The following is a 288,358-nucleotide window of genomic DNA, read 5'->3' on the forward strand; positions in this document are numbered from 1 at the left end:
AAAATAGAACTGACAAAATTCTTAATTGACCAAAGCCATGAACAGATGATTAGAAGACTTTTTTATTAATGAGGCCTCTATTTTATCAAGTTTTAGTTATTTTCCTTAATTTTCCTCCTCACATGCAACATGTGACCTTTCACCTTCCTTTTCTCCTAATTTCCATTATTTTCATAAATAAATGCCAATAAATTCAACTTTGTCTTCCAAATACCTTACCATTGCCTTTTCCAATTTTCATATCCATAATAAGCCAAATGAACACCCACAATAGGATTTTTTTTGCAACATTTGGCTTCGAATATGTGTGCCATGACCATGTTTATTATTTTACCTTCATTAACTTTTATTAAATGGATTTTTTAAATAGGGTTGTTACATGTAGCAGTTATCCTCAAACCATGTATGATTTGGTTCAATATTCAAAATGCTATTTTATAATCCTCGAAAGTTCTACGACCTGCGAGAGAGTTAAGGAATTTCAACTTCCATTGATGGTTATATCATGATCTCACAACCCTTGTAAGCCCCTAGACTATGTCAGATCTAGTTTCTCTTGCATAGTCATTCTCTTTGCATGGTTTCACTTGATGAAAATTCATTTTTTGAAGAATGTTTGATATTTCAGATGTAATCTTTAAAATTTTCAAGATTTTACTTTTCAGGGGGTTTAGGAATCCTTTTCAGTTCAGTCATATTCATGCAAATATCTCGCATCAACTTCGAGTTTGGAATGTGTATCTCTCAAAGAGTCATGGAATTGCGAAATTGATCACTCCAAAGACCATATTTTGCTAAAGGGATCATGCCTATCATATTAATTTCTTAGTTGGAATACCTTTTAAATTCCTTCGATTATTGTGATGCTTGTATATTTCATCACTAGTTCCAGGAAAATGATTCATCACATTCTTTCTACGAGGAAGTTGGTTTGATTATTTAGAGCATCCACAAAGTTGTCAAAATTGGTTTATCTTTGTTAATAAAAAAATAGGAGTTTAGTTCTTTAACCAACTCATCTAATCATGATTCTGTGTTTGATGACTCTCATTCAACTTACTATTTTCCCATTTACGCATCAAATGAAAATTGTTTTACACCATTCAATCTTTATTGTTTAACATCATACTTTTCGAGTATTGGTCGAGGAACTTCATCCTTTCTTGTTCATTATCTCAAGTCCTCATTATCTCAACATGACTGCTAAATATGATCGAATCTATTTTTCCTCACAAGTTTCTAATTGTAATCACGTGCCTCTAATTGAAAATTCATCTTCCCAAATATTTTCGGGTTTTGAAGAGGATTATCATGAATTTTATGATCCAATCGCTAAATGGTTGGAACTGTCTTACCTCACAGGCTCTGTCACAAGAAAATAGTTTCGATCCTTCCTCACGCTTGCTAAGGAATTCAATGCATATGGAGACACATTCATAGGAAGCTTCAAAGGTTTGTTGAATGACGGTCCTCACAAGAAAGGAAAGAATATAAACTGGTTAGAAGTGGTGTCTATGGCCTATATTTCTACTAACAAGAAAGACCTTTAAATTGTTGTTCAAGTTATTGAAGTTCTTATCTTTTTATTCCACGTTGTTTTATATATGATTAAATTGATTGCATATTTGTGATCGTAGTTGGGGAAAAATTAAGGTGGCTACATTTCAAATTCTATTATATGCGACCCCAACCATCTAGTTGGTTAGGCTAGGAACGGGTCTAGTTTAAGTTTAGTTTAGCTACACATCCATCTTGCATTTGCTTGTTGTAGTTTTCCTTGTGTTTTCTAGTTCTAGTTTCACATCATGTTTTTCTTTAGCCATTTTTGTCTGTCTTCTGGTTTTGTTTCGTTGATGTATGTTGTATTTCCTTTCATTTTGTGGGACGATGCATGAAGATTCTCTGTTGGATCCAAGGGAGTGTGGAAAAATAGAAAATGACTTTGTAACAACAAAACATTCGGCTAACTTTTTGTCGTTCTTGTCTTGGTTACAGATTTTGATTTATGATGTTCTGACGGAAAATGCGATCCTTAAGTTAGGAAAGCCTTGTGTCAAAACATGCCCTCCATGTCTATTATGGAAACCACATGTCTGCACTCGGGTTTTTGTTTTTCCATGTTCTGAAACTTATCCAATCAAGTAGAGAAGGACAAGGGGAAAAGTCTAAATGGGAAAACAAATGTCGAAGGTCTTATATATGCTTCCATGAAAGGACAACCTCTCCTCACCTTAGTTAGTTTAGATCCCTCTTCCACCGATGAGGGTAGTCAAAGAGTTACAACAAAGGTGAATAATCATCTCTTGGTTATATATACGCCCTCATTGTATAAGAAAAGGTCTTTTTTACCTTGGTTCCTCCCACAAGGAATTGAAGAGATAAGCTAGTCCTTTTGAGGAGAAAGGAGTGGCTCCAACGCTCCACTATTGAAGATAATGATGTTCATTGGACACATGTGTCTTAGAACTTTAACTTAATAACAAAAACCTTCAAGGGTAGCATGTTCTTCGTGCATGGATTATGAATATTCGTAAGAATATTATGCCAATGTTTGTATATTCATGTTTGCTTTCATCTATGCTAAAGTACTTGGACTATTTCAGTTATTTTACAACTTTTCTTCTTTAGAATTTGTTGTAATGGATGCTATTATGGATCCTTCTTCTTCCCCTATCCATCTAGTTGTTGCTGTTGTTAGCTCTAGGCTTTCCTGTGTGGTTAACCTTTCCCCCATTGATCTTGATCCCTCTTCCTTTCATATCTTAGAGAAATGAATTTCGCCTTAGACCCTCTATGAATCCCCAAAGAGGATATTCTCTACTCTATTGAGCTTGTATGCCAAAACCTTCTATCTCATGTAGCTGAAGAAATTTGATAAGAATGTGGTAGGGTTGTAAGGGAGGAAAAACCTCCCAAACCAAATTTATCCAAAAATGAAGTCCAAATTTATCCATATTTTAATTTTATTTTTTCTATAAAAACTATATAATTTGAAAAACTTAAAAGGTTAAAACAATAAAACTTTCAATAATAACTTAGACAAGCTAGGACATTATACAGTAATATGTTTTAAAAAAACTAAATTAATAAAATGTTATCCAGCTAAGTGTAAGCAGGGCTGACACAATACAGAAATATGTTTCAAAACACTTAAGAAAAATATTTCCATAAAAACCAAGCAAATGAATAATCAAGTATTTTAATTTTATTTGTTGCCATAAAAACCATATAATTTGAAAAAATTAAAAGATTAAAACGGTAAAACTTTCAATGATAACTTAGAGAAGCTAGGGCATTATACAGTAATATGTTTTAAAATAACTAAATTAATTAAATGTTATCCACCAAAGTGTAAGCAGGGTTGACATTATACAGAAATATGTTTTAAAAACATAGAGTAATAAATGTGTTTCAAAAATCTCAGATTAACAAATATGTTTCAAAAAACTCTGAAAAAACAGATTGAGAAAAATATTTCCAGCGAAATGTTTCGGCAAAATAAATAAAGCTTATTTACTGTTTACTGCAGTTTGGGAAGCGAGTTGAAAGTAAACTCGGCTGCAATTGCGATGTGATCGGAAGAGCGATTAACAGTAGGAAGTCCACCCCGCTTCACCTCATCCTCGTCAATTAACTCCAGTAACGACACCACTTTCAATTTGGTGGTACTGTAGAGAATGTAATCCAACGTTCCCTCAAATGTTTCCGGTCATTCTTCACGAAGTTAGTGAAACGGGGCTCCCCGGTTTCACGATCCATTTTTTTATGAATGTCTTCCCGCAAAGCATTGCATTGAAAATACGAAGAATAAGCACTTGCTAACTGTAATGCATGGCGAAATTCCTTGTGTAAACTATGGACAAAGCCTTTGATAAGAAGTGAGTGGGGGGCGCTTCCCGGCAAAGAATTGAAGTCCCCACATACTACAAGAGGAATATCAGAGACACAGTCATTCTCTTGCTCCAACTCATTCTCCAACCTGTTGGATATTTTTCAATGGGAGAAAATACCAAAACCAATCATGAAAATACCACAGAGGCAATGCTCTGTTTTTACTGTTACAGGATCATTTGCAGAGAACCTCTTTCAAAAAAAATAACTCAGAACAGAGTATTACACAGCCATAAAATCATTTCAATTCATTAAAATAAAATCACTGATACACATTCATCCTCTTTCACTCAGAGGGATCTACCAAAAACTTGCATTCAGCAAAAACAAAAGCTCTGTCTTTTCTCTCCACCTGAGAGTTCACTGTGCTGGGTTTACTGCTGTAAAACCCCTTTTCACTTTACTGGTGTAAAACTATTTTTACACATACTGCTGTAAAAATATTTTACACATATGCAGTAAATTACATTCACAATTTCAAGAATACTTGAGCGCTCTTTTCTTTTGCATTTCCATGCAAATCAATACATAAAAAATTCTATGCACTACTGTGCAATGCCTTCAACCTGCTTCATGTGCGCTCCCCTGTTCTCCATTTCTTTCATGCACTGCTGTGCATCACCATTCTTTTCGCTCCACTGGTTTTTACAATGGCCAACACTTAAAAATTTACAACCCACCGAGCTCTACATTCATGCACTGCTGTGCACACTATTCTTTTTAGCTTCACCTCTAGTTTTAATGGGCATTACATATATAAGAAACGCACTTACATTGTGCACAGCCACCATGCCCATTAAAAAAAATGCACTTGCTTGCAGGCACAACACTCATGAAGAATGCAATACACACTTCTGCGCTGCCTCCATCGTTTTTTTTGTCTTCATGCTCATTCTCTTTTTTTTAACACAATAATATATACCTTCCTTTTTTTTATTGAAATACATAATGGTCAACGCATATGCGCCCATACCCATGTTAATGGGAATCCACCAAACAATACGAAAACCATTAAATACCATTAATTCTTCCATTCACGGCGGTCAACAAAAAGTCTTTCACTCCACGTAATGCATTGAATTGACGCAGGCCCGTGCACCTTACGCGATCGACGGCTGACAACACGCGAGGAGATCGGACGGCGGAGGTTGATATCGGAAACCATACAACTGCTGAGGTTTACCTCCCGAGAACGTGACGTTGCGTTACGTCAGTGGTAAACCACGTGTCAGCTCTATATGTTCTCGGGTTCGATCGCCGGTTTATTCCTTTCGCCTGAAATCAACCCGAGAGAATCCGGTGCCGTTTTCTGGTCAATCCACGCCGGAAAACTCACGATCACTGCGCTGCCATTGCTGTCACGGTCCGCCTGTAACCTGTAACCTGCTGCAGTTGGAATTAACATTCCAACACTCCCCTTTAATTTCAACTGCTGGGCATTCAATCTTACCCAAACACTTCCTCACATCGAGGGATTCTCCAACTGCTTCTGATGCAGTTCATAAACAAACAATGTTGTCTTCCTCTTAATAGAGGGATTAACCTGAAACTGTGCTTAAGAGCACCTTCCTCGTAACAGAGGGATTCACCATAACAATGTGCTGAAGAGCACCTTCCTCTTGACAGAGGGATTCACCTGTGACTATGCTGAAAAGCATCATCCTCTTGATAGAGGGATTCACCATGTGTATGCTAAAAAGCATCTTCCTCTTAACAGAGGGATTCACTAATGACAATGTGCTGAAAAACACCTTCCTCTTTAACAGAGGGTTTCACCAAATGACTGCTTCAAGTGCAGTTCCAAAACAAACAATCATTGCACTGCTGTGTGTGCAAACTCATTACATTGTTCTCTTATGCTGATGCATATTCTCTGCTGCACAGTTGTGCCATCTTCTTTACTGTGTCTATCCCACACTGCTGTGTCTACGCTTGCACTGCTTCTGCACATTTCAAAGACAAAATACTCTGTCTTTTCTGGAACAATTACACTGTCCCAATTTACAAATTTACACTGCTGTGTGTAAACATTTACTGCTGTTGCATATATTGCATTTCAACTCAATGAACAACAAATTCATTACATTTACCTTCACTGCTGTAAGGAAAATCTCTTTTGCATGTGCTGCTGTTCAAAACTTCTTGCTGCTGCATTTTTTGTTTGCATTGCTGTGTGCTTCTCCTTTTTCACGATGGGAAAACTTTTCTTCAAGCTGCTGCTGTCCATACACTTGTTGTTGTGTTGCTGCTGCAATTTGCACTGCTGTGTGCACATACACTTGGCACTTCATTCTCCACGAAAAAAAATAACACGGGCTGTTGCCTTTTCTTATGCACCCTTGCTTCACAAAATCTTCAGCTTCATTCATTTTATTTTCACAACGCACTGCTGTGCAATTCCTTTGGCTTTCTGCTGCCATACACATTCTCATTCATCCATGTGCATTAAAAATCTGCTGTCCCTGTTTTTCTTTATGTATTTCTTTGCATGTTGCATTGCATACAAAAAAAAAAAAAAAAAACATTACATTTTTCACTGCTGTGTGAAAATTTTCATTGCATTCTCAGTCACTGGGCATTTACGCTCTGCTGCGTTTTGCCTTCTTCTCATTTTCTTCTCACTGTTTTGCATTTTCATTCCCAATACAAAACATTTCATCTGCTGTGCATTACACTCACTCTGCTGTGAGTATATTCTCTCACATTTCAAAAAAAAACTACATTCCATTGCTATGCATTTCAATGCATGTGCACCACAAAAAAAAATTCAAACTGCTGTTCATTCTAATCCATGTGCTCCAAAAAAATTTCCAAACTGCTGTTTTATATTCTGTCTTCCCACTGCTGTGAGGGTTTCCATGCTTTGCATTTTTCTCTTATCTAGCTGCTGCTCTTTACATTTCAGCGCTGCCATCTTTTATTCTTTATGCATTTCTGTGCATATTGCATAAACACAAAGCAAAAACATTGCTGATTTCATCACTGCTGCATATTACCTTTTAGAGGGATTAACAAAGATTTCATTTGCAACTGCTGCGTTGCAATACATCCTCCATCAACAAATGACTGTTAATACAGTTCAGCAAACAAAAATTACAAGCTCCCCTTTAATGTGTGCTTGTCTTCTTTTGGCAGACTCTTCTCAAAACAAACTTAGATCAGCTGCGTTGCTTAAGGGGCTTTCACACTGTATTTCTTTTCTCCTCCATACTTGTGTAACTTTCTTCTTTTGCATGGGTCTAGCTTGTGTAAGAGCCCATGTCAAGTTACAGTCACGTGACATATGCCCAATGTTATGACACTTGAAGCATTCAACTTTATTCATGAATAAGAATTCATGATTTCTTCTTGTGAAATTATTTCTTGGAGATTGTTGGGAACCACAACATCTATCTCCATGAAATGCTCTACAGTCTTTTGCCATATGACCAAAGTTTGAGCAAGCATAACAATAACCATAAAATGAACTTTGGTACCTGGGAGATGGAGTTTTTCTAGATGTACTTCTGAAGCCTTGCTGCCTTGAGATCCTTTGTTGATGACCATTGCATCTTGCCTCTTTGACATCAGCTACATTTCCTCTTGGAGCTGGTTTTCTTCTTGGAGCAGGATTTCTTCTATTGCAGCCTTCATTTTTCTCCTTGCCTTTACTGGAACTAGGAGCATCACCATCTCTTTCTGGCTTCTTCACATCTCCTTTGCATAAAGCATCTTCATCCTTGTTTGAGGGTTCAGCTACATACCCAAGTCCTGATTTATCAAATGGAGATCTGTGATAGCTGAGCATGTCATCCAAAGCTTGAGAGCTCTTCATGATCTTGTTCATCCCTTCAACCTTCTTCCTGAGGAGGACAATCTCTTCTTGTAACTTTTCACATTCATTATTTTTCTTTGCTAGTTGTCCCTCAGTTTCTTCCTTGCTACGAGTAGCTTCAGCTGCTACTATTTTGAAGGAGATAATGTCAGACTTCATCTTGGAGATTTCTTCATCTTTTGCTTGACTGCTCTTCACTTTCTTTTCAGCTCCTTGTGCCTGCTTCTTGGCTTCTTATAGTTCGGACTTAAGGGAGGAGACCTCTACCTTGTACTGTCCAATCTCTTCTACAAGCTTATTCACTTTTTTGTGTCTTTGTTCAAGTTGACTTGTCAAGGCATCTGCCTGCTTCTTTGCTTCATTCAGCTGATTTGTCATGGATATGACTTCTTCATGATGTTTCCTCTTGCATTGATCAAGCTCCTTCTTGAGCTTGGTAAGCTCTTCATCCCTTTCTTTTACCTGAAGCTTGATGAGGTCAAGCTTTTCATTCTCAGCTTCTATGATGGGTTCTTCTTGACTCATTGTCATGGTCAGTGCTCCCTTTGCATGAAGGTCATGCAGTCTGTCCCATATATCCTTTGCTGATGAATATTTCCCTAGATTCTTTTTCACAGAATCAGGCAGCCCATCCAAGATAGTCTTTGCTGCTTGTGCATCATACTCCATGGATTCTTTGTCCATCTTGCTATCATCAATCACTGACTCCCAGACTTCAATCCCCTCAGACATTAGGAAAGTCCTCATCATTATTTCCCATACATCAAAGTTTCCATCAAACTTTGGGGTTTCAAATAGAATGTATTCTAATGGATTGCCTTCTATTTTAGTAGAGGAGGGAGACACATTTTTAACAGGCTTGGAGGCTTTCTTCTTTGACCTTGCCATTCTTATCTAGGCTTTAAATACTTGACTGTGTTTTCTTTTAAATCACTGACTGTTCCTTTAACAGTAACAGAAAGGAAAGCTTTGAAAAATACCTTAACTCTTTTGGCTGTGGCTTCACACTGCTGGAGAGCCTTCACTGCTGCAACAAGAGTCCTTCCTTCAGCATCTTTGAGCCTTCAAAGAGCCTGGACTAGCTCTGATACCACTGTTGGGTATTTTTCAATGGGAGAAAATACCAAAACCAATCATGAAAATACCACAGAGGCAATGCTCTGTTTTTACTGTTCCAGGATCATTTGCAGAGAACCTCTTTCAAAAAAAATAACTCAGAACAGAGTATTACACAGCCATAAAATCATTTCAATTCATTAAAATAAAAACACTGATACACATTCATCCTCTTTCACTCAGAGGGATCTACCAAAAACTTGCATTCAGCAAAAACAAAAACTCTGTCTTTTCTCTCCACCTGAGAGTTCACTGTGCTGGGTTTACTGCTGTAAAACCCCTTTTCACTTTACTGGTGTAAAACTATTTTTACACATACTGCTGTAAAATATTTTACACATATGCAGTAAATTACATTCACAATTTCAAGAATGCTTGAGCGCTCTTTTCTTTTGCATTTCCATGCAAATCCAATACATAAAAAATTCTATGCACTACTGTGCAATGCCTTCAACCTGCTTCATGTGCGCTCCCCTGTTCTCCATTTCTTTCATGCACTGCTGTGCATCACCATTCTTTTCGCTCCACTGGTTTTTACAATGGCCAACACTTAAAAATTTACAACCCACCGAGCTCTACATTCATGCACTGCTGTGCACACTATTCTTTTTCGCTTCTCTTCTAGTTTTAATGGGCATTACATATATATAAGAAACGCACTCACATTGTGCACAGCCTCCATGCCCATTAAAAAAAATGCTCTTGCTTGCAGGCAGAACACTCATAAAGAATGCAATACACACTTCTGCGCTGCCTCCATCGTTTTTTTTGTCTTCATGCTCATTCTCTTTTTTTTAACACAATAATATATACCTTCTTTTTTTTATTGAAATACATAATGGTCAACGCATATGCGCCCATACCCATGTTAATGGGACTCCACCAAACAATACGAAAACCATTAAAGACCATTAATTCTTCCATTCACGGCGGTCAACAAAAAGTCTTTCACTCCACGTAATGCATTGAATTGACGCAGGCCGTGCACCTTACGCGATCGACGGCTGACAACACGCGAGGAGATCGGACGGCGGAGGTTGATATCGGAAACCATACAACTGCTGAGGTTTACCTCCCGAGAACGTGACGTTGCGTTACGTCAGTGGTAAACCACGTGTCAGCTCTATATGTTCTCGGGTTCGATCGCCGGTTTATTCCTTTCGCCTGAAATCGACCCGAGAGAATCCGGTGCCGTTTTCTGGTCAATCCACGCCGGAAAACTCACGATCACTGCGCTGCCATTGCTGTCACGGTCCGCCTGTAACCTGTAACCTGCTGCGGTTGGAATTAACATTCCAACACAACCTTTTGAGCAAACAATCAACCTGCAACAACTTTATATCACTGTTTTCTGGATTTGCATGAATGTGGGTATTAGCTATGACCACAAGTTGATTAGTCTTTTTGAACGAAAGCTGAACATGCAGGGCAATGTTGTCTTTGTATATTAAACCTATCCACCACCATCTTATCAAATCAAACTCTTTCACTTTATAGAACGTTGCACAACCGTCAATAGTTTCAGTGAAATATCGTCTTTTCTTTTCTTTAAACAGCCCCTCATATCCTAGTTTGGCCAGTTCTGGTTTGAAAAAATTACAAAAGTGGTTGTGCTGCACTTCCTGGAGGCAAATGATGTCCGCCTGACATTCTAATATTTCTTTTAGCAGGTTTGGTCTGCGGTATTCCCAGCGGAGAGCGAAGGACGGACAGTTGGGAAACTGCTGTGAAGTAGCATACCTGTCTGCCAGAACGTTGTATGTTACCACTGTGAATGATGGACCGACTGCCAAACTTCCGTCATTCATGTTGTTGTTAAGCTTAGTCATTTTCTGACCACTCCGGCGAATAACAGGATTAGTAACAAAAAAATCCCTTTCCTTCAATGTGGAGAAGTGATTCGGTCTATAAAACTCTGAGGTAGACTAACTGTAATAATTTCTCTTCGTCAATTAGCTATCCTATTTTCTTAATATTCGGATGAAATCAAAAAAACGAAAACATTGTTGAAATTCTACCACGCTAAGTTCTCAGCCTTAGCTTTCTTTGTGCTCTGAGTTTTTCTATAAGACTTACCAGCCAACTCTCTTTCGTTAAGACCGCATGCTACTTTTTATCTATAAGCCTAAAAAGATATAAAATTAACTCTTTAATATGCACAATCTATTTTCTATTGGAAAAAATGAAATTTATCCCTGAATGCGTTTATTTAAAAAAACCGTTTAAGAAGAATGCGTTTATTTTTATTTTTTATATAAGAACAAAAAATTGTTTAATTATTTTTTCCATATTTTTTAAATAAAAAATTAATTAAAAATTTTTAATCTTTAATTTATTTGTTTTTAAATAAAATTTTTAAGCTTAATAAAAAAGATTTTACTAGTTTTTTGGGATTTTTTTTTGAATTTTTTTTGTTTTTTTTTAAATGTTTTAAATATTAATTTTACTAGTTTTTTATTTTGTTTTTGGTTAATTATTATTATTATTATTTTCTCTTTAGTTTTTGTTAAATTTTTTTTATTTTCTATTTTTACTGCATTTTATATATTTTTTTAAATTTTGTTTCTTTTTTTCAAATTCTCTTATGGTTTATTAGATGATTTTTTTTGACATTGCTTATTTTGTTTTCTTGTCTTTTTCTATATATATTTTATATTTGTTTTTTAAGTAATCAACATTTGAAAAAAGAAAAATAAAACAAATTGAAAATTCGTTAAGTAATCATAATTTTAAAAAAATGAACATAATAAATTTTAGAGTGTAAAAATTAAGTCCTTTAAAAAAGTTGTATGCTGCATCAACACCTTTCAAAATGAGCATGAAAATCACTAACATTTAAAAACAAATATTTATATTTGATACATAGGAAAATTTAATGTGTCTAAAATATGCTAAAAAAAACAAGTGCATTTTGCATCACCACTTTTCAAAATCGAGTCACGTTTTTACTACCCCTACAAAATGGGTAATCGTATCGATTATTTAAAGTGCCAAAAACTATGCTCTAAAAAAATATGTATCTTTTGCATCGCTCCTTTTCAAAATCGAGTCAATTTTTTGCTATCTCTACGAAACGGGTAACAGTATCAGTTCCTGTTTGAAAGTTTACGTTGTTAGAAGCAATAGAAAGCAATGACACATGGGAGTTAGTGAGCATTTTGAAAGGAAAACATGCCATTGGAGCAAAGTGGGTCTATAAGACCAAAAGCAACATTGAGGGAAAGATTGAAAGTTACAAAGCAAGACTAGTTGTCAAAGGATACAAGAAGTAGCATGGAAGAGATTAAGTGAAGATGTTCAGGGATCTTTCAGAGATTAAGTTTGGTGTCAAGGTTCATGGAAACACCCAAGGAGACATGTTGGCAAGTAGTGAAAAGGATTCTAAGGTATGTCATTGGGACAAAACAGTATGGCATTTTGTACACATCAGCAAGTGATTTCAGGCTAGTTGGTTACACTGATAGTGATTGGGTAGGTAGTGTCGATGACATAAAGAGCATGTCAAGAAATGTTTTTCATTTGGGTTGCACAGCCATTTCATGGGCCTCCAAGGAGCAGTAACAATAGCACTGTGTCAAGCAGTTTCTGATGAGAAGGATGTTTAGGGATCTTCATCATGACCAAGAGGGAGCGACAAGTATTTTCTGTGACAACACCCCAACAATTGCATTGTTAAAGAACTTTTCCTTCCATAAAAGGACCAAGAATGTTGATGCTAAATATCGCTTTATTAGAGAGTTGATTAACAATGATGAAATTGTGTTGCAGCACTGTAGGTCACAGGAACAATTTGCTAATATTTTCACAAATCCATTGGCAGGTGAAAGTTTCATTTATGTCAGAAATTGTTTGGGAATTATCAATGCTGGCAATTGTGATTAAGGGGGAGCAATGGAAATAATAATTTTAACCACCGCAATAAACAGCTTGACAACATCCATACTTGTTAGACGTATTTTTGCAAGTTGCGTCTCTGTTTGAAGATGGAAGGACTGCATCTAGGCGCGAACCATTTCGAAACACAACAAGGAATTTAAAGCAGTTAATGTACTTTAGTAAATAGATATCAGCAAACATTCATTCAGCCACTATTTCCCACACTCCAGAAACACCTCTGTGATTCTAATCACACTCAACAACAACATCATATTAATTATTTTTTCTTTGTTATGAATTAAATTTAAAATTGTATGTTGAGTTAAATATGAATGTAAAAATTCATTTTGATAGTTTAAAGAGTAAGAGAGTTGAAAAAAAAGAGTGCAAGTCTTTGAGGAGAAAATGGTGCAGCAAATTTTGGGTGGCACATGAAAACAACAGTTACTGTGTTTTAGTATGTGTCATTATGCGTGAAAGCAAACCAATATAAACCTTAGATTTTACTTGGTGAGTGAGTTACAGTCTCATGTGAATGTATCTCCAAGATTTAAAAGTCAATCCTAAGTTTTATTTGTGATGCTCCAAGCTTTAACTTTTTTTTTCGCCATAAGGGAATACTATGTATCTATTAAGTCTCTGCAACAGCTCAACGAAATTAATGTCTTCGAAATTCAAGTCTATGAAATATGTCTGTGGTGCACGAAGGTAGTTGCATGAAATGAGCTCTGCAATGCACAAAGCTAGTTGCGTGATAATAGCTTTGTAAGTGTCATAACCCTATGCTCCTCCATGAAAATTACCTCCATGAAATTAAATTTCCTAAATTTTTCTAATAGAAATCCATTTCCATTTACATTTTGCGAAGAAGATGATTTCTGTGGAAAAAGCAGATGCCTCTTTCTCAATTCGTGGAGTTCAAGATTTTTGGATTCGAGATCCTTGTTAGCACAATGCAATTTAGTCTCCGACTCCCTTATTTTCAGTTGAAGACGCTCATTTTATTCATCTAAAACTATTGCACATTTGTTTACATTGTTTAATAATGAGTTAAAATTCTCCTCAAGGAGCCTTTTCACCTCTATAATCTCTGAAACATTATATTCTAAATAAACAATAATTCGATCTTTCTTCAGTACTTGTAGCCATGGAGGTGTCTAGACCCTTCTGGAAGGAATCCAAGGTTGTTTCTAGCTCATCTACTTTTATCGTGAGGATTGCATCTTTCTCTTCTAAAACAAATCTGCTTCTGTCCACTTCAGTCCATAGAGAGTTGTTTTCATTCTCTAGTAACATTTTTGCAGCTGCAAGTGATGACAATTGATCTTCAAATTCAGAAACTGTTCCATCACTTTCATTGAACTGGGCGTTCCATGAGTCCACTTCGGTTCTTAGTTCTCTATTTTGATGATCTAGTAATCCCCTTTCCATATTCATCAACTCAACCTTCGTTTGCATCAACACAACATTGCTTTTCCAAATTTTCCTTTTCAAAATCCTATTGATGCCTCTCTACTACAATTTTCTCCAGTAATTGTGTACACCTTGCCTTCGAATCATTCAACCCACATTCCAACTAAACTTTCTCTTCTGTATATTGAAGTAAAACCCTCTCCTTTTGAATATAGATCTTGTCACTTTCCTTTATTACTACTACAATTTCCGATTGTTGGCTTATGGGGGGCTCACCTAGGTACAACGTTAGTCAGAAAAACAAATCCCTACACTATTGGCCCTTTCTACATCAGCCCGTGGAGCCCAAACTAAAGTCTCACCCGAAGCAGTATAGGAGGATACTGGAACCAAGTTTTTGTAGCCTTGAGATGGTTGTGAAGTTGGTTTATTCCACTATACCTGCGTTCGCGCAAATTGCTTCACACTCTATTTTTCCCTTCAGTACCTTCGTGATCTGTTACAATCGACTTTCGCGCAGCTCTAACTAGGGGATCAGATGCTTTTGCACCACTAGAGCAGTGAAATGTGATATTTCCCCAAACTACACTAAGTATCTTACTTATCTTATTGACATATATTAATAATCTTCACGCAAACAGATATTCTAACTTGCATTCACTTAACCAATATAGTTATACACATTCATGCATCATATAAGCATTAGAAGTGAAATTCATACGCAATATAACAGATGCAAAAATAGGAAATAAAGACATAGAAATGATAGAAACTTCCTTTGAGTAATACTTTCAGATGATTACAGAATCAACTCGCCCTGCGCACTCAACTACAGAGGTCTGCACACTCAGTTGCGAACTACTAGGCATCTACGCAATCACCTGCAGAGCCTCTTCCTACATTACGACCCAAAACATACAATTTTACTTAGAGCTATCTCTTATATATCGTATCTTCGTCATGTTAATTCTATGATTATTCTATCAAACTAGTTAGACCTTAGCTCTATTTATACGATCCCATGGTCCGTTGGTCTGCGGACCATGGGTAGATCTTCTACAGCTGACATTACATAATCAAAATAAGGGTGTACAACTCTATGAATTTTTGACAACTATGTGCTCCACACCCACAAAGTGCGAAGTCTTTACATTGGAATTACAAAATTGGACCAAAATCTAGGCTCTTAGCCCCAAAAATACCCTTGGGGGATTTTGTGCCCAGCGGGCCCCCAATACGAACATCGTGACTTGCCCTCGAGACACTCTATAGGTGCAAAGATCTTAGCGCGAATATCTCCCAACGTTTTCTGGATTACTGCAAGTTCAGCACCGCACTGAGCGGCTACCTACAAGACTTCCTCCACACATTATTCGGTGACCACTGCTATTGAACTGCTGCCCTAAAACTCATCCAGAGTTGCTTGCAGTTGCATGAGCTTTGCTTCAATGGAGGCTGTAATTGTGTAAGCCACGTCGATCCATGGATGTAGGTGTGCTTTCAAGACTTCCTCTTTATACAGAGCAACATCCATCTGTTCCTTGAGCGCCTTTGCCTACTGCATCCATGCAAGCCTTTGCATAAGGGAAACCATCCTTGCAGTCCCTTTTACCTCGTCATATTTCTGTTGCATTTCACGCACCTTCATCTCTAGCCACTCTTTTTTAGGTCCTCTTGCAGGGTGGTTAGGACCTCGAATGATTGTTCGAACAACTTCACGTAGTCTGTCACTGCACTGTCAACTACCTCCATTGTTGTTGTGACCGTGGTGGTACATTGTTCTCTGACCTCCACCAGAGTTGAAGGCTGAGACTTCAACTACAATTCTACGATCTGTAGGTTCTACTCCAGTTGAGCCCTAGGCATTTTTTCTCTTACGTCACACACCCCTGTGGCTAACTTATGGACACACGCCTCTAGTGGTTCCTCTGCTTGAATGGCCACCTCTAGGACCATTTGGTAGGCTTCCTCCACAACCTGCATTATATTATTGTTATGCTCTACTGGCTTGTTGCGCTTCAAGATCAACTGCTCAATGTCGGCCTCATTCTTTGTATTGAGTGCTCCATCTGGTAGCACTATTGTGTTGGTCACCCTGGCACGCAACATTTCCTCAACAGCTGAAGTGCCGACTGTGAGGTAGGTGGACACTGTGCCAGCCTATGGAGTGCACACCTACAACTCCTATATTTCTACCCAGGGAGCCCCCAATACCACCTGGTGTTGTTCCTCAAATTGTTGGAGGGCCTCTGTGGTGACATCCCTCACCATTTCACCGATATCATACAAATACCCTTCAGTGAGGGTGATAGGGTCGAAAGATGTCTGCAAGGCCTTTGTTTTCTTTCGTGGCGTTACCTGCTCTCATGGTCATGGATGATTGAGATATGTTGACATTGTCTATAGGTCCATGCCACCTTGTTATGTGTCTGACTCTGGTTTCGTGAAGGTGACTTTTTTCCTTCACGCTCCTTGTCTGTTTTTTTAGTTGCTCCACTAGGGTCGCAGCATCACACGCTGCCTGGGCCATAGCTACTGCTTCTTCTCTTCTAGGATTTTCCACCATCTGTATCATCTAAATCTTTGTCTCTTCTTTCTTTCGTTGCATGGAAGACTTCTTTGCTTCCACCGCAAAGTCAGTTGGAGTGTGCCACTTTGGTGGCCAAGACTCGAGGATTGTGAATATCACATCGTCAGTCACCAGATATGGTATATCATGCCACGTCTTCATGGGGTACTTCCATGCCCTAATGAAAACATGGTGGAAGTCTGCTTTGAACTTCACAAAGCTCTGCAAACTATTGTAGACTGTGGGCAATAACCGCGGCTTGTGATTGATCCCCATCCGGATGTCCCAATATATCTTGCTTTCTCTAATCCGCTCTGCATCCTTCGTCACCTAGAGGGAAGCGTACTTCACTGCCTCTGGAACATCTGACATGACCAAAGGGAGTTTGCTATCTTCGGGAACCTCCCATGCCACCATTACAATCAACAACAAAAGTCGTGCATAATGAAACATTTTGCCCTGCTCCTGGGTCTCGCGGCAATTCGCAAGAAACTCAATGCATAGAGAGTTTTCCCAGTAGAACTAGACCCCTTGTGTGCATTACACTGCTAATGCAACCACTGGCATGGGCACCTCATTTGCATAGCACTTCCGCATCACCTTCCCTACTAATATCTATGTTGTGACCCTGACTGCAGAGTTGTTGATGCTCGAGATGGCATACCCTCGCTTATTCTTCTCCAACTTAAACTTCTTTCTCATTGCCTCCGTGAGGGCCCACTTGCCACCTTTTCCCTATGAAATGTTTTTTGGATCCTCCCCTGAGTAAGGGAGCCATGTAATTTGGTGAATCAGATGGCCTGTGATGGGGATCGACTCCTCTATCCACAAGCACATATCATGCACCAAGCAGAGCATCTACCTAATGATAAAAAGTTGTTACTCAGGTGTGATGTTAATGCGGTACCCAGACTAGGTTAAGCAACCCTCGTTTTTCGACACCTCTGAGCCATTTGTGCAGCTCCAATTCAATCATTTGAACTGATGTGTCTATCTCCTAGTGCATTAGCTTTGTAGTCGCTAAATGTGGGAAATTTTCATGGTCTCCGAGATCTCAATCTTCAACTTTCAACATGGGAACCCATCCCAAGTGTGGTCCCTGAAAAATAATATCATCGGGGAGTAGCAGGGTTTGTAGAGAGCTCTTTCTCTCATCTATATCCTTTGGAAGCTTGGCTTTACCTTTCCATAGAGAAATATATTCAGGTAACTATGTGTGAGGGTCCAGGCCGTGGGTTTCGACTTCCATCTCTACATCCTCTTCCTCCACCAGGATTTCTTGAAATTCTTCCTCCTCATCGGCCTCCAGATTAATGGCCTTCCCCTTTTCCTGCAATGTGAGCTTGGTCCTAAGTGGATTTTGGGGCAAGACATGCACCGGTATCATGGCCTGTTTATCCTTCTTGGGTCTCATTTTTCATGATGATTGAGGGACCTCAATGATTATTCCAGCACTCTCTAGGGGTTCCACTTCCTCAATTTCCTGTGCAACTTCCTCAGCTATCACTACTACCATGTCCATGGCTTCTTTGGGTGCTGACACCATTCTAGTTAGGAGGTCCTACGACTTTTTCAATAATGTTTCAAACATTGAACTTGCTCTCAAAGCCTCAAAGTTTGAAAGATCCATAAACAATTGATAGTGCAACAACTCATTTCTCAAAATGATAAGTGTTGTTTGCTAGACAACCACTTGTAATTTATAGGGCCTTTGAATTTGAATTCGACCATTCCCCCCACATTCGGTTCATTAATGCTAGATTGGCAGCAGATTTTCAAGAATCTAGCCCATAAAGTTCACCTTAAATGCCTATCGCCCGCTCCATTTTCCCTCAAACCAAGCATCAAATCATGAAAAGTGACTTTAACAGTCACTGTTCGGTAGACCTACATGCCAGCACAACTATCTTCATGCTATCGCGGACCCTGTGACACTTCGCTACTGCGCTCAGTCCTGACATCACACTATTCGCGGGCATAGTAGTTTATAGACTCGTGCCTCCTTTTACACTACTACAACAAGAGCACTTTTAAGACATTTTTTTAAGACAAAAGAAATATTTTGTCTTAAAAAATCACTTTTTATTTTAGTTATTTTACATTAAAATTTAATATCAATTGAATTGTCTTAAATATAAACTTTAAGACAAAAATAGTTTGAGACAAAAATATTTTAAGACAAAACTTTATATCTAAGACAAAAATAGTTTAAGACAAAAATATTTTAAGACAAAAGCAGTTTGAGATAAAAATATTTTAAGACAAAACTTTATATTTAAGACAAAAATAATTTAAGATGATAATACTTTGAGACAAAACTTTATATTTAAGACAAAAGTAGTTTGAGACAAAAATTTGAGAAAAATCATTGGAGACAAAAATATTTTAAGACAAAACATTATATTTAAGATAATGGCCACTTTAGATGAAACCTATTTAATACAATTAACAATTAAGACACAAACATATCAATTTAAGACAATATTATCTAACAACTGCAAATTTGATTCTGATAATGTGCCATACATCACCAGTTTGTAGTCAAGTACTGTCTTCCACCTATACCAAGGTTTTTATTGTACTTACCACACACGTTATCTTATATAAAGACAATGATTTGTTAGGCTCTTTGATTAGTGGGGGTAGTTGACTAAGAAAAACGCGACAATTTTTACTATCAAGATTTCTTGGACATCAATTCTTCTTCTTTCCATTTTCATATCTACTGATACAATTGGAGAAAACTTGTCTATCATTGCATTCAACACTGCTACATGGAGGGGGATTTTAAGACAATTTTTTAAGAGAAAAGAAATATTTTGTCTTCAAATTTTCAATACGAGATGCTAGTAAAAAAGGTAAAGGTAAAGGATTAGGGGTTCGTCTACTAGAATTCACCAAGTGGTTGGTTTACCATGGTTGTGAAGTGATATTCAACAAAGGAAAAGTGTTCTTGAGACACATAGCCACGGGACAAGTGAAGCAGATCGGGGTTCGTGTGAAGAACTTGTATAAGCTAGATGTGGAAGACTGTGTTGCATTAAGCACTAAGGCAGAGAAAGTGCAGGTCGCGATGTCGATGAACTTTGGCACAAAATACTTGGTCATTTGCATCATGGTACCTTGAATATTATAAAACAAATAACCACTCACCTCCCTAAAGGAGAACTTAAGTAGTAGTATGTATGCAAAGGATGTATGTTGCGGAAGTACATAAAATCCACATTTCATGATCGGAACAACAAAGTACATGCAGTCCTACAAAGGATCCACTATGATGTTTATGGGCCCTTCTCGGTAGTCTACATTGTTAGACACAAATATTTTGTCAGTTCTATTGACGACTTCTCACGGAAGTGTTGGATCTTCTTCATGTGGAAGAAACATGAAACATTCTCCAAATTCGTATAATTCAATATACTAGTTAGAAAAGAAGCTAGCAAGAAGGTGAAGGCTCTGTTGTAGCAGATGCAACACCCTCGAAAATTTTGGGTTGCACCCAAATTTCGAAGCCTACTATGGATATTGTGATCGATCGTTCATTAATCACTTATCTGTAAGTTGATGATACCAAGCTCCCCTTTTCAATCTTAAGATTCGTTCATGCTTTTATCTTTGCATAGAATGTGTCATATTTGGGCATGGGGGTTATTGTTTATCATGCAAAGGGAAGTTTGTTTTGCTTCAATGGGAAATATTTATGACAATGGGTTGTCCTCACCGCTTAAACATGTTTCACACTCATTGCACATGCTCTTACACATGTGTTGCCTTTATCCTCCCAAAGTCTATCATCAGAGCCACACTTGTCGTAAGCTCCCACAAAGGTTTTTGCATTAAGAAAAGTATGCGTTATATGTTCTGGATGGTCTATATTGTATCACTAAGTTTTCAAGTGTGTGATCGTAGTCAAGTTTTATCACTATTCACATCAGTTCCACTGATCCCGCACTTAGCCAAATTTCAGAGTTTCCTTAGCAACCTAGCCTCATCCAAGTTTCCTAAACTGCGCACTTCACATATGTAACCATCAAGATTTTCCCTTGCCCATTGGAATTGTCCAATGTGCAGAAATCCCAACCTCCCTTAGCACTCAAAACTATGCAGTGTTTCCTCCAATTTCCTTCCCTCAGCTGGAACCCATTGTCTCCAAAAACTGTGTAGTTTTCTCTCTTGACTACCCAGTCTACCTTGCATCCTAAAATTACGTAGATGTGTCCTCCCAGGGCCTCATCCCATAGTAGTGCCTTTCATCTTAAAATTGTGTAAATGTGTCCTCCCAGGGCCTCATCTCGCAACAGTCACTCCTCGTTGAAACTACACAATTATGTCTCTCAGTGGCCATGAAGAAAGATGACACGATAGATGAATCTCAAGGAGATGAGAAGAAAAATAAGCAGACCAAGGAACCCAACATATGATAGAATATCAGGACCACATGAAGACTCCATCTGATGCATAGCCCTTTGGAGTCTAAGTACGCAAAACAAAGCACATCTTTTGAAATACACCTCTTACTGTAGCTTAAAAGTTTTCTTATCATTGTTATATAATTCAGTCTTCAATGACATGCATGGTTGCAAGAACTGAAAGTCATTCACTCTGTTTCCTCTATGTGTCTTGCTCCCTTTCACTTGTTTATTACATAGCTTAGAAGATGAAGAGTATTACCACTTGTTTATTTAAGCTACGGAAGTTGTGACCAACATGACCTTATGACTAACCAGGCACGATGCAAGGCATCCTATGTGGGATGAAAGATGTTTGATGATATTTATATAGTCTGTACAACCCTTTGCATTAATCCTTGCTTTGTATCTTGCATGTACCCCCACTACTTATCAGATTTGGCTACCCACTACCAGTAGTCTCTTAGTCCTTTCCTAACAAAGCAGGGGAAGGAATTTCCTTCAACCTGATTTCTTCAAGGCGCTTCATAGAAAGTATAGAGCTAAGAGAAGGAGATGTGGAATTTCACTATCAAACTCTTGAAAATACATTGTATGTTAGAATTTATCCAAACGATTAAGCTGCCACTCAACAACATTGTCAATCTTGGAAGACTCAAGAAAGATCACATCTCTAGATATTATAAACTTCTTATTCACTTCATCATAGAGATGGTATGTTTTGGAGCTATGAGTACCCAAAAAGATACATTTGTGACTCCTTGCACTAAGTTTTTTTATCTGTTCCTTACGCATGAAGGCATAACAAGAGGAACCAAAAAACCTGAGATGCCTCACCGAAGGAATGTGGCCATACCACATTTCATGGGGAGTCTTGTTTCTAATAGCAAGAGATGGACAATAGTCTGGCAGTATATGGCACTCTCGAAATCACCATTCTTGAAAGGATCCAACAAAACGACTTGAGAGGAAGATGAGAAGGACACACTCTTATTGGAACTAGCCTAGAATTAGTGGAATTAGCTTGTCCCAATGGTTTTAGATTTGTACTAGTCTATTTTTGTGGTCCATATTGGCTAAGGTTGGTCTTGTATTAAACTGACCTTAAAACACCAAAGTGACTAGTTCTCTACTAAACTGACCAATTCTGAATATTGCAGTGCAACATAGCTAATGACCACAAAATATTAATTTTTTAATAAAAAATAATTAAAAGGAAAAAAAATATCTTAACCCTAGGGCCCTACAAAAGTTAACCCTAGAGCCCTACAAAACCTAACCCTAGTAATTAATGGTAATATTTATTTTTTAAAGTCAAAGTAAAAGTTCATATTCTTCTTAACTTTCCTTTTTGAAAAGGAAAGATAAGGATAATGTCAAATTTTACTTACATTTATAATATTAACATTAATTGTTTCGGGTTGTTTCAGAGTGGTTCCAACTTCATTCAGTTTTGGGAAAGTCAAATTTTAGATCCCATTATATGCTTAGTGGTGACTATTTGAATCGCTTCTTTGTACTGTGTCTTAGACTTTGACTTCCAATTTTTCATCTGCATTTATTGCATAGTCATATTCCTCATGAGACTTTGTAGCAGAAGTTGATCTTTAATCCATTGCAAGCACTTGACCTATCTTAAGGAACCAGCAACTACCCCTCCCAAGTTTCTCCTCAAAATTGAAATTTTCTATGGAAGAAGGCATTCATTTTATCCATTAGATCATTTTTTTCCATTGTGATAGTCCAATAACACCCCTGCCAGCATATGCTTGACAATTCATCTCATCTTTACTGCTACCTTATAAACACTCTTAAATATTGTGTCTCCAATGTAAAAGAGGAAGAACCGGAAAGGGCCTTCTTGGCCCTCTTCTCAACCCACAATATGTATAGGTTCTCTCTTGTGCTTACACTCTAGTCCTCTCACAGCTTCAGAATGGTGAATCTTAAAGAAAGTCTCAACATTTGCATTTAGGGAGGCATAATTCACCCTTTCCTTGCATCAAATTACCCCCCTAGAATTCTCTTTACCTTTACATGCAAGCATATATTTTCCTTGTGGAGGATTGTTAAACTTCCCATCCATATTTCGCCTCCCTCTCCTACCCTCATGAACCTAATAAGCTAAATTTAACCAATCTCACTATATCTGAGAGAAACAACACATCCGACTGGGTAGACTGAGTTGAGACCCTTTTAGAAACTAAATCCTTCCCTCTATAACTATATGTCCCTCTCCAACAACATCATCATGTTGTTTTCGAGATCTATCATTCCCATGATCAACATAAATTTCCCAGTCCTTCACTTACATCTTTGGTAACGTCATCATTCAGATCACTTATACTTTGTTGTATTATTGCTTGTGTTATGATTTCCTTTAATGCAAATATCTCCCTAGTAGACATGAGTAAGAAAATTCAAGTTCTTATTGAACTCTTGTGTTAACATACCTAATTTTCATTTTGACCTATTCAGTTTCAAATTCTATTGTGGTTGGTTTACTGGTTGACTACTAGCATTCACCAAGTGGTTACTGATGATCACAATTACTTTAGAGTGAACGTTGGAATTTGCCTTGAAATCCAAGCCCGAGAATATGCAATTACCATGGAACATTTTAGAGCTCATACTTTTCTACAAAGGAATACACTATTTTCATTCATCAAGAAAAGTTATATGAGAAAGAACCAAGTGGTTATGCTTTTCAACATTTTCACCTACATTTCCTATCTATCATTTTCTTATTGAATGGGAGAGTTGGGTTTCTAGGATTTTCAAATAAAGTTCTATGCTAGCGGTGTTCATCTTTCATTTCGGTCTCCTTCTAAAATATTGTTTGGTATGTGCAAAACAAGCATTGTGCAGCTTTTAGCGTTGCATTTTTTAAAGATATGCTACAAACATGCACCTTCATGAACAAGTAATTCTGTCAAGCCTTCCAGCATGAAAGAAAGGAACAACATGCTAAATATTCATCAAGCGAACCAATGACCATTGAATATTCCGGGCACTTCGCCATGCGGAGGTGAATCTATGATACACCATAAAGATATCCATCACTCAGAAACATTTTAGCTCGACATGCACTCCAGAAGTAGCACGAATGTACCAACATTGTCATGTCAAGTCAAGTCATGAGTCATTATGCCCACATCTCCACTATGGGCTTGTTGTCAATCAATGTGATGTAATGTGGAAGTCCAAGAGACCCACTTGTTGAACATAGAGTCATGTAAGTCGAAAAGTCATGGAAGTCAAATGGTCATGAGGGTAGCTGAACAACCACTAGGGTCAGCTTGACCCTTGGGTATAAATACCCCCCTCATCTATACATGAAGGGACTTTTCACCTCAGCTCCTCCCACATAACCAATAGAGTCTATAATCTTTTCTTTGAGGAGTAAGTAGTGGCTCTAATGCCCTGCTGACAAGGTTAGTGATGTATGGTGTAACGATGTGTCTTGGAACTTTCGCTTAATTCAAAATCATGTCAAAAAGCCAACACGTTTTCACACATGTATTGTATTTGTTGTAAAACTGATCTTTAACACTTGTAATTCATGTTGCGTTAACATGTGTTCTACATCTGAACTGATTCATTTGTTGTAATGCATAATCTATTAATGGAAATGTGTTGTATATGTTCTTAATGTTGTCCCATCCATGTCGACTGCTCTGCCGGACATCAGACATACCTTTCACCTGAACCTTGTTGTAACAATTGTTTCACTCGTTTAGACTGATCCATGAGTGTTGTATGTGTTATCGTACCTTGTATGTTGTGACTGCCGCATCTGAGTGGACTACTCTACCGGAAGTTGTGTATGTCCTTTTTTGTTGTGTGTTCCTAGCTGAGTTGGGACTTATCCCATTCAACCTGGAACTCACCTTCACCCTATTCCCCTCACAGTGAAATAACCATTGACACAAGTACACTTACACTCACTAGGCATGCGAACCTCACTTCCCGAAGACAAGGTAGACCACTCTTCTCTGCTGACAAGCAAGAGTTGAGGCAAATCCTTAAGACAATGGCAATCGTGCCATCCTACTGGATGGGATTCCCACAACAAATGGTGTGAGGTCTAGTTGGGACTTTATACCGGGGTGATCCCCTGAATGTTGGTGGGTCCAACACCATTAACACCACCCTCGACGCCTTTCAACTTAATTTTGAACATATTAATTATGGGTCTTGGTATAATACATAAACAATATCTAGGGAAAACACCACACCTCACCCATGTGAATGATTTGAAAGGAAAAATCAAAGGATGATATCATACCATAACACTATTGTGGGTTGCTTTCCTCGCTCAAACATGCCACGACATCACCATCATTCTGGTTTTGATAATATAAACAATAGTACCTTCTCTACACATTTTGATTCTTCTCGGATTTATGATTCATCATCTTCATTGAACATCTCTTCTCCATATCCTCCTCCTGTGGGAGTGGAATATGCACTGGCTTTTGAAGACTCCCTCCCTCGTAGATCGTTAGTTGGCATTTCATCAAGCACTATAGCCTCGCGTTGAGACGCCCCCCCATGTAATGTGATTCCTCATCCTGTGGAATCTCCTCCAAATTGTGCATCATCAAGGAGCCCCCATATTAACAACCCATCACATTCTCTTTCTTTTGTGATATCACTCTGTATGCCTCCATTAGAGTCTTCCCTATGCCCCCCCCTTCATGCCCTGATGACCCAATCCTAATATCTTCTCCTTATAACTTGATAAGGAGAAACATTGATTTCCTTCTCCTCAATTCTGATTTAGATCTGAAAGCTCTAACCATACATAAGGCAGATGACCCTACAACATCTCCACATATCATCTCGAGATATGCTTTAAACATCACGGTTCGTAAGACCCATAAAAAGGGTAGTAAGCACTTTTTTGGTTGCCTTGCTTCTCAATCTGCTTCCTTAAAAGACTCTGCTGGATTACTAGATGTCCCTATCATTTCCACCATTGATTCTTGGGCACTTAGAGCTTTGAAGTCTTGTTAGGAGAACCCATGATAAATATTCTATCTATGAACATTTTGGGTTTTGGGAACCACCCTAAACAATTGGGCCTAAAACATGTAATTTAGATCTCTCAACCTTTCATTGTTCTCTTATAGGAAAATTTTGTTGATTCACATAGGGCCATTTCATATTTCATAACAATTTTCCCTTCATGAAACATTGTTGGGGTTAGTTCAATGAGTACTTTGGGTGGTCTCATAGAAATGTGGGATGCTCACAGAGCAAATTTTCATGATTTCAGTCCATTTGTAGGCATTCTATTGTCTCCACATATCAGAGGTATTCCAAATCATATACATCTACTTAGTATATATGCTCCATGTAGAAATCGATTAACCTTCTGGTATCGAGTACAATAATGCAATCTTCTAAAGATTAGCACGCTTATCTTAGCACGTGATTTGAATGCAACTCTCATGCCACAGGAAAATCGGGGGACACACAGTAGGGCAGATCCACTTACAGATTGTCTATACAACATCTCTGTAGACAATCATTTGTTGGATATTTTCCCTTGCCTACTCTCCCCTACATGGAATAATCGATGGGTGGGAGATGAGCAAGTGGGGAAACGATTATATAGGTTTTTGGTACAAGAAGATTTGGTAGAGAGTATTGAAAGTTTGAATTGACGGTATACATGTCATACATTTATGATCACATGCCTATTATTCTAATGTGCAAAATGGAGAATGTTCGAAGGGAGATCCCTTTCAAATTTAACAAAGTATGGTTGGAAGATTCTATATTTCGTATATCCCTGCTAGAGTAGGATATTTATATAGGTTATAAACATAAAAATAAAGAATAAAAATTATGTCAAAAATAGAAAAATAAATGAATATGTTGTAAAGTAATTAGAAGTCAAAAAAATGTGTGAACTAGATGTTTAAATCTTATACTTTTCAAAAATATTTTAACAAGAGATTTAAATAAACTATTTGAAGATCTATGTTAACTAATTTATGTCAATGCCAACTTCATATATATCTAGATATAGAAAAATAAACAAGTTTTTATGGTTAAATTTTTTATTTGGTCCTATATACTCTATTTAGCATTTAAAAATAAAATTTAAACAATTAAAAATAGAATTATGGAATTTTACACTCTAAAAACTTTACACTTGAACAAATTTGATCCCTCTTTACTCATGTTAGATCCCTACTTTAGATGGATCCAATTATACACATAGTTAAATCCAATTATTATATCTTGAAACTTACAAATAAAATAATAAAAAAGTGAATGAAATTACCGTTTCTCATATTATATTTAGGCCGATAGGCCTTTCCTATGCATCAACAATTGTCAACACTTTTACCCTCCTCCGTTTGATCAAGTGAGACACTTTCAACCGTTGATTTAAAGTGTGACTGCTTTTTCCAAATATGCACATGGCAAGATATTTTTTTACTGCTTTTTTCCATTCTTTAATGTCACTCTTGAAGATATTTTTACTGCTTTTTTTCATTTTTTTATTTCACTCTTGGCCTTAGAGTTAATAGTTTCCTCGCTCTTCTAGTTGTTGTCGTTGTTCTTCTTCCCTGGCTTTTGGTAAGCACTGATTAGTATTAAGCATTTTTGGTTTGCCTCGAGAGGCTGGGCTTGCAGAGGAGACAATCGAGGCAATGCTGCGGCATTAGCGAGCGATCGATCAAATCTGTGGCCTTTCCAACTTCATTGTCCATCCTTCGGAAACAATTGTGTAAATCATGGTTTGAGTTTGACAGAGTTATATCAGATGACAATGCTTGTCAAGCCTGGCGATAGATACTCAGAATTCTTACCAATAAATTATATATTATATTTGCTCTTGTTGTTTCTTGCCGTCTGTAATCTTATTTGATGGAGTAGACACCGAGATTTCCAGCATAGTTTATTGCTGCTATTTGCAGCTAGTTTAGGCAAAGTTGATGAAGGGAAACAGATGCCCGCCTGGATTCGAAGTTGTACCACGGAGCAGCAGTGTCTCCATCTGTGTTTGCTGTAAAAACAACATAGGTAACCTTTTATCAAGATATAAATAACCTTCATTTAAATGTAGTGGTTATTAATGCTCATATCCATTTCACTCCATCTGAGCTGATAAAAATGTGATAAAATATCCAAAGATCTAAAGCAGTTGCCTTCAACCGTTAACCTTGAAATCCTATTTAGCCTCTTACACAGTGGTAAATAAAACAAGGCAAAGCTAGGCAAAGTGTGTAAATGTTTACATTTTGAAAGTATTTTATAAATAGCCTAATTCATTTGTGTTGTAACTCTATGTTAAACGTTTTGAAGACCTTATCTAAACACTGACACCGAGGACGAGTTCAATTCTGTTAAGATGTTCACTTGTTCACATTGTGAACATTTATCGTTGGAAAATTAAAATAACAAATTAAATCATTTCTTTATAATACGCATCTCAGTTCTTTGATCGAGGCATTATGTTAGCTCTTTGATTGAGGAATTCTTTCATTTACATAAAAGGTAAAGTAAATACGATGCGTCCTTCCAAAAAATAACGTCATTTAAAGTTTAGCGTTTTGTATTTGACTTCATGTTCTTACAATTGCAATGGAACTTCTCTAGCTCGATTACGGTTTCCAATCTTTGAACAGTGAAAATCTTGAACACACAATATGCTATACATTATGTTGTTCTGAGAAAATTTTGCATAAGCTTTTCACAAGAAGCTTGTTCCAACCCTTGTCTGCATCCGCGTATGCTTCGTCTTTTCGAAGAAAGATCAACAACATTGAACAGGACTGCAGAGTGTTCGATTTTGTGGCAAATCTTCGGGACCGAAAAGCTCAACGAACGAATAGGTTAGTGGACCACCAAGTTCATATAATCACAGAGGCATTAACGTCCACCAGGGAAGTGGATGTTTATAATTATGAGCAAACCATATGCGGTTTGGGTTTCTGTTTGAATAGATTTCAATTGGCAATAAGTATGTATGTCGAGTATGTACAATGATTATGCTTATATATGTCGAATATGTGCAGTGATTATGTTTAGGCCGATAGGCCTTCCTATGAATCAACAATCTCACATCCAACCATTGAAATTTCATAAGTTGGGTTTATTGTGCATATGAAATGGCATGTGTTCATGCTTTCGAAATTTTACTCAGAGAAACGAAAATATGGATTTGGTATTGCGTATGAATGAGATGTATTCTTCGTATATTCTTGGCCATCTATAGAGGTTTCTTGATTTTCGGTAATTAACTTAACCTCTTGATTTTGGCTAATTAACTTACTCTAAAATGAAATAAGACATTCAATGTGTTCCTTGTAATATAGATATAAACAAAACATCTAAAGAAAAGTAATTGCACAATGGTCCACTCCAAGAAAACAAGGTTTTCCACAAACCAATTAACTCTTCTAGAAAAATTCAACAATTCCAATTTAATAATCCTATCGCCTCTCTTTGTACCTTTTAGGACAATTGCTAGTTATAAATGCTTTTAATCTTCCCAAAAAAACTACACAAATATGAACTATGGAAATGCAACTCACATTTAAAAAAGAACGTGTTAAAAATCACAATATACATATTAAAAACAAGAACAATACAACCGAATTTCTTTGTCTCTCACCATATAGTACGGCCAAATTTTCCATATAGTACGGCCAAATTTTCCATTTTTTTTATTGCTCCCCCCTTTATCCCTTTCTATGATGTATCCACACGTTTTCTTACCAACTTGGGGTATGCTGGTATACAAACAGTTGATTAAGGTGAAGTAAAGGTCAAAGGAAAAGAAACCTCTTGCATTTAAGATAAAGGCGACTAGGAATTTGAAAATACACCAATTTTGTGAACAATAAATGATTTGATTGAATCGGCAGCTAAAAATCTGAAAAAAAGTGGGAACACTCAAGGCGCACGTGAAAAGAAGTTTCAAACGTGTTTATGTTTGGCTCCTACGTTACGAATGAAGAGATTTTTGTTTTTTTCTCGCGTACCCATTTTACCCTTTTTCATTTTCACCCCTAACACCCCTTTCCGCGCGGATCGTTAAGGTTTCCGAGCTCTTTGCCTGCAAAATTAAGGGATTTTTTCCGCTCTTTTTCTGCCACTTCCAGTTGAGTTTTCATATTCATCCATTATTTCTTCGGTGAAAATTCCGAAACAGTCATTGGTTTGTGTTTTTTTGGTATGAGTTTCTCCACAAGAGCCTGCGAGGGCTTGTACGATACTGGCAAGTCATTATTTTTTCTGCGAGGGTTCCAGCGATCTGAATCTCCTTTTCCTTTTGTGGTTCTTATATACATAGATAATAAGTCCCTCTGTTTAAATCAGGGTTTCTGAATTTTTTGGTCAGATTACTGCGAGAACATAAGCTATTTTAAGACTCCCCATGCTCACGTTTTACCTCAATTTACCAGGACCATTTTCCTCTATTTGCATGTTTATTTCTGCCTATTTTTTTCTCCAATTCACATAAATCACAGTAAGTTTGCCACTGTGGATACTAGTTATTTTATTTAATTTTATTACGTGAAGAGTATACTTCTTTCCTAGGAATATGGAAGATAAGAATGAAGTATGATTTAACACTATGAAATATTATAGTGCTGCCCCTTCATGCCCATATTTTCTCCAATTGGTTGTTTCCAACTGAATGGTAGTTGAACTGTATGAAACATTATAGTGCAACCCCTTCGCTACCATATTTTCTCCAATTGGTTGTTCTCAACTGAAAATTAGTTAGTTATGTGTCGGATTGTTCAACTGCAGAGTTTTTGCTGAGAGTTTGTGAACAGGCGTGAGTGCTGGCTACTGGTTCAAAGATAAATACATTTACCTGACCATGTGTTAAGAAGTGATATTATTCTAAATAGCCTTTATAGCCTTGGAACATTCATTTCTAACAATCCTTAAGTTTAACCCTCAAAATTTATCTTCTAACCCTGTTTAGGAGGAAGTTGCAGATAAGTTGGTTTAAACTTTATACTGTGACACTCATATTAACTGTTACAACTGCTCCACATGAAAGTGTTTAACGCTCTTAACAACTGCCAGCATGTCTGAAACTGACACCACCACTGTAACCATTTATTCTGAACGCTTTTTTCCTACTGGAAATCTGGAATTCAAAGGTTACTGGTCAGTTTCAACTGGCCTGGAAAAAATGGTAACTGCAGAGACCAGTTGTTTATGGTATGAAATGCTAGATATTTATCCCCGCAGTTGATGTATATGGAATCTGCAGTGTTCCTATTACTTTGATTTGTCTTACAAATGCAGTCTGAGTGATATTTGTCATTATATCTTAATTTCAATTATAAACTTTCTTTGTTCCTTGTAAATAAAAACCAGGTTAGAGGTGTTATCTAGTTTAGAATTGCAAATTTAGTTCGTTTGTGAGAAAAAAGAAAGCCTTAATTATAAAGTGAGTCGTGATCTCATAAATTTCTCATCAATTCAGATGTTTATAACGTGTATATTCGAAGGGGAAGACTCTATATCCCTGCTAGAGTAGGATATTTCCTAAGATATAAGTTGGGTTGAATATGTGCCATATATAAAAGTATGGATAAAGACACATGATCCAGAAATTCCATGGTGTTACCTCAGTTGGCTGATGTACCAACCAAAATCTAGCAGACTGTCGAGTTAAATACCATAATGGAATACCTTTTTCAATGTAATTGATATGTGGAGGGGGGTCTAAGTGTCTTTACTGATGTTTTTGTTGCTTTTACCAAATAGACAACATGGGCTTGACTTCATTTATGGGTAGCTGAATGTTTTTAAAAGCTTTTCCTTAACCATCGTTAACATGATGAGTTTTGTTAGAATTTACCTTATGAGGAAATAAATGGTGTGAATGTCATGACCAATGTTTTCGCTTAAAATGAAACAACGACACTTTAGGAAAGATTAGTGGATTATTTACTAGAACAACAACAAAATATTTGGATGGCTTACTGACTACTGACATCATTTTAGTGATCTCCTCCTTATAAATTTGCTTAAATGTTAAAAGTACAACTCATACATATTTTTGTGGCATTTACTTTTGTGCTCTGTTCCCGCTTGTGCTTGTGCTCTGTTTCCCAATCTAATAATCAGTGCATCATTGTGTAATTTTTCCATCAAATACCAAGGCATGTGCATGGGCACTCATGAACAACCATTCATATTTGAATCTATGGAGCTAAATTTGTAAATTGTCATGGTTCTTTGTGTTCTCACAATAGATTTTGGGAGCTGCAAATTCGTAAATAGAGGCCTATTTATCTAGTTGGGATTTTTAGCACTCAAATCTTGAACTCAAATTGGAAGGTAGATTTATCATGAAATTGTCATATGGAGATAGAGTGCATTGTTGTTGGTGGTTAGCATTGGTCTTGGCTTTCCACAGTAAGAAAAACAAACCTTGAAAACAATAGCAGAACATTCAAAAGAATCATAAAAACTTAAGCTATGATGTTGAGATTTATGATTCTTTGGCATAAGTTTTAGTTGTGGTGTTTACTTTTCTTACAAAACTTTGTTAGTTCTTTTTTAATTGGGAAATTATGTTCAAACCTTATGATGCTTCTTAGTTGTGTGTTTGGGAAAAATAATCTGCACTAGAAGTATATCCTTTCCACATTTAAGTTGATACAATGACAGGTGCTTTGCCATATGAGTTGTCTCATACTTGGTGTTTCTGTTTTTTTCAGGCCATTACATGGGACTCAGTTTTGATAAGATTTGAGAAGGCCAAGCATGATTTGGATCATAATTTGAGGTGTTTTGAGTCCATAGTGCCACAAATATTAGGGCAACGGGTGGGTAGCTGACATGCAACCTTTTTAAAATGTTTTGTTTTTAACTTTATACATGCCTCTAGGTAATTTGTCACTGTGGAATTGAGTATTCAAGAGAATGGAGAAGTCATATATTGTTTCCTTTTTTTATTTATTTATGTGTATGAGGAACTGAGCATCTATTATATTTAAATAAAAAATGTATGTTTCAATTGTGTTTAACTTGACATTATTCAATAGAGTTGAACCAAGGGGGGCTAATTTTAGTTTGAGTGGTTGGTTATAGCATGACTAAATGTGAACCCTTGAGGCATGACCTTATATGTGAAATGGCTGATATTGTCGTGTTTCACTTACAATTATCTGTACAAATATTCTACCATGGTGGACCTAGTTTGAGTTTTCGAGCCCAGTTTGAACCTTGTCAAAGGCCTAACCAACAGTCTACTTGTGAAAATTATCCTTTGACCAACGAGGCATCTATTTATGACAACATAAAATCAAATTTATTAATCAAGGGGGCTTATTCATGCTACACTATTGCTCAAAGGACTTTATTCCTTTTCCTACCCTATTGTAGCATGTGCAAAATGAGGGTGCTACTTGAAATCAGTAGCATGTGCAAAATGAGGGTGCTACTTGAAATCAGTGATGCACTGCAAACACCTTAAAACTTCACCAATACAATGTTTTCTTCCCTTATGCCTAGTTATCATGAAAAATAATGAAGCATCAAAATTACAACATTCATAGGTTGTGTTTTCTATCACTAATAGTCTAAACAAGAATTTTGGTATCTGCAAATTAGCAGTACCTTCAAACTTCAAACACATGTAGGTGTTGACATAAGATAGTGAGAGGATTAGTCAATCCAAGGTTGCATAGGACTGTAATAATTATTGCCCATTAAGTTTGAAAATTGTTCTTTTCTACCACGTGGGAGAACATAATGATGTTATGTTTTGTCCGTCATGAAATATTGGCTCCACGAGATAGTATAGCATGTCATTTTGGTAGGTCTGTACCAAGGAATGTGAGTGATAGGCACATATCAAGTGCAGTGAAAAGTGATCTAAAAAGATTACCTCAAGTGAAGTTGCTTTGGTTGTAAGGATCTGAAGTTCACTGGTTGATTTTCCTGTGAATTCTTTAAACCTTGCATTCTCTTCTGTGAGAGCCTGGATTTGGCTCATGCATTGATCTCTGTCTTCTATAACATATTGAAGTTCTCCATGCACCCTCTTTAGCTCTTCATTCAAGGAATTCCACTATTTTATTACTTTAAGAAGGGATTCTTTCTCAAGTAAGAAGAGTGTTAATCAGCATTCTTATATATAATGTTATCTACGCAATGGAATGGAAGCAATATTTATTGGATCATATGCAATCACTATTGCCTCAAGCATTATATAGAAAGGTGAATGAGTTTCATAATACTACAGCTTGCCTGGCAGATATTGTCAGACCCATAATATCCTTGCTTTAGCATTTTATAGTTGTGTCTAGAAAGTAGCAGCACTGCCCTGTACAACACTAAGAGTTTCTACAATAGCAACTTTTTCTTGCATTGTCTTCATATTCTCTTATGTAGCAGCATCAACATCAGTCTACAACTTGTTGTTGTACACTTGAAGGCGTGTTATATTCTGTTAGCCATTTGTTAATATCATTTAATGATTTGATCTGGCAAGGAAAGGAAAAACTGAACCAACAAGATTGTCAAAAGGGGAAGCTAAAATCATGAAAAAACTTCTTTTGTGTCACAAACATGTAAAGAGAAGAATAAATATAAAACAATTTAAATACTTAATCATTTGAAGTTGAAAGTTCATTCTTGAGTTTGTCTATATGGTTGGAAAGCTTTGAGTTTTCTTCTCCAAGAATACGCAATCCCTCTGAATCCTTTTCATGTACCACCAGAAGTTCCTAGAAACAAGAATATTTTAGTTAGGTACTTAACATAACCCAGTAAGAAATCAATGGGCCATAAAAATAGAAAATTGTAATTAACATTGATTGTGATTAAAAAGGAAGAGAGTAAACAAACAAATTAACCTACCTTTTTTTTAATTGGTTGTTCCAAGGTGTGCCTCAAGAGTAGAGCACCTTATTTTTAGCTATGTGAGATCATCCTCTAACTTTCCTTTCTCAAGCTTCATTGCAGGGACTGGAGAATGCAATGAAACTATCAAGAACACAATACCAACTCACTACTTGTATGATATCTTCAAGAGAGTTGTTCACAACAATGTTAACAAAAGTGACAGCTACTAATAGCTAGTAGAAAACATAACTCATTCCCATGATTACTAGCCAGAAATTTTCTGGAAAAAAAGGCACATATCTATTAGTTGCAAGTGAGGATCCTTATGATGAGAAGAACCATACTCTGGAATGCCTTAAAAATATGCAAGAACTCTTAGATAGATTTTAGTTGTAGTACAGATGAATACAAGATGATAAATGCTCCATATTGTGACATTAAGGGATAGATGGAGGGTAGTCTACATTTCATCCTCTCCCCATAAAGAGCCGCTTGGGACTATGCTAGTGGTAACTCACTAGAGCATTGGATCTGTACTAGTTGTATTATCAAAATATGCGACAAGCAAAAATAAACATAAGCCTTTTACACTCCCAAACGTAATAACAGGTTCCAAGCATGTGCAACATTGCCTCTACGTTCTCCAATATAAGCCTAATTAAGAGAAAAATAGAGTGTTATTGCACCCTTGCTTTTGTTGATAAATCTCTTCTTTAAGTATTGATATAAATGATGATAATATCATTTTTTCCATATACAACTTCCTTGGGGAAACCCTCCAATAGTTTCTTCACATTCTGTGAATGGTGCTATGTTGTTGGTAGACATGTGCCAACCCTCAAGGGACCCAAGTGGATTATACATTGCAATATTTGTGGTCATTATGGCTTTGGCATGGCATGCCAAATCACTTGAACTAACCATCAGGGCTACAAAATAATGTTATCTATCTACTTGCCTACCTATCCACCTATCTAGATATATATACACATTTGTTTTCTTTAAACCTCATGAGTATTTTCTTCTTAGGAGAACACCTTGTGGAAAACCCTTAAAGTACTTTTCCATGATCCATGGATGGTAAATTTGGTAAAGCAGTGGCCCTAATTAGGGTACTTAACTACTAGGGGATCAAGAGAGTTGAATCGATAACCTCCCTAACTTTTGGTGAGAGGTCTCACATTTGGCTCATGACAGATTTGCATACATGGCTTACATATCAGTGAGCTAATTAAAATAAAGAAAAAGTTGTTTCTTGAATTAAAAGGATATATTTTAGACCTTTCAAAAGCAGGCTCTGAAAGTTGTCGACTATCACAGAACTTGTGAGCTATATCAACAACAGAAAACAAACTTTCCTGCCTTTAAAAAACAAAAATGCATCATTGTAGAATTCAGAGTATCTGTCTGTAGATAATTATATATCTAATGTTCATGAATGAAATCATTTGTATGCCCATTTTGAGAAATTGAAATACTTCAAACATCCTACTCTAGCCCCAATTCCTTTTTGAAAGGCAATCAACTACCTTGTTCTTGTCCCTGTATATGTGAGACAAAGAAGCATGTGGGAAGGTTGTCATTTAGTGTTGTATAGCATCATGCAGGTGCTATAAAGTGAAATTTCCTTGTGTTTATTCCTTTTTTCTTGAAAGGGATGTCACATTTTGTATTTACAACATTTTGAATCCTAGGGGAAATAGAGAAGCCACTTCTATTTGCACAGAATGTTTGCTCGATATTTTGTTTCATGGAATAAAATAAGAGTGGGATGCATGCTGAATTTTCACGACAAGGAGAACCTGAAACTATTTGGTCAGATGCAGCTTGTTGGTATAAATTTTGGATGCCATGGAGTGTGAATAGGTGTTCCATTTGGGGATTTCTGTAGTATGCAGTTTCTTCATTTTCTATCCTCTTTACACTTCTTTTTAATCAATCTCTTCACTCCTAGAATATGTTTGTCATCTTTTCCTTAAAACTAGTTTATTTTAAGGCTTTTGGGAATAGTTAGGATTTAGAAAAATTGCCATAATGTGACTTTTTGACATGTATTATTGAAGTATATTGTGGCATGTTTCCTTTTGGGTTTTAGGTTTGAGATAATTCTGAAGTTGGGTTCCATAAATATTCCCAAACTTGAAGTAGGTTGTTATTTTGTAGGCTCTTGCTACTGTTGACTGATTATTAGCTGCATATTGTTATGCTGGGATGTGCATTGTGATGCATGCATACAATGTTATTTTTATAAGTAGGACTTGCCACACTTAATTTCATGGTTCATAGTATCAATATTTGAATTATTGAAGACATTGCTTCAAGTTATCAGCATTTGAATCATTGTTGACATTTCTTTAAGGTTTTTTAACTAAATACTAACGTACGAAGGAATGGAAAAATAACAGAATTTAGCTCTTTGGCTCTTGGGGGGCGGGGGGGTTATGTTGATTGTTGCAACCAAATTCTTTCTTTGTTTATATCTTGCTGAAACTTGTATGCAATATATTGTTTTCATATACATCAAAGAGGATATATTTTGTTTTACATTTCATTTACTTTTCATCATTTGTATTTTATTGTTCTTGTTTGTTCCAAGTAGTCAGTAAACTGATTCTATTCTTGAAATAGAAGCAGACATTTCTATTGATTTTGTAGACTATAACAATGTGTTCGCTCATCAAGGTATGTATGATTTTGTTCCCAATTAAAACATGGACTGTCTCGGTAATGATAGTACTGATGTGTTGTTCCCTCTGATGTAATGGATATGGTACTCTTTTAAATAATCCCAAACCTACAAACAATAATGACATGTTTCCTTGTTCAGGAATGGATGATTCTGTACTAGACAAACTCCTAGAGAGTCTTAAAAAAGAGGCCTGTAACCAGGAAATTCCCCAGTTAAATACTCTGTTGAAGACCCCTGAGGTTACTTACGGATATAATATATCTCCCTGTTTAGTCACTTTGTTCGGACTGGAATATAGTACTGCATCAAAAAATCCAGAGCTTTGGACACTGTGACATAGAAGAGAAGATTCCAGTTTCAAATGTAGATTTTGCAAATAGTCCACTACTAGGAGACATAGATAATGAAGATGAATCACATGATTTGGACATTATTGAAGAAACTACTGATGAAGAGCAGATTGTGGATTTAGCTGGAGGTAAGCAAAAATGTAATTTTTTAGTAGGGGATCAAGTTCTAGAAGGTCCAGTGCAACAGACATGAAATAGTGAGGCTCAAGCTGAAGAAGGATGCAGTAAAGATTATCTTCAAGAAAATCCCATATCACTTATTAATGATGAAGGTTTAGATGATGAATTGAATGATTCAAAACCATTGAAGGGTATCAAGTCTCTATAGTTGAAGAAGAAGAGCAAATTGAATAGTTTTCCAAGAATGAAACTCATAATGCTCAAGAAATTGTATCTCCTAAGAACTACAATGAGGAAGCTCAAGGGGCTGCGAAGGATCAAGCTCATGAAATCAAGTCTTACTTTTCAGACAAAAGCAAAGTGTGTTTTGGCCTTGATGAGTTGAATGGTCCTCAAAAGGAGGAATATTACAACCAACATATTTACGAACATGAAGCTTATGAAGGTGAATCAATGGATTGTGGCATCACTCTAAAATTAAAAAATAAGCTTCAAGTTGATGCAGACAATTTGAATGGTGCTCATAAATTCAAACTCCTACCAAGGGCTTTGTCTCTAGAAAATTTGTCACATCTGGCATCATATAGTGAAGGTCAAGAGCCTGGGGAATGCAATGAACATGAGCTTTTAGTTCTAAATGATGTTCAACAAAGTCACATCTCATTGGTTAATGGTGAAGCTCAAGAAGATAAATTGAGTGATCCAAAAACTAGTGAAGAATTTCATGACTCTATATATCAAAGAGAGGAGCATTATGAACTTTCCTCAATGGCATTGAAGAAACCATATTTCACAAGAAAAATGATGGCTCTCCTTACGCAATTTGGATGAAAGTACAAAATCCAGAATAGGTAGATATGTCCAATGAAATTCAACGAACATATGAGAACATTCAAGCTTCAGAGGATGGAGTGCATCGAGACAAATTTTCAGACAATGGAAATGAGTTTTATAACCTCAATGAGTTGTATGGTTGAATTCCTCAAAAGGAGGAAGATGTAGTTGAGAAGATCACCAAAAATGTTCAAATTCCCTTAACAGATGGTGATCAAGTGGAACATGGATCTTACAATGTAGCTGTGGAAAGGAATGATGTTGAAGATGGAGCATATCAGGAAAGCATTAGTATTGTTGATGGCATAACTGATGCAAGTCAAATTAAAGAAAAATTATTTGATATGGAAACCATGGAAAACATGAGGGATTCATTGCCCCAAACAAAATTGAGGGAAAAGAGGATGACCATGAAGAACACTATATACAGAACGGAGCTGAAGAGACACAAGAATTCAAAGTTGGAGAAAATATACAACTTGTGAAAGTAGACACAGTTGCCAGCAACCATGAATCCTCTAACGTGGATACTCCATTGAGGATGCATATGCTTACAAAAGGCCTTGATATATCTCCTTGCTTGTATTATTTGTTTGGACTGGACTTTAGTGATCCATTAGATAAGTCCAAGCTTATGGAGAGTAATGATGCGTTATTTTGTTCAGGTATTGATGTTTCTCTTCCAGAAAATATCTTAGATATTGTTATAGAAGCTACCTGCAAGCAGGAACTTTACGAATTGGATAATCCTTTGAAGACCCCTGAGGTTATAAAGGGATATAATATAGTTGTGGAAAAGAATGAAGTTGAAGCTGGAGCATGCCAGGAAAGCATTTTTCTTGTTGATGGCATAACTGATGCAAGTCCAATTAGAGAACAATTGTTTGATATGGACAACAACAGAAAACATGAGGGATTCATTGACCCTACCAAAATTGAGGGAAATAATGGCCAGGAAGCTGAAGAGACCCAAAATTTAGAAGTTGGAGAAAATATATAGATCCCTGAGGTTACATAGGGATATAATATATCTCCTTGTTTAAGCACCTTATTTGTCCTGGACTCAAGTATTCCATCCAAAAGTTTAGAACTAAGAAAAAGTAACAATATATCCCCTTGTTTAAGTATGAATGAATCTCTTCTAGAACACAAGGATGTGTGAAATCAATAGCTTTCCCAGGATAATCCATTGAAGAGGCTTGAACATGCTAAGGGACCAGAATATGATACCCTAGTGAAAAAGCTTGAGCTTATAGAAAATGATGTGACATCAGAGACTGAATATTTGTCACCGTGTGTCCCACTTGGAGACCATGTGTCTATCATGGAGAAGGATGCTAAGGTTTTGGAAGGGACAAAGCATTCTGAAAGTATTCTCCTCACAGAAAATCCTGTAGAATGTGGAGAAGTAGCCGAGGGTTCTACTATTTTGGTTTATATGAATGTTCGTAGTAAAGGGGATTAAAAAAGCACCAAACTTGTAGATAGAATACTAACTTTGAGCAATAGATTGCAAACTTCGCATTTGGACTTACAAGGACAACTGCCAAAGTCATTCTATGCTATGCCTTCCAGAAGGCTGACAAATTCAAAATGTAACGGAAGCACAAAGAAAACCTGAGATACCATTTATGTTTACAAGCCAAGGGAATCCATAGGAAGTGATGAGGCTATGCACAATTCATTGAAGGAGAGTCGTGCTGAGCTAGTGGGACAACTTAGTTTATGGAAGCTACATAATCTACACAAAGAAAATTAAACAACCGTAAAGGATTCTGAAAAGGTAAGCCAAATTATGTATGAACTTCATATTTTCCATCTTCTTTATCAGATTCATCTTAAGGAGCATAGTACATAGTTGGTGCATTGTATGTATGACATTTTTTAATTTTTTCTTTTAAGGAGATAAGTAAACAATTTGTTTCATAGAATTTGTCATCACCTGCACTAGAACAGAGGATGGAATCCTTGGACAAACCACTGAAGACGCTTTGACATACTGAGGGCCATGATATATATCCTTTCTTGTACACATTATATGGACCAAAATGTTGTACGCCATTGACAAATCATGAGCTTACAGAAGATAATGATAAGGTTGTTACTGGCACACCATATGAAAATGCTCTGCAACTTCCATCAGTGACTGAATCAGGGGTAGTTACAATTTTGGCAATGAATTGCCATGATTAGTTTATGTATCCCATGAAAAGAGGCCTAGTTTCCAACACCACAAGAAAGCTGGTCCAATGAATGCATTGGTATATTCCTAGCTATGTACACATCTCTATTTTTCTGATGATTTCCTCATATCAAATTCATTAATTATTACGCTGACACTAATGATTGTTATCCATTGCTCCACTTAGGTCTAAGTATCTGTTGTCCTCACAAATGGCCTCTTTCGGTTGAACCTTGATTGTGATCATTATATAAACAACAACAAAGCTATTCGTGAGGCAATGTGTTTTCTAATGGATCCAGTTCTTGGGAAGAAAACTTTCTATGTATAGTTTTCTCATAGATCGACACGATCGATATGCTAATTGTAACAATGTGTTCTCCAATGTGACCATTAATCAACGCCAAAAATGTTTTCTTATATGCAATTATGAAATTTTAATTGAATTTCAGTCTGGCATATTAATTCTAAAATCTTTGCAGATCACCTTGAGAGGTTTCGATGGTATCGAAGGGCATGTTTATGTGGGTACAGGGTGTTGTTTTAATAGACAAGCACTCTATGGTTATTATCCTGTTGTCACTAAGTAGGATCTTGAACAACATGTTTTATGGGATGTTGTTGGGGATCTAGAAAGAAGAGCATAAGATCAAACAAAAGGTATAATGACGATAAGAAGAGAGCCGAGCGAACTGAATCTACTATACCCATATTTAGTTTGGAATACATAGAAGAGGGCGTTGAAGGTGAGTCCATGTCCAAACCATTGACTTCTAATTTTTGACAACTCATTTACCCTTAAACATTGTTCGTCCTCACACTTCTTTGAAATTGTGTATTGCAAGATTTGATGATGATAAATCATTGCTCATGTCCCGAAGGATCTTATAGAAAAGATTTGGACAATCATGAGTGTTTATTCAATCTACCCTCATGGAAAATGGTGGTGTTCCACAATCTATGAATCCTTATTCTTTATTAGAAAAGCCATTGATGTTATTAGCTGTGGATATGAAGACAAGTCAGAATGGAGAAAAGAGGTATGAGTAGAGGTGGATCTACATCTATTTGATGATGACGTGGATTTTTTTAGTTCATTGAAATAGTTTTTTTCTATAGTAAAGTTGTATAAACATTTTTCCTGAATGTGCATAAATTCTCTTCAGAATAGGACAACATTTTGCTTAGAAAACTAAGCACCAGGCAACTATTTGTGAAGCAAAGAGCTAATATGAACGGGTTCTCATATTTTGTGCAGATTGTGTGGATTATGGTTCTGTCACAAAAGATATTTTGACTGGGTTTAAAATGCATGCTTGAGGCTAGATTTCAATATATTACATGCATGCACGTCTCACATTCAAGGGATCTACACCAATCAATCTTTCAGGTCATTTGAATGAAGTGCTCCGATGGGCCCTTGGTTCTATTGAAATTTTGCTGAGGAGGCATTGTCCAGTTTAGTATGGCTACACCAATTGTAGAGGATGGCATACATCAATACCATAGTTTATTCTCTCACATCCATCCCACTTGTTCCACATTGTACCCTACCAACTGTTTGTCTTCTTACAAGGAAGTTTATCATTCCTCAAGTAAGATTGTCAACCCTTTGACCTTAATATTGTTAATCTTTAATCAACTCCAATGCAACCTATCTTTTAGATTTCTTTTGGATTTTGTTCTCATATAATGCCTCACATTTTCCCCCTAATTTTTATGTTTATTTTGATCTATAGATTAGAAACTTTGGAAGTGTGTTCTTCATATTATGTTTTATTTCCATTTTTACAACTACTATTCTAGAGCTATGCTGGAGTACAGTTGGCATCGATGAATGGTGGAGGAATGAGAAATTTTGGGTTATTGGAGGTGTACGAGCACATATGTTTGTCGTCTTTCAAGGGTTACTGAAATTTCTAGAAGGGATTGGCCCAAACATTACTGTCACATCAAAGTCTTCAAATGAGTATGGTGAATTTTCTGAGATTTACATTTTTAAGTGGACCGTTCTTCTCATCCCTCTAGCTACTTTTCTTGTGGTAAATCTTGTTGGTGTAGTAGCAGGTGTTACCCAAGCTATTAATAGTGGTTATCCATCTTGGGGTCCATTGTTTGGAAAACTATTTTTCTCTGTGTGGGTGATTGTTCATCTTTATTGATCTAGGTAGATATTGGTGGCCACCTGCCAATTCCACCTTGACCCCCACCATTATTTCTCTCAGCATTTTCGGTTTCCTTAATTGTAGCACAACTTACTATTTTTAGCATTTTTTCGGGTCCTGAACTTCTGGAGCCATTTTGAGACCTTAAACAACGTTTCTTTGGGAAATCTGGGGGCAACATGGGTCCATGGACCAATATTACCCTTCCCAAAAAGTTATTGCTCGGATAGATCTTTCTAACGAGCTATTGTACGCATCAAATGGAGATCGTATGCCAAAGTTACAACCCCGGGAATTTAATGTATCAATTTACCCAAACGGGGCCCACAGTTTGGCGTTTCATCTCCTAGGGTTAAGTTTTGGAATGTTAAGGGTTTTCCATTATTTCTCAACAATAAATAGGCCTTCGAGCTTCATTGTAACATAGTTCAGAGGCATGTAGCCACCACATCTCTTCTCAGAGATAAGCTACCATCGCCCTAGCTAGTTTATTTCCATTTCTGGTTGTAAGCATATTTCAGTATTTTCCATTAATGAAATGAAGTATTATTTCCACTGCATCTTTTTGTATATGGTTATCTCTGTAATTTGTTGCGTTCCTGTTTAAATCCGGATCAGTGGTATCACAGCGGTCTGCTTTTTCTCTGTTTTCTTTGCATGTCCCCAACAAGGTCGGGATATAAGGAGTTAGGGCTTGAACTGGTCGAACCTTTGCAATACCAACCTCGCAAATCCCGATGGCCTCCCATGGCAGATGAGAAGAAAGACGAGGGGGCAGGAGATCCCATCAAAATCTTGCTCGGAGAAGCCCTCGAGCGACAACGGAACACGATGATGGACAACTTTGCCCAGATCCTTCAACGGCTACCCAGAAGCAACGCATCGGCTTCCAGCAGCTACTCTGGAAACGCCACGCCCTTTAAGGTACAAGTTAATTTTGAAATCCCCATATTTGAGGGTGAGATAGATGTAGATGCTGTAGATAAATGTTTAAATCTTCTAGAGGGTTATTTTTCTGTTCATGAATTTTCAAGTTAGGAAAATATTGTTTTCGCTCTTCTCAAAGTAGCCCCCCACGTCAAGGACTAGTGGGAAACCTACTGTGAGCAGAAGGATGAAAGTACTGGCTCACTATTTTCAGCCGCACCCAACTGGAACGCATTTCGAGATTCCATCAAGGAGCAGTACTACCCTGTCGGAAGCTATGAGGATGAATACATAAAGTGGACCACGCTGAGGCAAGGAAGGGACCAAGATGTGCCAGAGTTCACCAATCTTTTCCATACCCTTCGCACAAAGTTGGGTATCAAGGATTCAGAGCAACATTTGATACTCCAATACCGTGGCTGCCTGCACAAGTACATCCAGGAAGAAATACAATTCCTGAACATCTCCTCACTCGGCGCAACATACCGATATGCCATCGAGATTGAGCAGAAGTTTAAACAAAAAAAGCGAGACTTTGGATCTGCGAATCCAAAGTAGGGGAAAGGTGCCCCGAAACCACAGAACAAAGGAAAAATCCAAGGCGGGACAGCCCAAGACAACCCGCCGAAGCTGCAAGCAAAGAACAACGTCGCGAAGCGGAAAAATGACACTGGAAAATGGTGTGAGTTCAATAAGAGCTCCACTCACAACACAAGTGAGTGTCGGGCCAAGCAGTCACTGGTGGCTGAGCTAAAGGTTTTAGAATCAGATGCATGTTCTGACTCTGATTCAGAACCCGATAAGGGGAATGAAAAAGGGAAGCAGATCATTGATGAGGATCCCAACGCCACTGTTGCTACCGCCAAGATCTAGAAGGATGAGCCCGAAGATCTAGAGGAGGAGGAGAATCTCTTCCACTCCCAGATGTGGGTAAAGGGCTCCTCGATACAGCTCATTGTTGATAGCGGGAGTTAAAAGAACCTCATTTCGGCAGAGGTTGTGAAGCGGTTGGGCTTACCGACCACAACACATCCACAACCATACACCATTGGGTGGCTTCACCAAGGACAAATATTAATTATCTTTGCATAAACTAATATTTTAACTTGCATTCACTTAACTAATACAGTTATACACATTTGCACATCACATAAGCGTTAGAAGTGAAATTCATACCCAATATAACAGATGTACAAACAACAAATAAAAATGCAGAAATGATAGAAACTTCTCTTTATTAATACTTCCAGATGATTATAGACTTGAATTTTCTTGCGCACTCAGCTGTAGAGCCTCTTCTTACCCTATGACCGAAAACTTAGACATTTAGTTAGAGCTATCTCTCATACATCATATCTTATTCATGTTGTTTCTTATGCTTATGCTATCAAATTACTTAGAGCTTAACTCTATTTATACAATCCCATGGTCCGCGGACCATGGGTGGATTTTTTGCATCTGACATTACATTATGAAAATAGGGGCGGACAACCCTACGACTCTTTAATAACTATGCGTTGCACATCCACAAAATGCGAAGTATTTACATCGGAATTACTAAATTGGACCAAAATTTGGGCTCTTAGACCCAAAACTTACCTTGGGAGATCCCTCCCCCAACAGTGACAAAAGTTCATCCTTTTCCAACTCCCAAGCTTTACTTACTACCTGAAATTCTGAGGATATTGCCTGAATTTCTTCATTCAAATTCATACTATTCATTTCTAAATATTTTGTATCATTGACCATCGCTCTATAGTACTTTTCTTTCTTGGAAATCTCTTTCTTAAATTCTTTGTCAACTTGGTGTCAACCTTTTGTAGGTTTAGAAGCGGCGGGCTGGTACTCCACATCTTTCAGTGCAACTTTTTTTGTGGCCTTCTCAATTTTTTCGTTAAAATTGTCTGACTCCTGCTGATAGATTATCCATGCTGGACTTGCCAAGGGAAGTTGATGCAGTCTTCAACACAAAAGATATTAATTTTTCCTCTTCTTTGCTCTCTCGGAATATTTTTTTTCCAAAACTACACTCCTCCTGCATCTTCCCATCTTTATATATATTATAGAAGAAACAAAACATCGAACTGCAATGAGTATGATATATATTAAACCTTTTATTAGTGTTTTCTCACTCATGTTTCTCCGTGTTGTCTCATTAACGTTTCTCAGTGTGAAGTGAGTATGTTATGGTTGGGGACTTTGGCCAAATAAATAACGATGGAGTCAACAAAATAATACAATCATAGACTATTAAAAGCATTTGAATTCAAAATAGATTGATTTAAAAATAAAATAGACTTTTCACCGCAAAAGAATAAGCTTTTTTGGTTTGAAATGCATTATTTTGTAATGCATAAAAAAATTAATAAAATAACTATAATAAAATATCAAATTAATAAAATTAAAATAAAACATTAATGTAATTAAATTTAACATAAAATAATGAAAATAACTATGAAAAAAACAAGGGTTATTTTCCCATCGTCACTAAATTCTAACTTCTAACTTGACCAGGACCACAAGTAAACATTCATATAATTTCAATTAAATTATTATTGGAGGAGAAAATTGATATTAAATATAATTAAATTATTTATTTGACATTGAGGCATCAGTGTTTATAAAATTACTTATAAAAAAATTTTAATGGGATGTGCTACTTACAAAGTATAAGTGAAATATATTTTAGTACATATAAATTTATTAATGTTAATAATGTGATTGTTGTTAAACACGTAGTCAATGTTGAGAATATGAAAGCTTATTTATATAATATTTTGAGAATAAATATGTATTAATGATATAAAATTGAATTGATCTATAAACATATGTATTAATGTTGTTTTTCTTTTATTCTAAAAGTAGTAAATGTAGTTGTGTTCATGTATGTAAATGGTGGTGATATTCTTAAACCATCTATTCATTTAAAAGTCGTTTAACTCACGAAATCACTATCAGTGTTAAACCTTGTATTTCAATAATAACAATATGATTATTTATTGAGTAGTAAGTCGTTTTCTCTTGGAAGAACTCCACGATGGTCTTAGCTGTGTTTATTAAGCTCATCTTATATGATGTTAGGTGATTCAAATGTCTTCCGTCGTTAGATCGACTACCTATCTGAACCGTTAGCCAACTCCTTCCTTGCTTCTTAACTAACTAGCTATCAAATCCTATACCCTCGACCACGGGTCTAGGCAAGGTGAGTTGAAAGTCCTAACGTGGGAGCCTTGGGAACTACTCTCGATAAACCTTGCCTCTAGATCAACAACCGGCACCAAGTGCTCCAAGGTATGGGATTTCCTCCTTCCATAACTTTTTTTACAACCCTCTATTTTGTGAGGGAATTACTATAAAATTGATCTGTTATGACTTTCTTAAGTTGGCCTTTTTAGCAAGGAAATGCAAGGTGACATTGTGCTAGGGTTTCTTCTCTTATCTGCACCACGAATATCTCCTCTGCACAAATACACGTTCAGATTTCTAAGTCATGGTCTAACCCTATTTCCTTATTATGGCACAACCCCCACTTCAAACCACTTAGGTACGAACCACACCTACCTCAAAAGATGCATAGGTTAGAAGGAAAAGCATAGAGGGATACCAGGTTGTTTCTTTTCATCTATTCTCGGGGTGGTGGTCTTTGAACCAAAGGGAGGAATGAAAAAAGGTAGTATTGAGGCATTTTTCTTCTCGCTCAATTCAATGGGATAGGACCTCGTTGCATCAGGTATACTAGACAACCTACCATATATTTCCCATGTATCGATTGTCTATCTATGTGTTTGAATATCGTTATTGAATATGGCATGAGATTTGATCAAATGGTGTTGGATCAATTGATGGACTTGGATCTTCTTTAACTAAATCTGTTTTAATTATTTCTTATACCTCCTACGGATCAAAGGACAGTGGAACCTAGTCGTAGATTAAAACACTATTGGAAATCAACAACACAGTTACTTAGTAGTCTACATTATACCAAAAGGCATTGTACCTACTGTTAGCTACCTATACCAATAGGTTTCATATTTCATGATTGGCAAAGAAAGGTCCAAATATGCTCTGCTTTGATGATGCAAAGATCCCATATTTCCAAGAGAAGACAAGCTGTGCATATAGCTTGATATAGATTCAATTTTGATGGATGGTCCAACAGCCTAATCTGGATCATGCCATGTTTTAAATTTTCAGTTGTAGAATAGAGAAAGAAGTCTGTCCAAACTGTTTAATCTTGGCATACAAGTAGCTTAGGTAGAGAATTAAGGTTCCCAACTGCTTAATCTGGGACCTTGGAAGCAATAAGGGAAGAATTAGATAGAAAATCAAAAGGAAAAAGCCAAAGAAAAGAAAAGGCAAATAAGGGTCTGCAAGTCCAAGTGCACCCTCCAAGAAGAAACAAAAAAATGCTAGGCAAGTAGATGGGTAGGCAGTTGGGGTTGCAGAAATATCATTCCTTGCAAATAAATGTGTGCTGAAATGTCCACAAAGGAAAATCAATGGTTGAGAAGCTTCTCTTCTCCATCAGGTTGCAGCAAAGCAAGGAAGCATGTCTAACTTCCCAAATTTCCTCTTTCACTCTCATTACTAACATCCCTTCATCTATTGAGATTGGTGAGAAGATCTGAGGTTTTATGGTGGTTTTTGTTCCTTTAAAAGCCGCATTTCCTGTGTAAAAATTCTTTTCATTTTGATCTACTCCCTACACTAAATCAGTTTCAAACAAGCTTGATAGTATCTCCCCTTATCCACCCCTCTCATCCATATTAACCCCTAATTTTATTATATAAACCCCCTATGTTACCCTTTCCCTACTATTATAACATAATGGTGTATAAACCCCAAACTTGGCACTATAGCTAAATAAGTTGTTTAGGGAGACTTCAGTCCACTAGGGGTTGTGGTCAACCTTGTCTTAGGGTTGCTCTAACCTCTGGTTATGAGAAAGAACCTTTCCCCTAAGCCCTCACCTTCCCTCTTCTTATAGTGCCATAGAAAACCCCTTTCCCCCTGCTTAACCCACACCTAACCTCTTTTTCCTAACAAAAACCCTTGAAAAACCCAAAAATCCCAAAAAAACACAGAAAAACCCTTAACCCTAAGGTTCTCCGCCTAAAAATATTTAATTAAATATTTTAATAAGCTAGCGGGACCCCCCCAACCTGCACGATCCGTCGGAGGGCCCGCCAGCCGTCCGATCCCCGCCGCCCAAGATCTGACGGTGGGCGGTCATTTTCGCTCCCCGACCTACCGACCTTTAGCGTCCGGGGAAAGTAGTTTTCCGCCCCGTACAAGGGACACGTGGCAGGCGGTGGGGTTGTTCGGAGGCCCCCTCCCCGATACCGCCTTTGCCCAAAGGTGGTGCGGGAACCCGCTTACCACCATCCCGTTACCGCCTCCCCCTTGCGTCATCAATACGTCAGCATGACGTAGCGCCCTTCCCCGCCCCCGTGCCGTGTCGCCCTCCACGTAACCCTGCCACCTTATCCACCCGCCACCGTGTCCTGCCACCCTGGCCTACACCTCAGCAGCCACGTCATCCTTCGTACCCGGGCCCGCCATGACGTCATGCTGACGTCATCGGCGGAAAGGCACCAATTACCTATTTTTTCCGAATTTTGTCGTTAAAGTCACGTTTTGGGCAGTTTTTATGTCATTTTCGCGTAAAGGATGAGATAGCCTTTGCAGCTGCCAAAGCGCTTCCAGGCCTCCAAATTCAAATTCCAACCGTTCCAAGTCATCAAGTCAACCTTCAGAGTTCGGCCCACAGGCTGTTTAAGCGTTCTATCCAGGTATTCACCGTAATTCCCCACTTTCGCCCATGCATACCATTTCTCTGTAAATTGCCATTAAAATACCTGTTGAATTCCATATAGACTCTGCACCTACTACCTAAAGTGAACCAAGCTAACCTGCTTACCCCCAGAACCATAAATTCAGCATTTAAACAGTCAATTCGCGGGCCAAAACTGTGAAATTGTCCTCGAGGTGCCCGACATTGTTCCCTTTTGCCGGGTGTAGACCAACAACATTTTTCCACCAAAGTAAATCTCACTTACCCTCTGCAATTCACCCCTAGCAATTCACAATCCTTGTGAATTTACTAAAAACTACAGAAGCACGCTTGCTAAGCCTGCCTTTTTTCACTGTGAAGAACATTTCAGACATTGTCTACAGTTGGCCTATCATTTGAGCTCTTAAGAGGTCTGCAAACCACTGCACTCATCTCACTCAAAACCAAATCATACAATGGCTGCCCCTGCACCCACAGCTCTCAGTATTGCTCCATTAAATCCACCCAACAAAGACTTGCAGTCCTTGCCTCTTGCTGACAAGGACTACCTTATTGAAGACTGTATGGTAGACAGGGACTTTCTGCAGACCTTCAGGCAGTTGAGAGAGGACTACCTGAATGGTCATGATACATATGGCATATGGGAGTCCAACCTGCCATACTATTGTCTCCCCTCTGTAAATGTATTTCTTGAAATCATTCGCCTATGTGCTGAAAACTATGATGTGCAGCACAGAGCCATCAGCACCCCATCTGGGAGGATCCTCTTCTACATTAATGAAGAGTCCATCAACAAAATGCTACATTTTGATCAGACAGAGCTGCTAATCCCATTCTCCATGAACTATCTGCTGGACACTGGTGCCAAGATGACCAGTGAGGAGATTCAAAAGGTCATCAGAACATTCATGAGACCTGAGTGCCAGCCTGCAGGGTCACCTCCTTATTTGGATGTCTACTTCACTGAAGTAGGCAGATTGCTCCTGGACATGATTGCTTATGTGCTGGGATACAAAACCAGCGAACATGTGGATGAGACAATTCTAGTATTACTAGCTGTTTACAGCCCAGGCCAACCCCCTGCCCGCAAATATAATTTTGCCAAGTTCATTGCTAACAAAATCCACGATCAGTTGGGTGCAGTGGATAGGAAGGGGGTCTTCAAATACTCGGCCTACATCTATCACCTCTTCATGTACTATCAGTCTGAGGCTTTTCCATGCTATATCAAAAAGCTAGATTATAGAGGGGAAAGAAGGTATGTTATCTTCTGGACCTCTGTCTACCACAAAGTCACAAACTCACCCTATTCCTATTGTGAGTTTGTTGACCAATTTGTGTATCCAGTATCTTGCCTATTGATGAGGTCCCCTCCTCCCAGGATGTCAACTGAGATACAGAAGGCTCTGCAGCTTTCCAAAAAATGTAAAATAGGTTATTAGTACCTATATGAGGAACACACGGTCATCAGGGTCTATGGCTGTGAGCTCTATCCTTTCAGACTCCCAAAGTATGTGCCCATGAGGATATTTGCCTTGGAATATTATAGGCAATTGATTCAGTCTGACCTCACCCATTTCCACAGCTCCAAAAAGAAGGCCCACCTCAAGTTCAAACACCAGTTGGGCCCCTTCATCATGAACAAAAATGAAGGATGGGAAGATGCTGACCTCATCCTCAAGGACAAATATAAACTATCATACAGTTTCCGGTGGGTCCCCTATGACCCTCAGGGCTTCATTACTGCCAGAAGAAACAAATACAGGCTTCTAGGTTATAGGCATTGCCAATACCCACATATTGAGAGATATGCCAACCAGCAAGAATGGCTACAGGGTACTTTACTTGAAAATCTAACTGAAGAAGAAATAATGCTAAAGAATATGAAGGAGCTTGAAAAAACCATTGACCTAGACTCTGTGCAGCAGGTACCTTTCAAGCGGCCTTATTCAACAGGAGGAGGGACCTCGGCCCCAAGGGCGGCACCAGTAACACAGGCACCCTCTACATCAACACCGGCGATAGACAAAGGCAAAGGCATAATGGGGGCTGAAGAAGAAATAGTGAAAGAAAAGCCTACCCCTGTAAATGAGCAGCAAACACGGCAGCAAACAGGGCAGCAGCCAGAATAGAAACAGGGGCAAACTGTCCTGCCACAAACTGAGCTGCCAGCAGCTCCAACAATGCAAACACCACCACCTCAAACTGAGCCATTGACTGCCCCAATTTTACAAACCCCAGCACATGAAGAGAGGGGTATGAAAAGTGACAGAGAAGAGTCCACTCCAGTTAGTGGATCCTCCCAAGAACCAGGAGCCAAAAGGCAAGGGCTAGACTCCCCAGAAGTAGAAGATATCACTGAAGAATTCCTTAACAACTCAAGGAAAAATAGGGAGGGCAGCCAGCACACAGGGACAAGCTCCTTTCAGTAGGAGCAAGGATTGCAACTTGGTTTGGAGGTGTCTTCCTCGTCCCAGGAGAGCAAGAAGCCCAAGAGCACTAAGGCTTCTTTCAAACAAATAAAAGCTCAGAATGATCTGCTGAGGGCTGAGGTCTACAAGCAATTTATAGATGCAACACCAGCCCAGCAAGAAAGGCTAATGTTTGTGTATGACATTAAAGAGGAAAAAATAATCCTCATTCACTTTAAGCCTACAATACCGCAGCCTAAGTCAGCTGCAGATTTTGTGAAGACAAGGGTGGAGGTCGTGGCCAAAGACATCCATCCCATGGACCAGATTGAACTCCATAAACAGACTGGGGAGATGGTCTATGCAACCTTGGTGGAGAAGGCCACCATGGCACATGAACTGAATGAATCACTCAAAAATACCAACACTGAGTTGGATTTTGAGAGAATGTCCTCCTTGGCCAAAGACAATAGAATAAAGTCTCTTGAGGAAATCATCATTGATCTAGGACATGATCCTAGTGATCCAAAGGGTGTGAAGGCCCTTATGAAGAAGAAAGATGATGACCTGAATGCATTAAAGAAACGGTTGAGGCTGCAGCCCATAGAGCACCCTCAAACCGCAGAACTACAAAAGCAAAAACAGGTTGATGACCAATTAGACCTCTTAATGCAGAAAGACCAGAGGATCAGGGATTTGGAGAAAGAGCTGGAAGGAGCATTGCAAGATAAACCGGGAGAATCCACTTCCCAAGCTCCTCCAACTACTTCAACAACAACAACAACTTCAGGGGCAGCAGTGGCCCCCACAGCAGAAGCAGCAGGAACAACAACAACACCGGAAGCCAGCAAAAGTGTAGAGGAATTGACCAAGGCCATCAAAGAAATGGAGCTCCAGGCCAATGAAATAATGAAGGCCAAGGAAAAATTGGCAGAATTGGATGCCAAATATGACAAATCAAAGGTAACTGTAGCAGAGCAGGGCAGAGAAATAAAGGCCCTAAAGGATAAGATAAAGGCCTTAAAGAAAGAGCTAAATCTGGAAACAGCCATGGCCGACATAAAGAGGATTGGTGGCAAGCAATGCTTCAAATTCTGCCACGGTAGCTTCAGCTGTTCAGTTACTGCCGGCTCCAGGTCACTACAAGACAAACAGCATGATAAAGTCAGCATTAAAAGCAGCTGAAATGTGACTCAGCACATGGACTACGACGGCTAGCCCAAAAGGTAAAGAAATGCGCAAATTTTGACAGCGTATCATCAGCCGACTCCAACTGCCACCAAGTCAACAGGCTCTGACCATTTTTGACAGCTAAGGGAACCAAAGTTATTACAACATTAACTTTCTCAGCTACTACACTCCAGCGGTTGGCATGATATTAATGGAGCATTTACTCTTCATTTCAGATATTTTCTTATGTAAACTTTGTATATATACTCCCCTTAGTAACGCATAAGGGGTTGGTAATTTTCACTCTGAGAAAATGTATTGTACACTTTCAGAATTGTTTAATACAAAGAGCTAGATCAGCTCAGTGATTTCCTGGAACTATGGTGTCTTGCTGATGATTCATGTGTTGATGCAGAATTCCTGTGCTGTCTGATGAAATAACAAGTTTTTCCTCAATCTCTGTTCTTGTCTTTCTTATGTTTATCAAATCATATTCATGTTACACTAAACTAGCAGTAAAGAAAAAGAATAGTGCAGGATTTGTTTTACTACACCTTGTACTCAATTTTTACTGCTGTAAATGTTTGTCTTCAGAATTAACCATGGACATGAATTCTTAATTGCTCATGTAGCTATTAATTCTATATGTATGAATGTTACCTAGAAATTCTTCATTGCTTCTAGGTCAATATTCTCACTGTCTTTCTCTAGCAGTTTACTGTAAGATTCTTGATTGCCTTGCATAAACTGGATACAACCCACCCAATCACTTTATGAACGTTTGTTTCTCAGACACTAACCTTGCTCTGCAGCATCACTACAGCATCACACAACACCTCAAAATAGCTAAAGGACCACTGACTCCATTGCCCAACGACATATAACATTCTAGTGAGAGCATATATATCTTGACTGAAACATTCTCCAACCAAACACAAAAACAAAAGTTTGAACAACATAGCTAGCCTAAAATACTATCATAACATAGAAAAATTATGAAGAGAGAGCCCTCTTTCATTACAGTTTGGCTAGAAGTTGTAATCCAAAGACTGGTTAGTGGTTACCCCGGCCATATTCCCTTGGGAGTCATAGGGAACAACCTGGGTGTTAACATAAATGGCGACTCCGCTGGGGACAAGCATAATTATTAAGCTGTTGTCTATCCATAGACAGTGGTCCTAAAAAGCTTAAACAGTCCCTTAAACAATCCTAAAAAATCTTAGAAAATACCAAAAAACAAATTCAGAAGCTGGCTCCTAAAAAGGAAACCAGGCACACTAGGTCAAACCCTGACCCAAATCCACCAGCTGTGTTTGAGAATCCTAGAATAAATAGGAAGAAGCAAATGCAGGAAAATCCTAGTGATTTGACTCCTGAGACCGCCCACCCTGAGCCGGTTCCAACCCCAATCAAAGTTCTATTTAGATCTACCCCTGTCTCCCCCAGTTCACCATCTACATCTCGAAGCCCTCCTTGCACATCTTCACCCACTGTACATATCCCCTTGAACAATACCCTAGGTGCTGCTACACCTGTTACCCCTGTGGCACACATCGTTCCTTTTATCCCAGTTGCTCCTGTGAATTCCCCAAACCTTGTGAATATGGCTAACAGATATGCACCCTTGCAGATACCAGCTAATGCTGCAGCTCTACCCCAAGATTACCAAACCAAAATCTCATATTTTGACTCCACTGGCCCTTTGACAACTATTCAGCATGCCAAAAGGATGCAAGACCATTTTGAAACTTATGAAATAGATGATGACAGTGTGAGAATGAGGATGTTTGTTCAAAGCCTAACTGGGGATGTAAGAACTTGGTTTAGATCCCTGAATGCAAATTCCATCACAACTCCTGATGAGCTGTATCAAGCCTTTACTAACAGATGGGAGAAAAAGAAGGATCCTCTGCACATACTTGGGGAATATGACACTATCAGAAGAGGTCCCCAAGAGACTGTTTTGGAGTATTGTGCAAGATTCAACAATGTATATAACGCAATCCCACAGAATTTAAGACCCCCTCTTGATTTAGCTTTGTACAAATTCCCTGATGGTTTTGACCCTGACATGGCCTATCAGTTAAAGGAAAGAGGCCCTCAAACCTTTGCAGAGGCCCAAAAGGTTGTTGTCACAGTGGAAGCTAACCTGATTGCCAAAAGAAACAGAGCAAGGTTGGAAAAGAGAACCACTTTCAAAGAGGAACCCTCAGCCTTTGATCAAAAACTGGATGCAATACTCACTGGTATGAAAAGATTGGGAGATAGAGTGGAATCAGTTGAGAGAAAGTCTTCATGGGAAGCACCACAAAACAACCCTCCTAGGAATCCAAAATTTAGAAGAACTCAAAACCCAAACGTTGGCAAGGCTAGTGCTGACCAAGACATAAGACCCCCTTTCCAAGAAAACTATGCTGAAACTTCCACATCAAGTGAACCTAATGAAGATTCTCAGATTAATTTAATGGGTCTAGATGGTGAAAGTCAAGTCTTTTTGACACAAGAAGACCATGAGGAAGAGGTAATCAAGCTGTTCCCGATCAAATTAGGTGAGTCATTTGACTTCAAACAAGGCTATGATACAGCTGTTTATGAAGTCCATAAGCAATACAAGCTAAGGAGCAGAACTGTAAATGTAACACAGCCTGAAAAGATAAAAGATAATCAGCAGCTCAAAAGAGCCATAGTTACAGAGCCAAATGACCCAACAGATTCGCTTACAAAAGAAGTAACCATTGAAGAAGTCACTGAACCAGCTTCTTCAAAACAGCAGCCCATGGATGCATCATCCTTGCACCCTAACCCAAGTGTCACCCCTCAAGAGATGAGAAAGAAGGGCAAGCCTCAAAATCAGGATAAGAATCAAGAAGAAGAGTTAGTGAACAAGGAAAGAAATGTCATCCACAGCCAAAAGACCCAATCTGAAAAACCCTTTGACCTATAAACTGAAATTAATAAATTGAAGATACCAATTCCTCTCTTAGAATTGGCCAAACACAGCATCTACAAACAACAAATCAGGAAATCTCTCCAACTTACTAGCAAAAAAGATGATGTTAATGTGTTGGACGATACCCTAGAGCTATTTTTTGGCCCAGAGGTGGATGGAAAGACAGCAGGTGTAGGCATTTTACCTTTCTATGTCAGCCTGCATGTTCATGACAAGATATTACACAATGCAATGTTTGACTCGGGTGCCTCTCACAACCTGATGCCCAAATCAGTCATGGAAAGACTAAACCTGGATATTACCAGACCATACAAGGACCTGTTCTCCTTTGATTCTAGCCAAGTCAAGTGCTTAGGCCTAATAAAAGATCTATGTGTGTCTCTTGTTCAGTACCCAAACAAAACAATTCTAATGGATGTTGTAGTTGCTGACATCCCACCAAAGTATGGGATTTTGTTATCAAGGTCATGGGGGGCTAAACTTCAAGGTTCCCTGCAGTTAGATATGTCATATGCCGCCATCACTGTTTTTGGGCAACCAAAGAGATTATACAGAGAAACGTTAATGAAATACATGGTCAGCAATGAAGAAAAACCTCAAAACTTTCCCATATATGTTGTCCATTCAGACATAGACTCATACATTCTCTTCAATGATAATACAACTCCCTCAGATAATGAGGTTGAACCCGAAACACTCATACAAGAGGAAGACACCAATGAGCAAACTGCTACCCAAGAAACCATGATTAAACAAACATTAAACACTACTGCTGCTCAAGAAAGCAAACAGGTTCCATCAAGTGAGGAGACTGCCCTAGAAAACAAACTAGATGGCAAACCAGAGCTTCAACTTACAATTCCAGCACACAAGGAGGTCATTAAGTTCTCCCCGGAAGAAGGGATCCTATGGTTCCTTGAATTTGATGGGTCAGTCAACAAATTAGGGGCAGGAGCTGGAGTTTGGATACATAATAAACAAGACAGTCATGCAGAAGGCTGAGCCTATAGACTGAATTTCAAGTGTACTAATAATATGGCAGAATATGAAGCCCTTTTACTAGGCCTCAAGCTAGTAAAGTTCTTACAAGCCACAAAAGTCTCAATTATGGGGGATTCAGATTTAGTCATCCAACAAGTGAAGGGAAATTTTGTCACCAATGACAAGAGACTGAGGTCCTATAGGTCTGTTGTGGCTGAAACACTAAGCTTCTTCACTGAATTTCAAATTACTAATATTCCCAGAACCCATAACTTGCATGCCCACAGTTTAGCCACATTTGCAAGTACCTGTAAGCTACCTTTTGAGCCCCACCACCATTTTACAACTGAGGTAAAACACAGACCTTCTGTTCCAAACAATGTCAAAGACTGGCAGGTATTTGAAGATGATCCACAAATAAACAACTTCTTGACCTTGCAACAAGAATTTTCAGGACTAAATATTGACACTGAAAGAGCAAGTCAATCACAAATACTTGACAGAGCAAGTCAATTACAAATACAGTTTGAACAGACTAACCACCCAATATCACCTAGAACAGCAAAACAAATGCTAAATCCAACTATCTTCAACAAGGAAAACATTCAGCAAATTCAAAAAATCAGTTGTGAAGAAGTGGCCAATGCTGAAGCTGAAATCATAGAGCTGAAGGACAATTTTCTTCCAACGGGCCTAACTCCATTAGAGGATATCTTTGACTCAAATGACATCCCTAGAAAACCAAAAATGCAGCCCCTGAACTCTGCCATTGAAGAATGCAACATTGGGACTGCTGCACAACCCAAAATAATAAAATTGTCTGCTTCCTTACCTCCTGACCAAAAGCCTAAATACATTGACCTCTTTAAAGAGTTCCAGGATGTCTTTGCATGGAGTTATGAGGATTTAAAATCCTATGACACCTCTGTAATTCAACACACTATCCCTCTCAAGCCAGATTAAAAACCCTTTAAATAAAAATTGAGGAGAATCAATCCTATGCTTCTCCCAGCAATGGAACAAGAGGTAGAGAAAATGTTCAAGGCAGGCATCATAGCACCAATCAGATTCTCTGAGTGGATTTCAAACTTAGTCCCTACAAGAAAGAAAACCGGTGAAATAAGGCTATGTGTTGACCTAAGGAACTTGAATCAAGTTTCCTTAAAAGACAATTATCCCTTACCCAAGATGGATCACATTCTCCAAAGAGTGGTGGGGGCCTCAAGGATCTCATTACTTGATGGATTCTCAGGCTTTAATCAAATCCTGGTACACCCTGATGATCAAGACAAAACTGCATTTACAACTCCATGGGGAACTTTCAAATATGTAAAAATGCCTTTTGGATTGAAAAATGCAGGCGCAACGTTTCAAAGAGCAATGGATATTGCTTTTGCCAAAGAGATTCATGACTTCCTCGTCATTTACTTAGATGACCTCACACCTTTTTCAAAATCTGACCAAGAACATTTGAAACACTTAAGACAGATTTTCTTAACATGTAGGAAATATGGAATTTCCTTGAATCCCAAGAAGTCCCTATTTGGTTTGGAAGAGGGTAAGCTGCTAGGACACATCATTTCCAAAGATGGCATAAGAATTGACCCAGATAGGATACAACCTATCTTACAAATGCCCCACCCAAGAAATATCAAAGAGTTGCAAGCATTCTTGGGGAAGATTAACTTCTTAAGAAGATTTATCCCAAACTTAGCAGAACTAATCAGATTACTAAATAACATGCTAAAGAAAGATTCGAAAGTGAAATGGACAGTGGAAGCAAATCAAGCCTTTGAAGGTATAAAATTGGCTCTTACCCAAACCCCAGTCTTAACCAATCCTCAATTTGACAGAGAATTCATTATCTTCTCTTTTGCCTCCCAGCATACTATTGCTGCTGTTTTGTTACAAAAAGATGACCAAGGAAATGAGAAACCCATTGCTTTCTTTAGTAAAGCTCTCAGAGACGCACCCCTGAAATACCAGATAATGGAAAAGCAAGCATATGCCTTGGTCAAAGCTATCAAAGACTTTAGGATCTATATCCTATACTCCCATGTTATAGCCTATGTACCAAACCCAATTGTCAAAGACATACTTACTCAAGAGAACTTAGAGGGCAGAAGGGGAAAATGGATTGCAAACATTCTAGAATTTGACATTGAAATAAAACCTACAAAACTGATAAAAGGACAAGGTTTGGCTAAATTAATGTCTGAAACAAATTTCCAAGCCTTGGACATCAACCAGCTGGACAGTGAACCGGAGCTGGCAACTCCAAAGATCAATGTAGCCTTTGAAGAATCCCACTGGTATTCTGATATCTGTTATGTGTTACAAAACCTGTGTTCTCCCCCAGGATTGTCCAGAACTAAATGTAGGTTCCTAAAAATGAAAGCTTCTAAATTCTGTGTTATGGATGGAAATTTACTTTGGAAAAACCATGAAGGGATATTGTTAAGCTGCTTAATTGAGAATGAGACTAACAATATCATAAAAGAATTTCATGCAGGTGACTGTGGTGGACACTTGTACTGGAAGTCGACTGTGGATAAAATACTGAGGGCTGGTTACTACTGGCCCACCATGTTCTCTGATGTCAAGAAATTCACCACCGCATGTCATAAATGTCAAGTGTTTGAGGGAAGGAGACAGTTACTGCCACTTCCTATGAAGCCTATTGCAACAGAGAGACCTTTTCAACAATGGGGCTTGGATTTCATTGGGGAAATTCATCCCTCATCCTCAGGACAACATAGATGGATTTTGACATCTACGGACTACTTTACTAAATGGATTGAAGCTGTTCCATGCAGACAAGCAAATGAGTCCACTATCATTCAGTTCCTTGAGACCAATATCCTTTCTAGATTTGGTTGTCCTGATAAAATAATAACAGACAATGCTGCTGCTTTCAAATCTAAGAAGATGGTAAATTTCTGCCACAAGTTTCACATTACCTTGGGCCATTCTACTGCATACTATCCCCAAGGAAATGGCCTTGCTGAATCATCAAATAAAAGCTTGGTAAACATCATAAAGAAAGTGCTAGAAGAAAATAAGAAGAATTGGCATAAGAAACTTGTGAATGCCTTATGGGCAGATAGACTAACAACCAAGAGATCAATTGGGACCAGCCCATATGAGTTGGTTTATGGATTAGAAGCCAAATTTCCTTCATCACTAGGGGTCCTTGTTATGAAACTTCTTCAAGAAAGCCAAGCAGAACCAAATGATATGCAAAGAAGGATCAATCAAATAATATGTTTACAACAAACTAGAGATCAAGTGTACAGCAGAGTTCAAGTTTTACAAGAAAAGCTAAATAAAGCGTTTGACAGAAGAACTAAGGCAGAAGATTTCAACATTGGTGACAAAGTCCTCAAGTGGGATTCAAGAAGGGAAGATAAAGGAAAACATGGAAAATTTGATTCCCTTTGGAGAGGACCATTTGCTGTCCAAGCAGTACAAGGAAACAATACTTATTTCCTAAAAGTCTTAATGAAACTGATTTGGATGAAGGTCCTGTGAATGGCAGGATGCTGAAGCACTATTTTGACTACTACCCATAAGTGCAGCCTGAGTTTCCATTGCACATATTCAAGTGTATATATTACTTTCTGTCAAAAGGTAAAAATGCAGTTTCTTAAGTTTTGCTAACTATCAGCAAAAGGAAAATAGAATCGGAGACCTACCAAGATGGGAAGAACACAAATTTGGCATTTTAAAGCAGCATACTTCAAGTGTTGGTGAAAGCAGGCAAGGGCCAAGGGATTCTGACCTGCTTTACTTGGTCTTTCTAATGAAAAACCATCCCCATGTGGAGCCACTGTTAGCTACCTATACCAATAGGTTTCATATTTCATGATTGGCAAAGGCCCAAATATGCTCTGCTTTGATGATGCAAAGATCCAATATTTCCAAGAGAAGACAAGCTGTGCATATAGCTTGATATAGATTCAATTTTGATGGATGGTCCAACAGCCTAATCTGGATCATGCCATGTTTTAAATTTTCAGTTGTAGAATAGAGAAAGAAGTCTTTCCAAACTGTTTAATCTTGGCATACAAGTAGCTTAGGTAGAGAATTAAGGTTCCCAACTACTTAATCTGGGACCTTGGAAGCAATAAGCGCAGAATTAGATAGAAAATCAAAAGGAAAAAGCCAAAGAAAAGAAAAGGCAAATAAGGGTCTGCAAGTCCAAGTGCACCCTCCAAGAAGAAACAAAAAAATGCTAGGCAACTAGATGGGTAGGCAGTTGGGGTTGCAGAAATATCATTCCTTGCAAATAAATGTGTGCTGAAATGTCCACAAAGGAAAATCAATGGTTGAGAAGCTTCTCTTCTCCATCAGGTTGCAGCAAAGCAAGGAAGCATGTCTAACTTCCCAAATTTCCCCTTTCACTCTCATTACTAACATCCCTTCATCTATTGAGATTGGTGAGAAGATCTGAGGTTTTATGGTGGTTCTTGTTCCTTTAAAAGCCACATTTCCTGTGTAAAAATTCTTTTCATTTTGATCTACTCCCTACACTAAATCAGTTTCAAACAAGCTTGATAGTATCTCCCCTCATCCACCCCTCTCATCCATATTAACCCCTAATTTTATTATATAAACCCCCTATGTTACCCTTTCCCTACTATTATAACACCATGGTGTATAAACCCCAAACATGATATAAATATCCCTCCCCTTGGCACTATAGCTAAATAAGTTGTTTAGGGAGACTTCAGTCCACCAGGGGTTGTGGTCAACCCTGTCTTAGGGTTGCTCTAACCTCTGGTTATGAGCAAGAACCTTTCCCCTAAGCCCTCACCTTCCCTCTGCTTATAGCGCCATAGAAAACCCCTTTCCCCCTGCTAAACCCACTCCTAACCTCTTTTTCCTAACAAAAACCCTTGAAAAACCCAAAAATCCCGAAAAAACACAGAAAAACCCTTAACCCTAAGGTTCTCCGCCTAAAAATATTTAATTAAATATTTTAATAGGCCAGCGGGACACCCCCAACCTGCACGATCCGTCGAAGGGCCCGCCAGCCGTCCGATCCGCGCCACCCAATATCTGACGGTGGGCAGTCATTTTCGCTCCCCGACCTACCGACCTTTAGCGTCCGGGGAAAGTAGTTTTCCGCCCCGTACAAGCGACGCGTGGCAGGCGGTGGGGTTGTTCGGAGCCCCCCTCCCCGATACTGCCTTTGCCCAAAGGTGGTGCGGGGAACCCGCTTACCACCATCGCGTTACCACCTCCCCCTTGCATCATCAATACGTCAGCATGACGTAGCACCCTTCCCCGCCCCCGCGCCGTGTGGCCCTCCACGTAACCCTGCCACCTTATCCACCCGCCACCGTGTCCTGCCACCCTGGCCTACACCTCAGCAGTCACGTCATCCTTCGTACCCGGGCCCGCCATGACTTCATGCTGACGTCATCGGCGGAAAGGCGCCAATTACCTATTTTTTCCGAATTTTGTCGTTAAAGTCACGTTTTGGGCAGTTTTTATGTCATTTTCGCGTAAAGGATGAGATAGCCGTTGTAGCTGCCAAAGCGCTTCCAGGCCTCCAAATTGGAATTCCAACCGTTCCAAGTCATCAAGCCAACCTTCAGAGTTCGGCCCGCAGGCTGTTTAAGCGTTCTATCCAGGTATTCACCGTAATTCCCCACTTTCGCCCATGCATACCATTTCTCTGTAAATTGCCATTAAAATACCTGTTGAATTCCATATAAACTCTGCACCTACTACCTAAAGTGAACCAAGCTAACCTGCTTACCCCCAGAACCATAAATTCAGCATTTAAACAGTCAATTCGCAGGCCAAAACTGTGAAATTGTCCTCGAGGTGCCCGACATTGTTCCCTTTTGCCGGGTGTAGACCAACAATATTTTTCCAGCAAAGTAAATCTCACTTACCCTCTGCAATTCACCCCTAGCAATTCACAATCCTTGTGAATTTACTAAAAACTACAGAAGCACGCTTGCTAAGCCTGCCTTTTTTCACTGTGAAGAACATTTCAGACATTGTCTACAGTTGGCCTATCATTTGAGCTCTTAAGAGGTCTACAAACCACTGCACTCATCTCACTCAAAACCAAATCATACAATGGCTGCCCCTGCACCCACAGCTCTCAGTGTTGCTCCATTAAATCCACCCAACAAAGACTTGCAGTCCTTGCCTCTTGCTGACAAGGACTACCTTATTGAAGACTATATGGTAGACATGGACTTTCTGCAGACCTTCAGGCAGTTGAGAGAGGACTACCTGAATGGTCATGATACATATGGCATATGGGAGTCCAACCTGCCATACTATTGTCTCCCCTCAGTAAATGTATTTCCTGAAAACTATGATGTGCAGCACAGAGCCATCAGCACCCCATCTGGGAGGATCCTCTTCTACATTAATCCAGAGTCCATCATCAAAATGCTACATTTTGATCAGACAGAGCTTCTAATCCCATTCTCCATGAACTATCTGCTGGACACTGGTGCCAAGATGACCAGTGAGGAGATTCAAAAGGTCACCAGGACATTCATGAGACCTGAGTGCCAGCCTGCAGGGTCACCTCCTTATTTGGATGTCTACTTCACTGAAGTAGGCAGATTGCTCGTGGACATGATTGCTTATGTTCTGGGATACAAAACCAGCGAACATGTGGATGAGACAATCCTAGTATTACTAGCTGTTTGCAGCCCAGGCCAACCCCCTGCCCGCAAATATAATTTTGCCAAGTTCATTGCTAACAAAATCCACGATCAGTTGGGTGCAGTGGATAGGCAGGGGGTCTTCAAATACTTGGCCTACATCTATCACCTCTTCATGTACTATCAGTCTGAGGCTTTTCCATGCTATATCAAAAAGCTGGATTATATAGGGGAAAGAAGGTATGTTATCTTCTGGACCTCTGTCTACCACAAAGTCACAAACTCACCCTATTCCTATTGTGAGTTTGTTGACCAATTTGTGTATCCAGTATCTTGCCTATTGATGAGGTCCCCTCCTCCCAGGATGTCAACTGAGATACAGAAGGCTCTGCAGCTTTCCAAAAAATGTAAAATAGGTGATTGGTACCTATATGAGGAACACACAGTCATCAGGGTCTATGGCTGTGAGCTCTATCCTTTCAGACTCCCAAAGTATGTGCCCATGAGGATATTTGCCTTGGAATATTATAGGCAATTGATTTAGTCTGACCTCACCCATTTCCACAGCTCCAGAAAGAAGGCCCACCTCAAGTTCAAACACCAGTTGGGCCCCTTCATCATGAACAAAAAAGAAGGATGGGAAGATGCTGACCTCATCCTCAAGGACAAATATAAACTATCATACAGTTTCCGGTGGGTCCCCTATGACCCTCAGGGCTTCATTACTGCCAGAAGAAACAAATACAGGCTTCTAGGTTATAGGCATTTCCAATACCCACATATTGAGAGATATGCGAACCAGCAAGAATGGCTACAGGGTACTTTACTTGAAAAGCTAACTGAAGAAGAAATAATGCTAAAGAATATGAAGGAGCTTGAAAAAACCATTGACCTAGACTCTGTGCAGCAGGTACCTTTCAAGCAGCCTTATTCAACAAGAGAAGGGACCTCGGCCTCAAGGACGACACCAGTAACAGAGGCACCCTCTACATCAGCACCGGCGACAGACAAAGGCAAAGGCATAATGGGGGCTGAAGAAGAAACAGTGAAAGAAAAGCCTGCCCCTGTAAATGAGCAGCAAACAGGGCAGCAGCCAGAACAACAACATGGGCAAACTGTCCTGCCACAAACTGAGCTGCCAGCAGCTCCAACAATGCAAACACCACCACCTCAAACTGATCCATTGACTGCCCCAATTTTGCATACCCCAGCACATGAAGAGAGGGGTATGAAAAGAGACAGAGAAGAGTCCACTCTAGTTAGTGGATCCTCCCAACAGCCAGGAACCAAAAGGCAAAGGCTAGACTCCCCAGAAGTAGAAGACATCACTGAAGAATTCCTTGACAGCTCAAGGACAAATAGGGAGGGCAGCCAGCACATAGGGACAAGCTCCTTTCAGCAGGAGCAAGGATTGCAACTTGGTTTGGAGGTGTCTTCCTCGTCCCAGCAGAGCAAGAAGCCCAAGAGCACTAAGGCTTCTTTCAAACAAATAAAAGCTCAGAATGATCTGCTGAGGGCTGAGGTCTACAAGCAATATATAGATGCAACACCAGCCCAGCAAGAAAGGCTAATGTCTGTGTATGACATTAAAGAGGAAAAAATAATCCTCAGTCACTTTAAGCCTACAATACCGCAGCCTAAGTCAGCTGCAGATTTTGTGAAGAGAAGGGTGGAGGTCATGGCCAAAGACATCCATCCCATGGACCAGATTGAACTCCATAAACAGACTGGGGAGATGGTCTATGCAACCTTGGTGGAGAAGGCCACCATTGCACATGAACTGAATGAATCACTCAAAAACACCAACACTCAGTTGGATTTTTATAGAATGTCCTCCTTGGCCAAAGACAATAGAATAAAGTCTCTTGAGGAAATCATCATTGATCTAGGACATGATCCTAGTGATCCAAAGGGTGTGAAGTCCCTTATGAAGAAGAAAGATGATGACCTGAATGCATTAAAGAAACGGTTGAGGCTGCAGCCCACAGAGCACCCTCAAACCATAGAACTGCAAAAGCAAAAACAGGTTGATGACCAATTAGACCTCTTAATGCAGCAAGACCAGAGGATCAGGGATTTGGAGAAAGAGTTGGAAGGAGCATTGCAAGATAAACCGGGAGAATCCACTTCCCAAGCTCCTCGAACTACTTCAACAACAGCAACAACTTCAGGGGCAACAGTGGCCCCCACAGCAGAAGCAGCAGGAACAACAACAGCACCGGAAGCCAGCAAAAGTGTAGAGGAATTGACCAAGGCCATCAAAGAAATGGAGCTCAAGGCCAATGAAATAAAGAAGGCCAAGGAAAAATTGGCAGAACTGGATGCCAAATATGACAAGTTGAAGGTAACTGTAGCAGAGCAGGGCAGAGAAATAAAGGCCCTAAAGGATAAGATAAAGGCCTTAGAGAAAGAGCTAAATCTGGGAACAACCATGGCCGACGTAAAGAGGATTGGTGGCAAGCAATGCTTCAAATTCTGCCACGGTAGCTTCAACTGTTCGGTTACTGCCGGCTCCAGGTCACTAGAAGACAAACAGCATGATAAAGTCAGCATTAAAAGCAACTGAAATGTGACTCAGCACATGGACTACGACGGCTAGCCCAAAAGGTAAAGAAATGCACAAATTTTGACAGTGTATCATCAGCCGACTCCAACTGCCACCAAGTCAACAGCCTCTGACCACTTTTGACAGCTAAGGGAACCAAACTTATTACAACATTAACTTTCTCAGCTACTACACTCCAGCGGTTGGCATGATATTAATGAAGCATTTACTCTCCATTCAGATATTTTCTTATGTAAAATTTGTATATATACTCCCCTTAGTAACGCATAAGGGGTTGGTAATTTTCACTCTGAGAAAATGTATTGTACACTTTCAGAATTGTTTAATACAAAGAGCTAGATCAGCTCAGTGATTTCCTGGAACTATGGTGTCTTGTGATGATTCATGTGTTGATGCAGAATTCTTATGCTGTCTGATGAAATAACAAGTTTTTCCTCAATCTTTGTTCTTGTCTTTCTTATGTTTATCAAATCATATTCATGTTACACTAAACTAGCAGTAAAGAAAAAGAATAGTGCAGGATTTGTTTTACTACACCTTGTACTCAATTTTTACTGTTGTAAATGTTTGTCTTCAGAATTAACCATGGACATGAATTCTTAATTGCTCATGTAGTTGTTAATTCTATATGTATGAATGTTACCTAGAAATTCTTCATTGCTTCTAGGTCAATATTCTCACTGTCTTTCTCTAGCAGTTTACTGTAAGATTCTTGATTGCCTTGCATAAACTGGATACAGCCCACCCAATCACTTTATGAACGTTTGTTTCTCAGACACTAACCTTGCTCTGCCGCATCACTACAGCATCACACAGCACCTCAAAACAACTAAAGGACCACTGACTCCATTTCCCAACGACATATAACATTCTAGTGAGAGCATACATATCTTGACTGAAACATTCTCCAAACAAACACAAAAAAAAAAGTTTGAACAACATAGCTAGCCTAAAATACTATCAGAACAGAGACAAATTATAAAGAGAGAGCCCTCTCTGATTACAGTTTGGCTAGAAGCTATAATCCAAAGACTGGTTAGTGGTTACCCCGGTCGTATTCCCTTGGGAGTCATAGGGAACAACCTGGGTGTTAACACCTACTGAAAGAGGAGGTGCCCTACCTTGTATACTTTTCATTCTAACTGATTGACCCAATACATCTAAATACTCTAGAGAAACCCTGCCTCTATATCAATGACGAGCACCCATTCTCTTCATCCACCTCTTCCGTGATCTCATCGCAAATTAGTAAATGTATATTTTTCAACCTCTAATAAATGAAAATGAGTCAACATCAGTTGGATTGACAGAAAATCAAAGAGCAATAGGTAAGGAAACACCATTTGAATCAATATCACGGGATCCTTCCAATGTAGTAGGCGCGTTAATTTTTGCATCTTTGTCGAGTTTGAGGCTAGACTTAAACTTGTTGCCACTATCTACTTCCAATATTGAAGAGCCTGAATAAGGAATTAATAGGCCTCAGCTGCCACGTTCATGTGAAATGTTGGATAGGTCTATCTCAAATATTGAAGTAGTTGGTCAAGTGGAAAAATCAACATCTTATCCAAATGGTGCATCTGATATTTCAATGACTGACAAAGCACCTGTTATTTTTTCTACAAATATAACATAATCAAATGAACATTTAAATATTTACAGTTCAGATGTTGGCATGGAGACATATATTGGAAATTATTGTGGGCTAAATTAATTGAGACCTCTTTTGAAATTTCTTACAACATCAAATCACTGCAACAACATGGATTTGAGTGGGCATATTTTAAAAAATTTGTTAAGAGGGGAGAGAAGTTGGAAGAGATGTTGAAGGAATATTTACAGAGAGGGAATATTGATTGCAAAGACACAAATGTCTCATTTGATAGCTTCTTGTATTACGTGAAGTAAATGGGATTTTTTGTGACTATCACATTTAATGATATTTAAAAAAAATAAAAAATCCTATTTATGTCATATTATATGTGATTTCTTTTTAATCCAAAATCTTGTAGTTACATCATATCTAGGGTGACTTGAGTTTGTTTGAATATCAACATCATATATAGTATCTCCATAAACAATTGGTATTTAATCGTCTCAATATCTTGAATGGTTGTTTTATGATGGTGAATTGTTGAGTGAATAGCTCATTATTTGTCTCATATGCCTAACTTTCAATGGACATTTGAATGGATTAGTTTGTTTGGATTTTTTGACTGATCAACTTTTTCTCTTTCCTCTATGGCCAGTGCAATAATCCTTTGCTAAATCTGAATTCCTCCAATTACTTTGAACTTCAAGGGCTATTGCTTGATTGAAGGAATTATTTGTTCTTCTTCAAAGAATTATGTACAAACTCCTCTCTAATTTCCAACTTCATGTCAATTATATTTAACTTCAATAACCCTTGCCTTAGTGTAGAAATTATTTTTCTTGTATACATTTCTATCTATTAGTTTCAACTTAAGATTAATTTTGGTCTTTAGCTGAATAACCATTAGTCTATTTACCTTGGACTCACAAATGGAAATGTCCTGCCATTTTCCTTGACATCAAGTAGATCACTATTATACAAAATAAGAGATATAAGAAAATTCCACAACCATGAGCGATATTTGAGTAAAATTTGGGTGTCTTATGAGCATGGCAATAAAAAAATAACAGACATATAAGCACTTCCACTACCACTAACAATTTTTGGGTGTCAACTAGGAACTATTCCTAAAAAATTTGGTGAAGCTAAGATGTAATTCCACTTATGGAACCACACTTAACATAATTCCATGTATGACACCCATGCTCTAAAATATGTGTTAACCACCCACCCATGTTCTCAACTATGTGTTAACCAACCACTCATGTTCTCTTGTTGGCTTGGAAGGGGAGGGACGTGCATACTTTCTGTGAAGTGCCCAAGCAGAAAAGGGATGCATTGTATCTTCTTGTAGAAATATGTGACCTCTGTATATTCTGCAAGAAAGGATCCAAGATTTGTTTTGATTGTACAAGATTCACAAAACTGAAAAGCCCCACTACCTCGTAGCATAAATTCTAGGGGTTCAATTCCTACAATAGTGAAGGTGTGTCCTCTACCTTTCAAATCATTTACAGGTATGGACATGAGGCTTGTAATTTTCCTATTTGATTTACCATACAATGAAAACATGAATTCATTGATATTGGGGTTTGCAAATGGGTGTTAGCTACCGTGGCTGAATGAAAATAATGCATTATTTATATTTAAAGATCACACAAGAGAAACACCAAATCTTAAGGTTGTGAATCATCACAATAGAGCACAATCGTCCATTTCAATCCTAGGAGATTGAAGCAAGGTCTATCTCTAATCCCCCATCTTCCGCACTTGTGTCTCTTTAAACACTCACTTTAGCTCTATGAGGTTGAAGTGATATATGTTTTCTTTAGCAAGAATTCAATTCATGAATACACATAAATGAAAGGTGCCCACATCCCCACCTAATTACTCTATAGGTTTAATAGGACAAAGAACCTAGCTACAACTAAATAATTTAAATTTCCTAGACCTTAAGCCTCTAATATGATTTTGTTTCAACCTACCCAAACCTACATTCAAAATCATTTTAAAATCTAGTTATAATAGGTTCTTTTGCATGGCATTTATATTTTTGAGTTTGCTCATTTTTTTATATCATCCTTGATGAAAGAGTAATCTCTTTTCACATTGGTATTCCTGAAATCTTAAAAGCAATCATTTCCATGCAACTCAAATGTTTTTTAACCAACGTTTGATGTATAATTTTTTTTCAAACCCGTAAGAATAAAAATGGGGAAGCTGTACCATTCCATACCTATTTTGAATTCTGAGTCACTTTCAAATTGAGTTGATAGGTTTTACATTTCGTTTTGATTAAATTTATATTATGTTGGAATTATTTGTTGATGATTTTGAATGGTGGTAGGGGAAGTTGAGTCTCTCTAAAAAACTATGGGGATGGATTTCATATCCTCTATGCAAAAGTCCTAGATAATCACAACATTATTGATGCTCTCAAGGGTTGTTCTGATTTTTTATATACTTTTGAACACCCTTAGAGTGATTTTGGCTATGATTAAGTTATTGAACCTTTGAGTTAAATATGTGGGCATTTTGGTAATTCTATAGGAGGGTTGAATATTTGATGGATTTGAACTTTTTTAATATAGGATGTGATGGCATAAATTGAAATATAAGAATCTCACAATGCACTTGAAGTGTATGCTCAGACTGAGATCATTGTGAAAGTTGTTTTCACTTTTTTGTGGTCACATGTATTTGAAGAGAGGATGGAGACTACAAGGTTAATTCCATTGATCAGAGGCATTGGAGTGATGCAAATATTTGCAAGAAATTGATGGGTTCTGTAAGATAAAAAGCTAGGTTTATTATACAATCTCTAAGTAAAGTGGACCGATTTCACAAATTTTGCTCCAAATGCTTTCATGGAATTTATTGTCCATGTGATTCAATATCTCCTCTGCATTACTCGGTTTATTTCATGTATGTATGCCTTTGTAGCCTATCTCAATCTATTCATTAACATACTCTACTTTAGTTGAGAATTCGTGTTGTGTTATCACTTATAACTATTTTTGTAATTGTATTGAAAGTTAAATGCCATGCATTTTACTATTTAAAATTTATATGCATTCATTATTACCTGGGTGTCTTCCCAAATTCTAATATGTTTACATTATGAAACACATCTTTGAAAAATGATTTTTGATAACTAATGAACATCATTTTATCTTCTAAGAGTTGTTCCTTGTGACATTTTTGAAAAAAATTGAGATTGTGAAATATGTTTTCAAACCACACTGGTAATTTGACAACCATCACATGGATACTCATGATGTTATTTACCTATATGTTTATGTTGATATGCTTTAGAGTATCATTCTTGTCACAATATATTGTGTTTAAGATATGCTTGTTTTGTTGTTTTTGAAAAGTGGAGGATTTTAGTTACTTAAATGTCAGATGGGAAAATTTTGGAGTTGGTTGTTATTGATTTCCATAGTGTGACAAATTGGTTTTGTTTCCCCTCTTGTTATTTCAGGGTGCTACAATTTTTTATTGAACAGGATATGCAAACTCCAATTTTTTGCTAATCTATTGTATAGGAGTTATTGAAGACGTGTGATTACCACATAGTTTTTTTTTCCCTCGATGTATAGATAGCATTTGAGTGATATGGCTCCTTTTTGTTGTTTGAATATGTGATATCATGAGATGACGAACGGTAGTAGTTTAAAGTGGAAAGTTATATTCTTTCAATTTTGAATCTAATGTAGTTGACAATGACAAACAAAATATGAAATGGTTGATTTTAATTGACCCAAGGGGTGGTCTTTCAAAGTTAAATTTTTCAAAGCTACCTTGGCCATGACTAGGTCAAAGTCTTAAATTATCAGTTTTATTGAATTGGGGTCCTATGGTGGTTTAGTTATAATTGAACTAATATCTTGACAACATTTGCATCCTGCAACAATGAAGACAATTGAGTAAACCATATTTGTTTGTTTAGAATTCGAATTTTAAAATCACTTTGCTTGGCATGCATGCGAGTGTTGTAGGCAGTACCTTGCTAATTCACAACATGAATTGACAACTAAACATACATTGATGTGTGCACTTTTTGTTGTCATGAATACTAAATTACATGGTGGAACATGGAGTAAAAGGAAAAGCAAAAAAATAAAATGTATTCTCATTTTTTCACTCTGTAGCATGTTTGTGATTTATGGAATTAGCTTGTTTAAGAAATCGTGACTTGGGGGAATATAAGCTATCAAAATAACCTAGGGATTGCACACAATGTTGCTGATGTCAACCTTTAACATGGTTGTATTTTAGGTGTCTCCTCTTGGCTACCACAGAGTTTTGAATTTGGTCACCTTACAATCTTTTATTAAATTTTATGTTTTTCTATAAACGTTTGCCAACATTTGTGGAAGAAAGAGGTTCAGAGGGAATTATGAATATTATAGTTTCAGGCTATTTTATATTTTCTTATAGCAATGTAGAATAATACTGAAAGATAAAGTTGAAAACACAGTTGAAAACACTTATATTTTGAAGAAATGTTCAAGTCTAGTCAAGGCATTGCTTTGATTTTGTATAGTAAAAGGATAAAAAGGGTATGAATGCATCCCTAAGTAAGAAGCAAAGAAGGTACATGGATTAAAGGTCACTGTATTGTTCCTTTGTTGCACTCGGAAGTCTAGTTATTTTTTAGAGCCCTAAAGATTCTTTATGCACTACCTTGAAAGACAGGTTCGCAACTAAGAGAACATGATATTTCTTTGCAGATACCAACCCTTGGGCACAACTAGAATTCTTTGCAAGTACCTAGAGTTTAAAATCATACCATGAAATAGAATAGACCATTTTTATTTCGGATAAAGTTTAAACATAACCTTTTACTTACTAAGAAAATTGTAAGCACAATCCTTTGATATGATATGTCAAGGTTATTAGAACTTGAGCAATGGTGGAAATAGTATAAGTAATTTTAATGATAGTTGGAAATTTCTGTAGTGCTTGGAAATCATAATATCTTAGTTGAATAAGATCAGAAGAAATTTATGTTGAAGATTTAGTTCATTATTCTAATGAGGCCGAAGCGACTTTTGAAAAACAAATAGGGCATAAATTAGTCTTAACAAGTAAAATTACATTGCGCATGGAAAAGTAATAGAATAATGATTTCGATCAAAAGAGGAAAGAAGAATGATGAAGTTGAAGAATGGGACAAGGAAATAACTTTCTATGAACATGGATTTCAACATGTAAATATAGAATAGGTCCATGCAATTTAATATCATAGTGAACATCCATGATTCATGTCCAGATAATTTATATTGATTCCCATGTTAATATGGGCACAAGGTGAATCAGTCTTTGGTAGACATAATTTACTTATTTATAATGTCAGACCAGGAAGTAACTCCTCAAAATATAATTGATTTATTCATTCTGGTTGTTCATTATTATATACGAGAGGGAGTGACTATTCACTTCATCTCCCGATGACTCTCCATTTCTTCTATTATTTATTTACACTAATTATAGCTGTTCACCCAATCCCTATGATTAGGTGTCAACATTCCCCCATTAATCTGTAGGGATGTTGGTGAGTCCAAGAATCGTTTTGAATCTTCCAAGCTTTTCTCTTCCAAGCGCTTTCATGAAGATGTCTGCAATCTGTTCATTAGTGGAACAATGACGAAGATGGATTTTTTTGGCCTCAACATGATGTTGAATCAGATGATATTTTATATTGATGTGCTTTGTTCAATCATGGAACTTTGGGTTCTTGGCCAAATTTATCATCAAGATATTGTCAATCATTAGTGGAGTCGACTGTACTTGTTTTACCTGCAAATCTTCAAGAATTTTCCTGAGCCATGCAATTTCTTTTGTTGCCCCATCTGCTGCCACATATTCTGCCTCTATTGTGGAATCTGTTGGAAATGATTATTTGCGTGATCTCCAGGAGACAGCTCTTGATCAAAGACTCATAACATAACCTGAAGTAGAAACCCCAATTTCTTTGTCTCCATCGAAGTCTGAATCAGAGTATCCAATCAAGTTGAAGTCGCCCACCTATGTATACTTGATTCCAAAGTCTTGAGTTCCCTTCAAGTACTTTATAACACTTTTTGCAGCAAGCCAATGTCCCTCACGAGGCTTTTTCATAAAACTGGAGAGGATTCCAACAACAAATGAAATGTACGGTCTAGTAGTAGTTACGTAGTTGAGACTTTCTACAAGCTGTCTATACTTTCTTGCATCATCAAATTCTTTTCCTTCAATGGATGTGAGCTTTAAGTTTTGTTCCATTAGACTAGTTAGAGGATTGCATTCAGTCATTCCAAACCTATTCATCAGATCTCAAATGTACTTATTTTGAGAAAGGAATATGGACTTTGGATGTTGAGTTAATTCAATACCAAGATAGTAATGAACATAGCCCAAATTAGTCATTTCAAAACCTTTCCTCAATTCCTTATTTATGGATGCAATGTAGCTCTCATTGTTCCCTATCATCAAAAGATCATCTACATATACCACAAGATATACAACTATTTTTCCAACCTTCCTGACAATTAAATTTGCATCATCAAGATCATGATGTTTGAAATTGAGTTTCAGCATATGCTTAGTTAGTTTTTCATACTAGTCTCGTGGTGCTTGTTTGAGGCCATACAAGGATTTAAAAAATTTGCGTACTTTATATTCATGTCCTTTCACAACAAATCCTTCAGGCTGAGACATAAAGACATTCTGTTTTAGATCTCCATTCAAGAAAGCAGTTTTTACATCCATTTGATGGACTTTCCAACCATTCTGAGCTGCTAGGGAAAAGAGTGTCTGGATGGTAGCCCATTTTGCCGTGGGGAGAAATGTTTCCTCATAATCGACCCCTGCCTTCTGTGCAAAACCTTTTTCCACAAGCCTGGCTTTATGCTTGTCAAGTGAGCCATTAGCTTTATACTTGTTCTTGCAGACCCACTTGCAGCCAATTGGTTTGGTTCCAAACGGAGGATCAACCAGCTTCCAAGTGTCATTCTTTATCAAGGCATCATACTCCTTTTACATTGCTTCTTTCCATTCATCATGAGAAGTAGCTTCTTTTAAGGAATTTGGTTTAAAATTTGTAGATAAATTCAATTCACAATCATAAGAAACATCCATATCAACATTTGAATGAGAGTCATCTACATCACCTCCATTTTACTGGTTTGAATTTATAGTTCCTGCCTTTCCAACCTCATCAGGATGAACACTTTTAGGTGTCTTTGTTAGCCACTTTGGGGGACCTTTCTTACATGGTCCTGGCTGCTCTGTTGATTGAGTTGGGACCGAATCAAGATTTAGTCTCCCAATTCTGTCAATCACATCACTCAAAGTATCATTCGCTGTTGGAGTTTCATGCGGGGGAGAGAGTTCTTCAGGAGGAGATTCCAAAGATTGATATAGTATAGGAATCCCCCTTCAAGATGTGGAATCTAATTATCAAATTCTTGAAATAATTTTTCATTTGCAAATCTAACCAATTGATCAAGTTGTCGTTCAACAACATTGTTAATTTTGGAAGATTGAAGAAAGATTACATCTCTACATACAACAAACATTTTATTGACTTGATCATAGATACGGTATGCTTTGGAGGTGTTTGAATACCCCAGGAAGATACCCTTAGGACTTCTTGCACCAAGTTTGTTTCTATGTACCTTTGGTATCAATGCATAACATGTGGAATCAAAGACCTTGAGATGCTTTACCGAAGGAATGTGTCCATACCAGATTTCATAAGGAGTGTTTTTTCTAATAGGATTAGATGGACATCTATTCTTTACATATCAACACATAGAACTGCATCAGTCCGAAACATCAATTTTATATTTTTCAGCTACTCTATTCTTTTGGGGATTATAAGGCACAATTGTTTGATGTTTGATCCCATGTTGGTGATGATAGTTTTCAAATTAATTTGAAGTGTATTCTTTTCCATTATCAGTGTGAATAGAGCCAACATGAAATTTTGCATCATTTTCAATCCATGTATGAAAGTTATTCAATGTTTGAAAATCATCAGACTTGTTCTTCAATAAATAAACACAGCACATTTTGTTGTAGTCATCAATAAATGTCATCATATATTTATTTCCATTTGTAGAAGGAATACGCATTGGACCACATAAATCTGAATGAATGAGTTCAAGTTTTCTATGTGCTCTGGAATGTAAATCATGAAAAGACTATTTTCTATGCTTTCCTAGAATGCAAGCATCACATTTCTTACATTTCCTAGGAATTGTAGGCAAAATAGTAACACCATTTTTCTTCAGCAAGCGGAGGTTGTCATAGTTCAAGTGTCCAAATCTAGCATGCCATAGTAAACTTGATGGAAATGTACCTTCTTCATAATGAGAATTTTATGAGAAATTTTGTGTACGAGCAGAGGTACCGTACACCTTGAGAAGCCTTTCTTCTTCTATCCATGTCATGACAAGTGAGTGGTCTGATCCTTTTCTCACCTCAAGCTTGCGATCAAACATATGAATGGAGTTTCCTTGCTTGTGGATGTGGACCAATGACAACAAGTTTCGCCTCAGTTGTGGAAGATATAGAACATGATGCAGAAGAAAGTCTGGAAGACAAGGAAATTTAAGCCTGATTGTGCCAAGCCCTGATGGCTTGAGTTTTGATTTTTCTACAAAGTATACTACTCCATCAACATTGTCAGTGAATTCTTCAAAAAAATCTCTTCTAAGAGTCATGTGGCAAGTTGCTCCTGGATCAAGCATCCAATCATTTTTCCAAGAAACATGTGAAGCATCAAATAAGCCTTCATTTACTCCAATATTACAGTGTGCCACAACATAGTGAGCAGATTTAGGGGCTTTACCTTTCTCTCTGTCACTAGTCTTACCTTTGGGTTGGTTCCTTTCATACTCAGTTCTGTCCCAAGGCAGCTTGCATGTGGATGCATCATGTGATCCATATCTTTTGTAGCGTATGTAGTGCAAATCTGACTTTTCTCCTTAAGAGTGTCTGGCCCCCCTGCCTCTGAAATTTCTTCCTCTTCCTCTTCATCCACCTCTTCCTTTGGAAGAATTTTTAACAAGTTTCTTTTCTCTATAGGCAAGGAACTCAGCCTCTTCAGAAGACTCAGGAGTTGTCTTCTTACCAAAAGGTTTCTCTTTCATCAAATTTTTTCACAAGGGGGTCAAAGGTAATATCTTTGAGGTTTCCATTTGCTTGCAATGACTCAAGATAATTTGAGTAAGTGGGATAAAGTGCCTTGAGAAAAGCTACCAGAGGAATATCGAGTTCAACATTAGTGATTTTGATATCATGCATTATATATTTTACTTTTGATGCAAGAGCAAGAGGATCATTATTTTGTAATTCAAGGCTGAAGAGTTTAATCATCAGCTGAACAACTTCAACTGGAGAGTGTGAGTCATAGAGTTCCTTCAGTTTTTGTAAGGCTTCAAAAGCATTTGAAAATGGAAAAATATGGCGACTCACCTCTTCATTTATTGATGCTGCAATTAATGCATAGGCCTTGCTGTTCTTATTTTCCGAAATGACGAATTCCTTGTCTGAGGTAGGCTATTCTGGCTCTTTATCTCCGTCTCCAGTGCACACTCCTTTCCACAGCTCATTAAAAATGAGATTTTGTTTGATTTTCCATGACCATTCAAGATAATTCTCCTTCCCATTGAGAAGCAGACCCACAATAGATAATATTGAATGGATTGTTAAATTTGTGTACTGTGGAAAAAAATACTTCTGCTACAAAATTTTACTCCTAAAAAAACCAATTCTGATATATGAAGGCAAAGGTATTGTTGGAGAAGTTGGTAATGAAGGAATAATAACATTCAATGTATATGACTAGACATTGTTAATGTATATGACCTGGAGCAACCTTCTTTGCAGCTAGCTTCTTTGTCGGGGCAGCTGGTTTAGCAGCCTTGGCTAGTTTGGCAGTAGTGGTCTTGCTTGTAGCAGGAGGCTTCACAACCTTTTTAGATGTCTTAGGCTTTGATACAAGTTAGTCCTTTTTGGCCTGGTTTGCTGTGGAGCCTTCACTGTGGGCTTTGCTTTTGCTGGAACCTTAGTAGACTTGATTGATGGAGCAGCGATACCATGGAGCAGCGTAGGAACAGAGCGATATATGTAAGGGAGAGGATCAAGATCTATGGAAGCGTTATATATTATGACGGAAGAGTATGTGGACCATTCAACACTGGTGTGGTATATGGTCTGGCCAAACTGCAACAATAGTGTTTTGAGTTGGGAGGATGGGATATGATGGGAGTGAAAAGATGAGAGTGATGAGTGCATATGTGCATAAAGGAGTTGACAGTGGTGGAGAGAATAGATGCAACATATGGAAATTCGTGGAGTGACTATTAAAAAATTGACTATGGTAATAACATAGTCCATTTTGGGCTCAATATTTTCTTGTCAAAATACAAAGCATTTAACACTAACACAAATTAGAGAAAATGAAAAACTACATAAATGGCATAACACGGGACAAACAATATGGAAGAATTTATAAACGGGGAAGACTATAGAAATGAGAGACTACATAAAATGTTAGTAGGGAGTTACAAGGCAGAGAGGGAAGCCAAAAATGGTGCTGGCTCTAATACTATGTCAGACTAGGAAGTAACTCCCCAAAATGTAATTGATTTGTTTATTCATGTTGTTCAATATTATATACAAGATGGAGTAATTGTTCAGTTTATCTCCCGATGGCTCTCCATTTCTTCTATTATTTATTTACACTAATTATAGTTTTTCACCCAATCCCTATGATTAGGTGTCAACATATAATGGTGTCAAGGAGATGTAGTAATGACTGCTTCTTTCATCTTAGACAAAGTGAAAATCAAACTAAACAAGTGTTGAAAAAATATTGTAGCACCTCGCAACTCCATTTGAGATGTTGAGTAGATGGCTTGAATATTTGATGGATGTGAACTTGTGTAATATAAGAAATGATGGAAAAAATCGAAGTATAAGAGTCTTACAATGCATTTGAAGCTTGCACTCAGACTGATACAATTGAGAAGTTGTGTTCAGTTTTTTGTGTTTACAACTATTTGGAGAGAATGAAACTACAAGTTTGATGTCATTTATGAGAGGCATTGGAGCGATGAAAATATATGCAGGAAATTTAAGGTCCATATATGACAAAAACTTAGGTTTATTATATAATCTCTAAGTAAATTGGAATGGTTTCACCAATTTTGCTCCATTGGCTTCAAAATGCTTTTAAAATGAGTTTATTTATTTGTTGAGATATTGCACTATTGATTGGGAGATGAGACCAACAGAAGAAAAACTCAAGTGACCCATGATAAAAATATATCTGGATTCTGAAATTTGTTGTCTAATAATTTTTTTATTGTGTTTCTGTCAACTATATATCTTTCTAAAGATTGTAGTAGACATGCATGTGAGCCTTTATTTGTAAGCTAAAGCATTTACATAGCGCAATTTTTTCTTTTGCACCAATTTTAGCAGATTAAATCCCATATTCAGTTGCATTAAATCCCATTTTCATATGTTGATAAAGTTGATTTGTGATGGAATTGTTATTAAATGATGAACATGCTTTTGAAACCATCTATATGTTTTCTATTTATTTTATGGCATAGTTTATATATTTTAGATATTTAGAAAATTATGTCAATCATAAATTTTACAATGTGGCAGAAGAAAGAGGGGAAAGTCAATTGATCTATTTTTCATTAGAAAAACGCTTGGGTTCCTTATCATATATTGACAATGTTTTGATTCTAGGCTTTAGCATTGAAGTATTCATTTAGTTACTTGATATGCTTTACGACGAGAACAAAAGGAGTGTCATGATAGCATGAACATTTATCCATTTGAAGTGTAAATAATTCACAAAATTTGTAATGGAGCAGATCTGACCTTGCATATCTGTTGTCTCTCGTTATTACCAAACAAATTTTTTTAGTGTATCATTATCATTAAGTTATTTACTCACTTGATCAAGTATCTTGCCTTATTTTAAATTCTTACTATAGGTTCTAAGATATATTAGGAGATGTTAATAAATGCTTTAGAAAATCATTTTGATGCAAAATTGCTTATTTCTTATAGCAATTCAATGCCATTGGTACGTTGTTCAATATTATAATTTCAGTCAAGTTACAATATTATTATTTTCAGACCAGGAAGTAACTCCTCAACCAAAAATTGATTTGTATGTTTATTCCCTTAGGGTGGCCTCATTATATACATGAGGGAGAGATTTTTCAGTTCATCTCCCGATGACTGTTCACATTACTTATTTATTTATTTACATTATGTTCACCCAATCCTAATGATTAGGTGTCAACATTCTCCCCCTTAATCTGAAGGGATGTTGGTGATTCCAAGCATCATTCTGAATCATTTAATATTTTCTCTTCCAAGTGCCTTGGGGAAGATGTCTACAATTTGCTCATTAGTGAAACAATGATGGAGATGGATTGTTTTGTCCTCAACATGATGTCGAATTAGATGATGTTTAGTATTGATGTGCTTCGTTCAATCATGGAACTTTGTGTTCTTGCCAACTTTATTGCAGAGGTATTGGCAATCACGAGTGGAGTTTATTGTACTTGTTTTACCTGCAAATCTTCAATAATTTTCTTGAGCCACATAATTTCATTTGTTTCTTCAGTCGTTGCCATGTATTCTGCTTCTGTTGTGGAATTCGCTCAAACTGATTGTTTGCATGATCTCCAGGACACAGCTCCTGATCCAAGAGTCATAGCATATCCTGAAGTAGATACCCTAGTTTCTTTGTCTCCATCAAAGTCCGAATCAGAGTATCCAATCACGCTAAAGTCCTCCACTTGTGTATACTTGATTCCAAAGTCTTGAGTTCCCTTCACGTACCTTAGAACTCTTTTTGCAGCAGACCAATGTCCCTCACAAGGCTTTTGCATAAACCTAGAGAGGATTCCAATATCAAACGAAATGTTTGGTCTGGTAGTAGTTAGGTAGTTGAGACTTACTACAAGCTATCTGTACTTTGTTGCATCCTCAAATTCTTTTCCTTCAATAGATGTGAGCTTTAAGTTTTGTTACATTCGAGTATTAAGAGGATTGCATTCTATCATGCCAATCCTGTTCAACATATATCTAATGTATTTCTTTTGAGAAAGAAATATGGACTTCGGATGTTGGGTTACTTCAATACCAAGATAGTAATGAACATAGACCAAATCATTCATTTCAAATCTTTTTCCCAATTCCTTCTTTAGGTATGTAATGTAGTTTTCATTGTTCTGTCATTAAAAGATCATCTACATATACCACAAGATATACAACTGCTTTGCCAACTTTCTTGAAAAATAAAGTTGCATGATCAAGATCATAATGTTTGAAATTGAGTTTCAGAAGATGCTCAATTAGTCTTTCATACCAAGCTCTTGGTGCTTGTTTGAGGCCATACAAGGACTTCACCAGTTTGAATACTTTATGTTTATGTCCTTTCACGACAAATCCTTTATGCTGGGATATAAAAACATTCTCTTTTAGATATCCATTCAAGAAAACAATTTTTACATCCATTTCATGGACTTTCCAACCATTCTGAGCTGCTAGGGCAAAGAGTGTCTGGATGGTAGCCCATTTTGTTGTGGGTGAAAAAGTCTCTTGATAATTGAACCCTTCCTTCTATGCAAAACCTTTTCCCACAAGCCTAGCTTTGTGCTTGTCAAGTGAGCCCTCAGCTTTATACTTGTTCTTGTAGACCCACATGCAGCCAATTGGTTTGGTTCCTAATGGAGGATCAACCAGCTTACAAGTGCCGTTCTTTATGAGGGTATCATACTCATTTTGCATCGCTTCTTTCCATTCATCATGAGAAGTAGCCGCTTTGAATGAAGTTGGTTCAAAATCTGTAGACAAGTTCAATTCACAATCATAAGAAACATCCATATCGATAGGTGAATTAGAGTCATCCACATCACCTCCATTTTCCGGGTTTGAATTTATAGTTCCTTTCTTTCTAACCTCATCAGTATGAACACTTTCAAGTTTATTTTTCAGCCACTTTGGGGGACCTTTCTCAGATGCTCTAGGCTACTATTTTGATTGAGTTGGGAATGAATCAAGATCAAGTCTCCCAATTCTATCAATCACATCACTTAAAACATCAGCTGTTGTTGGAGTTTCATGCGGGGGAGAGTGTTCCTCAGAAGAAGATTCCACATGTTGATCTAGTATAGGAATCCCCCCTTCAAGATGTGAAATCTGATTATCAAATTCTTGAAATTATTTTTCTTTTGTGAATCTATCCAAGCGATCAAGTTGCCGCTCAACAACATTGTCAGTTTTGGATGATTCTAGAAAAATTACATCTCTAGATACAACAAACTTTTTATTTACTTCATCATATAGATGGCATGCTTTGGAGGTGTTTGAATGCCCCAGGAATATACACTTACAACTTCTAGCACCAAGTTTGTTTTTATGTACCTTTGGTATCAAGGCATAATAGGTGGTACCAAAGACCCTGAGATGCTCTACGGAAGGAACATGTCCATACCACATTTCATATGGAGTCTTGTTTCTAATAGAATTAGATGAACATCTATTCTTTATATATGCAGCACATAGAACATCATCAACCCAAAACATTATCTTTACATTTTTTAAGAAGAGCATGGATCGTACCATATTTAAGATTGTCCTATTCATTCTTTCAGCTACACCATTCCATTGGGGATTATAAGGCAAAATTGTTTGATTTTTGATCCCATGTTGGCGAAGATAGTTTTCAAATTCATTTGATGTGTATTCTTTTCCATTATCAGTGTGAATAGACCCGATATTAGATTGTGCATCATTTTCAATCCACTTATGAAAGTTCTTGAATGTTTGAAAAGCATCAGATTTGTTCTTCAATAAATGAACCAAACACATTCTGGTGTAGTCATCAATAAATGTCATTATATATTTGTTTCCATTTGCAGAAGGAACGGGCATTGGACCACATAAATCTGAATCAATGAGTTCAAGTTTTCTATGTGCTCTTGAATGTGAATCATGAAAACACTGTTTGCTATGCTTTCCTAGGATGCAAGCATCGCATTGCTTAAGTTTCCTACGAATTATAGGCAAGCCAACAACACCATTTTTTTCAACAAGCGAATACTGTCATAGTTCAAATGTCCAAATCTAGCATGTCATAATAAACTTGATGGAAGTGTACCTTCTTCATGATGAGAATTGTATGAGAAATGTTGTGCATGAGCAGAGGTTCCTTGCAGCTTGAGAAGCCTTTTTTCTTCTATTCCCCTCATGACAAGTGAGTGGTTAGATGCTTTTCTTACCTCAAGCTTTCCATCAAACATATGAATGGAGTGACCTTGTTGGCGGATGTGGACCAAGGATAGCAAGTTTCTCTTGAGCTTTGGGAGATATAGAACATGATGTAGAAGAAAGTCTGGAAGACGAGGCAGTTTAAGCCTCATTGTGCCAAGCCCTAATGGCTTGATTTTTGATTGGTCTGCAAAGTACACTGCTCCATCAACATTGTCAGTAAATTATTCAAAAAAATACTTTCTATGAGTCATGTGGCAGGTTGCTCCTGAATCAAGCAACCAATCATTTTTCCAAGAAGCAAGTGAAGCATTAAATAAATCTTCACTTACTCTAATATTACATTGTGCCACAACATAGTGAGTGGATTCAGGTGGTTTACCTTTGTTTGTATCATCAATTTTACTTTTCTGTTGGTGTCTTTTCTGCTCAATTTTGTCCCATGTTAACTTGCATTTAGAGGCATCATGTGATCCATTTCTCTTGCAGCATATGCATTGCAAATCTACCTTTTCTCCTTGAGAGTGTTTGCTCCCCTTCCTTTGAAATATCTTCCTCTTCCTCTTCAACCACCTCTTCCTATTTAATGCATATTGTAACGAAAAAAACTTCTGCTGCAAAACTTTTACTCTTAATGGGAAAAATAAGACGGGACAACAAATTCAAATGTTAATTGGCATCCATCTGGACAGCATTAAAGTATAGAATATATGGGTGAGACAGCCGAAATATGAGTGACTGTGTATATATATATGGTAGCCTAAATATAACACAAATATATATAAAAAAAATTTCAATGTTAGACACAAAGATTTACAATGCATACAACAAGGTTTATATTAGAGTTCCAACAACGTTCCAGCAGCGTGATAGTGGCCCTTCATGTAGTACTCCCAACTTAAATTGACCACATATCAATCCAATACCATGTGACCCATATAAGTGTTTTGCTTTAAACCTCATATAAATCCACCATTATATATGTATATGCCATATGTGCCCTTTATAAAAAAAATTCAATTACCATACGTCCCTTTGTATATGTATATACCATACCATTGACGTAACCTTTTCACCATTTAAAAACCCCAAATGGTCTACATAAAAAATCAGATTTTTTTCTCAATTTAAAAACACTATTTGGTCTTCATAAAATTGGATAGTGCATAGTCAATTTACCAACACATGCAATGGCTTCAACAGAAAAAACCCAATGCATGGTACTCACCATAGAAACCAATGCATTACATAGTTAATGCAACATCAACAACTGTTGGTAGGATTTTGATCGTGGCTGCTCGATTTTGAATAAAGACAATGCTTTCAGTGTTCAACGTATACCATCATTTAATATATGCCATTTAACAAAGGCCACTAGGTCATAAAATTAGACTTTGCCACTTCATCTATATATCACAAGAGTCACAGTCCTTTACACGGTTTTATAAAAAATAATTACAAATCTTGAAGGACAGTCACTGTTTTCAAAAAGCAACTGAACAGCCGTGTCAAGAACTGTGTACCAAAAGAGGCCTATCTCTGTGAATGAGTGCAACAGAGTGATACTATACCAACATTGTCAGCGTTCAAAACAATGTAAATACCATACCAAACAGCTTTAATACAGTAGCTTGAATACCATACCAAACAACCTTAATAAATCAATGTTAATACAATATTAAAACAATGTTAATACAATGGTAAAATAACATTCAACACGTGGAATTAACTTCAACATTTGCCCTTCATAAACTAGTGAACACCATGCTTGTATACCAACGTATGGCCAAAAAACTTCAATGCATAGCTAGAAACTTCAATAGATTGCTAAAGAAACTTCAACACATAGCCATACCAGTGTAAATACCATGATTGGAAGTCATCCAACTGATCTCTAAATCTTCGGATTTTTTTTTTTGCAGGTAGAGGCTTTGATTCACGTAGTGAACATGGTCATGGAGTGGATTCGTGGACCAGCAGCGTTTCACTGGTCGTCCGCATAGCTACTTGGACCATTCAACACAACAACATGGCCTCAAGGGCATTCAACTCAGTGATTCAGAGGATTTTTAGGTTCGAGGCTGTCAGGTCAGAGAATTCAGAGTTAATTATGGCAAACAGAGTGCACAGGGGCAGTGGATAGTGGACAGAGAGGAGTAGGCAGAAGGGATTTACAACTATTTTGGTAGCTAGTTCTGATACCATATCAGACCAGGTAGTAACTCCTCAACCAAAAATTGATTCGTATGTTTACTCCTTTAGGGTGGCCTTATTATATACATCAGGCAGACACTGTTCAGTTCATCTCCCAATGACTGTTCACATTACTTATTTATTTATTTACATTATGTTCACCCAATCCTAATGATTAGGTGTCCACAATTATTTCATGCTCACTATAGTGTATGAGTTTTTTAATTGAAATCGAAGCAACAGATGATTTTAATCGAGATATTTTTCTTGTGTGTAACAAGAGTCGCCTGTGAAATTAGTGCTTTACTTTTTTTAAGTACAAAATTTGTTGTTCCATTGTGGTTACTTTGAAAAATAAATTACTCATATGTCTCTATCATATCAATTTTCAATGATCTGGATTATATTGTAGGGATCATCAATGAAGGATGCATAAGTTTCAAAGAAAGGGTTAATATTTGAAAGTAAATTTGCTTCAAGCAATGCCCAATACATGGTCATAATATGCAATCAAAAAGTGGGGCTTCACTAAGCACTAAAGTTGACATAGCATGTTTTTCTCAGTCAATCACTACAATAAAGACATTGCATACAACAACACCTAGTACGGAAATATGTATATAGGAGTAACCCTACGTCATATAATGGTGACCTAGTTTAGATAATGGAATATAGTGGCGACCCATTTGGTAATATTGTTACTTTAGTGGAATCCTAAATTGAAAGATATAGTGGCCATGAACCCCCAAATCCCAAATTTGAGAGATTTATATGGGAGTAGGAGGATGAGAATTTGTTAAACAGTTTTCCAGTTCTGGAGGAATTGGATGACATGGTGTGTTCCTATTGGATGTTCAGACATTGACACTAAAGGCAGTGAGTGAGTCACTTCTCCTAAGATTGAATTTCAAAATGTCTCGCTGGATTGTTGTTATGAATGAGTGAAAACTATAGTCGTACAAAATTAGCTTTAAAATTTGGCAAATTCATTCTTTTAAATATTTATCAACACATGGATCAGCTGCATGAACCCATGGATTAGTTGAACCTATAGTTTTCCTATGACCTTTTGTAATTAAAATCCTCAGCAGATATATTGTAGTAACAAAGAATTTGCAATTGACTAGTATGCACTTCCCTCCCCCTCCAAGCCAGATTGAGAACATGGGTGGGTGCTTAACCCATAGTAGATAACATAGGTGCCATACACATAATTATGTGAAATGTGGTTACATACACAGAATTATGTTTTAGCTTTACCAAATTTTTCATGATAGGTTTTGATTATTAACTACATCCTTGATTATTTATCCAAATGTTGCAGTTGACACTTTCAGTATAGGTTCTATTCTTTCCTATGGTACTACCTTACGATGGTTCCTTTGCAAAATTTGGTGAAATTAATAGTTTATTTATTGTCAAGCCTTACCATTTGTGTATAGTGATAGCCCGATCCATATGCGATGTCCTTTGTTTGTTCATCTAATTATAGTTTTTATTAGCACAGTAATTCAATTTTCCATGTCCAATGGTGCACCGATATAAATACCAAATGAAATAAAGGTGAACTTTGGAAGTTATGGCTATCTTGATCCTTGAGAGTAATTTTCTTCTAACAATTCCATGTGCTCCATTCACTAAATTTCTTTTCCCACAAGTTACATGTGTGCATGACATATTGATCAGGAGATACAAGAATTTCATATTCAATACGCTCTTCATCAATGTATGTGACTTATTTATTCTTTGTATTTCCAGGAATGCATTGCTTGATAGGAGTATTTAGTTATTTAATCATGCATTTGACATGAACACTCACCAATTTTTTTGTTAGAAACAAGTGAATGTTTTACTTAATGTTACTAATTTCTATATTACCCATAGATTCTCCTATTCATGAAATCAAAAGATGCCAATCATTTATTGGTTCATCTAGATTTCTAATGTTTTCTAATAATTATTTGATAATTGGTTTTTTTAGATCAATTGATTGTTGGCAAAAGGTTTTTTCTAGTGTAAAAACTATTTTGAACTCTTTCCACAAAAACGTTCTATCTATGTTCCTTGCATTAAATTATAATCTTTCAAATGAGGCAATTGCCTCTATAATTGTCTAAAGCCTTCTTGACCATGCTGGACCCACTAACATGTTGGACCTAATATTGAGATGGGAGGTGAATTAGTATTTACAAATCAATAAATTTTTCATTTCCATAATTAGATTTATATATGCCACTTCAGAGAAGGGAACTCGCTTGTGCACACAATGGTTTTTAAGGAAACCACCGTATATCCAATGAGCTTAAGATTCCATTAGTTCATCATATTTTGATATTTAATCAGTGAATCAATACTTTATTAAACATTAAATAGTAATCATGTGCAGTAATAACAGAAGAAACCATCACACATAAGAAACACACATGAACACTAAGATTTAAGGTGGAAACCCAGCGTGGGTGAAAACCACCTATTGTTGTTGTCTCTGTCTTCTTTTAATAATACTAAAATATGTTTATAATCTTGTACTGGTGTAGACTCATACCAATACACAGGTACCCACCTGTAGAAGGCTACAACCTTCCCTCATTCTCTAGCTTATTCTGGAAGGTAGCTACAACCCCTTATTTATTGTATTAGCTGATATATTTACTAGTACGTAGGCTCCGGCCTACAGAATACTACAACCTTCACTCGTCCTCCATTTGCTACTGGAAAGGAGCTCCAACCCCCTGATCAAATCACCATCCACTATTGGTAGGAAGCTTCAAATTCCTCACTTAAGGCTCCAACCCTTAGTATCCTCTAGGGACCACATTTCATAAATTTTCAGATTGGATTCTCCTAGTTCACAACAATGTACATGAAGGCCTCATTTCCTCAAATTTTCATACTGGATCCATCACTAACATTCAAGTTCAAAATCGATCACCACTGAAATACATCGATCAAATACATCAGTCACTGAAACTCAATCATTAATATCTGACATAACTGAATCAACTATTCATTCAAACTTAATCAAATTCAACCAATCAACTGGAACAGATAGATCACTGTAATCAGTACACAAATCTGAACCCATAACACTACATCAACAACCAAAACCGACTGTAACCTCAAAATTCATGTGTCAAAATGTATATGATCCTTCAATAAAGCCAAATTGCATGTATACACTACTTCCTTTAGCCCAACCTGTGCATACCTATAAAGACACTCAATCATAAAACCTCTGAACCACAAACTATAACAATCAATGATGTTTTTAAGATTTATTATCAATTCTAAATAGATAGTGACACGAATCACACTTGTTTCTCAATCATTCAATCAATCAGACATAATTTACTTATACATTCAGTTCTACATATAGATCTAAGAAGACATCATTAAAAAACAATATTAAAACAACAACATTGATCTGATAGACCAGTCATCTCTCGTAATCAATCTTTTCTTTTGCATAAGCTACTTCGAAGAGTTGAACCAGTGTATATACACACCTTCACCAAAGCCAACCCATGTAAAAATATGAAAATACTTACTTATAACTTCAGTGCAATTCCCGACTTTAGACATACCTAGATCATCACATATAAAAAACCATGTGTTAGCAATCATATCTAGACTATCCATTATCATATCACATAATGAAAGGTCATTATGATCCTAATCCATCATTAGATCGCATCCATCATCAAACGCTCAAGTGCATACTCAGTTCAGATCAAGAAAAACATTAGAAGCCCATAACATGCATATTTTCTTTTGATTTGACACTTTATTAGATATTCATTTCTTGTACACTGAGCCCTTTGATCTTCTCCTCATATAGTTTTTTCCTTTCGGAATACCTCAGACCAAAACCTTGGACCAATACCTTGGACTAAAACCTGAGACCAATACCTTTGACCAAAAACATGAGACCAATACCTTGGAAAAAAACCTTGGACCAAAACCTTGGAACAAAATGTCAGATCAATACCTTGGACCAAAACCACACTTAGGATCTATGGTATTCTTGGACACGATCAAATAGTCATCACTCCCCTCAGGTATTCTCTACTCTTGAAATTCCATGATTTTCAAACCTTTACGTGCTTTCCCTCTTGTGGGAGTGTGTGTATATGTATACGCTTCTTCTATTCCATGAACCCACATGTATATAGTACTTGGACAAGGTGAACTAGTGTATACATCTTAAACCATTCTCTCTCTTCAATTTCTTGATTCCGATCTCCAGTCCTTTGTTCCTTCATGCCATTCTTTTGTACCATTACTTTGTTCGCTCTGAATAGACTTCTTATAATGTGATTTGCCATATTACTTATGAAATGATTGCTTTGAACTACCCTACAATTTGTCACTTCTGTAAACACAACTGCCATGCATTCTGTCACATCTGATATCTCTCTTGTAGATTCATCTAGTTACCATATACAAGTGAGTTGCTTTGCTACAAGTGGGTTGCCATCAAGTACAACACATGTATCACAATTCCAACAATCTCCCCCTTTGGACTTGATGACCACCATGTTGGTGTTGATTACTACAAGTTGTAGAAACTGTTAGAGATAACAAGAAACACCAAAATACTCTCCCCATTTATCATCAAGGGTAAAGGGTGGACCAAGGTACTCTCCCCCTTTGATATGAAGGGTAAAGGGTTGCCCAAAATGAAGGCTTTCATATCTGAACAACTGAATATGAACATTGATCATGCTCCCCCTTGGCACATGCTAAATTCTTTGATTAAAATCCCACTTTGTACATTATGAGATGCACTATACCATCCATGATCCCCCTGAGCACATGCAGAGTCTGCAACAAATATTTTCCAAAGGAATAACATTGCTCTATAACTTGAATATGTGAGTATGACCTTCTTATCACCAATGACCTATACATACATCAATCTTGTAACCATATAGGGAGATACTGAATTTGACTCATCTACCCAACCAAGTGGGGATATACCGATTTTTTATACATGACTGAAATATAAAAATCATTACAACATAGTTCCCGTGCATAGTGGGGGAATAAATTACATCATATGACCAAAAAGACTCATTAAAAGACTATGACAAAGAGAGACATATTATTACATATTATAGTCATCAGCAACTATCATACACCATATATCATCTACACCATAAGCATATGTCATATCTCCAAGAACTAACACAAAATCATTCACATCATATCACATGTATGTGAAAACACCATAATCATCATCTATGATCATAACATCATCATCAAGAACTGCATAATCTGTCCACATGAACCCTCAATATATCAATCATGTATCATCACTAGGGAACATCCCACATCTGATAAGAATTAACGATGATAATCAACATATATGAGTATCAAACCTATTATCATAAATTAAGAAGTCATCATCATGTTGTGGACACAAACACCACCATATTAAAACCTACCTTGGTAGAAATTTCAAATGGGTCCCTTAAAAGTTGATCTTTCACCTCTCTGAATGATTTGTTTTATCCCAAAGACGTTAACTCATTGCCAAGTCAAATATCAAATTCTTAATGGTCAAGAGCCCCCTTTAATAAATCTCTACTGCATAATTCATCCACAACCTAGTTTAGCCCTTCATTCATATCGTTCATCATGACTCTTCCAAATTCTCATAAATGTTCATGGTGGCCTATGTTTGCACATATAATCACCCCTCTCGTTACCCCTCAAAACCTTCCATTGAATCTTTATTCCCATTATAACCCTTCTCACTTTGAAAAGCATCATTAACTTACCATTTCCATGCTTTTTTCAGTCTTTATACATGTCTCAGTGCCTGCCTCTATTGCTATCGCAATTTCTCCATTTCCGCGGTTAAACTGCACCTTCCTCTTTTGCATCCGCTAAGCGAGAGCCTTGTGGACTTCAAATGCAATTAACAGTAACACATATGATGTCAGGTCCATTCCCTAATCACAAATCGCAATTGGTGGAACCCAAGGCCCATACATAAAGCGTTCCATGATATGGCAAACCCACCGAAATTATTAAACATAACACATACTTTTATCAGGTCTGGAGCCCCATTGCATATCATAATTGGCAGGGTCCCAGGGCTTGTATATAACATGCACCACTATACTCTAGACCTAATGACATTATTAACCATATTATATATATATATATATATATATATATATATATATATATATATATATATATATATATATATAGATATCGGGTCTAAAACCCCATCTCAAGTCGCAATTGACAGGGTCCAGGGCTTATATATAAGGCACACCGCTATCACCTATACCCAACAATAATTGTAGCACTAGGTGTATATCATTTCAAGCCCAGCCATGATTTTTCTCGTGTTTTTCCTGTGTTTTCAATCAAGTGTTTTGGTCCTGGTTTTCCAAGGAAATCTTATGTGGGGGACCCGAGGGTATTATCGACTATGGCACATATATATTTTAGGTCCACTCGCAATCGGCAGAGCCCAAAACTTAAACTTACGGCGCGATGTGATGCGGTAGTGTTTTGTAGATCTGATAGGGTATGGGCTCCCATCTATAATATTTCAAGTCTAGATTTTGGATCTGTTTCTGTGTTATTCAATGATTTTGAATGTAAATCAAGTTTACACTTGTGGGACTTAATCAATGTGGGAATTAAAAAAACAGGGGTTGATTCTTCCACATTTGTTCCTTTTGATGTTTTAAATGTTTAATGAAGTCAGGAGTTATGTTTTTAAGCATTTCTATCATATTTTCGTAAGCATAGCTAATGTCTATTACCTCTGTAGGCAAGGACCGAGAGAAGGCAAGTGATTTCAAAGAATGGATGTATAAACATCAAGTATGGATCTAGATAAAAGATGCATGAGCGGATCCGAAGAGTTTATCCATGCAGATATGTTTTATTTATATATTTGGCTTTAGGCACTGGCGGTCATGTTTCCAGGTGTTACCTGTGTGTTTTGAAGGCTATTTGGTCTCGGTCCTTATCAGGAAGAAATGAAACGCATACCTCCTCCTTTCAATCGACATCTATTCATTTCCCCAGAAGATGAAACACTCTAGCAGATGTGGCCTTTACATGTCAGCGGTTACACTGACTGTTCTACAATTGTATATTCTAATTTGTAAATTAAAAAGAAGAGGGATGTGAAAGGTTAAAGGAGGACGGAGGGTCAGTTCCTTCTGTATAAATATTACTTTCAAAAATGAGGTGATGACTTTTTTTGCGATAGAACATCTTTTGATTTATTGTGAATAAAGAAGACTGTTTGGGTCTAAGAGGAGCCTTTTGTTTCATATTTATTTTCCTCTTCCTTGATGTGTTTAATATCATAGTGTTGTTGTTGGAATAAAGATAAATGTGTTCTTCTTTTTTTATGTTGATAACATACAATTCATGGTTATTCTTGATTATTCGAATATAGTTCAATAGCATGCTTAACTCATGAGAGGTTGCTAATTTGAAACTTTGTTAAACATCAGTTGCAAGTGTTATTTGTATGGAAAGGAATGTGTATTTCTGTACAAGTAATTGGATTGCAATTAGGATTTAATACAACCTTGTGCTTATGTGGACCAGTAATTGATTCATTTGGAGTTGGATTCTATATATGATGTTTAACCTCTTTTTGTTTCTCTTGCAGGATAGATTAAGATAGTTAGGATTAGCTTAAGTAGTGATAAGTAGTGTAAATAGAATTTGATACATATAGCTTAGCTATTTCTTTTATTAATTTAATTAAACTCTTCCTCCAGGAAGCAATCTCTCAACACCTTTAATAGTTTACGAGACCCTTTAAAACTCATTGGAGCTAGCCACCCCAAACGAAACTAGATCTAATTTGGGTCTATGATTGGGTTAGTTCCCCTTGTTGGTATAGCGAAAATTCGCCATGTCAACAAATTCACGCTAGAAGGAGCGCCTGAACCACCGTTCACATTCTGTTTGGATTTCATCTATAAATGCCTCGAATGGATTCAAAAAGGTTAATGTATGATCATAAAGGTCGAAAATATCATTCCACCCATTTGATAAAGCCCCATTTCAAAGAAATAAAGGTCCCTCTCAATCCCGTGTCTCGGTAACCCGAAGAAGAGAGACTATGGGAGTATCCGGTCACTCAAGAACAACCTGTTAGGGTTCTTACTTATGCCTACGCTCGCTCCCTATCTCAGCGTCCCATCTTCCATTCCTTACCTCTAACAGCTAAAAGAAAGCCAAGTATCCTCCCCATAAGTGAAGAGACATCTGCAACCCCTTCTCTTGAAGATATTGTGCTAGACTCTTTGTAAAGTATCGACACTCCTTTGGAAGAAATTCCTAAGGATTACTCATCTGATGGTAATTCTTGGTCTGATTTGGGAAATCCTAGCAAATAACACCTCGAAGAAACTGTTATGAAACCAGCTCACAAAAAGATAGAAAAGAGAGATCCACGACTTAGAATTCAGCCTCTTCGAGGGGGCAACCTCCTTTACATTACATAAATGAACAATTCTTGGATGATACAAATGAAAATACCTCCTTTCTATATATAGGAGTCTAAGTGGTCCCAATACAATCAAAGCCTACATAACAATAATATTGTAGGGCACAACAATAACAATAGTGGGCTTCTATGTGGCACAATAGTAACAATATGGGCACTACATGGGTACATCAATATAAATAAGGGGTATAACTACAATAGTAATGGGGTAATCACTAGTATTATAGGGACCCAACATGCCCCTCTCCTTCAAAAAAGTGTTGTCCTCAACGCTTGAGTAGTTCAGGATACTTCTGCATAAAATTCTCATCCTCCCATGTGGAATCTTCAGCGGATAAGTTCTTCCACTTGATAAGATACTCTGAAATTGATCGATTTCGTAGCTGTCGAGTTCTTGTTTCTATAACTGCTTCCGGTTCCAATATAATTTTTCCTTCTTCGTCAAGTTCTGGCAATATTGTTTGAACTGGGAGCTTGTCGCCTATAACCTTCTTTAAGCATGAAACATGGAAAACTGGGTGCAATCGAGAAGCTGCAGGAAGCTCCAATTTGTATGCCATAGTACCAATCTTTTGCAACACCTTGTACGGACCATAATACTTTGGTGATAATTTATTATCCTTCTTAGCTTGCTTGAGGGACATTTGCTTATATGGTTGTAGCCGTAGGAATACCCAATCACCTACATCAAAACTTCTTTCACTGCGATGTTGATCTGCCTGTTGTTTCATTCTATTCTGTGCCAACACAAGGTTATCCTTTAAGAGTTGGAGGACTTGTTGTTGATGTTCGATGTGATGTTCCACTGCCTGAACCTTAGAATTTTCTCTTAAATATGATGTGATGGATGGTGGTTGATACCCATAAAGTGCCATAAATGGGGTCATTTTTGTTGCTGTATGAAAGGAAGTGTTATACCACCATTCAGCCAGAGGCAACCATTTGACCCATTGTGTCTGTTTATCAGATACAAAGCAACGAAGATATCCTTCCAAACATTTGTTTACTATCTCAGTTTGCCCATCAGATTGAGGATGATAAGATGAGCTATGAGCTAACTGAGTACCAAGACAAGAAAATAATTCTGTCCAAAAATTTCCAGTGAAAATGGGATCTCTGTCACTTACAATAATCTTTGGGTTTCCATGTAGCTTTTGAATTGTTTCCATAAATGCAGTAGAAACTGTACTGGCTTTAAATGGATGTGATAATGCACAAAAGTGTGCATACTTGGTAAGTCTGTCAACTACCACCATGATGACACTCTTTCCCTCAGACTTGGGTAAACCTGTGATAAAATCCATTGAAACCTCCTCCCAACGTTGGCTTGGAATGGATAAAGGTTGTAATAGACCCGGTGTCTTAATTGTTTCAACTTTATTTTGCTGGCAAACCAAACATTCTGCCACAAACTTTTGAATATCTGATTTAAGGCCATCCCAAAAAAATTCCTTCTTAACCCTGTGGTAAGTTTTTAAAAATCCTGAGTGCCCTCCTAAGGGAGAAGTGTGCAATTCCATAAGAATCTTTTGTTTTAGCTGGGAATTCTTACAGAGGTATAAGCGATCTTTGTACCATAACGAATCATTTTTCCAGCTAAATGTATCAGACGTACTGGAATCTTGTTGTAGCTTTCGAATAAGTGCCCACACTTCTTCGTCATTCTTCCATTCCTCCCTTGCTTCATTTATCCAATCTGGTTGGATAATAGAAATGGCGCACAACAATGCTTCCACATCCTCATCCTTTCTTGAGAGTGCATCTGCCACCACATTTTGCTTCCCCTTTTTGTAGATGATTTCAAAGTCATAACCCAACATCTTTGTGACCCACTTTTGTTGCTCTTCAGAGGATAATCTTTGTTCTAAAAAGTATTTAAGGCTATCATGATCCGTTTTTACCTTGAAGTGTCTTCCCATTAGGTAGGGTCGCCATTTCTTAAGTGCATGGAGTATTGCCAACATTTCCTTCTCATAAATAGCTTTGCTTAAAAACTTTCCCTTGATTGGACGACTTTCAAAAGCAATGGGTCTTTCATCTTGCATTAGAACAGCACCAATTCCATTTCCTGAAGCATCACATTCCACAATAAAGGTTTTTGTGAAGTCCGGTGTAGCTAAGACCGGTGCTTGGCACATTGCCTCTTTAAGATGTTCAAAGGCCTTTGTTGCTTCCGGAGTCCATGAAAATGCATCTTTCTTCAATAATGTTGTTAGAGGTGCTGCTATTCTCCCATAATTCTTAACAAACTTGCGATAATACCCTGTCAACCCAAGAAATCCTCGCAGATGCTTTATGGATGTGGGGATTTTCCATTCCTTAATGGCTTTAATTTTGCTAGGGTCTACCTTAACTCCTTCATGAGATACAATATGACCCAAATATTCCACCTCCTGGACTCCAAAGAAACATTTGGATCTTTTTGCATATAATTGTTTCTCTTCCAATAGTTGTAGCACCCTGTCAACATGTTCAACATGATCCTTCCAAGACTTGCTGTAGATTAGTATATCATCAAAAAATACTAACACAAATTTTCTAAGGAATGGTTTGAAAATTGAATTCATCAAACCTTGAAATGTTGAAGGTGCATTGGTAAGGCCAAAAGGCATGACCAAAAATTCATAATGACCCTCATGAGTTCTAAATGCCGTTTTCGGAATGTCTTCAATCTTCATTCTGATTTGATGATATCCTGAACGAAGATCCAACTTGGTGAAGTAAATTGATCCATGCAATTCATCCAGTAATTCATCAATGACAGGAATGGGGAACTTATCTTTAATAGTGAGCTTGTTGAGCTCCCTATAATCCGGACACATGCGCCATGATCCATCCTTCTTGTGCACCAATACTACTGGAGCAGAGAAAGAACTTTGACTCGGTTGAATTATACCAGCCTCTAGCATTTCTGCAACCATACGTTCAATTTCACTTTTTTGGACATAGGGATATCTGTACGGCCTGATGTTTGGAGGAACACTTCCTGGAATCAGATGAATAGCATGATCATGATCACGCATAGGTGGGAGACCTTTGGGAGTCTCAAATACCTTGGAATGATTGTCCAGGACTTTTTGGAGATCTGGAGAAATAGATGATTCCAATGTGGAAACATCTAGCGAACATAATTGTGCAATTACACCTCTTTGCTCCTTTTTTAGAAGCTTTGTCATACCATTAGAGCTGATTATCTTTCCTGGTTTCCCTGCAATACCCCTTAATTCAACTTCCTTTCCTTCCACAGAAAATTTCATGAAAAGTTCTTGAAAATTAAAAGCTATTGTACCCAAGGATTGTAGCCATTGGACTCCTAGTACAACATCAGCACCTCCCATTGGAATGGAAAGCATTGGGCTAGTCAATACATATTCTCCCATGGATAGCTTGATATTATGGCACTTTCCAGAGCAATTTATTGTTCCTCCATTTGCAATCATCACTTGACACTCTGGTGCTGGATATAGGAAGCAATTCAATTCTTTTGCTACCCTACAATGAATAAAATTGTGGGTGCTTCCTGAATCAATCAACACTATTACCTTTTTCTTCTTGATTTGTCCTTCTATCTTGATGGTTTGAGGAGTGGTAATTCCCGCCAATGCATTACAAGATATGGTCGGATTTATTTGTTCTTCATCTAGGCTTTGTTCCTGGAATATATCCTCTTCTTTTGACCTTTCTTGCTCCTTTTCTTCTTCCTCTTCACAATCTATGTAGAATAATTTCTTCTCAGCACACTTATGACCTTTTGTGTATTTGCTATCACAATTGTAACAAAGCCCTTTTGCTCTTTTTTCTTCCAATTGTTGTGGTGTCAACCTTGTAGGTTGTGGAAGACTATGGGCAACAACACTTCCGTCTTTATAGTTGTGAATGGTATGCTTCCTAGTTGCCATAATTTTGCTTTCCATTTTTCTTGCTAACCTGAATGCCTTCTCTAATGAATCAGGTTCCCAAAGGCGCACATCATGTTGGATATTATCCTTTAAAGACCCTATGAACACATCAATCCTATGCTCCTCTGGAATATCTTTTACCCTTATGTTCAATTTTTGGAACTCCTCAATGTGCTCCATTATTGAACCCTTTTGTTTGAGACTTATCAATTGGCTAAAAAAAGTGTTGCTTTTTGTATCCTCATAATGTGCTATCAATTCTTCCGTAAAAATTGCCCAAGTGATAAATTGTTTACGAGAACAAAGCCATTGATACCATACAAACTGATTTGGTTCCAAATATAAAGTTGCCATACGTACCTTTTGTGTGTTTTGCACATTATTGAGATCGAAGAATTGCTCCATCTGTAATATCCATGTGGCGGGATCCTTGCCATCAAACTTCCTCATATCGATTTTTGGAACATGGTGAGTCTTCGATCCAACATTAGAGTCTATGGAATCATGATTAACATTTCTTTTGTTCTCATCATGAGTTTCCTTTACTACCTTTTCACCATTAGTGACCCTTTCTTGTAGCAACTTCTTCAATTCATCCATCTTATCATCCATGCCATCAAATTTAGCGTCAATCTTAGCTTCCATGCCATCCATCTTAGCTTCCATGCCATCCATCTTAGCTTCCATGCCCTTTATCTTAGATTCCACGCCATTTACCTTAGATTCCACGCCATTTATCTTAGATTCCACGCCACATATCTTAGCTTCTGTTAGCTTTTGTGAGCGTGACATTTGTTGCACTTGTTCTTGTAATTTTGATATATCATGTAGCATTTCTTCCTCTTCTTCATGAGTCATGCTAGAGCTTTCAGGTTCCTTACTAGGTGTTTGCATTTTCTTTCCTCGGGGCATCAGTTACCGATAATAATGCTTTACTATGCCCTTTGAATTTCGTTAAACCAAGCTTACACAAAAATTAAAAAAAAAACTACACACCTTTTTTCACTTTATAGAAGCCTGATATTGAATCTGATGTATCTCTGTAATTTCGAATCATCCAGTTCTGAAATTGCTATATGTAGTAGCCTTCTGCGTCCTCTTTCCAATGCCACAAGTCTGAGCCAAATTGGATTCTCCAAGGAAGAGTTATGTGAAATCTCCCACAGTGACTTGCTTTTAGACTGGTTCAGTAGAGCGAACTTGTACGACGTGCCACGAGTCACTGTTTCAACCTTTGAATCTGAAACTCACCCACAAGAAACTACAGTCCGTCCTCTTTCTGTACCTTTTTACGAAATTTCAATCCGATCCTCAGAGAGAAAGTTATGACGATTTTCCCCAGGTCACCTGTTTTGAATGTAATTCAGGAGTCTGCAAAAAGACCAACTTCCTCAGATCATATCTCCGAAAATATCGCGAGAAAAGCTCTGAAATTCGGACCCAAGGTTCAGCGCCAATTCTTCTCAAATGGGTTTTTTTTGCGACTTCTGAAACGTCACAGAAAAAAAGTTATAGCGAAAATGCCACGATGACCTGTTTGGAGCAGCGAAACCCTAGAATCCAAAGCTCTGATACCAAATGTTATGAAACCAGCTCACAAAAAGATAGAAAAGAGAGATCCACGCCTTAGAATTCAGCCTCTTCGAGGGGGCAACCTCCTTTACATTACATAAATGAACAATTCTTGGATGATACAAATGAAAAACCTCCTTTCTATATATAGGAGTCTAAGGAGTCACAATATAATCCAGCCGACCTAACAATAATAATATAAAGCACAAAAATAACAATAGAGGGATTCTATGGGGCACAATATAACAATATGGGGGTAATGGGTACAACAATATAAATAAGGGGTATAACTACAATAGTAATGGGGTAATCACTAGTATTATAGGGACCCAACAGAAACCCTCAACCAAAACCTCCATATCCATAATATAGCTAATGTTTTCCCTCTGAGAGGGAATCAACCTCTACTTCCCCCTCTGGGTGGGAATCAGCCTCCACCACCTCCTCCATGTGGGAATCAACCTCCACCTCCTAAGGGAACACTCCCTTCCTGGCTTGAACAGGATGCTGTAGCTGTACCTGGGCAACAACATGCCTTACCTAAGAATGAAAAAAAAGTATTTCCTAAATTCCGCCCTGAGCGGGGAGAGAGTGTTGATAGCCATATTCACTCTTTCTTCCTGGTCGTGAACATGTTGGGGGTAGCCAATGAGGATGCGGTATGTCACTTATTCCCTTTTACTCTAATTGGTGAAGCCTCCACATGGTACTTTAGCTTGAGAATAGGATCGATCACCTCATGGGGTGCCTTTCAGCATGCCTCTTTAGATAAGTTTGGCAATGAAAAAACGACTATGACCTTAGTTTTAGAACTATTCCGTTTAAAAATGGAAGCCGAAGAAAAGGTCAAAGATTTCAACATTCGGTTCAACACTTTTTTCAATAGAATCCTAGATAACACTAGACCTATTGATGAGGTGCTCATGGAATTCTACATCACTTCTCTCCCTATCCTTACTGCGATGTGGGTCAAGAGAAGTAATGCACAAACCCTATAAGGTGCTATCGATGAATTAATAAAAGCCAAGAATTAAATGATTAGTCTCACATTATGTCATCATATGACTGAAGGAAAGAAAGCCTCTCATTCATCGAAGAAGAATAATGGGAGTGATAACAAAGTGCCTAAGAGAAAATAGACGTACAGCACAGATGTGGAAGGTTTGCATCAAATAATTAAGAAACTGGCAAACACAGTCATCGATATGAAAAGGAATTCTAAAGAGAGTACTACTGGGATTGGAGGAGATTATAACAACAAAAAACCTTTCAAACCTTTCTATCGTATGAAGATAGAATGTGGTCATGGTCAACTTGCACTACCTGCTCCACCCAATGAAGGGAATTTAAATATAGAAGAGCTGGCTCTTATCGAATCGCTCCTTAACAAAGAAGAACCTATAGTGGAGTTGGATCCAGAACAAGAAAATGAGGAAGAATACCAAGTATAAGAGTGCTTGGATGAAGAATCTCAAATCAATGTACTATGGGATTGCTATACAAATGAAAATCATGATGAAGAAGAAGATAGTGCGACAGAAATCCACACTAATGAAATCCACACACGAAGTAAAGCGCCACGTGTACGTGTGATGAAGCCTTTAGACCAGAAAAAGAAAGGTGCTCACCCTTTGAAGGCACCCACTCCCAAAGTTCCTATTGAGAAGGGTATACCTAGTGGTCAGTCCAATAATACCCCAGTTGCAAACCATCTAGAGAAAGATAACACATCTCCCACTGCAACGAATGTGACACAAAATGGTAAGCTCCCACCTAAGAATGGCAAAACCGGTATGTTTACTCTGCCCTATCCTATTTATAACATTGATTACAATATTGTGGATGATCTTAAGAAATATAGGGCTAATATATTCGGTTTTCTTAAATTAATGCAGTAAAGAGATCTGCTCTTGAAAGCTATGAATGAACGGAATTGCAAGACTACCACCATCTTGAGCAACCAAACCAAGAATTCAGCGTCCAGACCTGTTAGTACCCACAGTACAGCCCAAATACCATCAACTATGGAAGCCACTCTATATAAAATCAATCGAAACACGCAAGATTTCAGTGCAGCCATGATAGGGAGGAAATCATAATTCATAACTCCACCATTCCTTATCACATTTTAAATCCACAATATGAACGTACACAATTGCTTGGTAGATTCCAGTGCCTCGTCCACTGTGATGCCTTACGCTGTTGCTAAAAGACTGCATGTGATACCTGAGAAAGCTGGAACTCGAATTATGTAATTAGATAGAACAAATGTGAAAGTAATTGGGGAATTGAAATATGTGTTGATTCAATAGCTGCTAAACCACAATACACACAATTCGTTGACATAGTGGTAGTCGACATACCCGAGACGTATGGAATGTTGCTTATTAGGGACTGGTCAACAAAACTGAGTGGATATTTCTCGATTGATTGGTCCCATCTCTTGCTACCTCAGAAGGGGAAGGGTGATATGTTGAGAGTTGATTATGAAAGGTACATGAAATATGTGGTGATGGAATTAAATGGCCCTGATGAACCTATAATGTTTACCAACTCTATCCTTTGGAACTTTAGTTTCAATGGTTGTGCCATGGAAACCTGTTTCAGAGAATTCCATGTAGAAAAAATTGAAGAAACTGCAATAAAAACATAGTTCGAAGCTCTCCCCTGTGGTCCAACTGATGAACCACCCTGTAATATAGTAGATGATAGAACTAATTTCGTATGAATCAATTCAATTGATGTAACATTAGACTCTATATTTTGGACACTCTATTTTGATGGCTCTAACTGCCTTGAAGGTGCAGGTGTTGGGAGCATTCTCATTGATCTGCAATGGAACCAACATCTACTGGCGAGTTAGTTGGATTTCACGTGCACCAACAACATGGTAGAATATGACGGCTTGTTACAGGGCCTGAAAAGGGCCACTGATATGCGGGTAAAAAATCTTAAATTTTTGGTGAGTCACAGATAATTGTGGACTAGGTAAGGAAGAGGGTACAATGCAATTCGTCACACCTTGTAACATACTAACATGAGGTATGGAACTTAATTGATAGTTTTGATTATTTTAATATCACATACATATGTTGAGGTCAAAACCAAGATGTCGATCTGATGGCTAGTATGGCAGAAAAAATTTTACTTGATTTTAGGTTAAAGAAGAATAAATGTTATTTTGAATTGATTTTCAGACCATCTGTGCCTGATAACATCTCAAGTTGGTAGGTGTTCGAAGATTACGAGAAAATCCCTGAGTTCTTGCACTGTGAGAAGACATTGAAGAATGCAACCATTGATGAAAAATAGCATGGCAGGCTTATGAATGAGAGGGAAGATGAGGAAAAGGATCAAGATGGAGCACTTGTATGACCTGCATGATAAATTCAAAAAGCCAACTAATGGAAAAATGCATAACTCATCCATGAAGTATGAATCAGTCAACCTCGGAACCAAAGAAGACCCAAAAACTATTAATTTCGGCTTGGGGTGCTCTCCACAAGAAAAGGTTGCATTTGTCAATCTATTTAAAGAATACAAGGACATCTTTGCATGGACATATGGTGACTTAAAAACCTTTGATACGAACATTATGTAGAATGTAATTCCTTTGGAAAAGGAGGCTAAGCCCTACCAACAAAAGCTTCATAAGATGCATCCAAGCTTAGAACCACTAGTGAAGAAAGAATTAAACAAAATGTTGGATGCTAAAATCATTTCTCTGGTCAGACACATCTAGTGGGTAGCCAATCTTGTGCCAGTAAGAAATAAAAATGGAGACATCAGGCTGTGTATCGATTTCAGAAACCTGAACAAAGCATTGCAAAAGGATAACTATCCTATCTTGAGTTCATTTCTCAGTCTGAAATGTTGTCCCTATTAGATGGGTTTTTAGGATATAATCAAGTGTTGGTATCTAATGGGGATCAGCTTGAGAAAACCTTCAACACTAAATGGGTCACCTACGCATATCGTAAAATGCCTTTTGGACTTATTAATAAGGGTGCCACCTTCTAGAGAGCTATGGACATAGCTTTCCGAGGGTTGACTAACAGATCATTAGTGGTTTACATGGATGACATCATTGTGTATTCATATAATAGAAGGGATCATATTTATCACCTGAAATAGATTTTCAAAAGATGTCGAAGGTATGGAATATCGTTAAATCCCAAGAAGAGTGTCTTCGTAGTCATAGAAGGGAAACTACTGGGTCATATCCTCTCTAAAGAAGGGATTATCATTGATCCTGAAAGAATAGAGACCATCAATAGAATAGAAACCCCTGCAAATAAAGGTAAATGCAATCTTTCTTCAGGAAGATTAATTTCATTAAGAAATTTGTCTCAGGTTTCGCAGAAATAGTGCATCCCATGCAGCTACTGATGAAAAATGACATTGTGTACAAGTGGAGCGATGAAACTAAGAAGTCGATTCAATGAATTAAGGAGGCCATCGCAGAAGCTCCTACATTGGTCAGTCCCAATTTCAACAAGGAAATCTTCTTATACACTTTTGCTACTGATGTTTCATATGCCACAATCCTCACTCAAAAGAAAGATGATGGCAATGAACTCCCTATTTCTTATATGAGCCCTAATCTCTAGGGAGTAGAACTGAACTACCTAGACATGGAGAAACAAGGATTTGCATTTTTTAAAACCGTAAAATACTTCTGCCCTTATTTATTAAAGGCCGGGACTAAAGTAATCGCTCCCCATCCTGCTGTAAGAGCCCTCTTCATGAAGAAAGAAATGGGTGAATGGAGAGGGAATTGGATCATCGCACTTCAAGAATTCAACCTCGAGATTAAGCTTGCAAAGATAGTTTGAGGGCAGGATTGTGTTGGCTAGCAGTAGAAGCCTTGGTAGATAAAGAAGAGGCATCTGAAGAACCAGAAGCGTGGAGCATGCAAAATGAACAAGTAGAACTTAGGGAGGAGCCCCTATGGATTAATGAGATGTTGATGTATGAGCACAAAACATCGGAAGCCCTTTTGGATCTTGAGTCATGGTATTACGACATACACTTCTATCTCACATGGGGAGCGTGGCCTGAGCACATGGATGCATCACAAAGGAGAGTGCTCAGATTGAAATCTAATCAATATGACTTGGGCAATGACACATTATACAAAAAGAAAATTGATAGAATCTAGCTCAGGTGTTTGGAAAAGGATGATGGCGACCATGTCTTGAAAGAAATGCACAAAGGCTTAGTAGGTGGTCACTATGGCAGAGAGACCACTGCTCAAAAAATATTAAGACCCAGATATTATTGGCCCACAGTGTTTAGAGACTCACATGCCTACGCTAGGAAATGCAAGGTATGTAATTCTGTTCTAGGATGAGAAAGAAATCCAGTCGTTCCCCTCAGGCCTACTATGATTTATCGCCCATTCCAGCAATGGGGCCTAGATTTCATAGGGGATATCACTCCAAATTCTTCACAACAACATAAGTATACACTCACAACGATCGACTACCTCACCAGATGGACCGAAGCCATCCCGCTTCGGAAGGTAAATGAAGACAAGGTAATATCATTTATTGAGAAATTCAATATCAATAGGTATGGTATCACTGACGCTCTCATATTTGATAATGCTTCTTACTTTTCATCACTAAAATTGACTGAATTTTCTATTGATAAATCATTTCAACTAAGGTATGAATCAAACTATTACCCCCAGGGAAGTGGAGTTGCAAAGTCTTCAAATAAAAACCTCATCCACATAGTTCTAAATTTGTTTCCAACAACCAGAGGAATTGGCATAACGCTCTAAAAAATTCCCTTTGGGCCGATAGGGTCACCCCAAAAGTGGCCTTAGGAAACTCCCCATACTTCCTCATCTATGGACAGGAAGCCATCTTGCCTCCTAACATTATCCTTCCCTCTTTACAACTTTCCCAAGCCTCAAGAGGGACCCCTTTAGCCTTACTTCAAGAAAGGATCAACCAATTAGTGAGGTTGGAGGAATTGAGAGATAAAGCTAGAAACAAGTTTAGAGATCACCAAATGATTGTGCACAGATGGTTTGATCGCCATCTAGAAGGAGATAAGTATTACCAAATAGGAGAGCTAGTCCTAAAATGGGACAAGTTGAATGATCCAAAAGGGAAACACATGAAATTTCAACACTTATGGCTGGGCCCATTCCATGTTGAGGAGAAAATTGGTCAGGGAACTTACAGACTGAGAACTTTATAGGGGGAAATTGAAAAACTCCTTGTTAATGGCCAACATCTTAAGAGATATTTCCAGTACCCACCACATAGTGGCTACCTCCTAAGTAGGTTATGATTCATTTTATTTTGTTGTTAGCTTAGTTATACTTTCGTCCCTTTTTTTCTTGTTATTGCCGCAAAGTTCATTTTCCCTTTTGTTTGGAATTTCAGTCCTAAATCCATTATTACCTTGCAAATCAAACAAACTTTGAATGAGCCCATGAGAACTTGAAAAATTAGCTGTAGAATTCAAATCGAATCCACTCATTACCATCTGTTGGGAAATAGGTAAGATCTATTGATAACTTGCAAACCTGGAGCATGTAGTGGCATCTTTATAAAATGAAAAAATGTGCAACCATCGTTGGGTTGGCATGGAAGAACGGTGCATTTTTAAATAAATCCAACTCAAACCTAGCCTATACTTGCTTGTAAGGTTCGAAGTTATTATACACTGGTCCCATCCACCACACTAAGTTTTCCAATACCTATCATCTACAACTATACCTCCTTTCATGAGCTAAACTCACTGTCATATACCCTGTGGCAAATCCAATTGTGCTCTAGTCCTTGTTCCTGAAACTGGAAGGAAATATTTAAAAGAAAATTAAATGTCAAGTCCTTGTGCCAATCTGGAAGGACAGGTTGTTTGGGAAGCCGGTTAGAGTAGGGATTGTTGTTGGGTTTAGAGTACTGGTTGACACAGCAAAACCAACCTTGCCTAAGCAGTTTAAAAATATGGCATGATCCATGAATGCGCCCCATTCAATCATATGAAAATATAGCACTGAAATTCTCATATAAAGTGCAGATAAACATATCTACATCAAGTTTGATGAGCAATAAAGAGCTGGGGTACACATCTAAATGGGTATTTACAGACCAGTGATGGCCCCAAAAGGATTTTTGGAAGTAGGAAACAAGTAAAGGAAGGTCAATAAATTCCATAATACTACCAATGGAGAATTCCTATCAAAACCCGGTCAGTAGGTAGAAGCTATTTGTCTTTATCCCCCCTATAGCAATTAATGTTGAAGTGTAACCCATGCCTATGCATCTATGTAGTTTTCATTTCAAGTTTATATTAACACCCTGATGTTATATTGATCCAAGGTTTATTTGGAAACAAAGATAATTGGTTCGCCATTTTTTGTGGCCACAACCACCACCCTATTAAAACGTGCCTTGGTAGCAATTTTGAATGGGTTCTCTAAAAGTTGATATTTCACCTCTCTGAATGATATGTTTTACCCCAGAGAATTTAACTCGTTGCTTAGTCAAATTTTCAATTCTTAATGGTTAAGACCCCTCTTTAATAAATCTCTGCTGCATAATTCATCCACAACCTAGTTTAGCCCTTCATTCATATCCTTCCTCCAGACTCTATCAAATCCTCATAAAAGTTCATGGTGCCCTTTTGCCCACACATATAATCACCCCTCTCGTTACCCCTCGAAACCTTCCATCGCATATTTATTCCCATTATAACCCTTATCGTTTTGCAAAGCATCCTTAACTTACCCTTTCCTTGCTTTTTTCAGTCTTTATACATGTATCAATGCCTGCCTCTATTGATATCGCAATTTCTCCATTTCCGTGGTTATAATACGCCTTCCTCTTTCGCATCTGCTAAGCAAGAGCCTTCTGAACTCCAAATGAAATTAACAACAACACATATGATGTTGGGTCCATTCCCCAATTGCAAATCGCAATCAGTGGAACCCAAGGCCCATACATAAAGCGTTCTGCGATATGGCAGACCCGCCGCAATTATTAAACATAACACTTACTTTATCAGGTCTGGAGCCCCATCGTATATCGCAATCGGCCGGGTCCTAGGGCTTGTATATAACATGCACCACTATACTCTGGATCTAACGGCATTATTAACCATATATATATATATATATATATATATATATATATATATATATATATATATATATATATATATATATATATATATATATATATATATATATATTGGGTCCGGACCCCCATCGCATATCGCAATCGGCAATGTTCGGGGCCTATATATATGGCACACCGCTATCACCTAGACCTAACAATAACTATAGGCCTAGGTGTATATCATTTCAAATCTGGCCTTATGGTCCAGCCATGGGTTTTCCAGTGCTTTCCCTATGTTTTCAATAGAGTTTTCTAGTCCTGGTTTTCAAAGGAAATCTTATGTGGTGGAATCGAGGGTATTATTGACTGCTACACATATATATTTCGGGTTTGGCCAATTGCAACTCACAATTGGCATAGCCCAAAACCTAAACCTACGACAGGATGCAATGCGGTAGTGTTTTGTGGACGTGATAGGGTATGGGTTCCCGTTTACAATATTTCGAGTCCAGATTTTGGATCTGGTTCTGTGTTATGCGATCATTTTCAATGTAAATCGAGTTTACGCTTGCGGGACTTAATCAATTTGTGAATTAAAAAGACAGGGGCTGATTCTTGCACATTTGTTCCTTTTGATGTTATAAACATTTAATGTAGGAAAGACTTATGTTTTTTAAGCATTTCTATGATATTTTCATAAGCATAGCTGATGTTCGTTATCTCTACAGACGAGGATTGAGAGAAGGCAAGTGAGTTCAAAGAATGGATGTATAAGCATCAAGTATGGATCCATATAAAAGATGCATGAGCGTATCCAAAGAGTTTATCGATGCGAATATGTTTTATTTAAAGATTTGGCTTTAGGCGTTGGTGGTCATGTTTCCAGGTGTTACCTGTGTGTTCCAAAGGTTATGCAGTGTCGGCCTTATCATGAAAAATGACACACATACCTCCTCCTTTCAATCAACATCTATTCATTTTCCTGGGAAATGAAACACTCTAGCAGATGTGGCCTTTTAGTGTCTGTGGTTACACCGACTGTTCGACGATTGTATATTCTAATTTGTAAATTGAAAAGAAGAGGGAGGTGAAAGGTTAAGCGAAGATGGAGGGTCGGTTCCTTCTGCATAACTATTACCTTCGGAGATGAGGGGATGACCTTTTTAGGGGCATAACAGCTTTTGATTTATTGTGAATAAAGAAAATTGTTTGAGTCTAAAAGGATCCTTTTGTTTCAGATTTATTTTCCTCTGCCTTGATGTGTTTAGGATCAGATGGTTGTTTTTTGCATAAAGATAAACAATTTTTTCTTTGTGCATGTTGATAACATATAGTTCGTGGTTATTCCTGGTTATTCAAATATAATTCAATAGCATGCTTAACTCATGAAAGGTTGTTGACTGAAAACTTTGTTAAACATCAGTTGCAAGTTTTATCTGTATGGAAAGGAATGTGTATTTCTGTGTAAGTAATTGGATTGCAATTAGGCTTTAATAAAACCTTGTTCTTATGTGAACCAATAATTGATTCATTTGGACTCAGACTCTATATATGATGCTAAACCTCTTTTTGTTTCACTCCTGTAGGATATATTAGGATTGTTAGGATTAGCTTAAGTAGTGATTAAATAGGATTTGATACATATATGTTAGTTGTTTATTTTGTTGATTTAATTAAATTCTTCCTCCAGGAAGCAATATCTCAACACCTTGAACAGTTTACAGGACCCTTTAAAACCTATTGGAGCTAGCGACCCCAAACGAAAGTAGATCTAATTGGGGTCTATGATCGGGTTAGTTCGCCTTACTGTATAGCAAAAATTCACCATGTCAACACATCATTATGTGACTAAGTAAGTCATGCATCCAAATAACTATGTCTTCAAATGGCTATGCCTGCAATAACACCATTCTCTTGGCCAACCAACAATATTTATCAATATGCAACTTAAGTAATCATCCATGTATCCAACATAATATATATTCATCAAAGAGATAGCAATATGTATCTAGAAAACCATGATATCATAGTCATTTGTCAAGATTTTGTGATACTATCAACAACAACAATCCTCAACCATGTCAAAGCAAAGAACTATAAGAATCCTGCATCATAACTGCACCATATGAAGTCTATGCATCTTTGAAGGCATGATGATAGTAGCATAAAGGAAATGAGTGGCTCATCATCAATTGATGGAGTTGTGTACTCAAGTTTTGTACTTCTCCTTTTCCTTATGAGGATCCCCATGTAAGCAACATATATGTAGTGTATGCATCATCAAAATGTAATCCACAATCATCCATAAATCTGATCTGAAAAACAATTATGTAACCCCAAGAAATATAAGTATCATCTGAGACTTCATCATAGGCAACTCATAACCACAACAGAACATGATGTATCATTTTCATTTTAGCCACATAAGGATCATCGACAGTGATAAGAATCATTATGTACCAAATATTTCTGAACATAATGCCAATAGTGCATTATTAGAAGCATAGAATATTCTCCTCCTCAACCCGTGCCACCCGTTCACTGTTAGATCTGATCATTGTATATATCAGTAAGAAACATCAAGGCATCATCATCAATCAGATATACATCAAGTTATCAAAAATTTATTAGGATCAAAAACACTTATAAATAACATCCACAGACTATAGTCATCAATCATCAAGATAGAAAAGATAATTGGTGGCTGTTTGAACCATATCAGATCATTTTTCTGAGTCTGCCCCACTGCTTCTTCATCCAACCAACATATATGCGGATGTGCAACTTCTAACTTGTGTATATACGTGACTTGTCTTCATGAAAACTACGTATGATAATTAGAACATTGAAATTTCATACTCTTAGTTTCTCTTGAGTCTATTCTATCTATACAATGAGCTACGCACATGTTTCTAGATTTTCTTCCTTCTTCTGCCATACCTTCAAGTGTGATGATATTTGCTACTTTTGGTATGTTGGCAAATTTTTTCTCTTGCATTCTTTTGCTATATGCCAAAACTTATCACAATAATAACATCTTATATGTTTCATATTCCCTCTATAGCATTTAATGGCTTTTTCATCAAGCATATTGCAAGGAAAACAATATCCTTTGATGTTAAAATTGGAAACTAGGGCAAAACTTCATGTGGGTCATATTACTCATGGCTAATAATATTTTTATTAGATTCCTCTCGTCGAGAGGTGTAGGATTGATATAAATATCATCCAATTCCGATAAGTATTCATGGAGATATGAATTTATTTTGATTATGGAATTATTATCAAGCTGACCTACAACTCATGTAGGCTCAGAAGCCCAACAGTCGCATATATTCACCCACCAACGTTGTGTATAAATATAAGAGGAATTTTCCTCATTTGGACTCACTCATCTCATCAAATCTCTCTCTCTCCACTGCGCATATATGAATCTCTTCTTTACTGCGCTGAAATGGGTCTCTCTCTCACACATGTGAAGCCGGAAGCTGTTGAATTTGAAGCTACAACTGCAGAAGTAAAGATTGACTTGAGTGGCCTAGAAGATCTCCTCTTTGGAACGATGTTGTAGGTTCACCTGAACCTCCTTTGAAAGCCGCAACTTTTGGTGGTGGAATGAAGTCAATCCGACGAACGGTTTGCAAGATATCGACTGCCCTAGTTTGAAGCCAGAAACTGCAGAAACTGAAGCTTCGACTGCAGAAGTAAATATTGACTTGCGTGGCCTAGAAGATCTCCTCAGCTGAACTGTGTTGTAGGTTCATCTGAACTTCCTTTGGAAGCCGAAACTTTTGGTGGTGGAATGAAGTCAATCCGACTGTCGGTTTGTGAGATATGGTCTGCCCTAGTTTGATAATGAAGCCGCTAATGCTGATGCTACTGATCTAGGGTTTGCTACTGCTGATATGAATCAGATTTATTGTACTATTTCTCTCTGCTGAATTATTGAAGATAAAAGAAGATTTGGTCAAAGGGTTTCCCCACACATTGTGGGGTTTGTCTCAGGCTAGCCGCCACATCTTGTGTCTCTTGTCTTGTCTTGTTTTCTTTCAATCGTTTAATGTTCTATCTGCACTTTACTTTATGTACATGTGATTGCTAATCGGTGGAATATAATAAGAAAAAGAAGTAAACTGTTATAAGCATAGAACATACCATAATTTAACATGGTATCAGAGCTGAGGTGAAGACAAAGCCCGAGCAAGAGCAAGAGCAATCATCGAAGAGAATATTGGCAAGGCTATCCTAAAAGAACTATGGGGTCCTCAACACTCTTTCCTGCTGAAGACAAGCTCCGTGAGAAAGCTGACTATCACGGATGGAAGATGTCTATCGATCTAACCCTTGAGAATCAAGGAGTGTTGGATCATGTGAGAGGCAATATTGTTGAGCCTCCATCAAATGCATCTACTGTTGCCTGGAACAAATGAAAAAATGGAGAAGTCAAAACAATAGAAGATCATCTAGGACTCTATCGACAAGCACTTGGTGGCCTACATCTCTGAACTGGACACCTCCAAGGAAATCTACGATAGACTAGTGAGTTTATTTAAAGTTAATGATGCAAATCAAGTTTTGTTTCTTAGAAATAAGCTTAGGGAAATTAAGAAGGGTAAAGATGAAAGTATGCAAGCATACTTCTTAAGAATCACCGAGATCAAGAACGATCTCAATGGTATGTGTTCAGAACTACTCTTTTGAACTATAATGTAATTCTTGGTTTCGAGGAATTAATGGGTAGATGCATTGAAGAAGAAACAATGGAAGAAGTTGATCCAGGTGGATATTGGTGGCCACCTGCCAAGTCCACCTAGACCCCCACCATTGTCTTTCTCAGCATTTTCAGTTTCCTTATTGTAGCACAACTTACTATTTTTAGCAGTTTTTCGGGTCCTGAACTTCCGGAGCCGTTTTGAGGCCCTAAACGACGTTTTTTGGGAAATCTGGGGGAAACATGGGTCCATGGACCGAAGTTGCCCTTCCCAAAGTGGTAGTGCTCGGATAGATCTTTCTAACGAGCTATTGTACGCATCAAACGGAGATCGTATGCCAAAGTTACGACCCCGGGAAGTTGATGTACCAATTTACCCAAACGGGGCCCACAGTTTGGCGTTTCATCTCCTAGGGTTAGGTTTTGGAATGTTAAGGGTTGTCCATTGTTTCTCAACAATAAATAGGCCTTCGAGCCTCATTGTAACACAGTGGAGAGGCATGTAGCCATCACATCTCTTCTCAGAGATAAGCTACCATCGCCCTAGCTAGTTTATTGCCATTTCTGTTTGTAAGCATATTTTAGTATTTTCCATTAATGAAATAAGTATTATTTCCGCTGCATCTTTGTGTATATGGTTATCTCTGTAATTTTTTGCGTTCCTGTTTAAATCCGGATCAGTGGTATCAAAGCGGTCTGCTTTTTCTCTGTTTTTCTTTGCATGTCCCCAACAAGGTCGGGATATAAGGAGTTAGGGCTTGAACTGGTTGAACCTTTGCAAGACCAGCCTCGCAAATCCTGACGGCCTCCCATGGCGGACGAGAAGAAAGACGAGGGGGCAGGAGATCCCATCAAAATCTTGCTCGAAGAAGCGCTCGAGCGACAACGGAATGCGATGATGGACAACTTTGCGCAGATCCTTCAGCGGCTACCCAGAAGCGGCGCATCGGCTTCCAGTAGCTCCTCTGGAAACGCCACACCCTTTAAGGTACAAGTTAATTTTGAAATCCCCATATTCGAGGGTCAGATAGACGCTGATGCCGTAGATAAATGGTTAAATCTGCTAGAGGGTTATTTTTCTGTTCATGAATTTTCGAGTCGGGAAAAGATTGTTTTTGCTCTTCTCAAAGCAGCCCCCCACGTCAAGGACTGGTGGGAAACCTACTGCGAGCAGAAGGATGAAAGTACTGGCTCACTATTTTCAGCCGCACCCACCTGGGATTCGTTCCGGGATGCCATCAAGGAGCAGTACTACCCTGTCGGAAGCTATGAGGATGAATACATAAAGTGGACCACGCTGCGGCAGGGAAGGGACCAAGACGTGCCGGAGTTCACCAATCTTTTCCATACCCTTCGCACAAAGTTGGGTATCAAGGATTCGGAGCAACATTTGATACTCAAATACCGTGGCTGCCTGCACAAGTACATCCAGGAAGAAATACAGTTCTTAAACATCCCCTCGCTCGGCGCAGCATACCGGTATGCCGTCAAGGTCGAGCAGAAGTTTAAACAAAAGAAGCGAGACTTTGGATCTGCGAATCCAAAGCAGGGGAAAGGTGCCCCTAAACCACAGAACAAAGGACAAAGCCAAGGCGGGACAGCCCAAGACAACCAGCCAAAGCTGCAAGCAAAGAGCAACGCCGCGAAGCCGAGAAAGGACACTGGAAAATGGTGCGAGTTCCATAAGAGCTCCACTCACAACACAAGTGAGTGTCGGGCCAAGCAGTCACTGGTGGCTGAGCTAAAGGTTTCAGAATCAGATGCATGTTCCGACTCTGAGTCAGAACCCGATAAGGGGTATGAAAAAGGGAAGCAGATCATTGATGCGGATCCCAGCGCCACTGTTGCTACCGCAAAGATCCAGAAAAATGAACCCGAAGATCCAGAGGAGGAGGAGCGTCTCTTCCACTCCCAGATGTGGGTAAAGGGCTCCCCGATACAGTTCATTGTTGATAGCGGGAGTCAAAAGAACCTCATTTCGGCAGAGGTCGTGAAGCGGTTGGGCTTACCGACCACAGCACATCCACAACCATACACCATTGGGTGGCTTCACCAAGGGCGAGATCTTCGCGTGAGCCAGCAGTGTCGCCTTCCATACAACATCAAGCCCTTCACGGATGAGGTATTGTGTGACATTGCTCCCCTTGAAGTTTGTGATGTATTACTAGGACAACCATACTTGTGGAAGCGACATGCTGTGTATGAATCAAGGCCCCGTGCTGTTATTATTACATTGGGAAATAAGTTGTTCAGGATACCAGAGGTAGCACCACCTGCCGCCATCTCTTTGATTACTGCAAAACAATGCAGTAAGATCATTTCCAAAACCAGGAAATTTGTTTTCCTGATGATACGCCCTCAAGGGAAGAAGAAGACAGTGGCCGCGGCCTCCAAACGGGGTTCCTCTGCACGGCAGCTACAGATGGACAAGATTGTGGAGGAGTACGAAGACATCTTCACCTCCCCGGCAGGGGTTCCTCTGCACTGTCAAGTCAAGCACTCCATCGATCTGACCCCAGGTGCGCCGCTACCCAATGGACCAATTTATCGGCGCTCCGTTCTGGAGAACAATGAAATCAAGAGGCAGATTCAGGAGCTCCTGCAGAAAGGTCACATCCGTCCGAGTTCTTCGCCCTGTGGGAGCCCGATAGTGTTGGTACAGAAGAAGGATGGGACGTGGAGACTCTGTATTGACTATCGGGCGCTGAACAAGATCACTGTCCGTAATAGGTACCCGATCCCGCGGATTGATGACCTCCTAGACCAACTAAAGGGGGCGAAATATTTCAGCAAGATCGATCTGAAGTCAGGATATCACCAGGTACCAATTGAACCCTCAGATGTGTGGAAGACTGCCTTCAAATCCAAGGAGGGCCTCTTCGAATGGTTGGTCATGCCTTTCGGATTGACGAATGCTCCTGCAACCTTTATGAGGCTAATGGATGACATCTTGCGGCCATTCACCAACTCCTTTGTAGTAGTATACTTGGATGACATTCTGATCTTCAGCCAGAGTTGGGAAGAGCACCTCCACCACATCCGACAGGTTCTCCAAACACTGCGGCAACACAAGCTATGTGCCAATTTGGAGAAATGCACTTTTGGCATGACCGAGGTTCAGTATCTGGGATACATCATTGATGAACAGGGGGTGCATGTCGATCCAGCCAAGGTCCAAGTCATTCGGGATTGGCCCTCTCCAACCACTCTAACAGAGCTCCGCAGCTTTCTAGGTCTTGCCAACTTCTACCGCAGGTTTGTGTTGGGATTTTCTCATATTTCTTGGCCCTTGAGTCAAGTCACCAAGGGCGGGGCGAAAGCAAAATTCTTTTGGTCTGAATCTCAACAGAAGGCATTCAGGGAGTTGAAGGATCGCCTCTGCACGGCACCAGTGCTCGCGTTACCAGATTTACAACAACCATTTGAGGTCGAGACAGATGCCTCTGACTATGCTATTGGGGCAGTCCTTACTCAACATGGACATCCAGTGGCATATCACAGTGAAACACTTTCAGACACAGTCCGGAAGTACCCCACTTATGATAAAGAGATGTATTCCATTGTACAGGCCTGCCGACAATGGAAGCATTACATTTTGGGGAAGGAAACGGTCATCCACACAGACCACCGACCTCTGCAGTTCATACAGACCCAAGGGAAATTGCAGAATGATCGCCATCAGAAGTGGTCTACATACCTGCAACAGTTTCACTTGAATATCAAGTATAAAAAGGGCAGCACCAATAATGTTGCAGATTGCCTCAGTCGACCACCGATCATGGCGCTAACCACCGTGCTCAACTCTTGCGGGCACGAGACTTCTGATTGGCCACTTCTCTACAAAAGCGACCCAGAATTCGGCCACACATACCAGACACTCTTGGAGGGTCGGCAGGTTGCAGATTTTCACCTCCAGGATGCCCTATTATGCCACCTCGGTCACCTTTGTGTTCCTTCAAGCGAGCGTGCCAAGATGATTTGGGAAGCACACTACAGTCGGGCTGCTGGGCATTTCGGGGTCGAGAAAACAGTGGCAGTACTGCAAAACTATTTCTATTGGCCGAATCTTCGACAGGATGTTGGGAAGTACATCCGATCATGTACTGCCTGTGCCATTGCCAAACCGACCATTAAGAAGCAAGGCCTCTATACCCCGTTGCCTACCCCTAGTCGACCTTGGGAATCCATCTCCATGGATTACATGTCAGGCCTTCCTTCCACTAAGCATGGAAATGACTGTGTTTTTGTGGTCGTCGACAGGTTCTCAAAGATGGCCATTATGATGGCCTGCAAGAAGAATATCACAGCAGAAGCCACTGCTAAACTCTTCTTTGAACGAGTGTGGGTGCACTTTGGGATCCCACAGTCTATCATCTCAGATCGGGACAGTCGGTTTCTCAGCACCTTTTGGTCCAGTCTCTGGTCAATGCTGGACACCAAACTCACGAAGTCCACAGCCTTCCATCCTCAAACTGATGGCCAGACAGAGGTTGTCAATAGGATGATTGTGCACATTCTGCGCATGTATAACTCAAAGCATCCACGCACATGGGACGAGAGCCTCCCCTACGTTCAGCACAGCTACAACCGAGCTCTTCACAGCTCCACTGGCCATAGCCCTTTTCAGGTGGGTTTGGGATTCCAGCCACTATGCCCCATTGATGTGGCCATGCCACTTGCAGCTACTCACATGAATTCAGCTCATGTCCAGTCCGAAACAGATAAGGCCACCAGCTTCATTGAGCGCATCCAACATATTCGCCAGCAGGTCCATGACATTCTTGAGAAATCAAATGCCAAGTACAAGCAGCGACATGATCAACATCGGGTGCCACACAAGTTTCAGGTGGGCGACAAAGTCTGGTTGCATTTGCAAAAGGAACGCCTTACTGGAGCCTATCGGAAATTGAGACCACTCCGATATGGTCCTTACACCATTACTAAGGCTATGGGAGACAATGCATTTGAGCTCAGCATTCCCCCATTCCTTGGCCTGCACCCAGTATTCAATGTGGACCGCCTTCGGCCATACTTTCCACCATTGCTAGACACATCCGACATTGCAGAACAGCTCAAACCCACAGAATTAAATCCAGATTGCATGGAACAAGCTGCAACTGATCGGATCATGGACACACAGATCAAGAACACTCGCCAACAGAATATCCAACTGTATCGAGTTGTCAAAGCGGGCCAACTCCTTCAGCAGGGCAAGTGGCTCACCAGGGAACAAGTTCAGCAGAAGTTTCCTCATCTCATGGAGGAGCTCAACGCAATGGGGACCATTGCTTCCTAAGGGGGGAGGAATGATCCAGGTGGATATTGGTGGCCACCTGCCAAGTCCACCTGGACCCCCACCATTGTCTTTCTCAGCATTTTCAGTTTCCTTAATTGTAGCACAACTTACTATTTTTAGCAGTTTTTCGGGTCCTGAACTTCCGGAGCCGTTTTGAGGCCCTAAACGACGTTTTTTGGGAAATCTGGGGCAACATGGGTCCATGGACCTATGTTTCCCTTCCCAAAGTGGTAGTGCTCGGATAGATCTTTCTAACGAGCTATTGTACGCGTCAAACGGAGATCGTATGCCAAAGTTACGACCCCGGGAAGTTGATGTACCAATTTACCCAAACGGGGCCCACAGTTTGGCGTTTCATCTCCTAGGGTTAGGTTTTGGAATGTTAAGGGTTTTCCATTGTTTCTCAACAATAAATAGGCCTTCGAGCCTCATTGTAACACAGTTCAGAGGCATGTAGCCATCACATCTCTTCTCAGAGATAAGCTACCATCGCCCTAGCTAGTTTATTGCCATTTCTGTTTGTAAGCATATTTCAGTATTTTCCATTAATGAAATGAAGTATTATTTCCGCTGCATCTTTGTGTATATGGTTATCTCTGTAATTTGTTGCGTTCCTGTTTAAATCCGGATCAGTGGTATCAGAGCGGTCTGCTTTTTCTCTGTTTTTCTTTGCATGTCCCCAACAAGGTCGGGATATAAGGAGTTAGGGCTTGAACTGGTTGAACCTTTGCAAGACCAGCCTCGCAAATCCCGACGGCCTCCCATGGCGGACGAGAAGAAAGACGAGGGGGCAGGAGATCCCATCAAAATCTTGCTCGAAGAAGCGCTCGAGCGACAACGGAACGCGATGATGGACAGCTTTGCGCAGATCCTTCAGCGGCTACCCAGAAGCGGCGCATCGGCTTCCAGCAGCTCCTCTGGAAACGCCACACCCTTTAAGGTACAAGTTAATTTTGAAATCCCCATATTCGAGGGTCAGATAGACGCCGATGCCGTAGATAAATGGTTAAATCTGCTAGAGGGTTATTTTTCTGTTCATGAATTTTCGAGTCGGGAAAAGATTGTTTTTGCTCTTCTCAAAGCAGCCCCCACGTCAAGGACTGGTGGGAAACCTACTGCGAGCAGAAGGATGAAAGTACTGGCTCACTATTTTCAGCCGCACCCACCTGGGATTCGTTCCGGGATGCCATCAAGGAGCAGTACTACCCTGTCGGAAGCTATGAGGATGAATACATAAAGTGGACCACGCTGCGGCAGGGAAGGGACCAAGACGTGCCGGAGTTCACCAATCTTTTCCATACCCTTCGCACAAAGTTGGGTATCAAGGATTCGGAGCAACATTTGATACTCAAATACCGTGGCTGCCTGCACAAGTACATCCAGGAAGAAATACAGTTCCTAAACATCCCCTCGCTCGGCGCAGCATACCGGTATGCCGTCAAGGTCGAGCAGAAGTTTAAACAAAAGAAGCGAGACTTTGGATCTGCGAATCCAAAGCAGGGGAAAGGTGCCCCTAAACCACAGAACAAAGGACAAAGCCAAGGCGGGACAGCCCAAGACAACCAGCCGAAGCTGCAAGCAAAGAGCAACGCCGCGAAGCCGAGAAAGGACACTGGAAAATGGTGCGAGTTCCATAAGAGCTCCACTCACAACACAAGTGAGTGTCGGGCCAAGCAGTCACTGGTGGCTGAGCTAAAGGTTTCAGAATCAGATGCATGTTCCGACTCTGAGTCAGAACCCGATAAGGGGTATGAAAAAGGGAAGCAGATCATTGATGCGGATCCCAGCGCCACTGTTGCTACCGCAAAGATCCAGAAAAATGAACCCGAAGATCCAGAGGAGGAGGAGCGTCTCTTCCACTCCCAGATGTGGGTAAAGGGCTCCCCGATACAGTTCATTGTTGATAGCGGGAGTCAAAAGAACCTCATTTCGGCAGAGGTCGTGAAGCGGTTGGGCTTACCGACCACAGCACATCCACAACCATACACCATTGGGTGGCTTCACCAAGGGCGAGATCTTCGCGTGAGCCAGCAGTGTCGCCTTCCATACAACATCAAGCCCTTCACGGATGAGGTATTGTGTGACATTGCTCCCCTTGAAGTTTGTGATGTATTACTAGGACAACCATACTTGTGGAAGCGACATGCTGTGTATGAATCAAGGCCCCGTGCTGTTATTATTACATTGGGAAATAAGTTGTTCAGGATACCAGAGGTAGCACCACCTGCCGCCATCTCTTTGATTACTGCAAAACAATGCAGTAAGATCATTTCCAAAACCAGGAAATTTGTTTTCCTGATGATACGCCCTCAAGGGAAGAAGAAGACAGTGGCCGCGGCCTCCAAACGGGGTCCTCTGCACGGCAGCTACAGATGGACAAGATTGTGGAGGAGTACGAAGACATCTTCACCTCCCCGGCAGGGGTTCCTCTGCACTGTCAAGTCAAGCACTCCATCGATCTGACCCCAGGTGCGCCGCTACCCAATGGACCAATTTATCGGCGCTCCGTTCTGGAGAACAATGAAATCAAGAGGCAGATTCAGGAGCTCCTGCAGAAAGGTCACATCCGTCCGAGTTCTTCGCCCTGTGGGAGCCCGATAGTGTTGGTACAGAAGAAGGATGGGACGTGGAGACTCTGTATTGACTATCGGGCGCTGAACAAGATCACTGTCCGTAATAGGTACCCGATCCCGCGGATTGATGACCTCCTAGACCAACTAAAGGGGGCGAAATATTTCAGCAAGATCGATCTGAAGTCAGGATATCACCAGGTACCAATTGAACCCTCAGATGTGTGGAAGACTGCCTTCAAATCCAAGGAGGGCCTCTTCGAATGGTTGGTCATGCCTTTCGGATTGACGAATGCTCCTGCAACCTTTATGAGGCTAATGGATGACATCTTGCGGCCATTCACCAACTCCTTTGTAGTAGTATACTTGGATGACATTCTGATCTTCAGCCAGAGTTGGGAAGAGCACCTCCACCACATCCGACAGGTTCTCCAAACACTGCGGCAACACAAGCTATGTGCCAATTTGGAGAAATGCACTTTTGGCATGACCGAGGTTCAGTATCTGGGATACATCATTGATGAACAGGGGGTGCATGTCGATCCAGCCAAGGTCCAAGTCATTCGGGATTGGCCCTCTCCAACCACTCTAACAGAGCTCCGCAGCTTTCTAGGTCTTGCCAACTTCTACCGCAGGTTTGTGTTGGGATTTTCTCATATTTCTTGGCCCTTGAGTCAAGTCACCAAGGGCGGGGCGAAAGCAAAATTCTTTTGGTCTGAATCTCAACAGAAGGCATTCAGGGAGTTGAAGGATCGCCTCTGCACGGCACCAGTGCTCGCGTTACCAGATTTACAACAACCATTTGAGGTCGAGACAGATGCCTCTGACTATGCTATTGGGGCAGTCCTTACTCAACATGGACATCCAGTGGCATATCACAGTGAAACACTTTCAGACACAGTCCGGAAGTACCCCACTTATGATAAAGAGATGTATTCCATTGTACAGGCCTGCCGACAATGGAAGCATTACATTTTGGGGAAGGAAACGGTCATCCACACAGACCACCGACCTCTGCAGTTCATACAGACCCAAGGGAAATTGCAGAATGATCGCCATCAGAAGTGGTCTACATACCTGCAACAGTTTCACTTGAATATCAAGTATAAAAAGGGCAGCACCAATAATGTTGCAGATTGCCTCAGTCGACCACCGATCATGGCGCTAACCACCGTGCTCAACTCTTGCGGGCACGAGACTTCTGATTGGCCACTTCTCTACAAAAGCGACCCAGAATTCGGCCACACATACCAGACACTCTTGGAGGGTCGGCAGGTTGCAGATTTTCACCTCCAGGATGCCCTATTATGCCACCTCGGTCACCTTTGTGTTCCTTCAAGCGAGCGTGCCAAGATGATTTGGGAAGCACACTACAGTCGGGCTGCTGGGCATTTCGGGGTCGAGAAAACAGTGGCAGTACTGCAAAACTATTTCTATTGGCCGAATCTTCGACAGGATGTTGGGAAGTACATCCGATCATGTACTGCCTGTGCCATTGCCAAACCGACCATTAAGAAGCAAGGCCTCTATACCCCGTTGCCTACCCCTAGTCGACCTTGGGAATCCATCTCCATGGATTACATGTCAGGCCTTCCTTCCACTAAGCATGGAAATGACTGTGTTTTGTGGTCGTCGACAGGTTCTCAAAGATGGCCATTATGATGGCCTGCAAGAAGAATATCACAGCAGAAGCCACTGCTAAACTCTTCTTTGAACGAGTGTGGGTGCACTTTGGGATCCCACAGTCTATCATCTCAGATCGGGACAGTCGGTTTCTCAGCACCTTTTGGTCCAGTCTCTGGTCAATGCTGGACACCAAACTCACGAAGTCCACAGCCTTCCATCCTCAAACTGATGGCCAGACAGAGGTTGTCAATAGGATGATTGTGCACATTCTGCGCATGTATAACTCAAAGCATCCACGCACATGGGACGAGAGCCTCCCCTACGTTCAGCACAGCTACAACCGAGCTCTTCACAGCTCCACTGGCCATAGCCCTTTTCAGGTGGGTTTGGGATTCCAGCCACTATGCCCCATTGATGTGGCCATGCCACTTGCAGCTACTCACATGAATTCAGCTCATGTCCAGTCCGAAACAGATAAGGCCACCAGCTTCATTGAGCGAATCCAACATATTCGCCAGCAGGTCCATGACATTCTTGAGAAATCAAATGCCAAGTACAAGCAGCGACATGATCAACATCGGGTGCCACACAAGTTTCAGGTGGGCGACAAAGTCTGGTTGCATTTGCAAAAGGAACGCCTTACTGGAGCCTATCGGAAATTGAGACCACTCCGATATGGTCCTTACACCATTACTAAGGCTATGGGAGTGTTAACACCCAGGTTGTTCCCTATGACTCCCAAGGGAATACGGCCGGGGTAACCACTAACCAATCTTTTAATCACTGTTTCTAGCCAAACAGAGATCAGAGAGGGCTCTCTCTTTATGATTTATATCTACAGTGATGGTGTTTTAGGCTAGGTATTGAGTACAGGTTATGTTTGTGTTTCGGTTGATGTAATTCCCTTAGACTTTAGTGATGTAGTTTTCAGATATGCTGAATATCATTGGGCAATGGAGTCTGTGGCTTGGTGTGTTTGAAACTGTAAGATGAAGGATGGAACGTACAGGGCCTTTTGAGTGCTTCATTAAAACATATTTTTTGGGTAATGACAGGAGACAAGAGAAAACAGAGGTCACAGGGGCAATAGTTGAATCCCTGAAAATGACTGTTACAATAAAAATACAGTTTCGAATTGCAGCAACTAAGAATTACAATTCTTTCACTGTATATGAGGAAAACATATATAATAGCTCAGTTTGAGTTCAGGGTAAACATGGTTAAATCCTGATACTATCCTTTCACCTTGCTATCAAGTGTAAAACATTAGAACAACAAAGAGAACAAAAGACTCAAAACACATGACAAAGAGATTTGTGAATACTTATAGTTTTATGCAACACCCATGGAATCCTGTAACATGCATCCTTCACCACAAGACATCAAATACACCAAACTTCTGGAAGTTCCATTCCTCCTTTGTATTAATTCTCTGAAAATATTACAGCAGATGGAAGTTATCCAAGAGAAAATTCCAGCAACCCCTTCAGCATCTGTGAAGGGTGTATATATACCAGCGGTGGTCTACAGAAATATCTGAGTTCTGCGTTATCTCAGTCTTTACATTCTCACCAACTCTTTAAGATATTATGTCAAAAAATTATTACACATTTAATACACAGTACAGGCATTTTAATGCTCTGTCAGAAGATATTTAGCTTTATAAGAATAGCTAAGTCGGTCTGAATATTTGGAGTTAATGCATAGAAAACCCGACTGTAGGCTGGTACACTATGTCTCGGACCTGTCAGCTGTGACTTTGACTGCTGCTGGTGGTGAGTGACTGGTCTGGCTGAGTTGGCTCAGCCTCTGCTTTTTCTGTAAATTTAATTCCCAAAATTGCCACTGCGCGTGTCTGCCTTTTTCCTTCTGCGCTATTGGTTCTGGCCTGTCAAAATTGTCTGGGTCAAATGCCTCCAGACATCCTGTGTGGGCAGTTGATGTGCCAAAATTGCGCCTAGAGTCTCATCTGCTTCTGTGAATTTGAAGAAATTGGGTGGTGTATCAAACAGATGCTCTATCTCATTCATGAGAAAAAACAGGTTTTCCACCCTGTCATACACCATTTGCCCTGTGGCTGGCCCTGTGTCTGCTGAAGTGCTGGGAGATTTTGCAATCTCTGCTACTGCATGGGCATCAATTCTCTTGTTATAGTTGTCCAGGGTGAGCAGTCTTCCCACGCTGCTCAAAATGTTGGGGAGGCCTCTGTTCTGCAGTGTTACAAATTTCTCCAGGAATTTGTTAATTTCTGTCTGCATGTCCTGTGTTCTCCTCTCCAGGGTCCCAACCAAGTTTCTCAATGTAACAACTCTCTTGGCTATGGCAATTGTTTCTGTCCTGTTGTTGATTCCCATGGTAGCCAATTGAGTGCTGGTCTTGTAATTCAGGATATTGATCATCCTGGTAGCTGCTTCTGGCATGTGTCCAAGGCTTGCCCTGGCTCTCTGTATCTCCTTGTTTGCTTTGGTGATGAGCACCATTTGCTCATCCATAGTCTCAATATATTGCCACTGGTTGGCAATGGATCTTCCAATGTTGCTCCATAATACTGCTTTCATCTGAGCAGTTACCTTTTCCAATGCAAGCTCTTTTTCCAGCTCAGCAATCCTTCTCTTAAGGGTTTTCACCTCTCTCTCCTTGGCTGCCTCATTTTGTTTGCTTTTATCAAATTTCTCATTAACATTAGCCAAGTTCTGTTTGAGCCCATCCAGCTCTTTCATTTGAGCTTCCATAGCTCGGATCTCTGCTTGTAGCTTCTGCATGTCTAAGCTAGCAGCTTGCTCTGATGTTGTTGTGGGGGCTGTGGATGGTGCTGTAGCTCCTGTTTGCTGAGGAGGAGGAGTGATGATCGGAGGTGCTTCCTCAAGATTTATTATTAATGGAGGAGGCTGGGAGGATTGACCTTCCCCTTTCTGTTTCATGGCTTCTTGTAGTGCTGCCTTTGCAGCTTCAGTTTGTCCTAGCTGGTCTTGAGTCCTAACCAGCTCTTTGTATAAGGATACCAGCAGGTCTGTGGTATCTTTTTCTTGCCGTTGTTGGGCAACTTCATCTGTTTGTGGATGGATGGTGGCTGGGAGTTTGATTTTCTTTCTTAGGGCTGCCATGTCTGCATCCCTTATTTTCAGCAGTTCTTGGATGCCTTTGACATCCTTGGGATCATGTCCAATATCTATGATTACCTCCTCCAAGGATTTGATCCTGTTGTCCTTGGCCTGTGAGGATGCTCGTTCCAATTCTAGCTGGGATGATGTATTGTCTAGGCTGCTCTTTAACTTGTAATTTTCCAGTGTCTCATCTGCCAGGGAGGCATACACCATTTCACCCGTTTGTTTGTGTAACTCTATCTTATCCATGGGGTGAATGTCCTTAGCCAGAACTTCCATATTTGTTCTCAAATAGTCTGAGGTGGACTGAGGATGTAGAGTTGTGGGCATGAAATGGCTCATTATCATTTTGCCCTCACTCACATCAAAAGCAGACATTAGTCTCTGCTGGTTGCTGGGAGCTAGTTTTAACAAGTGATCATAGAGTTGCACTTTTATGGGATCACTCCTTCTCTTGATTTCTATGAACTGCTGCTTTATACTTGAGTGCCCCTCTCTATGCTGGCCAGAAGAGCTGACCTCTCCTCCCATTGTCATATCTGGTCCTCTTTGAGATGAGCTGGCCGAGAGTTCTCCACTGGGTGGGCCCATGCCCATGGCCTGCCTTATTGCTATGTCCTCCTCTTGGGAGTCATTCAATCTTTGTCTCTTCTCTCCTCTGATAAAGGATGAAGTCTGGGGAGTCTCTCTCTCTCTCTTTCTGGTTAAGTCCTCCTTCTGAGGTGTTCGGAGGACTGAGCTGTCCACATTGATGTCTGTTCTTGGAGACAACTCTGTTTGGGGCTGCTGTTCTGTAGAACCGGGCAAATCTGTCTCTTTATCTTGCTGTAATGGCTGCTGCCCACTAGTTTGTGGTTTATCTTGTTGCTGCCCCAACTCCTGTTTTTCCATTTCTTCTTGCTGCTGTAGCAAGGTGTCAACCTGTTCTTCTGTTAATATAGGTGGTTGTTCCACCTGTTTGCCTTTGTCCTTGCTTGCTGCTTGGGTTGTCTGCTCGGCAGTTCGCTGTTGTGTTGCTGGTGTTGTGGTGGCTGCCCCAATTTGCCTCCTGTAGGAAATAGGCACCTGTCCACAAGTTTCCAAGTCAGCTTGTTTTTGGACATTTCTAGCCTCTTGCTCAAGTATTTCTTCATTAGTCATTTGCTCTACTAATGTGCCCTCTTCCCAATCTGGTGCATTTGCATATTTTTCAATTTCAGGCAATCTTGCATGAGCATAGTTGCCTAACTTATACCTGATCCTCCTGAGGGAAATAGAGTGGTTAGGGTCATATGGAATCCACTCAAAACTAGTTTTCAACTGGAGTCCTTCCAGGATCCTGTCTGCCTCTTTCCAGCCTTCCTCCTTCCTGTTGTATAAGAAGGGACCTAGCTGATTTCTCACTTTCAACTGTGATTTCTTGTTTCTACTCTGAAAGTGTAGGTAATCTGAGTTCCCAAATTGCCTGAAATATTCTAAGGCAAACAGTCTCATGGGAACGTACCTTGGCAGCCTAAATGGATTTAATTCACATCCATACACCCTAATGACTGTGTGATTCTGGTAGAAGTACCAGTTGCCGATGTTGTAAAGCTTGTTCAAATGAAGAATTCTCTTCATGTCATCGGTCAGTCTAGGAGGAGGGGCACCTTGCAGCACTGTTAGGGCTGGATGAACAAATAAATCAATAAACTCACAGTATGTATAAGGTGATACTGAGGTACAATGGAACACAGGGGTCCAAAAAACAACTGATCTTGGGGTTCCTTGGGCGTTGAGTGGCCTCAAAGGGACAGAGAAGGTAGCTGGCTGGTTGAACAAGAACAGATGGTATATGTAGGAGGTGTATCTGAATAGCCTCTCCCTCTTCAAATTCATGAACTGGTCATGAATCTTCTCAGCTATATAAGTTGCATAATCATAGTGGATAGCTAGAGGCTTACCCGGGGCAAATATGGACAGCATGGCCAATATGCTGTCATCTACATCTTCCAGTCCTCTGAATCCCAGGACATATCCAATCAAGTCCACCATCATCCTGCCCAACTCATTCAGGTATTGGTACCCAATGGGAGGGGTTCTGACTGCTTCAGAGCTAGGTGTGACAAATAGCTGGTTAATCTTCACAATCTGGTCATTAGACAGGTTATTTCCTCTCTTTATCAAATCTTGCATGGAAAGAGGGGTCAATTTCTTGGCTGTATGGAAATGCAGCATCTGATTTATACTCTCTGGAGTGATCTGAAACAGGACTAGGCCTGTGGGGCTAATGACTGCCCTTTGGCTGGGGTCATAGCACTCTTGGCAACTGTAGATAAGCTCTGGCATGGGATTAACTTGGGGAAGGTTGTATATGGGCAAATTTGATTCCCAAATTCCCAGGATATCTGCTCCACTCATGTGCTGGGCTCTCAGTTCATTTAACATCTGGATATTATACTTAGTTCCCATAGGAAACCAGTCCAACATCTGGTAATCCATGTCTCCCAGGGGCTTCCATGCTAATTCTTGGTGGGGGGCATTGATAGGCTTAATATTGAGAGCAATGGGAGTCTCCATAGCTTGTGAAGGGATAAACTATTGCAATTTGACAAGTGAGTTGGCAAAGACAGACTGCAGATTGCCCTCTGTGGTAAAAACTTGATTTTCTGAACTGTCAGAGGGGAATTTACCAGCTAGAAATTGAAATACTGCTGGTAATTGGTTACAGAGACTCTTTTGGGGCCCAATTTAGCTCCTGGTAGTAATTCAGAGGTAGTCAGCGGGGCATTAGCCGAGAAAACGCAGGACGAGGGGTTTTCAGATGAATTGCAGTTTGTTACAACTCTGCAGGGAATTTTTTGGACTTCACAGAGACAATGGTGGAGGTATAACCCGGTTCTAGCGGTGAAAAAGTCTGTTTTACGGTCCTATTATGCCTGTGAGCAGTTTAGAGCAGAATGCAGGTCGTATGGAGGGCAGGGCAGGGTAAATACCTGTAACTCAACGTGCAGAAGTCGTGATAAGGTGTACTGCAGTTGCTGGAGTGGTCGCCTTTGTTGAATTTACAGGTTGGCGGAAATCCGGGCAGAAACGGTTAAACAGAGAGTTCAGCAGACAAAACGATGAAATGGTGAAAAAACGCGTGAAATTTGGTTAATATAAGATTTTTACCCATTTGGCGCTTTTTTTTACGATGACGTCAGCATGACGTCATTGGTGGGTCACGGTGATGTGACGTCAGCTGACGTCATCGGGGAGGACGTGGCGGAAGACGACAGGTCAACGGGGGTGAGGTGGCAGTCCAGTCAGCGGTGAGCTGGACGCGTGGTGGAGGCGGGTACGAGACGTGGCAGACAGGTCAACGGGGACGGGCGGAGGTGAAACCGTGACGGTCATGGTTAAGGCTCTAACCGTCACGGTTTCTCGGGGCGGTTAGAGTACGGCGCCCAGGGTGTCAGAGGGAGCTCCGAGATGGTCCATCGGGCGACGCGTGGCGGAGGAGTGACGAGGCGCAACGTCATGTTCTCGGGAGTTAACGTGCGGACGTGGATAGCGCTCCGATATTGTTGTGGGCCGTCGGATCTGGAAGGCTTGATCCGACGGCTGGCGGAGGTGTAAGGTGCACGGCGGATAGGGCGGCGGAAATATTAACTGTTTGTGGGTTTTTTGACATGGTTTTCAAATGTTTCAACTTCTGACCACCCGCGCTTGCATTTGGGGGCGTGCTGAAGGCGGAATTTTGCCTTTTATAAGGTTTGCGGAGGGTTTGCGGGCTAGAGGGGTTTAGAGAGGGGTTTTTACCCATGCAAAGGTATTTTTTGAGGGGAAATGATCTGCAGCAAAGGGAGAGTATCGGAGATAGGTTCACCATGGTGGCCAGATGCCACTATGATCCCTCTTTGCAGATTTCTCGGCTATTATGCCTAGGGGAGGGAATATATAACATTTAGGGCTTTATACACCTTAGTGTTATTACTATTAGGGCAAGGGGTAGAATAAGGGAGTTAAATAGTAGATTTAGGAGTTAGTAAAGTGAAGGAGGGGAATTTTTGAGAAAGGGGATGTTAATGATGGAGTAGAGGGGAAAAAGTGAAGTTAGTGATGCTCTCTGCTGTGAATCCATGAAATTCACCACCTTTTTTGCTGATATGTCCATTGCCTTGGCAAAATATCTTTGACAACTATGTAATGGTGAACCTGTCCTTTCTGCAACCACAACTGCCTACCCAACTATTTCACCTAACATTTTTTAGTTTCTTCTTGGAGGGGCACTTAGACTTGCAACCCTCAATTGCCCTTTCTTTTCTTTGGCTTTTTCATTTTTTACTCTATCTGCTTCTACCCTTATCTCTTCCAAGGTCCCAGATTAGGCTTTTGGGAACCTTTGTTTCTCTACCTGAACTACTTATCTGCCAAGATTAAGCTATTTGGACAGACTTCTTTCTCTATTCTATAACTCAAAATTGAAACATGGCATGATCCAGTTTGAACTGTTGAATCATCCACAAAATTTGTAATAAGGTCCTCAATATTTGAAGTATTTCATAGACCTCTGATTTCCTGGAAATATGGGATCTTTGTAGTAACAAAGCAGAGCATATTTGGATTTTCAATAATCAATCATGAAATATGAAACCTATTACTATAGGTATCCAACAGTGGCTCCACATGGGGATGGTTTTTCTTTTGAAAGACCAAGAACAGCAGGTCAGATTGCCTTGTTGCTCGATTGTCCATCTTAATCTTTGAGCTCTGATACATGTAACCTGTCAAAATTGTGTGCTTTTTGATGGGGAACCTCTGGTTCTATGTGCCTATTGCTGCTAGGTGCAGCACTTGGAAAACCTCTTCTTACAAACTAAAAATAGAAAACATATATAGGCCTGAATATATACAATGAACCTTTGGATCCTTATCATAGTGGACCATCATAATAGTGCTTCAGCATCCTGCCATTGACAGGACCTTCATCCAGTTCAGTTACAGTCAAACTTTTAAGGAAATAAGTGTTATTACCTTGCACTGCTTGGACAGCAAATGGTCCTTTCCACAAAGAATCAAATTTCCCATGTTTCCCTTTCTCTTCTCTTCTTGCATCCCACTTTAGAACTTTGTCTCCCATATTGAAATCTTCTGCTTTGGTTCTTCTGTCAAAGGCCTTTTTAAGTTTTTCCTGTAGTATTTGCACTCTGCTGAAAACTTGTTCTCTGGTCTGCTGCAAACAGATTATCTGGTTGATCCTTCTTTGCATATCATTTGGCTCTGCTTGACTTTCTTGTAGAAGTTTCATAACTGGCACCCCTAGTGATGAGGGAAATCTGGCCTCTAATCCATAAACTAACTCATATGGGCTGGTCCCAATTGATCTTTTGGTGGTTAATCTGTCTGCCCATAAAGCATTTACTAGCTTCTTGTGCCAGTTCTTTTTGTTCTCTTCTAGCACTTTCTTTATGATGTTTATCAAACTTTTGTTTGATGATTCAGCAAGACCATTTCCCTGAGGATAGTAAGCTGTAGAATGGCCCAAAGTAATGTGAAATTTATGACAGAAATTTATCATTTTCTTGGATTTGAAGGCAGCAGCATTGTCTGTTATTATCTTTTCTGGGCAGCCAAATCTAGCCAGTATATTGTTTTCTAAAAATTGAATGATCACTGAGTCATTTGCTTGTCTGCATGGGGCAGCTTCAATCCACTTGGTGAAGTAGTCTGTTGCAGTCAAAATCCATCTGTGTTGTCCTGAAGATGAGGGATGAATCTCTCCAATGAAATCCAAGCCCCATTGTTGAAAAGGTCTTTCTGTTGAAATGGGCCTCAAAGGAAGTGGCAGCAACTGTCTTCTGCCTTCAAACAGCTGGCACTTGTGGCATGATGTTGTGAATTTCTTCACATCTGAGAACATGGTGGGCCAGTAATAACCGGTCCTTAATATTTTGTCCACAGTGGACTTCCAGTACAAATGTCCACCACAGTCTCCAGCATGGAATTCTTGCATAATTTTATCAGTTTCATTCTCAAGAAGACAGTGCAGCAAAATACCTTCATGGTTTTTCCAGAGTAGATTCTCATCTAACACACAAAATTTGGATGTTTTCATTTTTAGGAACCTAGACTTAGTTCTGGACAGTCCTGGGGGAGCACACAGGTTTTGTAACACATAACAGATATCAGAGTACCATGGAGATTGTTCAAAGGCTACATTGATCTTTGGAGTCGCCAGCTCTGTTTCACTGTCCAGTTGGTTGATATCTAAGGCTTGGAAATTTGATTCTGTCATTAACTTAGCCAAACCTTGCCCTTTTATCAACTTTGTAGGCTTTATTTCAATGTCAAATTCAAGTATGTTTGCAATCCATTTTCCTCTCCTTCCCTCTAAGTTTTCTTGTGTGAGAATGTCTTTGACAATAGGACTTGGTACATAAGCTACAACATGGGAGTAAAGGATGTAAATCCTAAAGTCTTTGATGGCTTTGATCAAGGCATAGGCTTGTTTCTCCATTATTTGGTACTTTAGGGGGGCATCCCTAAGAGCTCTGCTGAAAAAAGCAATGGGCTTTTCATTCCCTTGGTCATCTTTCTGCAATAAAACAGCAGCAATAGTGTGTTGGGAGGCAAAGGAGAAAATGACGAAGTCTCTGTCAAACTGAGGGTTAGTTAACACTGGGGTTTGAGTCAAGGCCAATTTTATACATTCAAAGGCTTGCTTTGCTTCCACAGTCCACTTGACCTTTGAGTCTTTCTTTAGCATATTGTTTAGTAGTCTGATCAATTCTGCTAAATTTGGGATAAACCTTCTCAAAAAGTTGATTTTTCCCAAGAATCCTTGAAGCTCTTTGACATTCCTTGGGTGAGGCATTTGTAGGATAGCTTGTATCCTATCTGGATCAATTCTTATGCCATCTTTCGAAATGATGTGTCCTAGAAGTTTCCCTTCTTCCAAACCAAATAAAGACTTCTTGGGGTTTAAGGAGATGCCATATTTTCTGCATGTTATGAAAATCTGTCTTAAATGTTTCAAATGTTCTTGGTCAGATTTTGAGAAGGGTGTGAGATCATCTAAGTAAATGACCAAGAAATCATGAATTTCTTTTGCAAAAGCAATGTCCATTGCTCTCTGAAATGTTGCCCCTGCATTTTTCAATCCAAAGGGCATTTTCACATACTTGAAAGTTCCCCATGGGGTAGTAAATGCAGTTTTGTCTTGATCATCAGGGTGCACTAAAATTTGATTGAAGCCTGAGAACCCGTCAAGCAGTGATATCCTTGAGGCTCCTACTACTCTTTGGAGGATGTGGTCCATTTTTGGTAAAGGGTAGTTATCTTTGAGTGAAACTTGATTCAGATTCCTTAAGTCTACACAAAGTCTGATCTCACCAGTTTTCTTTCTTGTAGGGACCAAATTTGAAATCCACTCAGAAAACCTGATTGGTGCTATGATCCCAGCTTTGAATATTTTTTGTAATTCCTTTTCAATGGAAGGAAGAAGCACAGGATTGATTCTTCTCAATTTTTGTTTGAATGGTTTTTGATTAGGCTTGAGGGGAATGGTGTGCTGTATAACAGAGGTATCATAAGACTTCAAGTCTTCATAACCCCAGGCAAAGACATCTTGGAATTCTTTAAAGAGATCAACATATTTGGGCTTTTGATCGGGGGGCAAAGAGGCGGACAGCTTGACTATCTTAGGCTTTTCCATAGTGCCAATATTACATTCTTCAACTCTTGCATCTAATGGCTGCATCTTTGGCTTCCTAGGGATGTCATTTGAGTCAAAAATATCCTCTAATGGGGTAAGGCCCACTGGGAGGAAGTTGTCTTTGAGTTGTATGATTTCAGTTTCAATGTTACTCATCTCTTCACAGTCCATTTGTTTAATTTGTTGAATGTTTTCATTGTTGAAAATGGTTGGGCTGAGCAGTTGTTTTGCTGTCCTAAGTGACATTGGGTGAGCAGATTGTTGAAACTGTAATTGTGATTGACTTGCTCCATCAACAATTTGAGATTGACTTGCTGTCTCAAGGTCAATATTTAATCCTGTAAACTCTTGTTGCAAAGTTAAAAAGTTGTTTATTTGCCTATCATTCTCAAATACTTGCCATTCTTTGACATTGTTTGGAATAGAAGGCCTATATTTGACTTCTGCTGTGAAACAATTGTTGGGTTGTAGTGGGAATTTGAAGGTGCTGGCAAATGTTGCCAAGCTGTGAGCATGGAGATTGTGGCCCCTTGGAATCTTTGTGAGAACAAACTCGGAGAAAGTTTCTAGTATTTCAATTACAGCAGACCTGTAGGACCTTAATCTTTTGTCATTGGTGACAAAATCCCCTTTTACTTGTTGAATTACTAGATCAGAGTCCCCCATGATTGAGAGGCTATGTGCTTGTAATGATTTTGCAATCTTGAGACCTAGTAGCAGAGCTTCATATTCTGCCATGTTGTTAGTGCATTTAAAGTTCAGTCTATATGCCCTGCCTTGTGCACAGGCTTTCTCTTTGTTATGTATCCATACTCCAGCTCCTGCCCCTAACTTGTTAACTGAGCCATCAAACTCTAGGACCCACAGACTATCTTGCTGGTCAGGGGATCTTAAATTCTTCTCATGGGATGGCCATGTGAGCATGAGTTGAGGTTTCTTTTCCCATTTGTCTCCTAGGATAATTTCATCATTTGTTTGACAATTTTTGACAACTAAAGGAGGGTGAATGGGTATTGTTGGGCTGATTAAATTTTGGCAGGTGCCACTTGTTTGATGGATGTTTTGTTCTTGTATGGGTGTTTCGGTCTTAATGTTATTGCTTAAGGAATTTGTGCTGTCATTGAAAAGGATGAAGGAGTCTATGTCCGAATGGACAGCATATATTGGAAAATTTTGAGGCTTTTCTTCACTGCTGACCATGTATTTCATGAGTGTTTCCCTATAAAGTCTCTTGGGTTGTCCAAAGACAGAGATGGTTGCATATGACATGTCTAATTGCAGGGAGCCTTGGAGCTTGGCTCCCCATGATCTTGATAAGAGCATTCCATATTTGGGTGGGATATCAGCAACAACAACATCCATTAAAATGGTTTTGTTGGGAAATTGAACCAGGGACACACATAAATCCTTAATCAGGCCCAAGCATTTTACTTGACTAGAATCAAAAGAAAACAGGTCTTTGTATGGTCTTGTTATATCCAAATTTAATCTTTCCATGACTGCTTTTGGCATGAGGTTGTGAGATGCACCTGAGTCAAACATTGCATTGTGCAGTATTTTATCATGAACGTGTAAGCTGACATAAAAAGGTAAAACCCCTGTGACTACTGTTTTTCCATCTACCTCTGGACCAAACAGTAATTCTGGAGTGTCATCTAGCACATTTACATCATCTTTGTTGTTGGTGAGCTGAAGGGATTTCTTGATCTGTTGCTTATATATGTCATGCTTGGCTAGCTCTAAAAGGGGAATTGCTATCTTTAACTTGCCAATCTCTGTTCCTAGGTCAAAGGGTTTATCCACCTGAATTTTAGGGTCACGGACAGCAGTCCTTTCCTTGTTCAATGAATCTTCTTGTTGGATTTCATCTTGATTTTGGAACCTGCCCCCCATGCCCATGTCTTGAGGGGTGATGTTCGGATTTGGGTGAGAGGATGATGTTGCTGTGGGCTCTTGTGGTGTGGGCAGAAATTCAGTGACCTCCTCAACCACTACTTCCTTTGCAGGCAAGTTTGTTTTGTCATTAGGTTCAGTGACTGAGGCTTCTTTAGATTGTTGTTTCTCCTTTACCTTTTCAGGCTGATTTGCATTTACAGTCCGACTTCTTAGTTTGTACTGCTTATGGACTTCATAGACAGCAGTATCATATCCTTGCTTAAAGTCAAAGGATTCTCCTGATTGTGTTTGGAATGTTTTGTTTTCATCCTCATCATGGTCTTCTTGTGTTAGGAAAACATGGCTTTTACCATCCAGACCTATTAAATTGATCTCAGGATCTTCATTGAGCTGATTAGCCGAGGAAGTTTCTGCATAATTTTCTTGAAAAGGTGGTCTGATATCTTGGTCAGCACCTGTTTTTCCTATATTGGGGTTCTGTGTTCTCCTAAAATTTGGGTTTCTAGGAGTATTGTTTTGTGGTGCTTCCCATGATGACTTTCTTTCTACTGATTCCACTCTCTCACCTAGTCTTTTCATGCTGTTTAGTATTGCATCCAACTTCTGATCGAAGCCCGAGGGCTCTTCTTTGAAACCAACCTTCTTTTCCAGCTTTGCCCTGTTTCTTTTGGCAATTAGGTTGGCCTCTACAGTGACTGCCACTCTTTGGGCTTCTGCAAGGGTTGGAGGGTCTCTTTCTCTCAACTGATAGGCCATATCAGAGTCAAAACCATCAGGGAAGTTATAAAGGGCCAAATCAGGAGGGGGCCTTAAGTTCTGGGAATAGCATTGTATATGTTGTTAAACCTAGCACAATATTCCAACACCGTTTCTTGGGGACCTCTTTTAATAGTGTTATATTCACCAAGTATATGGTGTGGATCTCTCTTTTTCTCCCATCTGTTGGTAAATTCCTGGTATAGAACTTCAGAGGTTGCAATGGAATTTGCATTCAAGGATCTAAACCAAGTTCTGACATCCCCAGTTAGGCTTTGGACAAAAATTCTCATTCTAACACTGTCATCATCTATTTCATAGGTCTCAAAGTGGTCTTGCATCTTTTTAGCATGCTGGATGGCTGTCAAAGGGCCATGGGAGTCAAAAAATGAGAGTCTAGTTTGGTAGTCTTGGGGTAGAGCCGGAGCATTGGCTGGAATCTGCAATGGTGCATATCTGTTAGCCATGTTTATAGGGTTAATAGGGTTGATAGGAACAAATGGGACAACTGGGATTACAGGTGTACTGGGGTTAATAGGATGGATAACAAGTGGAGAACTGGTTGAGTGAGTATGTGCAGATGGTGAAGATGGAAAGGTAGGACTTTGAGGGGTTGAAGATGAACTAGGGGAGTTGGGTGTGGAACGAAAAAGGACTTTGCAAGGAGTGGGAATGAGGATGGGTTGGTCTGACCTTATATCTGAATCAGCAGGTTTATCCTGCTTGTGCTGTTTCCTTATGTTCTTTGGGATGATATTTGGGTTATCAACAATGATGGGTTGATCAGGGTCAGGGTGTGCCCTAGTATGCCTTGGGTTTCTTTTAGGAGCCAGCTTCTAAGTGTTCTTTCGGATTGACGAATGCTCCTGCAACCTTTATGAGGCTAATGGATGACATCTTGCGGCCATTCACCAACTCCTTTGTAGTAGTATACTTGGATGACATTCTGATCTTCAGCCAGAGTTGGGAAGAGCACCTCCACCACATCCGACAGGTTCTCCAAACACTGCGGCAACACAAACTATGTGCCAATTTGGAGAAATGCACTTTTGGCATGACCGAGGTTCAGTATCTGGGATACATCATTGATGAACAGGGGGTGCATGTCGATCCAGCCAAGGTCCAAGTCATTCGGGATTTGCCCTCTCCAACCACTCTAACAGAGCTCCGCAGCTTTCTAGGTCTTGCCAACTTCTACCGCAGGTTTGTGTTGGGATTTTCTCATATTTCTTGGCCCTTGAGTCAAGTCACCAAGGGCGGGGCGAAAGCAAAATTCTTTTGGTCTGAATCTCAACAGAAGTCATTCAGGGAGTTGAAGGATCGCCTCTACACGGCACCAGTGCTTGCGTTACCAGATTTACAACAACCATTTGAGGTCGAGACAGATGCCTCTGACTATGCTATTGGGGCAGTCCTTACTCAACATGGACATCCAGTGGCATATCACAGTGAAGCACTTTCAGACACAGTCCGGAAGTACCCCACTTATGATAAAGAGATGTATTCCATTGTACAGGCCTGCCGACAATGGAAGCATTACATTTTGGGGAAGGAAACGGTCATCCACACAGACCACCGACCTCTGCAGTTCATATAGACCCAAGGGAAATTGCAGAATGATCGCCATCAGAAGTGGTCAACATACCTGCAACAGTTTCACTTGAATATCAAGTATAAAAAGGGCAGCACCAATAATGTTGCAGATTGCCTCAGTCGACCACCGATCATGGCGCTAACCACCGTGCTCAACTCTTGCGGGCACGAGACTTCTGATTGGCCACTTCTCTACAAAAGCGACCCAGAATTCGGCCACACATACCAGACACTCTTGGAGGGTCGGCAGGTTGTAGATTTTCACCTCCAGGATGCCCTATTATGCCACCTCGGTCACCTCTGTGTTCCTTCAAGTGAGCGTGCCAAGATGATTTGGGAAGCACACTATAGTCGGGCTGTTGGGCATTTCAGGGTAGAGAAAACAGTGGCAGTGCTGCAAAACTATTTCTATTGGCCGAATCTTCGACAGGATGTTGGGAAGTACATCCGATCATGTACTGCCTGTGCCATTGCCAAACCGACCATTAAGAAGCAAGGCCTCTATACCCCGTTGCCTACCCCTAGTCGACCTTGGGAATCCATCTCCATGGATTACATGTCAGGCCTTCCTTCCACTAAGCATGGAAATGACTGTGTTTTGTGGTCGTCGACAGGTTCTCAAAGATGGCCATTATGATGGCCTGCAAGAAGAATATCACAGCAGAAGCCACTGCTAAACTCTTCTTTGAACGAGTGTGGGTGCACTTTGGGATCCCATAGTCTATCATCTCAGATCGGGACAGTCGGTTTCTAAGCACCTTTTGGTCCAGTCTCTGGTCAATGCTGGACACCAAACTCACGAAGTCCACAGCCTTCCATCCTCAAACTGATGGCCAGACGGAGGTTGTCAATAGTATGATTGTGCACATTCTGCGCATGTATAACTCAAAGCATCCACGCACATGGGACGAGAGCCTCCCCTACGTTCAGCACAGCTACAACCGAGCTCTTCACAGCTCCACTGGCCATAGCCCTTTTCAGGTGGGTTTGGGATTCCAGCCACTATGCCCCATTGATGTGGCCATGCCACTTGCAGCTACTCACATGAATTCAGCTCATGTCCAGTCCGAAACAGATAAGGCCACCAGCTTCATTGAGCGAATCCAACATATTCGCCAGTAGGTCCATGACATTCTTGAGAAATCAAATTCCAAGTACAAGCAGCGACATGATCAACATCGGGTGCCACACAAGTTTCAGGTGGGCGACAAAGTCTGGTTGCATTTGCAAAAGGAACGCCTTACTGGAGCCTATCGGAAATTGAGACCACTCCGATATGGTCCGTACACCATTACTAAGGCTATGGGAGTGTTAACACCCAGGTTGTTCCCTATGACTCCCAAGGGAATACGGCCGGGGTAACCACTAACCAATCTTTTAATCATTGTTTCTAGCCAAACAGAGATCAGAGAGGGCTCTCTCTTTATGATTTATATCTACAGTGATGGTGTTTTAGGCTAGGTATTGAGTACAGGTTATGTTTGTGTTTCGGTTGATGTAATTCCCTTAGACTTTAGTGATGTAGTTTTCAGATATGCTGAATATCATTGGGCAATGGAGTCTGTGGCTTGGTGTGTTTGAAACTGTAAGATGAAGGATGGAACGTACAGGGCCTTTTGAGTGCTTCATTAAAACATATTTTTTGGGTAATGACAGGAGACAAGAGAAAACAGAGGTCACAGGGGCAATAGTTGAATCCCTGAAAATGACTGTTACAATAAAAATACAGTTTCGAATTGCAGCAACTAAGAATTACAATTCTTTCACTGTATATGAGGAAAACATATATAATAGCTCAGTTTGAGTTCAGGGTAAACATGGTTAAATCCTGATACTATCCTTTCACCTTGCTATCAAGTGTAAAACATTAGAACAACAAAGAGAACAAAAGACTCAAAACACATGACAAAGAGATTTGTGAATACTTATAGTTTTATGCAACACCCATGGAATCCTGTAACATGCATCCTTCACCACAAGACATCAAATACACCAAACTTCTGGAAGTTCCATTCCTCCTTTGTATTAATTCTCTGAAAATATTACAGCAGATGGAAGTTATCCAAGAGAAAATTCCAGCAACCCCTTCAGCATCTGTGAAGGGTGTATATATACCAGCGGTGGTCTACAGAAATATCTGAGTTCTGCGTTATCTCAGTCTTTACATTCTCACCAACTCTTTAAGATATTATGTCAAAAATTTATTACACATTTAATACACAGTACAGGCATTTTAATGCTCTGTCAGAAGATATTTAGCTTTATAAGAATAGCTAAGTCGGTCTGAATATTTGGAGTTAATGCATAGAAAACCCGACTGTAGGCTGGTACACTATGTCTCGGACCTGTCAGCTGTGACTTTGACTGCTGCTGGTGGTGAGTGACTGGTCTGGCTGAGTTGGCTCAGCCTCTGCTTTTTCTGTAAATTTAATTCCCAAAATTGCCACTGCGCGTGTCTGCCTTTTTCCTTCTGCGCTATTGGTTCTGGCCTGTCAAAATTGTCTGGGTCAAATGCCTCCAGACATCCTGTGTGGGCAGTTGATGTGCCAAAATTGCGCCTAGAGTCTCATCTGCTTCTGTGAATTTGAAGAAATTGGGTGGTGTATCAAACAGATGCTCTATCTCATTCATGAGAAAAAACAGGTTTTCCACCCTGTCATACACCATTTGCCCTGTGGCTGGCCCTGTGTCTGCTGAAGTGCTGGGAGATTTTGCAATCTCTGCTACTGCATGGGCATCAATTCTCTTGTTATAGTTGTCCAGGGTGAGCAGTCTTCCCACGCTGCTCAAAATGTTGGGGAGGCCTCTGTTCTGCAGTGTTACAAATTTCTCCAGGAATTTGTTAATTTCTGTCTGCATGTCCTGTGTTCTCCTCTCCAGGGTCCCAACCAAGTTTCTCAATGTAACAACTCTCTTGGCTATGGCAATTGTTTCTGTCCTGTTGTTGATTCCCATGGTAGCCAATTGAGTGCTGGTCTTGTAATTCAGGATATTGATCATCCTGGTAGCTGCTTCTGGCATGTGTCCAAGGCTTGCCCTGGCTCTCTGTATCTCCTTGTTTGCTTTGGTGATGAGCACCATTTGCTCATCCATAGTCTCAATATATTGCCACTGGTTGGCAATGGATCTTCCAATGTTGCTCCATAATACTGCTTTCATCTGAGCAGTTACCTTTTCCAATGCAAGCTCTTTTTCCAGCTCAGCAATCCTTCTCTTAAGGGTTTTCACCTCTCTCTCCTTGGCTGCCTCATTTTGTTTGCTTTTATCAAATTTCTCATTAACATTAGCCAAGTTCTGTTTGAGCCCATCCAGCTCTTTCATTTGAGCTTCCATAGCTCGGATCTCTGCTTGTAGCTTCTGCATGTCTAAGCTAGCAGCTTGCTCTGATGTTGTTGTGGGGGCTGTGGATGGTGCTGTAGCTCCTGTTTGCTGAGGAGGAGGAGTGATGATCGGAGGTGCTTCCTCAAGATTTATTATTAATGGAGGAGGCTGGGAGGATTGACCTTCCCCTTTCTGTTTCATGGCTTCTTGTAGTGCTGCCTTTGCAGCTTCAGTTTGTCCTAGCTGGTCTTGAGTCCTAACCAGCTCTTTGTATAAGGATACCAGCAGGTCTGTGGTATCTTTTTCTTGCCGTTGCTGGGCAACTTCATCTGTTTGTGGATGGATGGTGGCTGGGAGTTTGATTTTCTTTCTTAGGGCTGCCATGTCTGCATCCCTTATTTTCAGCAGTTCTTGGATGCCTTTGACATCCTTGGGATCATGTCCAATATCTATGATTACCTCCTCCAAGGATTTGATCCTGTTGTCCTTGGCCTGTGAGGATGCTCGTTCCAATTCTAGCTGGGATGATGTATTGTCTAGGCTGCTCTTTAACTTGTAATTTTCCAGTGTCTCATCTGCCAGGGAGGCATACACCATTTCACCCGTTTGTTTGTGTAACTCTATCTTATCCATGGGGTGAATGTCCTTAGCCAGAACTTCCATATTTGTTCTCAAATAGTCTGAGGTGGACTGAGGATGTAGAGTTGTGGGCATGAAATGGCTCATTATCATTTTGCCCTCACTCACATCAAAAGCAGACATTAGTCTCTGCTGGTTGCTGGGAGCTAGTTTTAACAAGTGATCATAGAGTTGCACTTTTATGGGATCACTCCTTCTCTTGATTTCTATGAACTGCTGCTTTATACTTGAGTGCCCCTCTCTATGCTGGCCAGAAGAGCTGACCTCTCCTCCCATTGTCATATCTGGTCCTCTTTGAGATGAGCTGGCCGGGAGTTCTCCACTGGGTGGGCCCATGCCCATGGCCTGCCTTATTGCTATGTCCTCCTCTTGGGAGTCATTCAATCTTTGCCTCTTCTCTCCTCTGATAAAGGATGAAGTCTGGGGAGTCTCTCTCTCTCTCTTTCTGGTTAAGTCCTCCTTCTGAGGTGTTTGGAGGACTGAGCTGTCCACATTGATGTCTGTTCTTGGAGACAACTCTGTTTGGGGCTGCTGTTCTGTAGAACCGGGCAAATCTGTCTCTTTATCTTGCTGTAATGGCTGCTGCCCACTAGTTTGTGGTTTATCTTGTTGCTGCCCCAACTCCTGTTTTTCCATTTCTTCTTGCTGCTGTAGCAAGGTGTCAACCTGTTCTTCTGTTAATATAGGTGGTTGTTCCACCTGTTTGCCTTTGTCCTTGCTTGCTGCTTGGGTTGTCTGCTCGGCAGTTCGCTGTTGTGTTGCTGGTGTTGTGGTGGCTGCCCCAATTTGCCTCCTGTAGGAAATAGGCACCTGTCCACAAGTTTCCAAGTCAGCTTGTTTTTGGACATTTCTAGCCTCTTGCTCAAGTATTTCTTCATTAGTCATTTGCTCTACTAATGTGCCCTCTTCCCAATCTGGTGCATTTGCATATTTTTCAATTTCAGGCAATCTTGCATGAGCATAGTTGCCTAACTTATACCTGATCCTCCTGAGGGAAATAGAGTGGTTAGGGTCATATGGAATCCACTCAAAACTAGTTTTCAACTGGAGTCCTTCCAGGATCCTGTCTGCCTCTTTCCAGCCTTCCTCCTTCCTGTTGTATAAGAAGGGACCTAGCTGATTTCTCACTTTCAACTGTGATTTCTTGTTTCTACTCTGAAAGTGTAGGTAATCTGAGTTCCCAAATTGCCTGAAATATTCTAAGGCAAACAGTCTCATGGGAACGTACCTTGGCAGCCTAAATGGATTTAATTCACATCCATACACCCTAATGACTGTGTGATTCTGGTAGAAGTACCAGTTGCCGATGTTGTAAAGCTTGTTCAAATGAAGAATTCTCTTCATGTCATCGGTCAGTCTAGGAGGAGGGGCACCTTGCAGCACTGTTAGGGCTGGATGAACAAATAAATCAATAAACTCACAGTATGTATAAGGTGATACTGAGGTACAATGGAACACAGGGGTCCAAAAAACAACTGATCTTGGGGTTCCTTGGGCGTTGAGTGGCCTCAAAGGGACAGAGAAGGTAGCTGGCTGGTTGAACAAGAACAGATGGTATATGTAGGAGGTGTATCTGAACAGCCTCTCCCTCTTCAAATTCATGAACTGGTCATGAATCTTCTCAGCTATATAAGTTGCATAATCATAGTGGATAGCTGGAGGCTTACCCGGGGCAAATATGGACAGCATGGCCAATATGCTGTCATCTACATCTTCCAGTCCTCTGAATCCCAGGACATATCCAATCAAGTCCACCATCATCCTGCCCAACTCATTCAGGTATTGGTACCCAATGGGAGGGGTTCTGACTGCTTCAGAGCTAGGTGTGACAAATAGCTGGTTAATCTTCACAATCTGGTCATTAGACAGGTTATTTCCTCTCTTTATCAAATCTTGCATGGAAAGAGGGGTCAATTTCTTGGCTGTATGGAAATGCAGCATCTGATTTATACTCTCTGGAGTGATCTGAAACAGGACTAGGCCTGTGGGGCTAATGACTGCCCTTTGGCTGGGGTCATAGCACTCTTGGCAACTGTAGATAAGCTCTGGCATGGGATTAACTTGGGGAAGGTTGTATATGGGCAAATTTGATTCCCAAATTCCCAGGATATCTGCTCCACTCATGTGCTGGGCTCTCAGTTCATTTAACATTTGGATATTATACTTAGTTCCCATAGGAAACCAGTCCAACATCTGGTAATCCATGTCTCCCAGGGGCTTCCATGCTAATTCTTGGTGGGGGGCATTGATAGGCTTAATATTGAGAGCAATGGGAGTCTCCATAGCTTGTGAAGGGATAAACTATTGCAATTTGACAAGTGAGTTGGCAAAGACAGACTGCAGATTGCCCTCTGTGGTAAAAACTTGATTTTCTGAACTGTCAGAGGGGAATTTACCAGCTAGAAATTGAAATACTGCTGGTAATTGGTTACAGAGACTCTTTTGGGGCCCAATTTAGCTCCTGGTAGTAATTCAGAGGTAGTCAGCGGGGCATTAGCCGAGAAAACGCAGGACGAGGGGTTTTCAGATGAATTGCAGTTTGTTACAACTCTGCAGGGAATTTTTTGGACTTCACAGAGACAATGGTGGAGGTATAACCCGGTTCTAGCGGTGAAAAAGTCTGTTTTACGGTCCTATTATGCCTGTGAGCAGTTTAGAGCAGAATGCAGGTCGTATGGAGGGCAGGGCAGGGTAAATACCTGTAACTCAACGTGCAGAAGTCGTGATAAGGTGTACTGCAGTTGCTGGAGTGGTCGCCTTTGTTGAATTTACAGGTTGGCGGAAATCCAGGCAGAAACGGTTAAACAGAGAGTTCAGCAGACAAAACGATGAAATGGTGAAAAAACGCGTGAAATTTGGTTAATATAAGATTTTTACCCATTTGGCGCTTTTTTTTACGATGACGTCAGCATGACGTCATTGGTGGGTCACGGTGATGTGACGTCAGCTGACGTCATCGGGGAGGACGTGGCGGAAGACGACAGGTCAACGGGGGTGAGGTGGCAGTCCAGTCAGCGGTGAGCTGGACGCGTGGTGGAGGCGGGTACGAGACGTGGCAGACAGGTCAACGGGGACGGGCGGAGGTGAAACCGTGACGGTCATGGTTAAGGCTCTAACCGTCACGGTTTCTCGGGGCGGTTAGAGTACGGCGCCCAGGGTGTCAGAGGGAGCTCCGAGATGGTCCATCGGGCGACGCGTGGCGGAGGAGTGACGAGGCGCAACGTCATGTTCTCGGGAGTTAACGTGTGGACGTGGATAGCGCTCCGATATTGTTGTGGGCCGTCGGATCTGGAAGGCTTGATCCGACGGCTGGCGGAGGTGTAAGGTGCACGGCGGATAGGGCGGCGGAAATATTAACTGTTTGTGGGTTTTTTGACATGGTTTTCAAATGTTTCAACTTCTGACCACCCGCGCTTGCATTTGGGGGCGTGCTGAAGGCGGAATTTTGCCTTTTATAAGGTTTGCGGAGGGTTTGCGGGCTAGAGGGGTTTAGAGAGGGGTTTTTACCCATGCAAAGGTATTTTTTGAGGGGAAATGATCTGCAGCAAAGGGAGAGTATCGGAGATAGGTTCACCATGGTGGCCAGATGCCACTATGATCCCTCTTTGCAGATTTCTCGGCTATTATGCCTAGGGGAGGGAATATATAACATTTAGGGCTTTATACACCTTAGTGTTATTACTATTAGGGCAAGGGGTAGAATAAGGGAGTTAAATAGTAGATTTAGGAGTTAGTAAAGTGAAGGAGGGGAATTTTTGAGAAAGGGGATGTTAATGATGGAGTAGAGGGGAAAAAGTGAAGTTAGTGATGCTCTCTGCTGTGAATCCATGAAATTCACCACCTTTTTTGCTGATATGTCCATTGCCTTGGCAAAATATCTTTGACAACTATGTAATGGTGAACCTGTCCTTTCTGCAACCACAACTGCCTACCCAACTATTTCACCTAACATTTTTTAGTTTCTTCTTGGAGGGGCACTTAGACTTGCAACCCTCAATTGCCCTTTCTTTTCTTTGGCTTTTTCATTTTTTACTCTATCTGCTTCTACCCTTATCTCTTCCAAGGTCCCAGATTAGGCTTTTGGGAACCTTTGTTTCTCTACCTGAACTACTTATCTGCCAAGATTAAGCTATTTGGACAGACTTCTTTCTCTATTCTATAACTCAAAATTGAAAGATGGCATGATCCAGTTTGAACTGTTGAATCATCCACAAAATTTGTAATAAGGTCCTCAATATTTGAAGTATTTCATAGACCTCTGATTTCCTGGAAATATGGGATCTTTGTAGTAACAAAGCAGAGCATATTTGGATTTTCAATAATCAATCATGAAATATGAAACCTATTACTATAGGTATCCAACAGGGAGACAATGCATTTGAGCTCAGCATTCCCCCATTCCTTGGCCTGCACCCAGTATTTAATGTGGACCGCCTTCGGCCATACTTTCCACCATTGCTAGACACATTCGACATTGCAGAACAGCTCAAACCCACAGAATTAAATCTAGATTGCATGGAACAAGCTGCAACTGATCGGATCATGGACACACAGATCAAGAACACTCGCCAACAGAATATCCAACTGTATCGAGTTGTCAAAGCGGGCCAACTCCTTCAGCAGGGCAAGTGGCTCACCAGGGAACAAGTTCAGCAGAAGTTTCCTCATCTCATGGAGGAGCTCAACGCAATGGGGACCATTGCTTCCTAAGGGGGGAAGAATGATCCAGGTGGATATTGGTGGCCACCTGCCAAGTCCACCTGGACCCCCACCATTGTCTTTCTCAGCATTTTCAGTTTCCTTAATTGTAGCACAACTTACTATTTTTAGCAGTTTTTCGGGTCCTGAACTTCCGGAGCCGTTTTGAGGCCCTAAACGACGTTTTTTGGGAAATCTGGGGGCAACATGGGTGAATGGACCTATGTTGGCCTTCCCAAAGTGGTAGTGCTCGGATAGATCTTTCTAACGAGCTATTGTACGCGTCAAACGGAGATCGTATGCCAAAGTTACGACCCCGGGAAGTTGATGTACCAATTTACCCAAACGGGGCCCACAGTTTGGCGTTTCATCTCCTAGGGTTAGGTTTTGGAATTTTAAGGGTTGTCCATTGTTTCTCAACAATAAATAGGCCTTCGAGCCTCATTGTAACACAGTCGAGAGGCATGTGGCCATCACATCTCTTCTCAGAGATAAGCTACCATCGCCCTAGCTAGTTTATTGCCATTTCTGTTTGTAAGCATATTTCAGTATTTTCCATTAATGAAATGAAGTATTATTTCCGTTTCATCTTTGTGTATATGGTTATCTCTGTAATTTGTTGCGTTCCTGTTTAAATCCGGATCAGAAGTGCAAGAAATGCCCATGCCTAAAGGTCGTCCTGCTGCCTTTTCTTCTCATGCAAAGAAAAGAAATAATTCTGGGACTAAATCAAAAGGAAAGGCTAGACCTAAGGCTAGAAGAAAATGACGATGTTACATTTGCGATAAAGCAAGTCACTATGTATGAGATCATGAGCATCATGATGAATGAGATCATGGACATAAAGGGCAACATGAGATCATGGACATATATGATAGCATGATGATGATGCACACTAGTTTGAGCAGCGTTATCATGGACATGGGCAGCATGATGATAATCATGATTTATGAAGCATGGTACAATATGCAGTGGTGCAACTCGAAATCCCTCTAATGGCAATAAAATGAATGAAAAATTCAATAGCAAAGGTAAGAGGAGAGCTGGGAATCAAGGAAGAGGACAAGCATTCAAGAAGGCTAGAAATTCTAGGATGTATTAAATGCACCTGACCCCAAAAGGAACGTAGTGTCCATCTTGGCAATGGAAGACAGAGGCTACAAGGTAACCTTCAACAATGGCAAGGTATGTTTATGGAAAAGTAATGTTAAAGATGCCTTTACTCTTGGGTTTAGTGTTGATTCATTATATCAGGTCGATGGAAGTCCGCTAGGTGTCATTTCTTGTGACACATCTCTTTAGTCCAAACTTTGGCATCGGAGGTTTGCCCACCTTCATTACAAATCTCTACCCGATGTAAGATAGATGGTAACAGGGATGCCCAAATTCCAAGTAGAGAAAGAAGGTGTATGTCTGGGATGTGCCAAAGGAAAGCTCAAAAGGGGGACCATTCCCCTCAAGCCAAAGCAAGACCTCCGATATATTACAATTGGTTTACTCAGGCATACCTGAGGTTCGCATTAAGAGGGAGACTACTACACCACATACTCCTAAGCAGAATGGTGTGGTGGGAAGGAAGAACCACACGATGATGGAAGTTGTCCGGGCCATGCTACATGATCAAAGACTTCCAAAGTTTCTATGGGTTGAAACTACAATCACCGCCGTATATGTACAAAATCAATGCCCTCATCAAGCATTGGGTTCCTAAACTCCTGAAGAAATGTTCACCACCAGTCAAAGGGAAGTCGTGATTAGTCATGATGTCACATTTGACAAAGATATGGCTCTCAGCAAGGTGGACAATCTGCTGACTTTGAGTAGCTCTCAAGAAGGCGACACCAGGGAACTGAAAGAAATGGATGATGAATCAATGCCTGATGTAGAAGAACCCATGGATTCGATTGATCGTCATCCACATGAGCCTTCCTCTTCTAGGAAGAGGCCTTCATGGCTTAGGGGGATACTTGATGATGCTGAAGGACATGCTGCACCCTGAGGAACCTCCCATCAAAGTAAGAAACTTAATAGGTATCAAGCATACCTGACCATCATGAGCATGATCATAAAAAATGAGCCTTTGTCATTCTCAGATGCCGTCAAGCATCAAGTATGGAAGGATGCTATGACCGAAGAATATGAGTTTATCATAAAGAATGATGTTTGGGAAGTAGTTCCCAGACCCCAGGACAAGACTGTTGTTACTTCCAAATGGCTTTACAAGATAAAGCATGCAGCAGATGGAAGCACGGAAATGTATAAGGCTCGTTTTGTTGCTCGAGGTTTCTCCCAAAAGGAAGGTATAGACTATGATGAGATATTTGTACCTCTTGCCAGATATACGACCATCCACTCGATCATAGCCTTTGCCGCTTCACAAGGATGGAACCTACATCAGATGGATGTCAAGACTGCATTCTTGCATGGCTCAATCAAAGAAGAGGTCTACGTGGAGCAACACGAAGGATTTGAGATTTATGATCGAAAATCTCATGTATGCAGGTTGAAGAAAGCTCTCTATGGGCTGAAGCAAGCACCCCGAGCATGGTATGAGAGGATCGATAGCTACTTGATGAAGCTGGGATTCACTAGGAGTGAAGCCGATCCTAACCTTTACTTTAAGGTTGAATATGACAAGCCTCTCATACTGGTGTTTTATGTGGATGACCTCTTTCTAACAGGTGCAGACCCTCTCATTCACAAATGCAAGAGGGAGCTCCCCTCTGAATTTGAAATGAAAGACCTAGGACTGATGCACTACTTCCTAGGACTTGAAGTGTGGAAAAAGCCAGGAGAAATTTTCCTATCTCAAGGAAAGTATGTGGTGAAGACATTGGAAAGATTCGGAATGGTGGACTGCAAGCTTGTAACTACTCCGATGGAGATTGACTTCAAGAAGTTAAGTGGTAGTGCTGCTAGACCTGTTTTACGAAATGCTATCGAGTATCGGCAACTCGTCGGAGCATTAATGTTCTTAGTGAACTCCCGTCCAGATATATGCTTTGCAGTCAACACGTTGAGCCAGTATATGGTTGAACCCCACCACATACACTGGATTGGTGCCAAGAATCTGCTGAGATATCTTCGTGGCACTATCACTTATGGGTTAAGATACACTGCCGAAGATGTGAGATTACTTGGATATACTGATGTTGATTGGACAGGCAGTGTGGTGGACCGTAAGAGCACTTCCGGGTACTGTTTCACCTTGGGATCTGCTTCGATATCTTGGATTAGCAGGAACTAGAAGTCGGTGGCTTTGAGCATCGACGAAGCAGGATATATTGTTGCTAGCATAACCTCGTGTGAGGCAGTCTAGTTGCGAAAGCTCTTCAGTGAGTTGTTTGGATTTACATTGGATACCACTTTGATTCTCTGTAACAACCAGAGGTGGGATTCGATTATTGAGGAATCCCGTATTCGTCAATTGCTCCAGAAGATAGACATCATCTGGGATATGATAAGTCGATGAGCAAGGAAGCTCCATCACATTAAGATGATGTACAGGTTGATACACCTTGTCAAAGCCCCGAGGAAAGATCTAATCTGTGATTTTCCCAAACGACTTGGAGTCGGTAAGAAACCCTTGAACAAGGGTCCTGAATGTTGCTACATTGAGCTCTAGGAGCTCTGAGGGCTTGCGGTTCCTACTGGAGCAACATATGAACACAGGGTGACTCACCCTCCCTTGGTGGTGTGCACTGGAACAAGATGATTCGCTCTCTTGTGGGACAAGATGATTCGCTCTCTTGTGGAACAGGACGATTCGCTCTCCTGTGTAGCAGGATGATTAGTTCTCTTGTGAGGCCTAGATTGATGTGTTCTCCATGGCAGCCTGGATTGATGTGTTCTCCACGGCGATTGTATCAGGATTGATGTGTTCTCCTATGAGGCCTAGATTGATGTGTTCTCCATGGCAATTGTAGCAGGATTGATGTGTTCTCCTGTGAGGACAGGATTAATTATTTCTCCTGTCGAGGCATCCTACCCATGTAGTCTGGGACTCATGGGAAGTACCTCTCATCTGATCAATGAGCAGGGAAATGAAGTTAGGGACCATTGTAGTACCGATGGATGCATCGTTGTAACTACCGTACTCCCTACGCTAGGATGACCTCCATTGATCTGGGATCAATGATACTGGTCTAGGACTAGTGGTAGGAGTTGTACCATACTATGACGCTGACTTCGGGTCGGTTGAGACTGGTCTAGGATCAGTGGTACATACTCTGAGACTGACTTTGAGTCAGTGGAGGATGATATTGGTCTGGGACCATTGGAGTTGTACTCATTATGACACTGACTTTGGGTTGGTTGAGACTGGTTTGGGACCAGTGGTACATACTCTGAGACTGATTTTGAGTCAGTATGATACATCCTCAATCATTTCTTCTTCTTCATAATTCAGACAAAAGCAGAGTAGAACAGAACAATGCAAGAGCAGAGCAGAACAGAGCAAAACAGTACAGATCAGTGCAAGGCAGAACAAGACAAAGCAGAATAAGCATAATAGGAAGAATAGAGCAGAGCAGGGCAAGGGTCAGTCTGTACAGGGTAGTGCATTTTATGGATGAATAGTAATGACCGAGAGGTGTAGGATTGATATAAATATCATCCAATTCCGATAAGTATTCATGGAGATATGAATTTATTTTGATTATGGAATTATTATCAAGCCGACCTACAACTCATGTAGGCTCAGAAGCCCAACAGTCGCATCTATTCACCCACCAACATTGTGTATAAATATAAGAGGAATTTTCCTCATTTGGACTCACTCATCTCATCACATCTCTCTCTCCACTGCGCAGATATGAGTCTCTTCTCTACTGTGCTGAAATGGGTCTCTCTCTCTCACACATGCGAAGCTGGAAGCTGTTGAATTTGAAGTTACAACTGCAGAAGTAAAGATTGACTTGCATGGCCTAGAAGATCTCCTCTTTGAAACTATGATGTAGGTTCATCTGAACCTCCTTTGAAAGCTGCAACTTTTGGTGGTGTAATGAAGTCAATCCCACGAACGGTTTGCAAGATATCGACTGCCCTAGTTTGGAGCTGGAAACTGCTGAAACTGAAGCTGCAACTGCAAAAGTAAAGATTGAATTGCGTGGCCTAGAAGATCTCCTCATCTGAACTGCGCTGTAGGTTCATATGAACCTCCTCTGGAAGCCGAAACATTTGGTGGTGGAATGAAGTCAATCCGACTGTCAGTTTGTGAGATATGGTCTGCTCTAGTTTGATAATGAAGCTGCTAATGCTGATGCTACTGATCTAGGGTTTGCTACTGCTAATATGAATCAGATTTATTGTACTATTTCTCTCTACTGAATTATTGAAGATAAAAGAAGATTTGATCAAAGGGTTTCCCCACACATTGTGTGGTTTGTCCCTGGCTAGCCACCACATCTTGTGTCTCTTGTCTTGGCTTGTTTTCTGTCAATCGTTTAATGTTATATCTGCACTTTACTTTATGTACATGTGATTGCTAATCGGTGGAATATAATAAGAAAAAGAAGTAAACTGTTATAAGCATAGAACATACCATAATTTAACATTTGAAGTACCTGGAATCTTATGATATTATTGTGTGACGGTTATTAGCTTGAACCATTATACTTCTGCATCTGGTTGCAACATGTCCAAAATTATAACATATAAAACATTCAACATTATTCATTAGATGAAAGAACCAATTATCATTTCCATAGTTAGGAGTAAATGATTTTCTTTGAAGACTTTCTTTCCTTGGTTGTTGATGGGGTTCACCTCTTAGCTCCATGTTGAGCATTTCAGATTTTGCATTAGAGTTCCTTTCTTTAGTTTGTGAGCTAGATTCACCTTTAACAGTTTCATGAAAACCAAGACCATATTTGATGGCAGGAGACCTTTGACTACTAATAATATCATCCAAACTCTTAGTACTATCTTGAAATTGTAACAAATTATCCTTTTCTTCTAATTTACCTTTTAGGATATTTACCTCAACCTGATATTCCTTTTCCTTTTCAAGGTATTTCTTCTTCATGATTTCTTCATCTTTTCCTCCTTCTTACACTTGATTCCTTAATTTGAGAACTTAATTTCTTGTTCTTCAAATGCTTGGAGTAGTTCCTCATTCTTCTTATTTGAATTTTTGAGATCTTCTTTTAAAGAAACAACCAGAGCTTCAAGACCTTCACAGTAGTTGGTTTTTTCTATAAGTTCCTTGGTTTTTGTGTCTTTTCCATTCAAATCATTTCTCAATGATGTTACTTCATCTTGCAGCCTTTGAATTTGATCTTCCTTTTCCTCGTATTGTTTCCTTCCTCTAATTGAGCCTTTAACCTTGTAATATCTTATTTATAGGTACACTTCTTTTCTCCAATAGATCTTGTTGATCTCTAATTGTGTCTCTGAGCCTTTTAAATTCTGCCTCTATTTGATTTCTTTCTCTTTCACCCATAAGAACAAATTCTGTTGTTTCATTATTACATCCATTATCTTCAAATGAACGGAGAAATGTATCACCAAAGGACAAAAAATTAATATTTGATAGTTCTTTTGCTTGTTCATCTTTATACTGAAGTGATTATGAATCTAAGTTGCTACCACATAAAGGCCAATCATCTCTCCCACTGTCACAGTTCCTTTGAGATGTCTTATTCTTTTGATGTGCTTTCCTCTTTAGCTTCTTTCCCATTGATACTACGGATCTCCTTCAAGCGATCAAGCTTTTGCCAAAGAACCTACTCTAATACCAATTCTTGCAAATAATATTGAGAGGGGGGATGAATCAGTATTTACAAATAAATAAATTTTTCATTTCCATAATCAGATTTATATACGCCACTTTAGAGAAGGGAACTCACACGTGCACACAACTCTTCTTAAGGAAACCAATGTATATCCAGTAAACGTTAAATAGTAACCATGTGTAATAATAACATAAATAGTAACCATGTGTAATAATAACATAATAAGCCATCACACATAAGAAATACACATGATCACCAAGTTTTAAGGTGGAAACCCAATGTGGGTGAAAACCACCTACTGCTGTCATCTCTCTCTTCTTTTAATAATAAGAAAATATACAATTTTGAACTAGTGCAGAATTATATGAGTATGCAGGCACTCACTTACAAAAGGCTACAACCTTCTCTCATTCTCCAGCTTCTTCTGGAAGGGAGCTGCAACCCCCTATTCCTTGTACTAGACGATATATTTATTTTTACATAGGCTCTGACCTACAGAAGACTACAACCTTCACTCGCTCTCTAGATGCTACTGGAAGGGAGCTCCAACCCCCTAATCAAATCACCATCAACTACTAGTAGGAAGCTTTGACTTCCTCATTGAAGGCTCCAACCCTAAATATCCTCCACGGCCCATGTTTCATAAATGTTCAGATTGGATGCTCCTAGTACACAACAATACACATGAAGGCCTCGTTTCATCAAATTTTTGTACTAGACCCATCACTAACAGTTAATCTCAAAATCAATCACCACTGTTATACATCCATAAAATACATCGATCATTATAACTTGATCATCAATCTATAACATAATTGAATCAACTATTCATTCAAACTTAATCAAATTCAACCAATCAACTGGAACAGACAGATCACTGTAACCAGTACATAAATCTGAACCCATAACACTACATCAACAACTAGAACCAACTGTAACCTCAAAAATCAAGTGTCAGAATATATATGCTCATTCAATGAAGCCAACCTGCGTGTGTACGCTACTTCCTTTAGCCAAACCTGCGTATACCTCTAAAGACACTAAACCATAAAACCTCTGAACCACAAACTATACCAACCAGTGATGTTCTGAAGATTTATTATCATATTATAGAGTTCTAAATAGATATTAACAAGGATCACCCTTCTTTCTCAATCGTTAAATCAATTAGACTCAATTTCCTTATACATTTAGTTCTACATTCAGATCTAAGAAGAAATCATTGACAAAAAGCAGTAAAACAACATCACTGATATGATAGACCAGTCATCCCTAAACAACAAGATTTTATTTTGCATACACTACTTGGAAGAGCTAAACCAGCGTCTATACACACCTTCACCAAAGTGAGTCAATGTATAAATGCAAATACTTACTTATAACTTTGTTCCAATTCCCGACTTTAGATATACCTAGATAATCACATATAAAAAACCATGTGTTAGCAATCACATCTAGGCTATCCATTATCAGATCACATAATCATAGGTTGTTATGATCCTAATCCATCATTATATATCATCGATCATCAAGCACATAGGTGCATACGATGTTCATATCAAGAAAATCATCAAAAACCCATAACATGCATATTTTCTTTTGATTTCACACTTCATTAGATATTCATTTCTTGTACACCTAGCCCTTTGATCTTCTCCTCCATATATAGTTTTGGCCTTTCTCAATACCTTGGCCAAAAACCACTTAGGACCAATACCTCACACCAACTAGCTCAGACTAAATACCTCAAACCAAAACCTTGGACCAATACCTTGGACTAAAACCTCAGACCAATACCCTTGACCAAAATCCTTGGACCAATACCTTGGGAAAAAAAACCTTGGACCAAAACCTCGAACCAATACCTTGGAGCAAAACCACACTTAGGATTTCTGGTATTCTTGGACAGGATCAAATAGTCATTACTCCACTCAATATTCTGGGTCAATAACATGGTATTGACCCCTAGTATTCTCTACTCTTCAAATTCCTTGATTTTCCAACTGTGCACGCTTTTCCTCTTGTGGAAGTGCGTGTATATGTATACGCTTCTTCTGTTCCATGAGCCCACGTGTATACTCTACTTGGACAAGCTGAACCAACGTATACTTCTTAAACCATTCTCTTTCTTCAATTTCTTGATTATAGTCTATAGTCCTTTGTTCCTTCATCCTATTATTTTGTATAATTACTTTGTTCCCTTTGAATAGACTTGTTATAATGTGATTTGGCATATTACTTCTAAAATGATTCCTTTAAATTACCCTGAATTTTGTCACATCTGTAAACACAACCGCCATGTATTCTGTCACATCTGATATCTCCCCTGTAGATTCATCTAGTTATGTAGATTCATCCAGTTACCATATACAAGTGAGTTGGTTTGCTATAAGTGGGTTGCCATCAAGTACAATACATGTATCATAATGCCAACACAACATTCATGGGGTCTCCCCAATACGAAGTACCAACTAGACGTCAAACAATTTGGAGTAGGTGTCCTAGCAGTGGGTGGTAGTGTAATTTCTTGACCGTTGTAGCGGGTAGAGGTAAGTATGATAAGTTTATGGAAGAGAAAGTGTGTGGCCCCATGGAGAGTTAAGTGCCATGCATGAAGGTTCTAACACACAGAGGGGAAAAGGAAGTGCACCTCTTAGAAGCCTGTAAAGGTATGCAACATGAAAGGAACATACAAGTGGAATGACATGACAAGAAAAAATGTAGAATATTTCACATATTAAACTGATGAATTAAACCAACAACACATATTCATCACTATTTGCACAATTGCATATAAAGTATCTCATAAAAAAATTCACAACTTAGACAACATATATTGCCAATGCACCCAGAATATTCCAACTACATTAACAACATATGCATGAAAGCATGATGGCTCTGATATTATTATTATAAGTAAAAGTTGCATCCATACATAAACAATTCATGACCACTAACCCCAACAGTGGAATATTATAGTAAAGAACACCTACTCCTCCAAATAAGTGTACTCACTATATGATATGGAGAATCTAAGGCCCTTCACAACACTCCAAACACTTTTCTAAGCCTAAGCCTAGCCAAAGGCTTGGCTACCAAAAGCTTGTTGTATGAGTTATTAGGTTCTATTTATAAAAAAGGGTGGGGTGGCCCTTGACATTCCCCCTTGTGACTCTTTGACTACCCTCATGACTCTTCAAATTATTTACAAGTAACCCATTTCATAACATGATGACCATTCACATTCCAGTAATGACAATTACAATTTCACTTACAAGATATTTAAAAATATTATTACATTCCCTAGACGTAACCATGTGAGAAAAAATAGGCTAGAGACAGCCTAACAAGAGAAAACACTGTTATTTTGATGTTTAGGGAAAGACCAACTCGACAACCTCAACTTGGTGCTTCTCAGCCACATATTGATGCCTAGCTTGGTACTACATGATGGTGTCTTCAGGTTGTTTGATGGTGTATTTGTGAATGAAGAGTCTTTCCTCCATGGCTTCTGGGAATATGGTCTTGGAGCCTATATCAAAATCATTCTGAATCATGTGCAACATGGTGTTGAACTTGATAGGACCACCAATGTACTTCTGCATGTTGTGTGCACTCAACTCCATGTCTTCCCTGGTGGGATCTCATCTTAGTTGATCCATGTACTCATCGATCTCTAGCCAGAATTGGTTCTTAGGTCTAGCATCGGTCACAGAACCAATTGATGGGATCCTGTGCTTTCTCACCATGACATTCAAATTGTTGTGCAAACGAATATATGAGGCTTGCATGTTGCTGATGAATGGGGTGAGCTACTCGTAGTTTTGGATCAACATATAGACCTTTGCTTTCTCTAGCTATCTCTATGCCTTCACTTTCATAACTAAGTCAACTGAGTCCCCTTTGTACCACATTTTCCACTCCCGTAGATAGGAGATGGCAGCATGTATCTCCTCCATAGCTTGAACAAACTCTTTGCTTCACTGTTGTAGGCCATGCACACAGATACCATATTTATGCATGGTGACAAATATGTCATAGAGCTTCTGTATGGTGTCCTCAAGTGTTGATACTTTAGAAAGAATCGCTTTCCTCATGTCCCCCATTTCGGAAACTACATTCTATGTTAACACTCAAAGTTGGTATTCCTAAAATCTTGAAAGTAATCTTTCCCATGCAACTCAAAAGTTTTTTATCCAAAGTTTGATGTATAATTTTTTTTGAAACCCTGAAGAATCAAAAATAGGGAATCTGCACCATTCCATCCCACTTTGAATTCCCATTCACTTTCAAATTGACCTGATGGTTTTTACATTTAATTTTGAATAAACTTATAGTATGTTGGAATTATTTATTGATTTTTTTGAATGGTGGTAAGGGAAGTTGAGTCTCTGAGAAAATTGTATGGGGATGGATTTCATATCTTCTATGCAAAAGTCCTTGATTATCACAACATTACTGATGCTCTCAAGGGTTGTTCTCATCTTTTCTATACCTTTGAACAACCTCACACTGTTGTAGGCTATGATTTAATTTATTGAACCTTTGAGTTAAACATGTGGGAATTTTGGTAATTGTGTAGGAGGGTCGAATATTTTGTGGATGTGAACTTGTTTAATACAGGAAGTGATGGCAGAAATTGAAGTACAAGAAGCTCACAATGCACTTGAAGTATGTGCTCAAACTAAGATCTCTGAGAATGTTATTTTCACTTTTTGTGGTTGCAGCTATTTGGAGAGAGGATGGAGACTACAAGGTAATTCCCTTGATGAAAGACATTGGAGTGATGAAAATATTTGCAGGAAATTGAAGGTCTGCGTATGAAAAAGAGTTAGGTATATTAGACAATCTCTAGGTAAAGTAGATTGATTTAAAAAAATTTCCTCCAAACGCTTTTATGAAATTTATTGTTCCTGTGGTTCAGTATCTCCTATGCATCACTCAGTTTATTTCATGTATTTTTTCCTCTATAGATTGTCCCAACCTGTTCATTAACATAGTCTATTGTAGTTGAGAATCCTTGTTATCGCTTATAACTACTTTTGTAATTGTATTCAAAGTTAAATGCCCTGCATTTTAGTATTTAAAATTTATATGCATTCATTATTACCTAGGTGTCTTCCCAAATTCTAATATGTTTACATTACGAAGCACTTCTTTGAAACGTGATTTTTGGAAGCTAGTGAACATCATTTTCTCTTCTAAGAGGTGTTCCTTATGACATTTTAAAAAAATGAGGCTGCAAAATATGTTTTCAAATGACACTAGTAATTCGATAACCATCACATGGATACTCATGATATTATTTACATATATGTTTATGCTGATATTATTTATAGTATCATTTTTGTCAAAACATATTATGTTTAGGATATGCTTGTTTTTTTGTGTTTGAAAAGGGGAGGATTTTAGTTGATGGGAAAATTTTGGAGTTTATTGTCATTTATTTCCACAGTGTGAGAAATTGTTTGTGCTTCCCTTCGTGTTATTTTAGGGTGCTGCATTTTTTTATTCAACAATATATGTAAGCTCCAATTTTTTACTAATATATTGTCCAAGATTTATTGATGATGTGTGACTACCACATAATTTGTTTTACCTCTATGGGTAGATAGCATTTGAGTGATATGGTTTCGTTTTGTTCTTTAAATATCTGATATCATCAGATGAGGAAGGGTATTACTTTAAAGTGGAAAGTTATATTCCTCCAATTTTGAATCTAATGTAGTTTACAATGGAAAAAAAAAAGATGAAATGGTTGATTTCCGTTTACCCGAGCGGTGGTCTTTGAAAGTTAAAATGTTCAAAGCTACCTTGGCAATGACTAGGGTCAGAGTCTTAAACTATTAGTTTTATTGAAGTGGGGTCATGTGGTGGTTTACTTAGAATTGAACTAGTATCCCAACAACATGTGCATCCTGCAACAATGGAGACAATTGAGTAAACCATATTTGTTTGTTTAGAATTTAAATTTTAACATCACCTTTCTTGGCATGTGCGTGAATGTTGTAGGAAGTACCTTGCAGATTCAGAGCATGAATGGACAACTAATCATACATTGATGTGTGTACATTTTTTTTTCATGAATACTAAATTAAACGGTGGAACATGAAGTAAAAGAAAAAGAAAAAATTAAAAAGTATTGTAATTTTTTAACTATGTTAGCATGTTTGTTATTTGTGGGATTAGCTTGTTTAAGAAAGCATGACCTAGGGGATTATAAGCTATAAAAATCACCCAGGGATTTCACACAATCTTGTTGATGTCGACCTTTAACATGGCTAGGTTTTAGATGTCTCCTCCTGGCGACTACAGAGTTTTGAATTTGGTCACCTTATAAATTTTTCTTAAATTTTATGCCTTTCTATAAACATTTGGCAACATTTGCAGCATAAAGAGGTTCAGAGGCAATTGCAAATATTGTAAATTTTTAGGCCATTTTATCTTTTCTTATAGTAATGTAGAATAATATTGTAAGATAAATTTGAAAAACCATATATTTTGAAGAAATGTTCAAGTCTAGTGAGTTCATTGCTTTGATTTTTTATAGTAAAAGGCTACAAATGGTATGAATGCATCCCTAAGTAAGAAGCAAAGAAGGCACAAGGATTCTAGGTCAATATATTAGTTCTTTGTTGCACTCGGAAGTCAAGTTGGTGTTCAGAGCACCCAAAGATTGTTCATGCACTACTTTGTAAGAGAGGTTGTCGACTAAGAAAACATTATCTTTATTTGCAGATACCAATCCTTGGGCACAACTAGAATTCTTTCCAAGTAACCAGAGTTTAAAATCGTACCATGAAATAGCATAGATCATTTTTCTTTGAGCTAATGTTCAAACATAAACTTTGACTCACTGAGAAAATTGTACGCACAATTCTTAGTTGTGATATGTCAAGGTTATTAGAACCTGAGAAAGGATGGAAATAGTAGAAGTAACATTAATAATTGTTGGAATTCTTTGGAGGGTTTGGAAATCATAATATCTTAGTTGAATAAGATCTGAAGAAATTTATGTTGAAGATTTAGTTCATTCTTCTGATGAGTTGCTGACTACTTTTGAAAAATAAATAGGACATAAAGTAGTCTTAAGAAATAAAATTACATTGGACATGGAAAAGTAGTAGCATAATTATTTCCATCGAAAGAGGAAATAAGAATTATCAAGTTGAAGAATGGGACAAGGAAATCACTTTCTATGAACATCAATTTCAATAGGTAAATATAGAATAGGGCCACACAATTTAATAGCAAAATGAAAATTCATGATTGAAGTCCAAAGAATTTATATTGATTCCGATGTAAATATGGGCACAATGTAAATCATGATTTGGTAGGCATCCTTTAATTATTTAGCATGGTGCCATGGAGATGTAGTAATGAGAGCTTATTTAATCTTAGATAAAGTGAAAATAAAACTAAACAAATTTTCAAATAATGTGGTAGCACCTTGTAACTCCATTTGAGATGTTGAATAAAAGGGTTGAATAATTGATGGATGTGAACTTGTGTAATACCGGAAGTGATGGCAGGAATTGAAGTACAATAAGATCACAATGCACTTCGATCTTGCACTCAGACTGATACCTTTGAGAGGTTTTTCTCACTTTTTGGTGGTTGTAACTATTTGGAGAGAATGAGACTACAAGGTTGATGTGCTTGATGAGAGGCATTAGAGTGATGAAAATCTATGCAAGAAATTGAAGGTCTATGTATGACAAAAACTTCAGTGTAATATACAATCTCTAAGTAAAGAGGATTGATTTCACCAATTTTCCCCCATTGGCTTCAAAATGTTTTTAAAATGATTTGCTTTGTGTGTTGAGATCTTGCACTATTGATTGGAAGTTGTGACCAACTGAAGAAAAATTCCAGTCACCTGCGTTTAAAATATATCTGGATTGTCACCTTTGTTATCTAAGTAATTTTCTATTTTGTTTCTCTCATCTATATATCTTTCTGAAGACTATAGTATACATGCATGTGAGCCTTTATTTGTCACCTAAAGCGTTCGCCTAGTGGGAATTTTTATTTTCGACCAATTTTAGTAGATTAGATCCCATATTCAGCTACATTAAATTCCATTTTCATATGTTGATAAAGTGGATTTGTGATGGAATTGCTATTAAATGATGAACATTCTTTTGAAACCATTTATATGTTTTGTATTGATTCTTTAGGATAGTTTATATATTTTTTAGCTTTAGAATTGATTTAAATTCTGTAAATCATAGCTTTTAGAATGTGGAAGAAGAAAGAGGCAAAATCCATTTCATATATTTTTCATTAAGAAAAACTTTGATTCCTTATCTCTGATGACAATGATTCGATTCTGAGCTTTAGTATTGAAGTCTTGGTTCCATTATTTGATTGGAAAGCTACCTAAAATCCTTTACATTGAGAACACAAATAATGTGTTGATATCATCAACATTTATCCATTTCAAGCATAAAGAATTCACAAAATTTCCAATGGAGTTGCCTACCCTACAGGTCTGTTGCCTTTCCTTCTTACCAAACAATTCTTTTGAGTATATCATTATCATTAAGTTATTTACACACTTTATCTAGTATCTTGTATTACTTTAAATTCTTAATATAGGCTCTGAGATATATCAGAAGATGTTAATAAAGGCTTTATTGAATCATTTTGATGCAAAATTGCTTATTTTTTATATCAATTTAATGTCACTGGTACATTGTCGAGTATTATTATTTCAATCAAGTTACACTTTTATTATTTCATGCTCAGTATAGTATATGAGTTTTTTAATTGAAATGGAAGCAACGAATTATTTTCACAGATATATTTTTCTGAAGTGTAACAAATGTCACCTGGGAAATTAGTGCTTTACTTTTTTGAAGTACAAAATTTGTTCGTCCATTTCGTTTAATTTGAAAAAAAATTACTCATCTGCCTCTCTCATAACCATGTTCATTGATTTGGATTATATTCTAGGACACATCAATGAAAGATGCATAAGTTTCAAAGAAAGGCTTATGAGTGGAAAGTAAATGTGCTTCAAGAAATTCCGAGTACATGGTGATAATATGCAATCAAAAAGTGGATCTTCACTAAGCACTAAAGTTGACATAGCATGTTGTTCTCAACCAAGAACTTCATTAAAGGCACTGGATACAACATTGATCTAGTCCATAAAAATGTATATAGGTGTAACCCTGTTAGGGTAACTTCATATATTGGTGACCTAGTTTGAATAACTGCATATAGTGGTGACCCAATTGGTAATATTATTACTTTAGTGACTTCCAAACTTGAAAGATCTAGCGGCCATGAATCCCCAAATGCCAAATTTGAGAGATATATATTGGAGTAAGAGGATGGGAATCTATTGAACAATATGCTAGTTTCAGAGGCACTGGATCACATGGCGTGTTCTTAGTGGATCTTCATCCTTAACATTGAAGGCACTGAATGAGTCACTACTACTATGATTGAATTTTAGAGTGTCTCGCTGGATTGCTTTTATGAATGACGAAAAAATATTGTCATAAAACATTAGCCTTAAAGTTTGGTAAATTCATTCGGTTAAATAGTTATGAACCAATGGACTAGATGTATAAACACATGGATTAGTTGCATCCATTGTTCTCCTATGACCTTCTATAATTAAAATCCTAAACATATATATTGTAATGACAGAGAATTTGTAAATTACCAATATGCACTTCCCTTCCCCTCCAAGCTAGGTTGAGGAAATTGGTGGGTGCTTAACTGATAATAGATAACATAGGTTCCATACATGTAAGTATGTTAAATGTTGTTCCTTACACAAAATTATTTTTTACCTTACCAAAGTTTTTCAGGACATGTTTTGATTATTGACTACATCCTTGATTTTTGCTCCAAATGTTGTAGTTGACACTTACATTATAAGTACTACTCTTTCTTATTCTACATCCTTACATCATTCCCTTTGCAAAATTTGGTGCAATTATAAGTTTATTTGTTGTCAAACCTTGTGAATTGTGTATAGAGATAGCCCAAGCTATATGAAATGTCCTTTGATTGTTCATCTAATGATAAGTGTTATTGGTATATTAATTGGATTTTCCATGTTCCATCGTGCACCAATATAAATAAAAAATGAAATAGTGGTAAACTTTGGAACTTATGGCTATCTTGATCCTTGAGAGTAATATTTTATTAAACAAATCCAAGTGCTCCATTCACTAAACTAGTTTCTCCCACAAGTTACATGTTTGCATGACATATTGATTAGGAAATACAAGAATTTCGTATTCAATATGTTCTTATTCATCATATGTGAATCATTTATGCTTTTTATTTACAACAATGCATTACTTAATAGGAGTATCTAGTGATTTAAGCATGCATTTGATATGAACACTCACCAATCTGTTTGCTAGAAACAAGTGAATGTTTTACCGAATGTTACTAATTTCTATAGAACCCATAGATGCTCCTATTCATAAAATAAAAAGATGCTAATCATTTATTGGTGCATCTATATTTCTAATTTTTTCTATTTATATTTTTATAATTGATTGATTTAGATCAATGGGTTGTTGGCGAAAGGTTTTGTCTAAAGTAATAACTATTTTGAACGCTTTCCACAAAAACTTTCTAACTATGTTGCCTGCGTTTGATCATCTATCTTTCAAATCAGGAAATTGACTCACTAATTGTCTAAGGCCTTGGTTATAGTGTTTGATCCACCAAAATTCATGGTATCTCCCCGATATGAAGTCCCAACTAGACCTCAAACTATTTGGGGTAGGAGTCCTAGCATTCGATGGTAGTGTATTTCCTTGACCATTGTAGTGTGTAGAGGTAAGTATGATAAATTTGGGTAAGAGAAAGTGTGTGACCTTGCAGAGAGTTAAGTTCCATGCATGAATGTTATAACACATGAAGGGGAAAAGGAAGTGCACCCCTTAGATGAATGTAATAGTATGCATCTTGAAAGGGACACATGAGTGGAGTGACATCACAAGAAAAAACGCCAAATAGTACAAAAATTAAGATGATGAATTAAACCAAGAACAAACATTCAACAAGATTTGTACAATTTCATACAGAGTAGTTCATAAGAAATTGTGTAAGTTAAACAACATACATTTCCAATGCAACCAGAATAGTCCAACTACCTTAACAACATATGCATGAAAGTGTTGAGGCTCTGATATTATTATTGTAAGTGAAAGTTCCATCCATGCATAAACCATTGATGTCCATTGGCCCCAATAGTGGAAGATTACAGTAAATAACACTTGATCCTCCAAAGAAGTCTACTCACTCTATGCTATGGAAAAGCCAAGGCTCTTCATAATACTCCTAGCGCTTCTCTCACCCTAAGCGTAGCCAAAATCTTGGCTCCAAAAAGCTTTCTCTATGAGTTCTAAGGCTATATTTATAGCAAAGTGTGGGGTGACCCTTGAAATTCCCGTTATTGACTCTTTGACTACCCTAGTGACTCTTTAAATTATTTATAACTAACTCATTACATAACATGATGACCTTTCATATTCCACTAATGACAATTGAAATTTCACTTACAAAATATTTACAAGTAATATTACATTTCCCACATGTACCCATGTGAGACAAAATAGGCTAGAGACATACTCAGACAAAACATTATGATTTCGAATTTTGGGGAAACACCAAAATGGAAACCTCCACTTGATGCTTCTAGGTCACATACTAATGCTAAGCTTGTTACTACAAGATGGTGTCCTCAAGCTGTTTGATGGTATATTTCTAAAAGAAAACTCTTTCCCCCATGGCATCAATGTATATGGTCTTTGAAACTGTATCCAACTCATTCAAAATCATGTGCAACATGGTGTTGAACTTGATAGGACCACCGACGTACTTCTTGCATATTATGTGCATTCATCTCCAAGCCTTCTCTGGTGTCTTATGCAACTTTGCAGCTTGATTCTAATAGCACTCCATAGTGAAAATAATATCAAAAATTTTCCTCCAGGATTTAATTCAATTATATTCTTGGCAACACATACTATGTGCAAATTCCATCTAAAAGAAATGAAGACATTTAGAATTTTTGGGCTTGATTCACCCTCAAAGATGATTTTATTTTTCCCACATGATGCTGCAACTCAAATGATAATATATCTTCCCAATTGAAATCTTTACCATGGGTTACCACAATATGGAGTGTATATATCCAATTTTCCTCAAACATCACAACATTTTTTCACCCATGCAATCAAAAACACATCGCTATTAGATACTAATATATGTCTCTGAGAATATTTGTCATATAGACTACAAATGGGTGATGTAAACACTTGGTAGGCTATCAAAACCATGATTTGATAATGTTTCTCATGTAAATATCGTCCCATACATGGTAGAAGTCATTGTTTCCATATTATGTGGGCTTGAGCATATTGTAATACGTCTGCATGTCTTCTCCATAATATGTGGCAATCTCACTACCAGTGTCACTACAAAGCACAATATAAGAGTCATCCATATGTACAATGATATACACAATCAATTTTGCACATGGTATGATGAGGATTTTGCATTCAGTCCTATGCATCATGGTCCAATTCGTATTGATGTATGGTTTCAGGTCCTTCAAGTTCTTAGCAAAACATTTCTCCGTGAATCTGTTGTAGATACCTCTCCATGTGACCTTAGTAGACGTATAATGAGGCACTCGATTTTTGCATAAATGGAAATTGTTGTCTTCATAACTTCAACAGGTTCCTCAGTGCTTGCTTATGAGACTTCTTTGGAGGCCACTGTACAGGGATTCATGGCTTAAACAAATGATGAAAGGATAATAATACTTCTAGCACAAACACCTATTGTGGCAGCACACTCATAGTGACAAGACTATTTTAAAGCAACCTAACTATGTATAAATGCTTGTTAATCATGTACAAAGATGCATCACATGTAACTAGATATGAAAAACCTATGAATGAAGGAAACAAAATCACTTTCATGCATGAGAAGATAGGAATGAAAACTAGGAGGGCGCACACTCAAAGGACAAAGGAAGGTCAATGGCCATTCATGGCTTTTCATTTCACTCATGAACTTAAGCAAGTGAATAAGACCATAAAGGGCACAGTGGCACATTATCAAGGGTGCAAGGGATAGGTTTTTGGGCTTTCAAGCCTTAACAGTGTGCTCATACACTCAATGAGATAGGGAGGGCACACTAGTGCACTTCGAAGGGATGAAGGAACATGATTCCAATCCTTTAGGCCTTGACGGTGTGCTCATGTACTAAAAGTAAAGGAGAGAACACTCGCACATGCTGAAGGGATTAAGGGAAGTAATTTGAGTATGTTATCGTTCTGTGATTTTTAAGATTGGCAAGACAAAGTCACAAAGGATACAACAAATCACTTAGGAGTCTAGGATTTGGCCCTCCTAGACCCAGAGAGGGCTCTCTTTGTATATTTAGGATTTAGCTTTATTTCAAATCCTATAATGTGTTAGGCTAGATAAAATAATGAAAGAAATTTATCACTTTATTGCTTGGTTGTTTGTTTGTTTGGTTAGGGTAGATCATATTTGAATATTTTCCATTGGGCTATGGAGTCAAAGGCTGGGTGGTAACATCAACTTGCCAGAGAATTTACAAGGCAAGCTAACTATCTTTACTAGATCTAAAAGTAGAGTCAGAAATGAGATGCAAAAAAAGTGATACCAATAATGATTAAAAAGCAGTTAAGTATTTTTTAATCATACATCAGCGGAAAACATTTAGATTGCAAACACAAATAGAAATAATGTGCTCCAACAACATATCGTAAACTATAATTTTTTCTTTACAATAAGACTTGATGATGCATAAATGAATAAAACAGAGATACATTAAGCAGAAAAAGGAAGACATCACCACATCAAAACAAATCAAGTATCTTGCAAAAGGTCCTCTTTATTGATTCTCCATGTAAAAATTACAATGCTTAAGAGAGAAAAGATCATTTAAATGTTTTTGGTTACAACCCCTATTACTTCCAATGTATGAAGTATTTAACAAATACCTACATTGATTGCCTTATACACTTGGAAATCTGTTATTAACCACAATGAAAGAAAATTGACTAGTGTAACCACGAAGTGGCCACGCTGAGAGAACTAGGACATCTGGTCCTCGTTTTTAAGGATGTTCTTTGATAACTCAATATAACTGTAGTGGCTTCAATCATCTCTGTATCATTCTTCTTGATAATCACACAGGTCACTCCACACTTATTCATGTGGAATCTTGATCTTCATTAGCCTCCTGTATATTTCATCAACTTCAGTGTATTTTTCAATAGTTGGTTTGACTACAAAAATATGCTTCAGTTCATGTTCAATGTAGATTTGATTGTTGATAGCTTCTAGCAATGCATTTCCTGTTATGCCGCCTTTGATGTTGGAAAGATTTGCAGCATCCGTGGCTATGCCCTTGATTTTCTTGACATAGTCCTCTCTGGCGATGAGTTTGTCATTTATGACAAACAGAGAGGGGAGAACTCTTTTATTGAAAATCTAAATTATTGAAGAACCTATTCACTGTTAGCTCCAAATTTTGACATTTTTCCTCTAGCTATACTTTCCAGCTCTTGTTAGTCAAAACTTTCTTCACCTGAAGTATAGTCTCTGTCTTGTCTGCTACTCCTAGTTCTTCCAACTCATACCTGCTTATTGAATTTATAAATTTGAATATCCTATTGGTTGTTGATGGCATGTCTCCCAACTCTTCATTGTAGCTGAAATAGTTTCTTTAGCTTTCTCAACTATTTCTTTATGTTCAAAGATAATTTGGATGTTGGGCCAAATTTCATTCATACGATTGATTATGTTATTCCAAATAATCTCCTTAACTCTTCCTAGAGTGTTCCCAATAGATGATTCTTTCTCTGATTTTTCCAACCTTACAATTAAGGTCCTTGCCCTCTGCATCTCTACTGATTGTTCACTTTCAACTCTTTTGATTTGGTCCTGAAGAACATTAACTTGGGTTTCTAATATTTTAATCTCCTTGGTCTAAAGATTCATGCCCTACATGGATCTGGCTAGTTGTTTTGTTTTGATTCCTATCCCTGTAGCAGTAGTTGTTGCAGTGGTTGTAGGAAGAGCTTCAACAGTATTGTTGGCCATCTGTGCTACCTTATCTTTCTCTTGTATCATTTTCCCCATCTCTACTTCCATTTGTTTAATTTGGATGGATTGTCCTATTATTAACTTCATCATTTCGGTCTTCTGACTCTCTGTTTCCTCTATCTCCTTGGTCAAGGGATCATGTGTTATAGGCATTTTGAGCTGATTTTTCAAAGTTTCTATATCCAACTCCTTTTATTGATTACTTCGTCTATTGCTTTTATCTCTAAAGGATCATACCCAATTCTCACTGCTAAGTCTTCCAAAGACTTAATTCTGTTGTCCTTTGACTGAGATGAATTATTTTCAATCTTTAGCTGAGTTTGAGCATTTGACAAGGCCACCTGCATTTTAAGAAAACTCATGGATGTACGACTTAGAGTAGAGGAAATCATTTGACTTGTTTGTTTGTGCATTTCCAGCTGATCAATAAGATGAACATTCTTGGCATCAAATTCAAAAGAAGTTTGTTTGTAATTGGTTGGAGTTTAGGTTTTGTTGTCTATGCTTCCAACAATGCTATATGCCTTTTTCATTTTTCTGAATCAAAGGTTGAGAGAAATCTGCCTTGAGAAGTTGCAATTTGTTTCCAAATTTGAGTATAAGTGCTCTTTTTCAACATTTCATTCCTAATCTTTATCTCTCTGAAGTTTTCCAATATGTTCTCCTCTTTTTCTCCAGTTACATTTGTAGTTGAGGAAACTTGAAGAGACTTCTTCCTTTCTGAAATTGGAGTGCTAGGTAAATATTGACGTCCAGCTAGGGATGAATCTGGAATGTCAATGAGAGTGATGACTATTTGTTGCAGTGATTCTTTGCCTATGTCCATGTGTCTCCTGGCCCTTTTTCTAAATTTTAATTTGAATTCAGTCTCTGATGAATGATCGTCTCTTGGTATTTTCCCTGTTGCTCCCTCTTCTTGTTCCTTTCTTTTGTCTGACCTATCTTTTGTTCTCTACCTTTCCTGATGTGTGGTGTTTGTACACTTGAGGAAGATATTACTTGTTCCTTATTTTCTTGTAGTGTATCAGACATCCACTCAATCTGGTTCATGTATTTCTCAATTTCAGACCTTTGAGTGTGAACATAGATTGTTGACTTGTTCTCCACACTTTTCTTGGAGATGATGACACATGGATCATAGGATCATGTAAAACTGTGGGTGAACTTCTAGCTTTTTGTTCCATCTTGGTTCAAGTGTGATTTCATGGGCATATAAGAAGAAACCCATTGTGAAACTTTTGTGAGAAGAATTAGAATATGTAGTAGCAATATTAGCAACATGTCAAGTAGTGTGGTTAAGAAGAGTATTTGATGGACTCAAACAAAAACAAGAAGGATCAACAATAATATATTGTGACAACAACTCAACAATTGCACTATCCAAGAATGACGTTTCATCAAAAGAGCAAACATGTTGATAATAGGTATCACATTATTAGAGAACTTGTGAGCAAGCATATTGAATGTGGAATGAATTAATGATGGAATGTTTGCAAGCAATGTAGAATGAACTAATGCTGGAATCTTTGCAATTGATTTTTGAAATTAATGAGGGGAATGTTTCCAAATGATTTTGTAGAATTAAAATACAGTAAATTTTAAATCTATATTTATATGAAAATATTGATTTATTTTATCAAAATTATAAAAATGTTATTAGAAAAGTATAGTAAGTGGTTTCAGAGTTTGTGGCTGAAAACCGGAACATAGTAGAGCATGTACACATCTATAGTTGATGAGTCAAAACATTAAGTAGAGGCATACCAAGGCATACCATTTAGTGGTGAAATAAGATTAGAAATTAATTTTTTTAATTAGTGGCAGCGGCTCTTTGGGCGATGGATTTTGAGGCACCCATTCTTTGGGTGATGGCTTTTGAGGCAGCGGTTATTTAGGTGGTGAAAGCTTTACAGGAACCCATTCTTTTGGCGATGGCTTTTGAGGCAACGGTTCTTTAGGCGAATGTTTTACAGGAAGCCGGTTTTGTGGTGTCTGCTTCTCCACTTCCGCTTCTGTCGGCGTTTGCGTTACGGGCACCCAGTTTTGCGGTGTTCGCTTTTCCACTTCGACCTTTGCGGTGTTGGCATTTGTTGTGTTGGGTGATCAGTTTTCTGTGACAGTGACAGGTTTTGGGGTTTCGCGAAAGCCATTTCCCTTTACATTCTGCGGAGAAGATGATTTCTGTGGAAAAACCGGAGGCCTCTTTTTCAGGTCGCGGAGTTCAACATTTTTGGATTCAAGATCCTTCTCGACGCAATGCAATTTAGTCTCTAGCTCCCTTATTTTCAGTTGAAGATGCTCATTTTCTTCATCTAAAACTATTGCACGTTTGTTTACATCGTTTAATAATGAATTAATTTTCTCTTCAATCAGCTTTTTCACCTCTGTAATCTCTGAAAGCTTATATTCTAAATCAACGATATATCGGTCTTTCTCCTTTACTGTAGCCATGGAGGTGTCTAGACCCTTCTGGACAGAATCCATGGCTGTTTCCACCTCGTCTACTTTTCTCGTGAGGATTACGTATTTTTCTTCTAAAAAAAATGCTCCTGTCCATTTCAGTCCGGAGAGAGTTGTTTTCATTTCAGCAACTACAGCATTACTTTCAGAGTTCTCTATTTTGAGGATCCAGCAATCCCCTTGTTAGAACATTAATCACACCCGATGGTATGACGGCGATAGTCGGCGAGTCTTTAATGTTAGTCAGCGGATTTAGATAGATAATAAATAGCAATAAGTGAATCCCTGCAGTGAATTTTGTATAAATATAGGTGCTTTGTAATGTAATGAACAAGCTCATTCTATGAGTCTTCAGTGTTTCTCATATGGTATCAAAGCTCAGGTGAGCTGTGAGGTCACAGAGCTGGCTGTGAGGTGAGGTGGAGCTGTGTGGCTCCTGTTGTGCATGAAGTTTGTGTTCTGTGAAAGTAAAGTGTGTTGCCTGTTGACTGAACGTGAAGCTACTTGTTCTATAGAAGCTGCTAGTTTTCTGTCATGGTATCAGATTCCACTAAGCCCGGTGGATTAAAGGCTGGAGGGCTCCCTGGTGTAGAGGTTCCAGTCCTGATGAGTGAAAACAGTAAAGCTGCTTGCAGTCTGGTTATAATTGCAGACAATGAAGCCCTCAGAACTGTTTGAATAGGGCGTTGTGCATTGATAGCCTGAGAGCTGCAGAAGCACCACTGTTAGTGAATATGCCTATAGAGCGATTTGTTGTTGGATGCAGTGAGAGCGGTCGGCAAGTGTGCTGCAAAAAAACAACTAATTAAAAATTGGAGTTGTGAGGGGCGTTGTTCATACTCAGTTTCTTGTATTTGGGTAACCCCAGATTCAGCTAGAAACTGTGCGAGAAAAGGATGTGGTATGACGGTGTGGCTGCTAGGATTTAGCAGAAACCTGCTGAGTGAAGTTTCAGTGTGGATTTTGTTTTCTGATATGGTATTGAGGATAGTGAGAATGCTAAAGTTGATAGAGTTGTTGCTAAAGGTGATTGTGTTGAAAGCATCATAGCTGGGATTAAGGGTGAAAGTATGTCTTTAGCTGACGATAGAGTAGTATGTGATATTAAGGAAACTCTTTGTGATGCAGAGATTTATGAAGTCAAATTTGATGACAATTATGTATCCCATGATGAGTGGTTCAATATGATTCATGAAGAGCATCTTATTGACGAGTTGTTGTTTGGTGAGAAGAGTTGCCTACCTCCATACACAAATCAAATGCAGGACAATATGTTTGCAGCAACAAAATTGCCAAAAGAGGTTGAAGGCATGAATCAATCCACTATGTCAGCGAAGAAAAATGAAGGAAGAAAAGCTCTTTCCAAAGAGCATGATGACAAAAATCAATATGGTTTTTATAAATCTAACATTGTTTCTGAGTGTGCAGATATTGACAATCAGAAAGAAGCAACAAAACTTGACAAAATTGCGAACATTAAGGACAAGTATAAGTCCCAGGAACCTGAAGAAATGTTGAATACAAAGGATGTTACCCTGCAATCAAGAAAGGAGAAACTCAATCACTATCTTATGACAATAAAGGTGAAGATGAAACTGCACGAGCAAAGGAAAAGGAACAAGCATGGACCCTTTAATAAGAAGGCAAAAATGAAATGTTTTGTTGTAAGCCTACCTGAGACTTAGACCAATAGGCAAGTCGAAGTTTAGGTCATTGTCATTAAGGGGAGGTGTTAGAACATTAATCATGTCTGATTGTATGACGACGATAGTCGGCAAGTCATCAATGTTAGTTGGTGGATTTAGATATATAATAAATAGCAGTAAGTGAATCGCTATAGTGAATTTTGTATAAATATGTGTGCTTTGTAATGTAATGAACAAGCTTATTCTATGAGTCTTTAGTGTTTCTGATACCCCTTTCGATATCCAATTGTTGAAATTATAATTTCAATTGCAGTGAACAGTTGAACAACAGTAGCTACTTTACTTATTTGTCCTCATCCGACGCCCCACATTACTCCCGTTCTTTTAAGCCACTGCCATTACCGTCTTTTCACCCTTTAATTGTTTTTGTGTTCCCGAAGGAGAAAGAACAGATCCACCACTATGCCATTACTTCTAAACAACTGCATTAAAGAGCAGAATGGCTGAAAGTGAAAAGAACCAGCCTCGAGTCGTCGCAGCATTTATCAACTATGGGTTTCCACACAACCGACTCAAGAAGCACAACAGAATGTCATAAAGATCACATTTCGTTCATTATGAGCAACAGATTGCAACAGAGACTCTGTCAGAGAGTTGAAGCGGTCGATGGACTGTTATGACCCATATTGCACTATATATGTGTAGACACAGCAGTGTAGATGACATAGAGATCAGAGAAGAGAACGCAACAGCATGAAGAAAAATGCTTCCAGAATAGTGAAATCCACAGCAGTGCAGATTTGAATGTAATTTGTTTTGTGATTGTTTGCTGTGAGAGAGGGTAGAAACGTAGCAGCACAATTTTTGTTGTTTTCATCTGAAATGAAAGTGAGGCACAGTAGCAGTGCGATTTTAATCAATGAAGGGGAACACGCAGCAGCGTGAAGGTTTGGTCATTGTCCATTTTGAAAACAACATGAAGGGAATGCACAATAGCGCAAGTGAAATGTAATGAAAAGAAAACACATCAGCGTGAAATCTTTGCAGTTGTTTTATTGAGAAAAGAAAAGGCAATACGCTGCAGTGCGTATGTGCTAAATGAATGTATGACACAGATTGAAGTGCCTCTAATAAGGCATGTTGGAGAATCCCTCTGTTAGAAGGAGGATGTTATTTGTGTGGAACTGAAGCGTTGCTTGGTGAATCCCTCTATCAAAGGAAGATGTTTTTCAGCATAGTCATTGGTGAATCCCTCTATTAAGAGGAAGATGCTCTTTAGCATAAATTGGTGAATCCCTCTGTTAAGAGGAAGATGTTTTGTAATAGCAATTGTGAAAATCCCTCTTTGTGAGGAAGACGAATTTGTATCAGTTGGTTTATTGTTTATAAATAGAAGTTTTTTTTGTGTGTTGCTGAAACACCGTAATTAGAAAATATTTTTTTGTTACGAGACGTCAAAACAAAGTGTTGTTGAAACACCAGTTTCAGCGTTGCTGAAACATCGTTGTTGAAATACTGCATTCAACAATTTACGAAACTGCGTTGCTGAAACACCGTATTCCGCAAACGATTTTTATTTCCACTGTGTTAAAATAGAGTATTGTTCTATTTTGTTCAGTTTTGTTTGGAATTATCAGAAATCCCCAACAAGGTACCAGAGCTTGTCCAGGGTCTTTGAAGACGTCAAAGAAGCTGAAGGAAGGTTTCTTGCTACAACAAATTATCCAGTAGTGTGAAGACTCAGTTAAGAAAGATTCAAAGGTATTTCTCAAAGTTTTTTTTCTGTATTACTATTGAAGACAGTCAGTTATTTTCGATACACAGTCAAATGGTGAGGTCAAAGAAGAATGTCACCAATCCTCTTAAAAATTTGTTTCCCTCTACTACTAAAATAAAAGGCAATCAACTTGAAAGCATTCTATTTGAGGCTTTAAGGTTCAATGATAACTTTTATATATGGGAAGTAAAAATGAGGATTGTCTTACAGTCTCAATGGATTGAAATCTGGGAATCAGTGATTGATGATAGCAGGAAGGATAGAGAATCCAACGAGTACAATGCAAAAGCAGCAAAGATAATCTTGGATGGGCTTCCTGATTCTGTAAAGAAGAATCTAGGAAAATATTCATCAGCAAAGGATATATGGGACAGACTTCATGACCTTCATGCAAAGGAAGCACTGATCATGACCATCAGTCAAGAAGGAAATTCTGAACCCGCCATAGAAGCTGAAAATGAGAAGGTTGACCTCATCAAGCTTCAAGTACAAGAAAGTGATGAAGAGCTCGCCAAACTTAAGAAGGAACTTGATCAAAGCAAACGGAAGCATCATGAAGAAGTCATATCCATGACAAATCAATTGAATAAAGCAAATAAGCAGGAAGATGACTTTTCAAGTCAACTTGAACAAAGGCACAAGAGAGTGAAAAAACTTGTAGAAGAGATTAGACAATACAAGGTAGAGGTATCCTCCCTTAAGTCTGAATTACAAGAAGCCAGGAAGCAGGCACAAGGAGCTGAAAAGAAAATGGAGAGCAGTCAAGCAAAGAATGAAGAAATTTCCAAAATGAAGCCAGATATCATCTCCCTTAAAATAGTAGCAGCTGAAGCTACTCGTAGCAAGGAAGAAACTGAGGAACAACTTGCAAAGAAGAATAATGAGTGTGAAAGATTGGAAGAAGAGATTTTCCTCCTCAGGAAAAAGGTTGAAGGGATGAACAAAATCATGAAGAGATGTCAAGCCTTGGATGACTTGCTCAGCTATCACAGATCTCTGTCTGATAAATTAGGACGCAGCTATGTAGGTTAACCCTCAAGCAAGACTGAAAATGCTTTAAGAAAAGGAGATGTGAAGAAGGGAAAAAGAAATTGTGATGCTCCTAGTTCCAGCAAAGGCAAGGAGAAAAATCAAGGCTACAATAGAACAAATCCTACTACAAGTAGAAAACCAGCTCCAAGAAGAAATGTTGATGAAGTCAAAGAGGCAAGAGGCAATGGTTATCATCAAAGGATCTCAAGGCAGAAAAACTTCAAAATTACATCAAGGAAACCACCATCTACCAGGTACCAAAGTTCATTTTTTGGTTATTGTTATTCTTGTTCAAACTTTGGTCATATGGCAAAAGACTGTAAAGCATCTCATAGAGATAGATGTTATAGTCTCCGACAACCTCCAAGAAACGATTTTATAGGAAGAAATCATGAAATCTTATTCATGAACAATGTAGAATGTTTCAAGTGTCATAACATTGGGCATATGGCACGTGATTGTAACTTAACATGGGCTCTTACACAAGCTAGACCCATGCAAAAGAAGAAAGTTACACAAGTATGGAGAAGGAAGGAAATACAGTCCGAAAGTCCTTCGAGCTCCCCAGCCAATCTATGTTTCTTTTGGGAAAACTCTGCCAAAAAGGAGACAATGCATACAGTTAGGGGGAGCCTATAATTTTTTATCATTATTGTTGAATTATATTAACATATATTCTTTGATGAAGATCTCCTTATAGGGGAAAGATATGAAATTAAATCTGCCATAAAAGCAGAGAAGAAAATGTTGCAGGATAGCTTGGAGATGCAAATATTTTCTTGCCTGAGATAGAGAGGAAGAGGATATTACGTGATTAAAGCACCTGAACACAGCAGTGAAAGAGATGAAAGGAAGTTGATACGAATACGCAGAAAAGTTTCGAGTTTTTAAGAAAACGTCTGGGTATGACTGATAACCCAGCAGTTGAAATTAAATGGGAGTGTTGAAATTATAATTTCAACTGCAGTGGACAGTTGAACAGCAGCAACTACTTTACTTATTTTTCTTGATCCGACGCCCCACATTTATTCATGTTCTTTTAAGCCAGTGCCATTACCGTCTTTTCACCCTTTAATTTTTTTTGTGTTCCCGAAGGAGAAAGATTAGATCCACCGCTATGCCATTACTTCTAAACAACCACATTAAAGAGCAGAATGGTCGAAAGTGAAAAGAGCCAGCCTCAAGCCGTCGCCGCATTTATCAGCTATGGGTTTCCATACAACTGACTCAAGAAGCACAAAATAATGTCAGAAAGATCAGATTTCGTTCATTATGAGCAGCAGATTGCAGCAGAGACTGTGTCAGAGAGTTGAAGCGCTTGATGGATTGTTATGACCCCTATTGCACTATATATGTGTAGACACAACAGTGTAGATGACATAGAGAGCAGAGGAGAGCACGCAGCAGCGTGAATAAAAATGCTTCCAGAATAGTGAAATGCACAACAGTGCAGATTTGAATGTAATTTGATTTGTGATTGTTTGCTGTGAGAGAGGGTAGAAACGCCACAGCACAATTTTTTTTTTGCATCTGAAATGCAAGTGAGGCACAGTAGCAGTGCGATTTTAATCAATGAAGGGGAACACACAACAGCGTGAATTTTTTGTCATTTTCCATTGTGAAAACAACAGGAAGGGAATGCACAGTAGCGCAAGTGAAATGTAATGTAAAGAAAAGATAGCAGCATGAAATCTTTGTAGTTTGTACTGTTGAGAAAACAAAAGGAAATACGTTGCAGCGCGTATGTGCCAAATGAATGTAAGACACAGATTGAAGTGTCTTTGAAGAAGGCATGTTGGAGAATCCCTCTGTTAGAAGGAGGATGCTATTTGTGTGGAACTGAAGCGTTCCTTGGTGAATCCATCTGTCAAGAGGAAGATGTTTTTCAGCATAGTCATTGGTGAATCCCTCTGTTAAGAGGAAGATGCTCTTCAGCATAAATTGGTCAATCCCTCTGTTAAGAGGAAGATGTTTTGTAATAGCAATTGTGAAAATCCCTCTATGTGAGGAAGACAAATTTGTATCAGTTGGTTTACTCTTTATAAATAGAAGTTTTTTTGTGTGTTGCTGAAACACCATAATCAGAAAATATGTTTTTGTTACGAGACGTCAAAACAGAGTGTTGCTGAAACACCAGTTTCAATGTTGCTGAAACACTGCATTCAGCAATTGACGAAACTGCGTTGCTGAAACACCGTATTTTGCAAACGATTTTTATTTCCACTGTGTTAAAATAGAGTATTATTATGTTTTGTTCAGTTTTGTTTGGAATTATCAGAAATCCCCAACAAGGTATGAGAGCTTGTCCAGGCTCTTTGAAGATGTCAGATAAGCTGAAGGAAGGTTTCTTGCTGCAGCAAATTATCGAGCAGAGTGAAGACTCAGTCAAGAAAGATTCAAAGGTATTTCTCAAAGTTTTTTTTCTGTGTTACTATTGAAGACAGTCAGTTATTTTAGATACACAGTCAAATGGCAAGGTCAAAGAAGAAAGTCACCAATCCTCTTAAAAATGTGTTTCCCTCTACTACTAAAATAGAAGACAATCAACTTGAAAGCGTTCTATTTGATGCTTCAAGGTTCAATGGGAACTTTTATATATGGGAAGTAAAAATGAGCATTGTCTTACAGTCTCAAGGGATTGAAATCTGGGAATCAGTGATTGATTATAACAGGAAGGACAAAGAATCCAAGGAGTACAATGAAAAAGCAACAAAGATAACCTTGGATGGGCTGCCTGATTCTGTAAAGAAGAATCTAGGAAAATATTCATCAGCAAAGGATATATGGGACAGACTTCATGACCTTCATGCAAAGGGAGCACTGATCATGACCATTAGTCAAGAAGGAAATTCTGAACCCATCATAGAAGCTAAAAATGAGAATGTTGACCTCATCAAGCTTCAAGTACAAGAAAGGGATGAAGAGCTCACCAAGCTTAAGAAGGAACTTGGTCAAAGAAAAAGGAAGCATCATGAAGAAGTCATATCCATGACAAATCAATTGAATAAAGCAAATAAGCAGGAAGATGCCTTGTCAAGTCAACTTGAACAAAGGCAGAAGAGAGTGAACAAACTTGTAGAAGAGATTGGACAGTACAAGGTAGAGGTCTCCTCCCTTAAGTTTGAATTACAAGAAGCTAGGACGCAGGCACAAGGAGCTGAAAAGAAAATGGAGAGAAGTCAAGAAAAGAATGAAGAAATCTCCAAAATGAAGCCAGATATCATCTCCCTTAAAATAGTAGAAGCTAAAGCTACTCGTAGCAAAGAAGAAACTGAGGAACAACTTACAAAGAAGAATAATGAGTGTGAAAGATTGGAAGAAGAGATTGTCCTCCTCAGGAAAAAGGTTGAAGGGATGAACAAAATCATGAAGAGCTGTCAAGCCTTGGATGACTTTCTTAGCTATCACAGATCTCCATCTGATAAATCAGGACTCGGGTATGTAGGTGAAACCTCAAACAAGAATGAAAATGCTTTAAGAAAAGGAGATGTGAAGAAGGCAGAAAGAAATTGTGATGCTCCTAGTTCCAGCAAAGGCAAGGAGAAAAATCAAGGCTACAATAGAAGAAATCCTACTGCAAGTAGAAAACCAGCTCCAAGAAGAAAAGTTGATGAAGTCAAAGAGGCAAGAGGCAATGGTTATCATCAAAGGATCTCAAGGCAGAAAAACTTCAGAATTACATCAAGGAAACCACCATCTACCAGGTACCAAAGTTCATTTTTTGGTTATTGTTATTCTTGTTCAAACTTTGGTCATATGGAAAAATACTGTAAAACATCTCATAGAGATAGATGTTATAGTCTCCGACAACCTCCAAGAAACAATTTTACAAGAAGAAATCATGAAATCTTATTCATGAACAATGTAGAATGTTTTAAGTGTCATAACGTTGGGCATATGGCACGTGATTGTAACTTAACATGGGCTCTTACACAAGCTAGACCCATGCAAAAGAATAAAGTTACACAAGTATGGAGAAGGAAGGAAGTACAGTCCGAAAGTCCTTCGAGCTCCCCAGCCAATCTAATTTTCTTTTGAGAAAACTCTGCCGAAAAGGAGAAAATGCATACAGTTAGGGGGAACCTGTAATTTTTTATCATTATTGCTGAATTATATTAACAGTTATTCTTTGATGAAGATCTCCTTATAGGGGAAGGATATGAAATTAAATCTGCCATAAAAGCATAGAAGAAAATGTTGCAGGATAGCTCGGAGATACAAATATTGTCATGCCTGAGATAGAGAGAAAGAGGATATTACATTATTAAAGCACCTGAACACATCAATGAAAGCGATGAAAGGAAGCTGATACGAATAGGCAGAAAAATTTCGAGTTTTTAAGGAAACGTCTGGGTATGATTGATAACCCAGCAGTTGAAATTAAAGGGGAGTGTTGAAATTATAATTCCAACTGCAGTGAACAGTTGAATAGTAGTAGCTACTTTACTTATTTGTCCTGTTCCATGCCCCACATTTATTCCCTTTCTTTTAAGCCACTGCCATTACCGTCTTTTCACCCTTTAATTGTTTATGTGTTCCCGAAGGAGAAAGATCAGATCCACCGCTATGCCATTACTTCTAAACAACCGCATTAAAGATCAGAATGGCCAAAAGTGAAAACAACTAGCCTCGAGCCATCACAGAATTTATCAGCTATGGGTTTCCACACAACCGACTCAAGAAGCACAACAGAATGTCGGAAAGATCAGATTTCATTCATTATGAGCAGCAGATTGCAACAGAGACTCTGTTAGAGAGTTGAACCGGTGGATGGACTATTATGACCCCTATTGCACTATATATGTGTAGACACAGCAGTGTAGATGACACAGAGAGCATAGGAGAGCACGTAGCAGTGTGAAGAAAAATGCTTCCAGAATAGTGAAATGGACAACAGTGCAGATTTGAATGTAATTTGTTTTGTGATTGTTTGTTGTGAGAGAGGTTAGAAATGCAGCAGCACAATTTTTGTTGTTTGCATCTGAAATGCAAGTGAGGCACAGTAGAAGTGCGATTTTAATCAATGAAGGGGAACACGCAGGAGTGTGAAGTTTTGGTCATTTTCCATTGTGAAAACAATAGGAAGGGAATGCACAGTAGCGCAAGTGAAATGTAATGCAAAGAAAACACAGCAACATGAAATATTTGCAGTTTCTCTCTTGAGAAAACAAAAGGCAATATGCTATAGTGCATAAGTACTAAATGAATTTAAGACACAGATTGAAGTGACTCTGAAGAAGTCATGTTGGAGAATCCCTCTGGTACAAAGAGGATGCTATTTGTGTGGAACTGAAGCGTTCCTTGGTGAATCCCTCTATCAAGAGGAAGATGTTTTTCAGCATAGCCATTGGTGAATCCCTCTGTTAAGAGGAAGATGCTCTTCAGCATAAATTGGTGAATCCCTCTGTTAAGAGGAAGATGTTTTGTAATAGCAATTGTGAAAATCCCTCTATGTGAGGAAGACGAATTTGTATCGGTTGGTTTACTGTTTATAAACAAAAGTTTTTTTTGTGTTGCTGAAACACCGTAATCAAAAAATATTTTTTGTTATGAGACGTCAAAACAGAGTGTTGCTAAAACACCAGTTGCAGCGTTGCTGAAACACCGTTGCTGAAACACTGCATTCAACAATTGACGAAACTGCGTTGTTGAAACACTGTATTCCGCAAACGATATTTATTTCCGCTGTGTTAAAACAAAGTATTGTTCTATTTTGTTCAGTTTTGTTTGGAATTATCAGAAATCCCCAACATGGTATCAGAGCTTGTCCAGGCTCTTTGAAGACATCAAAGAAGCTAAAGGAATGTTTCTTGTTGCAACAAATTATCCAGCAGAGTGAAGACTCAGTCAAGAAAGATTCAAAGGTATTTCTCAAAGTTTTTTTTCTATGTTACTATTGGAGACAGTCAGTTATTTTAGATACACAGTCAAATAGCGAGGTAAAAGAAGAAAGTCACCAATCCTCTTAAAAATGTGTTTTCCTCTAGTACTAAAATAGAAGACAATCAACTTGAAAGCATTCTATTTGAAGCTTCAAGGTTCAATGGGAACTTTTATATATGGGAAGTAAAAATGAGGACTGTTTTACAGTCTCAAGGGATTGAAATCTGGGAATCAGTGATTGATGATAGCAGGAAGGATAGAGAATCCAAGGAGTACAATGCAAAAGCAGCAAAGATAATCTTGGATGGGCTGCCTGATTCTGTAAAGAAGAATCTAGGAAAATATTCATCAACAAAGGATATATGGAACAAACTTCATCACCTTAATGAAAAGGGAGCACTGATCATGACCATCAGTCAAGAAGGAAATTCTGAACCCATCATAGAAGATAAAAATGAGAAGTTTGACCTCATCAATCTTCAAGTAGAAGAAAGGGATGAAGAGCTTGCCACGCTTAAGAAGGAACTTGATCAAAGAAAAAGGAAGCATCCTAAAGAAGTCATATCCATGACAAATCAATTGAATAAAGCAAATAAGTAGGAAGATGCCATGTCAAGTCAACTTGAACAAAGGCACAAGAGAGTGAACAAACTTGTAGAAGAGATTGGATAGTAAAAGGTAGAGGTCTCCTCCCTTAAGTCTGAATTACAAGGAGCCAGGAAGTAGGCACAAGGAGCTGAAAAGAAAATGGAGAGAAGTCAAGCAAAGAATGAATAAATCTCAAAAATGAAGTCATATATCATCTCCCTTAAAATAGTAGCAGCTGAAGCTACTCGTAGAAAGGAAGAAACTGAGGAACAACTTGCAAATAAGAATAATGAGTGTGAACGATTGGAAGAAGAGATTGTCCTCCTCAGGAAAAAGGTTGAAGGAATGAACAAAATCATGAAGATCTCTGAAGCCTTGGATGACTTGCTCAGCTATCACAGATCTCCATCTGATAAATCAGGACTCGGGTATGTAGGTGAACCCTCAAACAAGAATGAAAATGCTTTAAGCAAAGGAGATGTGAAGAAGGTAGAAAGAAATTTTGATGCTCCTAGTTCCAGCAAAGGCAAGGAGAAAAATCAAGGCTACACTAGAAGAAATCCTACTACAAGTAGAAAACCAGCTCCAAGAAGAAATGTTGATGAAGTAAAAGAGGCAAGAGGCAATGGTTATCATCAAAGGATCTCAAGGCAGAAGAACTTTAGAAGTACATCAAGGAAACCACCATCTACTAGGTACCAAAGTTCATTTTTTGGTTATTGTTATTCTTGTTCAAACTTTGGTCATATGGCAAAAGACTGTAAAGCATCTCATAGAGATAGATGTTATAGTCTCCGACAACCTCCAAGAAACAATTTTACAGGAAGAAATCATGAAATCTTATTCATGAACAATGTAGAATGTTTCAAGTGTCATAACATTGGGCATATGGCACGTGATTGTAACTTAACATGGGCTCTTACACAAGCTAGACCCATGCAAAAGAATAAAGTTACACAAGTATGGAGATGGAAGGAAATACATTCCGAAAGACCTTCGACCTCCCTAGCCAATCTAAGTTTCTTTTGAGAAAACTCTGCCAAAATGGAGACAATGCATACAGTTTGGGGGAGCCTGTAATTTTTTATCATTATTGTTGAATTATATTAACAGATATTCTTTGATGAAGATCTCCTTATAGGGGAAAGATATGAAATTAAATCTGCCATAAAAGTAGAGAAGAAAATGTTGCATGATAACTTGGAGATGCAAATATTGTCTTGCCTGAGTTAGAGATAAAGAGGATATAACATGATTAAAGCACCTGAACACAGCAGTGAAAGCGATGAAAGGAAGCTGATACGAATAGGCAGAAAATTTTCGAGTTTTTAAGGAAACGTCTGGGTATGACTGATAACCCAGTAGTTGAAATTAAAGGGGATTTTTGAAATTATAATTTCAACTGCAGTGAACAGTTGAACAACAGCAGCTACTTTACTCCTGATCCGACACCCCACATTTATTCCCATTCTTTTAAGCCACCGCCATTACCATATTTTCACCCTTTAATTGTTTTTGTGATACCAAAGGAGAAAGATCAGATCCACCGCTATGCCATTTCTTGTAAACAGCCGCATTAGAGAGCAGAATGGCCAAAAGTGAAAAGAACCAGCCTTGAGCCGTCGCAACATTTATCAGCTATGGGTTTCCACACAACCAACTCAAGAAGCACAACAGAAAGTCAGAAATATCAGATTTCGTTCATTATGAGCAGCAGAGACTCTGTCAGAGAGTTGAAGCGATTGATGGACTGTTATGACCCCTATTGCACTTTATATGTGTAGACATAGCAGTGTAGATGACATAGAGAGCAGAGGAGAGCACACAGCAGCGTGAAGAAAAATGCTTCTAGAATAGTGAAATGCACAACAGTGCAGATTTGAATGTAATTTGTTTTGTGATTGTTTACTGTGAGAGAGGGTAGAAACGCGGTAGCACAATTTTTGTTGTTTGCATCTGAAATGCAAGTGAGGCACAGTAGCAGTGTGATTTTAATCAATGAACGGGAACAAGCAGCAGCGTGAAGTCTTGGTCATTGTCCATTGTGAAAACAACAGGAAGGGAATGCACAGTAGCGCAAGGGAAGTGTAATGCAAAGAAAACACAGCAGCGTGAAATCTTTGCAGTTGCTCTGTTGAAAAAACAAAAGGCAATACAGTGTAGCGCGTATGTGTTAAATGAATGTAAGACAGATTGAAGTGCCTCTGATGAAGGCATGTTGGAGAATCCCTCTGTTATAAGGAGGATGCTATTTGTGTGGAACTCAAGCGTTCCTTGGTGAATCCCTCTGTCAAGAGGAAGATGTTTTTCAGCATAGTCATTGGTGAATCCCTCTGTTAAGAGGAAGATGCTCTTCAGCATAAATTGGTGAATCCCTCTGTTAAGAGGAAGATGTTTTGTAATAGCAATTGTGAAAATCCCTCTTTGTGAGGAAGACGAATTTGTATCAGTTGGTTTACTGTTTATAAATAGAAGTTTTTTTTGTGTGTTGCTGAAACACCGTAATCATAAAATATTTTTTTGTTACGACACGTCAAAACAGAGTGTTGCTGAAACACCAGTTTCAACGTTGTTGAAACACCATTGTTGAAACATTGCATTCATCAATTGACGAAACTGCGTTGCTGAAACACCGTATTCCGCAAACAATTTTCATTTCCGCTGTGTTAAAACAGAGTATTGTTCAGTTTTGTTTGGAATTTTCATAAATCCCCAACATGGTACCAGAGCTTGTCCAGGCTCTTTGAAGACGTCAAAGAAGCTGAAGGAAGGTTTCTTGCTGCAACAAATTATCCAGCAGAGTGAAGACTCAGTCAAGAAAGATTCAAAGGTATTTCTCAAGCTTTTTTTCTGTGTTACTGTTGAAGACAGTCATTTATTTTAGATACACAGTCAATTGGTGAGGTCAAAGAAGAAAGTCACCAATCCTCTTAAAAATTTGTTTCCCTCTACTACTAAAATAGAAGACAATCAACTTGAAAGCATTCTATTTGAGGCTTCAAGGTTCAATGGGAAATTTTATATATGGGAAGTAAAAATGAGGATTGTCTTACAGTCTCAAGGGATTGAAATCTGGGAATCAGTGATTGATGATAGCAGGAAGGATAGAGAATCCAAGGAGTACAATGCAAAAGCAGCAAAGATAATCTTGGATGGGCTGCCTGATTCTGTAAAGAAGAATCTACGAAAATATTCATCAGCAAAGGATATATGGGACATACTTCATGACCTTCATGCAAAGGGAGCACTGATCATGACCATCAGTCAAGAAGGAAATTTTGAACCCATCATAGAAGCTAAAAATGAGAAGGTTGACCTCATCAAGCTTCAAGTACAAGAAAGGGATGAAGAGCTCGCCAAGCTTCACAAGGAACATGATCAAAGAAAAAGGAAGCATCATGAAGAAGTCATATCCATGACAAATCAATTGAATAAAGCAAATAAGCAGGAAGATGCCTTGTCAAGTCAACTTGAACAAACACACAAGGGAGTGAACAAACTTGTAGAAGAGATTGGACAGTACAAGGTAGAGGTCTCCTCCCTTAAGTCTGAATTACAAGAAGCTAGGAAGCAGGCACAAGGAGCTTAAAAGAAAATGGAGAGCAGTCAAGCAAAGAATGAAGAAATCTCCAAAATGAAGTCAGATATCATCTCCCTTAAAATAGTAGAAGCTGAAGCTACTCGTAGCAAGGAAGAAACTAAGGAACAACTTGCAAAGAAGAATAATGAGTGTGAAAGATTGGAAGAAGAGATTGTCCTCCTTAGGAAAAAGGTTGAAGGGATGAACAAAATCATGAAGAGCTCTGAAGCCTTGGACGACTTGCTCAGCTATCACAGATCTCCATCTGATAAATCAGGACTCAGGTATGTAGGTGAACCCTCAAACAAGAATGAAAATGCTTTAAGCAAAGGAGATGTGAAGAAGGCAGAAAGAAATTGTGATGCTCCTACTTCCAGTAAAGGCAAGGAGAAAATCAAGGCTACAATAGAAGAAATCCAACTACAAGTAGAAAACCAGCTCCAAGAAGAAATATTGATGAAGTCAAAGAGGCAAGAGGCAATGGTTATCATCAAAGGAACTCAAGGGAGAAAAAATTCAGAAGTACATAAAGGAAACCACCATCTACCAGGTACCAAAGTTCATTTTTTGGTTATTGTTATTCTTGTTCAAACTTTGGTCATATGGAAAAATATTGTAAAGCATCTCATAGAGATAGATGTTATAGTCTCTAACAACCTCCAAGAAACAATTTTACAGGAAGAAATCATGAAATCTTATTCTCATAACATTGGGCATATGGCACGTGATTGTAACTTAACGTGGGCTCTTACACAAGCTAGACCCATGCAAAAGAAGAAAGTTACACAAGTATGGAGAAGGAAGGAAATACAGTCCGAAAGTCCTTCGAGCTCCCCAGCCAATCTAAGTTTCTTTTGAGAAAACTCTGCCAAAATGGAGACAATGCATATAGTTAGGGGGAGCCTGTAATTTTTTATCATTATTGCTGAATTATATTAATAGTTATTCTTTGATGAAGATCTCCTTATAGGGGAAAGATATGAAATTAAATCTACCATAAAAGTAGAAAAGAAAATGTTGCAGGATAGCTTGGAGATGCAAATATTGTCTTGCCTGAGATAGAGAGAAAGAGGATATTACATGATTAAAGCACCTGAACAGCAGTGAAAGCGATGAAAGGAAGCTGATACGAATAGGCAAAAAAGTTTAGAGTTTTTGAGGAAACGTCTGGGTATGACTGATAACCCAGCAGTTGAAATTAAAGGGGAGTGTTGAAATTATCATTTCAACTGCAGTGAACAGTTGAACAACAGCAGCTACTTTACTTATTTGCCCTGATATGATGCCCCACATTTATTCCCACTCTTTTAAGCCACCGCCATTACCGTCTTTTCACCCTTTAATTGTTTTTGTGTTCCCGAAGGAGAAAGATCAGATCCATTGCTATGCCATTACTTCTAAACAACCGCATTAAAGAGAAGAATGGCCGAAAGTGAAAAGAACCAGCCTTGAGCCATCGAGCATTTATTAGCTATGGGGTTCCACACAATTGACTCAAGAAGCACAACAGAATGTTAGAAAGATCAGATTTCATTCATTATGAGCAGCAGATTGCAGCAGAGACTTTGTCAGAGAGTTGAAGCGGTTGATGGACTGTTATGACCCCTATTGCACTATATATGTGTAGACACAGCAGTGTAGATGACATAGAGAGCAGAGGAGGGCACACAGCAGCGTGAAGAAAAATTCTTCCAGAATAGTGAAATGCACATCAGTGCAGATTTGGATGTAATTTGTTTTGTGATTGTTTGCTATGAGAGAGGGTAGAAACGCAGCAGCACAATTTTTTTGTTTGCATCTGAAATACAAGTGAGGCATAGTAGCAGTGTGATTTTAATCAATGAAGGGGAACACGCAGCAGTGTGAAGTTTTGGTCATTGTCCATTTTGAAAACAACAGAAAGGGAATGCACAATAGCGCAAGTGAAATGTAATGCAAAGAAAACACAGCAGCGTGAAATCTTTGCAGTTGTTCTGTTGAGAAAACAAAAGGCAATACGTTGCAGTGCATATGTGCTAAATGAATATAAGACACGGATTGAAGTGCCTCTGAAGAAGGCATGTTGGAGAATCCCTTTGTTAGAAGGAGGATGCTATTTGTGTGGAACTGAAGCATTCCTTGGTGAATCCCTCTGTGAAGAGGAAGATGTTTTTCAGCATAGTCATTGGTGAATCCCTCTGTTAAGAGGAAGCTGCTCTTTAGCATAAATTGGTGAATCCCTCTGTTAAGAGGAAGATGTTTTGTAATAGCAATTGTGAAAATCGCTCTATGTGAGGAAGACGAATTTGTATCAGTTGGTTTAGTGTTTATAAATGGAAGTTTTTTTTTTGTGTGTTGTTGAAACACCGTAATCAAAAAATATTTTTTTGTTACGAGACGTCAAAACATAGTGTTGCTGAAACACTAGTTTTAGTGTTTCTGAAACACCAGTTTCAGCATTGCTGAAACACTGCATTCAGCAATTGACGAAACTGCGTTGCTGAAACACTGTATTCCGCAAATGATTTTTATTTCCGCTGTGTTAAAACAAAGTATTGTTCTGTTTTGTTCAATTTTGTTTGGAATTATCATAAATTCCCAACACCAATAACTCAACCTTCGTTTGCAGCACCGCTACGTTGCTTTCCAAATTTTCCTTTTCAAAATCCCTAGTAATTCTTGACACCTTGCCTTGGAATCATTCAACCCACATTCCAACTCAGTTCTTGCTTCTCTATATTTAAGTAAAGCCCTCTTGTTCTTGACACCTTGCCTTGGAATCATTCAACCGACATCCCAACTCAACTTTCTCTTCTCTATATTGAAGTAAAACCCTCTCATTCTGAATAGACATCTCGTCACTTTCTTTTCTTGCTGCTACAATTAGTGATAAAAGATCATTTTTTTCCAACTATCAAGCTTTACTTACTGCCTAAAATTCTGAAGATATTGCCCGAATTTCTTCATTCAACCTCAAAATCTTTGTTTCTAAATTGTTTTTATCATTAACCAGCACTCTGTATTACTTTTCTTTCTCAGAAATCTCTTTATTAAATTCTTCCTCAGCTTAATGTGAAACATATGCAGGTTTAGAAGCAGTGGGCTAGTACTCCACATATTTTATGCGACTTTTTCTGTGGCCTTCTCAATAGTTTTATTAAAATTGTCTTTGACTCCAGCGGGTAGATTATCCACGCTGGACTCACCAAGGAAGTTGATGCAGTCTTCGACCCAAAATATATTAATGTTTCATCTTCTTTGCTCTCTCGGAAAATATTTTTGCTCGAAATTACTCCCTTCCTGCCTATTCCCATGTTTATATATATATATATATATATATATATATATATATATATATATATATATATATATATATATATATATATATATATATATATATATATATATATACATATTACAATGTATATTAAACCTTTTATTAGTGTTCTCTCACTCATTTTTCTCCCCATTGTCTCATTCACATTTCTCAGTTTGAAGTGAGTATGCTCTGGTTGGGGACTTTGGCCAAATTGAATTGATTTATAAACATATGTATTAATGTTGTTTTTTTTTTTTTAATTCTAATAGTAGTACATGTAGTTGTGTTCATGCTTTCATAACATTCAAATGTAAATGTTGGTGATATTCTTATACCATCTATTTATTTAAAACACATTTAACTCAGGAAATTACTATGAGTGTTAAACCTTGCATCTCAATAATATCAATGTGATTAGTTATTCTCAATTGTTCCTTCTTGAAAGAATTCCCCTCTGGACTTTGTTGTTCTTATTATGCTTGTTCGTTTTGATGTTAGATGATTCAAATGTATCCCGTCGTTAGATCAACAACCTATCTGAACAGTTAACCAACTACTTCATTGCTTCTTAACTAAATAACTATCATCTCAACCACTCGCCTTTGCACAATCCCAGGTCAAGATCCTTTAATAAGAAGAGTATGAGACATAACATTGCACAAGCCCTATCATAACTTTGCACAAGCCCTATCATCTCAACCACCCAACGTTGCAGAAGGTCTTGCCGAGATCCTATAGTAATAAGAGTATTAGGGAGTTATGGTTTCCACAAGGTGAGGTTCAAAGAGCTACAAGCTTATGTCTCCATCTCTGAATCTGCCTAGGCCCAAGCGCTCCAATCTATGTGATTTCCTCTTGCCTGAATTTTTATTACAATCCTCTATTTCAGGTGAGGGCATTATTGTACAATTTATCTATTATGGTTGTTTTGAGTCGGTTTTATTTTTAGCAAAGAGCGGTTGGGAGACATTTTGCTATGGTTCCTTCTCTTCTCTACACAACCAATATTTTCTCTACAAAAATACATATTCACATTCGAGACCACAAGACCTTCCCCTTCAACACCCACATTCTACAGAGGGTTCTAAGACAAGAGGGTGGTCGTAGAATGCCACCCAGGGACTACCATATGCACGTGCCTTTGAGAAGTAGGGGACTAAACAATCCAACTTGAGGAAACCCCACAATATGATAACGAGACCACGTACAAGTTTGAGATTGACAGATACATCTCAATTTTGAATCCAACTCGTATGCCCTCAACCACGGGGCAAGGCAAGACAAGCTGAAAGTCCTAACATGAGAACCTTGGGAACTACTCCAGATAAACTTTGCCTCTAGATCAATGAAGGGAGCCAAGCACTCCAAGGTATGGGATTTCCTCCTTCCTGAATATATTTTGTAGCCCTCTATTTTGGGTGAGGGAATTACTGTAAAATTTATCTTTTATGACTATTTTGAGAGGGCCTTTTTAGCAAGGTAGTGTAGAGCGACATTGTGTTAGGGTTCCTTTTCTTCTCTGCACCACAAATATTTTCTCTCCACAGATACACATTCACATTTATAAGTCCTAGTCCAACCCTATTTACTTGTTACTTCACACCCCTCACTTCAAGTTTCTTAGGTACGAACCACACCTAGCTCCAAAGATGGGTAGGTTAGAAGGAAAAGTGTAGTAGGATATTTCATCTATTCCGAGCGTGATGGACTTTGAATCAAAGGGACGAATAAGAAAAGGTAGTCTTGAGTTTTTTTTCTTCTCGCTCAATTCAGTGGGATAAGGCCCCAATGCATCAGGTATACTAGAAAAACTACTGTATATTTCCCATGTATCGATTGCCTATTTATGTGTTTGAAATATCATTATTGAATTTGGTATGACATTTGATCAAATGGTGCTTGGTCAACTAATGGATTTGGCTCTGCTTTAACTAGATACGTTTTAACCACTTCTTATACCTCGAATGGATCAAAGGAGATTTGAACCTAGCCATGAGTTAAAACACTATTAGAGATCAACAACGTGGTTACTCAAAAGTCTACATTGTACCAAAAGGAATTTGACCTACTGAAAGAGGAGGTTCCCTACCATGTATGATGTTCATTCTATCTCATTGACCAAGTACATGTAACTACTCTGTAAAACCCTGCGTCTATATCAATGATAGGCACCCCACACTCTTCATCCACCTCTTCCACGACCTCATTGCAAATTAGTAAATGTAGATTTTTCAACCTATAACAAATGAAAATGTGTTAGCCTTAGTTGGACTGAAAGAAAATAAAAAAGCCATAGGTAAGGCAACACCATTTGAATGAAGATCAGGGGATCCTTCAGCTATAGTAGGAGCATCAATTTTGGTATCTTTGTCAAGTTTCAGGCCAAACCTAAACTTGTTGCCACCATCTGCTACAAATATTGAAGAGTGTGAATAAGGAATTGATAGGCCTTAGTTTCCATGTTCATGTGAAATGTTCGGTGGATCCATCTCAGATATTGAAGTAGTTGGTCAAGTAGAAAAATCAACATATTATTGAAATGGTGCATTTGATATTCCAGTGAGTGACAAAGCACCTGCTATTTGGTCTTCATATATAACAGAAACACTTGAACATCTAAATATTGACAGCTCAAATGCTGGTCGTCAGACATATATTGGAAAGTATTGTGGGCTAAATTAATTGAGACCTCTTTGAAATTTATGACAACATCAAATCACTGCAACAACATGGATTGAAGTGGCCATATTTTAAACAATTTGGGAAGAGTGGAGAGAATCCAAAAGATACGTTGAAGGAAGATTTACAGAGAGGGATTATTGATGACAAAGACACCAATGTTTCATTTGATAGCTTCTTGTATTACCTAAGGTAAATGGGATTTTTTTTGTGACTATCACATTTAGCGATATTTATATGTTATTGAAAAAAAACAAAAATCCAAAATCATATTTATTTCATATTATATGTGATTTATTTTTAATCCAAAACCTTGTACTTACATCATATATAGGGTGAGTTGAGTTTATTTGAATATTAACATCCTGCATAGTATCGCCATCAACAATTGGTATTCAATTGTATCAATATCTTGAATGGTTGTTCTATCATGTTGAATTGTTGAGTGATTAGCTCATTCTTTGTTTCATATGCCTAAATTTTCATGGGAATTTGAATGGATTAGTTTGTTTGGATTTTTTGGCTAATTGACTTTTTCTCTCCCTTCTGTGCTCATTGCAATAATCCTTTGCTAGAGATTAATCCATCCAATTACTCTGAACTTCAAGGGTCATTTCCTAATTGAAGGAATTCTTTGTTCTTATTCAAATAATTCTGCACAAACTCCTCTCCCATTTCCATCTTCATGTCAATTATATTGAACTTCCATAACCCTTGCCCTAGTGTAGAAAGTAATTTTCTTTTACACATTGCTATCTATTACTTTGAACTCAATATTAATCTAGTTGTTTAATTGAGTAGCCCTTAGCCTATTTACATTGTTCTCACAAATGGAAGTGTCCTGTCATTGTCCTTGACATCGAGTAGATCATAATTATTCAAAATAATAGATATAAAATGCTTCCACAACCACAAGAAATATTTGGGTGAAAATTGGGCGTCCTATGAGCATGGAAATCAAAAAAATAAGAGACATATAACCACTTATGTTGCCATGTTAGACACAGATTGTCATTGATGTCAAAATGGCAATATTTGAGGAGCAGAGAAAGACGAGAGGAGTAGATGGAGCCAAACAAGAGGAGCACACAGAGCCATCGGAGCAGGTGGAGAGCGAAGCAGGGGAGCTCTGCAATTCTTTTTTGGTGGGAAGCTGAAGCTGCTTATTCGCATTTTTTATTCAGGAATACTTGGTTTTTAGAAAACCATGGGTAAAGAGAAGACCCACATCAATATTGTGGTCATAGGACATTTCGACTCTGGCAAGTCCACCACTACCGATCATCTTATTTACAAGCTTGGTGGTATCGACAAACATGTGATCGAGCGTTTTGAGAACGAAGCTGCGGAAATGAACAAAAGGTCATTTAAGTATGCCTGGGTTATTGACAAGCTTAAGGCTGACTGCGAGCGTGGTATTACTATTGACATTTCTCTCTAGAACTTTGAGACAACCAAGTATTATTGTACCATCATTCATGCACCAGGCCATCGTCACTTTATAAAGGACATGATTATGGGTACATCACAGGCCGATTGTGCTGTTTTGATTCGAGAGCCGTTAGGTCTCCATGTGGCAAATCTAACAGCTATCGTGCAGGAAAGATGCACGGAGATTAACACGTGGGAGAACAACGGTTTCGGATGGGAGGCAGTTTCCCCACACTGATTTCCTGGGCTCGTCGTTACCTGTATACGATGGTGCGATCCCGTAAGATCACGATGTGTCGCATACAAAAACCACCGCCCCCGCAGGTTAACGTGTGGGCAAGTCACACGATCGGGGCTTGTGACTATAGTCTAATCATGCGACGGATAGTCAGATGATAAGGAGATGCACGAAGTTTAATGTGCAAGAAAAAGGTCGTAGCGACACGGGAACCGTTGGATGAGGGTGATCAATGGCTGCGATTGCGAATGCGGTAGAAGCTAATATTTGCACGATTACATGGGTTTTCGGAATAAAACAGAAACAAAAGGAAATTGTAGCTCATTGCATTTGATTGTGAGGTAATACTTACATCTTAGAGGTAAACGTTTACGACAGGTTTTCTGGTTTCTTTATACTTGTACAATTTAAAGGTCCAGCTTGGTTCTGTGGAAAATGGCTTGCACTTTATTTAATATGTACATGCCTGCAACTTCTTCTACATGTTCAACTTCAATATCTCGCAGAAATGAATCTTTATTTTCGTGTGAAAAGCGATTGTGGTCCAAGGTGGGGTTCTAGTGATCAAAGGAGGTCATAACGATCGAGGAAGGAAGCTGAAAGATCAAGCAAGTTATAGGAAATGACAACGACTGAGGAGGAAGCCTAAGAGACGGTGTAAGAAGAAACGAATGGACAAAGGCATGGGAATGTATAAGATAGTAGAAATAGAGCACCGTTGGTGCAGTCATGGTGGTGAAGAACCCAAGGGTGAGACAGTAGAAGCAACAGAGGCAGAAAATGTAGCAGAGGCTGTAGAGGTAGTAGAAGCAGCAGAGGCAGGAGAGCAGGAGTGAGACAACCTCAGCTGAATAGAGTGCAGCAACATACCTGTTTATACCAAGGTTGGGTTGAAGCCCAAGAGGTTGGAGCCTCAGAACTGAACAGGACTGAAGTCATTGGGTTAGGTGCTCCTAAGTGTAGAACCACTACAAAACAGAGTTGGTGCTTTGGAGGTTGGAGCCTCACTGAAGTCCAAGTTGGAGCTTGGCAACTATTCACAATCGGATTTATAATTATATTGTATTTATTTGTTTGCAACGTCTTGAGTTTTAATAAAAGCATTAAATTTAGTTGTTGATTTCTATGTTTTGTGTATACATATACATATCTATATAGGTTGTTGGCAATCACTAGAACAATTGAAAAAAAAATAGTAAGAAATACTATTTCACCCCCCCCATTATTTCCAACACTCCACTCCCCCATTGTGGATTCCCCACCAAGTAACATACCATCTAGGAACATTGAATGAGAGATGGGAATATTTTTGGTTACTCTGATCCTTTTAATAATTCCATTATCCTTTCACACCCTCATTTTTCTATTGAAACAATCAATAATAAGAGAAATAACCACAGATACATGGCACAACCCTACCTAATTCCTCTATATGCATTGAAAAACTATGAAGGCAAACCATTAATATTGACGACAAAATTTGTAGTTTTGCGACATGCCAAAATTCATTTAATGTTAAATAGAGACATACAAGATTTTAACATGACTAAGAAGAGGAATTCAAGTCAATGTAATCATATGCCTTGCTCAAGTGTACCTTTAGAAGGAAAGAACTTTGTTTCCGTGATTTAATAGTACATCATCTCCTGGGAAATACCAACTTCATCTTGTATTTGTCTACCAACTGTTCCTGTATAATATGCTTCTAAAATACTACATTCAACCTACTCGTAATCCATTTTGATATCATTTTGTACACCGAGTTGTAGATTGATACAGGATGATAATATGAAAAGGTTCTTGGTTCCACCCTTTTGGGGATTAATGCTATGAATGTTGCAATTATGGCCCCTGAGATGAACCCATGAATCCTAGATTATTTAGCTATTGCCAACAAATCTAGGATCATCAAATCAATGTAGTGAATAAAAAGATCAAGTCCCCACCCATCCAGGCCTAGACTTTTCTCCTTTGCACATTCCTTCAATATCTTCATCAATTCCTCCCTGACGACTGGTTGTCCCAATTTGTCATTATCCTCTGATGTGAACATGTTTGGAACTTCTTCGATGAAAATCATTTGTGACCAGAAATATGCCTCTTGTGTCAAGAAGTGGCCTATGAAATGTGTTAACACCCAGGTTGTTCCCTATGACTCCCAAGGGAATACGGCTGGGGTAACCACTAACCAATCTTTGGATTATAGCTTCTAGCCAAACTGTAATCAGAGAGGGCTCTCTCTTTAAGGTTTGTCTCTGTTTTGAGAAGAATTTTAGGCCAGCTATGATGCTCAAGGTTTATTTTTGGACTTGGTTGGGTGATGATTTCAATCAAGATATATATGTGCTCACTAGTATGTTCTAGGCCATTGGGCATGGAGTCAGTGGTCCTTTAGTAGTTTGGTGTGTTGTGTTGATACAGTAGTGATGCTGCAGAGTTGGATAAGTGTCTGAGAAACAATGCTTTGAAATTGTGATTAAGTGTGATGTATACAGTTCATGAAAGGCAGTTAAGAATCTTCCAATAAACTGATATGCAAAGGAAGTGAGAATATTATTTAGAAGCAGTGAAGAATTTCTAGACAACATTCACATTTATAGAATTAATGAAAAACATGAGCATTTAAGAATTCATGTCCATAGTTAATTATGAAGAAAACGTTTACAACAATAAAAGATTGAGCACAGAGTGTAACCAAACATATCCTGCACTATCCCTTTTCTCTATTGCTAGATTTAGTGAAACATGAGCATTAGATAATAACATATGAAGACAAAGCAGAGATTAAGAAAACTTATTATTCCATCAGACAGCACAAGAATTCTGCAACAGCACGCATGTCATCAGCAAGACATCAAATTTTTAGGAAATCACTGAGTTGGTCCAGCCCTTTGTATTAGATAATCTGAAAGTGTACAATACATTTGCCTCAGAGTGAAAATCACCAACCCCTTATGCGTTGCTAAGGGGGGTATATATACAAAATTTACATAAGAAAAATATCAAAGAAATGAGTTAATGGCTCATTAATGTTATGCCAACTCCTGGAGCCTTGTAGCTGAGAAATTTAATGTTGTAATAACTCTTCAGTGCTTTAGCTGTCCAAAATAGTCAGAAACTGTTGACTTGGTGGCTGTTGGAGTCGGTTGAGGGTACGCTGTCCAAAAATCTGCATATCTTCTTATCCTTTGGGCTAGCTATCGTTCTCCATGTGCTTAGTCACCTTTCAGCTGCCTTAAATGCTGACTTTTTCTGCTGTTTATCTTCTAGTGAATTGGAGCTGGAAATGACCGAGCAACTGGAGCTATCGTCGCAGAATTTGAAGCATTGCCTGCCACCAATCCTCCTTGGGCAGCTGATGTCTTCTAATTTTTACTAGAGTTTCATCGGCTTCTGTATATCTGTAAAAATTTGGAGGAATTTCAAAAAGGTGCTTTACCTCATTTTCAATAAAAGATAGGCCTTCAAGTTTATTGTATAATCTTTGTCCTATTGGAGGCCCTGTTTCCTCAGAAGTACTGCCAGATGCAGTAATTTGATTTTCAATATAAGTTGCCATTCTGTTGGCATACTGCTCTCTGGAGATCAGTCTTCCTGCACCTCTTAGTAGGTTGGGCAGTCCTTTTGCTTGTAGTGCTGCCATTTTGTGTTGGTATTGATCCACCTCAGCCTGTATTTCATAGCACTTCCTCTCCATAGTTTGTACATAATTCCTGAGAGTGAGTACCTTCCTAGCTGTGAGGACAACCTCTGTTCTGTTGACTATGCCAATGGCTGCCAGTTCCTCCTTTTCTTGCCTGTTCAAAAAGTCTATCATTCTATTGGCCTGGTCAGGCCTGTTTCCCAGCGCTGTCTTGGCCCTTTGAATCTCTGTCTGTGCCTGGCCAATTAAATCCATCTGCTCATGTATGGTTTTGATTGACTTCCATTTCTTAGTGATGGATTGGTCAATTTTGGCCCATAGAATCCTTTTTATTTGAGCCATGGTGCTTTCCAGATTCAGCTCTTTCTCCAAGGCCTTTATCTTTTCCTTTAGGGCCTTTATTTCTCTGCCTTGTTCTGCCACAGTTATTTTTTATTTATCATACATGGCATCTAATTCTGCCAATTTTTCCTTGGCCTGTTTTATTTCATTTGCCTGGAGCTCCATTTCTTTAACGGCCTTAGTCAATTCTTCCACGCTTGTGCTGGAATCTGGAGCTGTTGTTGTTGTTGCTGCTTCTGTTGTGGGGCAACTGCTGCCTCTGTAGTTGTTGCAGTGGTTGAATTGGTTGGAGGAGCTTGGGATGTAGATTTTCCTTGTTTATCTTGTAATTCCCCTTCAAGCTCTTTCTCCAAATCGAGGACCTTCTGGTTTAGCTACATTATGAGGTCCAGTTGCTCACCAGCCTGCTTTTCCTTTTGTAGCTCTGTTGTTTGAGGGTGCTCTGTGGGTAGCAGCTTTAACCTCTTCTTTAACGCATTGAGGTCATCCTCTTTTTTCTTCATAAGGGCCCTTACACCCTTAGGATCCTTAGGATCATGTCCTAGGTCGATGATAATGTCCTCAAGTGATTTTATTATGTTGTCTTTGGCTAGGGAGGACATTCTTTCAAAATCCAACTGAGTGTTGGTATTTTTTAGTGACTCTTTCAGCTCATGGGCCATGGTTGCCCTGTCTAACAAGGTTGCGTAGACCATTTCTCCAGTCTGCTTGTGGAGTTCAATTTGGTCCATGGGATGGATGTCTTTGGCTAGGACCTCCACCCTTGTCTTCACATAATCTACCACTGATTTTGGATGGGGCACTGTAGGTTTGAAATGGCTGAGGAGCAATTTCTCCTCTTGAATGTCATATACAGACATTAGCCTTTCTTTCTGGGCTGGTGTTGCATTTAGAAATTGTTTGTAGACTTCCACCCTCAGCAATTCATTCTGTGCCTTAATTTGCTTGAAAGAAGCCTTAGTACTTTTGGGCTTCTTGCTCTGCTGAGAGGAGGAGGACACCTCCAAACCAAGTTGTAATCCTTGCTCCTGCTGAAAGGAGCTTGTACCTGTATGCTGGCTGCCCTCCCTGTCTTTCCTTGAACTGTCAAGGACTTCTTCAGTGATGTCTTCTACCTCTGGGGAGTCAGCCCTTGGCCTTTTGGTCTGGGGTTGTTGGGAGGATCCACTAGCAGGAGTGGACTCTTCTCTGTCTCTTTTCGTACCCCTCTCCTCCTGTGCTGGGGTCTGCAAAATTGGAGTTGTTTGTGGCTCAGTTTGTGGAGGGGGAGTCTGCTCTTGTTGCTGCTCTGGTTGCTGCTCACTTGAAGGGGCATGTTTTTCTTTCATGGTTTCTTCTTCAACACCCATTATTCCTTTCCCTTTGTCTGTACTTGGTGCTGCTGTAGAAGGTGCCTGGGTGGCTGGTGCAGTTCTTGAGGCCGAGGTCCCTTCTCCTGCTGAGTGCGGTCGTTTGAAGGGTACCTGCTGCACAGAATCTAGGTCAAGAGTCTTTTCCAGTTCCTTGACATTCTTTAGCATTGTCTCTTCTTCAGTTAATTTTTCAATTAAAGTATCCTGCTGCCATTCTTGCTGGTTGGCATATTTTTCAATGTGTGGATATTTGCAATGCTTATAACCTAGTAGCATGTACTTGACTCTTCTAGCGGTAATGAAGCCTTCAGGGTCATAAGGGACCCACCGGAAACTATGTGATAGCTTGTATTTGTCTTTGAGGATTAGGTCAGCATCTTCCCATCCTTCTTTTTTATTCATGGTGAAGGGGCCCACCTGGTGCTTGAACTTGAGATGGGCTTTCTTTTTGGAGATGTGAAAGTGAGTGAGGTCAGAGTGAATTAAATGCCTATAATACTCCAAGGCAAATATCCTCATAGGCACATATTTTGGGAGCCTGTATGGACAGAGCTCACAGCCATAGACTCTGATGACTGTATGATCCTCATATAGGTACCAATCACCTATTTTGTAATTCTTGGAGACCTGCAGGACTTTCTGTATTTCAGTTGATATTCTGGGAGGAGGGGACCTCATCAATAAGCAAGAGACAGGGTATACAAATTGGTCAATAAATTCACAATAAGAATAGGGTGAATTTTGGACTTTGTGATAGACAGATGTCCAGAAGATAACAAATCTTCTTTCCCATTTATAATCCAGCTTTTTGATGTAGCATGGAAAAACCTCGGACTGATAGCACATGAAAAGGTGGTAGATATAGGATGAGTACTTGAAGACACCCTGTCTGTCTACTTTGCACAGCTGATCATGAATCTTGTTAGCTATGAACTTGGCAAAGTTATATTTGCGGGCAGGGGGTTGGCATGGGCTGTAAGCAGCTAGCAATACCAGCATTGCTTCATCCACATGCTCGCTGGTTCTGTATCCCAATACATAAGCAATCATGTCTAGCAATAGTCTGCCTACCTCAGTAAAATAGACATCCAAGTAGGGAGGTGGCCCTGTGGGCTAGCATTTAGGCCTCATAAATGTCCTGGTGATCTTCTGAATATCCTCACTGGTCATCTTGGCACCAGTGTCCAACAAATAATTCATGGAAAATGGGAACAGCAGCTCAGTTTGATCAAAGTGGAGCATCTTATTGATGGATTCAGGATTAATGTGAAAGAGGATGCTCCCAGATGGAGACTTAATAGCTCTTTGCTGCACATCATAGTTTTCAGCACATAGGCGAATAATCTCAAGAAAAACATTGACAGAGGGGAGACAGTAGTATGGCAGATTTGACTCCCATATCCCATATGTGTCCTGACCATTCAGGTAGTCATCTCTTAATTGCCTAAAGGTCTACGAAAAGTCCCTGTTACCCACAAAGTCTTCAATGAGGTAGTCCCTGTCAGCAAGAGGCAGGGACTCCAGGTCTTTATTTGGTGCATTTAAAGGAGCAACACTGAGGGCTAAGGGTGCAGGAGCAGCCATTGTGAAATTTGATTTTGAACAAGGTGAGTGCAATGGCTTGCAAGGTTCCTCAGAGCTTAAGTGACAGGCTTGCTGTAGATAATGCTTGGAATTATCTTCAAAGTGGAATAAGCAGGCTTGGCAGACTTGTCTCTGCTGTTTTTTTTTTTTTTTTTTGGTAAATTCACAGGGATTGTGAATTGGTCAGGATGATTGCAGAGGGTGTGCGGGCTTCAATTTGGTGATATGCAGACTTGGGCCTCCACCCGGCAAAAGGGAACAATGTCGGGCAACTCGGGGCTAAATATGTAAATTTCAAGCCGTGAATTATGGTTAGAGTGTCAAATTCTTGGAGCTGGGGCAATGCAGGTTGATTTAATTGTAAATTCAGTAGTGGACAATATGAAATTTAGGATTGGACCTATGCTTATTGGAGAATTTGCAGAGTAATGGCAAGCATGGGGACGAAATAAGGAACTTGCGATGAATACCTGGATAAAATAGCACTGAATGTCTTCGGGCCGAGCAGGGGGAGCTCACTACAGCTGGATTTACAAGTGATGGCGGTCGTGACTTTGAATTTGATGGCTTGGAGGCAATTTCGCGGTAAACGGGTTAGCAGTGGTTGCGTCCTTTTCGCTTGAAAATGACCACAAACGGCTAGTTTGGCTGTTTTTAACGACAAATTTGGGCAAAAAGGGTCATTGGCGCTTTTTCCGCCAATGATGTCAGCATGATGTCAGGGCAGACCCGAGGTACAGAGGGTGACGTGGATGCTGAGCTGGAGGCCAGCGTGGACGGACATGGTGGCGGGCGGAGAACAGTGGCAGGGCGACGTGGAGGGCCACGGGGCGCTGGGGCGGGCGGAGGAGGCACGACGTCATGATGACGTGTGAGTGACGTGGTGCCGCAGGGGTGGTATTAGGGAGGTGGTAAGCGGTCTCCCCGCACCACCTTTGGTGATAGGCGGTATCGGGGAGGGGGGCTCCGAACAACCCCAGCGCCTGCCACGCGTCCTGGGTACGGCCCCCATTACCGCCCTCTCCCCGGACGTTAAAGGGAGGCAGGTCGGGATCCGATATTGACCGCCCACCGTTAGATCTGGGGTGGCGGAAGATCAACGGTTGGCGGGCGCCGTAGTTTGTCATGCAGCTTTGGGTGGGGACCCGCCCGGCAATAAAATATTCACTTTAATATTTTGGGCGCGGGACTTTGGGTTTAAGGGTTTCTGTGGGTTTTTGAGTTTTTGAATTAATCTGTCGGGGGAATAAGGGTTGTGGTTAGGTTTGAGTGAAGGGAAAGGGGCTCTTTGATGAAATTCTTTAGGAAAAGAGGGGGGATGATGGATTAGGGGGAGGTTATTACTCCAACCAGAGGCTAGAGTAATCCCATGACAAGGTTGACCATAGTCCCTGGTGGACTAATGTCTCCCTTAAACAAATTTATTTAGCTATAGTACTAACAAGGGGGGATATTATACATTTTTGGGGTTTATAAACCATGGTGTTACAATAGTAGGGAAAAGGGGAACATAGGGGATTTAGATAATAAGAAGTTAGGGGTTAATATGAAGGGGGGGAAGGGGGTGAGAGGGTGAAACACTAAGTTTATATGAAAACAACTTAGTTTAGAGAGTAGATCAAAATAAAAAGAATTTTAGACAAGAAATGTGGCTTTTAAAGAACCAAGAACCAACATAAGACCTTGAATTCTTTCATGAAGGCAACTGGTGTGGGGATGTTAGTAATGAATGTGAAAGGGGGGAAACAGGAAGTTAGACATGCTCCTTTGCCTTGCTGCAACATGATGGAGAAGAGAAGCTTCTCTATGCCTTGGTGTTTCTTTCATGTTAGACCAACAAGATTCAGTTGAAATGAATGATATTTCTGCAACCACATCTACCTACCCATCTACTTGCCTAGCATTTTTTGTTTCTTCGTGGAGGGTGTACTTAGGCTTGTAGACCCTTATGTGCCTTTTTCTTTTGCTTTGGCTTTTCTTTTGATTTTCTATCTAAGGCTACCCTTATTGCTTCCAAGGCCCCAGATTAAACAGTTGGGAACCTTCTTTCCCTACCTAACTACTTTGTCTGCCAAGATTGAACTGTTTGGACAAACTTCTTTCTCTAATCTATGACAAAAAATTGAAACATGGCCTGGCCCAGCTTAAGCTGTTGGATCACCCATTGGGAGATAGAGCAGAATCAACCAAATGTAAATGTGTGTCTTCCATCAGAATATGAGATCTTTGCATTCCCAAAGTAGATCATATTGGCACTTCCCATGCCAATCATGAAAAATGAAACCTATTGGTATAGGTAGCTAACAAAATGTGTGACCATCACATGTTCAATAGATCCGTATGAACTGAATATGTTTATGGTGTCATCTCTTATCCTCCTTGTGGAATTGATCTATTTCCTCGCATTTAAATGTGCATGGAAATATCTGGTATCTTTATCTCCATCTTTTATCGATGTCACCCTTCTCTTCATGTGGATATCTTCTTCCCATGAATAAAGAATCTCGCTTCTCTTAAACTCCAATTCAATGATACTGTGTTGGTATTCCTCTAAGAAGAATAATATGTCCTATAGGTCATTAGAATAACATAGGCAAATGTCAATCACCCTAAGAGATTTAGTTTCACCCTTGTTCATCCCCCTAATCCATTCCTAAGTGACCCTTTTCATCTCTTTAAGATTTCAACATATGGATGTCATGTGATTCTATGGAGGAAGAAGTGGCTGAGACAAAACATTCCAGACCAGATCCTCGAATTCATCCATTTTAAGACATTTCAAGTCTAATATGAAGGGTTATGATCTCTTTTGTTCCCCTTCGTCCCATGTCAGCATAATGGGGAAGTGATAAAAAATAAATGTTTGACCAATATAATATCTTATATCTGTCGAATGATTAACCATAATATGATTAACAAGAAACTTATCCATTCTTTTTTAGATACCCTCCTCACTAGTTCTCCCATTCCTCTTATTGGGGTGAAGAGGATATGGCATCAAATCCAAAAGGGAAAATTCCTCCATCAAACCTATAAAATAAGCAGTGATATTATAAATTCTATACCTTTGTCCCCAAATCTTTTCCCTCCCTATCGAAAAATTAAAATCCCCCACAATGATCAAGGAAATTAATCGAAGGATCCGAGATTGCAAAACTTGGACCCAAAATAGTCTATGCCTCACATATGGAGCATATGAATTGATAATTCAGGCCCATTGATAATTTCCCATCATGTTTCTAGTTATAATAATCCCCACACATGGCATAAATGACTCCATCTCAATAATGTTTGGATCCCACTTAACCCCGAGACCACTAGATAATCTAATAACATCTGTTTAAACTACATGTCATGTAGGGCATACATAAAATATTTCCTCCCACACCTTATCTCTGGAAACCATCATTTCTTGGAAAAGGATTAGAGAGTGTTTATGAACCTGAACAATACCTCTGAGGGAGATTAATTTTTGGGGTCGCTCCCAAACTTGAGATGTTAATGGAAATAATAATCATGGAGGCACCACATGCACAACTACATTCCCTCTAAGGACCTAGACTCCATCAAAATCAGAAAAAAGATACGTTCCCAATAGTAAAATCAGAATCAATATCAAATCAGTTATTGGGAGATTGAGACTCATCATCATAACCCAATTTGATCTTGTTACTCACTAAAACCATTTTATATTTATGGGGTTTATTCTCACTATGTGTGACATTTTTATATGATTGACCTCCAAAATCCATAGAATTAGGGAAAAAGGATATTTTAATAGAAAGGGGAGTCAAATTCTTAGATGAGTACAAAATAGCCTTTGATTCCTTGTCAGGGGAAAAGTTTCTAGGCGATGAGACCATATCCAAAGGCACGAATGACAACTGAGCTACACAGGAAAAATTGTTGGAAAGAGGGGAGAACTCAGCTACAGGCTAAGTTTGAGGGATAGGAGCCTCATGTCCAAAGTCATCCATGCAGTCCATAGAGGGATTGGGATAATGTGACAGATCATCAGAGGATATGGGATTGTTGTGGCCAACAACAACCCCCCCTTCTTATTGAGTGTTATTCCTAATACTAAATAAGTGGGGACCCTTAGTTAAAAATCTAAGAAATCAAAGTAATGGTTAAATTTCCTTTTCAAATAAAATTACCATCATAAGCTTAGGAAACCTCCCTTAGAAAATCTAAAAAGCTAAGTTTTATGAAAAGTTAAAATAAAATATTTCCTTAGGAAATATCGCATTGCATAAGATAGCGGGATGCCACCTTATAAGCACAATTCAAACATTTGCGAGATCACAATATCCGATAATAAATAGATGTTGCATCGCATTCAGCACAACTCACATTGAAACACTTCAATTTACCAATATGCGATGATGTCGATTGCCAGATCATATTTCGCAGAAAATAGGTTACAAAGATTGCCATGCATAACAATTTTGCGATATTACGATATTACAATTTCGCGATATAACGATGCAGCTATAATACAATAATGTGATGTCATTAGTTGTCAACTTTTTGATTTAGTGATTCTGTGATTTTGCGATGTTGCGATGTTGTGGTCTGCGATGTTGCGAAGAAAATTGCAAAATTTCGCAATCGCGGATCTTTCGGGCACGCTATTGAAGAAAAGTATATTCCATAAGCTGACACCTAGATATGCGCTTTAATGCTAATAAATGAGTTAGTTGTCAGTTATTAAATGGAATATGGGTGCGTGATTTTCAAAGAATCATTTCACGTAAGGTGGTATACTTGGTATGTCTGCGGCATTTAAAATTTTCCATATCACCCTTCCTTGTCATTCATGTTCGCTTCATTTGTGAATTGTAGGAACAAAGAACAAAGGACAATACAAAGCAATACGTAGGATAAAATGGGAAAGAAAAGCAAAGCCCCGAGCTCAGAAGAAAAGGAAATGGCACCCCTATATACAGACATGGCCTGTAACAGAGACAGGGGAATAGCTACATGGGAAGGCATGTATAATCTGCTCGAAGAGGAGAATCCTAGAGTGATGGAAGTAGTTGCTACCACGGGCTCAAATGGTTCTTCTGAAGCATCCCTCAAAGAGCTAGCTTGCTCATTCTTGCACCGGATAGCAGGAAGGCTAAAAGTCCTCCCATACACGAACATGGTCAAGTGGGTACTAGATGACACAAAAATTAGAAATAGACAGTTCAAAATTTAGGGTCAAGGACTCATCGGTTCATTCACTACGTAGGATTTAAAGCTCATGTATCATCTACCAGAGCCACAGGCAACTTATAACAAGCAGTTTATGGAGAAATTTGTAAAGGAAAATCAGGACCTGGCAGAAACCACCAAAGACAGGTCTAGGAGGGACGAACTGCTGAAGAAATATAAACACGGTATGTACAGTACTGGTTCTCTTACCTCCCCATATTTCTTTGCTGCTGTCGTGCTCTGTAGATTGTTTGGAATGCTAGATATCAACAAATTTTCATCAAAATGGCTACCATTATTAGATGCTGCCAAAAATGCCACCATTTTATATTGGGCCAAAATCTTGTCTGATAACATAGTCACGATCATTGTCAGTTACTGGTCCAAAAGAGCTGTGGCTCAAAGAATTTATCCTCCTTTTTACCTATCTACCTATGTAGTGCATGCGATATGTTATGTTTCTGAATTTCCTGTTATGGGTTGGAAGTGGACAACTCAAGATCCCCTACCCATTCATGTCTATCATAAAGAGTTGTGGGACTCTCAGTTCACTCCATACTTCTACCAAATTTGTCATGGAATTATGCTACCCTTGTACAGAATGTTATATGATAAATATGCTCCAAGATGCTCTCCTAAAGTAGACGTAGACATCCTCCCTGTCGCAAGATGGTTCGGGGAGGAATTCTTTACTTATGTCAGGGTATTTGGAAGTTTTGCTTCCCCTCATGTCCTACCTTTGTATGTCCCTGATAAACTGTTAGCTCGAGAGATTGCCTATCAAAACAGTGGGGAAGGTAGTCTAACTAAAGATTTGAAAGACAAAAAGAAAGCTATATGGCCATAGTTTCCTATAGCCTGTGGGGCCCTTCTGTTATTTGATGTAGGCCACACATTTACAGAAGTAAAGAATATGACGTGTTTACAGTTATTCAAATTTTCAGGAAGACCATTGACCCTAACGAGGTTGCCCAGACTCTCACCACTGAAGTCAAGATAAAGGTGCTCTCTAGAGTGTTATCACTCAGGTTGTCCTTCTGGTCAGTTCAAAAGGATACGGCTGAGGTAACCACAGACCAACCTTTGGACTGTGGGTTCTAGCCCACTTGCAGTCAGAGAGGGCTCTCTCTTTCTGATTTAGCTTTGTTGATAAGGTTCTTAGGCTAGTTATTGAGTTCAATGGGGTTTTGTTTTGTTTTTTGGTGGGAAGGATGATGCTTTCAAGTAAAGAGGCAGGGATAACATGAAATTTTCAGAACCATTGGGTGTGGAGTCAAGGAGTAGGACTGCTGGTGCGTTTTCCTGATCACAAGAAGGGATATGGAGCAAGCTAGTTGTATATGAAACAATCATTCAAGGTAAAAGAGATGGATTAAAGGCTAAGGAATGAGGGGCAATTAAGAATCTCTCGTTCACGTTAGCAAAGAGAAGACAAATGAGCCCTATCTAGGAGCAGTTAAGAATTCCTAGATAACAGTCATTCATATGTGAAAATAGGTCAAACATGAGCCATAATAGAATTCATATTTATGCCTAATTCAAGAGGAAAACATTAAGAAGCCGCAGAAGCTGAGCATAGAGTGCAACCAAGCAAATTCTAAACCAATCCTTTGTTCTGTGACTTGAGCATATGTGAAATCGAAATAACAGAGGTAAGGAAAACTTATTGATTCATATAGGAGCACAAGAATTCCGCATTCAATTCTTCAAACCATTAGACACAAAGCAGACAGTCATTCCTCCAAAGCTTTTTAGCAATCTTTGATTAAGTAAAACATCTCAGATATCCAGTGCGAGTCTATAATGAGGATTATCAAGCAACCAACCCTTTTAAAAATACAGAGGGTTGGTATAAATAGGGAAAATTATCCAAAAATTAAACTATTACAGCCGACCTAAACAGGTCTCAAAGAAAATGATTACTTTAACCTAATCTTATCCTAAAATAAATGCATGAAAATATCTTTGAGCTGCGCTGAGGGAAGCTCTATCAAAACGAAGTTAATGTCTGTCCTTGGTGGCTCGATGCAGTCCTCATGTATTAACTGTGATTTGTCCTTTATCTCCACCTCTAACTTGGTTTTGCTACTGTTTTGCTAGCATTAATGTGCACTAATCCCGATCAGATAGGATTTTAAATGGCCTTAACTGCTTTTCTGACTTTGATGAAGGTTTTTAGTTTTAACTTACTTTGATGTTGCTGCACTGATACTCTTTGCCGCTTCATCTTCCCTGTGATACTCTTTGGCGCTGATCCTGGAGTCTTTAATATCTTTTCTGTGGTTTAGACTGTCCCATCAATCTTTCATGGCAGTTTTTCGGCCCCCTGTTGCTTTAAAAACTGTGTTTGCCTCTTTCTGAATGCTTCACGAAGAAAATCAGGTCATTCTGCGCCTTTCGGGCTTGCTGGGCACCGCGTGGTGAGGGGCTTTCCACTTTGGCGTATTTCTCGTAGCCATGTGAGCGCTAATCGCACATGAAAAACTGCCTTAGAATCTAATTCTGGGCTTCCTAGGATGTGATTTGCGCCTTTTGCTCTTTTTGACGATGACGTTAGCATGACGTCAGCGGTGGGTCCTAGTACGGCGGTGATGTGACAGGATGACATCAGCAGTATGGCCGGGTGACGTGGCAATATGGCGGAGGAGGTGACGTGGCGGTACATGGTGGCAGTGCGAGGGGAGGTGAGGGATGAGGTGGTGGGAATCGTGGCACAACAGTGGAGGCACGACAGGTGACGCGTGGTAGAACGTGGCGCTGATGTCATGTAGGCGAGGGCGGTAAGTGGTTTCATGGCGCACCGCTTTAGTGCCTGGGTGGTTTGGGACGAGGGGGCTCCACCACAGCCGGGAGGGTGACGCGTGGTGGGAGTACGACAGCAAAACCACCGATCTCCCGGGCATTAATCCTCAGCGGATTTGAAGATGAGAAGACCCACCCACCGTAGATCTGGGGCGCGGGCGATCAGACGGTTGGCAGAATGGATGAGGCAGCGGAGGGATAAGGGATGGGGCCCGCGGCGCGTTTAATAAATTTATTGTATGGCGGGGGTTTAAACGTTAGGAAAGTGGGTTATGGGGTTATAAATGAGCGGGGAAAATATTTCGTGGGTAAGACTTTAGGATAAGGGCAGAACATGGGTTTTGTAGGTTTAGGGTTAGGGGAAAAAGGTTATTAGTTTGACCAGATGTCAGACTAACTCTTATTAGGACACGGATGGACTAATAACAGCCCCATATGGACTGTTATTTCCCAGACTTAAGAAAATATGGCTATAGTGCTGGGAAGGGGGTATTATTATATATATATTTTTTGGATTTTTATATATTTTTGCATATTAGGGAATAGGGAAATGATTCAGGGAGCTAAAATAATAGAGTTAGGAGTTAATGCGAAAATGACCAGAAAGCACTAAGGTAAGGGACCTTAGGCTATTTGAAGGGGAACAGGACTCACAGAGTGAAACAACAGTACTCCTAAGCAAAGAGGACCTTTCCTTAGGCAAATATGGTGGAAGATGATGAACTCAAGAGTTATCAAGCAGATCTTGACTTCTTCAAGGAAGTTGGTGAGTGATTTAGGGGAATAAGAAGAAGGGGAAGTTAGAGATGTCCAGCTTGAGCTCCTCCAAATGGAAAACTGCCTCCAACTTGTGATCTGAATAAATATGACACTTGACAACATGAAATGGATCACAAGCCATGATTCTACAACCACACAGCTACCTACCCAGCCTACTTACCTAACATTTTTTCTTCTTTTGGTGGGTGCACTTAGACTTGCAGACCCTGCTTTACAATTTTTCTTTTGACTACCCTCCTATCTAAATCTACACTTATTTCTGCCAAGGGCCCAGATTAAGCAGTTGGGCTCCTTTGATTCTCTACCTATCTACAAATCTGCCAAGATTAAACTGTTTGGACGGATATCAATTCTCTACATTCTATAACAAGAAATTGAAACCTAAGGAAGCCAAGATTAAGCTGTTTGGACTTCCATTTTACAGAACATTCTTCAAAAATGGTTAAGTCATCAAAATTGGAATACAGTAGTGGCATTTAAACTGGCACATTTTCATGGCCTCTTCTTTGGCCTCTTTAAGAAATATGGAGCATTCCAGTATGCAAAGTATGACATATTTGGCATGTAAAACTGTCAATCATGAAAGATGAACACCTGTTGCAACAGGAGTCTAACAATGGCTCCACTTGGGGATGGATTTTCCTTGTGAAAATCCAAGAACAGCAGGTCAGACTGCCTTGATTTTCTATTGTTGCTATAGATTGAAAAAATTCTTTATGTTGGCTATTAAAGTTTGAAACTTTGAAATATGAACAGCTCCCTCCTCAACTGAATAACTATGAACCGAATAGCATCGCCTGCTTTCCTCTGCGTGTTTTATGTTATGTACAGTATTTCTTGAGCATTGTGCCTTTAAAAAACATAGATCAAAACTTATGTGTTTCCTTTAGCTCTGGTCTAGAAATAGTTGCGGATGTGAAATTAAAAAATGATCTGCTCTTACTGATACTGTTTGACTGAAGATTGCAGGCTGCCCATTGTTTGCTTTTACCATGAATTTTTGTGATATGACAGTGCTACTATTGTTGTTTTACCACGAGTAATGCAGAGACAGAGCTTTAAAAATAGAATTCTGGAAATTGGTTGTGTGTTCACAAACATTACTGCTGCTCTTCTAACACTCAGAATTCTTATACAAAAACTAAAAGCAAAGCGCTGATATATACAAATATCAATGTACAAAGAGATATGTACAGAGCTAGACTGTATCCCTTTAAAAGGGATCATGGTAATGTTTCAGCATACGGCCATTCACAGGGCCTTCTTCAGCCGTGCCGCCCTCTACAGATTTAAGAAAATATGTGTTATTTCCTTGAACATCAGAAATAACGAATGGCCCTTTCCATAAAAAATCAAATTTTGCATGTTTTCCCTTGTCTTCTCTCCATGAATCCCACCTTAGGACTTTGTCACCAATATAGAAATCTTCAGCCTTAGCTCTCTTATCAAACATCCTTTTGAGCTTTTCTTGCAAAATCTGGGCTCTGTCATAAACTTGCTCTCTGGTTTGCTGAAGATTAATGGTTTGGTTGATTCTTCATTGAATGTCATTTGGTTCAACCTGAATCTCTTGTAACATTATGATAGTAGGGATGCCCAAAGATGAAGGAAACCTGGCTTCCATGCCATATACTAGCTCATAAGGGCTCATCCCAATGGATTTCTTTGTTGAAAGCCTGTCTGTCCATAGGGCATTTGTGAGCTTTCTATGCCAGTTCTTCTTGTTTTCTTCTAGCACTTTCTTTATGATATTAATCAGGCTTCTATTAGATTACTCAACCAAGCCATTACCTTGGGGGTAATAGGCTCTGGAATGCCCCAAGGTGATGTGAAATTTGTGGCAAAAATTGATCATTTTTTTGGATTTAAAAGCAGCAGCGTTATCAGTAATGATCTTCTCAGGGCAACCAAATCTAGAAAGGATGTTGCACTCAAGGAATTGGATAATGATGGAGTCATTGGCTTGTCTGCATGGGATGGCCTCAACCCACTTGGCGAAATAGTCTTTGGCTGTTAAAATCCATTTGTGCTGGCCTGAGGAAGAGGGATGGATTTCTCCAATGAAGTCAAGACCCCATCCTTGAAAAGGCTTCTCAGTTGAGATGGGTTTAAGGGGTAGGGGCAACATCTTTCTTTTGCCCTCAAAGATTTGGCATTTGTGACATGAAATGGAAAACTTCTTTACATCTGCAAAAAGAGAGGGCCAATAGAAACCGGCCCTTAGAATTTTATCAGCAGTAGATTTCCAATATTGATGTCCTCCATAGTCACCTGCATGGAATTATTTCATGACATTGTTAGTTTTATTCATGATTAAACAATTTAGCAATATACCTTCATGATTTTTCCAAAATAATGCACCATCTATGACACAAAACTTTGAAGCCTTCATTCTTAAAAATCTTTTCTTAGTTCTGGACAATCCTGGGGGAGCAAACAGGTTTAACAATACAAAGGATATATCAGCATACCATGAGGATTGCAAAAGGTTTCACTAATCTGTGGAGTCGCCAACTCCTGTTCATTGTCCAATTGATTAATGTCTAAGGCTTGAAAGTTTGTTTCGGACATCAGTTTGGCTAAACCTTGTCCCTTTATGAGCTTGGTTGGTTTTATTTCTATGTCATACTCTAGGATGTTTGCCTCTTTTGTCCTCTAATCCCTCTTGGGTTAAGATGTCTTTTACAACAGAATTTGGGACATAGGCAATCACATGTGAATATCAAATGTACACTCGGAAATCTTCGATTGCTTTGACCAGGGCATAGGCTTGCTTCTCGATGATTGGGTACTTCAAAGGGGCATCTCTTAAGGCTCGGCTGAAAAATGCAATTGGCTTTTCAGCTCCCTGATCATCCTTTTGCAAAAGGATAGCAACTATGGTATGATCATATGCAAAAGAAAATATGATAAAGTCCCTATCAAATTGTGGACTTGTAAGGACAGGGGCTTGGGTTAAGGCCGATTTGATGCCCTCAAAGGCTTGTTTGGTTTCAAGAGACCATCTTACCTTGGCATCCTTTTTTAACATGTTGCTTAACAGTCTTATCAACTCAGCTAGATTGGGAATAAATCTCCTTAGGAAGTTGATCTTTCCCAGGAATGCTTGCAACTCTTTTATGTTTCTTGGATATGGGATTTGGAGGATGGCTTGGATTCTTTCAGGATCAATTCTAATCCCATCCTTTGATATGATATGGCCAAGGAGTTTTCCTTCTTCAAAGCCAAAGACGGATTTTTTTGGGTTCAAGGAAATGCCATATTTCCTACATGTCATGAATATTTGCCTCAAATGTTTCAGGTGTTGTTGATCAGATTTAGAGAAAGGGGTTAGATCACCAAGTTATACAACTAGGAAATCATGTATTTCTTTGGAAAATGCAATATCCATTGCCCTTTGAAAGGTAGCACCAGCGTTTTTAAGTCCGAATGGCATCTTCACATACTTAAATGTTCCCCACGATGTGGTAAAGGCTGTCTTGTCTTGGTCATCCGGGTGAACCAGTATTTGATTGAAACCTGAAAATCCATCTAGCAAAGAAATTCTAGATGGTCCCACTACTCTCTGCAGAATATGGTCCATTTTGGGCAATGGGTAGTGGTCTTTTAGGGAGACTTGGTTTAAATTTATTAGGTCTACGCATAGCCTAATCTCTCCTGTCTTTTTTCTTGTAGGAACAAGATTGGATACCCATTCAGAAAATCTGATGGGTGCTATGGTACCTGCTTCAAACATTCTTTTCACTTCCTCTTCAATCAAAGGGAGAAGCATAGGATTGATTCTCCTAAGTTTCTGTTTGAAGGGCTTTCAGTTTGGTTTTAAGGGCATCGTGTGTTGGATTACTGAGGTCTCATAGGATTTCAAATCCTCATAACTCCAAGAAAATACATCTTGGAATTCTTTGAACAAATCAACATATTTTGGCTTCTGATCAAGTGGCAAATTTTTAGATAATTTGATCATTTTGGGCTTCTCTGTTGTCCCGATGTTATGTTCTTCTATAGCGGCGTTTAGGGGTTGTATTTTTTGTTTCTTGGGAACATCATTAGCATCAAACATGTCTTCCAACGGAGTGAGGCCAGTAGGGAGTAAGTTATCTTTCAGATCAATGATCTCGGCCTCTATTTCAGCTCTTCTATATTTGTATTATAAAAAACAGTTGGGTCCAACATTCGTTTGGCCGTTATAGGTGTTACAACCTGCAGATTTTCATTAGTTTGTTGTTGTTCATCCGTCATAGCATCCATGTCAATGTTAATATTTGAAAACTCATCCTCAAGAGTGAGGAAATTGTTAATCTGGGCATCATTCTCGAACACTTGCCAATCTTTAACATTATTTGGGACAGTGGGCCTGTGTTTTATTTCCGCAGTAAAATGATGATTTGGCTCAAAGGGAAGCTTGCATGTACTAGCAAAAGTGGCCAGGCTGTGTGCATGAATGTTATGCTCTCTTGAAATCTTGGCAAGCTTGGATTCAGTGAATGTGTTGAGTATACTAGTGGCAGTAGTCCTATAGGCCCTCATTCTATTATCATTGGTAACAAAATTACCTTTCATTTGTTGTATGATTAAATCAGAGTCACCTAAAATGGATACTTTTGCAGCTCCTAGAGCTTTGAGCAGTTTAAGGCCTAAGAGGAGAGCCTCATACTCTGCCATGTTATTAGTGCATTTGAAATTTAGTCTATAGGCATGGCCTTCTGCATGATTGTTATGTGTATTGTGAATCCAGACACCTGCCCCTGCTACTAACTTGTTGACAGAGCCATCAAACTCTAAATACCATGTGATTTCTTGCTTGTGGTTAGTGTCAAGAGTTTCAGTCATTCTCGCAATGGACAGATTTGAATTTTCTGTTTGGGGAGGTTCTTCTTGTAAGCTGGTTGCCTTGATTGTTTTGACAGTTTTATCAGTATGGGCAACCGATTCTTCATTGGTGTGTGTGTTAATTTCTAAAGCCAACGACTTGTCATCAATGGGAGGACTTATTTCATCATTAAATAAAATAAAAGAATCCATATCAGAATGGATTGAGTGAATGGGAAAATTTTTAGGCTTGCTTTCACTAGTTACCACATATTTCATCAGTGTTTCTCTATACAGTCTCTTTGGTTGCCCAAAGACAGATATAGTGGCATAAGAGAGGTCTAATTGGAGGGATCCTTGGAGTTTTTCTCCCCAAGATCTTGACAATAACATGCCATACTTTGGTGGAATGTCAACAGCCACCACATCCATGAGGATTGTCTTGTTAGGAAATTGGACTAAGGAGACATAGAGGTCTTTGATGAGGCATAAACACTTGACTTGACTTGAGCCAAAGGAGAATAGGTCTTTGTAGGGTCTTGTAACATCAAGGTTTAGCTTTTCCATTACAGCTTTGGGCATAAGGTTGTGTGAAGCACCTGAGTCAAACATGGCATTGTGCAGGACTTTGTCATGTATATGTAAACTGACATAAAAGGGCAAGACAGATCCATATGTTGATTTTCCATTAACTTCTGGACCAAACAGCAGCTCAGGTTGATCATCAAGAACATTCACGTCATCCTTTACCTCCGGCATCTGAAGTGCCCTTTGAATTTGTTGCCTATACACATCATGTTTGGCCAATTCGGATAAGGGGATGGATATCTTCAATTTACCTATTTCTACCTCTACGTCGAATGATTTTTCCGATTGGGTTTTAGTAATGTGAGAGGCAAGTTTCCCTTTTTCCATTGGAGTATCGGCAACTTGGTCTTGTTTATCAGTGTTATGGGAAGTGTTTGATTGCGGTTTTTCTGTTTTAGGAGGGATTTTTGGAATGCTGTTCAAATTTTATTTCGAGGAAGAAGGTGGCAGAGGCTGGTAAATAGAAGGATGCATTTGTGTTATGTCCTCTACAGTCACTTGATGCGGGTTTGGGACAGGTATATCAGCTGGTTCTATTATGACAGCCTTGCCTTTAATCTTTTTGGGCTGTTGGCCATCCTTTGGTTTGTTAGGTTCAGGAATGTCAATGGTCCTAGTTCTCAACTTATATTGTTTGTGGACCTCATACATAGCATTATCATAGCCTTGTTTAAAATCAAAAGACTCACCAGACGTAGTCTGAAATTGATTAAAGTCATGCTCATCTTGGTCTTGTTGAGTTAGGAAAATTTGTTGCTCAGCCCTTGAATCCACCAGGTTCATGTGAGTGTCCTCTGGGGGTCCACTAGATGTAGATGCTTTCGCATAATTTTCATGAAAAGGTGGTCTTATATCATGGTATAGACTAGACCTACTAGCATTTGGGTTCTGCATTTTCCTGTGGGTTCCTTATGGTATTGGATTGTTGTCCTTCTCATGATGATTTCCTCTCAACACTTTCTACTTTGTCTCCCAGCCTTTTGCATGCCATTGATAATAGCATCAAGTTTCTGACCTAAGGCTATGGGTTCTTCTTTGAAATTGGTTCTCCTCTCCATTCTAGCTCTATTTCTTTTGGCAATTAGGTTGGCCTCTACGGTAACAAAAACATTTTGCATGTCTGCAAGGGTTTGAAGGGCTCTTTCCTTTAACTGGTAGGCCATATCTGGGTTGAATCCATCAGGGAATTTATACAAGGCAAGGTCAGGTGGAGCTCTCAGGTTTTGTGGTATTGCATTATAGACATTATAGAATCTTGCACAGTAATCTAGGACAGAATCTTGAGGGCCTCCTTTTATTGTATTGTACTCAGCAAGTATGTGCAAGGGGTCTTTTTTTTCTCCCATATGTTGGTGAAGGATTGGTAAAGCTCATCCGGAGTGTTTATGGAATTTGCAGCAAGTGATCTGAACCAAGTCCTTACATCACCTGTTAAACTTTGAACAAAAAATTTCATTCTCACACTATCATCATCTATTTCGTAGTTCTCAAAGTAGTCTTGCATCTTATTTGTATCCTGAAGGGCTGTGTAAGTGCCAGTTCCCTCAAAATATGTGATTTTCGTTTGACAATCCTGAGGCATAGCCCCAGGGTTTGCAGGTAATTGCAAGGGTGCATATCTATTGGCCACGTTTATAGGGATGACCGGAACAACAGGGATAAGTGCAACAACTGGGACAATTGGAACAACAGTAGTGGTAATGGGAGTATTTGCAGTGAATAGAGGTGTGGAAGGAGCGCTTTGGGAATTAGATGATGAACAAGGGGAAGCAGGGGTTGAATGAAATAAAACTTTGACAGGGATTGGAGCACTGCTTGGGTGAACTGCTTGAGGACTGTTGTCAGCAAAATCTTCTCTTTGTTCTTTCTTCCTAAAGATTTTCGGGATTAAGTTCGGATTTTCAAAAGCAGCTGGTGGATTTAGGTCTGGATTTGACCTAGTATAACGAGAGTTCTTTTGGGGAGCCAGATTCTGAATTTGTTTTGGTATTTTCTATGAATGTTTTAAGAATTAGCAAGGAACTGATCAAATTTCTGGGACAATTATCTGTAGTTTAAAACTAGCATGAAGATTGACTGAAGCAACATCTATTTTCTCCTGTAACTGCAAAGAAAGAACAGTTTCAAAGGCTTACTGGCCGACATTCAGACTTCATCTGTAGTTTTAAGGAATAGACAGCACTGGTTTTTGTTCCTATGGAGTTTTCCAACTTGATTTGTGAAAATAACTAAGGAGGTCCCCAGCGGAGGCGCCATGATGTTATCACTCAGGTTGTCCTTATGGTCGGCTCAAAAGGATACGACCGAGATAACCACAGACCAACCTTTGGACTGCAGGTTCTAGCCCACCTGCAGTCAGAGAGGGCTCTCTCTTTCTGATTTAGCTTTATTGATAAGGTTCTTAGGAAGTTATTGAGTTCAAGGGGTTTTGTTTTGTTTTTTGGTGGGAAGGATGATGCTTTTAAGTAAAGAGGCAGGGATAACATGAAAGTTTTAGAACCATTGTGATCCAGGTGGATATTGGTGGCCACCTGCCAAGTCCACCTGGACCCCCACCATTGTTTCTCTCAGCATTTTCAATTTCCTTAATTGTAGCACAACTTACTATTTTTAGCAGTTTTTTAGGTCCTGAACTTCTGGAGCCGTTTTGAGGCCCTAAACGATGTTCTTTGGGAAATCTGGGGGCAACATGGGTCCATGGACCCATGTTTCCCTTCCCAAAATAGTAGTGCTCGGATAGATCTTTCTAACGAGCTATTGTACGCGTCAAACGGAGATCGTATGACAAAGTTACGACCCCGGGAAGTTGATGTACCAATTTACCCAAACGGGGCCCACAGTTTGGTGTTTCATCTCCTAGGGTTAGGTTTTGGAATGTTAAGGGTTTTCCATTGTTTCTAAACAATAAATAGGCCTTCAAGCCTCATTGTAAGACAGTTCAGAGCCATGTAGCCACCACATCTCTTCGCAGAGATAAGCTACCATCGCCCTAGCTGGTTTATTTCCATTTATGGTTGTAAGCATATTTCATTATTTTCCATTAATGAAATGAAGTATTATTTCCGCTGCATCTTTGTGTATATGGTTATCTCTGTAATTTGTTGCGTTCATGTTTAAATCTGGATCAGTGGTATCAGAGCAGTCTGTTTTTTCTCTGTTTTTCTTTGCATGTCCCCAACAAGGTCGAGATATAAGGAGTTAGGGCTTGCACTGGTCGAACCTTTGCAAGACCAGCCTCGCAAATCCCGATGGCCTCCCATGGCGGATGAGAAGGATAAGGGGGTAGGAGATCCCATCAAAATCTTGCTTGAAGAAGCCCTCGAGCGACAACGGAACGCGATGACGAACAACTTTGCCCAGATCCTTCAGCGACTACCCAGAAGCGACGCATCGGCTTCCAGCAACTACTCCGAAAATGCAACGCCCTTTAAGGTACAAGTTAATTTTTAAATCCCCATATTCGAGGGTCAGATAGACGCAGATGCCATAGATAAATGGTTAAATCTGCTAGAGGGTTATTTTTCTATTCATGAATTTTCGCTCTTCTCAAAGCAGCCCCCCACATCAAGGATTGGTGGGAAACCTACTGTGAGTAGAAGGATGAAAGTACTAGCTCACTATTTTCAGCGCACCCACCTAGAATTCATTCTGAGATGCCATCAAGGAGCAGTACTACCCTGTCGGAAGCTATGAGGATGAATACATAAAGTGGACCATGCTACGGCAGGGAAGGGACCAAGACGTGTCGGAGTTCACCAATCTTTTCCATACTCTTCGCACAAAGTTAGGTATTAAGGATTCAGAGCAACATTTGATACTCAAATACCGTGGCTGCCTGCACAAGTACATCCAGGAAGAAATACAATTCCTGAACATCTCCTCGCTCGGCGCAGTATACCGATATGCCGTCAAGGTCGAGCAAAAGTTTAAACAAAAGAAGCGAGACTTTGGATCTGTGAATCCAAAGCAGGGGAAAGGTGCCCCTAAACCACAGAACAAAGGAAAAAGCCGAGGCAGGGCAACCCAAGACAACCCGCTGAAGCTACAAGCGAAGAACAGCGCCGTGAAACCAAAAAAGGACACTGGAAAATGGTGTGAGTTCCATAAGAGCTCCACACACAACACAAGTGAGTGTCGGGCCAAGCAGTCACTAGTGACTGAGCTAAAGGTTTCAAAATTAGATGCATGTTCCGACTCTGAGTCAGAACCCGATAAGGGGAATGACAAAGGGAAGCAGATCATTGATGCGGATCCCAACGCCACTGTTGCTACCGCCAAGATCCCAAAAAATGAACCTGAAGATCCAGAGGAGGAGGAGCGTCTCTTCCACTCCTAGATGTGGGTAAAGGGCTCCCTAATACAGTTCATTTTTGATAGCGGGAGTCAAAAGAACCTCATTTCGGCAGAGGTCATGAAGCGGTTGGGCTTACCAACCACAGCACATCCACAACCATACACCATTGGGTGGCTTCACCAAGGACGAGATCTTCCCGTGAGCCAGCAGTGTCGCCTTCCATACAACATCAAGCCCTTCACGGATGAGGTATTGTGTGACATTGCTCCCCTTGAAGTTTGTGATGTATTATTAGGACAGCCATACTTGTGGAAGCATCATGCTATGAATGAATCAAGGCCCCGTGCTGTTATTATTACAATGGGAAATAAGTTGTACAGGATACTAGAGGTAGCACCACCTACTGCCATCTCTTTGGTTACTGCAAAACAATGCAGTAAGATCATTTCCAGAACCAGGAAATTTGTTTTCCTGACGATACGCCCTCAAGGAAAGAAGAAGACGGTGGCCGTGGCCTCTAGACGGGGTCCCTCTGCACGACAACTACAGATGGACAAGGTTGTGGAGGAGTACAAGGACATCTTCAGCTCCCCTGCAGGGGTTCCTCTGCACTATCAGGTCAAGCACTCCATCGATCTGACCCCAGGTGCGCCGCTACCCAATGGACCAGTTTATCGATGCTCCATTCTGGAGAACAATGAAATCAAGAGGCAGATTCAGGAGCTCCTGCAGAAAGGTCACAACCGTCCGAGTTCATCGCCTTGTGGGAGACCGATCGTGTTGGTACAGAAGAAGGATGGGACGTGGAGACTCTGTATTGACGATCGGGCACTGAACAAGATCACTGTCTGTAATAGGTACCCGATCCCGCGGATTGATGACCTCCTGGACCAACTAAAGGGGGCGAAATATTTCAGCAAGATCAATCTGAAGTCAAGATATCACCAGGTACCAATCGAACCCTCTCATGTGTGGAAGACTGCCTTCAAATCTAAAGAGGGCCTTTTCGAATGGTTGGTTATGCCTTTTGGATCAACGAATTCTCTGGAAACCTTCATGAGGCTAATGGATGACATCTTGCAGCCATTCACCATCTCCTCTGTAGTGGTATACTTGGATGACATTCTGATCTTCGACCAGATTTGGGAAGAGCACCTCCACCACATCCGACAGGTTCTCCAAACACTGCGGCAACACAAGCTATGTGCCAATTTGGAGAAATGCACTTTTAGCATGACCCAGGTTCAGTATCTGGGATACATCATTGATGAACAGGGGGTGCATGTCGATCCAGCCAAGATCCAAGTCATTCGGGATTGACCATCTCCAACCACTCTAACAGAGCTCTGTAGCTTTCTAGGTCTTGCCAACTTCTACCGCAGGTTCGTGTTGGGGTTTTCTCATATTACTTAGCCCTTGAGTCAAGTCACCAAGGGAGGGGCGAAAGAAAAATTATTTTGGTCTGAATCTCAACAGAAGGCATTCATGGAGTTGAAGGATCGCCTCTGGATGGCACCAGTGCTCGCGTTACCAGATTTACAACAACCATTTGAGGTCGAGACAGATGCGTCTGACTATGCTATTGGGGCAGTCCTTACTCAACATGGACATCCAGTGGCATATCGCAATGAAACACTTTCAGACACAGTCCGGAAGTACCCCACTTATGATAAAGAGATGTATTCCATTGTACAGGCCTGTCGACAATGGAAGCATTACATTTTGGGGAAGGAAACGGTCATCCACACGGACCACCGACCCCTGTAGTTCATACAGACCTAAGGTAAATTGCAGAATGATCGCCATCAGAAGTGGTCTACATACCTGCAACAGCTCCACTTGAATATCAAGTATAAGAAGGGCAGCACCAATAAGTTGCAGATTGCCTCAGTCGACCACCGATCATGGCGTTAACCACCGTGCTCAACTCTTGTGGGCACGAGACTTCTGATTGGCCACTTCTCTACAAAAGCGACCCAAAATTCGGCCACACATACCAGACACACTTGGAGGGTCGGCATGTTCCAGATTTTCACCTCCAGGATGCCCTGTTATGCCACCTGGGTCACCTTTGTGTTCCTTCAAGTGAGCGTGCCAAGATGATTTGGGAAGCACACTATAGTCGAGCTGTTGGGTATTTCGGGGCCGAGAAAACAGTGGCAGTATTGTAAAATTATTTCTATTGGCCGAATCTTCGACAGGATGATGGGAAGTACATCAGATCATGTACTGCCTGTGCCATTGCCAAACCGACCATTAAGAAGCACGACCTCTATTCCCCGTTGCCTACCCCTAGTCGACCTTGGGAATCCATTTCCATGGATTACATGTCGGGCCTTCCTTCCACTAAGCATGGAAATGACTGTGTTTTTGTGGTCGTCGATAGGTTCTCGAAGATGGCCATTATGGCAGCCTGCAAGAAGAATATCACAGCATAAGCCACTGCTAAACTCTTCTTTGAAAGAGTATGGGTGGACTTTGGGATCCCACAGTCTATCATCTCAGATCGGGATAGTCAGTTTCTTAGCACATTTTGGTCCACTCTCTGGTCAATGCTGGACACCAAACTCACGAAGTCCACAGCCTTCAATCCTCAAACTGATGGCCAGACAGAGGTTGTCAATAGGATGATTGTGCACATTTTGCGCATGTATAACTCAAAGCATCCACGCACATGGGACGAGAGCCTCCCCTATGTTCAGCACAGCTACAACAGAGCTCTTCACAGCTCCACTGGACATAGCCCTTTTCAGGTGGGTTTGGGATTCTAGCCACTATGCCCCATTGATGTGGCCATGCCACTTGCAGCTACTCACGTAAATTCAGCTCATGTCCAATCCGAAACAGATAAGGCCACCGGCTTCATTGAGCACACAACATATTCGCCAGCAGGTCCATGACATTTTGGAGAAATCAAATGCCAAGTACAAGCAGTGACATGATCAACATCGGGTGCCACACAAGTTTCAGGTGGGCGACAAAGTCTGGTTGCATTTGCAAAAGGAACGCCTTACTGGAGCCTATCGGAAATTGAGACCACTCCGATATGGTCCTTACACCATTAATAAGGCTATGGGAGACAATGCATTTGAGCTTAGCATTCCCCCATTCCTTGGCCTGCACCTAGTGTTCAATGTGGACCGCCTTCGGCCATACTTTCAACATTGCTAGACACATCCGACATTGCAGAACAGCTCAAACCCACAGAATTAAATCCAGATTGCATGGAACAAGCTGCAACTGATCGGATCATGGACACACAGATCAAGAACACTAGCCAACAGAATATCCAACTATATCGAATTGTAAAAGCAGGCCAACTCCTTCAGCAGGGCAAGTGGCTCACCAGGGAACAAGTTCAGCAAAAGTTTCCTCATCTCATGGAGGAACTCAACGCAATGGGGACCATTGCTTCCTAAGCGGGGAGGAATGATCCAGGTGGATATTGGTGGCCACCTGCCAAGTCCACCTGGACCCCCACCATTATTTCTCTCAGCATTTTTAGTTTCCTTAATTGTAGCACAACTTACTATTTTTAGCAGTTTTTCGGGTCCTCGACTTCTGGAGCCATTTTGAGGCCCTAAACGACGTTTTTTGGGAAATCTGGGGGCAACATGGGTCCATGGACCGATGTTGCCCTTCCCAAAGTAGTAGTTCTCGGATAGATCTTTCTAACAAGATATTGTACGCGTCAAACGGAGATCGTATGCTAAAGTTACGACCCCGGGAAGTTGATGTAACAATTTACCCAAACGAGGCCCACAGTTTGGCGTTTCATCTCCTAGGGTTAGGTTTTGGAATGTTAAGGGTTTTCCATTGTTTCTCAACAATAAATAGGCCTTCGCGCCTCATTGTAAGACAATTCAGAGGCATGTAGCCACCACATCTCTTCTCAGAGATAAGCTACCATCGCCCTAGCTGGTTTATTTTCATTTTTATTTGTAAGCATATTTCAGTATTTTCCATTAATGAAATGAAGTATTATTTCCACTGCATCTTTGTGTATATGGTTATCTCTATAATTTGTTGCGTTCCTGTTTAAATACAGATCACAATGGGTGTGGAGTCAAGGAGTAGGACTACTGGTGTGTTTTCCTGGTCACAAGAAGGAATATGGAGCAAGCTAGTTGTATATGAAACAATCATCAAGGTAAAGAGATGGATTAAAGGCTAAGGAATGAGGGGCAATTAAGAATCTCTCATTCAGGTTAGCAAAGAGAAGAAAAATGATCCCTATCTAGGAGCAGTTAAGAATTCCTAGATAACAGTCATTCATATGTGAAAATAGGTCAAACATGAGCCATAACAGAATTCATATTTATGCCTAATTCAACAGGAAAACATTAAGAAGCCGCAGAAACTGAGCATAGAGTGCAACCAAGCAAATTATAAACCAATCCTTTGTTTTGTGACTTGATCATATGTGAAATCGAAATAACAGAGGTAAGGAAAACTTATTGATTCATATAGGAGCACAAGAATTCCGCATTCAATTCTTCAAACCATTAGACACAGAGCAGACAGTCATTCCTCCAAATCTTTTTAGCAATCTTTGATTAAGTAAAACATCTCAGATATCCAGTGCGAGTCTATAATGAGGATTATCAACCAACTAACCCTTATAACAATACAGAGGGTTGGTATAAATAGGGAAAATTATCCAAAAATTAAACTATTATAGCCGACCAAAACAGGTCTCAAAGAAAATGATTACTTTAACCTAATCTTATCCAGAAATAAATGGATGAAAATATCTTTGAGCTACGTTGAGGGTAGTTGTATCAAAACTAAGTTAATGTCTGCCCTGGGTGGCTCGATGCAGTCCTCCTGTAATAACTGTGATTTGTCCTATATCTCCACCTCTATCTTGGTTTTGCTGCTGTTTTGCTGGCATTAATGTGCACTAATCCCGATCAAATAGGCTTTTAAATGGCCTTAACTTCTTTGCTGACTTTGATGAAGGTTTTTAATTTTAACCTACTTTGATGTTGCTGCACTGATACTCTTTGCCACTTCATCTTCCCTGCGATACTCTTTGGCGCTGATCCTGGAGTCTTTAATATCTTTTATGTGGTTTAGACTGTCCCATCGATCTTTCATGGCAATTGTTCGGCCCCCCTGTTGCTTTAAAAACTGTGTTTGCCTCTTTCTGAATGCTTCGCGAAGAAAATCAGGTCATTCTGCGCCTTTCGGGCTTGCTGGGGGCCGCGCGGTGAGGGGCTTTCCACTTTGGCCTATTTCCCATAGCCATGCGCTAATTGCGCATGAAAAACTGCCTCAGATTCTGATTCCGAGCTTCCTAGGCTGCGATTTGCGCCTTTCGTTCTTTTTGACGATGACGTCAGCATGACATCAGCGATGGGTCCTAGTATGGCGATGATGTGGCAGGATGAAGTCAGCAGATGACATCAATAGTATGGCCGGGTGACATGGCACTACGGCGGAGGAGGTGATGTTGCGGTACATGGTGGCAGTGCGAGGGGAGGTGAGGGATGAGGTGGTGTCAATCGTGGCACAACAGTGGAGGTGCGGAACATGACGCGTGGTAGAACGTGGCATTGATGTCATGCAGGCGAGGGCGGTAAGCGATTTCATGGCACACCGCTTTAGCGCCTTGGTGGTTTGGGTGGAGGGGGCTCCGCAACAGCCAAGAGGGTGACGCGTGGCAGGAGTACGACGGCAAAACCGCCGATCTCCCGGCCGTTAAGCCTCGGTGGCTTCGGAGATGGGAAGACCCACCCACCGTAGATTTGGGCGCGGGTGATCGAACAGCTGGTGGAATGGATGAGGCGGTGGAGGGATAAGGGACGGGGCCTGCGGCACGTTTAATAAATTTATTGTATGGCGGGGGGGTTTAAACATTAGGAAAGTGGGTTATGGGGTTATAAATGAGCAGGGCAAATATTTCGTGGGTAAGACTTTAGGATAAGGGTGGAACATGGGTTTTGTAGGTTTAGGGTTAGGGGAAAAAGGTTATTAGTTTGACCAGATGTTAGAATAACTCTTATTAGGACACGAATGGGCTAATAACAGCCCCAGATGGACTGTTATTTCCTGGACTTAGGAAAATATGGCTATAGTGCCGGGAAGGGAGTATTATTATATAATATTTTTGGATTTTTATATATTTTTGCATATTATGGAATACGGAAATGATTCAGGGAGCTAAAATAATAGAGTTAGGAGTTAATGCGAAAATGACCAGAAAGTGCTAAGGTAAGGGACCTTAGGCTATTTGAAGGGGAACAGGACTCACAGAGTGAAACAACAATACTCGTAAGCAAAGAGGACCTTTCCTTAGGAAAATATGGTGGAAGATGATGAACTCAAGGGTTATCAAGCAGATCTTGACTTCTTCAGGGAAGTTAGTGAGTGGTTTAGGGGAATAAGAAGAAGGGGAAGTTAGAGATGTCCAGCTTGAGCTCCTCCATATGGAAAACTGCCTCCAACTTGTGATCTGAATAAATATGACACTTGAAAACATGAAATGGATCACAAGCCATGATTCTACAACCACATAGCTACCTACCCAGCCTACTTACCTAACAATTTTCCTCTTTTGGTGGGTGCACTTAGATTTGCAGACGCTGCTTTACAATTTTTCTTTTGACTGCCCTCCTATCTAAATCTACACTTATTTCTGCCAAGGGCCCAGATTAAGCAGTTGGGCTCCTTTGATTCTCTACCTATCTACAAATCTTCTAAGGTTAAACTGTTTGGACAAATATCAATTCTCTACATTCTATAACAAGAAATTGAAACCTAAGGAAGCCAAGATTAAGCTGTTTGGACTTCCCTTTTATAGAGCATTCTTCAAAAATGGTTAAGTCATCAAAATTGGAATACAGCAGTGGCATTTAAACTGGCACATTTTCATGGGCTCTTCTTTGGCCTCTTTAAGAAATATGGAGCATTGTAGTATGCAAAGTATGACATATTTGGCATGTAAAACTGTCAATCATGAAAGATGAACACATGTTGCAACAAGAGGCTAACATGGAGAAAAGGATTTATTCAATGATATATTCCAACAAAAAATCACACTTGAAGAAATTATGCATGCAGCCCATTTGCAATTCTCTCCAGAAGAATTTCAAAAGTTCAAAATATACAAGGAAAGAAGGTTAGCCAGTATTCCTTTAGAGAAACTATGCCTAAAACCTGCAAGGGAACCAACTCTAAGCGTTAGTCTTAGCGAGAGTTCGGGCACTAATGGATCTAAATCCAAGTCTGAAAAAGAAATGTCTGAACATTCTAAATGATTTGGAAGTGAACAGGATAAGAGCGAAGGGTGAGTAAAGGATACTGGCCAGTCAACAGAATTTCTACAACAATAGGTTTTTACATCTCCGCAAAGAGATCCTCCCCCTCTCATCATTCAGCCACCACCAGTCACAACCAAACTAGACAAAGAATGGGAAACCTTCAATGCCCTCATCAATCTTGAAGGGCAAACCATAAAAACGCCTATGAGCGATGCACAGGTAACAAAAGAAGTAGTCACAAGAATAGCCAGTGATGTCTCAGATATGGAGCATATTCCTATTGCCCCATCTTCTGAGCTTATGCTCAAAATAGAAGAAATTCCTCCCCTTGATGTGTTTTATAGCCCACAGCACAAATCAGTAGTAAGAAGACAGAGGAAGAAAATGAAATTGGAAAACGTGCTCCCCCAAGACGCAGAACAATTAGATGTCCTATGGCAAGATCCCACTAGCAATCCTACTGAGAATCTCACCAAACTATCTCAGATCGCAGGAGCATATGCCTCTGCAACTATTGATAAAGCATCTGAGGTACAACAATTGCTAAAAGAAAGGGAAGGCGAGATACAAGTATTGCAACAACAGTTACAGCAAGCTAACGCCAGCAACGAAGCACACAAACAGCATGAGAGGTTGCAACAAGACTTCCAGCAAATGCAGATAGGATATCAGAAAAGTTTGGATGAGAAAGGAAAGCAGTTACAGGATATACAGGAGATGCACAAGGACAATCCTAAACTTAAAGAATTTATCACAGAGTCCATTTCCTTGAACGAACAATTGCTACAGTAGCAAGAAGCATTGGGCCAAAAGATATCGCAGTGGAACTATTATTGTGAAATAAGTGATAAGATCACTAATCAAGTGGTAGATTTACGAAGTGACTATGATATAATTGATAAACGGGTGACTGAATACTTCGCTTGGCAAGAAAAATACTAGGGAAAAAGAGTAGGTGCACCAAGGATCAATGAAAACCACAAAGAAATGCTCTTCAGAAAATGGGATGAGCCAATCAGGGAGGTATAGGAAGCAGTAAAAGGAGCAGCCACAGTAACAAGTAGTATTATTGATTGCTTAAATGAAAATTTGCACAGGGCAAATTTGATCGCAGAGAACACTCCAGGATATTTACCTAACACACAACAACTAGACGCAGATTGGAAATAGAGATCTCAAGAAAAGGCAAAAGCAATCCAAGGGTTAACCAAGTTGAACTCGGATTATTACTGGGAATACTTGGTAAAGCCACATAGCCAGTGGATGGCTATTAAGTGTATCATTAATTCGGCTGAAAAAATGGCACAAGCTCTTGTCAATTCTGTTTTCGCTCAGTTAAAAGTGGAGTTCAGCCAGCTGACTCTTCTCAAACAGATGCTGCATGCGTGCAATTTCAAGGACCAAATACAGAAGTAGTTTAGTGTTAGACTCAATTTTAGCTTTAATTTTGTTTTATTTTCCTGAAAAGAGGACGGTCATTTAAACCGCATCCTACATTTTTGTAATAATTTATTTTTAGATTTTAGTTAATAGTATTTAAACCCTTCTCATGCATTTAGAGAAGGGTCCTGAAATTTATCAAAAACTTATCCCCAGAACATGCACTTCTGTACCCTCTAAGGAGGTTTTGATGAATGAATGGAATAGGATTTATTGATGTTTGCATTTGATATCTGCTACTGATGTTGCACTTTTGTACTCTTGGTTGATATTTGGTCAAGGAGAAATAAATCATTATCGCTTGAAGCTCATGATTAGGACTAGTTATAAATGGTATTTCTATCTCTTAACTATTTCTACCTTGTGTTAGAGTGATTTCCAGTTCATTTATTTATGTATTAATGTATGAATGCTTGAGTTATCATTTGGCACTTTTGTACGGGGATAGCTATTTATTTATGCTTAGTGTATGAATAGCCCATTATGCGATATGTTTTGCACAACTGTTTCATCTAACTTTTTATACGAAGTGGTTCATCTTTATTGAATTCTTTTCTCATAATAGTTGAATAATATTTATTACCAGTTGTTGTTTGAAATCATTTTAGATCGCATAGAAGAAAGATCACACCCCGAGTTAACGTAGATTTACATATTTCTATTTATTAGAATATTTTTCTTACTATTAGATTAGAGTTACAGTAGAAGTATTTGATTTAGAAACTATTATAAACGGAAATATTCATCTTTCTCACACACACACGAAAATTGGGAAACTGGTCCCATATCCCTAGTCGGACCCGCTATACCAAAAACGGACAAGGAGCTACCAACCAAGGTCCGGACTGGGCGGGTATCCCCTTGTTGTAGACCCAATTTTCGGGGCTTCAACATATTTGGCGCTAGAGGGAGGGCCCCGAACTGTGAATTGCAAGCAAATCCAAATCTAAATACCATTCTGAGAGTAAATCTCCGTCACCATCTCCTCTGACTTCTCCATTGCATTCAGAAACCTTAAATCCAGAGTTATAACTCACTCGATCAACAACCGCTGCTACAAACCCTAACATTTCAGAACAGTCTACTATTCAACCTCCTGAAGTTGAATCTTTGATTCACAAACTTCAGCGATTCATATCTCCTTAGAAATACGATAAATCTCAAGGCAACATGACTTCGCAATATAACCCTGCTCATCCTCTTACCAGGTTAAAGAGTGAAAAGTTTGGTGTTCAGCCAACCGAATTACCTCTACCTACTTGGAAGAAAGAAAGGAAGTCTCCTAAAGAATCCATTAGTGAGACTCTTTCATCATGATCATCCATCTCAATCGAATTCACCGTGAAGTCAAACATCCACTCCTCCACTTCAGATCATCGTCCATCAGCCTATTGCAACTTCCTCAACTCCTTCTCAACCATCTGGAGTCATAATATCCTCATCTTCTCAACCACAAGGACCATCTTCTGCACTTTCCTCTGTTAGTAGTTCAACAATGGCCCAATCTCCATGGAATAACCCAGAGGCAGTCTTAATGCCTGCACCCTTCAGTCAGATACCAGCCCATCCTGAAAAATGGCTATCTAAGTTTAATCCAGAGGCAGGCATGCTAGCAAAATAACATATAAATAACTTTATGCTATCCATAAACCTCAATGGAGTTGTTAATGAGGATGATGTTGTTCGAATTTTCCCTTATACTCTGCAAGGAACAGCCGAATCATGGTATTTCTCGTTACCATTTGGATCTATTACTAGTTGGGACATCTTCCAAGAACAATTCTTGACCAAGTTTGGTGATGAGAGGTCCACAACAACACTGATCAATGACTTGTCCAACCTTAGGGCTGAGTCAAAAGAACCTATCAAAGATTTCAATTTACGTTTCAATAAAATATTGAACAAAATTCCTACTGCTTCTTAGCCTAGTGAAGAAGTGCGAAGTGAATGGTACATTACTACTTTACCATCAAACTTAGCACTCTTTGTTGATAGGGCTAACAAAACAACCTTAGTTGAAAATATGAAAGAAGTAATAGCAGTAGAGAAACGTATTACTGCATTAGAAAAGAAAATGTGATGGAAGAACGAATATCTAAGAAGGTCTCATTCAAAGAAGAGCCCAAGAAAAAACAACCGAAGGATCCATTTGATTTAGAAGGAACATTAAGAAGCAAGTAGCAGAAACATCTTCTAAAAAGCCATACATGCCTTATAAAAGAAATCCTTCAACCGATTCCAAACCCCCTAATGCTATTTCAAATGCTGAATCAAAAGAAGAAGAAGAGGAAAACGTTACTGAAGAACATATCGATGAAGAAGAAGTTGTAGAATTACAAGGTATGTGGGATTTGATCCTCCCAAATGGAGAGGATTAGGAGGCATTCCCGGTTAGTACTCGTAGTAGAAATCAGCTTGATCCTCCTCAATCTACACCTAAGCCAAATAGCGCAAGATCAATGACTAAGGATAAAGTCATAGCCAAGAAGACATCACCTAAAGCGACTCAAACTAGCCTAGTCCAAACAGACACATCTACTCCATATAAAATGCTAATCGTTTCGGATGAAATGGAGTATAATATTGTTGAAGACATGAAAAAGACTAGGGCCAATATTACTCTTTTTGAATTGAGCAAGTTAAAACACCAGCAGAAAGTACTTTTGAAAGAATTACATGTTGTGCCAGCTGCACCTTTACCAGCTGTTGTAATCTCTCAATCTTCTCATGATATGGGAAGACCTCAAACTAGTACGATGGATAAAGTTGATCCAAATGATATCGCATTAATTGGAGGAAGATTGAGATCGCATACTCCCCCATTTCTCCTTACCTATGAAATCTTCAATAAAAATGTGCATAATTGTTTAGTGTATTCTGGAGCTTCATCGAATATTTTACCAAGATCAATTTGTGCAAAATTGAATGTTCAACCACAGAAATACGTTGTGCACAAAGTTAAGCTAGATCGATCACAAGTCAAAGTCGTTGGTGTTATAGACATTTTTGGGCACTGCAAACCCCAAGCATAAAATGTCCATAAAACAAGGGCTCCTAAGTCCCTTTAATTGTTGTTCCAACCCCTAAACAAACAAGGTCAAATAATTACAACTTCTCCCATAAGTTCTCCATGAAAAACCACTCAGAACTAGTCCAAACAGGATCTTTTCACCTGCTCCATAGGCAAAATGCGTTGCATCTCACCTAAGTACACTCAGTAGGTGCTTTGCATTTCAAAAAGACCTTCTATGGGGTGCGATGGGCGAGAAGTGACAAATGGCAGTGTCAATCCGCGAGGTGGAAAAGCATGGAATCTTCCAGAAACTTCTCCTGTGACACTTGCCATCCTGAACTCAACCAAGGATGAGTAAGAGATCATCAATCTCCAAGTGGAAGCAAGAACTATTAGAGGGAAGACACTAATCAAATCACAAGCTGACTCATCTCCCTTACAGATATCTATATATGGATCCCTCATCCCAGAGATCTAGAGGTTGGAGTTTTGCATCTTGTAAGGAATTGTTGTTGGTTTCTTGGGGCAACATCATAGCGTTGGGTGATCTAAGCTTTGCATGAGGTGAAGAAGGGCTTACTTGCTGAGAGGATGATGTTGGGTCAGAACAACTGGTTGTAACTCTCTTGGCCCTTTCTTGATTATAAATAAAGCTATTTAAGTTTTCCTCCATACTCTTGTGTCATTTATGTTTCATGCATTTGTATGGTCAATTCACATATGATCCTAGATTGTTTATGATAATAGATCCATGTTCTTGTATAGTGTTATGCTGCTTTGATTCTACAAGTACTCTGTGAAGCTGGGTGTACAAGGAAGCAAGTAGCAAAGGACTATCAGAAGAGAGAGGAATCGAGCAAGGAACCAAGCGCAAGACAGAGGTTGGTCTCCTTTATTCTTCTCTCATCTATCTTTCATAAAGGAAAACAAAATTAGTTTTACTTTGTTTTTTTCTAAGGTAGCTACCACACCTTAGTGGGATTAGTAGTTCTGCATAGACACTTTTCCCTGTAAAAAAATGGCGACTCCGTTGGGGAGCGACTAGGTTGTTTGTTTATCTACATTTGTTTACTTTATAAACTTACAGACGGAGCCTGAAGTCGAGCCATGTAGCTTTCGAACTGCATTTGCTATGAAAATTCATAGTAGATAAATGTTGCTTCAGTTAATCTCCGGGTTTTGTTTATGAATTAAACAACTGATTTACAAACTCTCTAATTGCCTTTGTGGTGGCTCTAGTAACCTCCTTAGATCTGCCCCTGTTGTTGATTTACTGATTACCACTTGCTCGGCCAAAATCCCTGAAATGAACTGCAAACTGTGACCCGGAACCCAAGCAAAGTCTCGTCCCTGGCCCAGTGCACTCTCTATTCTGTGAATCTAAAATTCAATGCACTTCCCGAGTGTAGTAGGTGCGCTGCATTTCAAATTCACTGTGTTATAGGTGCGCTGATTAGACTAGGCATTGTTCCTGAATTTTGGTTTCTGTGTTCATTCTTTTCAGTTCTAGTGATGAGTTTTTCTGCCTATGGTTAGTACACGTTTGTTTGAAACCCCTTTCCTTGCTGATATTCCGCCTCCATTGTGCAAAAAACTGTAAATGTTTTTGTGTATTTTTTGAGTCATTTTCAATTCTCCTTTGCAAAAAAGTACGTAATTGTACTGTCGTTTCTTGATTTGAAAGTGTCACAAGTGTCATTTTCAGTCATAGAAGAGAGTCTGATTGCTCTTGATAGTCGATTACCCTATTACTGTTGTATTTGATCTGAATTTGTAGTTTTTCTAGTGTCGAAAGCAAGTCTTCATTTCCAAATCGCAAAGTGTCGTCATTGTCTTCATTTTTTATTTTGAAAAGAAACTTGTTAGTAATTGTCGCTTGAAAAGTAATTCAGATTTGCGCATTAGCTTTCTTTTTATCATTCACATATTAAGAAGGATGAAAACAAATACATGCATGTGCATTTGCATTTAGATTGTTTGATTGGTTTGATTTAGGATAGTGCATATAGTGTGTGCTCTTTGCTCTTTATTGAAAGAATTTTGTCTTTCTTTCCTTAGTAGCTAGGATTTTCATTGCACAAAGAAGATAAAAGATTGTTTATCATCTTAGATTGCATTTGAGGAATTGTACATCTACATCACGCGGTGAACCTGAAAGGCAAATTTCTTAAGCAAGATCAACTATAAAATAAATTTAATGAATCTAACAACGCTTTGGAACCTAACGCACAACATCTAGAAGTCTAGGCTAGAGACGTATTCAGGCGTCATAAAGCCTGGTAACTGTTGTTCTCACTGTTGGTTGGGTGATTCCTCCACTTTGAGACAATAAGTGCCAGTATGGACTTGTGCTCCCACATACCGTCGAGTATATTTTGGGAGACCACAATAGGCTTAATCCTTTATCCATAGGAAGCCGTGTCTACCGCCCTATCGATCGCAATGCACTGAACACAGCATTCGGGAAGATTGACTGCCATACTGTAAAAAGTATTCTGCATTTTTGCGATTGGTTTGGTAATCCCTCTGCCTAGATTTCTAGAGCAGTCCCTTTCGTTCCTTTTCAGACTCCTTAACAGAAAAGGTCCATCTAAGAACTTGTCACTCTAGGCTCATTAAAAGTCGGAGGCGACTAGAGTCATCTTTTGTTTCTTCTCGACTCTTTAAAATTGAAAAAACAAGTTCTGTCAAAGCGTCTAAAATTTATTTTAAACGGAATAATCATCACCTTTCCTACGTTGGTCTTAGGTTGAGAGAATGGAGTCCACCAATCAAGGAATTCCCCTTGGAGGAAATCCTAGTCCCTCCTCCTCTTGTGGAGATGTTGGTGCACCCCATATGTGTTAGGATATTCTACGTCATTTTCACATGGAAGACTATAAGCCGACCCCTTCTCCCTTTCATTCTGGAGTCAAACTTTCAATCACTTGTAATTCTCCTGAAGTTGATGCTACCTTATACCGCCAACTTGTAGGAAAACTTTTGTATCTAACTCATACTCGTCCTGACCTTTCCTTTGCTATTGGTCTTGTTGCTCGGTTTATGCAAAACCCACGTGAAATTCATTGGAAAGAAGCTAAAAGAATACTTCGTTATGTTCGAGGTACAGTTCAGTTTGGGATTCATTACAGTGCCGAAGCAGCTCCTCTATTGGTTGGTTTCACTGATTCTGATTGGGCTGGTGACCCTAATGATCGGAAGTCTACTGCCAGTTATGTGTTCACTCTTGGTTCAGGACCTATTACATGGGCTTGCAAGAAACAAGGTGCCATTTCTCTTTCATCAGCAGAAGCAGAGTATCGTGGTGCGGTAGAAGCTAGTAAGGAAGCCTTGTGGCTTCGTCAGATCCTATTAGAGTTTGGCTTTGAGCAGCAGCATCCGACTACACTTTGGTGTGATAATCAAAGTGCCATTCAGCTATGCCAAGATCCAGTCCAACATCAGCGCAGAAAACACATTGAACTGCACATGCACTTCATCATAAACCTCATTCACGACCATGTTCTTGAAGTGCAATATTGTTCAATAGATGATCAAGTTGCAGACATCTTCACAAAGGCTCTCACAGAGGTGAAGTTCACTAAACTTCGATTTATGGTTGGAGTTCAGGAAGTTGTCACTAAGGGGGGATAGGCTCTAGTTCCTCCTTCCTTCTCCTATTGTGTCATATTTGTAAATCCTTCAATCCTATCCCAAGTTGTTCTTAAGGGAGGATGTTAGGATATTCCGACACATAGGAAATAGTTAAGTAAAACTTGGTCTAGTATAGAGTTAGGTATAGAGTTAGGTAAAGTGTGTTTCTTTACCGTTGTACATTTTGTAACTTACAATCCGACGGTCACGATATGTAGTGATCCGACAGTTCATTCTCTCCTCGCTATTACCGACACTTGATCTGTGGCTTGACACCCGATTGGTCCATGAATTCTATTTAAAGCGCATGGAGGGTCATTTGTAGGGTAATCCGTGCATGAGAGAAACATATGTAAATTTTCATTCTTTTATTAATAAATTGCCTGAAGTGGCCACGTTGGCTCAGGCCGTGGACTGTTTCCCTCTTTTAGGGTTTTAACCACGTCAAAATACTGGTGTATTGATCTGCGATCTGGTTGTGAGCGGTGTCCTTTTGGTGTTCTGTCTGAGGAACTTACCCTGTAAATTCCTACAATATGACCACATTGTCACTTCCAGGATTGACAATCGAATTTTCCGTATGGTTTTTCTCAACCTCCATTGTTCAGAACACCCCAATTCCTGAACAATCGAGTCAGCAACTAGACGATTCCAGAGTTACCCCCCAACCCTCTACTTCCTCCAATTCTTCCTCTCCTCCTTCCTCTTCGCTTGATGAGGCTGGTAAAGCCAAAAATGAAGTACCAGAGAAGAAGAAGGAAAAGAAGAAGAAGGAGCCAAAGGCAAAAAGGGGCAACGAAGCATCATCTAGCGAAAATCCACACACTGCACCGACCAAGCCTAAATCGCCATGTGTCATTTGCAAAGGAGACCACTATCATAGAGATTGTCGTTGCATCCCTCAGATCTTAAGGGACTGGTCTCCTCGTTTGCACAATCCAGTGTCGTCAGCCTCTGATGATCATGTTGAAAACACACTGTCAACTAGTGAAAGTGAAGCCCCAGGAAAAAAAGGAAAATATAGATTTCCTTGTAAACTGTGCGAAGGCAATCATGCCGTCCACCATTGTCCCTTCTTAGATGAGGCTAAAAGAGTTTTGGATGATCATCCGGTTTCACCGTTACGACTTCCTCCTAGATATAAAAAACTCTTGCAGAGTCCGTCGCCCAGGTGGTTGACTGAAGCATCTATCATTGAAGATGAACCATCTGAACCCATACCAGACGAAAGTCAAAAGGTCGAGATGGTAGTTGACCCGGTCTTGCCTTCAGAGGTTCCATCTTCAGATGATACAGTCACCGAAGAGAACAAGGATGACACCGTCCAAATTCCTTTCGTAAGCACTGACTCCGATGAACATGGGAGCAATTTACCCATTCCTTTACCACAGGAAGGAAGTTCGTTAGAGTCATACCCGGCTGTCTATTCGGTCCCACCTCCAAGCAACCTAGTTGTTTCCTTCGACTGGAACCAGCTAGGCAGACCCCATTTACCGGCTAGTGTACCATTCCGAATCATTGATCAAATATATAGAGTGGTTATGGCTGGTACCATCATAGATGAAGGGGATTTTGTGAGTATCCTTTCCTTGACTGCTTGGAAAGCACTTGGTTCACCATCGCTTTTGCCTGAGATGAGAAACCTAACAAGCTTTGACAAAGGAACCAGTCGACTGTTAGGGATCCTTCCCAATGTGCCCATAGCATTGAGAGGGAAAACCATTCAAATGAACGTAATGGTAGTCCAAGGACCCCTGGATTATAATCTACTCCTTCGACGAGACTATATTTATTGCATGGGAGCAATTGTCTCCTCACTCTTTAGAGTAATGTGTTTTCCGCATGAAGGAAGATTAGTCAAGCTCGTAGACCAGCTTTCATTTCCCGGAGCACACATAGCAAATAGTCATATACCACCCCTGAATGGTATTTTCACACAAGGAATGTCTCATCAATCCCCAGTCCATCCACCTGATGAGCACGAGTGATTTAGGGGACATGACTGAAATCGAGGGCGCATGCACCCTCGTCTGCTTCGGCAAGAAAACTTCGGGTATAGGGTAGGTTTCCGCGAGAGTATATATGACTAGTCTGTACTCCCGTTCGAGATTGGAAAAGGGGGTTAGACTTGAATAGGATTCCCTCGTCAAATTTATGTGAGTGGAGGCGTCTCCACTGCTCACCTTTGTCTATTTCGGTAGACATCGCCGAAGAAGTGTTTTGTTTGCGGTGTTAATAGAACAATCTTTGGTAACCTGAAAGAGGTAGTCCTTTCCTGATAAAATAAATGTTTTGTCGGTAGAATAAGAGGTGACCTTGAAACTCTGTTTTATACCTGGGGGCATGAAAACCTTCTGGCTTGCAAGAAAAGAGTGATCATATCTTTTTTTTGGATTGGTCGTTTTCTAACTTGCATAAAGAAAGGATGTGGGGCAAAGATTTGCAAAAATTGCCATTTATATATATGAGACATTCTTATTATACGACTGGATTAATCGAGCAGTTTTAACGCGGACTTCATGCTCGTTAAAAAATAAAAATAAGCAATGAGCAAATGTTTCCCCCAACGTTTAAGCTCAATAAAAAATGAACCAATTCCCGGTAAATAACCATCGTGAATGTAGTACTTCAGCCTTTAAAGCCTTGGTCGTGTTCCCATCATCACCTCCACTCTGTATCGACCGATCATTCACCTCCATTTGATTGTTTACCCCTTTTGAGGAACAATTGCGAAGAGTGATCCCGCTAGCCATCCTTGTAACACTGTCGTGATTGGAAAATTCCAAACCTTACCTAGAAATAGATGTTACCCAATTTTATCACTCGTTCCTCAAAGACGAGTCTCCTTTAATCTCTTTTAAACTGGCTCGTAAAATATGACAAGATTTCTGAGCCATTGGCCTCTCCAGCTCGTTAAAGGGACCGGAAGTGCTATCCCTCCTTTAGATTTTAATCTTTTTGGACCTGAGGGATTATTACACAAAAAGATCGAGCGCTTTTTTTGTTCGGCTCCTTAAAAGTATCGAAAATTCATCCCTTCTGTATTGTTTTATAATTTTTCGGACTTAAGGGATTAGATGACAAAAAAGGATTTTTGGAGTTTTCGTTACTTCTCTTTTCAGACTCTCTAAAATTGAAAAGGACCGAGTTATCTTTGTTGTTAAACTCGTTAAAACCTAATAGCGACAAACTTGTCCATAACAGACAAGAACGAGTTTCACTATTGCTAGGCTCGTTAAAACATAGCGATGGGTTTTCCCGAAGGGAAAATTATAGAACAAGCATATGTTATCCTCCTCAATCTTGACAAAAATAAAGAGGTACTAGTCATCAATGACTGGGGAAAAATTGGGAAGAAAGCTTGAAGAAACTTTGTTGATAGCAAGTCGCTCTTAAACATGACACTTTCACTCCGCATCCAAGTCAAGTTGGGTTGTTTCATTCACCGGTCACATCACCATGGTCCCATCACACCATCCGTATTTGGGGTTAATGCTACCAATCCATCACGACAGTGTCGCTGATATGTTCAAGAGAAGTCACTCAGAGAATTCACTTGTGTCTCACCCGCTACAGTACATTTACGCTCCATTCTTTCATGACCGCCACCCTGAACCTTATATCACCAGATCGTTTTCACCTCCATTAAAATCATTTGCTCCATTCCGTGTCATTGATGTGGGATTCATTAAGGCCCTCCTATGACGGATCGCTTCTTGTCGACATCAGCTCATTATCCAAGAATTCGATCTAGGAACACCCCTTTCAGTACTTTGAAGCTTGCATGCCTCAATGGCAAGTTTCTCACTTCCAGAGACAAGTTTACATCAATGGCCTTCGACCGAAAGATTTTGCGAGGTGTTTGACACCAAGTCCTTTATTCACACCACGTGAATTGTACTGCAGTACCTTGAGGGTCATTATCATTATTCGTGATTCCTCTCGCGCATGTTAATAGCTTACATCATTGGCTGGTAATCAGGTGATGTCTTTCCATGTTTGACTCCAGAACACCTCTCACATGGATCGACTTGTACTTTGAGTGAAGATCGAATGAGATTGAAGACCCCAGATCTAGTTTCATCCATTCGGGCTGCGATATATATTCAGGGAAATAAAGACATCAAATGTACATCATTGCTGCACAGATAATCATCCAATCAAAGGGATGATGGCTCTACCAGAATCATCAGTCTACACTCAGACGATTGTCTGTCCTATGTACATGAAAATGAATTTATAAAGCTGAGCATGGGAATTCCCGCCTCATCTAGATCATGAAAATATTATGAAGATAATGTATTGTATTGTATCTTATTACAGGTCTCCTCCCAGCTTGAAAGAACTTCGGATCCTCATGATAAAGCATTTCACCCGGCATCAAAAAGATTAACGACCTCATGCTTTAGGGGGCAACTGTTATAGACATTTTTGGGCATTTCAAACCCTAAGCATAAAATGTCCATAAACTAAGGGCTCCTAAGTCCCTAAAAGTGTTGTTCCAACCCCTAAAGGAACAAGGTCAACTGATTACAGCTTCTCCCAGAAGTTCTCCATGAAAAATCACTCAGAACTGGTCAACACAGGATCATTTCACCTGCTCCATAGGCAAAGTCCATTGCATCTCACCTAAGTACACTCAGTAGGTGCATTGAATTTCAAAAATCCCTTCTATGGGGTGCAATGGGTGAGAAGATACAAATGGCAGTGTCAATCCGCAAGGTGGAAAAGCATGGAATCTTCCAGAAACTTCTCCTGTGACACTTGCCATCCTGAATTGGACCAAGGATGAGTAAGAGATCATCAATCTCCAAGTGGAAGCAAGAACTATTAGAGGGAAGACACTAATCAAATCACAAGCTGACTCATCTCCCTTACAGATATCTATATATGGATCCCTCATCCCAGAGATCCAGAGGCTGGAATTTTGCATCTTGTAAGGAATTGTTGTTGGTTTCTTGAGGCAACATCACATTGTTGGGTGATCTAAGCTTTGCATGAGGTGAAGAAGGGCTTACTTGCTGAGAGGATGATGATGGGTCAGAACAACTAGTTGTAACTCTCTTTGCTCTTTCTCGATTATCAATAAAGCTATTCAAGTTTTCCTCCATACTCTTGTGTCATTTATGTTTCATGCATTTGTATGGTCAATTTACATCTGATCCCAGATTGTTTATGATAATAGATCCATGTTCTTGTATAGTGTTATGCTGCTTTGATTCTACAGGTACTCTGTGAAGCTGGGTGTAGAAGGAAGCAAGTAGCAAAGGACTATCAGAAGAGAGAGGAATTGAGCAAGGAACCAAGCGCAAGATAGAGGTTGGTCTCCTTTATTCTTCTCTCATCTATCTTTCATAAAGGAAAATGAAAGTAGTTTTACTTTTTTTTTTTCTAAGGTGGCTACCACACCTTAGTGGGATTAGCAGTTCTGCATAGACACTTTTCCCTGTAACAATTGGCAAGTCAAATTAGGTTACCATAAGGCTGTCATCCAATCCAAAGGCATGTCAAGTTATCGACATTTTAGTTGTTGATATTCCTGAATTTAATGGCTTAATTCTTAGCAGATATTGGTCAGAAAAACTTCATGGATACTTTGCAACTGACTGGTCACATATGTGGCTGCCTTATAATGGTAAACCAAACAAAATAAAAGTTGAACTGGAACGACATCAAAAATACATAGTAACAGAACTCGAGGGAGAAAACGAACCAGTAGCATATAATGCTAACATCATTGGCAACTATTCAGTAGATTCTTTCTTAGGAAATTTTAATGCTCATACATCACCTTACTTAGAACATTCTGTTTTGTCTCAAGTAGAAATTTTTTCTCAAACAGATAGTTCTAAATGCATTAATTTTATAGATAGTCCTGTAAATAAATATTTGTTTTGGAAATTATTTTTTCATGGTTCTAAGTCTAACAAAGGAGCAGGAGCAGGATGCGTATTAGTAAGCCCGGAGGGAGATAAAACCATGCTAACTTCCAGACTCAAATTCAAATGCACCAACAATACCACAGAATACGAAGCTCTAGTCCAAGTGTTGTACAAGGCAATCGGATTAGACGTCAAATACCTGCAAGTTTTCAGAGATTCTGAAATTGTAATCAGGCAGGTACGTAATACTATACACTGTTTATCAGGTCATTTAAAGCATTATCAATCTTTAGTTCAAGATCTGACTGAACATTTTATAGCATTTAATATCTCGTCGATTCCCAGACTCCAGAATTCTAGCACAGACCTCTTAGCCAACGTAGCTTCCAAGCTCATTCCTTCAGAAGATTTTAGCCCTGACCAATTTTCAATTGAGTTAATTTTTAGACCATCTATCCCTGATAACATCACCAATTGGAGGATTTTCAATGATGATATCGATATCGTGAGTTTTCTCACATCTGAAGGATCCTACACCAATCAAATAATTGACGAAGGCCAACATGACCAACAATTGCAACACGATAGTACTAAAAATGTTATACCTAAATCAGTAGTCAAATTAGAAGACCTTTATGATTTGAAAGATCGATTCAAAAGATCTACCAATTCAAAACTCCTAAGTTCAACTTTGAATTATGAATTAGTAAATCTAGGAACTGATACTAAACCACAGAACATCAACCTAGGCCTTGGCCTAGTCCTTGAAGAGAAATTAGCATATATTCCTCTCTTGAAACAATACAAAGGCGTTTTTTTCTGGAATTATGATGAACTCAAAACGTACGACACCTCCATCATCCAACATACTATCCCAATGATTGATAATAAAAAACCTGTCCAACAAAAGTTGAGAAAGATCCATCCAAATTTAGAAAATTAGATCAAAACTGAACTCAATAAGTTATTGAAAGCCAAAATAATCTTTCCCATTAGACATTCTAAACGGGTCTCCAATATGGTACCTGTTAGAAAGAAAAATGGAGATATCAAAATCTACATTGACTTTCAAAACCTTAACAAGGCCTGCCAAAAGGATAATTTTCCTTTACCTCCCATGGAACAAATACTACAGGCAGTTGCGGGCTCAGAACTAATTTCATTCTTGGATGGATTCTCAGGATACAACCAAGTGTTGGTACATCCCGACGACCAATTAAAAACAACATTTAGAACTAAATGGGGCACACACGCGTATCAAAAGATTCTGTTTGGTTTGATTAACACGGGTGCCACATTTCAAAGAGCCATGGACATTGCATTCAAAGGGTTAGTTAATAAGTCAGTGGTAATTTATTTGGATGATATTACTGTTTATTCCAAGAAACAAAACAACCATCTCAGGGATTTAAAACAAATCTTCCAACATTGTTTAAGGTATGGAATTTCGCTTAACCCGAAAAAATCTTTTTTCGCATTAAGTGAAGGAAAGCTTCTAGGATTCATAGTGTCAAAATCTAGAATTCACATTGATCCTAACAAAATCAAAGAAATTTCCGCAGTTCCCCTAGCTCACAGTAAGAAAGCCATGTAATCTTTCATTGGCCAAATCAACTTTGTAAAGAGATTCGTTCCAGATTTTTCAAGAATTGTGTCTCCTTCACAAGCCATGATTAAAAAGAAAAACTTTAAATGGGGCCAAGATGAGATGAGGCTTTCAACCTGATAAAACAAGCCATTATCAATGCTCCATCATTAGCAACTCTGAATTTTTCTGATCCTTTTATTTTGTACACTTTTGCCTACAAATAAATCATGTGTTGCGATACTCACTCAAGCAAATCAAGAAAAGGCGGAAGCTCCAATTTCTTTTTTCAGTTCCAATCTACAAGGTGCTAAATTGAATTATTCAGATGTGGAAAAACAAGCTTATGTTATTTTTAAAGCAATTAAATATTTGAGACCTTTCTTACTCAAAACACATACCAAGATCATAGTACCATTTCTAGCGGTGAGAAATCTTCTAGTACAGAAGGATGTGGGTGAGAAAAGGGCCGATTGGGTTACTACCTTACAGGAATACGATGTAGAAATCAAACCAGCAAGTATTGTAAAAAGCCAAGGCTTTTGAAAAATGCTGGCAGGAGCATCGCTAATGCCCGAAATTCCATCTGAAGAGGTACAAGTGTACGAGGTAAGCCTAAACAATGCTGAGTCATTATATGCTAAGATTATTTATTATTTAAAGAATGGATATGCTCCTCCAAATCTTGATCATACCAATAAAAGACCCCTGAGGTTAAAAGCCAAACAATATCAACTTGTAAATGACTTTCTTTTCAGAATAAATTATGATTCTATTCTACTTAGATGTCTTAAGAAAGCTGAAGCTGAAAAAGTATTGCAGGAACTCCACAATGGGCCAGCAGGTGGACACTACACTGGAGATGCAACTACTCATAAGATCTTACGCGTAGGCTATTACTGGCCCACGCTATTCAAAGATGCACAGAACTACGTAAGGAAATGTCAAGTCTGCCAAACCGATGCTAGGAGACAAAAGAAACCATCCTTGCCACTACAGCCAGCTACTATCGAACAACCTTTCAATCAGTGGGGATTAGACATAATAGGTAAGATCACTCCTCACTCTTCTAAACATCATAGATACATCCTTACAACAACAAATTACTTTACCAAATGGGTAGAAGAAGTTCCACTCAAGACGGCTAATGCTGAAAATATCATTGAATTTATAGATCAGTTCATAATCACCAGGTTTGGATTGCCTTCTGCTTTAATGTTTGATAATGCATAATCCTTTTCTGGAATTGCACTGAATGAGTTTGCACTCAAAAGAAGTTTCAAACTTAAATATTCTGCCAATTACTATCCGCAGGGCAATGGTTTAGCTGAGTCCACAAATAAGAACTTAATCAGAATTATCAAACGAACCATTGACCAAAATCATAAGAATTGAAGTAAGTCTGTAATGTATGCTTTATGGGAAAATCGAATAATGCAGAAAGCCTCTATCGGCACTTCTCCCTTTAATTTAGTTTATGGAAAAGAAGTAGTTCTTCCAACACATCTGGAAATTTCCTCTTTAGCCTTGGTTCAATATATTGATGAAGTACCAACTTCTTCTTTACAACTTAGGCAGTTGGAATTAATTAAATTAGAAGAACAATGAGAATGGGCTAATGTAAATCACGCTCATCATCAAGCATTGGTGAAAGCCTCTTTTGATTCCAATATGGTATCCAAAAAAGATTTTCAGATAGTAGATTTAGTTTTAAAATGGGACAGGGCTCATGAGGAAAAGGGAAAACATACAAAATTTTAAAGAATGTGGCTTGGTCCTTTTCAAATTGTAGAAGTCATAGGTCCATCTATCTTCATGTTACAAGATTTAGCAGGGAAGAGAGATTCTCTACCTGTTGATGGTCAAATTCTCAAGAAATATTTTCCATAGAAGATCAGTCTTCTATTTTTGTAGAGTATTTGTTTTTCTTTTCATAATAAAATCAGTTGTGAATGGTTAGTTTTGGCATTTACGAAAAGGTACCAATTCTCTTTCAGATTTTGATCTTTCACTTGTATAAATAGAAAATCTTTTGGAAAATTAATCTTTATTATTGAAAGATACAGCTAAAAACTCTAGCCTAGATATGGTACTAGTTTCAACTTCATAAAATTTGATGAACACAACCTTTAGTGAGAAATTGTTTTATATCAATGCAATGAAAAGTATCAATAACAAAATAAAGATTCTCTGTAGAACAACTATTTCCAAAAACTATACTATTGTCGTCCAGAGCTATCTTAAGGAAACAATGACTTCCTCCCTACTAAGGAAATCACAACTTTTAGAGGAACAATCCAAGGATACACTTTATCTTAAAGAATGAGAGGTCTCATCACGAGCTGGCTTATCATAATCACATATATTATAACTTGCTGACTTTGCCAATACTGCTTACCACAACAGGGCAAAGGCTCAAGATTGTTGCAATCGAAAGACAAGGGTTCTCATCATGAGCCAGCTTGTTCAGCAAAGTTATAAATCAGTGAATGATGGTGTCATAAATTGGATACCAAACCAAGACATTGCTCTTTAAGAATAAAAAGAAAATTGAAACAGTAAGTGTGGATGTGGATTCTTCTTTGGGAATTGTAGGTTTCTTTAAGTAGGATAAATGATCATTGTTGGGTAACAAGTAACCCTGTCGAGGCTATGAATGCCTGTTGGCAGCAGAGGCTCTACCTACGACAAATGAGCATATTTAAATATGGTTTACAGAGAAGACTTTGTTTTATCTTTACAAACCAAGTAATGATTGATGTAAATGCAAGGACTAGCTTGAGGCAACAAATAATCAAAGTTGGAAATAGTTGAAACAAAACGTCATTGACAGGTTAGAATATAATGTACTTTATCTTTCTATAATAAAGTTTAACTTTCTGGAAAAAAAATTGTTTTGGAAGTTTTGGAAGTTTTGTAATTTCAAGAAAATAACAGAGATAATTGGTTCTTCCAAGTGAATCGCCAATTGTTGTGGCCGGGAACAACCCCCCCTTGTTATTGAGTGTTATTCCTAATACTAAATAAGTGGGGACCCTTAGTTAAAAATCTAAGAAATCAAAGTAGTGGTTAAATTTCCTTTTCAAATAAAATTACCATCATAATCTTAGGAAACCTCCCTTAGAAAATCTAAAAGGCTAAGTTTTATGATAAGGTAAAATAAAATCTTTCCTTAGGAAATATCACATCGCATATGATAGTGGGATGCCATGTTATAAGAACAATTCCAACATTTCCGAGATCACAATATGCAATAATAAATAGATGTCGCATCACATTCAGCACAACTCACATTGAAACACATAAATTTGACGAAATGCGATGACGTCGATTGCCAGATTGCATTTCGCAGAAAATAGGTTACAAAGATTGTCATGCATAACATTTTGCGATATTGCGATATTGCGATTTCACGATATAGAGATGCAACAATAATACGATAATGCGATGTCATGAGTCATCAACTTTGTGATTTAGGGATTCCACGATTTTGTGATGTTGCGATCTGCAATGTTGTGAAGCAAAACTCAAAATCGCTACATCGCAGGCCTTTCGGGCACGCTATTCAAGAAAAGTATTTTCCATAAGATGACACCTAGTTATGCACTTTAATGCTAATAAATGAGTTAGTTTTTAGTTATTAAATGGAGTATGGGTGTGTGCTTTTCAAAGAATCATTTCACATAAGGTGGTATACTTAGTATGTCTGCGGCATTTAAAAATTTCCATATCACCCTTCCTTGTCATTCATGTTCGCTTCATTTGTGAATTTCAGGAACGGGGAACAGAGGCCAATACAAAGCAATACGCAAGATAAAATGAGAAAGAAAAGCAAAGCCCCGAGCTCAGAATAAAAGGAAATGGCGCCCCTATATACAGACACGGCCTGTAATCGAGACGCGGGAATAGCTACATGGGAAGGCATGTATAATCTACTCGAAGAGGAGAATCCCAGAGTGATGGAAGTAGTTGCTACCGCGGGCTCAAATGGTTCTTCTGAAGCATCCCTCACAGAGCTAGCTTGCTCATTCTTGCACCAAATAGCAGCAAGGCCAAAAATCCTCCCATACACGGACATGGTGAAGTGGATATTGTACAATGTAGAAATTAGAAATAGATAGTTCAAAATTCAAGGTCAAGGACTCATCGGTTCATTTGCTGCGTAGGATTTAAAGCTCGTGTATCATCTACCGGAGCCACAGGCAACTTATAACAAGCAGTTTATGGAAAAATTTGTAAAGAAAAATCAGGACCTGGCAGAAACCACCAAAGACTGGTCTAGGAGGGATGAACCGTTGAAGAAATATAAACGTGGTATGTACAGTAATGGTTCTCTTACCTCCCCATATTGCTTTGCTGCTGCCATGCTCTGTAGATTGTTTGGAATTCCAAATATCAACAAATTTTCATCAGAATGGCTACCATTATTAGATGTCGCCACAAATGCTATCATTTTAGATTGGGAAAAAATCTTTTCTGATAACCTAATCATGGCCATTGTTAGTTACCGGTCCAAAAGAGCTGCGGCTCAGAGAATTTATCCTCCTTTTTACCTATCTGCCTATGTAATGGATGTGATATGTTATGTTTCTAAATTTCCTGTTATGGGTTGAAAGTGGACAACTCAAGACCCCCTACCCATTCATGTCTATCATAAAGAGTTGTGGGACTCTTAGTTCACTCCACACTTCTACCAGATTTGTCATGGAATTATGCTACCCTTGTACATAATGTTATATGATAACAATGCTCCAAGATGCTCTCCTGAAGCAGAGGTAGACATCCTCCCTATCGCAAGATGGTTCGGGGAGGAATTGTTTACTTATGTCAGGGTATTTGGAAGTTCTGCTTCCCCTCATGTCCTACCTTTGTATGTCCTTGATAAACTGTTAGCTCGAGAGATTGCCTATCAAACCTGTGGGGAAGGTGGTCTACCTAAAGATTTGAAAGACAAAAAGAAAGCTATATGGGCACATTTTCCTGTAGCCTATGGGGCCTTTTCGTTATTTGATGTAGGCCACACATTTATAGAAGTAAAGAATATGACGTGTTTACAGTTATTCAAATTTTCAGGAAGACCATTTGACCCTAATGAGGTTGCCTAGACTTTCACCACTGCAGTCAAGATAAGGGTGTTCTCTGGAGAAAAGGATTTATTCGATGATATATTCCAATAGAAAAGCACACTTGAAGAAATTCTTCATGTAGCCCAATTGCAATGCTCTCCAGAAGAATTTCAAAAGTTCAAAATATAAATGGAAAGGAGGTTAGCCAGTATTCCTTTAGAGAAACTGCACCTAAAACCCGCAAGGGAATCAACTCCAAGCGTTAGTCTTAGCGGGAGTTCAAGCACTAACGGATATCGATCCAAGTCTGAAAAAGAAATGTCTGAACATTCTAAAATATCAGGAAGTGAATAGGATAAGAGCAAAGGGTCAGTAAAGGATACTACCGAGTCAACAGAATTTCTACAACAACAGGTTTTTGCCTCTCCGCAAAGAGATCCTCCCCCTCTCATCATTCAGCCACCACCAATCACAACCGAACTAGACAAAGAATGGGAAACCTCCAATGACCTAATCAACCTTGAAGGGCAAACCATAAAAACACCTGTGAACGATGCACAGGTAACAAAAGAAGTAGTCACAAGAACAATCAGCGATGTCTCAAATATGGAGCATATTCCTATTGCCCCATCTTCTGAGATTATGCTCAAAATAGAAGAAATTCCTCCCCTTGATGTGTTTTATAGCCCACAGCACAAATCAGTAGTAAGAAGAAAGAGGAAGAAAAGGAAATTGGAAAACGTGCTCCCCCAAGATGTAGAACAATTAGATGTCTCGTGGCAAGATCCCACTAGCAATCCTACTGGGAATCTCACCAATCTCAGATTGCAGGAGCATACGCCTCTGCAACTATTGATAAAGCATTTGAGTTACAACAATTGCTAAAAGAAAGGGAAGACCAAATACATGTATTGCAACAACAGTTACACCAAGCTAACGCCAAAAATGAAGCATAGAAATACCTTTAGAGGTTGCAACAAGACTTCCAGCAAATGCAGATAGGATATCAAGAAAGTTTTGATGAGAAAGGAAAGCAGTTATAGGATATGTAGGAGATGCACAAGGACAATCCTAAACTTACAGAATTTATCATAGAGTCCATTTCCTTGAAAGAACAATTACTACAGCAGCAAGAAGCATTGGGCCAAAAGATATCACAGTGGAACTATTATTGTGAAATAAGTGATAAGATCACTAATCAAGTGGTATATTTACGAAGTGACTATGATCTAATTGATAAATGGGTGACTGAATACTTGGCTTGGCAAGAAAAAGATGAGGGAAAAAGAGTAGGTGCACCAAGGATCAACGAAAACCACAAAGAAATGCTCTTCAGCAAATGGGATGAGCAAATCAGGGAGGCAGAGAAAACAACAGAAGGAGCAGCCATGGCAGCAAGCAGTATTATTGATTGTGTAAATGAAAATTTGCACAGGGATAATTTGATCACAGAGACCACTCCAGGATATTTACCTAACACAAAACAACTAGAGGTAGATTGGAAACAGAGAGCTCAAGAAAAGGCAAAAGAAATCCAAGGGCTAACCAAGTTGAACTGGTATTATTACTGGGCATACTTTGTAAATCCACATAGCCAGTGGATGACTGTTAAGTGTATCATTAATTCGGCCGAAAAAATGGCGCCAGCTCTTATCGATTCTATTTTCTCAGCTCAGTTAATAGCGGAGGTCATCCAGCTGACTCTTCTCAAACTGATGCTGCATGCGTGCAATTTCAAGGACCAAATACAGAAGTAGTTTAGTGTTAGATTCAATTTTAGCTTTAATTTTGTTTTATTTTCCTGAAAAGAGGATGGTCATTTAAACCGAATCCTATATTTTTGTAATAATTTATTTTTATATTTTAGTTAGTAGTATTTAAACCCTTCTCATGCATTTAGAGAAGGATCCTGAAATTTATCAAAAACTTATCCCCAGAACATGCACTTCTCTACCCTCTGAGGAGGTTTTGATGAATGAATGGAACAGGATTTATTGATGTTTGCATTTGATATATGTTACTGATTTTGCGCTTTTGTACTCTTAGTGGATATTTGATCAAGGAGAAATAAATCGTTATCGCTTGAAGCTCATGAGTTGGACTAGTTATAAATGGTATTTCTATATATTAACTATTTCTGCGTTGCGTTAGAGTGATTTCCTATTCAATTATTTATGTATTAATGTATGAATTCTTGAGTTATCATTTGGCACTTTTGTAAGGTGATAGCTATTTATTTATGCTTAGTGTGTGAATAGCTCATTATGCGATATGTTTTGCACAACTTTTTCGTCTAACATTTTATACGAAGTGGTTCATCTTTATTGAATTCTTTTCTCATAATAGCTAAATAATCTTTATTACCAGTTGTTGTTTGAAATCATTTTGGATCGCATAGAAGAAAGGTCACACCCCGGGTTAGCGTAGATTTACATATTTCTGTTTATTAGAATATTTTCCTTACTATTAGATTAGAATTAGAGTAGAAGTATTCTATTTAGAAACTGTTAGAAACAGAAATATTCATCTTTCACACACACACACGGAAATTGGGAAATTGGTCCCATATCCCTAGTCGGACCCACTATACCAAACGGAAAAGGAGCTTCCAACCATGGTCCGGACAGGGCGGGTATCCCCCTTGTTGTAGACCAAATTTTCGGGGCTTCAACAGGGATTTACCATTACCAAAGGCCGAAATGGCATTGCTGCTTCAAGGGATGACTTGCCATATGGGCTTCACTTTATTAATTATCATGTTCATTCATAAAGGGGGTTCTAAAATTGTGAAAAATAGAGACAACATAATATAGATATTGGGGGTGGAGATTTTGGGTGGAGGGTTATAGGTTTTGGAGGTATTAAAATAAGTATTTGGTAAAACCAAGGGATATCCAGAAAAATATGAATGGAGTAGTATTGACTATTTAGTAATAAAAAGAAAATGGTAATCTAAATCCTGAACACACTGATGGTTGTTTATCTCACCACTTGAAAGAATGTTACCTGTTCAAATAACCACACGAGGGATAATATTATATGCTACCATTACCTTTTTATAGCATTTTAATTCGTATGTGAATGCAAAGGAGTTTGCGAAGTTTTTTTGCGAGGATCAAGGGTTTTAGGCCTCGATAGTTAATAAAAATGGTGGCATAAGGAGGCATTTTCCAATGCAATGTGGTTAGAGGAGGTGGATTCAGTTTTAGGTTTTGGCATGTTGAAGATGCCAAAGATTGCAAGGTGCATTCTAGCAGCTGTGAGGACAATGACAATTATTCTTCACTGAGCAAAAGTAGGTTAGACAGCTCTTCTTTTGTGCGAGCTATACATAAAAAGGGGGCACTGGCAAATGCATTTGTACCTTTCAACACAACATTAAATGACATTTTCTACCCAATGGGTTTTCATGTTTCGTAGCTAGTGCTGGAGCACAACATGATACAGACAATCAGGGATGAGGTTCATCGGTGTGAAGGATATCGTAATTCCATGGGACCTGCAATCCTTTTTCTCTGCTTATCTACTAGTACAGGTTGTTGGCTTGCATTGGGCTAGCGATGGCTACAGATTCATGATAATTTTGGTTCCTACCAAATCTTATAAGACGTATTCTATGGAGGCTCTATTTGTGGCCTTGTTCCATTTTCTTCATGGTTAGTTTGAAGATCCTAATCCTCCTCAAGTGGAGCACTTCATTTTGTCTTTTGAATGACTAAAATGGGTCGACATTGCCACTTGCGACTTCTATTTTATAAGATCCTATTAAATCATGAATTTAATATTCATCTGAGGGTTTGATTATGAAAACAACCAAATGGTATCTCCTCATGAAAAATTTATTACACATATTAAGAAAAGGTTTCAAACAATATGTACATTGAGAAATGTAGTGCAAGGAAAAATGTCTACATGTTATAGAAAAGCATAAATAAGACAAGATAGATAGGTATTGCCCACATTGAACAAATGCGAGAAAGAAATGCATAATAAGGATGAACTTACAGGTTTTCAATAGGCTGAAAGGAAATTGTACAGAGAATCAATACACTCATATGGATACGTATGGCCATATGGAGCCATACAACAGTTGTACAACTTCTTCCTTTCTTTTTGGTGTAGATCATATACCTCATTTTGAGATGATTATACTAACCATGCAGTTTTTATTTTAGATTCTTGTAGAGGTTTCCTTGAGGTATGGAAAGCCAATTTTGAGAAGAAATTACTTATGTATCTACAAAACTCTTTTATTCTTCCAGTGCTTAAATTTTCAGTTATTGTGTGGTTGATGCTATGATCTAAAAGTAATTTCTACATTATATTAAATTTAGCAATTTATCTATTTAACTAAGATCATATGGATAATAGTCACCTAGGGTTGAATTTTGGTAATGTACTTAACCCCAAATACCTCGAAAAGTGAAATATTCCTCCAAATATGTGAAATTGTGTCCATACCTCCAAAAATTTCTACTTGAGGGGGAAACACACCTTAAAATACATGGAAGCTCTTTCATTACGGTTATTTCTCACCCCTTCTTACTTACAACATCCCCTAGCCACCTCCTTGAAGAGGGTGTCCAATCTCAAGACTCAAGCAGGCCTTTGACCAAACCCATGTGTAACTTAGTGCTACATGGCATGATATCAAGTTGTGTGTTCATCTTGTAAAGATCCCTTTTTTCTCAAATCATTCATCCACATGGTCTTAGGCTCTAGTTTTAACCTAAGAACAAGGATATCCATCAATGTGATGACAAAAGAGAATGTAATACATGTAACCTTTCCTCCAATTAAATTTAAAACATGCTCAAATGGATCCTCATAGTGAAATGCATCTCTCGAAAAACCTACATCAAGCCAACATACAACCTCTATATGCGTGTTCTTCCCTTGGATGATAAAGACTTCTCAAGCATGATGGATTTAAAATGTAGACAACGTCCCAAACTGATACAACCTCCCCAATAGTGTTTTCGTCCCTGCACATCATAGCATACCTCTTGAAAAAATAAGTATTTTTGTTCCCTGACTTTAACCATATAACATGGATTTTTAGTCACTATGTATCCTCCTATAGTCTAAGGATGTACCATTTATGAGCCTCTAACTCACGTAAATCATCAATTTGTGCCCGTGAAAGAAATCTGACATCGAATAAAGTAATTTATGTGAACCATCTTTGCCTCTATCTCCTCCAACTCTTTTTGACATGCAACCATTTTTTCTTGCTCCCATCTCTTTACCACCCTCTTGAGGATGTGAAGCTTCAAGGAAACTACCTCCATCGAAGATAATCCATCATCCATAGATAACTGAGACAATGATTCACGAACTATCTTGCAAAAATCCTCATCAGCCAATTAGGTTTTGTTGAACTTGAATAGCAATCCTTCCCACATCCTATTTCCCTTCCACTGTAAAATGATCAGAGCATGGTCAAAGAGAGTTGTCAGAGAGACCCAGGATCACATGTACCCCATCCTATCCAGGAGATTTGGATGAACTAAAAATCGGTCCAACCTTTTTGCAATGTGTTCGATACCAACCCTACAGTTCCTCCAAGTCAACACAATGGGCCCTCGACATATATCCACCATAGAGTTTGTATATATAATTTTTGTTGTGCATATCACATTAAAAAATTAAATTAAAATAAATTATAAAATATATCAAGGAAATATATATATATATATATATATATATATAGAGAGAGAGAGAGAGAGATGTTAAATTTATATGTAATATAAACAATATTACACAGATTTATCATATATCTATCTGAACTTGAAATCCACAAAGTGTTGAGGAGTCAAATTTATACATGTGTAAACATTTCTTAAGTTATATACTCAAGAAGAAGAAATTTACATCTTTAGTGATTTGATTTCTTTTGATAGTTGATATATTTATAACTAAAATGGATCTTAGCTGGTTTAACAAAAATTAACTTAGATCCATTTTAATCTTAGATATATGAAACCTACAAAAGAATCAAATCTCTAGTTAAAATATTTTCTCAAATTTTACACTCAAAAAATAATTTATACCTTTACAAATATGGTCACCCTAAATATTTAATAAATTTAACTTTAAAATAAATATAAATTGAATATACAACTTTTCCATTTAAATCTTTAAACTAATACTTTTTCAATTTTTATTACAACTTTTTTCTTTTTTAATAATAATAAAATATCTCGAGAAAATATTAGAAACTTCCTTATTTCTTAATTTATTTTTAATAAAAAATATAAACTATATATATCGATAGATAGATGTATATATATATTCTTTTTTTTTTTGCTTAAGCAAGTATGGATCCTACTATATCAATGCGTCAAAAAATATTGTACAGTAAAAACCATTGTGCACTCGACAACGAAGAGAAAGAAAGGCAAAAAAAGCCAAGCCTCCAAGGGCTATCTCGTACCGCAGTACATAAAAAAGAAAGAGCCTGAGACAACACTGACAAGGCTCCAGACCCACCTACGAAAAACCGGCGTGCTAACACGTGGCCCGCTCCCAGAAAACCCCTGCCCAACACCCCGATCCATCAAAACAAGAAGATCGACAGCCGAGAAAATACGCGCTTCTCAAAACAGCTAGAAGTTTACCATCCTGACCCCACCAAATTGCACTTCGAAAGACCATTGTTGATTTGGAACACTCGAATCCAACGGATCAGAAGAATTTTGCAACGGACAAAAAGGTAGAAAGTTATTTCACGATTGCGGGCAGTTTTCCGCGCCCCACCCTACCATGCGATGCGAGATGAATGGGATCGCTGCAAACACGCGAAAACCATTTCCACTTCGAGGGTCACACAATTAGTCTGAAACCACCCGGGAGGTTGTTTTGCAATGTAGACTTCGTTGACTGAAATCTCCAATTACTAAAAGGCCTGATTCCTCAATCAAAGATAGAACTACATCGCCTTGGATTAGGGAAAAGCAAGGGTAAAAGTATTCCATCGAGCCAAGGCTTACAAGAAACATCTGAGATCTGCATTACTTTTACACCTTGAGTCTCGGTAACCAGACAAGGATCATTTCTTCTTCAACCATTACCGAAAAGGAAGGCACAACCGGGGGAAAATCCATTCGAGCTATTTCCCAACGTGTTGAGTCTAAACACCTCCCTGTCATATTCTCACTGATCATTGCATTGAGATCTCAGTCTACTAGGGCTCAACTCCTTTCACTTCATCAACCCATTTTTCATTGTGCAGCTAACCCCCTGGTTAGCCCGAAGATCCACTAGCTTGTTTGCCTTTCTACAAACGTGGTGGAAACTGATAGTGCACAGGCCCTGAAGATGGATTTGAATCCTTTGGAAAACTTGAGTTAGTTTCCAATGTTTAGAGACTTTATTCGGTGTGGTTCCACTGTGAATTTTTTTCACTGAGTTGATAATTAACTCTAAATCTGCCTCTATCATGACATTTTGACAGTTCTCCTGCTTCAGCCAATCCAGGAATTGCTCCATAGCCATAAGCTTGGCCATGTTGTTGGTGGATGTGCCTAGGTGGTAATGAAAGATGCTAAGTATACTTACCTCTGAATTTCTGAGAACACCTCCATACCCTGTTTTTCCCGGGTTCCCCTTAGAAGCCCCATCGATGTTGTATTTTAAATAGCCTGTCAGAGGGGGATGGCAAAATTATTTTTCTGAATCCGACAAAAGGATCCTCCTATCAATTCCTAGGAGGGAGAGCTTTGCAACCCCAACTGCTTGAGAATTTTTAAATCTGTGTCTGAGGGGGTTTTTTGGGGACGTTACAAACAGTGGTTCCCACAGTTTCCTTGAGCTGTTTCAGGATTAACTCTAGCAGGTGTTGAGGGGTATTTTTTTCTCCCTTAAAAATTATTTTACTCCTCTCCTTCCACACGTTCCATATGATGAAGCTCGGTACAAGAGCCCACGCGGAGTTAAGAATTTCATTATCCGAAAACATTTTCCTCCAATTGATGAGGGTACTAATGATGCTCCTTTCGTCCCTATCAGATTGTTGGAAGATTGTAGCAAATAAATCCCATATCTAGGATGTGAAACTGAAATTTTTGAGTAAATGTTCCAAGGTTTCTTCTTGATCTTCACGTAGTAGGAATCTTGAGGCCCTTGTACACCCCACTTCCTTATGTTGTCCCAAGTCAGAATTTTCCTGTGATAAACAACCCACATGAAGATTTTGATTTTCATCCACCCTAGATGTTTCCAAAGTTTTTTCCAGATTTTGTCTGGAACCAGGGGATCCTACCTAAGGAGAATGTTTTTAGCTTCCTTAATATTAAAGGAGCCTTCTTTTCTCTCTCCCCATCTTAGTTGGTCTTGTCCCCCTACCACTAAGATCTTCCTTTGTTCTATAATTTTCCTGAGTTCCTCTGCTTTAGTTTTTAGGAGATTGTTATTACTGCAATCTATGTTTCTTTAGACTCTCCACCTTTTCGTGAGATGAGGATGTGTCCAGAAATATTTAACCTTTATTAGACCTTAGGACTCCGACCCGTGTTTAAGATATAAAAGCTCTTCTTTTACCAGAATTGGTTCTTGCTACCATTTATCTTCTGAGAAAAGAGCAAGATTTCCATCTCTGATTTCCCAGAAGCTATTCTCTTATACTAGTCTTCTACTTTCCTAGGCTTTGTTCCAAATATAAGAACCCTTTATATTTCCCGACATTCTTATAAGATCATTGTTTTGCCAGGAATTAGCATATTTTTCTTTCCAGATCTTTGCCCATTGAGTTTCGCGTTGCTAGAACTAGTGCCACCAAATTTTGGATCCTGGAGCCTTACGGAGAATCTCTTGATCATCCAATCCAAGCCCTCCATGGTTCTTGGGCTTACAAATTTTATCCCAAGGCAATAAGGTCCATTTTCTTTTGGCCTCCTCCCGACCCCAAAGGAAATTTCTTTGAATATCTCTGAATCGCTGAAGGACCCCTTTTGGAGCTGGGAAGGCTGATAACATGAAGATAGGGATTGCTTGAAGCACTTCTTTGGTAAGAACTAGTCTACCAACAAGGTTTAGAGATCTGATGGTCCATATACTCACTTTATCCTGAAACTTGTTGATCAAAGGTTCCCATATACTTTTGTGCATTGGTTTTTCCATTAGAGGAACTCCTAAATATTTTGAAGGAAGAGAATCCCTTTGGAAGCCAAGAATTTTGGAGATGTTTTTCTGAATAGCAATATTGGTGTTGAAGAAAAATATTTTAGATTTGGAGAGATTTACTTCCATACCGGAAGCCGAGGCAAAAAGATTCAGAATTCTTTTGTAGTTTGAGGCTTCTTGGACTATGGGGAGTCCCTAAAACATGGTATCTCTACAAATTTTTGGTGAGTCAGAGCTTGCTCATTATCCATAAGTTGCAGGCCTTTAATCTTTCCTATAGATCGTGCCTGTTTTATAGCTCTCCCCAGCCCTTCCATCATGATAATAAAAAGGAAGAGGGGTGCGAGTCCCCCTGTTTGAGGCCTCTAGAAGCATTGAAAATATCTGAGGGGGAGCCATTAACCAATATATAAAAACCGGAGTAGGTCACCAGTGCCATTACCCATCTAACCCGGAGATGATCAAAACCAAATGCAATCAACATTTTATTTAGGTAGACCAAATTTACGTTGTTATATGCCTTGGAAATATGTTATTACATGATCAGACCCACCAGCTTCATTCTAGCTAAAGAGTGCACCACTTCGTGCGCTTGAATGATATTATCCAGAATTTGTCTGCCTTCCACATACCCTGATTGCTACCTAGAAACGAGGACTGGAAGCAAAGGTTTGAGTCTGTTAGCCACAACCTTGGATATAATCTTGTAGATTACATTGCATAGGGCTATGGGTCTGTATTTATCTCGTGTAAGATCAATCTCCTGTTTGGGGATCAGGGCGATGAAGGAAGCATTGAGGGCTTTCAAAATAGTTTTATTTGACCCGAATCCTCCACAACATTCAATATGTCCTGCTTAACAATGTTCGAACAACCTTTGAAAAAGTCCACACTGAAACCATCTGGGCCCAGTGCTTTGCCATTTTGCATGTCTTTGATTACATCTCTTAGCTCCCCTTCTGATACTGGTCTATTAAGGTTGAAGTTTTCCTCCCTTGATACCAGTTTCGGTATGTTTCTAGCAATTTCCCTGATGGCTTGCTCTCTATCTAAAATGTTCTCCTGTGTTATACCTTGGAAGTGGTGGACTAACATAGCTTCTATAGCTTTATGGGATATCTAAAGTTCCCCTGCTTCATTCTTGATTGAAGAGATATTGTTGTGACCTCTATTGGCCATGGTGGTTCTATGAAAGAACTTAGTGTCGCGCTCTCCTTCTTCTAACCATTGTACTTTGGATTTTTGTCTCCAAAATATTTCCTCTTGTTTACATAGATCCTCCCATTTTTTATATTGTTTATCCGCTTGTTCACTGATCTCTTTATCAAAGCCTTCCTTGATTAGAGCTTGGTTGAGAGCCTGCATTTTGTTTTCAACTTCTCTCTTTTCTTCCAAAATATTACCAAAATCCTTCTTATTCCATTCCTTAAGCCTTCATTTCATGTGCTTTAATCTCTTTTGAAGAAGATACATTCTGGTTCCCTGAATCTGCAAGTCCTCTCACCACCATTTCTCAATGTTGTTTGTGATTTCTAGGTGAGACAGCCAAATATTTTCAAATCTAATGGGTTTGTTTCTAGGAGTACCTATGCCCTTGATTTCCAATTGGATTTACCAATGATCTGAGCCAATAAAGGGAAGAACTCGTGTTGTTACCTCTTTCCCATCTATCATAAGATTCTCAGAGTTGAAGAATTTGTCTAGCTTTGAGGCAACTAGGGCGTCACCTCCTCGCCCATTATTCCAAGTAAATAGGCCAGTATTCTAATTAGCATCCACTAAATTAATGTTGTCAGAGAAAGTTTGGAAAGTTGTGGAGTCTCTACTTAGAGATCTTGTTCCTCCTTTCTTCTCTGAAAGGGATTTAATCATGTTAAAATCCCCTCCCATGATCGAGGGCATGTCTGCATGTGTGCCCCTGAGATCCACCAGGGTATCCAAAAACTTAAGTTTGTCATCTATTCTCTGAGGGCCATAAACATTTGTGACCAGAAAGGTATCTCTTTCTCCTACTTGTTGAATGACAATCGATAAGTAATTTCTGGATGCCTCAACATCGAGAATGCCAATTTTGTGGGGATTCCATAGAGTGAGTGAACCCCCTGCTGTATTCTCTACTTTTACTTCAAGAAACTCATAGCTGTTGAGCCATTTACTGTGGATTTGTCTTACCTTTTGAATGGAACATTTCGTTTCTTGGATAAACATTATATCTGACATTTCTTGTTTCATTATGTTGCTAAGCATTCTTTGCTTTCTCTTACTCCCTAGACGTTTAATATTCCAAGATGTCAACTTCATTATAAAAGATTTTTAAAGGAGTAACTAGCTAGATATTTCATCTTACTTGAATCAATCTTCCGTTTTCCACACTCCATCAAGAGTTCATTTTGCTTTTTCCTGCCTCTTTCCTTGCCTGGGTTTCTATTGACTAGTCCTAGTGTAGTATTCGTTGTTTTCACTCCTCTACTGTCCTGCTTGTCTATGTTGTTATATCGCTCTGGATCCCCAGTTTGCGATCTCCATAGAAATAGTTGTTGTATTCTGCTGAGTTCCTCTTGAGGTAGCGAATCCACTCCCCTCGTGGTGCCCTGCCTCAAGAAGCCTTCTAGTTCTAGGTTTTCTTTATCAAGAATTTCTACTAGTTCATGGTCCTCTGGGTCCATGTCATTTTGGGTAATTTCCTAATCCATTTCTTGTTCAACATCACTCATAGTGGCTTTTTTCTGGTACACATCATTTTGTGTTTGTTTTGGGTTTTTCTCTTCCTCCTTTTCTGCAGAACTCCCTTCCATTGCTTGTTCTTCTTTAGTATTATCTTCCTCTTCCTGAAGCACCGGGAAACTATTTTGCATGACCTATTGTTCTTCGCGCTATTGATTTTTCGAATCTCTCTTACTTCCTTTACTTCGATTAACCACTTTATCAAAGCTATCTCATTCTTTCATTGTATTGCTTCTGCTTTTATTTATTTCTTTGTTGAGTGGATAGTCCCTAAAAAGATGTCTATGTTCATGGCATTCACAACATCTGAATGTATACTGCTTGCACCAATTCTTCATCAAAAACTTCCAATATTATCTCCTCCGGTAGAGCTCGTGATAGGTCCATTTCCACACAAATTCTGGCAAAGGAAGTCTTTTTCACCTTCCAGTGGATTTAGAGGCTTTAGCATAGCATCCTAATTTATTGCCTATGGCCGCTAACGATTCATTTTTCCAGTAATTAAGAGGTAAAGAGTAGAGTCTTACCCAAACCGGAACTAAAGTAAAAGTCTCATTTTTTGGGACAAAGTTCATTACCCAAGGTCTCATATAGAGCCTTGCAGCAGCATAGAAGTAGGGCCCTCCTTCAAATATTCTGTCCTTGTCTTCAATATTTGTGAACACTGCCCTAAAGAAACCCTTAAACCGAAGGTGAAGATCTATGCTTCCTTTTGGTTTCCAGTGGTATCTGATCCATGATTGTAGAGTTTTTTCAGTGGGCCATAGTCCTAGAAACTTACAGATGATGGCATATGTCCCCATGTGTTCCCTGTACGCCTGCAGTTATATCTTTTTTGGGTTTGGGGTTCCTTGTGTTTCTTGTCTTTAGTTTCTTGTTTCTGGTCTTCTACCTCCTTGTCTTTTGTGCCATTTTGATCCTTTTCTATGGGTTCTTTTGTTCCCACTTCAGTGGCCTCCATGTAAGAGGGAGTGGAGCCCCCTCCTCATCCACCCTTCATAGGGTTCTTGACTACCCCTGTGCGCGGTGAACTTGTTTGCTCTTCCTTGCTCCTGCTCCCTCTGAGCCTCTAGTGTTGCCAGGACCTTTTCAGATGTATATATATATATTCATTCTTTACTATTAAAAGTATTATAATAAACTTTAACTTTATATTTTAATATATAAGAAATAAAAATGAAATTCTAACGAGAGAAAGAATCCAAACTTGTTAAATTTATATACCACTTGGAAGTAAAAACATCTATTTATCTTTATCTTTTGCTTTAATATGGGATGTATAAACATACACATGTTTCCTCAGAGGGCCAAAGTCGTGAAAATCTTGCAATCTACAACCGGATCATGTCGCTCCCACACTGAACCTTTTATATTCGTACCATTCTCAACCTGTCATGGTATATTCGTACCATTCTCAACCTATCTTGGTTCGAATCCTGATAAACAGAGTGGAGTAGGTGTGCCACTTCCTCTGCATTATATCCAGCTAGATGATGTAGATGTTAGGATTTTGAACCCTGATGGGGTTGGCTAAGTAGAAAGAAGTCAATCTCTCTACAGCAAGTCCTTCGAATCCCATGGTTGGGGCTCCAACTGGCCCTACGAGGCCTGTGAGGCAGGTCTACTACCATGATAAAGGGCAAGTTTAGAATGGACCCCGAGGCCATTGTCCATCTGCAGTACGTGAAAGAGCCTCTCGGTGTTGTTTCTGTCTACGGCTGGGCACATCAAGGGAAGAGCTTCATTTTAAACCAGGCTAGTAGTGAAAATATTTTGTGGAAAATATTTTTTTTGTTGTTGGTGAAGACATAGTAATATCTTTCATTAAATTTGAAAAATAATATTTTTTTTACTGTGGCATACATTGTATAGAAATAACACGGTATGGTGTAGAAGTTAGGACTTTTGAAATCGAGTGTAGTTGATGCAAGCGAAAACCCCTTTCTAATTTAATGCCTGAATGCAGAGCCACCATCGCTGAACCTGGCCAAAACCCCTTTCTAATTTAATGCTCGGATATAGAGCCACCATGGCTCTGAACCTGGTCTCTCGAAAGGGGCGTGAAATCTCATGGGGAATCATGCCCGGGAATCCTTTATGTACCGCTCTAACTTACAGCCCGGGGATTTAACACACTCCATCAACAACCTCTTTAAAAAAATAAAGAAAATTGTAGACCATTTCAACCACTATGTATTGTTCCCAAAAGATTTCATAGATGTCTTCCTCTGTCAATCTTGCTTCGAAGTAATAAACGAAAAAAAATATCGATTAAGTTAACCATGCACACAACTACTGAAAGATATTTATCCGTTCCCAACTATAACTTCGGATGGTAGTTTCAATGGTTAGGGTTCCTGTATTTAATATACATGTGGTGCTGAAGGTTAATAAATTTTCAACAAATGTAGATACACCAATTATAATAATAGTCGAGGGCATGTAGAATACAACGCAGAAAAAACTGTTAGAATGTAAGTATAGGGCAATGTGCTACCTAACTGTAATTCATAAACGCAATTAGCATTTTATAAGATATAAAGCCATTAATTTATTCAAATGTTAGAAGTAGGCACAATCAAGAATTAGTGCATTCTGTGTTGATATCAGAGGACAAACAATCTAGTCTTCCAGGATTGAAACGATGGGGAAAAAAGCATGCCTTAGTTTGAATGGAAGTGCCAGGTTAGGTGGTACGGTATGTCCAAATAAAGCAGCTTCTTCAACAATTCTCAGCAACACTCTTCTCACAATTTCTCCCAAGTACATTCCAGAGATTAGCTTCTCAAAGATCTGGGAGTGGTGACTGGGCAAGTTAGGACTGGGGATATAGCATAGAACCCAACTTCTTACACGCTACACAGAACTCTAAAAAAAACATAATTCAACTTACAAACATGATTTAAACTTCGAGCATCAAAGGCTTGGTCATATTCTGTCATGGGAAGATGGGAAGACCAAAAGTTACCCCATTTTCATACTCTGTATCTAACAAAAAATTATAAATCATCTATTTAGAGTAGATATCGTATGTATCTCATTCATTCCTATATTTGGATTCTTGCATTGTGTAGCCTATTGTGTGACACAAGCCCTAGAAACAGTACATAGATTCATGATGGGGTAACTTTCGGTAGATTTCGGTAGATCTCCTTGCCATTTCGGAATTGCTTCTGGACATTCTAGATAGCATGCATTAGTGCCACTGCCCAAAATAACAGTGATTTGGAAACAGTGATTACCGAAATTAGTGACTACCAATACATCTCCGTGGTGAATGTACGGCTAAACGATCATTCTGGGAATTCCCGTAGTGAATATCCAGCTCAAAAACCATTCTTACAATTCTGTAATTTCAACACGTGAACGAATCTTCTATGTCTGCCACCAAACAAGATTATTTACTAGAAAGGGGGTAAACTACACCAACTGAATTAAACTTTGGAAGATAAACCATTGCCAATCTAATGCTGATAAGAAATTTTCTATCTAGTTAAGTAGCAAGTAAATTCTATCAATTAAGTAGACCTCCAGTAAATAGGAACAATAAGACTACAAGGTTTTATATATATAAAGAAGATTATTCTAACAAAAGTCTGAGAAATTAGTAATGACATTTCTGTCAAATACTTTAAATTTGATTTTTAATACACAGTAGCTTTAGGCAATCCACCATTACTACAAACCGAGATTAGATGACTCACTGATAAACCTCGATGATGGAAGGCGTAAGCTGCTGAATAACTGGTCTTAGTTTGAATATTAGTACATAGTAATTCTAGGCAATCCTCACAAATTCGTAATGTTATTTCTGCTTTAAATTATATATATATATATATATATATATATATATATATAGCCGTCATTTGAATTAAATTCATTAAATTTAAAATTAAATTGAGTTATAAATTTTAACACTTTGTCACTACCTAGAAAAAGAATATTCAGATTTTGAGGTTTGAAATAAATTTTAACACTCTGTCACTACCCAGAAAAAGAATATTCGTTGGAGATTAATCTCGACCATTTTTTTAATAAAAATAAAATTGTGAAACCTATTCCAAACTAAGACTCTATCAGCGAATAATATAACATACGTAACCATCATGGATGCATTATTTTGATATACAAACTCCCAGCAAAACTCATTTTCTCTCTCTATTTCTATCTGATTGTGCACAGACTCGATTATAGGTGCCTGGATCCAGTGATCATTCACAAAATTGACGACAACACACGAGAATATTACATCAAATTCTGATCCTAAGTCTAATGTTAACAATGTCCCTTCTTTGCTCATGCCTATCGTTCATACTATAAGAAGGATCATAAAACTAGCCATTGCTCCAAAACGTGCAAAGTGAGTAGGGTTAAAGTGAAAAAGTTATACTTTGGTTTTTAATCCAGGACTAGCAAAGAAGAGACAATAATAGAACATTGCACACTTGGATTTATGCTCATGCATAACTCATGCATAAGATGCGAATAATGTCTATGCATAAGATAAGAAAAAATAACCTTCTCGCCGAAAAAGAAAATGAACAAAACTCCAATCATCAACCAAATCAACATTTGCAATGGAAAACAAATCTTTTTTAAAATGATATATATAGATAAAAGTGTTTTCTTTTAATTTAGATAAACAGTTATTATATTCATATTTATACTTTTTAAAATTATATATATATATATATATATATATTTTTGTATTTTAGTTTTTTTTTTAAGTGTTTTATAGACTCGAGAGATCTATGATTGTTACATCCACGAAATATTTGTATCACGGAGCTCCACTCAAAAGGATCACTTTTTACATGCTCAACCATGAACCCTGACCTAAAAGTGTTAGAGAGAATTGAACCCATAACCTCTCAATAGCAAAGATGCTTTAAACTAATTGAAATTTAAATTAAAAATTATTATATTTACAATCAAATATTTTAATTTTTTTTTTTACATATTTTGTTTCACTTAATTTTACTCTATAATTCTTTTATTGTAATCAAATAATTTATATTTTATAATAGTTATAATTAAATAGTTTAATTTTAATTAAATTAAAAAGATTAGTCCAATTAGTTTAGTTTATTTAATTCAAACTATATGAAAATGTGATGGTCTCAGCCCATGTAGCCCTTCGCCACGAACAACAATGCGGGAATTACGCGGCAGTTAATAATGAACAACAGACTTTGTTTGGATATAAGTCGATTCGCCGGTGGTTGAATTTATGGATAGTGTAATTTTCTTTTGTACCTGTACAAATGGTTGGTACCTCTGCCCTCCGTTGATTGCCAACTGTCCTCCCTCGGATTTCTCGTCCTGCCTTGGTATGGGCAATCAAACCCTCACTTGGTCGTTTGGTTTGCACATTTCGTTTGGGTTATGTATGCTCTACATGCTCGATGGTTTCTGGAGGTTTCAACCTGGGGTTCTGCTGCCCGTCCTCTGACTCGGAATGTTGCCCGAACGTTGCTCCTCCTGGACTATTGACAATGTCGACTCGGTAAGGTCTGGTGTTTCCTGTTCCATTCTTATCCGTGACTGTTCACTGGATGTCTATGGTCCGTTGTTGCATCTTTGTGCTTCCTGTAAATAATTGTATTAATGCCTCTGGTTTTCCTCTCTCTGTCACTGTATTCGATTACTAGTGGGAGCTGCTTCAGATGTTCGTCCTCAGGGTTCTGTGCATCCCTCCTCATTCTCAAGCAGGATATGGAGTCAACTTTCTCCGGCGCCTTCGTCACTCACAAGGTATGTTCTCCGGTTCTATGCTATCAGCTTTAGAATTTCCTTCTCTCAGCTAGCTAATGTATCGGCTCCTTTGTGAGCAGGGTATTCTTGTGGAAATTCTTCAGCCACGGCTCGCCAATGTCAGGTAAACACTTACAGATATTTGATGTTTTCCTATTATATGCTTCGTCCCTCCTTGCGAACCATTTCTTATTTTTATGACACTGTTTTGCGACTACAGGTCTAGTTCGTCGAAAGGATTCGGGGCCTGGTAGCTTGGTTGGCTACTCGAAGTGATTCGAAGTGTGGCGGCTTGGTTGTCCCAGCTTGTCACGGGTAGCAACGTTTCTATGCTCTGGTCGCTTTTGTTTTTTTTTGTTGAAGTCTGGTCGGGTTTTTTCAAGTCGGTGTGTCAATGGCTTGTTGCGCTGCTGACAATTACAGTCTTGGCAGTAGGGTTTACAATTGCTACTTCTCTGTTTGGTGTCTGTAATTGCGTCGAGGGTTTCTATCCCCGCGTGGTATTTTGCCCCAACTTGTCAAGGAATTTCGCATGGAATTTGTAACTGTTGAACGGTTTTGGTTTTGACCGATATATATGAAATGAATGCACAGAAATTTATGTTTTCTCTTCTGTATAAATTTAAATGCATAGAGCTGTGAATATTCGTCTATTGTGCATACATGGCAATGTCTAAGATTAATTACCTGCTTGTCGTTTAATTTGGGTCGGGTCTTGATGATTCCGCCTGTAGATTTCCTGTAAATTGTAAGTGGCTTTTCGTCCCTCGTCCTGGGGGTTCCTTCGTGTGTTGTCGAGACTTAATTCTCTCGTTGGACCAACGTAGCTCGATTTACATATAACCATACACTTGTGAATTATGTCACACATAGAACTATACTATACATAAGAGAAAAATGATTGCTATATTGTATAACAACTCAAAACAGTCTAGAGACGCCGGAGAGGCTAGGGTGCACAGAATTTTTGTAACAACCATTTTTTTCATTACCCAGAAAATCGAAGAAGAAAGACTACTATGTTCTATTCCCCTTTTAACAACTGTTAGGTGACTGTCAGTTTCTTTTCAACCACTGTCGGTTATGTTTTGATTAGTTACATCAATTTTGTTAAGAATTTTTTCTTTTTCGTTCGTCATTAACACAAAGACAAAATTGGATATTTTAAAACTCTAATCCTAACTAATTATACTGTTCAATTACTTGACTTAGACAACTTAATCAAATAGAAGAAAAAAAAACAAACAAATTATCCCTTCAGCAAATTTACTCCTCCGTCACCTTCAGAGACCAAACAGCCATCCTTTTATCTCGTCCTATCAGCTAGATTCTCCTACATCAGGCTCCCGAGGTAAGAAAAAGTCATGGGTCCGTTCCATGAGCTCCTCCACAGAATAACCAGTCTTCTGTATCTGCGCCGTGTCGAGCCAGGAACTGTCCTCGATTGGACAGTTTTTCAACTTGATGAGGTATCGTAGATGCTCCTTCCTGCGAGTCTTCTTGGCTACCTAGGTATCGAGAATCTTCTCGATCTCATGGGGCTGAACCGAAGGCATGTGCCTCATCCGAGAACTGTATCCAACTTGGGTGTCCCATTCTGGCCGTACCACACTGTAGTCCTTTGAGTTGGCAGTATATGGGAACAGGTCTGCCACATTGAAAATGGGTGATATGCCTATATTAGGTGGTGGTAGTTGAATTTCATAAGTGTTGGCTGAGAACTTGCGCAAAATTTTATAGGGGCCAATCTTTTTAAATTTCAGTTTATTATATGTGCCTTTAGGAAACCGTTCTTTGCATAAGTGTGCAAGGACTTCGTTGCCTATATTGAATTTGACTTCCTGTCGCTTTAAATATACCTGTTGTTTCTATCTCTGCACACTATCCTACAGCTTTAGCTTCACCCATTCATGTAGTTCACTCATTGCTTCCTCAAAGTCTTCTCCGTCGGCACTCCTCCGCTCCAACTTTCCCAAATCTCGCAGTTCATGTATCCCTCGAGGATGCATGTCGTATAAGATTTGAAATGGACTGTGTCTAGTGCTACGATTTGGCGAATCGTTATAAGCGAATTCTGCCTGAGTGAGAGCACGATCCCATAACCATGAATTTTCCAGAGTCAAACTCCATAACAAATTTCCCAAACTTCTGTTCACCACTTCAATTTGTCCATCAGCTTGGAGATGATATGTAGAACTGAAGTTCAACTGTGTGTCCAACTTTTTCCACAGGGTGCTCGAAAAGTGTCATGTGAATTTTACGTCCCTGTCAGAAACGATAGATCTAGGTAGGCTATGTAATCTAGCAATCTCTGTGAAAAACAGGTGAGGTACATGAGTGGCGTCACTAGTTTTTCGACAAGGAATAAAATGTGCCCTTTTGAAAACCTGTTTAGCACCACCATCACTGAGTCATATCCTCGCTGTGTTCTAGGCAGTCCCAAGACAAAGTCGATGTTGACTGAGTCCCATGGCCTGCTTGGAACAGGTAGTGGTGTGTAAAGTCCAGTATTTTCACTATGTACCTTTGCTAGTTGGCATACTTTACACCTCTTCACATACTGTTGTACATCCCTGCGCATTCTGGGCCAGTAATAAAAGTGTCCGAGCTGCTCCAATTTCTTGTCTATGCTGAAATGACCGGCTAGACCCTCGCTATGTTTCTCCCGTATGATATTTTCCCTCATAGAATAGTCTGAGATACATAAATGTCCTCCTCTAAACAATAATCCTTCCTACAATTTGCAGTCCAACCATGGACTTGTATTCCTCAGCACGAGATTCTGACAGGCTTCAAAGGCTTCCTTGAAGTCTGTGTCGGTCTGGTACAAATCTTTTAAGTGTTCGAATCCCATCACCTGTATTATACTTTCCTGTAAGAGCAACGCTCTTCTGCTTAAGGCATCTACCACTTTATTGGCTTTCCCACTGATGTGTTTTAGCACGAAGGTGAAACTCTGTAGATACTCTACCCATTTGGCGTGCTTATGGTACAATTTGTGCTGTTGCATTATATATTGCAGTGCCGAATTATCAAAAAATAACACAAACTCATTGCCCAGCAGGTAGTGTCTCCAATGCTTTAAAGCTTGGATCACAGCATAAAATTCCTTGTCATATGAGGAATATTTTTGCCTGCTCTCGTTCAATTTCTCACTAAAGAATGCAACTGATTTATCTTCCTGACTGAGCACAGCGCCAATGGCTATCCCACTTGCATCGCATCGAACCTGGAAAAACCTGTTAAAATCTGGTAGCCTTAAAATCGACCTCTCTGTAATCTTCTGCTTCAAAAGCTGAAAACTGTTCTCTGATGCTCTGGTCCAACAAAAAGGCTGACTGGCCTTTTTGATGGTGTCTAGCATTGGCGCGTAGATTTCACTAAAATTTCATATAAACTTGCGGTAAAAACTTGCCAACCCATGAAAGCTACGTGCCTCAAACAAGATCTTCGGTGACGGCCAATTGACGATCGTTGCGATCTTTTCTGGATCCATCTTTAATTCATTTTCTGCGATTACAAACCCCAAATAAACTAGTTCTTTCTGCAGGAAAGTACATTTCTTCAGGTTTATCAGCAGTTTGTTCTGCTGTAAGTTCTCTAGCACTCTTCAAACATGTTGAAGGTGCTCTTCTTTCGTTCTGATGAAAATCAAAATATCATCAAGATATACTATCACAAACTTACCGATAAATTCTTTTAGCATCTCATTCATCAACCTCATAAAAGTACTAGGAGCATTGCTCAAACCGAACAGCATGACTAGCCACTCGTACAACCCTTCATTGGTCTTGAAGGTTGTATTCTACTCATCCCCTTCTCTGATCCTGACCTAATGATAGCCACTCTTCAGATTAATCTTTGTGAAATAAGCTACCCCACTGAGACAATCCATCATATCGTCCATTCTAGGTAAGGGAAACCTGTACTGAATAGTGATTTTATTGATAGCTCACGAATCCGTACACATCCGCCATTCTCCACATTTCTTAGGCGTGAGTACTGTTGGTACCACACAAGGGCTCAATCATTCTCTGATTAGCCCCTTGTCCAGTAGCTCTTGCACCTGTTTGCGAATCTCTTCATTATCTTTCGGGCTCATTCGATACGCTGCTTTATTTGGTAGGCTTGCTCCGAGTATGAAATCGATATGATGGCTAATGCTCCTCTTGGGAGGCAACTTGTCTGGTAAGTCATCAACTATAATGTCCTTGAATTCTTCTAACATATCCTGAATCTTTGCAGGAAATTCAGACATTTCTGTGTTCAACAACACAGTCTTAGTTCTCCTCACAACCACATAATTCACTTCAGTTCCTCAATCTGTTTAATAAATTGTTTTCCTCCTACCAATAATGCTTTTGTTCCACTTGCTTCTGCTATATCCTCTTCTTTGATGGGTACAAGCGTATGCTTGACTCCATCTTTCACAAATTTTTAACAATTTGTCTTCCCATCGTGCATCACCTTCCGATCATACTGTCACGGTCTTCCCAGCAATATATGGCACACGTCCATTGGCATGATATCGTAGACAACCCTGTCCTAGTACTTGCCAATGTGAAATTCAACCTCGCACTGTTCATCAACTAATAACTGGTGGCCTTTCTGCAACCATGACACGTTGTAAGGTGTAGGGTGCTTAAGTTGTGTCAATCCCAGCTTCTCCACCATCTCGGTGGCAACCAAATTTTCTGTACTCCCACTGTCTATGATCAATTTACCAAACTTTCCATGTGATTTGCAAACTGCTCAGAACAGTGCCTTCCATTGGGTCTGCTCAGCCGTCTCCTTGGCTGGCTTCAATAGTACTTTCTTTAGAACCAAATTCTCTCCTATTTCTACCACATTTTCCACCTCCTAGGGCAGTGCCTCAGCTTCCTCAGGCTGTGCAACAAATGTTCCCCTCTGGCCAGCGTGCTTTGCTTCTGGGCATTCGAACGATCTGTGCCCCCACTTGTGGCGCCTGTAGCATTGGACATTAGCTCCCCTTCCTCAGCCATTCCCTCTTCCTCGTTTATATGGTTGACCTCCTCTGGTGCTATCTCCCTTCTCTGCTATTCCTGAAGCCCTAGAGCTACTTCCTTCTTCGCTGCTACTGGCAGTTCTCCCTCTGCCATAGGACTCCTTGTCATTTAGCATTTCCCCATCCTCTTCTATTATTCTATTTTATGTTAATCTTTTGTTCAGCCTTTACAGCACTTCGAAAGGCTTCTTCTATGTTCCGCGGAGAAAGAATACTAATCTCATCCAGGATTTCCATCCTCAAACCGTTCACGTATCGCGTTGTCTTCTCTGGAGTATCATCAGTATAACCAGCCCTCAGGTTTACATGATAAAATTCTTCTGTGTATTCCTTTATGGTCATACCTTTCTGTCTTAAATCCCGTACCCATCGATAAAGCTCAACCAGATAATCTTTAGGCAGAAATCTGCCTTTCATCTTTGCCACCATCCTTGACCACTTCTTTATCGATAGGTTATTCATTCTCCTTCTTTCTCCCTAGACACTATCCCACCATAAGGCGGCATGTCCCTTTAATTTCGTTGCAGCAAAACTGACTCTTTTTCCCTCACTCATCTCTTCGTTCTCAAAATACTTATCTAACTCGCTTATCTAGTCCAGCAGAATATCTGCGGGTAGACTGCCATCATAATTGGGAATCTACGGTTTGGGCTTGCTACTGGCTAGCAGCATTGACCTCAACAATCTTATCTCTGGGGCCTCTTCATCTAATCCATCTGTAGGAGCTACTGCCTCCTCTCCTCTATCATCCCCAAGTTCTGGGTCTCTTCTCCTTCCTCCCTCCACTACCTCGAAGCGAGCAGTAAGGGTCCTTATCTCTTCCCTCAAGCCCTCATCGGCTACTCTGCGCACACCTCTTCCACGTCCTCATCTCTGAACCTCCATATCCTCATTCTTTCAATCAACTACTCCGATACCACTTGATGGTCCCAACCCACGTAGCCCTTCTCCACGAACAACAATGCAGGAATTATGCAGCAGTTAATAATGAACAGCAGATTTCTTTTGGATATAAGTCAATTCGTCGGTGGTTGAATTTATGGATATTGTAATTTTCCTTTGTACATGTACAAATGATTGGTACCTCTACCCTCCGTTGATTGCCAACTATCCTCCCTTGGATTTCTCGTCCCACCTAGGTATGGGCAATCAAACCCTCACTTGGTCATTTGGTTTGCACATTTCGTTTGGGTACTGTATGCTCTGCATGATCGGTGGTTTCTGGAGGTTTCGCCCTGGGGTTCTGCTGCCTCTCCTCTGACTCAGAATGTTGCCCGCACGTTGCTCCTCCTGGTCTGTTGACAATGTCGACTCAAAAAGGTCTGGTATCCCTTTTTCCGTTCTTGTCCCTGACTGTTCATTGGATGTCTATGGTCTGCGGTTGCGTCTTTGTGCTTCCTATAAATAATTGTATTAATGCCTATGGCTTTTCTCTCTCTGTCACTATATTCGATTACTGGTGGGAGATGCTTCAGATGTCCGTCCTCAGGGTTCTGTGCATCCCTCCTCGTTCTGAGGTACGTTATGGTGTCAATTTTCTCCGGCGCCTTGGTCACTCACAAGGTATGTTATCCAGTTCTATGCTATCAGCTTTGGCATTTCCTTCTCTCAGCTAGCTAATGTATCGGCTCCTTCGTGAGCATGGTATTTTGGTGGAACTGCTTCGGCCACGGCTTGCCAATGTCAGGTAAACACTTACAGATATTTGATGTCATCCTGTTATATGCTTCGTCCCTCCTTGCGAACCATTTCTTATTTTTATGACACTATTTTGTGACTACAGGTATGGTTCCTCGAAAGGATTTGGAGCCTGGTGGCTTGGTTGGCTACTCAAAGTGATTTGAAGCCTGGCAGCTTGGTTGTCCCAACTTGTCACGGGTAGCAACGTTTCTATGCTCTGGTTGCTTTTTTTTTTTGTTCATGTCTAGTTGAGTTTTGTCAAGTCGGTGTGTCAATGGCTTGTTGCGTTGCTGACAGTTACAGTCTCAGCTGTAGGGTTTACAATTGCTACTTCTCTGTTTGGTGTCTGTAATTGCGTCGAGGGTTTCTAACTCTGTGTGGTATCTTGCCCCAACTTGTCAAGGAATTTAGCACAGAATTTCTAACTGTTGTACGGTTTTGGTTTTGACCGATATATATGAAATGAATGCACAGAAATTTCTGTTTTCTCTTTTGTATAAATTTAAAGGCATAGAGCTATGAATATTCGTCTATTGTGCATACCTCGCAATGTCTGAGATTAATTACTCTCTTGTCGTTTAATTTGGGTCGGGTCTTGATAATTTCGCCTGTAGATTTCTTGTAAACTGTAAGTGGCTTTTCATCCCTCATCCTGGGGGTTCCTTCGTGTGATGTCTAGACTTAATTCTCTTGCTGGACCAACGTAGCTCGATTTACATATAACCATACACCTGTGAATTATGTCACACAGAACTATACTATACATAAGAGAAAAACAGATGCTATATTGTATAACAACTCAAAATAGTATAGAGATGCCGGAGAGGCTAGGGTGCACATAATTTTTGTAACAATCAATTTTTTTATTACCCTGAAAGAAGAAGAAAGACTACTGTGTTCTGTTCCCCTTTTAACAATTGTTTGGTGACTGTTAGTTTCTTTTCAATCGTTGTCGGTTATGTTTTGATTAGTTACATCAATTTTGTTAAGAACTTTTTCTTTGTCATTCGTGATTAACACAAAGACAAAATTGGATGTTTTAAAACTCTAATCCTAACTAATTATAATTTCTACCATTCCTAATTACTGTTCAGTTACTTGACTTAGACAGCTTAATCAAATAAAGGAAAAAAAGACAAACACATTATCCCTTTAGCAGATTTACTCCTCCATCCCCTTTAGAGACCAAACAACCTTCCTTTTATCTCGTCCTATCAGCCAGATGCTCCTACATCAAAATGTTTCTTAGCAATTTGAATTATTTAAGGGCTTATACTTACAGAACTACTTTAGCTTCAATAATTTAAAATTTTACAGCCAAAACTCACACTCAAACTTCAACAATACAATATAATATAATTAAATGACTTTTATCTATTTAATTCAAAAGATATTGAAATATTTCTTAACATCTGAATTATTTATGTCCTTATACCCACACAACTATTTCAACTTCAATAATTTTACAAACAAACTTAACCTAGAAATCAACTTAATCTTGGACCCGAACTGCTCCTCCCTTAGCCTTTGGGTCATCCGCAGAATTTCTTACCAGAAGTTTGCAACGGGATGTGTTGTTGCTACAAAATATTCCCTTGATGCACTTCTTTGTTCTTCTCTCCTTAGATTTAATGTGATGCTTTGAGCATTTTCGATAAAAACTTTGTAAATGAAATACTAAGTCACTTTAATATGTTCCTTTCAGAGAGTATCAAAGATCATTCCTCTATGTCAATGAAACTAATCTATTCTATCATGTCGAAGCATATTCATAAAATCTAAGGTCTGTGTGCGGCTTGGTGAAAATAAATTTCTAACTTATGTTAAGTTTGAAATTAAATGGTGGATTTTACTATCAAATATTAAGGCATGGAATATGTAATGCGAATAGATAAATTTCAACTTAGGATATCTAATAAATTTCAAATTAGTTAGGGCATTTGAGATGTGACTCAGATAAAGTTCAACTTAATTAGTTCAACTTAATTAGGGTATCCGAGATGCAACTGAGATAAATTTCCAACTTATTCAGGGTACTGAGTTGCGATCAAGATAAATTTCTACTTTAATTTGTGAAACTCCAAGCATATTTGATGAAAAGGTTTTAAAAAAGTTTCTATGTTTCAAAATGGTCATACAAGTAGTAGGATAATGTTTGGTTTGGGCATGGCCCTATCAGTCTCAGGGATCCATAGTAAGTTCCATGTCCCTATGATGAGAGATGTCCCATTCTTAAGTGCATCCATATAATGGTTTTTGTATAAGTGAAATGAGTTTGTGGAGTTAAAATGATAGTCAGTGATTGACAGTTTCAGGTTGGCAATGACTAGGCATATCAAATCACAGGGATGCATGCATAGACAAATGTCATGTGTGGGCCTTTCATGTATTTTTATTCCTCACTTTTCCATTGAAGATTGGTGAAAAGTAGAGAAAGTGTGCTTTTTTTTCTTAGTCATAGTTATAAGTAATCACATTCAAAACATGGGAATGGCACTATTAACTCCAAAAAGGGTAAAATTCAGTTCATGGTAGAGCAAAGGAAAGTGGGAAATATGGACAAAAATAAATGAATTATGGTTTGGAGAACCACAAGTAAACTTATAGTATATACTCTCATAAGCCATCAAAATGTAAAGAGAAATATAGTATGGAAAAACACAATTATAACTTTAGTATATACGCTCATAAACCATCAAAATGCATAGAGAAACTATTGAAAGGGGTCAATTCAGACATAATTTAATTTAGATAACTTTAAACTTTAGTTTACTTCTAAAATTTTAAATATTCTTGATATTACCTGGACTTCAAAGATTTGAGTGTAACTTAGAAAAAAAACTAAACAAAAGGGAGATAAATAAAGATTGTTTCATTTTTAATATGTTTGCCTTTTGTTATCATGGTTCCCATATGATAGTGAACATCCCATTCATAAGACACTTGAAAGTTGAAATTAATTGATGTCACTGTGATGGTTATTAAAGCCTCTGTTTTGAGATATCACTAAAATCTAAGCTAAATGAGATCAAAAATTACATTTTCACGCTATGGAATATTTAATGGTGTTAAAAAGAGAACAAATTATTTAATTTCTTCTCTAATATAGAGGGATAATAGGAGAAGTCTCGTTTTATCTTTTTTTTTTTTAATTTATGTTATCTCCATTTCTCACACCCCTTATATAGTACCTTCAAGCTTAGTTCTAATATGAAGAAATCTATCAAACTACAAATCTCTCTTGTCCCTTGTCCCTCTATTTTTGGTGGGAGAGGTATATATTTTGAGGATCTAGGTATACAACGTATAATGATTTGATTTAAGTGTATTTAGTTCTTTCAATTGTTTTTGTGTGATAATTGAAGGAATACAATTCTTTCCCATTATTCTAATTCAAGCATGTCATGGTTGTTGAAGATGCAAAATTTTTATTCCTTGCCCAAACCAAGTGCCTTTTACATGTTTGAATTTCTGCAATCATCATTTCAATTAGTCACTCTCAATTTTTCTATTGCCTTTTTTATTTTAGCTAACTTTTGTTAGGATTAGATATGCTCTATTTCAGACTTGTTAACATTTCTATTTTTATTGCTTGCCCAATTTTCCTTCTAAGGTAGTATATCATGCTTACTTTCTTGTTTTTTATATAGTTTATCTTTTAAGTAGCCCACTTCATATGAGCGGGAATACCCCAATGCATTTAACATTGCTAAAAATGTCTTTGTTTTATAGCCAAAATGCTTGATTCTAATGTATTTCTCTTTGGTTCTAAACAATCATGGGGCATGCATGTTTTCTGTGTTATATTAACAATATTCTACTGCATGGTCCATTTGTTGCTTTCAATCAATTACAAATTCGATTTGTTACTTATGTTATGTGTTTCGAGGAGTTCCTTCATATGAGAGCTGCGTCCTTGGGAAATTTTGGCCATAGAGAATTGATTCTTGCATCTTTTTTATTTCATTCATAATGATATGCATGTACATGACCTTTTGTTGTTGTTTTTATAGAAACTCATATCAAATTGCTAATATTATATAAGCAATCAATCATTTCCTAAGCATTTCTCTGTGCCTCGGTTTGCATCAAAGGCCTCAGGAAAAGATACGAATGGATTTGACTTTAGAAAACAATCCTCCTGAGGAAAGGGGCAATTTGTTTTTTTTTCACGTGTCCGTTATCTTTTGTGATGCAAAATTGAATTGCACTTTTTCAACTACCATGTTTTTACTATATTACTAATTATAGTTAGCTAAACTATTAAAGACCCTTCATTATATGGATGGGGTTGCAATCAAATCTACTTAAGTGAATATTGTACGATTATGCCATATGGTTTGGGTTGCAATCAAATCTACTTAAGTGAATATTTTAAGATTATGCCATATTCTCTTTTTTTCATTGGAATGAAATTGATAATGTTTATTCTTATTCTTAAGTGGTTTTTTCTTGGCCTTGTTCATGCATAAGGTGGGGAATTTTCTACTTGTAAGCATATCTTTTTCTAGTGATTCGTTGTCTGATGTAAATGAATTAATATTCTCTAATGTACATTAATTAATCCCTTCTTTTCCATGTTTCAAATAGGGAACCGTGTACAACTCTCTATTAATGTCAGACCATGAGGTAACTCCACAAACTGAGTTGTGATTTTTCATTAAGGCTTATCATATTGGATCTGCATGTGTGGGTGAGTTCACTTCTTAGTATATATATATATATATATAGAAAATGATACACCAAAATTATGAGATGTAAAATCTCTCAAAATTGCAAAGTTATTAGAATATTTGTGTTGCAAGGATTTTTATTGTTTTATTATTTTGGCTCGGACTTTAATGTAAATCTAGCTGTTTCATTTTCAACCATTCCATTAAAAGGTATCATTTTTAATTTACTGAGATTTGTGACTGAGTTTGATATAATTAGAGTTGCTATGATTTTAAGTTAGATGTATTTTTATTTCAACTATTTAATTTAAAATTTTGTTGTAATTAAAAATGAAATAAAATTAATGAAAATTACGAGTTATTGGTATTTTATTTTAATTTTAATTGTTCTATTTTTTTGTTTAATGATTTTTTTTAATAACTATTATTTTTCTTGCCATTTGTATTGTGAATATTAAAAAAAAAAATACAGTTTCTTTCACTGTAAGAATAGAATTCGTTTTAAAATTGATTGGGCAGTTAGTCTTGAAAAAAAAAAAAAGACAACCCCTTTGATTACAAGGACTAAAGTGGTTCCTAATGCTTAGTGACCAAAATGTTTATTTTTTTCACCTTTCTTTCCACATTCCCCTATTATTTACTTTGGACCTCTTGGTGCAATTGCTAGTTAGATTGTTGTGTGAGTCATGCTACATGCGTGTGACATGGAGCTAACTCCATTGAGTTATTTTTATCAAGTTAAGGATAGGGTGTACATGATTTTAGATTTTACAAATATTATTGCATTATGTGTTGTGCATTTTTTTTTTTGAAATCAATGCATATATATGACATTTCATACCATAACTCTCACATAATTAAGGATGCTAGCTCAATGGAAGAGCATCTGCTTTATAAGCAAGAGGTTGGTGGTTCGATTCCATTGTGTCCTAATATGAATTAATCAATGATATTGTAGTTTATTTTTTATTAAATAATTTTAATATTGGTTTATTTCAATGATGAAATATTTTTCTAGATTGATTATTTGATATTGTCTCTAAAGAGACAAAAGTGATGTTGCATTATCTTTGAATGTAATTTTTTATTGTCTTTATAGAGACAATAGTAAGGATCAAATACATTGTCTCTTTAAAGACAATATTTCTCTAATCCAAACTATTGTCTCTTGAGATACAAAAATGAAATTGTCTCTGGAGAGACAAAAATAATTTTGTTATATATTGTCATTGTAGAGACAATATTTTAAGACAATTTAATTTGAGACACCTGCTTAAAGACAATATTTAAGATAATACACAAGTTTTCTTTTGTCTCAAGTTAAGACAACTTACACAAAAATTGTCTTAAACATTGTCTTAAAACCCCCCTTTGTGTTGTAGTGATAAAATGGCATTTTAAGGGGAATTTGTTGATGTGTACCCCTTGCGATGGAGGAAATGTGTACATGTGTTCGATGTGAAATGTCTCATGGTATTCCTTTGTATTTTTGGAAGTCAACCACCACGAAAGATAAAAAATATGAGGGATTTATGCTAGTTGCATATAATATTGAGATGAATTTTCCAAGTGCGCCATTAATAAGGCCTCCATTGACCCACAAGTTGTTGGTGAGTATAACATTTTCTCATTGCATAAGGCAACCATTGCATCCAAATATTCATATTATATTGTAGGAGAAGTTTGTTGTCTTTGTTTCTCGGCAGAGAATAACACAGTTAACATGCTAAATATTTTAGCATTGTCTTATTATGGAAAGAAACATAATGGTTCATCACATATACATGCATGGAATATTGGAATGTTTGATGCTTTTCATGTGTGAGAGAGGAATTTTTCCTTCACATTATAATTTTCCACCCTTCTATAGTAGCTGTTGAGGTTTGTGAGGAGTTCATGGAAAGAAACATGGGAAGGGATAACACCTTGTTGATGAAAAGTATTTAGAAGTGTTATGAATTAGTTGAATATTTTCTAGAGTGCATTTCCATGTTATGTGTTGGCATACATAGAAATGTATTTCATGCGTACAAGCTAGCCTAAATCTGAAAGAATTTTTGAATTTTGAATTTCATTTAGAAAGGAATGATTCTCTCAAGCTATCATCACTACGAGAAATCATTTTTGGACCAATGAATATCATATCATCAATTAGAATGTAATTTACATACGGAAGTTTCTCTTGGAGGTTCAGAAGTGATTTTCCCTCAAGAGGATGCATTGATTGAATCAAGATGCGGAGGCAGAATGCATTGAAAGGGCATTTAAGTTGAAATATGGAATTATAGTAGGTGTAAGTAGAAGCAAGGGGTTTGTGTTATTTGGGGATTTTTCCAAAAGTGTGTTGTGCAGACAACCAATTAAATAAGATTTTCTTGTCCCTACTATGCCCCAGATGATCATTCTGAGTGGACGTATTGGTGTAGTGTTTTTGAAGTGAGAAATAATTTTTTTTAAATTAGTTCTTTGTGGAGGAGATAAGGAGTGATATTATTGTGGGATTGAAAAGGGATAATGTTGGATTTGGTTAGTTGAGCAACTGAATTCAATGAAATGTACGAAAAATTGTTGCAAATGGGTAGGGATACTAGTATGCAACCAATTATGGTTAGCATCGAAGTCATGATGGCCAAGCATTTAAAGGTCATCAACTTCAATGTTGTATCTTGGGTGGAGATGAGAAAGTATTTTACATTCATCAATGTTCATGGAATTGGGAGGGGAAATCGTACAAGTAGAGGGATCTTCAGGATGTGAGGGATGTGACTTTTTTGGTTCACGATGAACATGCCATGGTGTATATGTCCCTTTTTTTATTCCTAGTGTGAAATTATGTCCTCATTTTTGTAACCAATTTCATTTGGGAGTGTGTGAAAAGGAAAATATAGAAGCATTTCACTCCAGCAAAAGGAAACATAACAAGGATAATTAGGGGAAGGGATAATAATGTACCTTGGCAAGACATGAACAATCAATTAAGGGAATATGTGTTTTCACTCGTCTTTCTTTCAAAAAGTAGAAAGTGAACAAGAGCATGAAAATTCACAAAGATGCATTGTTTCCAATGAAATAGGTATATTCATGTATGCGACGATGAAAATTGACGTTGAAAGGGGGTTTCATAATCATGGGCAATACATCCAAAAAAAAATCTATTAACAAAAAAAAAAAAATGTTCAACTCTAGAATGAGAGTAGTAGCTTTTGTAGCATATGGCATATTCTTCTACCTCAAAGACTCTATATGGGATGGTTTCTACAAGGAGTTTCCGAAAGACATTAACAATAGGTTATCCTTGAGGTATAGTTTTCAAGAGGTGTGATAACATTTGATGATAGATTTCTGATTTGTTTTATTTTTTGCTACATACTATGAAATGTAGCTTACCACAACGTGGTGTGATAGAACAAGTGGGAAATTAGTGCTTTCTCTTAAAATGGAAAGTAGATTGACATTCTGGATGTTCAATCTGTCATCATTTTGAGAAAGGGTGTAGGTTTTCCTACCTCTATTTTCAATCAAAATTGAATATGTGCAGTGAAATTCCCATGGTACTCCATATCGACAACTAAAAACATTGTTTTTTTGTGAAAGCATGAAGATTCATCACACTTTATGTATTGTTGAGCATAATTCACAAGCTTTTCATAGTGTTAAGACTGAGCCAACATGAATAATGATGTTGTTTCAGGAAGACATGGGTCATGGATTTTCGATTGACGAAATGCAAGATTGCAATGTTGGAGATGATGTGGATTGCAAGCGGTTGTGTAATGATCGAAATAACTCCTAGCATCAATGATCTTTGTTTCATTATTGCAATCAATATTATCCATATTTGTTCAATTTTGCAACAAAAGGAAGCCATAGATGTGTTGAGATCCTCTATGTTCCCTTTTATATCTATGGAAACTAACAAATTCAATGTTTCGAATAAGCAAAATTGCAATGTAGAAATTAAGGGAGAGAAGATTGGTTATATGAAAACTAGCACTGATAATTAAGTATGTAAAGGAACTTTTATAGGACTTCTTTGATGAACTTATAAATGTACAATCCATATATTGGATTGTAAGATGTCAGTTTTTATTATGTTTTGAGTTATCCACTAGTAGATATTAATCGAATTTGAGGGAACATTGTCAAGTATGATCTCGTGTAACTCATGCCACTTGGTATCAATTGCATTGAGAGTGGAAACGAATGTTAGAATTACTATTTGTTTGATCATATCACTCAGCTCACATCCTCATTTGTTCGAAGAAGAGTATTTTCTCAAAGGCTTGAACTTAAGTGCATAGCTTGTTCTGAAAAGTTGGTATCTGAGAAGTCAAGAAGGCATTGTTGAAGATATGAAACAATTTTTGGTAAGTTGTTCCTAATTCATTTTTTCAAAAATAATGGAATAAATTTCTTGCCTATGATGGCACATGAGAATGTTGTATAAGTAGTATCATAATCTTGGATGCTCACTAAATCAATTATTGTGGTAGTGCATCAAGTACAAATCATATTCACACATCTCAAATTTTGTAATTCTTGGTTGCACGATCATGGAAATGATTGTAAGAAAGAGGGTGGGGAGTGAGATAGTGAAGAGGCTCTCAGTGGTGTATTCATTCACGAGGGATAGGGATATTTCAAGCCAATTACATGATCTTGTCAAATTTTAATGGATTGACTACAAATAAGAAATATGTGTTCAAGCTCAACACATGAATTTGGAAAAATGAAATGAAAGAGAAAGGTTGGTGGTCTAATGGAGTGAGGATGACATGAGGGTCATAATTAGAATCAACTTCAAATTGATGTGTTTTGGGAGAAGAGGTGGTTACACTATAAAGAAGAGAGGAAATATTTGTGCATTGATATAACATAGCGTAAATTGTAAATGGGTTGAGTTAGACATCCTTGTACTAGGGATCATTCTTTAGTTTGTATTCAAGTGTTTCCATTACACATGATTTACAAATAAAGAATTTGTAATCCTTTTGAGTAGAATTATGTCTTTTGACAATGAGGTTGTCCAATTTAGTAATTGTATGAGGTATATAGTTTGTAATAGTACTAATATCTTGGGGGGAGTTGATTGTATGTCCAATGCATTTGTATTGAATGCCATGAGTATGAGTGAATTGTAGAATGGGGTTCACATGTGCAATGACCATTTCTTCAACTTTTGTTAAATTATAAAGGGAATGTGACTGTGTGCAAGAGTCCATATTTTTTGGATGAGAAAAATGATAGGTATACTTAGATGACGAATAACTAAAGAAATAAATATTATTGTGCAAAAGTCTCATTTTCATATGTGGGTATGACTATTTGCATATAATGAAAGCATGCATGATAGATAGTTTACCTATCCTTTTCCAAAATCGGAGGTGCTCACCATTGAAGGGGGGGTCGTATTTGTTTTGAAGAATGTGATGTGAATTGGTTTGCATGTTTTAAGGAGAACTTGAGGTAGCAAGGGAAGTAGTTGAGGAAACAGGGTTTTTGAATAATGTTTTATAAAGTAGTTGCCGACGTGAATTTATTGTATCTTTGTTTTATGCATAAATAATATTTATTTATCCATTTGTATCTACATTTCAAATGTTGCATGGAATATCTGATAACGTAGAAAGAGTTTATTATTAGAATGGAGGCATAGTCAAATTACAGAGAAGTATAAATGAGCTTTGTATGGATAGAAAATTAATTACAAGTCTTTACATTAAAAAATAATTTATATAATAAATAAGAAAACATAAAATTATTAGGAAAGGGATGTGTCTATGACATGCTTGTAAGTATGGAAAGATACATGTTAGGTTTGTAGAAAAATGTGTTATTGTGGGATCAAATGTCGGAATAAATAGAGTGAGATAATCAAATTTTAGTTTTTCATTTGAACATGCTTGAGAGATAATATGAATAATTAAAAACAAAAACATTCAATTTATATACATATATACATTGTACAAAAAATTCATTGAAGTTTGAAGTTGTTACAAATGGTACTATGTGTATTCTGTAAATTTGAAAGGGGTAAAGCATAAATATTTTGGAAATTTTGAATAAGACTCTTGTCAAAAAAATAGTGAACTATTACAAAATGGATATATTTTATAGAACCGTGGAATAATAATATCTACAAATATGATACTTCATGTACAAAATGGCATTGGTCCCTGGCTCCATGAAGAAATATCAAAGGTGACAAAAAAAAGAAGTTATGTAGCAGACATTGCTTGAACGTCTTTGAGGATCTCTTTGCATTCAGAGTCATAGTAAATTTCCTTTGAATTAACAAAACAAAATTCCAAATGTATTGTTTCCCAACTTGGATTGGATCATTAAAAAATTGACCAATTGAGTGAATGCATATAGGTGGATCTCATCTCTATCCCGATTAATGAAGTTAAAGGAAAAAACTTTTCTTGAGTCACACACACTTTTATAAGTCCATAATTCTATTTTTTCAATTTATCTACCCTTGATTGACCAATATTTTATGTAGGGATTGAGCATCTTGAATGAGATAGTTGTAGTTGTGGATGTATTCGTTGGAGTTAATAAAGAGGGAAAACCCTCTTTTTTTGATGAAGAAACATGTTGGAGTTTGCCTACCTTTGCATGTAGTAGTGTTGATGAGTTCGTAGTCCACGTATCTTTACATCTTAGAGCCTTCAGTGCAAGAACTATTATGGACCTTGCACAAATGAAAGAATAAGAAAATAATCTAGAATTCATTAATGTTTGTAGTAAATGGAAGAAGAGTGAAAAGAGACACAAATTTGAAAGAGTGAAGGGAAACATTGGGCCTTATGAAGAGTGTTGGAAGACCATCCAAGCTAATTTTTAAAGAAGAATGATCAAGATGACTTGGATGTCTCTAGATGAAACCACTCTCTCTCTCTCTCTCTCTCTCTCTCTCTCTCTCTCTCTCTCTATATATATATATATATATATATATATATAGATACATATATATATATATATATATATATATATATATATATATATATATAGATACATATATATATATATATATATATATATATATAGATACATATATATATATAAGTTTTGTGTTGATGTGTTCCATCAAAGAGAGAAATGTGGAAATGTGAGGATGTAGTTCTTGTTGACGTAATGGATCCAATGTTGATTATATGGAGTAATGGTTGTATCTCCATGGAGCCATTCAACAACATATAAATGTAAATATTAGTCACGGTCGATTCCGTGATATAAGAACAGTACAATTTTATTTTGTCAAGATAAGTTTGTAAAACTATTCAATTCATTGGAAGAGATACAAAACCATAGGACTATAAGTTATAAAAGGAAAGTATAAGTAGTCATACAGACCTCTAAGTGAATAAATTTGTATATATTAGTTTGGAAAAATATAGGGAACATATTTTTCAATCAAGAGAATTTTCATCATGAGAGTGATGTGTATGAAGAGGGTGTGAGCAAAATAATGTTTGATCTCCAAAAGTGTATAGAAGGAATCCAAATAATTCCTTATATTATTGGATATAAAATTAGGGATTTATAGCCTAGTAAGAATTATGAAGGTGAGGGGCATCTATTTATGGAGAGCATGAGAACATCAAGGCTATCTACAACAACAAAAAACAATTATATATCATACCAACTATGATATGGCTAGTGGAATTGAACAACAAATTCCAAAATGAAATATAAACATAAGAGTCCAATTTTTTATAAAATAGAATGCTTTCAAAACACTTCAAATGTTTCATGTCTCAATTTTATCATTCACCTGCATAGTAAGAGATTGTAAGATATTTTTTTGTGCTACTAAAAGCAAGAAAATAAAAATGAAAGAATTTGGTTTTAGAGTTAAACAAGTAAGACATGTCTAGGGAATGTACTATGTTTTAAAATACATGCCAAACATGTGTCTGACATGTAGAATACAGACGTGACACCCCTAAGGTCTCGTGCTATTACATAAGTTTAGACATTGATGCTAAGCAGTTTTCTCTAGTAAAAAATAAATTTCCTTTGGCGTCAATCCATTTTCATATAACATTTGGATGTCAAAAATTGTTTACCTATTTGTTAATCATTGGCATCATTTGAGACAAATGTTTGAAGTTTCCTATATCTACACTCTCGCAGCTTTGGACACAAAAGACAAAGAAAATATTTTTTGGAAAAAGTGTTGAAAATAGCAACAAGAAATGCTAAAAATAGAAACGCTAAAAATATCATTGCTATAGATAGAATTTCGGGATACATTCCAATTTTAGTTATTCCCTCAACTAAAATTGAGAATTAAAATTTGAATTGATCTTAGCAGTTGCTTGAAAAATAATTAATTAATTCATCTTGAGTTAATTACTTGGAGAAAATCAAACATGAAGTCTATTGAAGACATGCAACAACTATCCCTTTGATTGAGGAAGTTATCCCTTAATTAAGGAGGTCAGGATGAGTTGTACTTTGAGTTGTAATTAGTTAGCTCAGTTAATTGTGTTAAGTCCAGTTGGATTAGTTCCAACAGTTTGTGGAACTGATTATGAGTTCAGTTAGTTGATGCATGCATGCATGCAACTAGTCTACTTTAGATAACTGAATATTATCTCATAAATAACTCATGCATGTCAGTTCAGCCAGAGACCCAATTGAGATTAGAGGAAGGGACAATGTACTATTAGTTGCATGAATATTCCCATGAGGATATCTCTTGCATGCAGAAGGAATTCATTCCTTGGAGATTGCGAGTTTATTCTGAGGACAATGTTGTGTGTGAGAGTAGAATTCACATAGGTTGCAGCTAGAGGACCCAGGATAAACTGCGCAAGGAAATAGGAGAATTGGAGGACAAAGGAGAAGGCACGAGTGTTGTATATTCTGTCTACGAGTAGTAGTGAGAGATTGTACTAAGACCTGGATAGCTTGTGAGCTAAAGCTTTGTGTAATCCTGAGATATTTCCACTTGTATGATAATACAAATATCATTGTTTTTAGCTGAGGCTTTCCCCAAAGTATTCTTCTGTGTTCATGTGTGATTGATTTCTTATTCATCTGTTATATGTGTTCTATTTTATCTTTCTCAAAATCAATTAAGCTTCCACAAGTTTGATTGTAGATGTAGATTAAGTATATTTCTTTAGAACATTGCATTATCAGTTTAATCTACATGAGAATTTCTACAAAAAGCTTTTGGAAAATGATTTATTTAATTTTTTTTTTTTAATAAAAAAAATACAGTTTGTGATTTTTTATAAAAGGAGAAATTTAGTGTTTATTGAAAAAAAAAAATTGGAGAAAGATGGCTTTCTAAAATTTCCAACCCCTCTTCAAACCGTTTACAGGGAAGGATTATGATGTGTGGGTCATTAAGATGGTGACCATGCTGCAGGCACATGATGTTTGGGATTATGTCCAGTTTGGGTTTTCAAAACCTAAGGATGAAGTAGCGGAACAAGCTCTCAATAAAGTAGAGAGGGAACAATGGAAGAAAGATAAGAAGAATAATGCATATGCATTGCAACTTATCCAGCAAGGAGTGGACTGAGTCGTGTTCTAGAAGATTATTATCATGTCTTCATCAAAAGAAGCATGTGATACTTTTGCGACAAACCATACATGTATGGCCAAAGTCTATATTGTTAAGTTGTAGAATAGTAGGATATATTTCGAAAGGATGCAGATGAAGGAGACAGAGGACATCGATTCTTTCATGAATTGGGTCATAACTATTGTAAATCAGTTAAAGATTTATGGTAAAGAGATTAAATATCAAATAGTGGTTGAGAAGGTCCTCAAATATTTGTCTACCAAATTTGATGTTGTGGTAGTAGCAATAGAAGAAGACAAGGATTTGACATCATTAATAGTTGATGAGTTGATATGATCACTTCTATTGCATGAGGCAAGGATAGACAAAAATAAGGATTCCACTTTAGAGACCATTTTCAAAAGTCAGGTTTCTATTTCGAGAGATAGAGGTCGAGGCAAAAGTAGATCGCGAGGCAGCTGATGAGGCCGAAGATATGGTGATCAAAGAGATAGCCGAGAAGAGCATGAAAATGAAAGTGGAAGCAACTATAGAAGCTTCAACACTAATCAAAGAGTTGACAAATCAAAGGTGAGATGTAATTATTGCAATAAATTTGGTCACTATGCTCATGATTGCAGGAAGAAGATAGTTGATATAGGGAACTAGAGAGCTAATGTCACTACAAAGAGTACTAAATCCATGTTCCTAGATTTCCATACCATGAATGAACCTTCTTCTAGTGCATGGCTGTTAGACACTGGTTACAGTAACCACATGACATGCAACAAGAGTTTGGTTGCAGATTTTGATACATCTGTGAAAATAGAGGTAAAGTTGGGGATTGATAGGATTAAGGAAGTAGATGGTAAAGGAGTGGTTAACATTCTGACCAAGCAGGGGGAGACAAAGACAGTCTCAAAGGTATATTATGTTCCTAGTCTCAAACATAATTTGATAAGCATTGGTCTATTGACACAGAAAGGATACAAAGTTATATTTCTAGGTCAAGAATGTGTTATATATGAGAAGCCCCCAAGTAACTAGCCGATAGCAAAGGTGTAGATGACGAGGAATAAAATCTTTCCTCTAATTATGAATTAGAGTGGTCAAGTGAGTTCTTTACAATTTTACGTTATGACAATTATTGGTTATGGCACTTTCAATTTGGACACTTGCATGTTTCTGGTTTCAGATTGTTGCAACAGAAACATATGGTCAGAGGATTACCTCCCATCAATGAACCTGCTAGTAATGATGAGTGTTGCATCTTGGGAAAGTTACACTGTGAAATTTTTCCAAAGGGAGTTGCATACAGAGCAAAGAAACCTCTTGAGCTAGTGCATACAAACTTGTGTGGACCTATGAGGACAGAGTCGATTGGTGGAAGTTGTTACTTCCTTACCTTCATTAATGATTATAGTGGAAAGACTTTAGTTTACTTCTTGAAGCAAAATTCTGAAACATTTGCAAAGTTCAAGGAATTCAAAGCCTTAGAGGAGAACCAAAGTGATCGACAAATCAAAGTATTGAGGTCAGATCATGGTGGAGAGTATGATTCCAAGGCATTACATGATTACTATAAACAACATGGAATCAGAAGACATTTTACAAATAGGTACACGCCGTAGGAGAATGGTGTAGCAGAGAGAAAGAATAGGACAATTATGAACATTGTAAGAAGCCTGATGAAAAGAAGACACGTGTCTAATGAGTATTGGGCAGAAGTGGTTACATGTGCTATTTATGTGATCAAAAAATCTCCTACAAAGAGTGTGATAAACAGAGTACCAAAACACGCATGGTTGGGTATGTCTTGCAGTTTATCTCATAACAGAGTATTTGGATGTGTAGCTTATGCACATGTGCAGAAAGAGAGAAGAGGAAAATGGGATGATAAAAGTGAAAAATGCATATTTATTCGTTCTAGTGAGCAATCAAAAGCTTACAAATTGTATATCCCTGTCAGAAAGGAGACCATAATTAGTAGAGATGTTACATTAAAAGAACAAGAGTCGTGGAATGGTAGTATAAAAAAAATAGTTGATGCACAAGTTCCACTGATAGAGGAAGATGATGTACTAGAAAAGGAGCAACACAATTCATAAGCGAAGACACCAAACATAAACACACCAACAAGAACTCCAGGATTTTCTGACAAGCATGGGTCTTCAAGCATATCAATAGATTGAGGTTCTCCTAATAATCAACCAAGTGACGAAGCAAGCATTGGCAAGAGAAATATGAGAAGTCTAAAAGATATATATGAAGATTTGGATGTTATTTCAAATTTTGCATTGTTGTCATTCCAACCTTCTTCGTTTGAAGAAGCAATAAGAGATGAAAATTGGGTATGAGCCATGGCTGAAGGAATTGAAGCTATCGAAAAAAATGATACATCGGACTTAATTGATTTACCAAAGGACAAAAATCCCATTGGTGTAAAGTGGTTTTACAAGACAAAGTTGAATGAGAAAGGTGAAATTGACAGATTTAAAGCAAGGCTTGTAGCAAAAGGATTCTAAGAGAAACCAGGAATAGACTTTGGAAAAAAACTCTGGTAGAGAGATTTGATATTGTAAAAGCAGTTCTAGCCATAGCATCTCAGAACAAGTGGAAAGTATATCAAATTGATGTGAAATCATCCTTCTTGAACGAAATTATGGAAGAAGAAATTTATGTGCAGTAACCGCAAGGATATCAAGTTGAAGGTAATGAAGAGAAATTTTTCAGGTTCAAGAAAGTGCTCTATGGACTAAAAAAAGCACCTAGAGCTTGGTATAGCAAAATCGATAGTGACATGATTAATAAGGGATTTTGCGGAAGCAACATTGAGTCTACCTTATACAAAAAGGTAAATGAGCACAAACAGAATTTTATTGTTTTCTTATATGTTGATGACATGATTTTTATAGGTGATTTTGAGTTAGATGAATATAAAGCAACCATGATGAAATAATTTGAGATGAAAGATCCTCGTCTCATGAAATATTTTCTTGGCATAAAAGTTGAGAAATCTGAAAAAGGAATTTTTATTTGTCAAAATGAATATGTCAAAGATTTGTTGAAAAGAATCAGGACGGAAAATTGCAAATGTGTCCCTACACTAGTTGCAACAGGTACAAAGTTAAGTAATGATGATGAAGAATTAGATGCCAATCCAACTCTATTCAAAAGATTAGTTGGCAGCCTCATGTATCTCATAGCTACAAGACTGGATATCATGCAAGGAGTTTGATTTCCAGATTTATGGATACTCCAAAAGACATGCATTGGAGTGTAGGAAAAATAATTCTGAGATACATAAGAGGAAATCGAGATTGTGGAATAATGTATGAAAGCACAAAAAAAAAGGATTTGATTCGATACACAGATAATGATTCTGCAGGAAGTTTGGATGATAGAAAGAGCACTTCTATTTTTTTGTTCCATCTTGGTTTAGGTGTGATTTCATGGGAGTCTAAGAAGAAACCCATTGTGAAACTTTCGTCAGCAGAAGCAGAATATGTAGCAGAAACATCAATGCCATGTCAAGTAGTGTGGTTAAGAAGAGTATTTGATGGACTCAAGAAAAAACAAGAAGGATCAACAACAATATATTGTGACAACACCTCAGCTATTGCACTATCCAAGAATAGCATTTCATCAAAAGAGCAAGCATATTGATACTAGATATCAATTTATTAGAGAACTTGTGAGCAACGGAGAAGTTCATTTGAAGCCTTGTAAATTTAGTGATCAATTCGCTGATATATTTACTAAGTTATTAGCAAAAGATGTGTTTGAGTTTCATAGAAGAAAGTTTGGTGTTGCAAGCGTAGCTAAGACATAGACTAGTAGACATGTTTGAGTTGACATGAGTAATGTTTTACTTTAGCGGTCATAATTAAGGGGGAGTGTTGAAATAAAATAATTATTTCCGCATGAGGAGTTGGCTAACATTGGAGAGTCCTTTAACTAAGTGTTAAGGGTTGAGTCAAGTCGAGTTAAGTGATAGACAACTTTTAGTGTGTGGTTGCATGTGTTTTCATGTCAAGATATTTTAGGCATGTCACTAGTTGGAAAAGGTTAAATACCCTTCAATGGGTTCATTGTAAGCATCATGTTTTGTGTGATCAATAGAAGAGCCGCAACTTGTGGATTTGTGTGTGATTTATTTGCTTTATCTTCTCTATCTCTCCAATAAAGAATTCCTTATATTATTGGATCTAAAATTAAGAATGTCCAACCTAGTAAGAATTATGAACGTGACGGGCATATTTTATGGAGAGCATAAAAACATCAATGCTATCTACAACAAAAAGACGATTTTATATGATAGTATCTATGATATGGTAGGTGGACTTGAAGAACAAATTCCAAAATGAAATATAGACAT

This window comes from Pinus tabuliformis, chromosome 7, assembly GCF_031772625.1.
Source record: "Pinus tabuliformis cultivar Carrire ecotype Pingquan chromosome 7, CPIR1, whole genome shotgun sequence".
Classification (NCBI taxonomy): Eukaryota; Viridiplantae; Streptophyta; class Pinopsida; order Pinales; family Pinaceae; genus Pinus; species Pinus tabuliformis.